This window comes from Tricharina praecox, assembly GCF_024521635.1.
Source record: "Tricharina praecox strain CBS 144465 chromosome Unknown BZA05scaffold_16, whole genome shotgun sequence".
In the NCBI taxonomy this organism is placed as follows: domain Eukaryota; kingdom Fungi; phylum Ascomycota; class Pezizomycetes; order Pezizales; family Pyronemataceae; genus Tricharina; species Tricharina praecox.
The window spans coordinates 634,779-877,084 of NW_026250418.1; the positions used below are offsets into that span (position 1 = coordinate 634,779).

The 242,306-nt window shown below is 54.6% G+C and overlaps 63 protein-coding genes and 1 non-coding gene across 64 annotated transcripts; 33 read left to right on the top strand and 31 right to left on the bottom strand.

Annotated features, from left to right (window-relative positions):
• The first annotated feature begins 1,686 nt into the window (after positions 1–1,686).
• Positions 1,687–4,927, top strand: BZA05DRAFT_354973 (eukaryotic membrane protein family-domain-containing protein). Its single transcript, XM_051481376.1, has 4 exons — positions 1,687–3,229; positions 3,283–3,424; positions 3,472–3,932; positions 3,985–4,927. Exons 1-4 carry the CDS (start codon positions 1,718–1,720, stop codon positions 4,594–4,596), a joined length of 2,727 nt encoding a protein of 908 aa, XP_051338501.1. The 5' UTR covers positions 1,687–1,717; the 3' UTR covers positions 4,597–4,927.
• Positions 4,928–5,326: 399 nt separating this feature from the next.
• On the top strand, positions 5,327–6,187 carry BZA05DRAFT_401733 (uncharacterized protein). The gene has a single exon (XM_051484025.1). The coding sequence runs from the start codon at positions 5,418–5,420 to the stop codon at positions 5,952–5,954; it is 537 nt and encodes a 178-aa protein (XP_051338502.1). The 5' UTR covers positions 5,327–5,417; the 3' UTR covers positions 5,955–6,187.
• Positions 6,188–7,461: 1,274 nt separating this feature from the next.
• On the top strand, positions 7,462–10,275 carry BZA05DRAFT_446012 (uncharacterized protein; the record flags this gene model as incomplete). Its single annotated transcript, XM_051487043.1, has 5 exons — positions 7,462–7,527; positions 7,589–7,689; positions 7,819–8,383; positions 8,439–10,154; positions 10,252–10,275. The coding sequence occupies 5 exons, from the start codon at positions 7,462–7,464 to the stop codon at positions 10,273–10,275; spliced, it is 2,472 nt and encodes an 823-aa protein (XP_051338503.1).
• Positions 10,276–10,620: 345 nt separating this feature from the next.
• On the bottom strand, positions 10,621–11,634 carry BZA05DRAFT_375072 (histidine phosphatase superfamily; the record flags this gene model as incomplete). Its single annotated transcript, XM_051481777.1, has 2 exons — positions 11,355–11,634; positions 10,621–11,304 (listed from the first exon to the last, which is right to left on the bottom strand). Exons 1-2 carry the CDS (start codon positions 11,382–11,384, stop codon positions 10,621–10,623), a joined length of 714 nt encoding a protein of 237 aa, XP_051338504.1. The 5' UTR covers positions 11,385–11,634.
• Positions 11,635–16,204, top strand: BZA05DRAFT_354976 (uncharacterized protein). Its single transcript, XM_051481377.1, has 3 exons — positions 11,635–12,071; positions 12,159–15,048; positions 15,379–16,204. Exons 1-3 carry the CDS (start codon positions 11,926–11,928, stop codon positions 16,117–16,119), a joined length of 3,777 nt encoding a protein of 1,258 aa, XP_051338505.1. The 5' UTR covers positions 11,635–11,925; the 3' UTR covers positions 16,120–16,204.
• Positions 16,205–16,563: 359 nt separating this feature from the next.
• On the bottom strand, positions 16,564–18,736 carry BZA05DRAFT_78719 (uncharacterized protein). Its single transcript, XM_051488635.1, has 2 exons — positions 16,903–18,736; positions 16,564–16,833 (listed from the first exon to the last, which is right to left on the bottom strand). Exons 1-2 carry the CDS (start codon positions 18,487–18,489, stop codon positions 16,684–16,686), a joined length of 1,737 nt encoding a protein of 578 aa, XP_051338506.1. The 5' UTR covers positions 18,490–18,736; the 3' UTR covers positions 16,564–16,683.
• Positions 18,737–20,305: 1,569 nt separating this feature from the next.
• BZA05DRAFT_419657 (cytochrome P450) lies at positions 20,306–22,185 on the top strand (the record flags this gene model as incomplete). The annotated part of the gene is made up of 3 exons (XM_051485603.1): positions 20,306–21,901; positions 21,978–21,990; positions 22,145–22,185. 3 exons carry the CDS (start codon positions 20,306–20,308, stop codon positions 22,183–22,185), a joined length of 1,650 nt encoding a protein of 549 aa, XP_051338507.1.
• Positions 22,186–24,612: 2,427 nt separating this feature from the next.
• On the top strand, positions 24,613–25,655 carry BZA05DRAFT_78751 (uncharacterized protein). The gene has a single exon (XM_051488636.1). The coding sequence runs from the start codon at positions 24,774–24,776 to the stop codon at positions 25,308–25,310; it is 537 nt and encodes a 178-aa protein (XP_051338508.1). The 5' UTR covers positions 24,613–24,773; the 3' UTR covers positions 25,311–25,655.
• BZA05DRAFT_474859 (uncharacterized protein) lies at positions 25,435–27,800 on the top strand. The gene is made up of 2 exons (XM_051488151.1): positions 25,435–25,943; positions 26,006–27,800. The coding sequence occupies exons 1-2, from the start codon at positions 25,857–25,859 to the stop codon at positions 27,497–27,499; spliced, it is 1,581 nt and encodes a 526-aa protein (XP_051338509.1). The 5' UTR covers positions 25,435–25,856; the 3' UTR covers positions 27,500–27,800.
• An 854-nt stretch (positions 27,801–28,654) lies between these two features.
• Positions 28,655–29,972, bottom strand: BZA05DRAFT_437063 (t-SNARE). The gene is made up of 2 exons (XM_051486438.1): positions 29,057–29,972; positions 28,655–28,998 (listed from the first exon to the last, which is right to left on the bottom strand). Exons 1-2 carry the CDS (start codon positions 29,873–29,875, stop codon positions 28,984–28,986), a joined length of 834 nt encoding a protein of 277 aa, XP_051338510.1. The 5' UTR covers positions 29,876–29,972; the 3' UTR covers positions 28,655–28,983.
• A 432-nt stretch (positions 29,973–30,404) lies between these two features.
• On the bottom strand, positions 30,405–31,679 carry BZA05DRAFT_401753 (soluble NSF attachment protein). The gene is made up of 4 exons (XM_051484026.1): positions 31,463–31,679; positions 30,796–31,413; positions 30,655–30,741; positions 30,405–30,601 (listed from the first exon to the last, which is right to left on the bottom strand). Exons 1-4 carry the CDS (start codon positions 31,490–31,492, stop codon positions 30,428–30,430), a joined length of 909 nt encoding a protein of 302 aa, XP_051338511.1. The 5' UTR covers positions 31,493–31,679; the 3' UTR covers positions 30,405–30,427.
• A 253-nt stretch (positions 31,680–31,932) lies between these two features.
• Positions 31,933–33,312, bottom strand: BZA05DRAFT_401756 (putative proteasome subunit alpha type 3). Its single transcript, XM_051484027.1, has 5 exons — positions 33,194–33,312; positions 33,025–33,090; positions 32,799–32,957; positions 32,477–32,725; positions 31,933–32,424 (listed from the first exon to the last, which is right to left on the bottom strand). Exons 1-5 carry the CDS (start codon positions 33,194–33,196, stop codon positions 32,107–32,109), a joined length of 795 nt encoding a protein of 264 aa, XP_051338512.1. The 5' UTR covers positions 33,197–33,312; the 3' UTR covers positions 31,933–32,106.
• Positions 33,313–33,460: 148 nt separating this feature from the next.
• Positions 33,461–34,786, top strand: BZA05DRAFT_401762 (Translin). Its single transcript, XM_051484028.1, has 7 exons — positions 33,461–33,596; positions 33,659–33,695; positions 33,746–33,799; positions 33,859–33,992; positions 34,042–34,150; positions 34,197–34,282; positions 34,332–34,786. The coding sequence occupies exons 1-7, from the start codon at positions 33,513–33,515 to the stop codon at positions 34,548–34,550; spliced, it is 723 nt and encodes a 240-aa protein (XP_051338513.1). The 5' UTR covers positions 33,461–33,512; the 3' UTR covers positions 34,551–34,786.
• Positions 34,787–36,068: 1,282 nt separating this feature from the next.
• Positions 36,069–37,234, top strand: BZA05DRAFT_474864 (ubiquitin). The gene is made up of 3 exons (XM_051488152.1): positions 36,069–36,359; positions 36,452–36,653; positions 36,717–37,234. The coding sequence occupies exons 1-3, from the start codon at positions 36,312–36,314 to the stop codon at positions 36,989–36,991; spliced, it is 525 nt and encodes a 174-aa protein (XP_051338514.1). The 5' UTR covers positions 36,069–36,311; the 3' UTR covers positions 36,992–37,234.
• A 4,259-nt stretch (positions 37,235–41,493) lies between these two features.
• On the top strand, positions 41,494–42,926 carry BZA05DRAFT_78886 (Fructosamine kinase-domain-containing protein). Its single transcript, XM_051488637.1, has 2 exons — positions 41,494–41,626; positions 41,697–42,926. Exon 2 carries the CDS (start codon positions 41,927–41,929, stop codon positions 42,890–42,892), a length of 966 nt encoding a protein of 321 aa, XP_051338515.1. The 5' UTR covers positions 41,494–41,626; positions 41,697–41,926; the 3' UTR covers positions 42,893–42,926.
• Positions 42,927–43,546: 620 nt separating this feature from the next.
• On the top strand, positions 43,547–46,329 carry BZA05DRAFT_78895 (uncharacterized protein). The gene has a single exon (XM_051488638.1). The coding sequence runs from the start codon at positions 44,011–44,013 to the stop codon at positions 46,231–46,233; it is 2,223 nt and encodes a 740-aa protein (XP_051338516.1). The 5' UTR covers positions 43,547–44,010; the 3' UTR covers positions 46,234–46,329.
• Positions 46,330–47,696: 1,367 nt separating this feature from the next.
• BZA05DRAFT_78965 (mediator complex subunit 13 C-terminal-domain-containing protein) lies at positions 47,697–52,841 on the bottom strand. The gene is made up of 2 exons (XM_051488639.1): positions 52,487–52,841; positions 47,697–52,432 (listed from the first exon to the last, which is right to left on the bottom strand). Exons 1-2 carry the CDS (start codon positions 52,566–52,568, stop codon positions 47,823–47,825), a joined length of 4,692 nt encoding a protein of 1,563 aa, XP_051338517.1. The 5' UTR covers positions 52,569–52,841; the 3' UTR covers positions 47,697–47,822.
• Positions 52,842–55,178: 2,337 nt separating this feature from the next.
• BZA05DRAFT_474868 (WD40-repeat-containing domain protein) lies at positions 55,179–57,677 on the top strand. Its single transcript, XM_051488153.1, has 2 exons — positions 55,179–55,487; positions 55,561–57,677. Exons 1-2 carry the CDS (start codon positions 55,265–55,267, stop codon positions 57,474–57,476), a joined length of 2,139 nt encoding a protein of 712 aa, XP_051338518.1. The 5' UTR covers positions 55,179–55,264; the 3' UTR covers positions 57,477–57,677.
• Positions 57,678–59,090: 1,413 nt separating this feature from the next.
• Positions 59,091–60,297, top strand: BZA05DRAFT_401790 (uncharacterized protein). The gene is made up of 2 exons (XM_051484029.1): positions 59,091–59,320; positions 59,374–60,297. Exons 1-2 carry the CDS (start codon positions 59,264–59,266, stop codon positions 59,812–59,814), a joined length of 498 nt encoding a protein of 165 aa, XP_051338519.1. The 5' UTR covers positions 59,091–59,263; the 3' UTR covers positions 59,815–60,297.
• A 505-nt stretch (positions 60,298–60,802) lies between these two features.
• Positions 60,803–65,691, top strand: BZA05DRAFT_474870 (uncharacterized protein; the record flags this gene model as incomplete). The annotated part of the gene is made up of 8 exons (XM_051488154.1): positions 60,803–61,103; positions 61,173–62,427; positions 62,472–62,576; positions 62,629–63,285; positions 63,339–63,401; positions 63,457–63,711; positions 63,765–64,686; positions 64,745–65,691. The coding sequence occupies 8 exons, from the start codon at positions 60,803–60,805 to the stop codon at positions 65,480–65,482; spliced, it is 4,296 nt and encodes a 1,431-aa protein (XP_051338520.1). The 3' UTR covers positions 65,483–65,691.
• A 7,801-nt stretch (positions 65,692–73,492) lies between these two features.
• On the top strand, positions 73,493–74,647 carry BZA05DRAFT_79139 (uncharacterized protein). Its single transcript, XM_051488640.1, has one exon. The coding sequence runs from the start codon at positions 73,723–73,725 to the stop codon at positions 74,434–74,436; it is 714 nt and encodes a 237-aa protein (XP_051338521.1). The 5' UTR covers positions 73,493–73,722; the 3' UTR covers positions 74,437–74,647.
• A 386-nt stretch (positions 74,648–75,033) lies between these two features.
• BZA05DRAFT_401816 (mitochondrial carrier domain-containing protein) lies at positions 75,034–76,984 on the top strand. Its single transcript, XM_051484030.1, has 4 exons — positions 75,034–75,422; positions 75,620–75,759; positions 75,846–76,442; positions 76,499–76,984. Exons 1-4 carry the CDS (start codon positions 75,279–75,281, stop codon positions 76,584–76,586), a joined length of 969 nt encoding a protein of 322 aa, XP_051338522.1. The 5' UTR covers positions 75,034–75,278; the 3' UTR covers positions 76,587–76,984.
• Positions 76,985–77,456: 472 nt separating this feature from the next.
• BZA05DRAFT_474874 (uncharacterized protein) lies at positions 77,457–81,047 on the bottom strand. The gene is made up of 3 exons (XM_051488155.1): positions 80,610–81,047; positions 80,113–80,555; positions 77,457–80,059 (listed from the first exon to the last, which is right to left on the bottom strand). The coding sequence occupies exons 1-3, from the start codon at positions 80,989–80,991 to the stop codon at positions 77,660–77,662; spliced, it is 3,225 nt and encodes a 1,074-aa protein (XP_051338523.1). The 5' UTR covers positions 80,992–81,047; the 3' UTR covers positions 77,457–77,659.
• A 177-nt stretch (positions 81,048–81,224) lies between these two features.
• Positions 81,225–82,130, bottom strand: BZA05DRAFT_401820 (uncharacterized protein; the record flags this gene model as incomplete). The annotated part of the gene is made up of 1 exon (XM_051484031.1): positions 81,225–82,130. A coding segment is annotated over exon 1 (689 nt), but the record flags the coding sequence as incomplete, so codon positions are not given.
• Positions 82,131–83,922: 1,792 nt separating this feature from the next.
• BZA05DRAFT_446034 (acetylxylan esterase precursor) lies at positions 83,923–84,736 on the bottom strand (the record flags this gene model as incomplete). Its single annotated transcript, XM_051487044.1, has 3 exons — positions 83,923–84,179; positions 84,232–84,309; positions 84,373–84,736. The coding sequence occupies 3 exons, from the start codon at positions 84,734–84,736 to the stop codon at positions 83,923–83,925; spliced, it is 699 nt and encodes a 232-aa protein (XP_051338525.1).
• A 1,993-nt stretch (positions 84,737–86,729) lies between these two features.
• Positions 86,730–87,726, bottom strand: BZA05DRAFT_401822 (uncharacterized protein). The gene is made up of 2 exons (XM_051484032.1): positions 87,078–87,726; positions 86,730–87,015 (listed from the first exon to the last, which is right to left on the bottom strand). The coding sequence occupies exons 1-2, from the start codon at positions 87,374–87,376 to the stop codon at positions 86,823–86,825; spliced, it is 492 nt and encodes a 163-aa protein (XP_051338526.1). The 5' UTR covers positions 87,377–87,726; the 3' UTR covers positions 86,730–86,822.
• Positions 87,727–91,301: 3,575 nt separating this feature from the next.
• BZA05DRAFT_401825 (uncharacterized protein) lies at positions 91,302–92,426 on the top strand. Its single transcript, XM_051484033.1, has 2 exons — positions 91,302–91,737; positions 92,110–92,426. The coding sequence occupies exons 1-2, from the start codon at positions 91,489–91,491 to the stop codon at positions 92,245–92,247; spliced, it is 387 nt and encodes a 128-aa protein (XP_051338527.1). The 5' UTR covers positions 91,302–91,488; the 3' UTR covers positions 92,248–92,426.
• BZA05DRAFT_401829 (uncharacterized protein) lies at positions 92,421–94,620 on the top strand. Its single transcript, XM_051484034.1, has 3 exons — positions 92,421–92,849; positions 92,913–93,396; positions 93,470–94,620. The coding sequence occupies exons 1-3, from the start codon at positions 92,705–92,707 to the stop codon at positions 94,482–94,484; spliced, it is 1,644 nt and encodes a 547-aa protein (XP_051338528.1). The 5' UTR covers positions 92,421–92,704; the 3' UTR covers positions 94,485–94,620.
• A 1,984-nt stretch (positions 94,621–96,604) lies between these two features.
• Positions 96,605–98,822, bottom strand: BZA05DRAFT_437081 (Tht1-like nuclear fusion protein-domain-containing protein; the record flags this gene model as incomplete). The annotated part of the gene is made up of 5 exons (XM_051486439.1): positions 96,605–97,198; positions 97,246–97,678; positions 97,730–97,870; positions 97,924–98,216; positions 98,282–98,822. 5 exons carry the CDS (start codon positions 98,820–98,822, stop codon positions 96,942–96,944), a joined length of 1,665 nt encoding a protein of 554 aa, XP_051338529.1. The 3' UTR covers positions 96,605–96,941.
• A 2,892-nt stretch (positions 98,823–101,714) lies between these two features.
• On the top strand, positions 101,715–103,795 carry BZA05DRAFT_426116 (uncharacterized protein; the record flags this gene model as incomplete). The annotated part of the gene is made up of 3 exons (XM_051485993.1): positions 101,715–101,943; positions 102,069–102,966; positions 103,015–103,795. 3 exons carry the CDS (start codon positions 101,715–101,717, stop codon positions 103,793–103,795), a joined length of 1,908 nt encoding a protein of 635 aa, XP_051338530.1.
• Positions 103,796–104,160: 365 nt separating this feature from the next.
• On the bottom strand, positions 104,161–106,125 carry BZA05DRAFT_454790 (uncharacterized protein). Its single transcript, XM_051487527.1, has one exon. It carries the CDS (start codon positions 105,740–105,742, stop codon positions 104,510–104,512), a length of 1,233 nt encoding a protein of 410 aa, XP_051338531.1. The 5' UTR covers positions 105,743–106,125; the 3' UTR covers positions 104,161–104,509.
• Positions 106,126–106,160: 35 nt separating this feature from the next.
• Positions 106,161–110,351, bottom strand: BZA05DRAFT_401837 (ubiquitin carboxyl-terminal hydrolase-domain-containing protein). Its single transcript, XM_051484035.1, has 11 exons — positions 110,286–110,351; positions 110,102–110,206; positions 109,863–110,047; positions 109,673–109,799; positions 109,412–109,608; positions 108,948–109,334; positions 108,508–108,900; positions 107,935–108,454; positions 107,470–107,878; positions 106,773–107,417; positions 106,161–106,722 (listed from the first exon to the last, which is right to left on the bottom strand). The coding sequence occupies exons 1-11, from the start codon at positions 110,304–110,306 to the stop codon at positions 106,370–106,372; spliced, it is 3,342 nt and encodes a 1,113-aa protein (XP_051338532.1). The 5' UTR covers positions 110,307–110,351; the 3' UTR covers positions 106,161–106,369.
• Positions 110,352–110,480: 129 nt separating this feature from the next.
• BZA05DRAFT_401838 (C3HC zinc finger-like-domain-containing protein) lies at positions 110,481–112,168 on the bottom strand. Its single transcript, XM_051484036.1, has 3 exons — positions 111,401–112,168; positions 110,978–111,345; positions 110,481–110,929 (listed from the first exon to the last, which is right to left on the bottom strand). The coding sequence occupies exons 1-3, from the start codon at positions 112,011–112,013 to the stop codon at positions 110,615–110,617; spliced, it is 1,296 nt and encodes a 431-aa protein (XP_051338533.1). The 5' UTR covers positions 112,014–112,168; the 3' UTR covers positions 110,481–110,614.
• A 136-nt stretch (positions 112,169–112,304) lies between these two features.
• BZA05DRAFT_401841 (uncharacterized protein) lies at positions 112,305–113,726 on the top strand. Its single transcript, XM_051484037.1, has 4 exons — positions 112,305–112,527; positions 112,584–112,835; positions 112,898–113,568; positions 113,628–113,726. Exons 1-3 carry the CDS (start codon positions 112,398–112,400, stop codon positions 113,554–113,556), a joined length of 1,041 nt encoding a protein of 346 aa, XP_051338534.1. The 5' UTR covers positions 112,305–112,397; the 3' UTR covers positions 113,557–113,568; positions 113,628–113,726.
• Positions 113,727–113,855: 129 nt separating this feature from the next.
• Positions 113,856–115,153, bottom strand: BZA05DRAFT_474885 (NADP-dependent oxidoreductase domain-containing protein). Its single transcript, XM_051488156.1, has 3 exons — positions 114,878–115,153; positions 114,134–114,798; positions 113,856–114,082 (listed from the first exon to the last, which is right to left on the bottom strand). The coding sequence occupies exons 1-3, from the start codon at positions 115,015–115,017 to the stop codon at positions 113,919–113,921; spliced, it is 969 nt and encodes a 322-aa protein (XP_051338535.1). The 5' UTR covers positions 115,018–115,153; the 3' UTR covers positions 113,856–113,918.
• Positions 115,154–115,856: 703 nt separating this feature from the next.
• BZA05DRAFT_79429 (uncharacterized protein) lies at positions 115,857–119,505 on the bottom strand. The gene has a single exon (XM_051488641.1). The coding sequence runs from the start codon at positions 119,351–119,353 to the stop codon at positions 116,069–116,071; it is 3,285 nt and encodes a 1,094-aa protein (XP_051338536.1). The 5' UTR covers positions 119,354–119,505; the 3' UTR covers positions 115,857–116,068.
• Positions 119,506–121,033: 1,528 nt separating this feature from the next.
• Positions 121,034–123,396, bottom strand: BZA05DRAFT_79442 (uncharacterized protein). Its single transcript, XM_051488643.1, has 4 exons — positions 122,961–123,396; positions 122,628–122,889; positions 121,989–122,568; positions 121,034–121,937 (listed from the first exon to the last, which is right to left on the bottom strand). The coding sequence occupies exons 1-4, from the start codon at positions 123,075–123,077 to the stop codon at positions 121,157–121,159; spliced, it is 1,740 nt and encodes a 579-aa protein (XP_051338537.1). The 5' UTR covers positions 123,078–123,396; the 3' UTR covers positions 121,034–121,156.
• Positions 123,397–124,716: 1,320 nt separating this feature from the next.
• On the bottom strand, positions 124,717–125,806 carry BZA05DRAFT_419686 (uncharacterized protein; the record flags this gene model as incomplete). Its single annotated transcript, XM_051485604.1, has 2 exons — positions 124,717–125,655; positions 125,750–125,806. 2 exons carry the CDS (start codon positions 125,804–125,806, stop codon positions 124,717–124,719), a joined length of 996 nt encoding a protein of 331 aa, XP_051338538.1.
• A 1,184-nt stretch (positions 125,807–126,990) lies between these two features.
• Positions 126,991–128,098, top strand: BZA05DRAFT_401855 (uncharacterized protein). Its single transcript, XM_051484038.1, has one exon. The coding sequence runs from the start codon at positions 127,315–127,317 to the stop codon at positions 127,945–127,947; it is 633 nt and encodes a 210-aa protein (XP_051338539.1). The 5' UTR covers positions 126,991–127,314; the 3' UTR covers positions 127,948–128,098.
• A 248-nt stretch (positions 128,099–128,346) lies between these two features.
• Positions 128,347–133,209, top strand: BZA05DRAFT_401856 (sterol-sensing domain of SREBP cleavage-activation-domain-containing protein). Its single transcript, XM_051484039.1, has 5 exons — positions 128,347–128,549; positions 128,608–129,000; positions 129,093–129,236; positions 129,298–132,627; positions 132,682–133,209. The coding sequence occupies exons 2-5, from the start codon at positions 128,818–128,820 to the stop codon at positions 133,021–133,023; spliced, it is 3,999 nt and encodes a 1,332-aa protein (XP_051338540.1). The 5' UTR covers positions 128,347–128,549; positions 128,608–128,817; the 3' UTR covers positions 133,024–133,209.
• Positions 133,210–138,352: 5,143 nt separating this feature from the next.
• Positions 138,353–140,734, top strand: BZA05DRAFT_79547 (uncharacterized protein). The gene is made up of 5 exons (XM_051488645.1): positions 138,353–138,694; positions 138,761–138,841; positions 138,924–139,546; positions 139,612–140,078; positions 140,142–140,734. The coding sequence occupies exons 1-5, from the start codon at positions 138,589–138,591 to the stop codon at positions 140,608–140,610; spliced, it is 1,746 nt and encodes a 581-aa protein (XP_051338541.1). The 5' UTR covers positions 138,353–138,588; the 3' UTR covers positions 140,611–140,734.
• A 41-nt stretch (positions 140,735–140,775) lies between these two features.
• BZA05DRAFT_375124 (BUD22-domain-containing protein) lies at positions 140,776–142,720 on the bottom strand. Its single transcript, XM_051481778.1, has 2 exons — positions 142,315–142,720; positions 140,776–142,251 (listed from the first exon to the last, which is right to left on the bottom strand). Exons 1-2 carry the CDS (start codon positions 142,593–142,595, stop codon positions 141,030–141,032), a joined length of 1,503 nt encoding a protein of 500 aa, XP_051338542.1. The 5' UTR covers positions 142,596–142,720; the 3' UTR covers positions 140,776–141,029.
• Positions 142,721–143,062: 342 nt separating this feature from the next.
• On the top strand, positions 143,063–145,626 carry BZA05DRAFT_401869 (RanGTP-binding protein-domain-containing protein). Its single transcript, XM_051484040.1, has 7 exons — positions 143,063–143,322; positions 143,397–143,412; positions 143,502–143,559; positions 143,647–143,712; positions 143,770–143,804; positions 143,866–144,052; positions 144,104–145,626. The coding sequence occupies exons 1-7, from the start codon at positions 143,286–143,288 to the stop codon at positions 145,475–145,477; spliced, it is 1,773 nt and encodes a 590-aa protein (XP_051338543.1). The 5' UTR covers positions 143,063–143,285; the 3' UTR covers positions 145,478–145,626.
• A 3,752-nt stretch (positions 145,627–149,378) lies between these two features.
• Positions 149,379–151,265, bottom strand: BZA05DRAFT_79651 (uncharacterized protein). The gene is made up of 2 exons (XM_051488646.1): positions 150,695–151,265; positions 149,379–150,632 (listed from the first exon to the last, which is right to left on the bottom strand). The coding sequence occupies exons 1-2, from the start codon at positions 151,011–151,013 to the stop codon at positions 149,752–149,754; spliced, it is 1,200 nt and encodes a 399-aa protein (XP_051338544.1). The 5' UTR covers positions 151,014–151,265; the 3' UTR covers positions 149,379–149,751.
• Positions 151,266–151,517: 252 nt separating this feature from the next.
• BZA05DRAFT_446054 (Endonuclease/exonuclease/phosphatase) lies at positions 151,518–152,885 on the bottom strand (the record flags this gene model as incomplete). The annotated part of the gene is made up of 2 exons (XM_051487045.1): positions 151,518–152,749; positions 152,810–152,885. 2 exons carry the CDS (start codon positions 152,883–152,885, stop codon positions 151,518–151,520), a joined length of 1,308 nt encoding a protein of 435 aa, XP_051338545.1.
• A 3,449-nt stretch (positions 152,886–156,334) lies between these two features.
• Positions 156,335–158,922, top strand: BZA05DRAFT_401878 (uncharacterized protein). The gene is made up of 4 exons (XM_051484041.1): positions 156,335–156,876; positions 156,925–157,037; positions 157,102–157,980; positions 158,030–158,922. The coding sequence occupies exons 1-4, from the start codon at positions 156,348–156,350 to the stop codon at positions 158,702–158,704; spliced, it is 2,196 nt and encodes a 731-aa protein (XP_051338546.1). The 5' UTR covers positions 156,335–156,347; the 3' UTR covers positions 158,705–158,922.
• A 5,076-nt stretch (positions 158,923–163,998) lies between these two features.
• BZA05DRAFT_430658 (uncharacterized protein) lies at positions 163,999–165,496 on the top strand. Its single transcript, XM_051486163.1, has 2 exons — positions 163,999–164,921; positions 164,978–165,496. The coding sequence occupies exons 1-2, from the start codon at positions 164,241–164,243 to the stop codon at positions 165,245–165,247; spliced, it is 951 nt and encodes a 316-aa protein (XP_051338547.1). The 5' UTR covers positions 163,999–164,240; the 3' UTR covers positions 165,248–165,496.
• Positions 165,497–169,815: 4,319 nt separating this feature from the next.
• BZA05DRAFT_401884 (uncharacterized protein) lies at positions 169,816–170,770 on the bottom strand. Its single transcript, XM_051484042.1, has 3 exons — positions 170,420–170,770; positions 170,157–170,347; positions 169,816–170,073 (listed from the first exon to the last, which is right to left on the bottom strand). The coding sequence occupies exons 1-3, from the start codon at positions 170,570–170,572 to the stop codon at positions 169,965–169,967; spliced, it is 453 nt and encodes a 150-aa protein (XP_051338548.1). The 5' UTR covers positions 170,573–170,770; the 3' UTR covers positions 169,816–169,964.
• Positions 170,771–173,199: 2,429 nt separating this feature from the next.
• Positions 173,200–175,184, top strand: BZA05DRAFT_401887 (glycoside hydrolase superfamily). The gene is made up of 3 exons (XM_051484043.1): positions 173,200–173,436; positions 173,498–173,654; positions 173,707–175,184. The coding sequence occupies exons 1-3, from the start codon at positions 173,338–173,340 to the stop codon at positions 174,828–174,830; spliced, it is 1,380 nt and encodes a 459-aa protein (XP_051338549.1). The 5' UTR covers positions 173,200–173,337; the 3' UTR covers positions 174,831–175,184.
• Positions 175,185–177,711: 2,527 nt separating this feature from the next.
• Positions 177,712–178,465, bottom strand: BZA05DRAFT_419697 (uncharacterized protein; the record flags this gene model as incomplete). Its single annotated transcript, XM_051485605.1, has 3 exons — positions 177,712–177,776; positions 177,905–178,034; positions 178,088–178,465. The coding sequence occupies 3 exons, from the start codon at positions 178,463–178,465 to the stop codon at positions 177,712–177,714; spliced, it is 573 nt and encodes a 190-aa protein (XP_051338550.1).
• A 3,209-nt stretch (positions 178,466–181,674) lies between these two features.
• On the bottom strand, positions 181,675–183,752 carry BZA05DRAFT_375133 (general substrate transporter). Its single transcript, XM_051481779.1, has 2 exons — positions 183,464–183,752; positions 181,675–183,405 (listed from the first exon to the last, which is right to left on the bottom strand). The coding sequence occupies exons 1-2, from the start codon at positions 183,559–183,561 to the stop codon at positions 181,968–181,970; spliced, it is 1,536 nt and encodes a 511-aa protein (XP_051338551.1). The 5' UTR covers positions 183,562–183,752; the 3' UTR covers positions 181,675–181,967.
• A 149-nt stretch (positions 183,753–183,901) lies between these two features.
• BZA05DRAFT_79728 (uncharacterized protein) lies at positions 183,902–184,963 on the top strand. The gene has a single exon (XM_051488647.1). It carries the CDS (start codon positions 184,243–184,245, stop codon positions 184,807–184,809), a length of 567 nt encoding a protein of 188 aa, XP_051338552.1. The 5' UTR covers positions 183,902–184,242; the 3' UTR covers positions 184,810–184,963.
• A 1,923-nt stretch (positions 184,964–186,886) lies between these two features.
• BZA05DRAFT_79756 (uncharacterized protein) lies at positions 186,887–188,086 on the bottom strand. Its single transcript, XM_051488648.1, has one exon. The coding sequence runs from the start codon at positions 187,816–187,818 to the stop codon at positions 187,021–187,023; it is 798 nt and encodes a 265-aa protein (XP_051338553.1). The 5' UTR covers positions 187,819–188,086; the 3' UTR covers positions 186,887–187,020.
• Positions 188,087–194,175: 6,089 nt separating this feature from the next.
• BZA05DRAFT_t212 lies at positions 194,176–194,258 on the top strand. Its single transcript has one exon. It is a non-coding gene; the product is annotated as a tRNA-Asp (tRNA).
• A 3,957-nt stretch (positions 194,259–198,215) lies between these two features.
• Positions 198,216–199,404, top strand: BZA05DRAFT_454826 (uncharacterized protein). Its single transcript, XM_051487528.1, has one exon. It carries the CDS (start codon positions 198,566–198,568, stop codon positions 199,226–199,228), a length of 663 nt encoding a protein of 220 aa, XP_051338554.1. The 5' UTR covers positions 198,216–198,565; the 3' UTR covers positions 199,229–199,404.
• Positions 199,405–200,733: 1,329 nt separating this feature from the next.
• Positions 200,734–203,348, bottom strand: BZA05DRAFT_355039 (uncharacterized protein). Its single transcript, XM_051481378.1, has 2 exons — positions 202,330–203,348; positions 200,734–202,263 (listed from the first exon to the last, which is right to left on the bottom strand). The coding sequence occupies exons 1-2, from the start codon at positions 202,942–202,944 to the stop codon at positions 201,208–201,210; spliced, it is 1,671 nt and encodes a 556-aa protein (XP_051338555.1). The 5' UTR covers positions 202,945–203,348; the 3' UTR covers positions 200,734–201,207.
• A 2,217-nt stretch (positions 203,349–205,565) lies between these two features.
• BZA05DRAFT_446064 (uncharacterized protein) lies at positions 205,566–207,181 on the bottom strand (the record flags this gene model as incomplete). The annotated part of the gene is made up of 2 exons (XM_051487046.1): positions 205,566–206,531; positions 206,603–207,181. 2 exons carry the CDS (start codon positions 207,179–207,181, stop codon positions 205,566–205,568), a joined length of 1,545 nt encoding a protein of 514 aa, XP_051338556.1.
• Positions 207,182–210,600: 3,419 nt separating this feature from the next.
• BZA05DRAFT_446065 (kinase-like domain-containing protein) lies at positions 210,601–211,654 on the bottom strand (the record flags this gene model as incomplete). Its single annotated transcript, XM_051487047.1, has 3 exons — positions 210,601–210,748; positions 210,826–211,148; positions 211,211–211,654. The coding sequence occupies 3 exons, from the start codon at positions 211,652–211,654 to the stop codon at positions 210,601–210,603; spliced, it is 915 nt and encodes a 304-aa protein (XP_051338557.1).
• A 651-nt stretch (positions 211,655–212,305) lies between these two features.
• On the bottom strand, positions 212,306–213,896 carry BZA05DRAFT_339179 (ribonuclease H-like domain-containing protein; the record flags this gene model as incomplete). Its single annotated transcript, XM_051480921.1, has 3 exons — positions 212,306–213,307; positions 213,378–213,436; positions 213,500–213,896. 3 exons carry the CDS (start codon positions 213,894–213,896, stop codon positions 212,306–212,308), a joined length of 1,458 nt encoding a protein of 485 aa, XP_051338558.1.
• Positions 213,897–216,754: 2,858 nt separating this feature from the next.
• Positions 216,755–218,759, bottom strand: BZA05DRAFT_339219 (uncharacterized protein; the record flags this gene model as incomplete). The annotated part of the gene is made up of 4 exons (XM_051480924.1): positions 216,755–217,622; positions 217,677–217,938; positions 218,047–218,427; positions 218,480–218,759. 4 exons carry the CDS (start codon positions 218,757–218,759, stop codon positions 216,755–216,757), a joined length of 1,791 nt encoding a protein of 596 aa, XP_051338559.1.
• Positions 218,760–218,959: 200 nt separating this feature from the next.
• BZA05DRAFT_79889 (uncharacterized protein) lies at positions 218,960–220,577 on the top strand. Its single transcript, XM_051488649.1, has 3 exons — positions 218,960–219,493; positions 219,550–220,160; positions 220,219–220,577. The coding sequence occupies exons 1-3, from the start codon at positions 219,131–219,133 to the stop codon at positions 220,562–220,564; spliced, it is 1,320 nt and encodes a 439-aa protein (XP_051338560.1). The 5' UTR covers positions 218,960–219,130; the 3' UTR covers positions 220,565–220,577.
• Positions 220,578–221,828: 1,251 nt separating this feature from the next.
• BZA05DRAFT_446069 (uncharacterized protein) lies at positions 221,829–224,518 on the top strand (the record flags this gene model as incomplete). The annotated part of the gene is made up of 2 exons (XM_051487048.1): positions 221,829–223,125; positions 223,194–224,518. 2 exons carry the CDS (start codon positions 221,829–221,831, stop codon positions 224,516–224,518), a joined length of 2,622 nt encoding a protein of 873 aa, XP_051338561.1.
• An 850-nt stretch (positions 224,519–225,368) lies between these two features.
• Positions 225,369–227,225, top strand: BZA05DRAFT_401919 (uncharacterized protein). The gene has a single exon (XM_051484044.1). It carries the CDS (start codon positions 225,565–225,567, stop codon positions 226,828–226,830), a length of 1,266 nt encoding a protein of 421 aa, XP_051338562.1. The 5' UTR covers positions 225,369–225,564; the 3' UTR covers positions 226,831–227,225.
• Positions 227,226–227,359: 134 nt separating this feature from the next.
• On the bottom strand, positions 227,360–229,913 carry BZA05DRAFT_430663 (uncharacterized protein). The gene is made up of 12 exons (XM_051486164.1): positions 229,850–229,913; positions 229,734–229,796; positions 229,010–229,694; positions 228,816–228,970; positions 228,579–228,776; positions 228,327–228,548; positions 228,129–228,293; positions 228,010–228,092; positions 227,943–227,973; positions 227,746–227,894; positions 227,613–227,715; positions 227,360–227,564 (listed from the first exon to the last, which is right to left on the bottom strand). The coding sequence occupies exons 2-12, from the start codon at positions 229,773–229,775 to the stop codon at positions 227,496–227,498; spliced, it is 1,902 nt and encodes a 633-aa protein (XP_051338563.1). The 5' UTR covers positions 229,776–229,796; positions 229,850–229,913; the 3' UTR covers positions 227,360–227,495.
• Positions 229,914–242,306: the final 12,393 nt, after the last annotated feature.

Consider the following 242,306-nt stretch of genomic DNA (forward strand, 5'->3'; position numbering starts at 1 on the left):
TTCGGAGATAAATCAAAGAAGCTCGATGCGTGGCTCAAGTCTGTTCCAACGCAGCCGGCGACCCTCACCGATTAGACAGCGCTTCTTAGCAGCGTGCTCAATTCCTCCTTCGCCTTTTTCGGCATTTTTTTCGGACATTTTTACCCTAGAGAAGAACCAGTGGTTCTGGATGGACGATTTGCTGCTTTTTTTCCCTCCTCCCATCCCTCCTTAGTCTACTTTTCAGATAGACTCGATTGAACTGGGTGTGGCACAACTAGACGGGGGATGGAATACTTTACCGATGCGATACTAATTGTTGTTTTTCCAGCTCTCTTGTTTCTTTTGCTGACAGTACATTTTACACCTTTTAGGCGGATTGTTTGAGATTTATGGACGGTTGATTTGATTTGTTGGACGGCGCCTTAATTTCCTGGATTGTTTGAACATTGTTTTGAGGACTTGATTTGCTGATTTGTTTGAAAGGCGTTGAAGAAGAAAACGGGGGGGGGGGGGTGATACTTTACTTTTACTTGTGGTGTTTAGTGTGCGGAAATGTTTGCGTTGTTTGTCATTGCAATTGGGGTTTGTGTGCGCACTCACTGAGTGGTTTCGATTTGCTCCCCGTGCAAAGGGAGGAAAGGTCGGTCATTGCAGCATGGTTAGGTGTGCAAAAGCGAGATTTGTTTTTGTTTTGTCATTCTGAATTCAACCTATTCTTACCACCATCAGGCACAAAACCACCGCGTGAAGTTTATGCACTAGGATACCGGAGCCATTCGAACACACGAAGCCGCTCAACGTCACGAAACAGCAGAGATATCATGAAGCCAGCCGAGTGACCACTCATGTAGGCACCTCTTCGTCGAGTGATTTCTGTGAATACCACATTCCAGGTGGAATTGCGGATATGCCGAGATTTTGACTGCATCGACGTGCTTTTCGGCTGAGCTCGCCGGTACGAGCGATATGGGTCGGGTATGGAAGCTCGGATGGGAGCTTTGGGAAAGTTGGCGATCACTGTGGCTGAGAAATAATGTTGTCGAGACGCGGAGGGCAAGAGCCTCTCGCTGTTCTAGCGGGCATGTAGGTACCCGGGGGGTGGGTAGACCTGAAATATTAAATGATGCCTAGCCGGTCTTTATCTCTACAGCACTGTTGGTGGTAGTGGAACGATAGCTCGGGGGACAAATGTGCGTGCTTGAAAACTCAACCTCGCGATGACCGAGCTTTACGCGGAGCATCTCTCTTCCCGTGACCGATGGAAGTTGAATGGCCCGATATATCAATCTTGTGACTAGAGCAAAGAACTAAAGTTCAGAGTAGGTATTAGGCCTACAGTCTCTCGAGCATTATCCGTCCGGATCCCATCTTTAAGCTCGGGAGCAGTTTGTCAAGATGTTCCAATATCTGATAAGGCAGTAAGGCATCACTTCAAGCACTTACGCGCTCCGTACATCCCTTGAGCTTGCCCGGCTCTCCTAAACATTTGACGACTAGCTATAGGTGCGGATGGCCGTACCTGCAATAACCATATCACGATGGTTTGTTAGTCTCACTAGCGCCAACGGCATTACTAGAGCCGTATCATAATAATATACTTTACCGAAGGTTACCTCTCCGGTGAAGTTGGTTTTATTGCCTGAGCTCGGATCAAGAGATGCCGTGAGCATGTGAGAAGAAAGGTTTTGAAGGAGAGCTCGAGCTTCCTCCCCAGAAGGCGGTTTCACGCCCAAAGATGCTGATCCCTGTCGTCGATCGCGCTCCTGCACCGCACTCATCATCACCACCACCATCAACGCGCCCGTCAGCGTCAACTTGGCGTCTCCGCCTGTACCGCATCCAGAAGCCGCAACAACAAAGACAACAGCCCCGACAGCTCAGTACGGCTGCTAATGCATGTTCTGTTCGTGGGGAATTTCTTCAACAGCTTTGTTTGCGCGACAAGATGGTGCCCGGTGATCGAGGGCTCGGGATCGAGCTTGGAGGAGGAGCAGGAGGAGTAGGAGGAGGAGACGGGAGGGGGAGAGTCGGACACGTTTACCCAACACCACCGCCAGAGGACAGGCTGTCCGAATTGCGGCAAACATCAGGGCCCGGCGACGATAGTGGGATGGCTTGGGAGGGCGAGGGGCAGAACAAGGAAGCGGAGAAAGAGGACATGGTGGCCGTGGGTAAAGTGCTGAAGCTGTCTCACGAGCAGTTAGGCGAGCTTCTACCCTTGGATACCACCTCGACGCCGTTCGTTTTGCAGCCATCGTCTTCGTCTTCCTCTCCAGCTCGCCGCGCGAGATCGAGCACCCTTACGAATACCGGGACTGGGCCTGCGAGACCGTTGGTCGCGGGAAGGACGTTGTCTACACCGCCTACCTCAAGGAGAGTTGTGACCACGCCAGCGAGAAATCCGAATACGACCTCATCCAGGAGGAGAGAGAGTGGCAGCAGGGACAGAGGCATGATTACACCGAAACGAAAAAACTCTGGTTCCACTACGAGCACGGCTACGAGCACGACAGTGGTACACAATTATGGCGGCGGGGATGCGAGCTATGATACCCCGGGAGGCAGTGACGTCGACAAGGTGAACGGCAGTCGTCGGGAAGGCAGTCAACCGACTTCGACATCGACAACAATAACTACACCGTCGGCACTCCCGCCGCTGCCTTTCCAGAGCTACCTCTCATTAGCGCTGTCATCGCCGACTTCTGCAAGTTTCCCCGACACGCCGAGTACCAACGATGATGCATCTACACAGAGAGCAGGGCCGGTGTACGGAAAGCCGCCGCACCACTCTGATGATTCGGCAGAAATTGCGATGGAGCGTATCATGAACTTTTTTCTCCTTCCGCCGAAGCTGGAGGCTGCATTGGTGTTCGGCGTCTTCGCATGCCTGGACAGCTGGCTTTACATATTCACCATCCTGCCACTGCGATTTTTGAAGGCTATCGGCGTGTTGATGGGATACTGGAGGATGCGAGTATGGAATTACTTTAACTACGATGGCAACAAGTTGCGAAAGAAGTCTAGGAAAGATGGTGAAGCCGAAACGCCCGAGAAGCGGCGAGAGCGTAAGAAACGTAAAGAAACCAACGTGAGCGGGTTGAACCCAAATCATAAGGCAGATATCTTGAGGGGTATGATTCTATTTACCAGCTGCTGGTTCTTGATGCGGTTCGATGCTAGTCAGATGTACCATTCGATCCGCGGGCAGAGTGGCATCAAATTATATGTCATTTACAACATGCTCGATGTAAGTTCCGGCATAGGCTTCGACTCTTTGATAGATGCTCACGGGTGGCCTAGTTTGCGGACAAATTATGTGCTGCCCTCGGACAAGACATCTTCGATGTGCTTTTCTCTCGAGAAGTGCTCGACCGGCGTCCCGACGGCCACAGCAAGATCTGGCGGCCCATCGCGTTCTTTTTGCTCGCATTGGCCTACAATAGTTGGTACCCAATCCGGAGAATCAACTCCCTTACTGACCTTTATTAGTTGCTCACTCACTCGTACTTTTTTATCAAGTGATCACCCTCAACGTCGCCGTTAACTCTTACTCCAATGCGCTTGTGACGCTGCTGCTATCTGTGCAATTTGTCGAGATCAAATCCACCGTTTTCAAGAAGTTCGAGAAGGAGAACCTGTTTCAGCTCCTCTGTGCCGACATCGTCGAGCGGTTCCAGTTGATACTGATGCTCGTCATCATCGCTACACGGAACTTGGTAGAGCTGGGGGTGTGGTCCCTTTCGCCGTCTCCCAGCGGCGGAGTCCTCCCGAAAAGCTTCACGTTCTTCCCCAAGTGGACTGGAGAAATCATGGGTCCATTTTTTATGGTGATTGGGTCCGAGATGATCGTCGACTGGCTCAAACACGCCTACATCACAAAGTTCAACAACATCAGGCCAGTGCTATACGAGCGCTTCCTGGACGTGCAATGCAAAGACTACTACTCCCGCGTACGTAGCATCATCCCCCGGTCTCTCCCTCCATCAACTAACAATCGCACAGGCATTCACGGACCAAAACCTAACCAAGCGGATCGGCCTCCCCGTGATCCCGCTGGCCTGCCTGTTCATCCGCGCCACAATCCAAACCTACCACATGTTCTTAGCCACACACGTTCCGTCGCCGCTGCCCAGCACGTCCGCCACGACGTCTCTCAGCGAGAACCTCGCGACCTCGGAGACCTCCGCGGCACTAGCTAGCATCGACACGATCCTGCGGCGGGCGCTCTCGCGCTCTGACGCCTCAGCCTCCACGCTCTTCGACGACTTTGTCGCCGCCGCAACAATGGCGTTCTTCCTGCTCGCGTGCTTCCTCATCTTCCTCGCCGTCAAGCTGCTGCTGGGGATCACGCTGCTCGGCATCGCCCGCAGCCGCTATCGGGGCCTCAAGGAGCGCGAGCGGATGTGGACGCATACCGGCGCCCATAGGAGTAGTGCCTTCGGCACTACTACTATCACTGCCGAGAATAGGGCTATCATATATGGTGGTAATCCGGATGAGGAATTGAAGGTGGCGGAAATGGTCCGTAAAGGACGCGAGAAGGAGATGCGCGTAGAGATGGACTCCCTCGAGGGCGTCACCAGGTATAAAATGTGTGCTAAGAGGATCTGGTAGTGTTGCTTTACGGTACTTTACTCGGCTTTACTCGACTTTGGGGCGGGCGGGCGTTGTGTGTTTTGTCGGTGTCTTTGTAGAGAGAATGAGAGAGAGAGGGAGAGAGAGGGAACACCGATTTATTGTCGCATACGGCGTGTCTAGACTATGGCAAATTGATGTCTTTGTACAATAGCGGAGAGACCGTGCTTGCAATGTGTACCGAGTGAGTATGAGTGTTTGACGATGGCTGGAGAGTTAGGTAGAGGTTCAACTTAGCCGTCAGGATTCAGGAATTAGGATGATCTACGTAAGAGCCAGGAAATAGTTGAGCAATCCAATCTAAGCCCGGATTCTAAGTACATACCTGTTCCGAGCGCACCTGCGTTCCCCATCAATGTGTAGAGTGCTTGCTATCTATATCACAGCGACAACCCGGTTACCTACCCGGGGTTTGAGTCTCGATGCCGGACGTAGAGTACCTATTACATAGTAGAGTAGAGTAGATGCGCAATCCAGCATGATACGGTAGGTACCGTACTATGTAGGTACGGTAGTGAGGAGGTAGGCACGGCGGTGGGGAGTTAGTGGGAAGGTACGGCGGTGGGGAGGAACCGGGCGAATGCAGTGATGATGATGACGATTAAACAAAAAAGGAAACAAAAACAAAACAAAAAAAGAAACCAAATCCCGCATTCCCGCAGGCGCATGCGGTAGAGTGGCGGTAGCGTAGCGGCTTCGAACGTTGAAGAAGCATTCTACAGCCTAGTGGTGTGTGTGTAGACTACGTGTAGAGTATAGGCAGTTTACTCTATAACTATTTCCAAATATCGGCAGAATACATGACATGGCATCGCGAGTACGGTAATTATGGCAGCGGTTCACCGTTATCCTTCCATTCCACTCCCGGGTTCTTTCTTTTTTCCGTTCTTTTTTTACCCAGCGGGACGTACGCAGCGCGAACCACGGGGCGGGTACGGTACATTCATGACGCTCGCCCACCCAGCGTTGCCCACCCAGCGTCGACTCTCACTCTCTACCTATGGTGCGGCCTACCTATCCAGCTGCGGGGTTTCGTGTTTCGTGTTTCGGGTTTCGGGGCTGTCGATCGGCGGCGTGTAGTTCCTCTAGAGTATTGTAGAGTACACTGTAGGGCGTTGCCGCAGGCCCGCAGCGCCTGGGCGGAGGAGGCGTTTTGTTTCAGAGCTCGGGTACCGGGGAGTACTGCGTGGCCTGCGTGGCTTGCCAGGTGGCTTGGGTGGCTTGCGGGAGGGGGGCCCGGGGCGGGAGATCGAAATACATCATACATACTGTACATGCATTGCCGGTATTCGTGGACGATGCGCGGGAGTCGTTGGGACTCGGGGATTCGGAGGTGAGGAATCGTGTATTGTGTCGTGGGAGGATGGTCGGCGGCATATCTACCGTACTTACTGAGCTACTAAGCAGCCTGAATGTGCGGGAATTCAGACAGCAAATTCCCCCGATCCTCGTTGCCTGCAACTTCCCGCTTCATTGCTCTCGTGGTCTCGTTATGATTCGCCGTTTGGCCAGTGAGCCTTGAGGGGACTCGGGAGCACTGAACTTTGAACTTTGAACTTTGAACTTTGAAGCCTGGGAACGGTCCGGGTATGTCGGCGGGGTGCCGATACTAGGTACTTTTATACTCTATCATATTATCATAATCTCTCCTCATCTCTCATCTCTAGACTCCAGGGTAGTTATGGTACCTATCTCTACTCCATCTTGTCCACAGCTCCAAGATAGAAGGTCTCACACTGAGGTCATCTATCCACCTATCCACGCGTGCATGTGGTGCATTTCCACCCACCGAGCACCTACTAACGGAGAAACGCCATCTGCAGGGAATCTGCAGGGACATGAGCCAGGACTCCTGGCGACGTTAATTACTAGGGCGACGTGGGGAAGCGCCGCAAGGTACGCGAGCCGCTGATAGGCTGGCGGGGTTCAGGAATCGGGAGGGATGGCACGAAATAGTTACGCGGAATGGGCAGGCGTATGAGATTTGGGGGTTTGGGGGGTTTGAGGGGGTGGGAGTGGGTGGAGTGGGTGAGGCGATTGGTGACTGGAGACTGGAGGCTGGTGTGCGGGTCCTTGCGGTCACTCTCTGGTAGATTGATCGATTCGAGACGAGAGAGGAGAGAGAGTGCGCTCGCTTGGTGTGGTGATGGGACCGAGGAAAGGGAGGGAGGAGGGACTGCCTGCTGCTGATGTTGATGATGCTGCTTACACCCCCAAATCCCCGCCCCATGGTTGTGTGTGAAGTAGATTCATTCTTGTACATTGCATCCCACACTTGCTTTCACACTTGCTGGCTGGCTCTGGCTTTTTCGTTTCTTCCTTTGCTTGCCCTTTCCTTTCCTTTCCTCTTCCTTGCGTTTTCGTTTCTATCGCATCGCTGGTCGAAGTCAACGTTTCGGAGAAGTCGACATTCAACTCCCCCCACCGCCCCTCCCAGCTAGCGAGCGCCATTCACTCTCACCCCACACTCCCCACCACGTTCTATCGGCATCATCGTCGCTGGCCTTGGAGTGTCGCTCGGTCGATCTCAATCTCCGAATCGGATTGAATGGCGCTGGCTGGTTGATCCCAACAAAACACACCCTCCTTCCACCGTCGTGGACCACCGCAACCCGGCGTAAACAATCACCACTTACTTTCCTTGAACGACGACAACATCGACACCAACTCGGCTCACTTTTCCTTTCGGTTATTTTCCTCCTTCTCTTCTCGACGGCGGACTGGTCCGCGGTTCCTCCCTTGACGGGCATTTGATTTCGCGACATACTCAGCGTACAGGATACCTAGGATATTCGGTGGTGAATCTACAAACCTCGCAACGGACCTCAACAAACATCCCCAACCATGGGGTGCTTCGGGCGAAATCGCAAACAAGAGTTTGTGCTCGCCGAGCACAAATTCGCATACATCGTGCGTATACCCACTCCCGCGCCGGGCTGGGACAGGAGGAATGTGGGCTGACGGACGACAGAACATGAATGATTACACCAGCAAGAGCTTCATTAATTATGTGGCCTATGGGTGGATTTATGTTGGCACGTTGGTTTCGGTGGCTTGCTATGCTGCGGACATGTAAGTTATACATGCGTGGGGAGGAGTCGCATCGCGCACGGATGATGGTCTATGCTCGATTGGCGAGATGTCGGCGTGCGCAACGGCTTTCTTTTTTTACTTTATTTTCTGACGAGTGTGAATGCGCAGCTACACGGCCGTTATCCTCCTCGCGTTCAACCGTTGGACCAACGATACCCTCGAGAAGAGTGGTATCATCGATTTCGATGTCGCCAGGATTGTGTTCTCGGTGTGTATATTCTTCTCGATTGTGCTGCTGGCCATCGATTGGTTCCGTGCGATTCGCGTCATTAAGAGCGATGGTGTCGCCGAGGCATATATGGACCTGATCGCGGTCGGGTTCAATTGCATTTGGGGTGGGAAGGGGAAGGAGGATACGGGCTGGAAACGGTTCCTCGTCTTCTCGAGGTTGACTAAGTCGAGAGGCGTGGTGGACTATCTCGCACTGTTTACATACTTCGCGTTCAAGGGCTGGGTGAGGATCATCTTCGCTGAGGGCCCGCGGGTCGTTATCAACGCCTTGACTTTCATCTCTGTTACCCAGGCGGATGTGATTGTCCACAGCGGTCAATGGGATGGTTGGGACAAGTTCGGCAAGAACGTCCAGGCGCTTTACGATGAGAACAAGCTTCAAGTGATGATCTTGGGGACCATGGCATTCACGAGTCTGTTCTGGGTCATGGCGGTTCTTCGGGTAGGATCTGATCTCCTAGAAAATAGGCACGAATCTTGCTGACCGATGCATCTAGCTTCTGCTTGCGGCGATAATCTATGTCGTCTACCTATGGCACACGATGACGGGAACTCAGAGTCTGAGCAAATACTGCAAGGAGCGCATTGACACGCGGATGGGCGAGATTGTCCAGAAGAAGCACGACAAGGCGATTCAGCGAGAAAAGAAACAGGGCACTGCATTCATCGCGCGACAGCCGACAATACCCGTTCTTGCGCCAACTCGCAATCCCACCGTCGGGCGCGTAGTGGCATCGAATCCGATGAGCTCCAGTGCGAATCTGATACCGCGCTCCAACACATTGGTCTCGAATACGCCGCCCCCGAGCTACATGAGCCGAGAGCCGAAGCTTCCGTTCATTCAAGAATCGGGACCCGCACCGCCGGCTCGTGCTCTCACCCGTGGGCCTGGAAATGCTCCGGTTGGTGTTGTGCATCAGTCTGCTCCTTCGAGGTCTGGAACCATGCGGACACACATTAGTTATGAGTCGTCCGCCTCTTCGAGGGACTACCAGCAATCGGTAATCTCAGATCACCGGATGCAGCCACAGCAACCTTACTACGACCCTACAGTTGATTCTGGATACCTACCACAGCCAGTGGGGGGACAGAGACGCATGGAGGAACAGCACAGTGGGTATGCTGGTGACGGAGAGTACCACCAGCTGCAGCCCCTCCAGCCAGGACAGTCCGGAAGAAGTACGTTCGTGATGGACAGGCTCGCCCGAAACAACACGGTTGGCGGAGGATACGACAACGGACAACCGCCGGTTCTTGCTGGCCAAGGTGGACGAGGCAGATTTCCCATCCGCCCCCGAGAGCCTGTGGACCAACAGCTCGGTGGTTGGGGCGCACCACCGCCAGGACCCAGGAGGCAGACCGCTGGTCTGCAACAGATGTACAGAGCACCGCAGCCTGGGCCCAGAAGCCAGACGGCGGGTCCTATGGAGGGGAGATACGGACTGCCACCACAAAATTTAGCGCCTCAGATGAGGGGATATGGCGCGCCACCTCCTCGAAGTCGCACGGCAGGACCATCGGAAGGAGCATATGGCCCTCCTCCTGTAGGCAACACTGTGGTGGACAGAATGGATGGTGGATACGGTGGTGGTGCTCCCCCTCGCAGCCATACCGCAGCTCCCTCAGCTGGTGCCTATGATCCTCCTCTCAGAAGTCAGAGCACAGCACCGGCGGCCGGAGCATACGGTCCTCCGCCTAGAAGTCATACCGCAGCACCAACAGCCGGAGCATACGGCCCTCCTCCTAGAAGCCGCACAGCTGCACCCAGAGATGACAGCTATGCTCTTCCTCCAATAAACACAGCAGTCGGACTCGACGACGGCTTCCACACCCCTCCACCACCACCGATAAAAGACACCGGCTACACGACACCGCAAAGCGGCGTATCGAACTCCGATTACTCACCATCGCGCACCATGACCGCCGTTGCAATCGAGGGCGGCTACGGAACTCCACCACGCGGCCAACGCGAGTACAGCCGTGACAGCGGCCAGTCGTCACTGCGTGATCGCGAGGAGCAGCTCGCACAACCACTGTACGCGGGAAAACCGACTTTCCGTCCACCCCCACGCGAGCAGTCTAGGAGCCCGCCGGTTCAGGTTCAGGACTATGGGCTCGAGGAGTTTGGCCCGCCCAGAAGATCCAGAACTGCGCCGGTCGAGGGTGGTCTCGAGGCTCGCAATACTACACCACCACCACCGAGATCAGAAACTGTACCCCCTCCTCCGCCCACTACGATGAGGGGAGGATTTGATGGGAATGGCGGTATGTTTTGAGTACCTATAATCTGAGTAATTATTGGTGCGGTAGAATATTGCTGTGATAAACGCATGATTGTGATTGATTGGCTTGGTTCTTGTACATATCTTCTGCGTCTGAAAGTGTTTTCTCGTTTGTTTATTTGCGGCCGCTGGAGTAGATTGGGTGTATTATCGGAGTCTTACTGCATGATGGGGAGGTGATGATTGATTTGGGTTGCCTGCTTGGTTACCTGCTTTTGAAGTTGCACGATAGCAAGTACGAGAATGAGAATGATTCGAGTTGTCGAGTACCGTAATAACGATAATGCGTGCGTAAGTACACAAAGCATCAAACAAAGCGAGCAAAAGCAAAAGCAAAAGCAGATCTATATCGACACGCCCCGGTGTCCTCCTTCCACCCGCCATCCACCGCACCAGATCAGGTATGACTACTCAAGAACTGATTCAACTCCGTCTTGCCCAGCGGCTTTCCATGAGTACGATGCTTCTTACTCTCCTCAGTCTCCTGTAGCGAATCCGTATCGCCCACCCACACATAAGTTCTACACTCAGTATTCGACCAGCCCGTTCCCGGAAAATCCCCCGTGCCCTTCCAATCCTCGGTGAGATAGTGCAGAAACCCACCATGGAGCACGCAGACAACATTTTCCTCGGGCCTTTCCCTGAGCCACTTCCTCACCCACCGCGCACGCTCCGTCAGCGCGGCCGGATCCGGCCCCCAAAACCCCTTCTTGCTCGTCCACTCCGATGCGGCAGCTTCACACGCCGAAAAGTCGAGGACGGCGCGGGATCCGTGCGCCGTCCGCTTCAGCATTGGATCTGCCCGCAGGATGGGCACGTCGCTGCCTGTGTCGCAGGGGAGAGAGGAGGTCTCTTGTAGCTGTGGCAGCAAAAGCACCGGCACGCCGGAGTGGATCTGCGTGGGGAATCCGAGGAGGGTCGTTTGGATTGTGCGCTTGAGGGGAGAGCTGACGAGGAGGGATACTGGGGGGGAGGGGGGGAAGCGGTCCGGCAGGGTGAGGCATTGTGTCTCCCCTAGCGGAGTCAGGTATGGGTCCCGGATGTGGTAGCGCTCGTTTACGTTGTGTTCTGCTTGGCCGTGCTGAGGAGGGTTAGCTACAGGGAGGAGTGAATGGGGGAGGCGGGACGAACGCGGATCAGGGTGACGATCTTGGGGGCCATTATGGATGGCGGTTGTGCTGGTGGTGCTGCTGCTGGTGGTTGTGATACGGTGGTGGAATGGGAAGGAGTGGATTGAAGTCGAGATAGAGGGGTGCCTGGATGGATGAATAGCCGTTGAGTCGAGTCAAGTCAAGTCGAGCAAACCGAGCCGAGCCGAGTTGCGGACCGTTTTGACGTCACTCCAAACGTGCGTACGATTACTCAACTCTATATGCGTACCGCCGGTGACTTGGTGAGAAGGTTTTCAATGGCAGCCAGCGCGGAGCTCTATGTAGAGTGGGATGGCGATGCCTTGCTTGCTGGAGGTTACACCGCCGTGTAACTAGAGTAATCTCACTAGAGTGGGTACCTCAAGATCCCTACCTCTGTCTCCGCCGTGCAGTGCAGCTTCGCCTGGCCTGGTGAGTCTAGTAGAGCACTATACACCACACTACATCATCACCATCTCCATACTATCGCGCCCCTCCCCCACCACGACGACGAAGACGACGGCACTCTTCCACCCCGCCTCCGCCCCACCCCCACCGACGATACCCTACAGATGGAGAGCACCCTCTTCCCATCCACGCCCGCGCTCCCGGCCCGCGCCCCGGAAATCATCCGCGCTCACACGATACAGCTACAGAGTGCGTCGCTGAGCTCGCGCGAGGCCGAGCGGCAGCGGCGGTTCCAGGGGCTTGTGCGGCGGTGAGTTTCTCCGCCCCCTCGTGCCAGCCATGGAGCTCGCTCGCTCGCTCGATCCTGAAGTGCTGATTCCGGTCCCTGTCTATGTAGCTACATGTCGCAGCTGCTATACGGATGCCAGCGGGCGCACTGCGACACGCCGACGTGCTACAGTGCGCGGAAGCGTTTACCCCGGAACTCGAATGCGTCGCGCCGGCTGTCGCTGCTGTCGGCGCGCATCATTGCGTGCAATCTCGCGGCCGGCGATGAGCCGCTCCGCGCGCTGTGTCCTGGCAAGCCCGTTGTGCCCACGCTCGCTACGGGGGGAAAGCGCACAGAGAAGGAGGTGGGTGTGGTCACCGATAAGGGCGCGAAGGATCCTAGGTCGTTTACGCAGATGCTGTTTAATACTGTCGCCTTGAAGATGGTCGAGTGGATTAGTCTGCCGCCACCGCTGCCGCCGAGGAAGGTGGAGGGGGAGGAGGGGGAGGAAGACGGGGAGGGGGAGGAAGACGGGGAGGGGGGGGGGCAGGAGGAGGAACACGAACCGCCGAAATTGAAGTTCCCGGTTAATCCTCTGGACGTGATGGATACTGGCCGGATGAACAAGGATTCCGAGGCGGTCAGTCAGATGCATCACCAGGAGATACTACAGCAGCAGACGAGGCGGAGGATGTCGTCCGCAAAGGATGTGACGCCGACGCCACACTCAAATGCGAAGGCGAAACTCACCACCCCCATAAACACTTTTATACCGCCACCAGTATATCACCAACCACGACTGCGGAAGGAAAAGGACGCGGCAGCGGTTGCGAAGCCACATCTCACGCCTAGCAGAAGCGACAAGAACGCGGCGACGTTGATGCTTTGGCCGGCAACGGAACCGGTGGCGGTGGGGCCGCAGAGCTTGAAGATCCTGAATGAGGATATCTGCGAGGCACTGTGGCAGATGTGCAGCGACCCTGCGACATCGGAAGCGGAGATGATCGGAGTGGTGGCGTTTGCGGAACAGAGTGTTTTCTACGTTCTGTCCACACCGGAAGCTGCTCTTGCGTCGTTTGGTGGCGTTGGAGATGACGATTCGGTCGGCTTCGATTCGGGATCGGTCGAGAGGGCGCTCGGCTTGCTGTACAAGTGTGGACTGCAGGAATGCGCTATACGCGCTGTGTGGGAAGGAATGGCAAACGTCTTCTCGAAGCCCGGTAAAGGCTTGTCGGATAAGGCCGCGGCGGGCATGATCGTCGTGGCTCTTCATGTGCTGGCACGGGGGCTTGTGGACGACGAAGAGGTGTTCAGGATTGTGACGGAGTTGAGGGCGGCCGGGAAAGTGTCGAATGGACATGATGTCGCCCCGGATATAGGCTTCGAGGACGAGCTTGCCGAGCGGCTGATGAGGAGAGTTTTGAGGGCTATAGCATTTAGAGGGACGGAAGGGGATGCCACGGTTTCTCATCTGAAGCAGTACCTGCGGAGGTGCGAACAGCTACATAGGAAACAGAGAGATCTGCAGATTGTGGCTGATTTCGGGAAGGAGCTGGTTGGAATGGCTAATGATGGGTCTATCAGAGGAGGAACGGGACTCGCCAGGTGCATGCTGGAGTGGACGAGGGTGGTGTTCGCTAGGTGTTGGAATGGCGACGAAGTGGTGACGCGGAACGGTCTCGCTGGTGCATGTGTTGAGATGTTCGAGCTGCTCCATGCGGATTACGAGGCCTATGGACTGTTTCCAGAGGTCTTCGAGACGTGGATGATCGGACAGCGGATAAGTCCCACTGTCTGGCCAGTCGCGTGGTGCAATAAAACTATCAAGACAAGAGCACCCGACGATATCCACCTCCTGGACCACGCATACCTCTTTTCGGTCTCGCATCGAGTCACGTATTTCCGTGCCATCAACCTGGACATCATGAAGAAGGCGTATGAGAGTGCGATCGCGAATCTCCGCATGGTCAGCCAGATGAGCGATCTGACGAAACTGGGGTATCCCTACTTTGCGGCAAAGATCGATACCGCTCTCAGCATATACTTCGTCATTGCCGTTCGCCGAACAAACTTGCTAGAGGACGCACTCAACCAATTGATTCATCGCGAACACCGCGAGTTACTACGACCACTCAAGATCCGGTTTGCGGAGGGAGAGGAGGGCGTTGACCAAGGTGGCGTGCAGCAGGAGTTCTTCTCCCTGTTGATCAAAGAAATCATGTCACCAGAGTTCGGGATGTTCGTGACGGACGAGCGCACACGGATGTCGTGGTTCTGGGAGGGCAGTCTCGAGAGTTCCGCAAAGTTCGAGCTCGTGGGTCTCGTCGTCGGCCTCGCAGTCTACAACGGCATCACCCTTCCCGTGAACTTTCCAAAGGCGCTGTACATCAAGCTCCTTGGCGGCACGCCGACTCTCGACGACATCGACGATTGCTGGCCCGAGCTGGCGCGCGGCCTGAGGGATCTCCTCACCTGGGAGGACGGAGACGTCGCTAACGTCTTCATCCGCACGTATGAATACTCCACCGATGTTCTTGGCCAGGTCCACTCTGTCGATATGGAGCATGCGAAAACGAACGGCCCCGAGTTCCTGCCGCGCCCCATCCCGAGGATTAAATCTCCCAAGAAAAAACCCGCCGCCGTGGCGGAAGACAAGAAGCTGGAGCATTGGCTGCCCACACTCGCTGCGCCGGATGAGTGGTTGGGCTCGCTGAGCCAGATCCTGGAGAACATCAATTCCGAGGAACGCGATGAGCGCATGCAACGACAGAGGACTGCGAATGCCGAGGCACGCGAGGAGCTTCTGCAACGGCAGAGGGCTCGGGGCACCGAGGAGCGAGATGGGCGCCTGCAACGACAGAGGACTGCAAATGCCGAGGAACGCGCGGAGCGCCTGCAACAACAGAGGACTGCGAATGCCGCGGCACGCGAGGAGCACCTGCAACGGCAGAGGATTGAGGATGTCGAGGAACGTGAGGGGCGCCTGCAACGACTGAGGACTGGGAATACCAGGTATACTGTTACGTATCGTGATCTTAATGAGCCTAGTGGTGACGAGGAGGAGGGGGATGCAGAGGATGCGAAAGAGGATGAGCCAGTGGTGGGGGCAGTGCGCCCGGATGCACCAGAGGAGCAGGTTGATTATAGGCCGGTGGCGCCCCAGAGGACTATTGAGTGGATACCCGCGGAGGAGACAAGTATTCAGAGTCCACCTGCGCCTGCACCTGCACCGGCTGGGGAGGAGGATCCGCCTGTTCATTTGGCTGGTGCGCCTGTTGTGGAGGAGGATCCACCTGTTGATACGGCTGATACGGCTGGTGTGGATGATATTGGGCCAGGTGATGGTAAGCCTGGCAATGGAGATGAGCAGCCGGAGACGATGCCGGAGCAGTCTGATACCCAGTTGGTGGAAGAGGTGGAAGAGACGAGTACAGAGACCCGAACGGACGAGAAGCCACAGCAAGTCCCCGATTCTCAGCCAGATCTAGCCAACGCCCCACCGCCACAGCCAGAAGACGAAGAAGCTCTCCTACCCTCACCCCCAACTACACCCCACGAAGCCCCTCTAGTAACCAACGCCAACCGCGAGGAATACGTCCGCGACTACATCTCCTGGCTGACATCACGCTCGATCCACCCCGCCTATACCTGTTTCGCGCGGGGCTTCCACGCGCTCCTCCCTCAACGCAGCCTGCACCTATTCTGTCCCTCGACGCTGCAAACACTGATTGAGGGCTCGTCCTCCACCACGCCGCTGTCGATCACACGTCTCGAAGCAGTGTGCAAATACGAAGACGGGTACCACGCGGGACACCGAGTGATCCGCGACTTCTGGGCGGTAGTGCACAGCTTCAACGAGGAGAAGCGGCGGCAGCTGCTCGAGTTCGTGACCAGCTCGCCGCGCGTGCCGATCGGCGGCGTCGAGAACATCATGTTCTATATCGTCCGCAACGGCGAGGACTCGGAGCGCCTCCCGTCCAGCCTGACGTGTTTTGGCAGGCTCCTGCTGCCGGAGTATGCCAACAGGAAGAAGCTCAAGAGGAAGCTGGAGCTGGCGCTGGAGAATAGTAAGGGCTTTGGGAATCCGTAGCCTGTAGCGTGTGTAGAGTGTGTACTTGTGCATGTACTTATGATGTGTATGTACGATAGGAAATGGAAGGAATGACAATGAGGTGTTCTAAGTATCATACCGTACCTGTTCAGTTTTTATCTATACCCCAAGAGAGAGAAAATGTGCCCAGCACAGCAACGTAGACTCGTAGAGCAAGCAAAATGAAATCCACATCGATCAGCTTTATATATACCCTCGCCCCCGTCCTCTTCTTCTTCTTCCTCTTCTTCTCCCCCCTCTCCGCAAATGACAAACTCCTGGTCAAACAAAAGGAAACAAAACAACAAAACAACAACGCCAGTCAGTACTAGATAAGTAGAAGGAAGAAAAGAAAAAAGAAAAACCCCAAACAACTCGAGGCAGTAGATGTATCTAGCACAGTAGCAAACCCCCCGCTCCCCCTCCCCTCCCCCGCCCCCCTCCCCCCCGGCACACCCCCCAATCGTTAATTTCTATAGATATCAACAAGAAGTAAAAACAGTTAAAAAAAGAAAAGCTAAGCTTGCGTGCTTGCACATGACAAAATCGCAAATGAAATGAAATTCAGTCAAACTCGGGCCAGCGCTCGTAGGCCTTGACCTCGGGGCCCTCCCAGCGCTCGCCGTAGGGATTGGTGCGCTCGCCGCGGAAGAAGCCGTCCTGCGCGCGCTCGATCACGTCGAACCACGAGTTTGGTTGCGGGTGTTTGAGCCACTGCGAGTTGAATCGTTAGTATAAGCGGATGCGGGAAAGAGGAGGGGAAGGAGGAAGGGGGGTGCGGACCTGGTTGTGGATGTGGTACGTCCAAGCGCCGCGAAAGAAGTTTTCGAGCGTGCGGTTGTTGGGCGGGTACTTATCCTCGACGGCGCGGTAGTCGCGGCCGCCGTAGGAGCCATCTGCGCCCTTCGTGGGAGCCGGACTTGTCTCAGCCTCGCGCCTCCTAAGCTCGGTGGGCGTTCCATCGGCACCGCCGAGTGTGTTCTTGAGCGGGAGGGGAGCGCCGTCGTAACTCTGCCACTCGTCCTTGATCGCGTCGCGCGTGCCAACGAATGCGACGCCGTAGTCCTTGAAGCACGGGACGGCGCAGCGGCCCTCGCGGCCCCAGTTGAATTCGCCCCAGATCGGATCGAACAGCCCGGTTTCGAACATGGCGAGCTCGTTGACCCGCCCGTCTTTCCATGCCATGCGTCCGACGATCCGGGGGTGGAAGTTGAGCCCCATGCGCACGCCGCCGCGCACGAGGTACGAGGATAGCGAGGAGTTGGCGTTCAGCGAGAGGACCGCGGTGTTGAAATCGCCGGCGTGTGAGTGCACGGCCCAGCGCTCGGCGAAGTTGTGGTCGGGCGTTAGCAGCAGGGGTCGCATGTCGCGGAGGAGGAGGATGTCCATGTCCAGGTACACGCCGCCGTAGAGGTGGAGGACGACGAAGCGGACAGCGTCGGAGACGGCCACCGGGAGGAAGGTCATTTGTCGCTCTGTGAGCACGATCCATTCGCTGCCGTCTTTCTGGATCATCAGCCCGTCGCCGATGTAGGTCTCGCCCTTTGCGTTTGCGTTCTTGGTGGCGTCCTCGATGCTGCCGGAGCGGCTTAGGTATTTAGCGTAGTGAGGGTCCTGCTCGATGGTACCCTTGGGGAGGGGGATTCTCGAGGGGAATTTCCACGCCATCAACATGATGTCGCCACGCTCGACCAACGGAAGGAACCGTGCGAACCCGGGATCCTTCATCATGTCGTCCGTCGCCTTCGGATTACTGTCGGAGTCCAACCAAATGTACAGCCGACTGCACGGGAGATTCTGCGTGTACAGATAGCTCTTGACGAACAGCTCCACGCGCCACTGCGACGGGCCCGTCCAGTACGTATGGTACAGCTGTACCGGGCCCGGACACTCTCCCGAGCTCTTCCTGTTCGGCTTCGCTGCGCCCCCGATTGTCGGGTACCCCGTAACGCTCTGCGACGGCCTCCCCTCCGGAATAAAGAAGTAATCGCTCTCCCCCTCGGCCAAAAATTTTAGGCAGTCGTGGACGTTGCGCATCCTCTCGAGCCCGATCGCCGACCCACGGCACGCTTCTATCAGCCTTGTGTAGTTCGCGTACGTGTCCACGTCCGGCCGGGCGCCCAGGTAAGCATCGTTAATATCCTTCACCAGGGACTCCGGTCGTAGTCGCCAATTCACGCCGCCGCTCAGAGAGCCCTCCGGGATGACGGCTGGCTTCTGTACCACCTGCGAGAACGGCGAGATCGAACCGGTGCGGTAGACGTGTACGAAGCCGACGACGGAGGTGTATGCCAGCGTGGCTATCAGGAGATTACGCAGTAGGAGGCCACATCGTTGCAGTTTCGAGGTCGATGGCCCGCGGTCGACCATGATGTCGGGGAGTTTGTTGTTTGTTTTTGGCGGCGGACGTTAGGACACGCGACAGTGATGGTGTTGTCCTAGGCGTCGGCGTTGGAGTGCTAACGGCACTTTCGACTTCAGGAGCACAATGGGCTCCGACAGCTGCCACTGGCTCGACCAAGTATCGTATCGAGATGCGGGGAATCAATTGCCTCCTTGGAAACGAGCGAGCGCCGAGACGGCACGGCACGGCAGGGGGAGGGTCGGTTCGGTTCGGTCGGTATCGGTGGGGTGGATGGGCTCGATCGATAGCGGATCTTGGGGGGGTGGGGGGTCTTGGGTTCTATTGTAGACACGTCTGGCTCCAAGGAGTGTGAGTTGTGTTGCGGTTGCCGTTCCTTCGTGCTGGTCGTCCCGATGCTCCTCCGGGGCTGTGTTGCATCTCTCGTTCTTCAAAAAGGGGAAGCAGGCATGCGCGGCGTATTCGTACGTACCATATCTACCCTAAAGAATACCGGCATATCCTATGCTATTAGTAGATAGATTAGCCAGCCGTATTCGACAACTGCTGGAGAGTTCTTGGCGTTGCGAGGGTGGCTGGAGGTACCGGTATCCAGGCACAGCCTATCTAGAGTAGAGTGAGTACTATGTAGATGCTTACTCCAATGTAGGTCTACCGGTAGTAGTACTCGTACTCGCTCAGAGAGATTTAGCCAGCAAATGGTGAGTAAGGACTTAGGTAACGACTGAAGAGCTCCGTCCAGAGCGGGCGGACGGAGGGCGAGTGATGCCGGTGCTGCACGGTGCTAGAGTACTGAGTACAGCGGAAACGGCGAGGAAATTTCGCCGACCTGGCTAGGCCCTTTACGGTGGCCCAAACGTTCGGAGAGCTCTTATTTATTTTGTCGACTGGTTGTTGTTTTCTCATTGTCCGCTGATCAGTCTGTCTCGTCGCTGTTTTCGGCGTTGTCGTTATTTACTTTTTCGTTGATTCTCATCTCGGGATTCAACTTTCGAGGTTATTGAGACTGGCCGCCTGAAGAACACAGGAGGCTCTTTCTTTACTTGTCGCTTTCTCTCTAGTGAAATAAAATCGGTCACCTATCTTCTTACCAAAGTTGCCAGAGGGTCATCACGGCCATAGTGCTTCACTACTAGTAAGTTGATACTATACTGACCGACACCATACTGACCGACACCGAACACGATGCTGTAAATTCGCGTTTTTGGGTTTTTGTTTGATCAGTGAGTGCTTGTGACGTACCTACTCCAGTCTCCAGCTATGTGTTATCTAGACGATGGCTAACCAGTTATTAGGTGCCTACTCTAGAGTGGACGACGAGGGCGCCGCAGCAGTCATCAGCCCCACCGACCATGCCGAAACCCCCACCCAGGAACCCTCATCGTCAAAGCACAACGAAGAACGATCCAAACCAAGAAATCTCCATAGAAACGAAGCATGAGGTGCAGTTGCCGGCACCGGAGTTCCGTTGTTGTTACCGGAGGAATCCAGCAGGCCAGACGCCGAAGCCCAGCACCTGGTCAACTGTACTATACACGCGAACTCAGATTCCCCTGGTTTATCGTTTGACCGTTTGTGGGTACGGCCTGCGGCACCGAAATGCCCCGATGCCGGAGCGGTAAGGCTTGTCCTGCCTCGCCAGCTGCCAGACGGGTGATCACCCCATGCCAATCATTCTCCTCACATAGGGACCTATCAGTTATTCAGACATGCCGTCCCATCCATCATGTCGGAACTTCGGTATATAACCTGGCGCTTTCTGTCGTGTTCTTCAGGAAAATGCATATGTGCTTAACGGCAGTGAATTCAACTGGACTTCGATAAATGGCCAGATACACTCCCATCCTCGCCACCTCCGGTGTGATTACCATACTCCTCACGCGTCTCCTGCCGCACCTCCTCTTCGTCGGACCAGTAACGACTTTTATATGCCTTGTCTCAACCCTCTCCCTCGCGCGAGCATTCTACTACATCATCATATGGCCGCGCTTCGTCTCGCCGCTCCGGCATCTCCCCGGCCCTGAGAGGGAAAGCTACTTCATGGGCCATGGCAACTCAATCATAAACATGCCCATCGGCGAACCGCACAAAGCCTTCCTCAAGATCCCCAATGACGGGCTCATCCGCTACCATACATTATGGAACCGTGAGCACATCATGCCGACGAATGCGCGGGTGCTCCAGCAGGCTCTGACGACCGACATCGACATCTGGGTCAAGCCACCGCAGATGCGGCTGGGTCTCGGACGGATCCTTGGCAGTCGCAGTGTGCTGTTCGCAGAGGGCGAGGAGCACAAGGCGCACCGCCGCATCATGAACCCCGCCTTCTCGCGCAAGCAGATCAAGAATCTCGTCCCAGTGTTCTGGGAGAAGGCGGTGTATCTGGGCGACAAGGTCGCCTCGGAGGCTCCGAAGCAGGAGAATGCTGGCTGGCTGGATATGGCGCTGTGGGCTTCGCTCGGCACGCTGGACATCATCGGTGCCGCCGGCCTGGGCTACGACTTCCGTGCGATGGAAACAGGCGGCAACGGCAGCGAGATCGCGAGAGCCTACAACGTGATATTCACCCAGCGCCGGGGCAGAAAAGTCATGCAGCTCCTCATGACCATCTTTCCAAACTGGCTGTTGAAAAACATCCCCATCAAGCGAAACATCGAGATGCGCGCCGCCCATGCCTCGATCGTTTCCGCCTGCCACGAACTGATCCGCACCAAGCGCCAGGAACTCAAGTCCCAAACCGCCGGCGACGAAAAGGACATTCTCTCGGTGATGATCAACTCGTCGTACTGGGACGCCCCCTCCACGGGCGGCGACGACGGCATCCAAGAGCAGCTGATGACGTTCCTTGCCGCGGGCCACGAAACCACGTCTACACTGGTGCAATGGGCGCTCCACCTTCTCACCCTGCACCCGCAATACCAAACCCTCCTGCGCACCGAACTCCGTAACAAATTCCCCACCTGCCCCTCGCCCGCGCACATGACCTACGAAATCCTCGACTCCCTCCCACTCCTCCGGAACTTCACGCAGGAAGTAATCCGCTTCTACCCGCCGGTGGCGCTGACGATGCGCGAAGCCGCGCGGGCGACCACGCTCGACGGCCACCCCATCCCCGCAGGCACCACGCTCGTCATCGTCCCCTGGGCCCTCCAGAAGGACCCTAAAGTCTGGGGCCCGGATGCGGACGAGTTCCGCCCTGAGAGATGGGAGGGCCGCACGCTGGATAGTAACTATGACATCCTTACGTTCCTGGCGGGGCCACGCATCTGCATTGGAAAGGACTTTGCGAGAATGGAGTTTATGGCTATCATGGCGGTCCTCATGGCGAGGTTTACGTTTGAGAGCACTGGGAGGGAGATCGAGATCCAGGGTGGCATCACGAGTAGGCCAAAGGGTGGGCTGAAACTTAAGGTTACGGAGGTAGGGGGGTGGTAGAGGGAAGAGGGGGAGGTGGGGGAGGAAACGCTGAGATAGAATTTATGATATTATGTACTAGATTATTCCCGAGTGTATGTACTTGGGAGATGGCTATGAGATTATGAGATACCTAGCCAGCGGATCCTTCCCACTGCTGCTCTTAACGACCAAGAGTGAAACTACGAGTAGATGGGTTGAAGACCTACTTTCGACCGGCCTCGTATGTACTAGTACTCTCCATACCAGCTCACGCTCCGCAGACCGCGGAAGCCTCGGCGGGGCAATAGCGTCGACTAATGCCACAATATTATTCGGTACCGTATGCACCCAGCACGGTCTCCCATCCGTCAACAACCTGGATCGAATTGTCAGAAAGTCCGAATCTTCGCAAGGAATACCTAGTAATAAACCATCCGACTACTTAGGATTGGGCTTGGGCCTGGATATCGTTTTTCAGCTCCAGAAGTTCATATGTAACACCGTGGTTGTGAAAGACGGCGATGGCTCGGTGGGGGGAATACAAAAAACGCCGGTGGAGCAATAAGCCTTAAGGAAGCATGCATATCTTTGCATCTTTCCTCCATTGAGCTCGCAGAATAAACCCCTAGATATCTGGTGCGGCTGTTGACTTGACTTGGTGCTTCGAAAACCTGAGCGTTGTGATCGCCCATGCGACCAGTTCCCGATTACGCGGGCGATGTAGATGCTCAAACAGTTCCCACAGTTCCACAGTTCAACATCTTGAGTTTTCGGAACTGTATGAAAAGGTTTATTCTACATACCTACCTTGAAGATTATTAGAGCCGGAAGAAGTCACTTGATGCGGGAACGAGCAGGATAAATCATGTGGTGGTCACTGGTCGCCTAGGCCTATGCACTACCACTATGCGAAATGCGGTATGCCGGAATGATGACTGCAATTGGGTTTTGAAACCCTTCTCTAAGGTGTACTGTGCTTGGAGTCCTTGGACTCTTCCAGTACAAGGAGCTGATGCGAATCTTCAAGATGTACCCTATTGGGATGGTCGCCTCTGTACTGCATTATGCCGCCGGGAACTTGGAAGGGGGATGTAAGATGCCGGAATGTCACTCGTGAAGGTTGCCCAGGTCGAATCAGCTCGAATTTCAAGCACGAGTTGGAAATTCTTCGCTGCATTGGTCTGCCATTTGTGGTCGCGACTTTGTGCCATTTGAAGGCATTGCTGCGACACAAAGCACGAATTGGCGTTCAAGATACTCATCCATACCACTGTACTTCTACTTCTACTTCTACAGCTTGAAGCTTCAAATACAAAAGTCCAGACATCCGAGTAACGTTCAGACAATGGCCTCGAACCCTTCTATCCTGCCCCGCTTTCCCGCAGACACCGGTACTGCGAAGAACCATACTGACCAGACGCAGGGCAATCGGTTTAACTTGGGTGTCTGCATCATCACACTCCAATGCCTACTTAGTCGATTTCTTTCGAATTTCTAGCTGAGACTTCGACACTTGGAGATACATGCCATGAGGATAGTTAACGGTGGAAAGTACACTGCGTCGGGAAGCTTGCAGCCCTAACTACAGTCTACAGCGAGACAGATGGAGTTGAGGATATGTTCGGTTGTGGCATAGACAGAGAGGGTGGTGACTGGTCTATTCTTAACCAAGAATGGCAAGCACCTGGGTAATTCCGCTGATAGAATGTTGCAATGGTCAAAATTGTATGTACAAGTTTGCCACATCGCAGCAAATTTTGGAGAGAAGCCATTTGAATACGTTCCCCAGACGCTGTAAGCGGAGATGAGACAACTATTTACGGCGGCTATGTAGTACATCAAAGCTATGGGTGGCTGTGCTGGATGTACTTTCAACTTTTGCGTACGTACTGGTTAGTAGTACGTACCCGGGGTGGCGATCGTCATACCTGTGTACGCGTAGACATTCTCGGTTGGGCAGGTATAACGACCGACCATGGTCCATGGCACAGACTCCTGCACAATCCATCACTCCACCTCTCCCCCTCTCAGCCCCCTCACCCCCTCCGACGATTTTTAGCCCCACCAACCAAGACGACAGCGACGCAAAAACCTGGATTTTGCTCACACCCGACCACTACCTACCATACCTATATGTACTGCTGCCAATCGAAGATGAGCACTATAGACTGTGTATGGAGCACTCTACTCCAAATAGCGCACATACTATGATATAGGTATATCTATAGGCATATATACAGCAACTGGCAACGTTTTGCGCGATCTCCCATCGCTCACTCACTATCGATGATCGTGAGCGGCGCTGCGCTGTTGGTGCTGCCCTATCTCTACCTATCCGGTGGTGGTGGTGGTGGCGGGGCAGAAAAAAAGGAAGCAGGTGCCAGCGAATCGAAGCCATACCGTATGTACTGGTATCGGTGATCAACTGTAATCCAATCCGTTCCATTCCAATCCAATCCAATCCAATCCGGCCTGCACTACTACTGGTAGTATATCGACAGCCCCACGATGATACGTACTTGGTACGTACTGCGCCCCATGTGGCGCTCGGGTTAGGGTTAACTAGCCACTAGTAAGCGCTCTGGCTTGAGTCCGTCTCGACAGCCCCACCAGCGGGCCTTCACATGTCTGTGAATGTCCCGCCAATCCGCCAACGTCAAGGTCCCTCCCGGAACAGATAGCATGTCCGCAGTCATGAAACGACACCTGGTAGCATAGGTACATAGTCACGGTTGTATCGAGGGTTGTCAAGGGCCTCGCTGGCATGGTTGGAACGACGCTCCTTATGCGTGCGGGGGCTTGCGTTTGTTCCCTGCGCACATGTTGTATGTAGCATGGAGGGATTCGAGCGCGGGGGCCGGGGCGACGGCATTGCGGAAGTTCCAACAGCCCGCGAATGAGGTTGAGGAAACATCATCACGACCGAGCGAGCACGCGCGGAAAGCGACACGAGACATCGCAGCAGGTGGTATGTGTAGATCGCCGGCACGGGCGAACCAGAAACGGTCGTCTGTTTTTGTCTGCTCACCGTCACGTCACGTCAATCGCCCTTCCCCCAGACCCGGACCCGGATTCATCGTCGTACATATCGCCTAAGCACGCAGTCACCTCCCCCCTCACTCGCCGGATCCCGTCTCGCCCAACCAGCACGCTCGGCTGGACACCCCCCTCATGCGAACATGTACGCCAATCACACTCTGCCAGCGAACCCGACAACCCCCGACCACCACCCCGACCACCAACCCCCGAACCCCCTCCCCGCCCCACGCGGCAGCAGAGCTCACTTTGTTGTCACCCTAGAATCGCCTCCCCTTCCCTCTGCAGAATCGCCTCCCCTTCCCTCTGCAGAACCAACTGCAACGCCGCCGCCTGCGCTGCATCACGGCCGCCGCCGTTCTTACCACAGCACTCTAGAGTACTCGACAGCACTTAGCACGCTGAGTTGCATACGCGAAGATGAAGAGGGGCGCCATCCATCCATCCACTCATCATGCCAGCCAGCAGCCAGCCCATCATGCCTGCCCCAACGGAGCACCGGCGGATGGATAGCCCATCCATGGGGGGCGGGGGGGTGAGGTTTAAGGGAGCGGCCTCCCGCAGTGCTTCTTCTTCTTCCTCTTCTTCTTCTTCTTCTTCTTCTTCTTCCCTTCTCCACTACGCACGAATACAAAACCTCAACTTGAAACTTGTCATCAGTCGCCTTTGAAAACGAACATATACATACGCCCGTGCAACAACTGCCAGATCGGATCTTCGTTTCGTTTATCTGACGCATTTCCCACCCACCCACCCAGCTGTCCCGGCAACGCAATCACACACCACGTCCCGGTCGATCATATAAACAACACCACTCAAAAAGAAATCGCAAAAGCACAGCGCAACCCAACAAAACTATCCCTGTCGTACGCTCCGCCGGCGCGCTTTCGACTTTTGATACTCAACTCGGAAGCCATCGGAGGATAGAGATCGAGCTGCGAACATGGTCGGAAAGATGTCGCTCAATCCCGCGCAAGCACTGGCGACAGTGACGGTGATGAACCAGCACGGCGAGGTGATCCACAATGGCGTAAGTCTCCGGTGTGCAATTGGCATCTGTGTGACAGGCCTGATTCTGACATTTCAATGCAGTCCAAATCCTTCTTCTCGGCGTTCAAGGAAGCGAAGGACGCCTACAAGCAACGCAAAGCCGAGATCGCTGTTGAGCGGCGGTCACAGGGCCGAGCGCGCGAGACGGTGATGCGCCGGAATACGACCCGCACGGCTGGATCGATTCAGGAGGCGCCAGCAACCCCGATGGTCGAGGACAACAGTGCACACCATAGCAAGAAGAAGCATCGCAAACCCACCCGCCGCAACTCGTCTTCGCTCAGCAACCGGTCGGGAGAAGAGGAGATCACTGAGGACGCGCTGGTCGTCCGGAGTGCTGGTGCGGGAGATGCATTCGCCCGGCAGGACAGCATCCAGCAGCAGCAGCAGCAGCAGCAGCAGCGGCAGCTGCAGCAACAATACGAGGAGGAGCAGGAGCACCAGCTGTATCAGCAATCCCACGGTGGGGCACTATCCGCCCACGACCACGCGAGGGATATGGCGCCGGCGCTATTCAACGATCCGTCCGTAGTGGCGGTGCAGACCCTCCTCGCCCGAGTCCAATCCATCATCGACGAGATCAACTGCATCACCATCGGCCTGACCACGCTGCTCACCGAGCTGCAAAAGACGCCCGAGACCTTCGCCGCCGTCGGGCTCTCCCTCGCCGAGATCGCCAACATGCTGACGCACATCGCGCCGGGCGCGATGGTCGTTCTCAAAGCCGGCTTCCCCACCGTATTCGCGCTTCTGAGCAGCCCACACTTTGCCGTTATCGCGGGCGTCGCCGGCGCCGCAACCGTCATCGTCCTGGGCGGCTACAAGATCGTCAAGAGCATCATGGCGGGCGCCGACGTGAACATGGCGATGGCGTACGGCGAGCTGCCCGACGAGGCGATTCTCGAGGAGGCCGTGCTCGGCGGCGAGATCCTCGGCGAGGTCGTCGACGACGATAGACGCATCGAGGCGGCCCCGGCTCGCGTCTACTACGAGCGCGTCGAGGAACTCCCCCCCGTCGCGGTCCCCAGGTCGCCGGAGCAGGAGCAGAAGCAGGAGCAGAAACAGATCATGCCTGCGGAAGATCCGGTTACGGCGAACCTTAAGGAGGAGTCGAGATGGCTCAAGAGGAGTAATAGCACGTTTAAGAAGTCGGAGGAGAAGAAGGAGCGCGTGAAGGTGGAGCGGCGACATACCAGTGCCGTCACCTCGTCCTCGTCGAAGAAGGAGAAGGAGGAGAAGAAGGAGAAGGAGAAGGACAAGCGCCACAACAAGGACGAGAAGGAAGAGCGCCGCAGCAAGGATAAGGAGCGGGAGCGCGGGAAGTTGGAGCGCCGCGCTACTTCCACACGACAGAGCAGCTCGTCGTCGTCCGGCGTCAGCAGTAACCGCTCCGAGAGCAGCGAGCGGCCGAGCCTTAGGTCGGCAAAAACTTCGCCGGCTGTGGTCACGGAGAAGGACGGGAAAGATGGGAAGGAGAAGAAGGAGAAGAAGAAGAATCCGCTCATGAAGCTGTTTGATGGGAAGTCGTCGAAATAGCGTGGAGGTTTACTGGGCTTTGCTTTACTTTGGGAGCGCTTTTCTACGTATATCATTTTTCTTTCCGGGGTTTTTTGTTCATCTTTTTCGTCATCTCGACATTTCATCGTCAATTAGTACATTTAAATTCACACATTTACATATATATATCACAGGGACAGGAGTAAATAGAGTTGTTTTCTTGGTTATCATGTTTCGTTCTCCTATCTGTTTTGTTTTGTCTTTGTCTTTGTCTTGCATTCCTTGAGTAAGAAAGGGAGTAGGAGCAACGAAATACAAGATGGTTGAAGCCCGATTTCCGATTTCGATCGTGACTGGAACGAATGAACGAGCGAACGAGCGGACGAGAATGAAAGAACCCCGCAGTGACAGTGACGTTGACGTTGAATGGACTGGATACGTGGACCGAGCCGGAGGTGCAGATCACCAAGCGAGCGAGCGCAGAGGGGGTGGGGACGAGTGACCAGCCAGCACTGCAATCATTGGCAGGGTGGGCGGACCTATGATGCGCACGGGATAACGGGATAACGACACGCCTGAAGGGTGGGATCCGTGGGGTGGGATCTGTGGATGCGTGGATCCACTCACTCGAGGGTTGAGAGGAGAGCCAGTGTCGTCGCGCAGCGGTGTGGGGTAGGTAGCTTGTAGGTCAGTAGCCTGTAGATATCCGTTGACGAGTCGGCGGCGGCGGGCCAATAGATGCCATATCTACATGCTACACATGCCGTGCATAAATAGATACCACACCGAGTAGGCGGCCCGCAAGCCGCAGAAAGTCGGGCTGATTGACTGGTTGGCTGGTTGGCTACTAGCTAATTTACAGTGTTGGTGCTGCGGATTGGCAGCGGATTGGCATGACTATCATGGAGACCGTGGAGTGGAGACCGTGAAGACCGTGGGGCGTGCGAGTGAGAAATGGCGTATGATGCTCTACTCTGCTTGGACTGAGTTGCATATCTTCACGACGATTGTTCCCAGATTGAAGTAACCATTAATCCCCTCCCATCATATGTACCCAACTTACTCCACAGCTCACAGCTCACAGCTCACAGCTCACCTCACAGCTCACCTCACTCCACACCTCACCCCTCACCCCTCACCCCTCACCCCTCACCCCTCACCCCTCACCCCTCCCTCCTCCCTCTTCCCTCCTCCCTCCCCCTCGCCCGCCCACCAGCCCCACGGCGTGAGCACCGAGATCATATAAACGCAAAACGCAAAAACGCAAAAACGCAAGAAGCAAAGAAGAAAAGCCGTTCAATTCAACAAACAATTGACGAAACCGAAACTACCCGTGACCCAACGCAAGCAAGCAACTAATGATCCAATAACAACAAGCCCAGCAATACAATGGAAAGAAGAGCTACCTAAGAAAAGAAAAAGGAAAAAAAGGGAAAGGAATAAGGAAAGAATAGAATAGAAAAGAATAGAATAGACGAAAGAATAGAATATCGTATCTACCGCCTTGGTGAACGTACAACCTCCTAGCCCAGGAATATCTATGCGTATCATCAGCAGCTGCAACCATTTGATCTCAGTTTCTCAGGAGCAACCCACCGCCAACAACACAATCGTCAACACGATCGCCAGAATCAGGAGAAGACAGCAGGCCCTATTCCTCGCGCTCTTCTGATACCTCGACGCGCTGCGCAGCTCCAAGTCAGCCGCCTTATGATCCTGCGAGACACTATCGACATTCGCGCCAATGACGTCCAGCTGGTCGCCCTGATCCCTGATCATCGTGCCCAGGTCGCGAAATATATCGTTGATCTCCGTGACGCCGCGCTCCAGCGATCGGATCTCCTCCTCGCGCTGCAGAATAAGACTCTCATGAAACTCGACCTCATTCTGGTCCGCGAGGGCAGCAGCCTGCTGTTGCTGCAGGAGCAGCCCCCCCTCGCCACCACCGGGCGCCCCCTCCTCATCCGTATACCTCTCCGTCTCGCCATCATGCTCATGCACGCGCCTCTTCGCAGCGGCCACAAACTGGCGCATCTTCTCGGCACTCAGCCTCTGCGCGCTCTGGAAGTCCGCGAGGGCACTGGTAAGCTGGTTCTGCAGCTTATCCTGCGTGTACTTCATGGCGGGCGAGGCGTCGGGCCAGGCCTTGGCGCGCTTGACGCCGTCGCTGATGTCGCGGAAGCCCGTGCGCGTCTCGTCGAGGAGGCGGGTGACGCGCTCACGGACTACGTCCGAGTCCTTCTTCGTGCCGACCAAGGAGAGTTGTCGGTTGAGTTGGGTTATGTTGCTGGTGAGCGTGAAGAGTCGTGACGAGAGCGACGTCGTGAGCGCTGTAAACTCCGGGCTGTCGCTGTACCCCGTACTACGTGACGTCGTGGGCTGCGACTCGAGCGAGGGGAGCCGGTCGAACGACATCGTGATCGTGCTGGTGCTAGTGGTGATGGAGGTGGAGTGTTTGCTGGTTGTGGTTGGCGATGGCGAGGGTCGGAGCTGTGGGTGTGTATGTAGAGGTTGTGCGGCGTCGTCATGTGGAGGCGAGCTTATGCTTGCTTGCTTGGGCCTGCGTGCTTGGCGCCTCGGTTGAACTTGATTTCAGCTTGACCACAATTCACAGGTGAGAATTTTGCATGCGATATTTCCAAGATCGTCAGGAACAATAGTGTAGGTATATCAGTGTCTCGAACTAGTTCTTCTACGCTTCATTCACCGAGCTTCGATGCACTTCTATTACGGCCAACTGTAACTCGGGGCGGACTGTACTAGTAGTTTACTGCTGGAAGCAAAGAAAACACTGACTGCGAAATACAAAAGCACCCCAAACGCGGAAACCGAAATCGACCTAGTTGTTACAGTTCCCTCACGAAAGATCCACCTCGCCATCGTCCGCCACTTCGCCTTGCGGAGGAGGTCCACCCGAGGACCACTGGGCGGCCGCAGCAGGGGGAGGACGGGCTGCTTGAATGCAGGCTACGAAACACCGTCAGCATTAGTTTGGCACACTGGAGAAAAGGCGGACTTACAGTTCTTGATGTGCAGGAACAGCTGTACCTTCCACTTGTCCAGCTCGTTGACCTGGCTGAATTGGAAGAGATGTTCCGAGTACGCAGCCTCATCGCCAGCCTCAATTGCCGTGATCAGGTTCTGAATCCGTCAGCCTTCGCTCGTCACTTCTCAAGCAGCGAAAGGATACCCACCTGCAGCACCATAGACTCCCGCTGATTGGGCCAGTTGAGATCGATCTCGGCATAGCTCTGCAATGCTCGCTTGGCCGTTCCGATTTCCTATGTGCCGCATCAGCATCGTCGTCATCTCCATCTGGATCACCACTAGCTTACCCCGGTGCAAAGGTGACATATGGCCGCCTTGAAGAAGTACTCCTTCAAGCTCCACTTCATGAGGTTGTTACTGGCACTGCTCTTGGCCACCTCCTCATACTTATCGATAGCCCTCCTGTAGTCGCCCGCCAGCGCCGCATTATCCGCCACCTTCAAAAACATCTTATTCGCCATCTGCGTCGACCCCTCGACCTTGTACCAGGTACCCGCCTGCTCATATCCCTCGACGGCGCCCTTCAAATCCCCAGCCTTCTCCAGCACCTCTGCCATCTTCTCCTCATAGCTAGCGGCGCGTCTAAAGTTCCCCTTTGAAGTATAATGTGTGATAGCGCCCTTGAGGAGCCTGGCCGCATTCTCCGCATCCTCAGGGAGCATGTCGGGCTTTGCCGTGTAGCACTGCGACGCCTGTACCAGCGAGTTCGCCATGTCGTCGGGCTCGCCGATCTCGTTCTGCAGCTGCGCGGCCCGCTCGAGGATCCGCGCCGCTTGGTCGTAGTTTTGGCGCGCTTTGTACCCGTTCGCGGCTCGTACGTACTCGCCCGATGCGTCCTCGAGCTTCTCTTTGCGCCCCCCGAAGAAGCTGAAGCCGCCGCGCGCGGACTTCTCGAGCGTTTCGGCCTGCTGGCTGTTAGTGGTGGGGTGGTTAGTCGGTGGTGGGTACAGGTACCTTCTTGAGGATCGCGGAGGGGTCTTCCATGGTTGTAGATGTCGATGCAGGTGAGGTACGGTAGGATAGGAGAGTGGATGTGGATTTATTGGAGTGGTAGAGAGGGCGGTCGTGTTGTGATGATTGTGGCAGGTGCCCGTAACAGCTTGTGATGACCTGGAGCTCCCTTGCCGGCGGGGTGAACGCACTAAGAAGCAAGCAGAGTAAGCTGGTCTTGGCGCATGACCGGAAATGGACTTGGCAACTCTCACCTCGTTATGTCGGTATCTCGCTGGGAACTTCGGCGCATAGCTTCATGATCAAGATACAGGAAGTTTGTTACCCAAGCAAACTGGAGTTTGGTTGGCATGAGTTTCAGCTCGCTGGAATGACCTCTGGCTAACATGACCACTGCACTCTCCAGTACAAGCTTCAACTAAACGTCAAGATGCTGTGGGAGAGAACCCTGGCGGGAGTTTTCTGCACACTGATGGGATGTAGTATCACATTTTCCGCACCCTACATGGGAAGCATGTTATGCCCGGCATTTCCACGAGTGACGCCACATGCTCCGATAAGTGGACGATTGAATTCAAAGACATTGCCATTCCGTAGATGGCTCCTCGCAGCCGTTAATGCACGGACTTCGAAGAAACATCCACAATCTAGCTCTCTTCCATTTTCTCATCATCGTCGTCACCCTCCAAAGCCTTCTTCGCCTCCTTCTCAGCCTCTTCAATGAGCTCCTTCGGGACCTCCTCGTGTTTGCCAAAGCCCTTGACCGCCGAAGCCTCGTCAACCCGGATCCAAGTCATCTCCAGCTCGAAGTCTTTATCCTTCCCAGAGTTGTCGCCGTGTGCGGCGTGGATGATTCTGGCGGCGTGCTTGACACCCTCGTCGACGGTGATGTTTGGGAGGTCGAGCTTCTCGAGTTCAGCCTTGGCCGCCTGACGCCCACGTCCGGTGGCAGCACCGAAGTAGCCCTGTAGTCACGTTAGCTATCATCTCGACCCTACGAGGTACGAAGCAACGTACCCAGCCAACTCCACTAGGCTCGACCATCCACAAGCTCGGTCCACCCTCCTCGTCCACACCACCAATGATCGCCGTCACACCAAAGGGCCTAACACTCGAGTAGAGAGTGTACGCCTGGGTGTACTGTCCCATCCGGTCCGAGAGACTCGACACGGGGATCGGGCCGTGGTACTGTTTCCGCCACTGGAAAGCTTCGTTGCGAGCACGGGAGGTGAAATGACGGGCGTCGGGAATCAGTCCGGAGCATGCCTAGAGCGCAGAGAATCCATCAGCACCAACAATCGCGCGAACGTCGAAGCAGTAGAAGCAGAGGGAAACCAACGATTCCAATGTGCCTATCGACAGTGCTGATCCTCTTGTTGCTTCCGGGCACCAGTAGCTTGCTTCCAATAAGCTTCTCAACAGCGAGAACTACACCATCCTTACAACGCAAGCCGATAGCAGTTCCGCCGTTCTCGACAGCTTTGGTAGCGTATTCTACCTGTCGCACATCAACATTCCATCCCGCAATTCACACCGGAAGCTCGCAGAGTGGCGTAGTATCGTACTTGGAAGTTTCGGCCATCAGGACTGAAGACGGAGTTGGAGAGATCGTAACCTGTGCCGATGGAGGTCTGTTATGGATGTTAGCAACGCGGGGTGCTTCTCTGCGCCCAGTTGGCTGTGGGGCCACGCTTATGATGTGCTGGAGACACGGAATGGAGCAGAGTAGCTTACCATGATGGGTGGAGGGGTATGGAGAAGTCCGGAGGATGGAAATCGACGGGGCGGTGGTGATGGTGGTTGATGTTTTTGGTTCGGTGTTGAGATGGCAGATGCCGCCCGCCAGGTGAGGTTCAACTCTCAGCTGCTAAACCGCATTTGTCCGTAGAGGGGTTAGTAACTTTTGTTATCTACTTGATCTTATCGGCTGCACCCGGCACGTGCGATCGACACCATCGTTCGGCTAATTCCGCAGCAGCGGCGTCACCCCCACCATTTTCGCGCAAACACTCCAAATACATCATAGCTCCCCCCATCCATCACTCTCCTCAACATGTCCGACCCATACACTTCAATCGACCATGACATCTTTGCCACTGTTCAAGAGCAGATCGAGCGCGATACTCAGGTCAAAGAGGTCCGTCGAAAAGCTTCCTTCGGGCATGCCAACAGAGCTCAAACTAAGCATCCAATAAGCAGAGAATCCGCGACTCGTTGAAGGGCCTGGAGAAACAATGTTTACATCACTATACACGATGGGTAAAATCATGCGCTGATAAGGAATAGCCAAGCAGATCAACTCTATTCTTTCTCGCGTTCACTCTGTTGCGCCGACCGAAGGTACTGTCGTGCCTTGTTACGAGTGATGCATCCTATCTGATTCGGTCCTGTGCCTCTAGTCCCCGGCCTCGTTGCTAAAGCTAAGCCGGTCTTCGAGGAGGCCAAGAAGCAGCTTCACGGACTCATCAATGCTACCAAAGCTTACCCTTACTACAAGTACAACGGACTGTGGTCGAGGGATCTGCAGAACCTCGTGGGTGCTATCTCGACTGGAGTAGTTATATCCGTCTAACGAAAATTAGATCTTCTTGACGATGTTTGAGACCTGGTTAGAGAGGATGTACACCACGGACACTCCGCAGACGGGAAACGCCTTGTTGACCATTGAGGAGGTCGGCGAGCGGTTTGGAGGTGTGCAATATCGTTCAATGGCGGGATATTGACTAACAGATTGAAGTGCCTGTCAACCTCACGACCGAGGACCAGTTCCACATCACGGTCGAGGAGTATCTCCACGCCATCATCTCGCTGGTTGAGGAGCTGGTAAAAGCCTCTTTCCAGCTGTATTGGCACCTTGCTAAAATTTGGACAGTCGCGTCTGATGACCAACGCCGTCACCCAACGTGATTTCAAGCGGCCACAGCTCATCAGCACTTTCGTCAAAGACATACATTCGAGCTTTCAGGTGCTGAATCTCAAGAATGACTCCCTGAGAAAGAGGAGCGACGGCTTGAAGTACAACGTCAAGAAGGTTGAGGATATCTGCTACGATTTGATCGTGAGAAACCTAATTACGACCGAGCCAAAATAAGAGGGGATGAGGAGCTGAAATAGTCTGCAACGTGGCCTCATACTGGATGATCTCACGTAAAATTTAGTTTAGATAGAAACAACAGCAAACGTCTATAATGCCATAGTTTTGTTGAACGTTTCAAACCCACTCACTCAAGCCCACCACCATGCAAACCAACCACCTCTCAAACCAACCACCATCCCCCACCACGCAAACCCACCGTGGCGAGCGATGGAAGAGCTGTCGGCGTGAGGAGGAAGTGAAGGAGGACTCCTGTCGGCGGGAGGAAACGAATGTGGTTAGCAGTGGGCATGAACGTTGGTTGGCATGGCGGGGTCGACCACTGAGTGAGGAGGGGGACTTAAGCTGGGTCGAGTGGGGGTTTCATCACCATCGTCTTCCTCTTCCTCTTCCTCTTCTCTCTGTATCATCATGTATCGAATAGGTAGACGGTCAACCCCCCATCTCCGGTCTCTCTTCTGTGTGTGCCCCCTTCCTCGTCCCACGCCTGTCGGCCTGGAGTTGGCAAAGAGCCCTCGCAAAACCACCACAACTAAAACACTCGTCTACCAGACCGGGAAGCGGATCGAAAGACGGAGAACACACAAGGAGAGAGAGGATGTAGATGTTGATTGTCTATTCTGTAGATGATGAGAGAGAGATAAGAAGAAGAAGAAGAGGAAGCAGACGACGGAGAAAGCAGACGACTCGCTGGCCCCGCCAACGTTGATGCTCCCTACTAACCACATTCGCTTCCCCCCGCTGACGAGTCCTCCTCTCGAGTCTCGATCCCTTTTCTCGCCGAAAGCTGCTCCATCGCTCGCCACAGTGGGTTTACGTGGTGGTGCATTTTCATGGTGGATCTGAATGGTTGTAGGCTTGAGTGGTGGTGGGCTTAAAACGTCAAACAAAACTATGGCATCATAGGTGCCAAAGCTATGGCATTATAGACGTTTTCCGTAGGACAAAAGTTTAGTTCTCAAAGATTGTAGCCGGTCATATGTCCGCAACACTTTTCTAATGTTTGTGCAAATTCGGCAATCATGATTCAGCACTCGCAATGCCGGTTTGCAGCTGTGTTGATGTATGATTCGGTTCGCGCGAGCCCCAGGAAGGCGAAAGTCGGGGGAGAGAGCGAGATGGCAGCAGGAGGAGCGAGTATATGTGTAGGCCCATATCGGTCTTGGCTGTCAATCTATCTTTTGCTTGTATCGGCCCGAGGCGGATGGGCTGGGGATGGGCAGGGGATGTCGAGCGCCGCATTGGACTGATCGATGCGGGTGTTTCCACCTCAATTGGTTAGGGCAGATAGGAAAGGAGTGCGTTGGTTCGCCATCTTCGAGACAGGCTGCATGACACCTGAATTGATGTTCTCTCTCTTTCTCTCTCGGTTGCCCAGCTCGGGATGTAGAGCCTTGTCAAGCTAGAATCGCACTGCTTCGTGCTTAGGCGGAGGGCGAGGCTGTTACGCCGAACCAGTCACCGCGATTGCAATCACCGGAGTAGTGGCCACGGACGCGGAAGCAAACTCCTGGACCGAAGGAAAAGTGCCCGGGCCGTCGCAAGTTGGAAACATGCCAAGCAATTCAATTCGCCGCACAGTGGAGAGCTCCCCACCATACCTAATTCAACCTCTTCATTCTTTCCTCTTCCTCTTCCTCTTCCTCCTCTACCTCTACATCCTCCTAGACCTCCTTGACCTCCTCGACCACATCTTCCCCCCTGTTTATCCATTCTACCAACCAACCTCGACGAAACTCACCATATCAATCGCCCAACATGCAGATCTTCGTTCTCACCATGACCGGTGGAACCCTCACTCTTGACGTGAGCTCTCCATTCGTCGCCTAGGTGTACATGTGACGCCGATAGCAGCAGCCTCCCCCCTCGTACTTGCCGTTGTTAAAAAAAGCAAACAGGTTGAAAGGACAGACACCATCCGTCACGTCAAGGCCCTCATCAAGGAGAGGGAGGGTATTGACGCCATAGATCAGCGCCTGATTTACTCAGGAAAGCAGCTCAAGAGTGACAACACCATCGAGGAGTATGGCATCCAGAAGGAGGCCACTCTCCACTTGTGCCTGCGCCAAACGGGTGGCTCGCCCAATTCTGTCAAGACCCGTAAATGCACCCCTATGTTCCAAGGTTGCACGATTGGCTGTTGACATCGCTTTTTCTATATAGTTACGGGAAAGGGAAAGATCGTCACCCAAGAGGCTGGGGCTGACAAGGCCGACGCCATCAAGGCTTCCGATACGGTTGACGAAATCAAGGCTTCCGATACGGTTGACGACTTCAAGAACAACGGCAAGGAGGGCTTCACCATCCACAAGTATCAGGACAGGGAGGGCTTCCACTTCTACGAGCAGCTCATCTTCGCCGCACAGCAGTTTCAGAACGACCACGAGGTCTCTGCCCCCAGGGTTCAGAAGGGCTCCACCCACAACCCCGACCTCTAATTACGACATTACGAAGGAGTCCACTGTCTGTTCTGTTCTTCGCCTGCGAGAAGGACAGTAAATGGTCGGGTTGGCTATGCTGGGATGATTTGATGGGTGTTTTTATTTTCATTTGTTTTGTTCGGTAGTCTTTTTTCTGTCGGTTTCAATCTCTTCTAAGGTACTAGCTTCGGTCACTTGCGAAATACCTAACTGTTTTAATTCCTGGGTGTTGTTTTTTTTCTTCTTTTCTACAGACTGGACATCTTGTGTGATATCATGTACTTTGCAAAGCATCCGTAGTATGTACATAGGTGGCATACTGTCGAGATGTATTTGTCTATCCTCAAAGATCCACACAGAGAGATCTATGTAGGTACATATGCAACTAAGGCCCGTTTGGATGGCCTCAGTTTTGAGTTCCAGTTTTAGAGCCAAATCCAGTTCCCCGCCGGGACACCGAATACTGTGGCCAATTTCAGTTTCCGGAGAACTTTGAGGTGAACAGAGTGCTTGGCAGTTCTCAGTATAGGTACTCAGTCATAAGTCTGAATAATATGCTTCACCAGAACTTTAATATGTAGTGGACACATTGTGGCCCCGCTTTTTTCTCTTCCCCGGAACTAAAGGGAGTCCATGGTTAAAGTTGAAGTTAAAATGTGATACTGAGTGGCGGCAAAGCTTCATCGCTGGAGCTACACAGTTTCAGTTTTTTTTAAGTTTTTGTGCCATCCAAACAGGGTTGCAGTTTTTTTTACTCGATTTCTCGAAAAACTGACAGTTTTCGCTAAAACTGAGGCTATCCAAACGGGCCCTAACTACCTAGCCCTCTTCGTTGGTTCGAGTCCCAACTGTAAACTGACTACATATCATACCATACCTTCAGCACGTCTCGCCGGATGTTCACATTCCACCGGCAAACTTACTATTAATGTCAAGGGATATCTTCGGGTGGGAAGCTGTGACCTGTGCTATTGATAGGTTCCGACGGCGGGGAGATCTGAAGAAGACATACCAACCAAAATCGACCGGACAATCATGCGATCTCACTCTTACTCCAGCAGGGTGGAGAAAAAGCGGGACCCACGACGGCGGCCACGAGGATGCTCCAACAGTTGCGGATGAGTGGAGAGGTCGATTTGGAATACCGGTAGTGACAGAGCGTCTTTTGGGTACCAGTATGTACATACGTCAAGCAACAAATCCGGCACGTATCGCTATCGAGTCAAGTCGAGTCAAGTCGAGTGGAGTCAAGTCGAGTCGAGTGGAGCTACGCAAAGTCCAACATCTAACATCCAACGTTCATACTCTATCTGGCGTCCTCCAGGCTCCAGGTCGGCCGCAAGGCGTGAGCTTCATGATTCATGATTCATCCATCAAACCGTAAACGTTCCGTTGCACCGTGCACGTGAGACTCCGCGTGCACTGTAGAAGTCTCGGATTATCATCGGCTTTCCCTGCCGGAGATCTGGGCCTTGGGGCCTGGGCATACTGGTAGCTTTTGGATGCGGGCCATGTGGGCTATTTGGGCCTTGCGAGCCATGCGGGCTTTGCGGGGAGATGTTGGCTGGGGTAGCTACTTAGCTTTACCTACATGGTAGGAAGATCCAACCAGGTTTTGGGTGTTGCCTAGCATAACTAGCAGTGACGTCCGCATGTCTGTGGCTGTGGGGGAGTTCACGGATACTGCTGCCTATGTGCCTTATCGGTATGCCCATTACACACTGACTCCTAAGGCTCAGACAGTGCTGACTGCTCGCGGGGATTTGCTAGTATGTGTTTCTTCACCGATCACACCACTCTATCATAGGTATCCTAGGTAGTCCAGTTCGGCTTACATACCGACGGCGAAAAAGCAAGACACGGGGAAATACGGTATGTATTTATGTACCCTTTCGTTGGCCGGATCGATTCCTGGGAGAATATCCTCCCCCGCAGTACCGTAGGTACATAATCCCCGCAGAACTCCGCCACGGTCAGCTACCTACTACCTAGTACACACAAGGCTTCATAGCCAGCCAGTACGTACCCAAGTATGTATCTCACCATCTCGCCGTATCGCCGTATCATCATCCTCCATCCTCCAGGCTCCAGGCTCCGGGTTCAATCTTCCAGAATTCCCGGTTTCAGCGCCGTTTCGACGAGACGATGATCTCCCCGCTCCGCCCCCCCCCTCCCCACCCCGATGACCCCCCGACGACCCCACAAACTTCAAGGACCAGGTGTGCTGGTGCAGTTGCAGTGACTGATTGGAAGTAAAGTGACGAGTCGTTTGGGTTGGTGGTTGGTTGGTGGTTGGTGGTTGGTGATTTGTGGTTGGTTTGTTGCGTTGCGTTGGTTGCGACATCCGTTCGTCCGCTGACTCGCTGAGGAGGACCGTACCGGTACATGCCGTACATACCGTATTCTGGGAATCTGGGGTCCGCCCTGGTTTCGATGGAGCACTCTTCCGGGGAAGGGGATTCGCGGCTGTGGGACTGTGGGACTGGGATGGTTCGAGTGGGATTAGCAGATGGATTATGGCCCCAGACGAGGCTGTGAGGCTTCCAGTGCTTATGTACATACGAGTCTCGCTCCACCTATTTCGTTTTCCTCTCGAGTCTTGAATCTCACGGCCGCAGGGATGCCGCGGAAGAACTCTCCGCTATTTCTCCGTGTACGGATTTGTCGCGTGCTTTGCTTTTGATCCTTCCCTTTGCGGTGGTGAAATTGCTTCCACGTCAGGGAAACCGGACAAGGTGTGCCTAAGTATATGTGCATAGCATATCCATCGGGCCGAGGAGCATACTGTATATGTAGGGACCGCAGCATTGGAAGATCACGCGGTTGCCTGTAGCTTGTAGGTTTCTGACCGAGTGCTATTACGTGTTTCCATCGATACGTCCTCTACTCCTAGATCCTGTGCGACCATCATTACGGCCACGCGGATGGCCCCGGAAGTTAGCAAAGCAATAAAACGTGCTCATCCCATGCTAGGTACATACTCTCCATAACCAGCGCTGGTGGGGGCGGTGGGGATGGGCAGTCCCCCTTCTCGAATTGCCCCAACCCCACCCACCCCCAGGACCATCCCCCGGAAAGCTCGAGCCATGGTCGGATCATCATAACCTCTAGTCAGGTAACTACTCGGCGGTGCAGTTTTGGATAGAGATATCGCCAGAAAATGGTGCTCCCACGAATACCGGTATGTACTATCGCGCGGAGTTACTACGGGCCGACGGGGGCTATATCATAGTATAATCCAGGGGGTATATTGCGAAACGAGATGAACCCCCGAGCGGCGAGCGCAAGCGTTTATACCGTGCTGATGCGTGCGCACGTCAACGGTCGAACTGAACTGGGATACTGGGTTGGCAAGTATCCGACGATAGACAGGATACGATGCGTGGTGTGTGATATGCGTGGTATATCCGTGGTATATGCCAAACGAGCTCGTTTCGTTTCGCTTCTGGGATGGATGGCGCTTGCTTTTGTTTTGTTTTTTTTGTCTTTTGTCTTTTGTCTATGTAATGTTTCGTCACGCAAGCACACACGCACTCTGTCTGCGGTGGAGTAGGACGTGATGCGTGATGCGAGTGTGTCTTTCCTTCTTCCTCTTCGTCTTCCTCTTCTTGGGTGGGCGTCGGATTTTGCTTTTGACGGAACCGACGGAACCGACGGGACCGACCGACCGACCGGGCGAAAATCGGTTCGACATGTGGTCTGTGACTCTGTTCGGCGGGGGGCGGGGGCTTCCTCGCTCGGACTCTTCAGGGATAGCTTCTCGCGCTACATATCACACATCCCGACGGCCGGTTGGAGCCACGGTTACCGACGATTCTAGAGGACTTCGAGAACATCGCACCGGAGAATTCCATGAAGCCTGTAAATCAGGTACATCTCTACCATATGGTGCCAGGCCACGCCTCATCCCAGGCCATGCGATTCCATGGAGGCCCCCACCCCCCCACCCCTCCACCCCCTCACCCCTCCATTCCCCCGGTACATATGATCCGAAATTAAGCAGAGGAAACTCAGCACGCTACTACTTGTTATTAGAGTGGGATGAGCGAGGGAAAGTCATCCATCCATCCATCCACTCAACTGGCCCATCCTTCGACATCACGATATGCATGTTAATCAGAGAAGAGTGTCCACCCGACACCCCTGTTCGCCGCTAATTCCCCATGCCACTGGAATGCGCGGGCACACTGGCTTTGGCTGGCACTGGTACGGTACTGGTACGGTACTGGCTCTGGCTCTGGCTGGCTGGCACGGGCACTGCCCTTTCCCTTCTCTACCTTTCGACAGGAGAATAGGAAGAAACGGCGAAAGGCTCAGGGGCGCTCGATTCCTCTGCTGCGGCCTGCCTGCCTGCCCTGCCTTATGCTCTTCCCTCCCCCGTTAGCCGTGGCAACTCTCACCCCCGATATATACATACGACTAGGTAGCCCGTCGCCGTCAACAGCTTCGTAAACGCTCTCCCTCGGACGTGTACGATACCCACCCAGCAGCAGTACTCCCGCCCGCCAGACTGCCCAGTCCATCCAGCCCAGCCCAGTCCAGTCCAGTCCGAACGATCCGATCCGCCCATCATGAACCTCATGACCATCCCGACGGCCGAAGTGGAACACGATCTCGGCCAGCAAATCGAAGTCGACGAGGCCGTCATCTCGCGTACGTTCGGAAGCCATCTCGAAAAAAAAGAAAAAGGAACGTTGGCTAAGCAGGCTGTAACGTGCTGCAGGGTTACCAGCGGGGGCACAGATCCTCAGCGCATCACGCCACGGCTCCGACCGGTGGGCGCGGTCAGCCAAGCTGGTCGCAAAGCTGCCCGACGGCAGCGTGCGGCCATATCTCCTGCGGGTATATACACTACACACCATTCCCTCGACGCCGGCACCATCCCCGCAGCAGCCGTGAAGACTGACCACCCCGGCGCGCGCGCAGGGCTCCGCCGGCGAATCCGGCAAACAGATGATGCGGGGCGAATACGAGTCGCTCAGCGCGATCCACAGCGTGGTGCCCACGTTCTGCCCTCGGCCGATCAGCTGGGGCGCCTTCAAGACGAAGCCGAACACGTACTACAGCCTCTGCGTGTACCACGAGCGGACGTCTGGTCCTTCGGACGCCGCAGCGTTCTGCAGCATGCTCGCGCGCCTGCACGTGCGCTCGCGCGCCCCCGACAACCGCTTCGGCTTCCCCGTCGCCACGTTTTTCGGAGAGGTCCTCAACGAGAAGATGGCCTGCGAGTCCTGGGAGGAGTGCTTTACCGCGTGTCTGAGACACATGCTCGCGCTCGACGAGGAGATCAATGGTGTTGATGACACGCTGGTCGCGCTGCGCGAGGAGCTGATCGCCCGCGTTGTGCCCCGGCTGCTGCGGCCGCTCGAGTCGGGTGGGAGGAGGATCAAGCCCGCGCTGATTCATGGCGACCTGTGTGCGGCGAATGCGGGCGCCGCGGATAGCGCCGATGGCGTGGGAAGCAATGCGATGGTGTGGCGTCCCGCGGCGCTGTTCGCACATAACGAGTTTGAGCTGGGACACTGGCGCGCGGTGCGCAACGGGTTCGACAGCAGGTTCCTGCGGGCGTATCTCAAGCTCGTGCCCATCAGCGAGCCGAAGCAGGATTTTGAGGACCGGAATGCCCTCTACGCCCTAAGATATGTCATTGCGTGCTCGATACGATACCCCGGAAGTGCGAAATACCGCCAGGCGATCGTCGAGGAGATGGGATCGCTCGTTGGGAGGTTCTCGCCGGGGCCGGAGATCGGACTAAGCCCGGGATACGTCGAGGAGAAAGAACAGGAGGGTAGGGACGAGGCTGCCGTGTTTGCTAGTCCTGGGGTGCACTCGATGAAGGTCGTTAGGAGTAATAGCACTACGACGAGGGGGAAGCATAATTATAAGCCGCCAATTGGCGGGAAACTGGTGAAGCGGTGACGAGTGGTGGGTGCTGGTGGTGGTGGGGGTGGGCTGGGGGACCGGATGCTGCTGGCGGCAGTGCAATACAATACCTTGGGCAATGGGCATTTCAGCGGGCGTTTCTATTTCGTATCTACAAGGGTTAATACATGGCAGAAAGTGCAAGTTTGAGTCTTGACGGACGGGAGAGTACTTACAGAATTCCGAGGAGGTGGATCTGAAGAACCAGTGCAGCAGGGAGGTCCCACTCCCGAGGGAGGGGAAAACGTTCGAATATATCGCATTCCGACCCGAAGCTCTGCACACACATCTCCATCTCCATCGCAAAGTCCGTTTTCAGCCTAATTCCGCACTGCCGTCTGCCCCTCCCTCCTCGTCTCTTTCATGGAGACGGCTGGTTAGTGCCTGGGCATGCTGAAGTGCCGGTATGCATAACTAGGAACGGACGGGATTTGCCGTGGCGAGCGAATCTGCCGATTGAGGTGTGTAGAGTAAGTACGAAACGAAGGGCATGTTTGTTTGCTACGGACTTTTTCTTTCTCTTCTTTGGCGGGCACGCCTGGTATTGACGGAAGCTGCAAGACGATGGATGGATGGACATGAGCTGTGATTTAATCTCTTCTCTGCTGCTATGTACATGCGTCTGGGAAATAGTTGTGTTTGTTTAGAAGCTGATCTTCGGTAGACCGTAGGCCCCCCCATATGCCATATGGTGACAAAATTCCAGTCCGAGGTGGTACTACCCACTGCGGTTCCTTTTCCGACCCGGCGTTTGCTTCCCGTGCATTCCCTACATACATATTTCCCCGCCGGAATCCGGATGCTGCAGGCTGTTTGCTCGCGGATATGCATATGATTTTTCCTCGTGCATATCGTAGGCTGGCCGCTGGTATCGCATACCTATGTCGCATATGCACATGCCTACGCCCCACCCACACACCACTGTTATGTATGTACCCCATAGCTGTGCGGTATGGCATGGGCTTTGAATATCGCATATTGCAGATTCGGCTCCGTATGTATTGTATGTACGGGAGCTTCCAGAGAGTTCGCATCTAGTTATTGGAATTTGGTGCAATCAACAATTGCCTTTGCCTTTGCCTTTGCCTTTTCACATCGATGTGAGATGTGCAGACATGTCCGGAATTGATTGTACGCTTTTTTGCAGTACAAACTTGAAGATGAAGGGAGATGAAGGGAGACGGGATGGGGGATGGAAGGGGAGATACTGGTGGTGGGATGTAGGGATAGTATTGCCGGTACATGTCCACCTCCACCTCCCCCGCCCATTAATTAGAGTACCTATCTTGCCTTCACGTCCACGTCCCGAGTTCTCACCACCACCTCCTTCACCACCAGCCCGAACTTTACTCCCGTACCTACTCCATCTTTCATTTCCTCCTATCCCCTTCCCACCTCTCCTTCCCACCTCTCCTTCCCACCTCTCCTTCCCACCTCTCCTTCCCACCTCTCCTTTCCATCTGAACACCTCAAGCATGAACACCGAGTGTATAACTCTTTCCTCGGACGATGACCTAGACGAGGACACCGCACGTCCGACCCCAGTGTGGGGCCCAGTGTGGATGAAGAAATCCCGGTCCTCTTCGGCGTCGCCAATGCTGGGACATAGTGCGAGGTTTTTGCCGGGTCCTCTGGAAATTCCGTTGGAGATTCCGTTGGAGATTCCGTTGGAGATTCCGCTGGAAATTCCGCTGGAGGTTCCGCTCGAGGTTCCGCTGGAAATTCCGCTCGAGGTTCCGCTGGAAATTCCGCTGGAAATTCCGCTGGAGGTTGCAGAGGAGGTTGCTACATCGGGACCGGGATCGGGGACAGTCGAGGCTGAAGCCGAAGCCAGGGCCGAAGCTAGAGCGCCAGTTGCTGCGATGTTGGGTGTTCCGGCTGCGATGCAGGTTGAACTGCCAGAAGCAGTGTCAGTGCCGGTGCCAACTGCAGCTCTGGTCGAGTTGTCAGCTCCCGTACTGGCTGAATCAACAACAGCCCCGGAACTGTCGGATCCCGCGTCAGCTTCGGCCACGGTGTCGCCTGAACCCGCCATGCCAGGAGGTGGAGTTCCAGGAGTTCCAGTGCTCGCAGCGCCAGTCATGATGGAGACCGAGATCGTCAATATTCTCCCAGCACCGCCTCTTGCCGTAGACGATTTGGCCCTTGTTACTAGAGCTGTGACGCCTCATCCGGTCGAAATGCCAGGTGCCATACCGGCCGTCGTTCCTGTTACAACGCCGAAATCTCCGGTATTAACTTCGGTACCGGTCGTGAAGACTTGTAACGTCCTTGCTGCGCTGCAGCCGGGGAAAGAAGACGCTGAAGTTATCACAGTCCCGGCCTCGGTAGATCTGGCCCCAAAAACTCCGGCTCTGGTAGCTCTGGTACCGACAGCTCTAGCATCTGCAACTAAATCGGAGCCCTCGGCCCCGAGGATTCAAGATTCGGCCCAGAACGGACATCATACACCCACTACGCCTCCCTCCGCAGATGTAGCATCCCCAGTCGCTGTAGCTTCGGCTTCGGCCACTCCTTCCCAGAATGCCATCACATCTGCTGCTCCTCGATCCCCTACTCCACCTTCCGACGCTCGGCCCAAACAGTCCATCGACGCGAGAACACAGCCCGGCACGCCCAAGCCCGCCCACACCCGGCCCATTGCAGCATCTACCTCCATAGCTCCAGTCACACCCACATGTCTCACCAGAACCAGAACCAAAACGCTACCTCCACCGCCTCCACCGCCTCCATCTCCTGCCACACCCCGCGGCGAGAACCCCGTAATCTTCATCGACCGGCTCCTCCGAGCGTTCAGCAACGAAGTCGGCGAGACGACCGCCGGGACCACCGGCAAGGCGCACAAGTTCCAGCTCGCGCTGAAAAAAGAAATGGAGAGCTTCTCGGCGTGTCTATCGACCACGTGCCCGCACCTGCTGGTTCTGCCCTCGCCCGCTGCCGAAGACGAGGAGCTTAAGTTGTGGCAGACGTTTATCCGCCCACAGAGCACGCAGAGCACACAGGGCGCGCTGTTCGGCGATGTAAAGAGGAAGCGCGAGGTTACGCCGACGATGACGATGACGCCCCTGAGAGGCGAGGTTACGCCGCAAAGTGCCAGTAGGAAACGCAACGTCGCGTTTGTGGATATGACCAACGCCTCGTGGTCGGGCAAGGATATGTCCAGCGTTAGCAAGCGGTTGAAGGCCGCTGCTACTACTACTACTCCGTCGACGGCTACTTCGAGGGTTAATAAACGGTCGAAGGCCACTGCTACTACTACTACTACTAGTACTCCTTCAACGCCCGCCTTCCCTCCGCGAGGTCAGTGCCCACCGCCCAAAATCTCCGTCGTCAACTAATCACCGCAGACCGGCCCGCAAGCGCATACACGCTGCCACACCTGTGCCAAATAATCGAGAGCGTGTCCACCGGCGGGCTACCGAACCAAGTCTCACCTGACGCCGTCCGATCAATAATCCTGACCTCGCTCTCATCATGGAGCACCAAATTCCAGCAATTCACTAGCACGCTCTCCACGCTCGTCCGCGAAATGCTCCAGAGCGCCTTCACCGCGCACTTCCGCTGCTACACACATACGCCACTATTCTCGCGTGTACAATCCGTTCTCTCCTTGTTCCTCACCCGGTGCTTCAACAGCACACACATGCACCTGGCGCGGCTCCTCGCGCTGGAACAGCGCAACGTGCGCACATCCCTCGCGCCCGCGGCGTTCCGCAGCATCGTGGCGGAGACGCGCGCGGGGCTCGCCGAGAAGCGGCGGGCGAATCTCGAGGCGCAGTTTCCGCGCCGGCAGAGGGGGATGGCGGCGCCAATACCGGCTACTGAGAGGTTCGCGAGGGAACTCGAGGTCCTGGCGGAGGCGGAGGCGTATCATGGCGTTGTTTGTGGGAGGTTTGTGGATTACCTCGGATTGTTTGTGGTAGGCGAGTTGCTTGAGGAGGTGAAAGGGGGCGTTATGGACGCGCTTAGAGATGGGCTTGGAGTGGATGCCGTGGATGGTAGGTTACTCCTGGAGAATGGGGATGGATTGGGGTGGAGTGGAGTGGTTGCTGACTGGTAACTGGGCGATAGCCGATGAAACCTGCAGAGCTCTGCTGAAACAGGTTGGGTCTGCTGCCGTGCTGGAGCCGCTGACGCCGATGCAGACGCCGCTGAGAGGGCGGCATAAGGCGATCAAGGAAGAGGCTGATGAGGATTAGCGGGTGGCATTTAGGCTCTTGGTTTGGTTTGGTTGGGTCTTTTTGGGGGGTTTTATTGCGGTATATCTATTGCTTTTTGAGTTCTGTATGGGCTGTGATGCAAGGCGATATATTATCTGGTGTTGATTGAATGGCAGTTTCCATTGATGGGCTGTTGACGTCGGGGTATGGTAGTTGTGCTGGGGGTCTTTGGGATCATTATATATCACTCTCCACGTTTCTACTTTGGACGCGTGACAAGTCGTGACTCGCGAGGATTTGCAGCCCAACTGAAGGATGTATATTCACCGATTCCTTCCATTCCTTCCATTCCTTCCATTCCTTCCATTCCTTCCATTCCTTCCATTCCTTCCATTCCTTCCATTCCTTCCATTCCTTCCATTCCTTCCATTCCTTCCATTCCTTCCATTCCCAGCCTCCAGGTAGTACGCAGCGCAACCACAACAGAAGTACCCGGACAGAGTAAAGTAAGTTAAGACAAGTTGAAGAAATCAAAAAGTAGTAGTAGTCAACACGAAGTAAGTTAATCAAGACAGCAAAAAAAAAGACTCGATACCAACAACAATACCAGCAACAGAAACACACACAGAAGGGGCAAAAAAAGAGTACAAAACGCCAGTCCAGTCCCCCATCGCGCGCCAACCAACCAACCATCCATCCTACACAGCCCCAGCCACGCAACACACAACCCACACAATGCAAAACGCGCAGTACATACATACACCATACTACATGATCCTCGCGAGCCTATTGATGCCGGCACACCACAAGAGCAGAGTAGGCACGCCAGCGCTTCCGGCGACGAACTGTCCCAGCACGCCCAGTCCGCGCCAGACCTCAATCACCTCCCTAAGCACCGCCGCGTTCCCCTCGACAGCAGATACAGCGACAACAACGCTCCAGCCGTCGCCCTCGGCGCCGCCGTCGTGCCGCAGTAGCAGCCCCGTGGGTCGGTACTTGAGTTTTTTCTCTAGCTCGCCGCGCGGGCGCAGAGTGTGCGCGAGCACTACCCCCCAGCTCTCGTCGACCGCGTCGATAAGTACTGCGTCCGGGTCGAGGTCGTTGGATGGGTCGGGACCGCCGGGCGTGTTGGCTGATGCCTCGGGCGAGAGCATCGACGAGGGCCCCGGGGTGGTGACGACCGGGGGTGTGGATATGTTGCCGAATACTGGGGGCGTTGAGATGTTGCCGGCGGGCGTGGACATGGCGCCGATGGGTGGGGTGGAGGTGTTACCGGTCGCAGAATTGATGTGTTGGTTTTCTGGGAGGGACGGATCGTCTTTGGGATCGAGCACCTCTTCGGGGGAGAAGTCTTGGATCCGCAGCGGAGAAGAGATGTCTGCAGCGAGCAGGTAGATGGCGGACACTCGCTCGTGCGTCTCAACGAGCGTCTGCCACGTCTCTATCTCGTCCTCGGGCATGGTGGTGCTGCAGACTTTGGTGAAGCATAGGCGCCATTTGACGGCGGGGTACTTGATGAGTTCGACAGTTGTATCCCAGATCTCGTGCATGACTTCCTCGAAAGGGCGGAGAAAGCCGGCGGTGCTTCGCCGCGCGAGGTTGATGATCGCCGTTTTCTGGACCGACCCGGTGTTATCGCTCCACGCTGCTGCTACCCATCGCTCATCTGTGCTCTGCGAATAGGCGATATGTAGTAATTGGTTCTCCTTGAGCAATGCCGGACTAGGATCGGACGTCTGCCGAAACTCGATGTTCTTGGGGATAGGCCGGGCCACCTGAATTGGAAGCGAGGTCAGGCGCTTCGCTTCTTCGAAGCCCAGGTCCGGGTCCGTAGGAATGCACCGCGAGTAGACCTCCACCGCCAAACGATGAGCAACGCCCACCCTCATGACAGCACCGAGTTTATGTGCCACAAATCCAGCAGGCACAACCTGCAATACCAGTTGATTCGGCAGAGCATCCGGAAACGTAGCGATGCTGGCCTCGTACAGCCGCTGCATGCGGATGAAGCTAGTGCAGATATCGACGAGTGACGATGGGTGATCAAACGGATTGATGACGTAGATCACTATGTTCACCCCCTCGTCGCCAACAGCATGTGCAAGCGCTTGTCCGAATCCTTCAAGATGGCCCTGGATCGCCTTCATGCCGAGTTCGTAGGTTCGCGGTGCCTCCTGGGGTATCTCTACAGCCACAAGGCCGCCCTCAACCATTCCTTCGATTTCACCCCTGATGTGAACGCCGAATCGCCCGGCCTCATATGAGGAGCTAACTTGTTCCAGCAGGAAATCGGCGCCTTCTTTCATCGCGCTCGACGCGGGATGAAGGCAGAAGGAGATCACACTCTTGGAACCAGAAATAGGTGCAAGACTGAAGGTATCCCAGAAGTGCAGCGCCGGTGGCAGCATCTCCAGCACGTTTTCCCCACGTTGCATCCGGACATGCGGCGGCGGAACGTGAAAGATATCCCAGGGCTTACTATCCTCCTCATCCTCCGGATCCTTGTTCCGTCGCTGCGAGATATTTGGCTTTATCCCCTGATGTCCGCGGCCGAACGGTGCGAGAGGCGGTGGAGGTGGTATCGGCGGTGGTTCTGGTATCGAATCCGCGATAGCCGCATATGTTTCCAGATTGCACCGCACCACGGCCTCTTCCTTGAACAGGACTTTGAGAGCATCTTCGACAAGATCCTGATCCTGGCTGCATCGCCGTCGAATCAGACTGGTTTCTGCGTCCTCCTCGTCGTCACGGTAGGTTTCGTTCTTCCCTCGCCACGATGCGTGCATCCACCCGACCATGTGATCCGCCACCATCGCGGCGACCTCGAGAAACTCACCTTCACCCAGGGACAGCAATGTCATGGCATCACTAGTCAGCACCTTGTGTTCGAACACACCCACTATCGACTCATCAAAGGCTCCCGGTTGCATATGGTTCCACGGCGGCGGCGCCAAGTCCTGGATTACCTCCACCTCTCCATCCGCACCAATAGTACCATCTCGCTGTTGTCTCGACCCTTCGGGCGTATCGACATCCATCTCACCACTGTCCTGTGCCAATTTTGGCTTCTTCCCGAAGTTCAGAAACCCAGGCAGCAGTGGAGCAGTTCGTCCAGGTGAAGTGTGGTACGATTCCTCGTCTTCGTCCTCCGTGGTATCATCGGCGTCGCTCTCCGAGTCCTCATCGCTCGACAGGTCGTCGTCAGATTCTCCGCCACTGGAAAAGTCGTCATCCGCGGGTGTGATCGTTACGGCCAGTTCTGAAGGTGCACTTTCCAGTTTTCGCCTCTTGTGTTTAATACTCCGTGGCTTGTTGATCTTTGTGGCATCAAATTCCTGTTCGTCTCCTTTCGTATCGGGAAGGAAGAATCTTCCGCCTGGTGCATACTTTTGGTCCGCCATTTCCACGCTTTCCGTGAACAGGATAGGTGAATATAGCGAGGATCGTCGTTGCTGGTTGACGGGAGTGACTGGGGTAATCGAGGCAGCAGGGGCCGCCGGTTTCTTGAAGTCCCCTGAGAAGGACGGCGTCTCAGTAGATGGCGGTTGATATCCTGGAACTAATAATCCGATCGCATGATGCGGACTTAGCGGCGGTGTGACACTTTGTGTTTCGACCGACGTTGAGGGAATCTCCTTCACTGCCGACGGGTCATTTAATCTTGATCGTTTTTTATCCCGTTTAGTCTTCCCCATAAGAAATCGGTCGGTTGGTGGTGGTGTCCCCATGCGCAAATCCGTGTCCCCACCCTCCATGTGCATTAGGCCACCGACACCCTGCAGATCCCCGCCATCAAGGTCCATGCCACCAGCATCGTTCCCGCCTTCGAAGTCGGGATTGTCGAAGAAATCGAAATCATCCTCAGTGACTTTCATGAATTGGTCCATATCCTCCATTCCCTCTCCAAACAGGTCCGTCTCTCGTTGGGGAACCATATGGTCATTATTCGGAGGTGCTGGTTCGCCTGGCCAGTCATGGTCCATTGTTCCGCTGGTTCCGAGGGTGGTGGTGGCAGTGGTGGTAGTGGTGGATGGATCGGCATCAGTAGTTGCAGCAGCACTGGTTGGCGGTTCACTGGCAGGACCCGCTGTAGCGGTTGAACCTGCCGGCGATAAACCATCCGGTTCCGGCTTGGGCTCGGGGAGTTTTCCTTCCTTGATCTCGGCAGTCCTGTCCTCCTTAGACATGTCCGTTTCGGCTTGCTCTCTCCTCTCCTTCATCTCAAGGTGTTCTTTGATCTTCTCCGCCCTCAAATCTCGCCCCTTGAACCACTCATGGCCCCACTGCACCGCACTCTGCACATCCCACCATTCCGCACCAGTGTCCTTCTCCGTAATCTTCGGTAATTCCGCACCCCGATCAAGTGTGCTCTTCAAAGTTGCCAGCTTCCCCCAAGCCAGTCGAGAATATTCCGGATCGTTGAAATCCAACGAGGGAAGGTGCTCCTTGGCCGCAACAAACAGTTTCTTATCGCCTTCGGAAGCGCGCAGGAAAAGCAAGGCCTCGGGCCAAAGCACGTGGTGGATGTAGCCCATCAACGGATCCGTCAACGAGGGAATCCGGATCTCCACATACGGCCACTTATCTTTTTCTATCGCTTCCTGTAGCACAGTCTTCTCGGTGTCTTCGAGCGGGAAGGGTGAGATTATGCCGCGGTCCTTCAGATACGACAGTACCTTGTCTTTCCAATTCTCCTCGGCTTTCTTGACTTCGGGTTCCTCGATTTCTCCACCGTAAACTGGAAGGAGCCGGCCCCATTCGCCCCAGGGTGCCACAAACACCTCTCGGCAGCGCAGGGAATCCCGTGTGAGACCACAAGTGACGAGTCTTCGGATGGCGCTCTGCTTCTCCGAGTATGGAATGACCACCAGAGTTCCCAACGAGGTCATATATGCATTTAATTCTAGAACCAATGGTGGGGTCAATTCCGGCTCAGTGACAGGCTGGGCGGCGAGAAGCTCCATCCTCCCCATCCTCTCCATTCGACTCTTGTGTTCCTTTATGCATGGTAGGGATGTCGGCGACACGAGTGTTCGGGCGTTCAATGGGGTGAAGCCTTCCCGGAATGCTAAGCCGAATGAAACTGCGGCTAGGACGGCGGTGATGATGTTGCCGTATATGAATAGCTGCTCCTTGAGCCGATCTGGCTCCTTGACCACATCCATTGATTCTGCGGGATCATCCAGGGTGAGGTCGATCATGACTGGTCCCTCGTTCTTGGAACCAGCGCCAGGCGTGCCAGAATGAATACTCGGGGTAACTGCCGCGGATGGAAGACGACTAGTTGGGTCGGAATGGTTGCTGCTTCCAGCCTTGACGGCGGAATCCGAAAAGCGAGGTGTGAGTGACGATGCGTGGAAGACGCCAGCGGAAAACTCTATGAATTCTACCGGTCAGTTGCATCAACTTCATGGCCACACTAGAGATTCACCTTGCAGCCCCCATTCCTCCTTCAACCGCTTCTCGAGCTGCAACCAACGCTCATCTTTTTCCTGCGCCGTCGATGCCGCCATCTTTCCTTTACCGGAGCCATCTACATCCGTAGAGACCCCCGGGCTCTGCGCGCCAGCAATCCCGTAAATGTGGAAAACCCACAGCCCGCCGCGTCTCAGGTCCGAAAGCACCGGCACACCATCTGCCTTCAGTGCCCGCTCAGCTTCGCGGAGGATCTCGGATTGCTGCTCGACATACGCATCCGGATCGAAAGTTGACGGTACGTAGATCGCATACGGAACGCGTGATAGGCTATCCTAAACAGAACATGAGTATATTAGCAGACAACCGGCAGCAGCAAGGGTTCACACACAATTTTCAAGACATTCGTTAGGGCCTCTAATGGCGGTTCCATGATGTCTGGTAGTGATTGGAAAGGCTGCGGACGTCCGGGAGCAAGTAGTGGTTCCTCCATAGCTGCGGCGGGTCAAAGTGTATGGTTCGGCAAGACCGGGGCGGTGAGTTTGCTGGTTTCGAGCGTGCGATCCTGCTTACTCGAAGTTCAACGTGTGGTTGCGAACCTCGGCGTGTGGGGTGGAAAAGGTATCGCGGTGTCGTCGGGCGCGCCACAAATGGAGGGATGGAGGGGCGGAGGGGCGGAAGATCGTCAACCAATATAATACAACGTCGACAAAAGCGAGCAACTGCGAAGTAGAGTATGGTATTCTGAAAGCCGTGCCGTGCGAGTATCTCCGGGGAATTGCGCCGTAGCAACCAAATGCAAGAAATTTGAATGAAAAAGCCCACTGAACTCCCACAATGAAAACACAGTCTACAGATGAATTAGAAACCCGGATCCCGTTTACTCCGTTCACAAAAAATGCAAGAAAAGCGTCTTCGTGTCGTGTCGCGTTGAATGTGGGGGTGGGTTCAATGTAAGAAGGTACGTGAGCTGTGTGATGCTCTTGAAGAGATTACGGGTGCTTCGAGATTAGGGTGAACGTAGGCGCGCCGTGAGTCGTCGCGCAGTGGAATCGATGAGTAATGGGCGTGCGACAAAGGACTCGGGTCTCGGGGTAGCTCTGGCTAAGGCGGATAGCGGTTTTCGTGGTTGTCTGAGTAGGACTGCGGTCTGCATCTTGCGACGGCAGAAGCTGAGGGGGAGGAGAGTTGACGCGAGGAGCGCGTGGAGGAAGGAACGACTTTCGACGGGTTGCGCGCCTGGCTGTGGGGGATCGGTTGTGCTTAGTGGCAGGGTGACTCGAGTTTTCGCTATAAATGGGGCGGAGACCGATATCGAGTTCGAATGGGCGCGGATATGGAGGGAGAAGCGGCGAGCATTTCTCTCTTGACTTTTGGCAGCGGAATCGCGGAGGTGCTGCTTAGAAGGCCGACATATCAGGGCGGCGGCGGGAGTGGTTGGGCGCTAGAGCAGGGAATGACAAGTGGTGAATATAGTAGGGTAGGTCGACAGCCGCGCTTTTTATTTTTCTGGCGTTTATCTCCACTTTTGGCCGGAAAGCTGGAAGACTGGTGATGGGACGTGAGTGTGGACCGGAGCAAGAAGGGCCGTGTTCGTGAACTGTTCGTGTGGTTGTTGACTTGGTGTCGTGTGGGGCTCTGGTTGTTGAGATGAGGTCTCGAGGTCACACAACACACACACAACTTCGACACGGTTCTGCTGGATATGGGGGTGGCGGCGGGCGGAGAAAGAGGCAGGGATGGGCACTAAGCTGGGGGAAGAAGGAACGTCAACGGAGAGGTCTCGCTCCGTGGAGCCAACCACCAAACGAACAAAACCTCCGCACGCACGCGTTTCTCGGGACATGCCACCATAGTACATAGCCGGCACATTGTTATCAGCGCTTGGCCAATGTGTATCGAGTACAGGACTCGGATTCATCCAGAGATCTTCAGGCAGCGTGTAGGTACACGATTTGACAGCACCAATGGCGTAATCACAGCTGGTCCAGTAATCTTGCACGTCCCTACTCCTGCCATTCGTTCCAGCTATCGCAAGACACGGTACCGTGTTTTTCCCCTCAACCAGCAGCAAGTCGCACTGGCGATAAGTGCCCTTTCCCCGCTCAATGAGACCGATGAGAGGGCAATGAGTCTCATGCCAAAAGTCTTCGACATCTTCGGGAGCGACAATTGATTCGGTTTGAAGAACGGCAAGGCTTCGTCCATGGTTCTCGTCATTGAGGTTGAGCTTGCCAATGTAGCGGGGCTCCCAGTTTGAACTTTTGGCTGTTAGCATAGTGCAAAGTCACTCCTGAGGCCTCCTTGTCGCAAACGTGCCGATATAAGCTGTCGCCAAAGGCCTTATATCGGACCGTCTCCCCTGCTTTGAACCTATCATCGAAAGGGTTGAAAGGTTGACCCACGTCGCACCCGAAGCGACGCAAAACCCTTCCCAAGAAACTGCTGATCATGACGTGTAACTAATCAGTAAGCCGAAATCTAATGGGAATGGATAAGACGCATCGTTCGAAGACATCTTTTTGTTCGTGGTTCGGTACATGTCTATTATGCTGGCGAGTGGTGCTTTGTCTTACCATGAGCTCTCCATGTCGGAAGGTGGGATGCAGGGAGAGTTATTGTCACTCATCGATCATCACTAATGTTACCAGCCCCTATCCGGATCAAGTTAGTGCTGTAATTTTCACTTTTCAAACTTTCGTTCTCTAAAAAGAACTTGAGTGCTTGCTCGAACTCGCGACATCATCGATCTCAACTTCGCCCGCCGACTCCACCAGCAGACCTCTGACCCACAATGTCTCTCAGAGTCACCCTGCAGAATGGCGTCTCGGTGTACACCATCTCGGGCAGCAATACCTCGCGCGCCCTCCCAGACTGGCTCGCTCGCAAACGGAAGCGCTCGCTCAAGAACGACGAAGCATACCAGAACCGTGTCGAGCTGATCCAAGATTTCGAGTTTGAGGAGGCGTCGCAATGCATACAAGTGTCGGAGGATGGCGAATACGCAATGGCGACTGGTACGTTTGGCATCATGTCTGTCCTCGCTGCGGAAAGAACACTGGAGCTGACCACCGTGAAAATGCTGTCCAGGTACATACAAGCCTCAGATGCACATCTACCATTTGCCGTCGTCGTCGCTCAAATATGCACGCCATACCTCGACGCTGAATCTCACGTTCCTCCTGCTTTCGACCGACTACTCCAAATCGTTGCATCTGCAGACCGATCGGTCACTGGAGTTCCACACGCCGATGGGATGCCACTACGCCACCCGTATCCCCCGCTATGGCCGCGCACTGGCGTATCTCAAACCGCAGGCGCATGCCATCATCCCAGCTGAAGGGAACGAAGTGTTCCGGTTGGATCTCGAGGCCGGTCGCTTCCTGAAGCCGTTTGAATTGGGGGGATTCGAGGGACGCGGTGGCGATGTCAAGTCGGCGGAATGTGTCGCAGTGGCAGACGGTTCTCATGGCCTGCTGGCGTTCGGTACCAGTGCCGGTACCACCGAATTCTGGGATTCACGGTCGAGGAACAGAGTCGGAGTATTGGCGCCGCCTGTGAATGGTGGGACCGTCTTTGACACCCTGGGAGACGCACAGACGCCGTCTATTACCGCCGCACAGTTCAATCGCAATGGCCTTACATTCGCGACCGGAAACGAGTCGGGCATTGTTACGCTATACGATCTCCGTTCGCCCACACCAATGCTTACAAAGGACCAAGGCTACGGGTTCCCGATCCAGACATTGTCGTTCCTGCATACGCAAGCGACGTCGGAACAAAAGGTGCTGTCGGCGGACAAGAGGATTATCAAGCTCTGGGACGCAGCCGACGGAAAGCCGTGGACGTCAGTGGAGCCTTCAGTCGACATCAACCACGTCTGCTACATTCCCGACAGTGGTATGATCTTCACCGCCAACGAGGGTCAACAGATGCACTCTTTCCTCATCCCCGCACTTGGACCGTCGCCATGGTGGTGTTCGCACCTGGACACCCAGATCGAGCAGCTCGCAGACCGCAGTATCAACGATCCCGACGCCTACTCTTCTGCTGCAGTAGAAGCGGCAACCTATGACAACTACAAGTTCCTTACCAAACCGGAGATGCGACAACTCAACCTTGACCACTTGCTCGCATCTGGCAAAGGGGCGGGTGTTGTACGGCCCTACATGCACGGTTACTTCGTGGACCAACGCCTGTACGAGGAGGCAAGACTCATCGCCGATCCGTTCGAATGGGAGCGCCAGAAGCAGAAGCTTGTCAAAGAGAAGATCGATAAGGAGAGAGAATCGAGAATCCGCACTTCCGCCAAGGACAAGAACGCAAAAGTCAAGATCAACAAGCGTCTCGCGGAACGTCTTGAGAGTCTCGAAGGCAAACTCAATAAAAAGGCGGCGGATGAGGACAAGACCAACGTTCTCCAAGACCCCCGTTTCAAGGGTCTGTTCGACAAGCCCGAGTTCCTCGTCGACGAGACCAGCCGCGAGTTTCAACTTATCAATCCCTCGACACGCCCGACCATCGGCGCGGACGGCGCGCCCGTCGAGCGGAAACGCGGCAAAACCGCTGCCGAAGAAGAAGAGGAATCCGATTCCAACGCCGGCAGCGGCAGCGAGTCGGACAGCGGCAGCAGCGAGGACGAAGCCGAGAGCACGCGCGCGCCCCAGCCCAAGAAGGAACCGCAAATGCGCATCTCCTCCTCATCCTACCGCAAGTCCGGCCACGACACCAGAGGCTTCCCCACCGTCTCCCAGAACCAGAAGAAGCGCGAGAAGTCCTTTGGTGCGCGCGTCGCGGGCGTGCAGACTACCGAGAGGAGCAACGAACCCAGGGGGGCCACGGCTATGGGCGACAGGGAGATCACGTTTGTCCCCCGGCGCAGGGAGAAGCCGCAACGTGGCGAGGCCCAGGAGGAGAAGAAGGATATGGGCGATCGTGGACGGAAGTGGAAGGACCGCAGAAGCGCAAGCGGAAATGCGTTCAGAGCCGCGGGAATCAGGAAATGAAGCAGCAAAAGTTTTGGTTTATATATACAGTTTTTTTATTGTATTGGGACGGGCGTTTGCAATTTCTTCAGTGTTTTTCGGGGTTGGCGGCTCGGCGGACGGGTCTTTACTTAGATAATGAGTTGCCTATTATGTACAGAGTGAGGGTGGTTTGGAGCATGCTTCGGTTGTATGATATCAAGAGCCATTTTCTACTTCGCCATTGATATAGACATAAAAAGCTTGTGCCCAATAGGTAATAGTGCCACTACACGAGTGAGATCGTGTGATTATTGCTACTCACGTGATGTATCCGCTCGATGAATCCAGCAGCACCCTCGCTCAAAGTCAACAAAAGACTTCCTAGCATATGAAATTTTGCTCCCTAAGTTTTGCAGATTTTTCACCGTGTGAAAAAACCACCACACAAGATCGACAATATCCTAATCTCTCTCTCTCTTGTTTTTTCTTCTTCTTCTTTCGGGTGGAGACTAGCTTGCAGAAATTCGACCTGCAGGTTGATGCATGCATGCATTTGGCAAGCAGGATACGGTACATCTTATGTAGGATGCAAGGGAAGCCTGAGGGGAGGCGATTCAGGCGACTCAGGCGAGGATGTTTTCCTCTTCATACTATATAAACGAGAGGTTCGTTTTGGGTGCTCTCGTGACTTCTCGTTTCCGTTCTGGTTTCGGTCGTGGTTGCTCAGTGCTGCTGCAAACGGCCATTCATATCTCGTGACTAGGTACATACAGTGGTTATTGGTGGCGGCGGCGGCCGAGGGAGCGGTGGTGTGGGCCCCGTGGGGGAGGGGATGGGGATGAGGCGGTCGCTTCTGCTGAGCTAGTGATTCCTGGACCTAGGTACGTGTTGCTCTTGGAACTACTTCCTATTGATGTTTAAGAGAGGGAGAATGGTTCTTGATGGTACTTGCCAACCACATGAATAGCAGTTGGAGAATCAATGGAGATTGCTATCACTGTCGGTCTGCATGCGGACAAGCGGTGATTCGCGGGATCTGCCGGCGCCGAAACTCCATCTCATCGCGAAATCCGAAGCCCCACCACATCACATCATCCTCACGATAATTACGAAGGTAGAGTACTTACAGGAACCCATTCTAGCTGAGGTAGTGAGGCACTGGTGCTTTTGGATGCGTTCACATTGTATGCAGAAAGTCGTGCTCTCGAGGACTTGTAGGCCGTCAGAGCAGCATGTGATCTTGAACATCTTATCATATCTCGCAATGCGCGCATCTGCTGGCCTACCTATTCTTCCTTCACCTGTCGAAGGCTCGACGTTCGATACGCGAGATATCGATCGTAAACGGCTTTCGCTCACCTCCTGCTGGCTTCTGCGTCCAAAAGACGCGATGGCTACCATCAATCGAAGTTTTCCATGTATTCGCTAGACACATAGAGTACCGTACCGAGTACCGAGTACCGGTATTCTACTGCTGGAGCCCCTGGAATTCAGACATTCTGTTCCAACATCTGGACAGCGGTTCACATAAATAAAGATACTGCGCAGCCATAAAGTCTCGGCAAATGAGACAAAATGCCGGTATTCGTTGCTATGCAATCTTCCAGAGTGGGCTCGATTCTACCGACACACCGCGAGGAGTTGTTTTGGCGGGAATTCTATATCTCGGAGAAAGCCGTCCGGGGTTCCATCTACCTATCGCCCCCCGTCGTTCCCGTCATTGCTCAACCTCCACCCATCACACAACACCACAACACCACGCTCTCTCCCGTTTCCTTAATTCTTCCACCTTTCAGTCCAAACCAACAAAACTAAACATCGCGAGCATGGGCGCCTGCGCAAGCTGCTTCGAATCGTGCCTTGGCACCCGTCAAAAAGACGACGTAAACCACTCCTACTCCTCCCCTATCTCCCTCGCTGACGCAGGCGAATGCAGCCGTCGCGCGCCGCGCTGCTCAACGACCCCACCGCCGCAGTGAACTACGGGTACAATTCGGGCTATCCGCCGTCGCCCACCGCCGTCGCCGTACAGGACCCGCAGCAGCTCCTCCACGAGCGCGAATACCTCGACCGTCTCGTCGTCCAGACGTCCGAAAACTTAATCGACATCTTTGCGCCCCCGATGCTCGCTGGCGCCCCGAGTTCAATGAGTATTACGCCCAGCAGCCGCGGCGAGTGGTATCGTAACCTGCTGGAGCGCACTAGTCCTCCCGCGCCCGCGGTTGAGGTGCTGGTGCTGGGCGAGGCGAAGGAGGTCGATGCCGATGAGAGGGTGTGGTTGAGGGGCCTGCTGGAAAGGGGCGAGGATGCGGTTAGAGAGCTGGCCAGGGTTAGGGAGGTCGGCGCGTTGGTCGTCGGTCTGGATATGGACATGTGAGGCTGACGCGGAAGTACGAGCGGTGATGGCCGCGCGATGACAGTGGCCGGCGCTCGTAATTTCCGCCTGAGAATCCCGTCGGGGAAAGACTTGTGATGCTACAGTCCGGTTTCTGAGGGATATGGTAATAGTGGGATAGCGGGGGATATGGACGTAATTGGTCTTGAGTTTCTGCATTTTGGGAATAGGGGTGGGCATGGATGGAAGGGCGTGAAGGACAGGGAGGAACACAGGTTTGTGTAGGGTATGGCGTTGTCTATCGGGTTTCTTTTTCTTTTTTCTTTTTCACATTTCCTCTCGCTAGGTGGATTTCCTTTGTTTGTGCTGGTCTTGTTGGATTTACTAATTCTTAGGGTCTCATTGAAGTGCTACGGCGCTTCACTTCATTCTGTTTTCCAGTCTCGGGCTTGTCTTGTAGATAGTCCTCTATTCATATACTTATGTCTCCATGTCTTTGCGTTTGGACATAGAGGTTCAGTGGGGACTCTTCGATGCGGCCATTTGGGTGCTGCTGAGCGCCCCACAAAGGTGAAGTCCGTACAAACACTGATCTACCCGGACAATCGAGAATGTTGGTCCTATGTAGAGTACTCTAGAGTGCTATTGTTATGGCTCGTATGTTTTAAGCACCAAGTCCCTTAATACTATAGAGTAGTTCCATAGCACAGCAACGATGACCGATAAAAACAGACCGAGACCGAGACTCGACCATGCACTAATTGTCGAATTGGGCGTCCTCGGACGTTAAGACGGCCAAATTTGGTTTCTACCTCGATCCAGCCAGGTGACGTAGCCTTGTCTTGCTTGTCAGCCTTCCTCCCCCGCTTCACTCATTCACTCCTTCACTCCTTCACTTCTGCAATACATACATTCTGTGATATATACATCCTTCTACAACTCTCCACGAGCTCTTTATCCACGCATTGCCGAAATTCTCTCACACCCTCATTTCCCTCGTGCTCTCCTTTCGTGCAAAATAGAATACAGAATGGATTCACACCCTTCCCAGTCAAGACAACACGCCGGCGTCGGCACAGATCGAGACGAAGGAGACGAAGATCTATACTTGCAACCGTTCACTCCCGATGAATCCAATGCGAATTTCAGCTTCACGGCCGCTCCCAAGATGACCAAGTCGTTGATGTCTCATCCCTCGATGCCATCTTCGTCTTCTGTTCACCACCAGCAGCAGCATCAGCAGCATAAGAACTCTAGTGCTCCGGCCGAGCAGCAGCAGAACTCCGGTACGGCCGAGCAGCAGCGGACTCCAGTACGCTTCATGGGAAATGGTAAGGATTTCATGTCTTGCCGCCGTGATGTTACATAGGTCTATGGATTACTAACGGTTATACTGTAAGATATGAGACTACCGGTACCGAATATTGGTGCCAGTACTTCGAGGACCGCTGCTTCTTCTGCAGCCGGCATGAGAAGAATTGGTGGAACGGGGCCTTCGGATAGTTCCAAACAGCACAATTCGTCGTTTAGACCTCCGCCCGGTCGTGGTCAGGCTCCGAGGCCCCAGAGTCGTTGTGATGCTGAGCGTTCTTCGGAGTACCCACGGCAGCAGCAACAACAACCTTCAGGAGGCCCTTTGACATCACAACAGGCCGGCGAATTCGGACCAAGCGGCGGCAACAAAGCTCCAGTAAAGAAGAGGAAGTCCATTGCAGTATCACAACCAATCGCAACCAACTACCCTTCGAGTAATAAACGAGACCCCGGAGGTCCTCCACCTGGACCGGAGGATTTGGTGATTGTGTTGGAAGATGACGAGGCAATACAAGATATCGACAAGCGACTAGTCGAGAGCGGCACAGGGCGTCCAACGCGACCTTCCCAGATGAAATCACGGACTCGTTCAATGGACACTCCGGGCGTCATAGCTCATCCCGGTCAAACTTCATCACGGAGACGTCCAGAAACTCCACGTCTGCAAAATGCAGGAGGCGGCTCGCAAGGGAGCACTGTCCATATCCTCAACCGGACTATTAATGACCTTATGTCCCGGAATACTACGCTTGAGGGAGATGTCGATAGCCTCAGCCACGCCATCCAAAGTCAGAAGAAGATCATCGAAGCGGCGGAAACTAGAGTTGAGTCGCTCTCTGCCAGCCTTAAAGCTCAAACAGATTGCAAGACCGAGATTCTCAGCAAGCAGAGCAGGCTGGAGAAGTTTTTGCGTGCGATCGGGGAGGATTACAATACACTCAACACCCGCAACCTCGACCTAAACAACAGACTGAAGGAGGCCCTCACTGAAAAGGATAATATCCGGGATGAAATGGAGAGTACTCGAACTACTTTTCTACGGGCGCTTGAGGAACTTGAGCGTGAGCGTGTCAACTTCCGTGAGCGGGCAGCAGTGATCCATAGCCAAATCAATGGAATGCGCGATTTGCAGAAATTCAGGGAAGCAGAGCTCAACGAAAAAGCCAGTCTCCTTGCGGAGGAACGAGACCGTTCACAGGCCCTGGAGATGCAGATCAGTGAAATACAGAAGGCTCGGCTATGTGACGCGGAGAAGTTTGAAGAGATGAAGTCTTTGTTGGCAGAATTGAACACCTCTCTGATGAGTAAGATTGTGGAAAGTGATAACATCAATGCTGAGAAGTGAGTTAACTCTCCAATTATCGTATATTTTCTGACGGGTGCAGGTTGAATAAGTGCTTTGAAGGCATAGTCAATTTGCAGTCGGTAGGTGGTCAAATAAATGCCCACCTCTTCGCGACGAAAAGTCTCCTGAAGAATGCATATCAGCAGTAGGTATTCCGATTCTAGTTTCCACGGTAGTCTGCTAATACCCTGATGCAGAATTGCCTCCGAGATACAGGAGGGTCAGAAAAACCACGCTATAGACATATCTGACAGGATCTGGGCCCATATGGCGAAAGCAACTGATGATCTTGCCGAGTCCGTCCAAACGAGCATGGCAGACGCCGCACAGGATATCACCCACATACTTTCGAGGGAGCTGAAGACCAGATTTGATTCGGCATTACAAGACTTGGACAAGATTTCTCACGTACTGGAGGCAGTCCCAGATCGTGTTTCGGTATCTCTAAAGGACTACACGCATTCAGCGACGGAATCCCTAAATGCAATTTCCAGTTTACTGCAAACGAACGCCGATAAGAGCTTGGTCGTCTTCGAGGGGAAGGCTGAGGTCGCTCTGGCAGAAATGGACAAAAAAACTCAGTCTTTTCACGCCGACATAGCTGAGAAAGTGCAGTCGACAGCGGTTGTCCTGACTGAAACAATTCAGAGCAAGATGAACGCGACAGCGGGCGTTATCTTCCAGAAGCTCGGGGTATCCTCAAAAGAGCTCACTGTGTCAATTAGGCACAATCTATCCAGAGAGCTTGAGTCAGCGGTGATCTCATCTACAGCCCAACTGTCAGATGAGGTCTGCAAAACCATCAAGGACAAGATGGAACTTACGTTGAAGGATTTTGATACTGTCGCCAAACTGTAGGCGAATTCACTCATTACCGATGCGCGAGCCTTACTGATATGCCGCTTAGTATTACCGTTGCGTCGTTGAAATTCAACCAGGAGACCAAGGATGAGGCTGTGGGGGACGAGAGGTAAGCGCAAATGGTGGTCTACAATGAAACGTGATAGGAGTTGACTTCCGTGCAGAGTAATGCAAATGCAAGAGATTATCGTTGGTCTCCAGAAGACCATCGACTCTCTGACGAATACCGTCAGAGAGAGCTGGACACAATGGAGCAATGATCTGAAGGCCATGTACGAGGTTAGACTTCAGGAGAATGAGGTCCGTTATCAAGAAACCGAGCAGCGGCGTCTCGCGAGTGAGGAGCAAAACAGCAAGCTTCTTGAGCAGATAGCTCGTCAAAACCTTGAGTCGCAGCAGAAGCAGGAGTCCCAGAAAAGGTAATAAATGGGTCTATTTTGGGCTAGAACGATGAGCTAATCAAACTTGTTAGGGAATCTGATTATGGAGAAGGCCAGCGCGAATCGCCAGCAGAGTCAACAATCCGAGTGACGATTGACGATTTGAAGCAAGAGGTTTGGCAGAAAGGAGCCCAGCTCGAAACACTCAAGACGGAGAAAGAACTGCTCGAGCAAAAGATTGATCAGATCATTACCGAGAGAAAGGAGGTCGAAGAAAAAGGCCACGCCCACCGTGTGATGCTAATGAGGAAGTTGCAGTCTAGGATTGATGGACTGGAGATGCAAAACGCGAACCTATGCAGGCAGCTGAGGGAGATGCAGTTGAACTCGGACAATTCTAAGCAGGCGGAAGTTGTGAGTCTGAAGTCGGAGAACTCCGATTTGCACACCAAGCTTGACCTTTTCAATGCGGAGTTTCAACGTTTGTCTGTTATGCTAGAGGAAAAGGAGAAAGTCGTCATTGAGAAGGACGAGTTTATCTCCAGGCTGGAGGAGGAGGCTCAGGTCGTCACACTACTCGAGCAGCAAATCGTGGAACAGTCAAGGAAGATCTCGTCCCATCTCGAAACGATCCGGTCCATCGACCGCGATCGTAAGAAGACCCTTCAAGAGAAAGAAGCGATCGAAGCTCGGATCGAATCGCTTGAAAAGGAAAAGAAAGAGTTTCTGCAACGTATTTCCACACTGGAGGGCGACAAAGGACAGCTGGAGGTGATTATTCAAGAGAGCAAGGGAAAGATGCAGAACCCGGAGGAAAAACTAACCGTGACCGATCATCACCCCGAGAAGCTCCAGGTGAATCTCGATAGGGCTGTGGAACCGAACGAGGAAGCGGCGCACATTGATTTCCTCAACGCTAACCATCAATTTGTGGCCAATGCAATGACTGACATGAATTTGCTGCCTGCACACATGGATCTTCTTGCTGCAAACGAAGATCATCCTATTGCGGACGTAGGTCTCCCTGTACAATCAATTGGGGATAAAGTAAACTAACATGGAATCATATCAGAACGTTGCTATCCTTGAAGGCCCTTCTGACGAAACGCTCCCCAGTAGCCCTCCGATAGCAGGCCATAGAGCCGTAATGCGTACCTTTTCTCAGCCGAGTAGAGGTGATTCAGTGTCAGGTGGTAGCTCTGCTGGTCAGGTTCCTCGGCCTGGACTCCAGGGAATTTCCGTTGGGGTCCATATTGCTAAAGAAGCCTCAAACCCGAATGACGAGATGGAACCGGGCATTCCACGCCAGCAAGTCGAAGTGCTGTTAACGCCAGGGAAGCCAATCACCACTACAAACACCCATGAAGCCGGTAGTAAGAAGCGGAGGAGAAAAGAGACAGCTATCCAGAGCCCGCTGCCAGCGCCCAAGCGTCCAGCCAAGCGGACGACCCGGCAACCCGCGCCTCAGCCGGCTCAGGCGTCCATGTCCACGGCGAAACAGCACCCTCGAATTAATGCTCCGCGAACCCTATTGAGCTCCCCCAGCACTCCCGCAAATGCTAAGGCTCCTATTGAGCCGTCCTCCGAGGCTCAACCGCACCAAGTTCAACACCAGCTGGAAGATGCTATCCACGCTGGAGTTCAGGCTTTTGCTGATCCGGCTGCTCCTCCTGTTCCCGTTTTTACTTCTCCTCCCAAGACACCGGTCCAAGGTTCTAAGAAGGCCTCTGCCAAAGTTCCTGCCAAGGTTCCCGGTATTCGCAAGAGGTCTTTTGTTAAGAAGCGACAGGCTTACAGTGATCTCGCATGAAGAGAGGATGAAAAAGAGGTGGTAGAGAGTTGCTGTTTACATTTGTTACGTTTTTATTTTTGCTCTTTGCAACTTGATTTTACGCTTTGCTACGGCCGCGCTTCTGATGGATGGGAGGACATCGTCTTTAGCGTGTCTTTGATTGTCGCTTTTCTGTGATTTACTTGACTTGATTTCGTTCTATGGTTGTTGACGGTTGGTGAAGAAAGGATTGACTGACTGCTTATTTCATAAAGTTGTGGAGGTCAGATCTGGCGTGTAATGTTCTTTTGTGTTTATTTCTATGCACTTTCCTTCTGTGCTGATTTGAATTGTTTTTCTCCTCGTTCCCTCTCCATAGTGCTTACATTGAATCTATGGAGAATTGAATAAAAATGTGATTTCTTTTGTACATTTTACTAGTTTTGTGTGATGATTCATGATTGGCTATCATTGGTGAAATTTCCAAATAACGGTTCAGTTAGTTTTGTTGGATAGTCTCGCAATCGCTAAGTTTGGGAGCGAGCATGGAAAGCGAATAACAAGTATAGGTATTGGGCTAGCCAAAAGAACCATTTTCTATTCAACTGATACGGGAGATGGCTGTTGGGGAAGAGTGATGCCATAACAGCCCGCCAACCCTCGATATGGTGACTATTTATGGACCGATCGACTCATCACTCATCTGGGGAATGCTCATCTCGTTCTAGGAGTCGGGATACTCGAGCATCGTACGTACGTAAATATTCTTACACGACTTACAAGCCTCATGCAAGTTGCCAAACATTCGTTCATCCCGCGAGCACACCCTTCTGCAATCGCCCGCGAAGTTACGCTGCTGAAATAAGAGTACCCAGTATTCGCCGACGGGGTGGGATGGCGTGAATAGTGGTAGGGTACTGGGGTAGCCGGGGTGTAGTTCTTGCCGCCGCCGGAAGGGATGTGGGTGGGGGGGAGGGGGGGAGGGGGGGGGGGGGGGGGGGGGGGGGTTGTGGAGGTCTCACAGGTCTCACTGGTCTCGATCATGTGATTGTGTTTCGGGTAGGTAAGATCAGCAGCACAAAATTCTGTCGGTAAAAGAGTTTATGAGAGCTTCGCACTTGCCACTCCCCGGGGACGTTATTGCGCCTCAAGCCCTCCAACCAGAAAGCGGGAAATGGCACGGGAGTGGTGGCCACGACGCTGACACCAGCCAGTTCATGGCCAATCTGGCACCCTCGACCAGTGCACGCAACAGCCCGAAAAGCCCATGGGCTGGGCTGGGGCTGGTGGGCTGATCTGATAGCCCGAGCTGGCGCCGATGGGCTGGCAGCCCAGCCCGGGCTATTAGTTGGGCTGGGCGGGCTGGAGAGTGTTATGTTCCGCTGGGGCACACTGACCGCTCAGATTGAGATAGTAGCCGTTGATAACCCACGCACTATATGTGTTCTCAGCTCCGGGGAATACCGAAGCGTTATCGCAGATCTTGACGAACACATCCCTCCCGACGTAAACACGTTTGCTGTCGACCTCATAATAGTACCTGTTGACATCGGGCCCCAAGTCGGCGGCAGGCACAATATTATTGCGGCAGGCACAATATTATTAGAGGGCAGACCGTCAGGCGTGTTGTTCGTGGGCGGCGTAGTCATTGTGGGGGGATGGGAAGGGCCCGGGCGTTGATCGATGGAGAGGGGGCAGGTGTTGGCAATCGTGTCTGGGAGGAGTACCCCACATAAGCCCTGAGTGCGCACTGGATAGGCGAAGGTCTCAGGATGCATTCGGAGCTGACTAATCAGCGGGGGCGCAGGAAGAATCCAACCACTCCCCGCATGGTACTCTAGAAGTTACACTTTGTGATGTACGGCACGGCCGAACTCAAAAGAAAATGTAATGTGAAAAGGTTATCCTTCTATGTAACTGGCAGTCGGAAAGGCCCTTAACTATGTAAATTCACTGTCCGAAACAGATTAGTTGGCCTTGGCCACCCAATCCTAAAACAAACGTCTCTCATGCTTCTTCAGCGTCTCTCGTGTTTCTCAAATGCTCCGCATATTCTCCTCCTGTGCCCATCATGTCCGCCACATGCCAACTATCCTTCATGGGTTCGCTATCCCCTCATGGCGTACAACATTACCTGTACGTCGTGCAAATAGTCCAGACCTCTGCTCTCATTGACCGCCGGGAGCTCAGTTCCGATGGGGAGCGGTGATGATCTCGAAGGAAGCTGGCCACCGGTGCCACAACCAAGGTCAACGACATCCTCTATCATACTTTCAACCGATATCCTTCCGAAGTTTCGCCTGACCGCAGAGCACAGCGTAACTACATACAGACAGCCATCACCAGAGCACGACCCGGAGTTTATCATTCACCCACTGCTCTCTCTCGACGTTCGGCTGTAGTTCTTTTCCGCTCACAGCCGTGAACTCCACAGCTCCTGTACTGCACCCTCGCGCGGCGGAGGTGAGAGTGGAGTGCAGAGGCATTGCTGATAAGTAGTGGCTGGGTGTGGAAATGGTGCTACTACCTATGTGCGATGGATAGGACTCAGCTCTGCGTGAGCCTTACACTGATTATTATGGAGAATGCACGGCGATTAGGAGACGAGATCGGAATCATACGATGCGATGTCAATTTTAAGATGGCTAGACAGTGAACAAACTTCGGTATTACCCCCTATTTTCCGAAGAGAGGGTGGATGGATGAGGTTTAGGGATTACTACGTGGTGTTAGACACTAGTTGTTTCCAACGAAGTAATGGGATTAATTACCAGAAACCGACGTCAGAAGAAAGGTGAATGGTACCCTCTTCCTCTTTCCAGCCAATGCCATTGCCTCCTCCGTCGACATGGCGATCAATTCCTCCAGGCTGGGTGGTGGCATCGGAACCGTCGTTTGGAACTTCTCCTCAACTACCTGTGGTACCCGATCTAATCGTATGTATGGTTGTTCTGAATGATTGAAGGTGCACATGTGTTTAATAAGGTTCTGTTTACGCAGTACTGTACATACCAGAGCCCGTGGTTAGTGAATGCAACGAGTGCAAAGTGATATCTTGTTCTCGGGGAGACTGAAGCTCGATGCGCACGTCCGTAACAAGGTGCTTCTCATGTTGTGGAGCTGTACATACCAGAGCCCGTGGCTAGTGAACGCAACGAGTTCAAAGTGGTCCCTTGTTCTAGGGGAGACTGACACGATAAACGACGCTCGAGCATCAATCTCTGACGACGGCCCAAGTCATCTAGATCTGTACATACCAGAGCCCGTGGTTAGTGAATGCAACGAGTGCAAAGTGGTATCTTGTTCTCAGGGAGACTGACCCTCGGTGAGGCAGACCCACGCTGAATAATGATCGCCGGAAAATAACGAAGCGTTTTTGCAGAGTTTGATGAACTCGCTCCTCACGGTCGAGAGGATGGGGCCATTGGTATAATAATAGCTGTTCACATCCGGACCGACGTCGGCAACAGGCACAATTGTCTTGGATGGCGGGCCGGAGGGCATGATGTTCTTGGATGGCGGGTCGGAGGACATGATGTTCGTGGGCTGCGTAAACAGTGCGGGGTCAGGGGGCAGGGAGTAGGATGGTGACGATGAAGATTAGCGTGGGGCTGGCGGGCCGCTGAGTGCGCACTTGATACCTACTACCTAAGCGAACGTCTAAGGATGCATCTAAATCTGACTAAGCAGCTACAAGTATCCAACTAATCCTTAGCACCCGAGTCAATTCGCACCCGTTCCCCAGACCTTCATTTCGCTTACCTTTTCTCACGGAACGGAAGACAGAGAGAGAGAGAGCTGTGAAGTGTTGACACCCTGATGAGCGATGAACGGTGCGGATGGTTGGATGCGGAGGGGTATTGCGTGGCAGAACACAGGCATTTCGACGACAGTACGGCCGGTTCCTGGTCACTCATTCGACTATACATGTTAGGGATACCATACGTAAAGTCTGAGGCGTGACGGTAGATTATCAGGTGTGGTCCGCAGCAGCGGGTAACCTTCGCTAGCACTTCACCTCTCTATCGTTAGTTTGAAGCGGCTCCAAACGTGGCTCCCCCACCACCCAAAGCACCCTTGTAAATTCTCCAACGTCCCACCTCCACCAAACGCGCTTCGCACCGATTCCACCAGCACCACCGTCAAATCCGCCATGGCCAAGAAAGGCACGCGCGCACACACCCTTCGCGCCTTCCCCTGCCTCAACCAGCTACCTGGCTAACACGCATCGCAGCGAAATCTCGAACGGTTGCCGTGCGTCTGATCTCGATGGCGATGACGGGGTACTACAAGACTTTCGTGCGGCCGCGCACCCACCGCCCGCTCAGCATGATCAAATACGATCCCGTCGGTATGTTTTCTTTCGTCCGCGGAGGTCCGCGGGAGGTCCGGCGGGGTCAAGGATTGCGGATGGCCGCTGACCCGGTGCCGGCAGTGAAGCGCAGCGTGCTCTTCCTCGAGCAGAAGCGGAAGGGAGGGAAATAAACGTCGGTGTGGGGGGAGTCGCACGATCGGCGAGGGAGGCTACGGGGTGCGGGATTGGGCTGCGGACGGTGACGGTCGTGTACTGTAGCGATAGAACGGGTCTTTCCTTTCTCACCGACGGTCGGGCGGCGGCGGCGCGGGCGGCCGGGTGGTTGCGGACACGGGTAGCCGGATTCAACGTGATGGCGGGGGTTGGCGACTCGGGCTGAGGATTGACTCCGCCGAGTGAACTGGACGGAACGAACTCACTGAGACGCGTGCCAGTGAAGTGGTGCGGCTGGTATGGACTCCCTTCGGCTTTCACCCGCCTCATCCACTGCCGCCAATTCCCACACTGGAACCCCAGACGCCCGTAGAAACAGACGTTTGTGAGCAAGCGGTGGCCACTTGCTTCTCCGGGGTGTAGCCGGCGTGAGAACCTCCGGCTCTACAGGAGCTTTTGCACCCGGGAGTTGGGGATGAACAATTGGCGCAACAAGACATCATAGACTCCGACCCTACGTTACTCCGCTATCCCATGCTACCGTATTCGTTGCACGTGTACTTATTGTAGCCCTTGGGTCATTACGCCTGGGGAGTACGGACGGGACTGGATTGCAGCACGCAGTGCGTCCGGAGGCTAGGACTGGGACCGTCGAGGCAATTGTGGTGAGATACTAGCACCAATATACCTAATAGGTACATCATGCTCGATAAGAGGCAGACAGATGGGGAGAATGCAATCGCAATCAACGATACCGGAAGAACATCGTCTACGAGTGATGCGTGTGCCGTGAATGCCATCACCAGCTTATCTACCTGGGCACTACATACAATGCAAACTCTGCCTCATCATTGATTCGGTTGAGCAGCGAGCTATGCTTCGATGACGCTGAATCTGTCTTCTCACTCGACCTACCAACCAGCCAACCAGCCAACCAGCCAATACCGCCACGCCCGTCCAAACCCAACAGTCTGGAACGGAAGATTTCCTTCGCTGATGGCACCGCCCGTAACGCGAGTATTATGGTATGTTACATACATGGAAGGAATACGAACGGACTCGCCAGAGGAGGCTGCGATCGATCTCCACCCCTTGGCGCCCCATAGAGGGGGGTGAAGTAGAGAATGGTTCCTCGTAGGTATCCGCGAGCATACGGGGGAGCGTGTGGAGGCCGCAAGAGGACGTGGGTTGGTGGGTATGTATTGGGGGAACCGCTCACGGTGGAGTGCGGCAGTGCGGCAGTGTCGCAGTGACGGAGGTCAACAGAGGTTTAGTGGAAAGTGTGAGACGTGAAATCTTCTCAAGTACATACACGCGCAGGACAGAATCACGTGGAATACATATTACATAGCGCATGGATCCATCGTTTCAGTCAGGTCCGCCATGTAATCGCGTACATGCGCCGAGTGATGGCGTGTGAATGTGTGTATCGTGGTAGGTGGTGGGTGGTGGGTGTGGTCAAGGGTTTAATAGCCGTGTCCGGGTCCATGTCTGTGGCTGCGTCTATGCAGCTGGCATGGCCGGTCGGTCGATCGATCACTACGGTGCGTGGTGATTGCGCCAGTCACAGATTATGAACCTACCGGTACCGTGGACGGGAACTGTACTGCGATGGGGGCTCGCAGGACACATCCGTACCGATTCCAGGCTGTACTACTACTCGATATATTATCCAGTAATAGGTTTGGATTACGAGAGCCATAGCTGACTCCAGATGGTGCCGTGCCTACGGTATTGGACGACCCCAGCGTGAAGAAGGACTCAAGAGCACAGTTCGGCAGCCAAACCGACGTAGAGCTCACCGCTTGGCAAACATTTACCGGCCCGCACGACCTCAAGTACTAAGGGGCGTGAAGGAAGAGGCAGCTTGGCGTTATCAGTGAGCCCCGGAGAGAGGAGACCTTGTTGAGACCTTGCTGGGACCTTGTACTTGGGGAGAGAGACCTTGCTGGGACCTGGTGGGACCTATGTGTTATGTAGAGCAGACCCGATGCGGACGGCAAACGTTGAATTGTTTCTGTTGTCACTGTTTCTGTTCTGCCTGTCCGGGCTCCGTCTTTCTTTCTTCTCATCATCATCATCAGACCAACATTGCGCCATAGAGGACGCCGGTGAGATCGAGTCATTCGATCCATTATCATCATAGACGGTAGACCTCACCTTTCAATTGATCACGTTTTTGTCTCATCACGTTTTTGAGTCTCTCAGTACTACTCCAGGAACTATACCTTCCACCGACCGCGATCACTCTTCACGACTCCGCCCGAGCACCTCCCCGTCCGAGCACGTTGGCGTACTCTACATACGCACTCGCCGGTGCTCTCCCCCCACCAACCGCCGCCGGGAATCCATCTAAGAACCACTATACCTACTAGTAGGTGGCCATGGAATTCCCGTATCCCGTACCCCCGGCCGGGGATCTCAATCGGATCGGAGAGTTCCTACGGGTATGTACTCTACCGTACTCCACCGTTCATACAATTCGCGCGGCCGGCTAACCCAGCACGGGGCAAGTGTGGGTGTCGAACGCTCACCGAAGAAGCTACCCTTTATACCGGGGAGGGGGGTTGGGACAACATCTCGAACATCTCGAACGAACGGACGGGTCCGACTGGTGGGGCTGAGCCAAACCGCAATTTCCAGACCGGGGTGGTCAAAAGTCGGGACGCTCCGAAACTCGGAGGCAGGGACCGCAGTGTGCACAGGGGGGGCACGAGGTAGGGCAGTTCCTCGGTCCAGTTCGGCAATAGTGATCCTGCGGAACCCGATGGCTGAGGCTTGGGCCGTGCAGCCCCAGCTACACCTGGGTGCACCGATGCTATTGGCGGAGTTTGGTTTCTGCGAGCGCGGCTCCAGCCTCTAGCCAACTAAGCGAGTCGCTACCATCCATCCACTGCTTCTGGGTAGAGGTTGACTAGTCCATTAGGTACCTAGTACTCACTAGTTAAAGCGGCGAGACGGTTGAAACTTGACGATGGTTCAGTGGTTTTCACTGTCACTGGCCGAGTGAGAGATGTTGAGTGGCGGCGATGGATGGGTGGGGGGACAACTCGACCGGCGTTCGAATTGCTGCTTGGCTTTCCTCTGCGAGGCGACGGACTCGGAGTCTGGTGCAGGACACGGCTTACATACAAGTCGATCGCGACGATGGCACAACCCCTGTCAACTCTATTACCCCGCAACCTTACTACTGCGGACGGCGGCCGAGGGGAGCTGTGGGACCGTTGCAGCGACGAACTTGCGCATCGTCCGCTAACCACCTATCTACCAGTACTATGGATACAGCGTCGTCACTATCGCGGTGCGAGGTGCGTGTGCCAGCCGGTCTGGGTATGTAGGTGTGTGTGCTGATGCTGTGGTGGTGGTGATGGTGGTGTGGTGGTGTGGTGGAGGTGTGGAGGTGTGGATCGCGAAGCAAGCCATGAACCCATCGGCAAGGCACTGACTCGACTGACCAGTAACCAAGTGGGTAGGTAGGCAGGCCACACAGCGGAACATAAAGGCAGCTTCGAATCCACACTCGATCAGCACGCGGTTTTTCGTCCGTTCTTCTTCGCCTTCTCTTCTCTCTCAAGTTTCCCGCTTGAGAATTGCGGTTCTGAAGCGAAGCGAGATGCCGCGGCGAATCTAGCTGGATGCAGCCTAGCCCGCCAGCCAGCCCACTTGGACGTCATGCATGCGCAACGCGACGAGTTCCGAAGCTCATGGGTGTCGCCGTCGGTGCTTCTCCACCAGTCGGTCAGTCGGTCAGCCAGCCAGCAAGCAAGCAGTGCACTACCGCCCCAAGCCGAGTGGATGGGCCTAGGAGGGGATGGGACTACGAGTAGAAGCGGCACCAGCTCGAGTAAGCAGAGAAGGGAGATGGGAGATGGGACAAGGGACAAGGGAAAACAAGGAGGCGTGCACGGTAATCGATAGCCGAGCGACAACCCACCCCAACCCGACCCATTCTCGTTCCACAGACCGTCCGGCCAGTCGCGCCCGAAGGCAGCCACCGCGCTTTCCCGAGCGAGCGAGCAAAGTAATCGTCCGTCGCCGAGAGCGTCTCAGTCCACTGCACGACGGGAAACGGAGAGCGAGCGCGGGGCCGCGGAATCCAAGGACCGACCGTCATCGCACCCCCAATACCCACCACCAGCCACGGTGCCCACATACACCAACACGCGGAATGGCGACGGCCGGCAACAACTCTGCGTCGTCGACGCTGCGAACTAACTATCCACTCTGGGCACCCATCTCTCTCTGCCGAGGATGTGACAACGCGCTCGATTGTTTTCTTTATTTCAATTTCGGTTTCGATCCAACTGTTGGTCTTGATTCCGCGGATGTTTCGTTTGCTTGCTTGCTCGCAGTCTGTAATGATGCCGGTCCCGTCTTGCGCATATCCGCCGTGTGTGGGAGAAAGAGATGTGCCACGGCAGAAACCTCGTCGCATCGCTCTCGACGGTGTAACTTGACCGGACAACAGGTCTCAGTACGCAAGCACTTGAAAGTTGGCAGGCAAGCAAGGCAACCAGACAGATAGATACGGTAGATGGCTGTCAGCACCTACAGCACCATCCACCCCTCCATCCCACGCAGGGAAGCATCCCAAACAGGAATCCTTCACCCTTCCCGCATCCCATAATCTCCAACGAATCCCGCTCAATCAATCCACAACACAGAGGCATTTCGATTCCCCCCCCTCCTCTCCGGAAATAACTGGCGTTGCCGCAATCCCCGCACCTGGCAGCAAGTCCTCCACAGCCCCCCTCCAACCCCCATAACTGCCCGCAGAAACTAACTGCTCGCGTGCGTGCAGTGAGTGATTAAGTCCAAAAGTCCAGTCACGGTATACCTACTCACACCTACTCACTTACCTCCCCCCACGGCGTGGATCCGTCGATCCAACTTAACCCGGCATCCATCGGGCGTGGACGGCGGCTGGACATCTCGGGAACGCTTCCAGCTTGCGCCACACCTGTCGGGGATATGGCACCCATACCTACGTGCAATTGTCTACCTGCCCGGGATAGTTATGGCACCCCATACGTGCAACAACCGTCTACCTGCCCACTAATCCGCCTACCCATTACTCCACCTACTACACACTACTCCACCTACCTACCCAGTGCCTACTCTACCCCCCCCCCCCCCTCCCCCCGTCCGTACGGTCCTAGTATCAGAGTCCATCCCCTGCTGCATATATAGCCCCTCACCTGCTCTCAGTCATTCACCTATTTACTTCCTCCTCTCCCTCCTCCCTTCGTCCCTCGCCTCCTCCTCTTACTTATATATCTACTGCTCTCGTCTCGTCTGCGAATCGTTGTTTTGCCATTCTCTCCTCCAGATCTCCCACTCGTCCTTACATCTATAAAGCTTCCAGCCATGTCAGCAGCAGCTCCTTCCCGTTCCGCGCGGCGCGGCGACTTCATGAGGAGCCCTCTAGTGGCGGCGGCGCTTCCCTTCGTCAACGGCGGTGCTGCCGGTATGATTGCGACTTCCATCATCCAGCCGGTGGACATGGTCAAGGTTTGTGGCCTTCTTTCCCGTTCGTTCGTTAGTTGGGACGGGACCACGGTCGGACGGTGCGGGGCAGCTGCACTCGGATTACGGGGTTGGCGTTTCCGCACTGGTCCCACATGCGCGAACGATCATTGCCCAATCCAGCTCTGCTGCGTGTGCGGTGTGTGTTGCACGAACCACCGCTGACATGCCCGTCACTTCAGGTCCGTCTGCAACTGGCCGGTGAAGGTCTATCCGCCGCCGCCCGCCCCTCGCCCTTCACAATCACCCGTGATATCATCGCGCAAGGCCGCTTCCTCGATCTCTACTCCGGTCTATCCGCGGGTCTCCTGCGACAAGCTGTGTAACCACTCCCACCCACATCGCGCTCATCACGCACATCACTCGCACGCCTTGCATACGGTACGCTAACACTAGCGTCTACTATAGCTACACCACAGCTCGCATGGGGTTCTTCAGCACCTTCATGGGGAAATTCGGCACGAAAGCTAAAGCCGAGAACCGTTCCGTAACTTTCGCGGAGCGCTCGGGCGCCTCGCTCGCCGCTGGCGGTCTCGGCGCTATCCTCGGCAATCCCGCCGATCTCGCCCTGATCCGCATGCAATCCGACGGCATGCGCCCCGCTGCCGAGAGGAAGAACTACTCTTCCGTTGTCAATGCGCTCACCCGCATCGCAAAGGCCGAGGGCATCTTGGCCCTTTGGAACGGCTGCATCCCTACCGTCGCCCGCGCTATGGCGCTGAACTTTGGACAGTTGGCCTTCTACTCGGAGACCAAAGCCCAACTGTCGGCTTACGGCGCGTTCGAGGGATACCGTGGACAGGAGGCATACCGTAACCTTGGCGCCAGTGCCGTCGCTGGTTTCTTTGCGTCCTTCTTCAGTCTGCCGTTCGACTTTGTCAAGACCAGGCTGCAGAAACAGACCAAGGGACCGGATGGAAAGTTGCCGTATCGTGGAACCATGCATTGCGCGATGAAGGTTGCAAAGGAGGAGGGTCTGTTGAGGTTCTACAGGGGCTTCGGAACGTGAGTTGCCCTCGTGTTTTGTTATTACCTCGTGCCGATTACTGACGGACACACAGCTATTACGTGCGTATCGCACCGCACGCCATGTTGACGGTGCTATTTGCGGACTGGTTCCTGCAATTGACCAAGTCGGGCAGCGTGTAAAAGTACCGTATGTACAAGAAGTATAGACTGGGTGGTAATGGCTGTGAAATATAGGAGGCCGGAAGTGGGGGGTGGGAGGATGAGATGGTTACGACGCGATATGACGAGCATTTTGTTTGGGACAGTTTTTGGGGACTTTCTTTTTTTTCTTCTTTCTTTTCGTTCTTGGTTGCGTATCGTCTTGGTGCTGGGATTGGCTTTTGTATGTATGGGTGTAATTTCTTGCGATCGATCCATCTTTCTTGACCGAGCGCCGGAGGCGCGTGAGCGAAATATGTACCTCGCACCGCATGTCGATCATGGGGTGATGTGTGCTATGGATGGGCGGGTGGAGCGGATAAACGTCGTGACGGCGAGACGGCTACCTACCGTGTGTTCCATTGAAACACGTTTACGGCACAATTCTGACCGTTGAAACGGGTGATGCGCGGTTAAAAAGAAAACATGACGAAGCAGTAGGCGGATGCACATTGCGCGAAACGACATGTGAAATAACGGCCTATCACGAAACGGAAGATGCGCGGGTCGGGCGGTGACGTAGGTACGTAGCTAGCAGGCGACGACAGAGCTCAAGCTCGGGGTAAAGTAGTTGCGACGCTCACCACCGCACCGCACCACAGCACCACGGCTGGGGTCGGGGATACCTTTGTTTTTTTTTTACCCAGTAATCGCATGTGATCTCTACGAGTAGATCATGGCGATGACCTACACACATACTGGTAGTAGGTAGGGGAGCACTCCGGGTCCACACCCTCCACTGTCCAGTCTAGCCAGAGTTTCATCGAGTAGATGGACCGATGTAGGGTAGATGCTTGATTTCTCTGATAGGTATGAAGGTATGAAGGCTGGGTTCTGTTGAAGCAGGCAGACATGGAGTACTAGGCAGTAAATATCACTCGTTTGACGAGTGAAATTCTATGACTATGATTGTGAATGATACAAAGTAGCATACCTACCATGGTAGATTCCATTTACCGCATAGACGAGGACAGACGCGGTACTAGGCACTGTCTACTGGCTTCAGGGAATCCGCCACCATATGCACATCTCTAGCCCCCAGTCATAATCTACATCTACAATCCCAAAAGCTCCCAATCCGGCTCTTCATCCTCATCATCCTCATCCTCTTCTTCAGATGCTGCCTCTTCCTGTGATGGTACTACGTCCATCTCGACGTCCGGAAGAAACCCTCCACCAGCCTCCTCCTCCTCCTTCTCTTCTTCGGGTATGGCACGTTCAGCGTCTGGCAAAAAGCCCTCGCCATCATCCAGGCCTGCGATGGATCCACTACCGCTGCTGCCATTAATGGGTGCTGGCTTGGTTGTTTGCAAGGGGTGGGCAGGCTCGCTGGGGCTGTCATTTTCTGGAATGAATCCACCGCCATCGTCTAGGCCTGCGATGGATCCACTGCTGTTGCTGGCATCGGTGGGAGCTGGCTGGGTTGTTGGTATGGGGTTGGCAGGCTCTGTGTGGCTGGCATCTTCTGGAATGAATCCACAGCCATAATCATCGTTCGGTAGGAATCCTCCTCGTCCTCCACTGCCATCTTCCTCTGGAACAAATTCACCACCGGCCCCCTGATCTGGTAAGAATCCTCCTCCCCCACTGCCATCTTCCTCTGGGATAAATCCACCACCGCCATCTTCAACATCACCGTCTGCCAAAAAGCCACCGCCACCATACCCATCCTCCTCCTCTTCCGCTGACCTCATCAGCTTTTCACTCCCCTTCCTTGCAGTCTCCTGCGCAGTATTCGTTTCGTCGCCATCTGCCAAAAACCCGCCCTCTCCTTCCTCATCTTCAACCGCTCGCCTCATCCTTCTGCTCCTCCTTCTGAAAATCTCCTGAGCAATATCCTCTTCCTCATCAGTGTCTGCCAAAAAGCCACCCTCCTCCTGATCTTCGTCTTCTTCATCTTCATATTCGTTTTCGTCCGACTGCACCCTCCGCTTGGCCTGGTTTCTTCTCTCCGGCTTCTCCCTCCTTTCTACACCGTCGGTCCTCAATCTCGCCACAGGGACCTCATCGTTCCCCATCCCAAGTCTCTCCCTGATCCTCAACCTAAGCAGCCACCTCCTCCACAACCTCAGTGCCTCCAGTCCCCTTTGTCTCTCAACCTCCCTCTCGGCCTCCCACTCCAGCCCCTCTACCACCGCCTCTACCGCGGCACCATACTCACTCGCCACGACCACGCCCTTAACCATCGGACTAGCCATGCGGTTCCTAAAATCAAAGCCCGCGACGGCGTCGACATAATCGATACCGAGGATTCGCGCGGCGTTGCGGGCATTAGTGTGGAGGATGTGGACACCACCTGCCGGCACCATCGAGGGAACGAATACATCGAGGTTTCCGAAGCGATTCTTGGGGACGATGCCGTTTACGACTGGGGGCGGGGAGTAAAGCCTCGTTTGGGCGTGCGAGAACATCGGCTGGTGCGGTAGAGCTTCGTCTTCCCCCTCCTCCTCCCGACCACCTTCTCCTTTCCGCGCTCTCGCTCTCGCGGGCGTGAATTTTAACGGAATCTCGTTCTTCAGAACCTCGCGCCCGAGCTTGTACCACTGCTCTACGGTCTTTACTTCCTTCACGTCCTGCCGCCGGAACACGGTCTCGACCTTTCCTTTGCCGCTATTGACAGTCCCCACTTTCCTCTCCGGACTGATAATCTGACCCCTCTTGAGATGTCTCTTCAGCGCAAAAATCGGATGGTCCTTAAAGTCTTGCACCGCCTTCGGCATAGGCTCCTCCAATTGCAGCCTGGAAAACTCCGCACCCTCGAGCTGATCGCGATCTACTCTGTAGCCGCGATGGAAGTTCCGGCGGAGGAGACGGAGAAACCATTTGTCACCTCTTTTGGTAGAGTGAACGCGGAAGCGTCGCGTACGTGCGGAGAGGAAGGTCGCGTAGCGGCGGGTTACGTCGATGATGTGGCCGGTGTCTTCGAAGGCGAGAGCATATGTGAGTGTGTTTAGGGGATCCGAGAGAGGGGGTTCGAGGAGGGCGGGTTTGGCCACGGTTTGCGTGACGAGCGGGTCCACGGTTATCCAGCGTTGCGACGGGACCGACCAAGCTTCTATCCAGAATACGGGGTAATCGCTTTCGACGAGTTTTTGCTCTTCGGGTTTGGGCGGCGGGGCGCTGGGTTTTGTTGGGGCTACGTAAGGGGCGCGGAGAATAGGATCGGTGAGAGAGCTGATGCGCGGTGGAACCGTAGCGGAGGCGGAGACAACGGGAGCTTCTGGTTCCGAGGTGGTAGAGGAGACTATCGAGGCCGCTATTCGTGCCGGTGGGGACTTCTGTGTGAAGGTGAAAGGCAGGACCTGTAGGGAGCACACGAGGCGTGTCTCGATATCTGCTGAGCGTAGAAGTGCGCAGAAGAGTTGTGCGCCAAGGTCGCGAGACCCGGACAGCGTTGTGGACGCATGTATGAAGTCTGCTCTAGATATCAGCTCTGTGCCCAGCGGCGTCGACCACTGCGGAGTGTATAAGCCAACGGTCCAACATGAACAGACAGCGTGCAGGATACCTTTTCCAGAGCTTCAGATTCCATCCATTGTGCAGCCGTCAGGCCTCGCCGTGTGATCTTGAATTTCCTCCGAAATACAGTAACAGCCTCCTTAAGGCCATCGGTAAACATCTTGGACCTGCGGAACTGCTGGTCTGTTGGATCATGGTGTAGCTTGTCATACACTTTGTCAGGAAGTAGCGGCCGTAAATTTTCCTGTACTTCCTCAATATTGCACCATCGATTCCGCAAATTTACGTGGGACAGCAGGCATAACAGGTGAAGTTTATGCGTTTCGAGACGAATCCTCCTATCCATCGCTGTGATCTTTCGGCGAGCCGTGGTATCAATATTTTTTGATGATGGTTCGGTGAGAATCAATTCCAACATCGCGGATTTTGGCTCCGGCACAGGTTCCGGATCCGGCTGCGACTGTGAGTTCATAATATCTCGGAGATCGATAGCTTCCCGACATGTCAGTATCCAGGACTCGTTCACGGTACGGAAAAGAAACACACGCTTTGAACTCAGACCCACATCCTCCCAGTCAATATCACTATCCTCGTCATCCTCGTCTTCGTCCGGGTGCTCGTCATCTGCTACCGTGACTCCAGGCACAGCCTCGGCGTTCAACGCCGGCATCACCTTTGCGTCGTTCACCTTTTCCACAACCTCTACCGGCGCCACCTCCATTTTCCTCCGCTTCGTGGCAGAAACATCCGATTCTTCGCCAGCGCGCGTCTTCTCCTCCTTGTCCGTCAAGAGCTCCAAAAACACCTCAGGCACCTCCGGCGCTGTCTCCTTTCTCCGACTGCGGGTGACGCGTGCTGAGGGCGAACCGGCCGTAGCTTTCCGCGGGGGAGTTTCCTTCGCGGCGGCGCGACGACGTTTCGGCGGCATTTTGGCGGTTCTGTGTGTGAAGCGGATAGTTGGCGGCGGCGGCGCGGGGCGAGAACTGGGAGCTGGGAGACGTGGAGGGATGACGTGAGTCACTAGTGTACGTGATATGGTGGTTACACAGCAGGTAATCTGCGGCTGGCTGGGGTCTGCGGGGCCTGGCGGACTTAAGTGACGTCAAGTCGTCGGGAGCGCTCTTGAACGGTGAAGGGGCGAATCACGAATAAAGTTATTTTGCTATCTAAAACATAATACTTGGCCTGGACGGCGCATAAATCATCCGAGTAAGAATTGGGTATCATTTCTGGATCCCGTCCTCATTCCCCTCACTAAAAATGTGAAAAAACAAAAATTATCGCCCCACCTCCCCCTCAATCAATCCTCTTCTTCTCTCCGTCCTTCCTGATCATGCGGGCGAAGATCTTATACGCCGCCGTCAGTCGAACCTTGAGGGTCTCCTCCGAGCGTTTCAGCGTCCGTACTCTGGCCCGAAGGGCCTTTCCGGAGCTGGAAAGCTCGGAAACCATTCCTCTCAGCATCCTGAGCTCTTCCTCAACCCCGCCTAGGAGGCAGGGGAACAGCTTGGCCGAGCGCGAGTGCTCGATCTGAAAGTCTTCCCACTTCCCTTGAAGCTCACAGCATGCCTTGAGCAGAAACGCTCTGGGCATGACTTTGTTCTTTTCCCACCTAGCCACCCTCTGCTCAGCCGGGAGCAGCTCTCGGGAATCCGGAAACCCGAGTTTCAACCATCGGGTCTTGCCGAAGTAGGAACAGGTGCGGATTCCGATGAAGGCGTTCTTGTGGTGATCGGCCAGGCGGCGCTTCCCCTCGAACGATAGCCACTCCGTGAGCTCTCCTCCCTCTGCATGCATGACCCAGATGTCCCAGAGGCCTCCGCGGAGGACCGTCATGGCGAAGTCGGTGTACATGGTGATGCGTGACTGGCCGAGGCCAAGTGCCTCGGTGGGCATTAAGTCGTCATAGACGGCAGCGGCGGTGCGGTTCACAATCTTGGCGAGCTTAACGATGGATTTGACGGCCGTGAGGCCTCCATCGCGGAGCATCCTGTCGACCTCCTTGTAATCGAGTTCTTCGTCTAAGAAATAGTTAGAACCAAACTCGTAAATTTGCACTCGGACGGCAACGGCTTACCAACTACTTCGTATTCGGGATCCGGTGCTTTCTTGAGATCCGATTCGTACTCGTTCTCGCTCTTCTCCTCCCACCCTAAATTCAAGATTAGGAACGGCTCACATGTCCTCACTCGCAACAAGTTACTTACCGTAATCCATTTCCACTTCTCGCTTACTTCTACAGATCTCTCTCTGTCTCTCTCTCTCTTGCCATAGACTAGTATGGCCGCATCCGGAATAAATCGATGCTCTCACTCTCTCTCCCTTTTGCTGGGCAACATAAACCCTGAGAGCACACTCGTAGTGCTCCATAGTTCTTCCTCTTCCTCGGAGGATCGGGTCGGCCTTCAGGACCGCTCGGAAAATTCGCGCCTTGTTGCTGTTGAAAACGGCCCCCATGAACTTGTTGGAGGAGGCGAGCGCAATTGCGTCTTTGAAGCTGTCGCAGCTCTTGAGGATGCTGTGGATTATTTCCACGGGGAGGGCATCGATGCTGCGCATGGTTGCCGTATGTAGTAACAACTGTGAGTGCGGGCGTGGAAATGTGAAATCTTAATTGCTGTCGCAGGAGGTTGTGATGTAGGAAGATGGAATTGTGTAGAAAAACTAGAGGAAGAGGATGATGTGGAAGATGTAGAGGATGTCGAGGATGTCGAGGACGAGGAGGAGGAAGAAGAGGAGGAAGAGGAGGAGGAGGAGGAAGGGAGTCAATTATTTATAAGTGGCGCTTCAAAATTTCGCCGCTAGTGACTCGTGAGACTGCCCAGCGTAAATAACAACAGCCATATATTCCCAGTGCAAGCTTGAATCGCTAGTTGCGGCTGCGGCTCCACGATTGCGGCAACTGCGTGATTCATCCTGGAGTTGACATCACCAAATCTCCATCGCGAGGGTCTCCGGACACCCACCGACCGCTAATCACGATTCGCGGTGGTCCCTCGCGCTCAGGGTAGATTTTCGGATGGAAGAGTAGTAGGTACATTATGACAGTGCCTCCGATGATTTTCGTCATTACTCGGACTGGACTGAGAGGTGCGTCCGTCTTGAGGCTTGTACTGGACTGGGCAGTTTGCGCGGCTGGTAAGACTAAACGGACGGTAGTCGACTACATATACTAGTACATTGGATGGAAATCGATATAAATCAGTGATGAAAGTTTTCTAGAGTCTGAGATCTCCATCTTCCATCAAGTTCCAGCAGCCATACCGATATGACTAGAACGTTCCTCAGTCAGGCCCGGCTTCTTTGCCAGAAATACATCTGGAACCGTAGAGCCTTCGTTAGCACCAAGGGTTTCATTTTCCACAGCTGTGTACGGGACCTGAATTTCGGGTACTTTATCAGAGGCTTGTCCGTCCGGCAGGGAGATCGAAAATGTTGAACGACGTTGACACTATAAGCGCCAACGACGTCTGGTAAGCGCTACTGGCGCGCCATCACCTATGAAGAGCCGCGAACGATCCCTGATCAGCTGGTGCGGATTTGTTCAGATTTGGGCATCAGATTTCGGACTTTAGGATTAACTGAAAAATACTTGGCCCCGTTCTGTAGCTCTACTACTGTGAGGAAAGCCTAATCACCCGTCCAAGGCCAACAGAATGTCGGTCGACACGAGGGTTAACCTTTAAGCACGTGACCACATAAAAGAGTACAAATCAGCTTTTCCGAATTAAGTACAAATCAGACCGGTCGACCGGCCAACATAAATAAGAAAATTTAACCCGCTCATCGCTCCCTCCTTTTCCCTTAATTTTACCACGCTCGTGTCTCGCCCAAGAGAGTAATGCCATCCACAGAGCGTTTAACCACCAATCTTGTCGACGACCCACCGGGCGGCATCAGATCCATAGACCGCCGGATAGGTCAGATGCACCAGAAGGTCGTGTCCGGAGTCACAGAATGGATCGCCTGAATCGCAATACGAGCGGAACTTTAAGGCCTGAGGCTCACACGATTGATCACTGAGGCGAGGGAACAGTCCCTGGTTGATGGCGGTGCCGACGTGATAGGATTCACCGAAGGTGTAGCGGGGGTCGCCCATTTGAAGGACCGCGACGACTGTGTAGCGTTAGTGGGAGGATGACTGGACGGAGTTATCGACATATCATACCTCTATTACGTAGAGGCGTGTCCAAGGGAGGCGTCTTCTCGCCGAACTGGCCACCACCTCCGCCGCACATGGCATCGCCTGTTTTTATTCCAGTTAGAAATGATGTTCCACCTTTCGAGGTGTTGGCTATCTCAAGCTCACCGATGATCTGAGCGCCCTGGGAGTACCCTATGAGCACAATCTCCGTCTGTGGGCACCGTTGAGCAAACGCGGCAACCTGCCTCTTCACCGCGGCAGTTCCATTCGTCACAGAGAGGTCGTACGGGTCCAAAAGGGCGGGATAATCAATCGCTTCCTGGGTGATGTTCTGGTGGGAAGTGACCGCAATCGTCGCCGCGACGGTGATGATGATTCCCTCGCCTGGGGGTTCGATAGAGCCACGAGCAACGATGAGGTGGGCATCACCACACGCGCTCTCACGATCTTCGAGCTCGGCTCGAGGAACCGCTAGTGCTAGTGAGGACATCGCGAGGAGGAGAACGGTCGGTTTCGAGATGATAGTCATTGCGGAAGAACCGAAACGCATGGAGGGTAGCGGGCGAATCAACATCGACTGCTAAGAGAAGCGCTGGTGGAGTGGATGGTCTTCACCAAAAAGGGGAGATTGCGGCTACTTAGTTGGAGGCTGCAAAAGACAAATGCTATTACTATGATTATGAACGTTGCGGTATCGATCGGGAGTCTAAACCCATTATACGACCTCAACCCGATGATGGTGGTCAACTACATACCGAGGGTTACTCATCGGGGTTTTGCACATCTTCAGCCAAAATAACTCCTTCACCTCGGTCCGTGAGAACTCCTCAGAATCTGAATTCAAATAAGCATTATCATCGTGTTTTTCGGAAAGGGTGAGGCCCGCCAACCACGGGTTGTCATATCGCGGAGAAGGGTTAGGCGGCAGGAAGAGTAGCTGTAGGTGTCAACCTTTCAACGTCTGTCCGTCCGAATACAGCAATGGTAGGTAACCATGGGACACTTTCCAGAGGATGTGAGATTTCGTTGAACCGCAGTTATCGAGAGTAAAATAAGGATGGCCATGGCGACAGCTCGAGCGGGATTCACTTCAGCTATCCAGCCAAGCAAGTGGTATTTTTCATCGGACTTGCAGGACTCGAGTCAGTTGGCGCCGCCATGGTTGCCTCCCAGGGTGATACAATAGCGCAGCAGTGATTCCAGTGAATACCTGATATGGTTAGTACAGGTCGCAACCAGATCACAACCCATCGGCTCGCAAAACCGACCCCAGCACCTTCTCTCCAGACATTGCATCCCGCACCCCCGCCATGGCTCCCTCCAGCGCATCATCCACGCTTCCCACGTCTTACTCTCTCGCGAGATACACATATGCATCTCCTTCAACCGATGGCGCTTGGCTCATATATCCGCGCCGCAACGGCCTCTACGTCGTGTGCGATCCAGCTGTCTGCCATCTCAAGATCGTATGGGCGGTCGAACTACTCGCCGAGATTGATGTTATCGCTGATGTGAAGCATTCGAACGATTGTTTTGTCGTTGGACGCTTGCCCGTGCTCGCTGTGAAGTATGCGGGAGGACTGAAGAGACTGCAACTGAGGTTTCAACGCGTGGAGGACTATGAGAGTGTTGTGCGGTATTTGGAGGGATGGGGGGTGGAGGTCAGGAAGGATGCTACGGCCATGCAGATGGGTAGCGTCTCCAGCCAGTCTTCATGGATGGGCCAGCAGCAGATGGGAAGAGCTCGGACGCAGTTTGGCGTGGAAAAGTGGAATCATGCTGCGATGGAGCAGCAACGGGCAATGGGTGGGGAGACGCAAATCGAATCGACTGCACAGGGCCAACAGGTAGTGAGGCAAGCCCAAACATCCGTCTCGACGTACGATCATCCTCCTGGGACTTTCCAGCAGCCGCATCAGCAACAGAATCTCCAGTCGAATCGGCCAATCTCTCACCAGGAAGGACTCCTCTCCTCTCAGGGGCCGCATCAGCAATATTTCCAGTCGAATCAGCCAATCTCTCACCACGAAGGACTCCTCTCCTCTCAGCAGCCGCATCAGCAATATTTCCAGTCGAATCATACAATCTCTCGTCACAATCCTCGCCACTCTTACCAGGAAGGACTCCCCTCCTCTCAGCAGCCACATCAGCAACATAATCTCCCGCCGAATCAGCAACATAATCTCCCGCCGAATCAGCCAATCCCTCGCCAGGAAGGACTCCCCTCCTCCCAGCATCCACAGCAGCCCGTGGGTATGGATCCAGTATTTTCACCGGTGCAACAGATCTCAGATCGCTCTTACCAGCACCAGCAAGTTTCCGAACACCCATACCAGTTGCCTGAGAAAACTCAATCCCAGAAGCAGCAGAACCAGATGCACACCCTGCAGAATCATGCACTCGAGCACTCTGACGGCCAGCACCATTTCGGAATGCAGGACTCATCCCAGAGCACTCGCATGCAGTTTCTACCCCCGCGCACAAGTTCCTCTGGCTTAGCTCAGCCGTATCAATCCGAATGCCGACAAACATTTTCTTCTCAAACGTCCCACATTACCCAGCACGCATACCAGCCTCAGCCCCAGCTGCATTCTCCGTTCCATGCCACTTCATCTCTAGACGACGATGGAGTCCCGCCTCCGCGTTTGCCAATCTCTTTCTCCCAACGCAAGATGGAGACTGTGGATATGCACGAGCTTCTTGCACTCCCACCCCTCGAAAAGCCCACGATCGTGCCTAGACCTCAGAGGTTGTTGACGCCTGAAGTTACGCCCCCCAGAAAGAAGCGTGCGCCGGCGAAGCCTAGAGCTAAGTCGAAGGGCAAGGGGATGTCGACGGAGAAAGACAACAATGGAGACAAAAAAACGGACGATAAAGAAGCGGCCGTCAGCAGTACAGCGAAGAAGCAAGCAAAGCCGAGAGCCAGACCAAAGCCGAAAGCGAAAGTTGTGGAGGCGGAAGGCCTAAACGTTTTCCAATGGGTAGTGGGTGACAAGGCTGAAGCGGAGGGCATAAACTTGGTCACCGGGATAGTTAGTACGAAGGCTAAAGATGGGGATGCTGGGGAGAAGGAGAAAGAAGTTGCAGTAATCGTCGAAGAAGTGAAGAAACCGACGAAGTCGAGGGCCAAACCAAAGCCGAAAGCAAAAGTTGTGGAGGCGGAAGGCATGAATGCGGAAACAGGGATAGTTGATGACAAGGCTGAAGATCGGGACGGAGGGGAGAAGGAAAATATACTTGCAGTCACCGTCAAAGAAGCGAAGAAACCGACGAAGCCGAGGGCGAGACCAAAGCCGAAGGCAAAAGCTGCGGAGAAGCAGGTTGAGGGTGATGTGATCGAGAAAAACTCTGTGGATTGTGGAGGGACAACCAGCAACAAGACTCTCCCGCCGTCGAGACCTCTTGCAAAACCTAAGTCGAATACGGCGGTGGAGAACTTGGTTCATAACGACAAGCCTCAGGATGAGACTCCAACTACAGGGCCAGAAGAAAAGTCGCTAGCGCACGAGCACAATCACAGCTCCTCTGCTCCGGTCCACCCTCAGGAAAAGCCCAGTTTTGCCTCGGATCCGATAGGGAACCCGCTTTCTACCGTTAATTCTCCACGGGAGAACAAGAAACGAGGGCCCCCGCCAGATGAAGATCTACAGTCAAACACGCCCCAGAAGAAGCGAATTTCCGAATTTCCCGCTACTGAGCCCCCTACTCCCTTGAGAGATGGAGAAGATTCGGTATCTCCGACTATACAGCTTGAGACGCTCCCACAAGACCAAGGCGTATCCGCTACGCAATCCATTCCCTCGGGCGCCAATATACCAGCGATTTCGGAGATTATGGAAGGCCAGCCTCTTGGCCCTCTGGTTGGCGTAGAATCGCTGGATCCTAGGCTCCATACCCTGATGAATATCTCGACAATCTTTCAAGACGTGGCACGACGGTTGGACTTCGCAAATATCTCGGAACCGGAGCAGAACATGACAATGGAGCTTCTGATCTCGAGTTCCCTTATCGATCCAGGCTTCTTGCGGATGTTTCAAGCTATCGCCAGAGTCTGCCAGAATCCTGACTTTGTGGAAAGAATGTTGGTGCTGGCGGCGGTTTCGAGTGAGTGGAATGATTCGGAGCCGGTGTAGTTTGGTACGGAGTGGACGATAAAAGTTCATGTGATATGCTTTCTTTTTCTTATTCTTTTTCTTTCTTTCCTTCTTTGATTGTTTTTAGTTTGGGTCGTACAGGTACGGATTCGGGGATTGATTGGAATAGACGAGGATGATTTGCTTTGAAGAGACATTACGATTTACTACTGATACGACATTTCGATTGACGATGGACACGAGATTGGTGGATACTGTACTTTGCTCTATCTATATACATTGCTCTAGACTATTTGAAAAGTTGGGTTTTATTGTGCTGCTCCTCTACCTGCTGGTGCCCATAAATCGAGTGGTCGGCCGGCCGGCTTCCAGCAACCATATACTTTCCTGCATTTCCATTTCACTGTAGCACGGACATCCGATACTAAGACCGTTGTTCCCGGCCAACTGGTAGTTTCCGTGAGTCTCTCCGATACGTTCCTGGCCCAGAAATGGTATTCCCAATGCAGGCGTCTCCAGGATTCGGACCGCAGCAACTTACGGATGCGGCTGCGTTCCACGCTCGTCCCGGAAGCAGTAGTATCTCTACCGGTGGAAAGATTGATCCCTTGTCTATCCCATCTGTCCCGTTTGCTCGTGATGCTTCGGTCCAGCACTTCCGACAAACCGTCTTCCCGACTCTTGCCCGACAGTTGCCCCCTAATGCCGCCTCCGACTTCATCGGCCATGATCAGGGAAATGCTTCGCCGCGGTTCTGAGCCGAAGTTGCTGGCCAGAAATTTCCAATAATGGTCCCCAAAATGCCCACATGTCTGCATCGGCTTCGCACCCGCCACAAACAAAGCATTGATAGCCATGGCGTGGCGGGCGGGTGCACATTTGATCTTCATACCCTGATGAACAACATCACATTGCTGCAAATCGGGAAGGAGGGTTGCTGCTGCTTCCGCCGAGATACTGACCTGCTTCCGCCGAGATGCTGACCTGCTGTCGAACCGATTGCTGACCTGCTGTTGCCCGAGTCGTCCGCCGATATATTAACCTGCTTCCGCTGATATGTTAACCTGCCGTCCAACCGACCGCTGACCTGCTGTTGCCCTTGTCGTCCGCCGAATTACTGATCTGCTTCCGCCGAGATGCTGACCTTCTGTCGAAACCGATTGCTAACCTGCTGTTGTCACTGTCGTCCGCCGAGATGCTGACCTGCTTCAGCCGATGTTAACCTGCTGTTGCCACTCTCGTCCGCCAGGTGGAAGGTAGAAAGGTGGAAGGTAGAAAGGTGGAAGCAGAAAAGCAAAACGAGAAAAGTGGAAGGAAAAAGGCCGAAGGAAGGTGGAAGGAAAATGCAGAAGGAGAAAGGTGGAAGGAAGATGGGAGGAGAAAAGTGGTAGGAGAAAAGGTGAGGGAAGAAAAATTATGTTCTTGTAAGAAAGGGCGAGGAAGAGGGGTCAAAGGAAGAAGTGAGATGTGTGGGAGTAGGAGAAGAGGAGGAGGAGGGGTGAGAAGAAAGCTCCTGTCTTATGCGTCTTTTCGCGAGAGTTAGGGCTACACCTTTATTTGCTAGTGGGTTCAATGCACATCTGATAATACCGCTAACGACATGATTGTGTCGTCTTAGATCTGTTATCTAGAGACTTAGAATGGTGGATGGATAGTTCGAGTGAGAGGGAAAATACCAGTTTATTTCACGATGGGTGCGAGTGATGTAAGGATATGGCATTTACTCATCCGTTACGCGAGTGACGCTGTGAGGCCACCCGAGTCCCGGCGCTCACCTCGCTACAGCTTCGCACATGCAAACCCAATCTCTAATCCTCAGCCGCCATGTACCGCACCGAGACGCAGGCTTCTGCTGGGACTGTAGCGAGATCGGCGAATTTGCGCCTTCCGAGTCCAATTTTTGTTTTTGTTTCTTTGTTGCTCGCAAGTAATTACATGGTACCTGGAGTCTGATGAGACGTTGTCCAGGTAGATATCCTGTCTGCAGTCTATCCCGTACATGTCCGGCGCTTGTAAGTTTGTTGCACTTCACTAAGTTCGCCCAATCTGGACCGATGCCCAAAGGTTGGTATCGAGTGATATCAAAAGCATTCGGCGAGTGGACTCTTCCGCAGAGCAACTTGTGTAACTTAGTGGTAACGGGCTCTCTACCATTATGTATCTAGCGGTGCACATTCCCACGTCCCTTCTTCCGAAGCTTTCTAAATATTTGGCAGTGTAGTAGTAGAGTCCATCGCCGCCCTCGGTGTAGTAGTCAGTATCCGCCGGTGGTCCGTCTGCAACATGACTGCCTGTTTGTGACTCGAGTCTCAGCCCCATAACCTGTGTATCAGAAGTGCTGTTGCTCATTTTCTGGTATTGGCACCGAGGATGTTTGAAGTTCCGTGGGTCAGAGGCGGCGTTGGCGACTGTCATGGTAGCAACCGTGACTGCTACCAGCGCAGCTGCAACCAGACAACCTAATCGAGATAGTGAGTCGTGTGGTTGTGTAGACGCACGACCGCCTCCTGGTCAGGCATACTTTGCGGTGCAACAAATGTACACACGCCCCGGACCTGTAGGGAATAACCAGCTCGAGGAATCGATCGCTTCTCCTTCCCTCCGCCTGGTACCCATTAAAGAGGGATGGAAAGAAATACTATGAAAGTACACAACAACGACGGGATGAAAAGAAATCGAACCCGCCGCCCAGCTCCCAACTCGCTTGCCTCGAAAGCCACATCCGTTGCCGCCTCTCTCTAGCCGTTCTAGGAACTCGTCGGCGTTTTCCACAGCCACGCCGCCCTGGTGGTCATCCAAGGCTCCAAGCAGTGTTCAGATAGCTCACCCCTTTTCTCGTCCGCCATTAGCTGTCCGATCCACCACTTGCGCTTCTTTTGACCGGTTTCCCGGCCCAGAGGTTGGCTCGCCGTTTTCGGGTGATCGTCTGTGAACGACAAGGATTATCAGCGAATAGTTCATGATGATGTCATTACATCAGACGTCATCCATTCGACGGTCTCGAAGTCCCAAGTACACCCTTCTTGTTTCTCTGGCCAGCAGCTGTAGCCAGACTCTACATATTTTCCTGCACCTGACACAAATCCACAACTCACTTCGATACACACCTTTCCTACCAAACAACATCGTCAACACCTCCACCGATAATCACTACCAACCACTGCCACCAGCCGCCACAAAAGCAACGATGTCACTCCCTCTCGTCCGCCTCTTCCCCCGGCTGGTCCGACCCACCGTCGCGACTACCTCCATCACCGCAACCCGTTACAAGAGCCACAAAGCCAACACCAGCGGCGACGTTCCGTCGAAAGACGAGCTCAAGCCCACATCGAAAGAGTCGACCCGATCCGGCACGAACGACCAGATTGCGCACGAAGACGCTGCGTTCAACCCCAATTCGAATCCGGTTGAGGAGAAGGGTGATGTCGGTCGGGAGGTGCGTTCTGAATCTCCTTCTACTACTACTGCGTCTACCCTGTGTTGTGCGGCTGCGGTGGGCGCGGATGGTCAGCATACGGAGGTGCCAGTGCAAATCTTTTTGTATGGTTTTTGGCTGTGATCGCCCAGCTGCGCCGTCGATTTGATTTCAATGGGAGATGATGGCATTCTGCTGGTATCTCTCTGGGATAGATGATGAATTGCGGGTTGATACATGGTGTTTTTGTCCGGGATTCTCTCTTCGGGATTGATTTGTTTGGGTTTCTTTCCGTCTGATAGATGCCTGCCGGCCGTAGGCATAACTAGATTTTGTTTTCGTACACTCCATATCTCCTCTATACCGGTGATCTGACATATCTGTGGCTTGTAGGAAGGATCACCATCGTACGGAATGGAGAACCCACTCGAGTTCTCTGGTGCTACCCCGGAGGTATCGCACCAGACCCGCGACGACCGCGTGGTTAAGGGAGGAGACAAGAAGCCAAGTGGAGGAAGCAAGGGTGCTTAAGGGGATTGATGTACATGAAATAGAGCTGTACATAATGCATCGATTGGGAGCATGGCATAATGAAGGGTGAATGCTGATGATTTGAGGCTCGTTATTCGCCAAGTGCATGATTAGCTGTGTGATATTCCGAGTGTCCAACTTTTGGGCTTTTGGGAGTTTTTCGTCCTCTTGTAATATTATGAGGAGTTTGGTTGTCCGAATCGGTGGTGGAAAGGATCGACCACACCCTTCCACCCTTCCACCCTCATAGCCCACTCGCTCAGCACGCTTCGGTCGAGGGCTGGCCCGCTCCTTTTGCACTACTAGTACATAGGATATCACTCTACGCCAAGGTTAGCTAACAGGGGCTGTCCTGCCAATTGAGACTTGAGGGTGTCCGCAGGTTTTTGGTTTAGCGAGTATTGCCGATATGATCGCGGCACACATCACGGCATGGAGATGATCTCCTTCGCTACCGATGCTATGGTTAGCTGTCAGCTTCTGCTGCCCGCACGCACCTGTGGGTACTGTATTTCGGGCGGGAAAGCAGATCGAGCGCAATTTCGACGTCGTACCTCAGGTCGTCCTCCGCCAGAGAGTCAGAGGCCTTGCTTGCTTTGAATGTTTGTGGGTGTCTTGGCAGCAAGGTGCTCTCATTGAAGCTAAGTAAGGTACCTGGTGGTTAGATGCTCCAACTTTGGCCGAGTCGTGTGCTTCGGAGTCCGGACTTCCACCACTGCGTCGCACACACATGGATCCGAAAACCCCCACCACGACATCCTACCGCGGACTCGGTCTCCCGCCGACGCTGCGCACGCCGTCGTTCGGCGTTTCGGGAGGCCCAGCAGTGCACCGCTACCAAGCGGGGAGCTCGCTGCACGCGCTCGAAGACTCGTTGATTCTCGAGATTGGGTCGCGGATCCTGCGCGCAGGGTTCTCGAGCGAGGCGGCGCCGCGATGCCAACTCGCCTGGAACGATACCATGTGGCGCCGGTCGGGGGAGAAGGTTCTGACCGCGTTTGTGGGCCGACGGCAGGGTGGCAGGGGCGTGTGGGATCTCGACTTTGCCCTGCATGGAGAGGTGGGTGAGGATGTCGACGTGCGCCTCCGGCGACAGTTGGGGTTGGTGGAGGATCTCGTGGAACGCGGGCTGAGGCTCGCGTATAACAAGTATATTATCGCTCCCTGGCTTGTCATGGATCGATCGGAGGAGGCTGAGCTGACGGGGTTGGGGGGGATGTAGACACTTGCTTCTGGACTCCAAGTCGCGGAGGATACTCCTTCCCGTGCCGCCGCTGTTCCCAACCCGAATCTTGACCGCCATCCTAGCCACGATCTTTGTACATTTCCAACCACCGGCGGTCACGCTGATGTCGGCACCGGTACTCGCGACCGTTGCGGCCGGGCTCAGAAGCGCGCTGATCGTGGATATCGGCTGGGAGGAGACGGTGGTGACGCCCGTCTACGACCTGCGCGCCATCGAGGGGCGAGGCATCGGCGTGCACGGACGCAGCATCCGCGGGACCAAAGTCCTTCGCGACGCATGGCTATCCTTCCTGACCACATTCCTGCGCGAAGGCAGCGACCCACCCGACATCTCCGAGGTGGAGGAGATAATGGAGCGCATGAGCTACATACCCTCTGTGGACGGAACCCAGGGCGCAGACAAGGTGATGACGATACCGCTCGGCCGGTGGACGCTACGAATCCCATTCTCGCAACTCGCGAAACCCGCCGAAAAGGCGTTTTTTGCGCCCACGAGCACACCCACGGTAACACCGGACTTCACGGACGATAACGACACCCCACTGCCGCTATTGCTATACCACGCACTCCTCTACAGCACCGTGGACGTGCGCTCCGCCTGCGTTCCGCGCATCGTCTTCGTTGGCGGCGGCTCCCGGATTCCCGGACTACAGACCCGCGTCCTGCGGGACCTACAGGATATAATAAACGAACGCGGCTGGGTTCTTGGACTCCGCGGGCTAAACACATCGCAGCCCAAGCCCCGCGCTAAAACATCGCTTTCGGAGGAGGACGAGGATAAAGAAAACTACGATGAGTCGGAGGAGGAGCCGCTGGCGAAGGAGAAGGACGACAGGCCGGATATGCACGTGCGCGGCGTCAAGAGCCTCGGTGTCTGGGCTGGCGGAAGTCTTGTTGCCGGTCTGAAGGTCAAGGCGAAGGTGGAGATCGAGCGGGAGAGGTTTTTAAGTGAGGTTGCGAAGGGCGGGTCGGGACTACCAGTTGGGTGGTAATACCTACGACATACATACCAAGGCGTTTGTTTGCTTGTTTGCTTGTTTGCTTTATTAGAAATTGATGGCGAGTGGCTTGTTTGCGTGAGATATCAATACCATTTGAAAGACTTCTGCTGCAGAGTCATGTTTATCACAGTAGTACAGGCCTGGCGCCTAAACAGGTTGCTCAGCCCAGGAATCCTCATGAATTGTGGCGCTTAAGTCAACATATCCATGGTAAAGAACCTGGGATCTTGAGCCCGATACCATCTCCCTCCCCCCTCAATCACACTCCGCTTTACAGTGCTCTTTCATCTGAATACAGAAATCATCTTCAACTACACGGGCCGCAGGTCGTCATTCGAAATTTCCTGCTCCAGTCTCGTGCTACATCTTCACATACCGTCTGTACTCGTACCTATCTGCCAGCGTCAAACCTCATTCTTGTAGGTAAATCTTTGGACGTAACACGGCAGTCTTCTTAGCCTCTCGTAGCCAGTCCGATGAGAATCTCGTCCCCGTGTTGGCGTTGGGAAAATCCAGGGAGCCCATTCCACGGGCCGTGATAACTTCCGGGCCAATCCACGGGCTCCAAAAGCGAGACCGAGGAGTTCGAAGCGACGAGTCAACTATCTTCCTGGGCCCAAAGTAGGTAAACACTAAAGACAGCTGTATGTAGCCTGTGAGCGCACATTCCTTCGTGATGGAGTACCTACCTAGGTACATACGAGTACTTCTTCCGTCTTCTTGTTGACAGAACGTGCAGCTCGCGGTCTCCCGCTTCCCCCAAGGCGACGGGAACAGTCCATCCACATCAACCTGCAAACCTGCTGGAGGCTAGGAAACTCCAGCGCACGTGAGGATAAGAGCAGGAGGTGTCGCTGCTCGGCTGTGTTCTCGACGGTGAACACCATTGGTGATTGCAAGATTGCAATTTGCCAGTCGATTGGTGAGATTTCGATTGGACTGGATCGGGGCTTTCGGCAAATGAACTCTCCGAAGTTTCCATCTATCAGCGGTAGTTATCTACTGGAAAATCCGCGCTGTTGTGTGTGACGATGGTACGAACCACACGATAGGTTGTAACACCAGCGAATGTCGTCGGGGACTTTGAACTTTCCTCCGAAGAAACAATCTGAAGAGTACGTGTGTAAAGGGGCGTGGGGTAAAGGGTTGGTGAGAATGGAGATATAATTTGCCAATGCACCGTAATAAAGGGTTGGTGAGAATGGAGATAGGCAGTGCCTCCCAATATGTAGCACGTGAAGAAGAGGCTTTGACACGCGAGAGTGTATGGGTCGTAGTCGACGAATGAGCTGCTCTTCAAAGCTGTAGAAGCATGAAATACTCAGGTCTGCTGCGTGACTTCAGAGTTCAAAGCTTCCGGCTCCATGATTACCTACTTCGGTAGCAGATGGTGAATGTTGGGAACAATATGCCGCGCCGAGGGCTGAGATGTTGAGGTGTTGAATGGAGTGTTGTGTGGAGTGTTACGGGAGGCGTGGTTGCTGTGCTGTACTATATCGTAGAGGTAGTGGAGATGGAACTTCGAAGAAAGCCACGGAGGTGCATACGTCGACCCGGTTCTACGAAGTTCCAACACTGCTGCTTACGTACAGGGTCGTGGCGCGAGTATCTCGCCGCAAATACCGAGCTTCGCAGAAGCTTGGGCATGGACGTGGACCACGATGGGTGCAGGAAGAAGAAGTATATTGTAATCACTGGGCATGTATGTACGCTCTGGAAGAAGACGCTGGCACCCACCCACGGCACTTTATAACCCTCGAATTCCTGTATCCAGCACGGAAAAAACCCCGCGTGGTCTAGTGGTCTAGGGCAACGCAATCAACGAGGGGAGCTGAGAGAAAGTCACCGGTTCAAAATCGGATGAATGCCTTATGTATTCAGCTCTTGGGAATTCCAAGCCACCCGCCGGGGGTGGTGGCGGTTTTTTGTTTTTGGCATCATAGATGGAGCACATGATGTCACTCGGCGATTTCACGTGACACGTCTTTTGCTGCCGGCTGTGGAGGCGGGAATCCCTACCTGAAGCGCAAGATCATGGAGGCCAAGTACAAGGAGCCCAAGTCATAGGCAGATGTAAGAATCATCAACAAGACGCACTGTAATTACCACGTCTCCAGAGTCCATACTGTCCGAGAGGCCTATTCATGAAATATCATTCGCACAATCCCAATAACTCCAGCAAAACAACAAAAAAAACAAAAAACAACATGCAATCCCCCGCAAACCCCCTTTTCAGTCGATACCTTGGTCCCGCCAGCTCAAATCAAATCGCATCCGTTCCCCGCACCCAAGCACCAAACAAATCAACAGAAGAAATAGCAGCAAACAAATCCCAAAGCATCCCAAAGCATCCCAAAGCAAGTCATGTCAATGTCGGTCCAACAAACAGATCAATCAAGTGTCCAAACAAAAGAAAAAATGACAAAGGAAAGGGAAAAAAAATACTCCTCAAGCGGGCAGCTTTTCGTCGCGGTTGCGGTGGCGAGATGGAGTGCTGAGCCGCATCCAGACCGTAAATACTGCCGCTACAATCGCCAGGATTGGTAGCAGTACCAACAGTATGGCGGTGGGATGGGTGCTCTGGATGGAGGTTGTCGCCATCGCCCTGGCGATGCTGACATCCCGGCCGATGGATTCGTAGTTCGAGGCCCATCCGGGTAATCGGTGAAGCTGCGGATTGGCACTCCACCACATGTATGCACTGGCTGCTATTCATCAGCCATCGAACGAGAGGGGAAGATTGGATACTCACTCATCAACCCGGCGATACCCAGTGCGCCCCTCCAGTTCTCACGTCCGAACCAGAGCGCCGCCGACAGTGCCATCAGGATCAACGCTGCGGCGTTCTTGTTCCACATACCGCCCATGCTTTGCAATCTAGTCTCCGCATCGTCCAGTGACTTTTCGATCTTTTCCGCGCTGAGAAGCAACGTTGATGCCATCCCGTTGATTCGCGGTTCCAGTTTGGCAATGGTGGTAAGCAACTCTTGTTGGCGGGATTCGGCTGCTTCTTGCGTGCGTAGCATAGCTTCATGCGTGGAAAGAAGGGAGGTATAGAGTATTGACAGGGCCGAGAGGTCGTTGGCGGTTACGACAGCGTTGGTGAGCGCCACCGAGAGAGACTCTGCTGTCTCATCGAGTGATTGGACCGACTTCTCAGCTGTAGCCTTTAGAAGAGTATTGATCTGATAACTGTTGTTAGCATCTACAGTGCTTCGGCATGAGTGGTGACGAACCTCTTCAATCGTATGGACGACGTTGGACAACCCGCGGTGCTGTTCCGTAGAAGCCTGAGAGATCATCTGATCGGCGCTTTCCCATGCCTCTCGAGTCTTCTCGGACCAGAGGATACTGTCTTCATTGGCTTTCCGGAGAACCTATCCGATATCATCAATCTTCGTTCGGGGAGATGCAAAGAAGACGAAGTTACCGTATTCAACTCCAGTATCCCATTCTTGCTTTGCACCTGCGCATCATCCACCCTCTCCATCAACTTTGAGAATGCCCCGTCTAGATTCATCGCTCCCACACGCAGACGATCCATGATTCTTTGCTGAAAGTCCTCCACGTCCTGCGTGACATGTCTCAAGAATCCCTTCCAGCCGCCTTCGAACTCTACCTGCTCCTCCCGCAAGCCCTGTACCTGGTTCAACGAAGTGTCCATGACTTTGAACAGCTGCTCTTGGACCTTGGTGATGTTTCTATGCAGATCCAGTAATCTGTCTTTCCTCCCAGATATCTCTGTCAGCTTATGTTCCTAGTTGATCTCCGACGACGAACATGCTCACCTTGCTCCACCTCGTGCCTCACCGCCACGCACACCATCATCGCATTCTGAATGTTATTGCTGAGTGTCGTCCACCACTGCGGCCGTTCCTCGAGACGCTTGATACACCTCTTGTGTCCGCCCTTCCCGCTCAGTCCCTTGCACTCAGCCGGATACCGGACACCGGTCGCTTCGAACTCGCAGACGGCTAGTTGGGCCGCGTAGTGGTAGCGGAGATCAGCATCGTCGGAAGATTCGGAGAGGCTGTTGCAGTCGGATATCAAGGATGCTGTTGCAGTGCGGTGACAGGATGGCTTGGATTCAAGGGAACTTAGATACGCCAGTACCGAGGCATAGGCGGGATTGTCGTGCGTGTTGGAGGGAAAGGAGAACCGGGCGAGGGAGTCGGCGAGGGGATCGGATTTGAAGTCGACGGGGACGATGGAGGGGGCAATGGAGCGCGAATGTTGCTTCGAGAAGCCGAAGCCGAAGCTGTGGGCTGGTGGTATCAAGGCGGCCGTGCAGAGGACCGAAAATAGGGTGGTAAATAGGAAAGAAGGCATTGCAAGCCGGTGTTTTGGTATCCGGCTCCAATGGCAGGATGGGGTGAGGATGTGTATGGAAGGTTGTTGTCGAGGTTGGGGTGTTGTGTTGTCGTCTGTAGGTGTCGTTGATGCCGTTGGGGTTGCGGTCATAGACCATGGCTCGCCCTCACCAATGTACTCTATAGAATGTTACGCACAGCCTGTTCACGTCACCAGCAGACTTTATATGTATGAGTAAAAGCGGTGGGTTCCCTGCTACTTTGGTTTGCACCTACGCTCATTCTGTGAAGCGATACATTTAAGCTTGACGAGCAAAGCGGTAACTAAATTTTTGGCGCCGCATCGGACTGGTCGGTACCGCCGCTCCGGGGCTTTCCCCTCGACTGGCCAGGGCGGGCAGGAAAAGGAGTTCTTTGGTTCGCCATAGTTTAGATAGGCTGCATGCGAAATAAAACAGGAAGATCTCTCTCTCTCTCTCTGTCGGTAACTAAATTTATGTCACCACAGTACTTGATACATACAAGCAGCCGGCCCACTTCAGCTAGCCAACCGAAAAGTCACGCAGTTACTAAGACTGAACGTAGCTGGCTCGGTCCGCTGGTGGGTGAGACCGCCATCTAGACCAGGTGCGGCGATCACACCTGAGACTGGCAACCCGCCGCTCGCGGCTCGCCTAGTCATCCTAGCGAGCGGATTGTCACTAACATAAGCCACATCAAATTGTTTCCAATGTGTGGGGACTCTGGGGGCACTATGTAGATATTCGGTCTGCCCGTTTTCTCGTTGGTCTCTGAGAGTAAACGGCTCCGTTCGTGCCTCTACATATATCTACGGATTTGCAGATCACAGGACAGTAACTACCAGTCAACCTACGCTTTACTTTCTCATTGCGTGCTGTCCTTCGTCTTGTCTGCCCGAGTATCTAAATAAACGTACATAAAACTTGGGTACCTAGTCCGTACTTGCGCCAGTATATATCTGCTCGCGGAGACCGTGAGACGTCTTATTCACCGGTATCGGGAACTGATTTAAGCATGTAAGTAGCCCATGTTCTTGCAGTATTTTGAGTTGGCATCGAAACGTGCCGGTGTCACCGCCCCACACTGGTATTTCTAGATACGACGGGTTCCGGCAGCAGCTGGCCGAATAAGCGCCGCTAGCGTAGCCACTCACGTGTACAGTCACGAGTACACTCAGGTGTACAGTCACGTGCCCCGTACGCCACACCGCCCATGCCCTACTTAGCACACAGGGTACCTGTGCAAGCCTCAGCGGCTCAAACAGCAACGGAGCCATCTCGAAACGGGTGAAGCGCAAGAAGTGTGAATGCGGCCCGCCGATCAACGCGCGCAACCCTCCGTCTCGAGCTCCACCGTCGAAGCCCTCGTAACGTATTCATCGCCCTCCTCCCCCGCCAAAACCCCTATCACGCTTTTTCCCCGTGATCGCGCGATCGTTGCGGTTCAATCCTCGCTCCCTCCCACCACTCCCGACCTTCCCTGAACGAGATTGAGCTGCACTTCGAGTCGCGTCTCCTTCACCTTCACCTTCATCCCTCCCTCCTTCACACGCCGACGGTCGCGTCTCCTTCCCAAACTCCGCGCGTATCTGCACATCGCCTCGCCAATGTCGACTACCTCGGACCAGCCCGACTCTGCGCTGCAAACGCCGGCAAAGAGAAAGGGTCCATGGGCGAATCGAGTCGTCACTTCAGAGGTCGAACACACTCCGGAGTACGATGCCTTTATGGAAAAATTGGCGGAATACCACAAGAACCGCGGGTATGTTTTCTCTATTCTCTTCTTGGTGTTGATGTCGCCATTGTCGCGCGCCGCTGTCGCCCGCTACTGTTCTCTTAGCTCCGGGAGTGTGATGGTAGTGCTCGTTTTGCGCTGAAACTGACGAAACGAATTCCTCTAGCACCACGCTCGTTCACGAACCCGAACTTGGTCGCAAACTTCTGGACCTCCATAAGCTCTACGCCACCGTGACAAGCCAGGGTGGTTACGATATCGTCACCGAAAAGAAGGGTGAGTGGTCTACGGCGGCGGTTGCAATGCTCGGGGTATCGACGGTGGTTGGTGGTCTGGTCGCTGTCGTCCTCGGCGACGACGATGAGGATACTCGCGACGGACGGAGTCTGCGATGAGGGGCAGGTTTGCGGGATGTTTGTTGGATGTTTGCTAATAGTGCGATGCGTATTGGATAGGTGCCTGGAGGGACATCGCGAATACTTACAAGCCGCCGATCAATAACTCGAACGCAGGCTACTTGCTGAAGACAATCTACTATAAGTATCTCGCGTTAGTACCCCCACGCTGCTCAATAGGTTTATGCAGGGAGTGACTGACGAGCGCGCAGTGCGTACGAGATTACAAACTTTTTCCACAAAGATCCTCCTCCCAAGGAGTGGCTAGAAGATCGATCTGCTGCTGGAGGTGCCATCATGACGAGAACTGCTGCAGACTTTATGGCAGCTGCTGGAAGTCCCAAACCGGAGGCGAATGGAATTTCTCAGTCTCCGCCGCCCATGACGGAGAAGAGAAGTACGTTGCTGAGTTCGTTTGCTTTTCACATTTCTTTGTTCCTTATTTCTTTTCCGCACCGCCATGTCAAAACCCCTACACAAGATACAACATTCTGCACCCTTCCCCTTCCTGTCACTTTTCCGACAGCCCGGATTTATCGATATCGCTATGTTTCCCCCGAACCATTCTGCGTGGATATCTGACACCAGTGATTTAGGTCTGCGCGCGCAACCCACCCCGCGACAGAGGTTCGCTCCCGACACCACCCCCCAGCGCGCGACCAATGTGAGATCCCAATCGCATCCACAGCAACAGCAGCAGCACCCGCAGCAGCAACACACCCCGCAACAGCAGCAACAGCAGCAACATCTCCACCAGCAAAATGTCCATCCCCAACAGGCGCACCATCATCAGCAACAGCCTCACCATCTCCAACATCACCAGCAACCTCACCACCACCAGCAGCAGCACCACTACCAGCAGCCGGTCGCCAATGGAGTTACGCATGTTTCGAATGGAGGAAATGCTTCCCTCTTTCCCGACTTCAGACCCAGCCAACTCACCCTACCCGAAATGCGCCCGGTGCTCACGCCGAGGACTGCGCCCGAATCGTATGCTGTTCGGAGACGGAGGTTTCCCGAAGTCAACGGTGGACCCATTCCGGTTGGGCCCAGACTCGGAGGTAGGTATCCTCCCACTCCACAGACTAATCAAGATCTAAGCGTTTTTGCTGCAGCTGGTCACTTGGGTTGCAGCTTGATGCACCGCATCACGATGAGTCTGAAGACCGAACTTGAGTCCGATGTCGAACATTCGATGAAGTCGCTGGTCCGCGTCTCCTTCGAAGCTGGGGATGAATTCCTCGCGGTGCACTGGCCGTCCCTGTGCGATCTCTTATTCGATATCATCAGGGAAGAGCTGCAGTACGTCAAGGACAACGTCACGGATGATAGGGTGGACGATGCCGTGTTCCTCAAACGGCTGGAGAGACTCAACGACGCATGCCTTGTGGTCCGGAACATGACCTTGCAGGTAGACAACGCCCGACGGTTCGCCACGGTGAATACTCCGAAGGATATCTTGGTAGAGGGCTTGACTCTGCCGAGCCATGCCAGTCTGGCCGAGGTCAAGAGCTACTTCCTGGATATGGCCGAAGTCATGGCGGGATTCTTGCCCTTTTCCGCCAACGACCCGCTGCTCGAGGTGCTCACGCATGGCCTTGAGTCATCCGACCGTGGTACTATGCTGGGCGCGATGCGGGCGATGTGCCGCTTCATCATGAGCCGTGATGACTACAACAATAGAATGGCAGATATACCGACGATGTCCATCCACCGTATCACCAGCATTCTCATGCTCGAGGATGAGGAGCTTGTGTCGGCTTGTCTCGACTTCCTTTACCAGTACACGCTGCACGAAGACAATATCAAAGCGCTCCTAGATCTTCCGGAAGGATACGAACTGGTCAGGCATCTCGTGCGCCTACTTCTCTTCCAAGGAATCACAGGCGAACAGTTGGTCTATATCAAGATGGTCAAGAAGGGCCAGCCGCCATCTTATGATATTCCCCACCTACCAGATGCGATTGTTAGGGAGCTACTAGCCTTTGCCGAACCTGAGCGTGCTACCCAGTGGTAATACAACTTCTCCCTTTCTGTCTCCCATAACTAATCAGAGTCCAGGATGCGTTGCTGTTTCGAAGAAGATCCTGAGGCGGACATTACACAGATAGCACTGTGGCAGGCTTACCAGTCACGTTTCAACGAATACGTGTCTGCCGGATACCCTTTGCTGCCCGCCGCAGAGTTCATCAAGAATGTATCCGTTGCATTCCAGACAGCATCGGCCATGGTTCTTCCTACTGCGCAGGGACAGAGGTTCATCATCAAGGGCATCCGCGCCAGAGAAACGCCGATGAGCACCAAGGGTCTCGTCCACCTCGCCTGCAAATGGTTTAGCACGCCAGGCAACGCTGTCAGCAGGTGCACCGCTCAACTCCCCACCTTGCGTGACCTCTGGGCGCACATCCTTGCAGCGCATCTCCCGCCAGCCACCGAGGACAATGCTGCTCCCATATACTCCTGTAAATGGGCAGGATGCTCTCGCTTCGGCCCACACGGAGAGTTAGACCGCCGCAAGGTCGTCGCTCACATCCGCACGCACATGCCTGACGACAAGAAGCGTCCTGTCGCCAGCAAGGAAGAGATCGAAATGATGGAGGACCCGGACGCGCGCGTCATCATCCGCCGCTGCCAGACCGTCATCGATGAGAGGGGAGAGCCCTGTGGTATCCCTCTCACCAGTGTCCTGGTTCTCAGGAACATTCGCAAGCGCGGCGGCTTCAAGGCAAAGCTCCTAATTGACGGATGGAAGAATGAGCTTGCTGAGGTCATGGCGGTGAATAAGCCTCTGGCTATCTTTGTCGGGGACCTGGTCGTTGGCGGCTTGGGCGGCCCTGAGTAGAGTTGACTTGCTACACCAGCGGATCCACTTCCTTCTTACTTGCTTGCTTAGAGGGACAATCCTAATAGTAGCCGTTAATTTGCTCTTTTTTTTCTTTCGTTTTTCTCATGTTGCTGCAATGAACGTTTTTCATCGCATTTCTTGTGTTTCTTGTGGAGTTGCGGATTTCTCTTTTACTTTCATACTTCTTTCCTTTTTTTTTTCCTTTTTCCTTTTTCCTTTCATATGCTTGCTTCAAAAGTGATGTGCCCGTTTGCTTTCACACCTGCGCGTCTTACATTACATTCTCACGACAAGGTTCTACGGTATCCTGTTCTCTCTCTCTGTTCTTTGTGTTGTGGATAGATTTACTACTGTACTTTACTCTACTAAACTATTGGCTCGGGCTCGAAATGACGATGACGATGGGGGATTCTGGTCAAGTCTAGTAGGTAGTCAATCGCTGGAAACAATTCACCAAAGGAAAGGAAAGGAAAGGAAAGGAAAGCCCCGTCGTAACCATAATCCATCCATCCAGTTCGGTAAGTAAGAAGTAACTAATATACAAATGCCACGCACGAAGCAAAACAAACAAAACAAACCATTCCGAGCTTAAAAGAAAGAAGAAAAAAGATACAACGCAAGCCCCACGCAACAAACAAACAGAAAAACCCTTATTAAAAGATAAAACAAAACAAAAAAGCAGGAAACACCCAGGCAGACAGAACAGAAACATTACTCGTGACTTACGATGGTGCCCTCGCGCCTCCACATGCGCTCCAGCACCATCTCGGCTTCCGGCACGGCCCCACTAACGCCCAGGTCGTCTCTACTCCCGCTCTCGCCCTGGCCGCGCATCAATTTCCTCCCACTGCCCTCCTGCAGGCTCCTACTGAGGCCCAGGGTGACGCCCTCCTGCTGCAGCGGCTTATTGGGGCCTGGCACGCCGCGGCGGGGCACGCGCTCAATCGCCTCGAGCAGCGGGTTCTTGAAGCGCCGCACATTCATGTACTCCCGCGCGACACGGTCGAACTCCTTTTCGAGGGCGGCGGGGAGCGCGATGTGGTGGCTATGATAGTGGTGGTTTGCGGCGGTGGGGGTAGCGGGCGGGCTTGCGACGCTCGCGCGCTGCAGCCACAGCTTCTGCTGCGTGCGGCTCGCCGGCGCGATCGAGTATGCGCTGTCGCTGCGGCGGAGCGGGTGTGCGGATGCGGCGCTCGACGGGGACGCAGTGAAGCGCGAGGTTAGCGGCGGGGTCGGCGGGCGCTCGCCGCCGCCGCCGTGAGAGATGATGGCCGTGGAGTCGTTGGGCGGCGGGGACGGCGGGAGCTCGATCTCTACGTCGACTGGAAGGGGCGGGGGCGGGGGCGGCGGTGGTGGTGTGAGCTTCGTGGTCTTCTTGCGGTCGCCGCTTTTGGAGCGCTGGCGCTCGTGCAGAGTTGTGCCCTTGCGCGCGGCGCCCACCGCGCGGTGCCGCCGCGCCTCGCGGTCCAGGCTGCGGGTGCTGGAGGATTTGGTCAGTGCGGCGGTTGACGGGTTACGCTGTAGCGCGGTACGTGAGTCCGTCCGCTGCATCTTGCCGTGGCCGCCGGAGGAATCGGTCCGTGTGATCGGTGGTGCCTCCCCGCCACCGCCCCCCCTTCCGCCGTCTCCCTCTGCCGCCTCGAAGTCCTCATCGCCGCCCCCGTTCTCGCTGCCCACGGAGCCGAGCTCGAAGGCGGTCTTCTTCCGGCTCTTCTCCCCTTTCTCCCCTCCCCGCTCGCCCCGCTCGCCCTTCTCTGTAGTTGTCGTGGTAGTGGTAGTGTTAGTAGTGGTGGCGGTGGCGCCGCCGCCGAGTTTGTTGAGCCCGCGGCCGAAACTGGGGACTCGCGGGTTGCCATGGTGGTGTCGGGACACGACGAATTGCTTGTGGTGCGCGTGAGGTTTTCGCTCAGAGTGGGGAGCTGCTGCGGCGGCTGCTTCAGACATGTCGTGATTGTTTCCTCCGTAGTTCGTGGTATGCGGTTGTGGTGGTGGTGGTGGTGGTGGTTGTGGTGGTAGTGGTGATGGGCGTGGCGGATGGGGTTGTGTGGTTGGGGGAGAGTGTGTGGAGAGGTACGTGTGTGGTGGTGGAGAAGTCTGTTGCGATTGGATCGGACTGAGTTAGGCAGCTGGGTTTGCGCTTGCGCTGTTGCGTGAGGCGTGAAAGCATGTACCCCGTACCCGTACCCGTGGCGCGGACGTGTAGGCGACACTAGGGGGTTAAGTACTTGCAGGCGGCAGAGGACGAGGGAGAGAAGACAGGAGAGGCGCGGATGAAAGGGGAGGGGATGGGATTGAATCAACTTAAAGGAGTTGACAAAGTGGCAGCTGTTGGGTTCGCAAGGACAACTACATTCAGAAGCTACTTCGGTACATTCATATTACTAGACTTTGTGTTTGTACTGAAGTCTACACACTCCGCACTGCTCGGAGCACCGATGTGCAATCACTCGCTACTGCAGCCTAAACGGTGCAACCACCACCACAGCAAAAACCAGACAGGACCGAAAAACGACAAACCAATAAGGCTGTATCAACACAAAAGGACACCTCCTATTATACACCCATTCCTTCTTACGCAGACGTTGTAGGCACCAACGCAGACGATGTAGTCACCAACGTAGACATCGTAGTGACCACCGCTGTCGTTGTAGTCACCAACACTGGCGGCTTGAACCCACTCCTGAGACCCTCCTGGTATATGCTATCAAACACCTCCTCAAGCACACCGGCATCCACATACTCCTGGTACTTCCGGTACAACCGTAGGGCGGTCCTAGAGTCCTCGATTGAGTCGTGCGTTTCCGTCTGGATGTGGTCGCTCAACACCACCCAGGCAAGGAAGCGGAGAGAGAGCTTGCGCTGTGAGTTGCGGAGGGCGTAGAGATCGACTGTGTCTATCACCTGGTCGCGCGGAACGTGGATGTCTAGGATAATTAGTAGGTGCGGGGATGAGTAGGGGTGAGGAGGGAGGTACTGATTATTCGGAAATCTTGGAGTAATCCGTGTCCGACGAATGTGCACCCGAGGTTCAGAAGGATCCACATGCGCTTGTAAGCAACCTTGAGACTGACCAGCGCCCGTCTACTTGAGAGAGGATCCAGATCTCCTGGATGAATCCCCGAGTACTCCGTGAGGAAGTCCACAACCGGCTCGCGTGTGGCAATGTAGTCGTCGATGAAAGGGACACTTTCTTGTTCCCCGTGGCCTCTAAGTACCGACACTCTGGCAAGTCCTAGACGACTAGGACGCACTATTACCTTCATACCGTCGGCCTTCACCTCGTTCTCTTCTTTTTGGAGCGAGACGAACTCGGCGTCCAGGGCGACGAGTGTGCCCTTTGTAGGGACTTCCTCAGGCCTGAGGAGCACGGTTTGCTCTTCCCGCCGGGGCATGCCGAGGTAGTTGAAGTCCTCGAAGAGAAGACGAGTATCGATCCGATCTTTCCACGAGTTGTCGATGATGCTGCGGTCCGACTTCAGCTGGAAGCAGAGGACAGACGGCATCTTCCACTTCGGCGTGAAATCCATTGCTTCCTCTTTTGTGACTGGCCGGACCAGGAAGTCGTTGAACACATGCCAGTTACATTCGTCCCCTGTCCGTCCTTCCTTCGACACTTCAACTGTTTGCATGTGAGCTCTAGCTTAACTGCTAGTCAGACGGAGGAAACCCACCATTGATGAAGGACACCATATGTTTCCTTCTCTCATCCTCTTCCTTGACTTCTGCCACAAAGCCCACAAGTTCGTAAATCTTGAGGTCCGCCTGTTCGCTAGTCCTCTTAGCGACTCTCTTCAGATCCTCACCCTGCCAAACATTGAGCAGCTTGTTGTTAAGCGTCAGTCCAATCTCGTCTGGTAGCCATCCGGGCGTTGACCAGTAGTCTTTGGCAACACCCAATCCTTTATCTGACGTCGTCGCGTTGAAGGTGAGGATGTCGGGAAGCTTGGTGATAGACTTCCGCGTGTGCTGGTTCTGGTATCTCTTGCATCTGTCGCACCAGCCCTTGTGGGTGTTTTCCACCTGAATGCTCTGTCGTACTGTCTGCGCGAATGAGGGCAGTGTCTTGTTTCCCAGGGGCGGCTACTGATGTCAGTTCCGGAATCCCGAGGGAGTAACAGTACCGGCGGAGTAAATACCTTAGGTGTGTATATGAGATCCGTTGTGACGGTGTCCCCCATAGTCCTGCTCTCCTTATGACAGATCATACACGACTGTCTCTTCGTCGCTTTGATCATCAGGACTTGGGAAAGATCTACGTCCTCCGGATTCTGCCACTGCAACATCTGGGTCGCCTTCTGCCTCTCGAAGATCGCCTGGTCCAGGAGGAACCTGTTCAGACTCGGCATCATCATAGTCAACGATCCCGAACTAGACGAATCTTCCTCCAAGACTCCGTGTCGGGCTGCGTTAGGCGACGAGCTCAGCGTTTTAAGGAAGTTGGTGGCCTGGCAGTTCAGTCCGTTCGCTTTCTCGAGCATGTCGAAAAGGTAGCCCATCTGGCAAAGCAGACAGTCTTCCACCGTACACCCAGTCGCTGCGTGGAATAGGGCTACGTTACGCAATCGCGGAGTGTACTTGTACATCTGCAGTAGCGGATTCATGTAAGAGTTGGGAATGTTGGTCTCCAACCCGGAGAATTTCGTCTCGTTGTAGAACCTGCGTCCAATTAGCTTTCCCCAATAGCTCGTATGAGTGAACAGACAACTCACGCAAAGTCGAAGTCCTCAATACCGAATCTACTATACTTGATCTCGAGCTTCTTGTACATGGGCGGGACCTCGAATTGCCTCTTCGAATCGTCACCATACATCATCTTGCTTTCGGCACTTGCATCGGAGCCTCTCGCGTTCCTATTGCGAGCCTGCTGACTTAGAAACTTGGGTGCCGGTACGATTCCCGTGTTTTCAGCTCCTCTGGTTCTCTCGACGTAGTTCCGTGGATGTCTCTTGTGGAATGGCGCATATCCAGAGACTGATGTTGCCGCCAGAGTGTCCGGGTCAATGCGCTGTTGAGGCTGCTTAGGCACTTCGAATATCATGTGCGGATCCCAGTTCGACAGCAGTGGCTCGTTGAAATACGGCATACCGATCATGTTCAATGGTCTCTACCAGTCTTAGCAGTCATATCGTCACGGGAACAGAATACCCACGTGTTTTCACCAATCGGGACCACCGTTCGAGTTGGTGGATCTGGCCATTCGACCGGGTTTCCGAACTCTGTGAAGTTCCTCTTTCCCATCGAGCTCCACATCTGCACGATTCCCTCGGCATCCATTATCGACAAGACGTCACCGCTCGGCGAGAGGTCCATAGCTGTCACGAAGGTGTTGACACTAGCATTATAGATCTTCATAGCACTCGGATTCATCACATCCACCACTTGAAACTGCCCACTGCTCGAGCCGATGATAGCGGCGGCAGTCATCTTTGGGTGCATTCGGATGAAAGAGGCGGCCGGGAACGAGACCGGTGGCAGGGCCTTTTGCATTCGGAGATCGAAAAGCTTGACGAGAGGATCGACGATAAAATTTCCGTGTCTAATACCAGCCCACACACATCAGCATCCGCCACCACCACCACCACCACCACCACCATCATCCCCATAGATAATCACCTCAAATTATAGCCGCATGTAATGAGAACATTATCGTGTGTATCCATATCCAATATTGTTCCGTTATGGACGTGATCGAACTGCTTGACGACTTTGAACGAGTTCATATCCAGCAAGCGGATATGGCCTTTCGACGAACCGGTGATGATGTGCCTCGAGCTTCGCTTCATGACTTTCACGTCCTCGTCCGACGATATCTACACAGCCAGTCAGCATCTACACACACTCACACCCGTCCATCGCGCACACACACACACACACCTCCGTTCCCACAGTCCCTCTCTCCAGATTAATCGTATACATCTGGAGCTGACCGCCTCCAACCAAGATCTCGGACGTCCCCCGACTCGTAAACGCCATGCTCGTCAAATTCATAAACCTTTCATCTCTTGCGCGCACAATCACCATCAGCAACCGTGCACCCGTAGCCCTCCAGGAAAGAAAGACTGACTGTAGATGCCACGACGCCGGGCCACCACGCGTCGACATATGCAGACTCTTCGCCGCGAGCGATACGACACCGCGGTCGGCGAATAGTAGCTGTCTGACGGGGCGCTCGGCGGGAATCAAAGAGTTGTGACCGCGATAGCTCGTGTATCGTCGCAGCTCGACACCATTGAACGACGAGACATAGCCCTGCTCTACTCAGCACTCCACATCCCGCAGATACTCCCCCATGTCCTAGTGTACCTGATCGGTCCCCAACCAAAGTAACTCCGCGTTCGTGTCGAAGGCAAGTGCCGTCGCCTGGAGGGGCACTTGCCCGAGCTGTTGGAGCGGGGCAGCCCGGTGAATCTATATACGCGCACACACACATCAGGACACGGTTAGGAATCGCAAGCAAGCTCAAGGGAGGGGATAGGAAGGTACGAACCTCCTGCCAGTCGGTTTCCATCAAGCTATGACCGAGTCGAGTCCATGGAGGTCTTGACGGTGAATGAGAAGCTTTTGTGAAACACCAGAGATGCGGCTCGGTTGGATAAGCTACGCTAGCCGTGTGGGGGATGATGTCACGTGGAGGGAGCGGATCGGATCCCGAGAGGTTAAATTAAAGTGGAAGAGTCCAATGGACCAATTTCATGGAGATATCTGGGTATAAGACGAAGGCCAGGATAACAGAGTCAACAGTACAAAAGAATCCAACTATTTCCGAAAACGCCGCAATACAAAATACAAAGTGTTATGCTGTAGTTACTCATGCTCTCAATCCTTCTCTGAAGATGGTGTCGTTGGCACCGTCTCCGCCTCCTTCTCCTTCTCCTTGTCAACCTTCTTGACCTCCCTCTTCTTCTTGCCAAAGTACAAAGTCTTAAGCCGCCGTAGTTTCTGTAGCTTGCTGTTATCCTCGGCGTCCCGTTCTTCATTGGTCAGTTCGTGAGAGTGGGTGGAGGCAACCGAGGCTACACTATAGACACTCGCCGCTCCGGAAACTCCTCTTGATGGTTGTTTGAGGACACGCAGCATCGTGCACCATCCGGGCTCTTTACCTTGTGAAGCGGCGTTGACCCACGGACAATACTTCGCCCATTAGCTTCCCTTCCGGCCAAGCAATGCTCGAGGACTTACATCACGATGTTCCCCGACCAAGTCCAACCTGCAGACACTCGCCTCGTCCTCCTCCGTGCCATTCTCCGCGGTCTTCTTTCTAAAAAGCCACAGCCCAAGGCGTCGGAAGCATGCCGAGCACGACACCAGACTTGGAATCCCCGGATCGTCGTTCCTCCAACCAAACAGCGCTAGCATCGCTGCAGTCTCGAAAATTGGGCCCTCTTCCATGCATTCCGAGGGATAATGTAGCGCCGCCGGTTCGACATCCTCGGGGTATGAGATAGACGGCGGAATCTCATTCCTGATCTTGACCAACGTAGTATACCTCGCCGCAAACGCCGGTCGCGCAATCGACGCTTTCGAGAGGTTCAACCTATAAATAGTATCTGCGACCGATCAGCACCGCGCTCTCCCATAATCGAATCCCGCTATCAAACCTACCATCACACCCCTTCCTCCTCCATAAACAGCTCTCATCATGCTCCTCGACCACCATAGCGCCGTAGCGATCCACCAGCGCCCGGCCATCTTCAGTTTGCTCATCGTCGAGCTCGACGGCGACCAGCAGTTCCGCACGGCAGGTATTACATCTCACGCGGTTCTTATCGAAGCAGACCCATCCGCGGCGGGCCCACGCCACCTCATTCACCACCGTCGGTTTCGCACTCCACTTATCGACGAAGCGGTATGATTTCAGGCGGTCCAGGAATGCGTCGCGGTCCCACGGCGCGTACGTCCCATGCGCTTTGCTGTCTGTTGTGGTCGTGAGAACGGTCGAGCGTGTGGAGCGCACGGAGCCCGAGGGTGAGACTGCGCGGATACTGAATTTCGTGGGCGAGGTGATTTCGGCTTCGTCGACGCGCCGCTTTTTGGGGTCCACTGGGATGCGAGAGGATGTCCGTACAGTGAGCGTTGAGGAGGGAGTGGGCGAGATTGGTTCGGAGGTGGTATTGGCTGCCACCGCTGTTGCGGTAGTAGTGGTGGTCACGGTCGGCGCCGGCTTCGGCGCGGCATTCATGAGCTTGTCCCATTTTCGTTTGGTCGAGAATAGCATTATGATGTCGGGAACGAAGAGGTTGTAAAAATTACGGAGAAGAGTAACGCAGGGCTGAAGACGATATAGCAGGAGGCGCCGGGAGAAGGGGCTGAGCTGCGTGTGTTGGCTGCGGAATGGTGTGTTGACATTTCCGTGTGTCTCAAGCGAAGAACGAACTTCTTTTGGTTTCCCATTGTTGTTGTGGTGGCTGTGATGTCGGATAGATAAGGGTGATTGATTGATAAGATGGATTAGATAGAAAGTTTCATCTGATAGCGGGTCCTTGTCTGCAGAAGAATCCCCCGCCATAAACAACCCCGCCATTGTGCCAATTCCATAGCCCAATCACCCACCATACGTCTACTCCGTCTTCTCCGCCGGTTTCCTAGCTTCGCCAGATCAATGTCATTCTACGCCCACGAACGCCGAATCGCCGAGCTGGCATGCCGGCGCGCATCTCTTCTCACCGACAGTGTCTACCACTCGCAGGTTAAGGGCACCGTCACCAAGGAGGACAAATCTCCCGTAACCAGTCTGTGAGCCCAATGTACGGCTAGCCTTACCGCATTCCTTACTAACCACTCGCAGTCGCGGACTTTGGCGCACAATCCATCGTAATTGGCGCCGTCCTGCACGCCTTCCCCAACGATGTCGTAGTCGGCGAAGAAGACGCCGACGTGCTACGACAAGACTCGCATACCCGTGACCTCGTCTGGAATCTTGCGCGGAAAGCGGTCGAGGACAGCACGGAGCTCTCGGGCGACATCGGCAGTATCAAGGATGCTGAGGAGATGATGTCGCTGATTGACCGCGGCAACAGCATGGGAGGGAACAAGGGCCGTTTGTGACCCTCTTCCCCAGACCAGAGCGGGGGTGAATACTGATACCTAGATGGGCTGCAGGCATCTGGGCGCTGGATCCTATAGACGGGACCAAGGGCTTCCTCCGCGGTGACCAGTACGCCGTGTGTCTGGCACTAATGGTGGATGGGGAGGTAGTAACCGGGGCGCTGGCGTGTCCCAACCTTCTCGTGGACCCGTCCAACCCCTCGGGCCCCCGGGGCGTCCTCTTCTCCGTCACCAAGGGCGAGGGCTCAACGATGAAGCCCCTCTCCTCACCGCTCTCCGCCGAGGGTGTACCCGTGCACATGAACGCGCTCACAGACATCACCGCCGCCAGCACGTGCGAGGGCGTCGAGGCGGGGCACTCGTCGCACAGCCAGCAGGCGAACATAGTTGCGGCGCTCGGGATCACGAAACCCAGCGTGCGAATGGATTCGCAGGCGAAGTATGGCAGCATCGCGCGCGGCGATGGCGATGTCTACCTGCGCCTGCCCACCTCGAAGACGTATCAGGAGAAGATCTGGGATCATGCCGTGGGCAAGCTGCTGGTTGAGGAGGCCGGCGGAATTGTCACGGATGCGTACGGCAAGCCACTGGATTTCTCGATTGGACGCACGCTGTCGGCGAATAAAGGGGTTGTTGCCGCGCCGAAGGGGTTGCATGCCGTTGTGATCAAGGCGGTGAGGGGGGAGTTGGAGAAGGCTGAGGCGGCGTTGTAATCGAATGACTAGGTGTGTATGTACATATCTACCTATTCATGACGAGAGGATAAGTATCCAATACTATCCAGACAAGGAAAGCTTCCGGTCGTCTTGCAAGGAGGAAATCGCGACATCATGAAGGCTAGATACTCATGCTAGATCACTCGAGGTTTGAGTGACACCCCGCGACATCGCGTAAAAATACCCGGGCTTGCCCCTCGCTTACCAGCTTAACCGAAGACAACCTTAAACCAGGCTCACACATTCACGATTCACAATTCACGAAGAAGATTCCATCTGTAGAAGACAAGTCACAAGTTCCATTGCTCCTAATCCCTAGCTACAGTCAAGTACAGACAGGCAGGCAGAGAAACCCCATTTTACTTCAGCGGGTGCGAATTAGCGTACTCGTCGCTGGCAGTCACGAGCTCCTCCTCCTTGTGCAGGTCAAACACATCGTAGCCCCACTCGATGGGGTCGTTGTACCGCTGGTTCTTGTCGAGACTGTCCAGCTTCTTCTTTGCCTCTTCTGAGAGCACGATTGCTATTCTTCCGTCAGTATTTGAAGTAGAGGTAATGGGGATGGAAATCGTACGCTTGAAGTTGCTGGCGATTCTGTCGGCGTGTACACTCTTCGGCACAACACTTGTCCCCCTAGCCACAGCCCACGCAATCAACACCTGCGCCACACTCGTGCCCGCCTCCTCGGCGATAGCCTTGATAGCCGGATCGTCCAGGACTCTAGCCTTGCCGTAGATGTTGTTTCCCAGCGGCGAGTAGGCAGTAACATGAATACCCTTCTCCTTGAGGTACGCCATAAGCTCGTGCTGCTGCAGCCAGGGATGAGCCTCGATCTGGTTGACGGCAGGCGTGACCTTCGCGGTCTGCAGCAGCTCCTCGATGCGCCTCTTATTAAAGTTACTGATCCCAATAGCCTTGACCTTGCCCGTCGCCAGGAGGTCCTCCATGGCCTTCCACGTCTCAGCGATGGGGATATCGGCCAGCGCGATCTTGCCCGTGGCGTCCTGCGGGAACCGGTTCGCGCCCGACGCGAAGTTCACCGGCCAGTGGATCAGGTACAGGTCTAGGTAGGACGTGCCGAGGTTCTTGAGCGACTCCTCGAGCGCCAGCGGAACGTCCGCTGCTAGTCGGCTGTTGTTCCATAGCTTGCTCGTGAGGAATATCTCCTCCCGCGGAACGCCGGAGTCTTTGATTCCGGCGCCGACTTCGGCTTCGTTCTCGTAGATGGCGGCGGCGTCGCTGGTGGGGTGTCAGTTTGTGCTTGTTTATGGCTGGTGGAAATGGGGGAGAGGGGGGGAGGGGGGAGGAGGGGCAATACATGTGGCGGTATCCAGCCAGCAGAGCGGCCTTGACGGCCTCCCGGACCTCTCCGGGAGCACTGAGCCAGGTGCCGAGTCCCACGGCGGGGATCTTCGCACCGGTGTTGAGGGTGATGGAGGCGGAGTAAGTCGAAGCCATTGCTAACTATGCGGTATTGTGTTTCTGTTCGCTGAACTGTAGAATAGAATATGAATCCATCTCCGCTCGATGGGGCACTTTATATATAGCGATGGATGGCGGGGCGAGGGGTTGCAAGTTGCAACTTAGGCTTGCCTGCCCCGCGCCGCAGGCTGCAAGTCTGTTTAGCCGGTGCGGTGCTCGCTCGGTGTAAGTGCCACCGGCACTACTGCGTGTCGGAGCAATATGCGACGGGGATAGGTAGGAACCTTGTGCGAGCACGGCGCGGAAAAACGTGCGGCCGGCTGCGGGCCGGGCCAGAGATCAGCGAGAACCTTGGTTGTCGCTTTGTCGCTGCTGCGGTCTTCGGCGTCTCCGTTTGTACATATGTGTCTGTACAAGACGGGGATCAGTGCTCCGCCCTTGCGATGAGGCACTTCCGTGGGGTATGTTCTTGGATCGCGGTTCTGAATGGGAATATCTGCAACATTGTTCCGGTGTGGTGTGGGAGCTCGGGAGTGCCGCAGAGGCCGTCCTGCTTGGCGAGTGGATCAGAAACCTCTGGGAATTGGAACATCTTCCAGCGTTTCCAGCCACTTGGCGATGAGTTGCTGCAGAATTTTTCCGATGGACACCGGGCGGTAGGAATACCCAGGGCGTGGGTGAAGATCGTCCTGCATGGGATGCTCCGAAAGTGCAAATATCACTCACCACTGGCCAGTGGGGATCTATGCCGTCACTGCCCATTAGGACACGATTGCCACGGCTAAGTACGGATAAACCAAAGTACGTAGCAGCAGGACGACACAAGTTGGATTGATACCGGTATGAGCACGCCAAACGGCATTTCAGAATTCCATTCACCAGCAACAACCAAGTTACGCGAACCAATTGACACGTATGTAATCGTAAACCCATTCATTTCACCAAACCAGTAATCCTGTACAAAACCCCAGAAATCTAGAAGCAAACCACACGCAACCACACGCATCCACAGAATCCAATCCGATACCAATACAAATCTCCGGAACAACACAAAACAAAACAAAAAAAACAGACCCAAACACTGCACTTAGTACACCTCCAAAACGTACCTGCCATCCTCCTTCAGCTGCTCCATAGCGTGTCCAACATCGACCTTCTGTCCCTTGGCCACAGCGTGCTCTTTGATCGCCTCCTCCAGGACGGCGGCAACATCAGGAACGGGCCAGGTAGGACCACACAGGTAGAAGCTACCCTCCTGCTCGAGGTACGCCTCACGGATCTCGACCAGGTTTTGCCGCATGCGATCCTGGATGTAGATCTTCTCCTTCTGGTCACGTGAGAACGCGCAGCCCAGGAGGGTGACAACACCAGCGTCGACGTACGCCTCCCACTCCTCTCCGTACAGGTACTCCTGGCTCTTGTGGCGCGAACCCATGTACAGCAGGGCGGGGCCGATCTCGAGACCCTGCTCCTGCTGCCAGGCACGGTGCTGGACGAAGGCGCGGAAGGGCGCAAGACCAGTTCCCAGTCCGGCCATGATCAGGGGTGCGGTCGACTGTGTGGGGAGCTTCATCACCGAGGGCTTGACGGAGACGACAATCTCGGCGCCGATAGAAAGGCGGGAGAGGAAGCGGGTGGCGTGTCCCCAACGGTCGCGGCCGCGGGGGTCGGTCCAGTTCACGGCAACGATCAGGAGGTGGACGGCGTTGGGGTGGGCCTTCTGCGAGGAGGCGATAGAGTATTCGCGGCGCTTGAGGGGTGCAACGATCTTAACGAGGTCGGGGAACGCGGGGTGTGCGGAGGGGTGGTCGAGGAGGAGGTCGGCGAAGGTGACGAAGTCCACTTCGGCGTTGCGCTTGAAGTCGGCGGCGCCCTCGGGGGCGGCGACAGCAAGGAGAGCCTTCTTCTCGTCGGCATCGGTGGCGAACTCAGCGAGAGCTTCGTAGAACTTCTTCGGAGGCTTACCGAAGATGTCTACGTTCTGCTGCAGCGCCTGGAACACGGTGCGGACCTCAAGGATCTCAGGGTCGTCACGGGAAGGAACCTCAACCAGGTCGTCAGCGTTGAGACCGTAGGCCGCGATGAACTCGTTGACGTCGCCGGTGTCGTTTTGGGAATGGATTCCGAGAGCCTCTCCGATATCGTAGGTGAGACCGGTTCCAGTGAGGTCGAACTCAATGTGGAAGATGTTGCGGTCGTACGAGGCGGGAGTGAGACGCTTGTTCTCTTGGACCTTGACGATGAAGTTGTTGACGCCGAGGTCGGGGCGGAGGGAGGACTTGACGCTGTAGGCCTCCTTGAAGGAGAGTGCCTGGGCGGCAGACTGAGTTGACTTGAGAATCGATGGGGGCTCCTCATAGTGCTTCTCATCGTTGACGGTGAAGGAGTTGGCCTTGGGGATGGTTGCGAGGACAGCAACCTCACCTTCGGCGACAAAGTCGGCCCACTCCTTAGCGACCTCGACCTTAATCAGAGCTTTCTCGACGGCAGCAGCAGCGGCGTGAACAGCCTCCGAATCCTGGTTGAAGGTGGAGAGCTTTATGAGGGAGGCATGGATGCCCGCGGCCTTCAAGAAGGCGAGCTGCACCAACGCATTCTCGACGGCAGGAGAGACGGACTCGCCGGCAGCCTCAACATCGAGGAGAAGCAGGTTAATGTTCTTCTTGACGATCTGCTTGCGGAAAGGTGCCGGGAGCTTCTTCTCGATGTCCTCGGTCTTGATGGTAGCCTTGACGATGACAGTTCCTCCAATCTTGGTGGTGGCCGCGACATCGTAACTCTTCAGGAGCTGGAGGTCACCGACAAACGAGAGATCAGCACCCTCGACGTGGAAAGGCGCGTCAACAGCCTTGTTGCTGATGCGGATCTCGCTCTGTAATGTGCCGGCGATGGCAAAGTTGTCGTACACCGCTGAGTAGGAAACAGAGCTGTTTCCGCCGGCAAGGACCTTGGCGACGACGGCCGCCGCGGGGGCTGATGACGCGTCGTCACCGTTCCAGAAAGTGTACTGGCGAGCGGTGGAGTCCTCTGCCAAAGTCACGAACGAGTCCAGGGTGGTGGCCTCGGCGGTCAAAGCATCCTCGGGAATAGCGATCGAGACGGTGGGCTTGCGCGCAATCTGGTCGAAGATCCAGGCGAACTCCTTTGGCGACCAGGTGTGCTCGCGGGCGTACTTGACGTCGACGATCGGGGGAGCAAGGTTCCATACATCGGACATGGTGATGGCGGCAACGACATCGGTGAAGAGTGCTGAGCTCACGGTGGTATCGTTGACTGCAAGCTCGTTGAGGACTTGGCCCAAGACGGCGACACGCTTGACGCTCTTGGGGAGCACCTCGAGGAACGCGGTCTCGCAGAAGGGCCTGTAAACACGGACAGCAATCACACCAACCTTCTCACCGCCCTTGGCCAGAGAAGCCGCGATCTGGGTGGCCAGGGAAGACTCGACGGATCCGAAAACAACCAAAACCGCATCCGGCTCCTCGTGTCCCTCGTACTCGAAGAAGCTGTAGGCGGTTCCAAGCTCCGCATTGAGACTGCGGAGGATCTTGTTCATCCTGGTGGCCTGGTCCTTCTTGCCGTCCTGCTTCTCGCCAGAGATGGACTCGAACACACCCTGGAGTCCGGTCTGGTCGAGAACGTCCACAACCTTGGTGGTCTCCCGGGCAACCCTGACACCGTCGTAAATGTGGACGGTAGGAAGCACAGTTGCGGCCAAAGTCGCGAACAGGGCCATGTGCTGCGCCTCGTAGGGGGAGAAGCTCGAGATCAATCCCGCGCCGGTCTCCTGGGCAACAGTGACAGCGGTAACGTAGTCGGAAACCAGCTTTCCGGAAGAGACCTCGTAGTCGACGGCGGCTACGTGCGCCACAAACGGCGAGGACATGGAATAGATCAGCGCAAGCTGGTCGATGGCCGAGCGCATCGAGGTCAGGGTCGCGCTCGACGCAATGATGCTCTGCGCAACCTCCTTCTTCGCCGTAGTGTCCGAGCCGAAGATGTAACCCAAGAGCACATTGGCAGCGCCTAACCGGGTCTCCATGGGCTCGACAGATGTGACATTTCCGCGTCCGTTGGCCTGGCCCTTGGAAGACCACAGCTTCACGGCATCGTCGAGGTTGAAGGTCTCGGGGGAGTAGGTGAAGAGGCGGTCAGAGAGGGTGTAGGCAACCTGCTCGACGAGAGTCTGTGCCGTCGTGTATCCGGTGCCGTTTATGCTGCCGATGCTCGCGGGAATGCCGAAGGGAAAGACCGACGAGATCTTCTCTACCGGTGTCTCGACGCCATTGGGGTGCTTCTCGGTCTCCTTCAGTGCCTCCTCTTGCAGCTGAAACTGAGATACTGGTGGAGTTCCGGCTTCTGAGTGAGGCATGACGTCTTGAAAGAGAATGTGGGAGGGAGGATTCAAGGCGGCGAGGGAGGTGAAAGAGGAGGAGCGGTAGAGAGGAGGAGGGGGAGGGAGGGAGTCTACACCGGAGGGAGCCAGCTTAAGGAGGAGGAGAGAGCTTAGCAGGCGTACGGGGAGAGGGATTGAATATGTTTTTCTGGGACCTAAAACCACGTCCTTAAGAAAAAGTTTGCTAGGCTCCGGCGGCGGCGCGTTGTCCAGTTTTTTTTTTTTTCTTTGCCGCAGAAGCAGAAGCTGTATGTGTATGTAGGGGGGAGAAGAGTGCAGATGAGCTTAGCCATCTCCCAGAGGTCATTTTGTTTTGCTTTTGCCGAAGATTCCCCTTCCCCAGAGTCGATCTTCGTTTGCTTTGTAAAGCTGTTATGTCAAAGCTGGAGAAAAAATGGCGAGATCCCGGCCGTGGTTGAGCACGCCATCGCCCCCTACAAAAACGCAACTTCAGCGCGCATCTGATTGGCGGGTAAACGCCGGTTAAATGGCGTGCAGCGGATGGTCAGGGTCCTTGCCGAACTCCGATGTGGTTGTCCCGAGGAATAAGCGCAGGCCTCTTAGCGACGCTGACAACGCTGCGAGTGATTGAAATACTTACTCGTCTGTTGTCAGGTTTGAGATGGAACTTCTTTCTCGGTATGCACCCGTTCGTGATACCCCATTCGCGTCTCGAACTGTCTTACTGTCTTAGGATCGCAGGCATAGCCCATTTCAATACAGATTCCTCCCAGCTGAGACGACGAGTAGGTACGGGAGCCGCGGGTAACAAAGGCATCGAGACGTGCTTTCTCTGCGGCGTCGAAGATCGAGGGTATACCGGATCTTTTTAGATTCGAAGGAGCAGTGCCGTACTGGTGAGAACGCTGATAAATTCTTGAGGCGGGCTTTTCTCTACTCGTTCGTCCCGAGTCGTTTCTTGGTGACTGACACCTTCCGGTATTGATACCGGATCGTGGACTCTGCTTTCGTGCAACGGATGGACTTCGTATGTATAACGACCAAATGTTCGAATAACAGACTTCACAGCGCCAGAATCCGCACGACGACGATGGCGGGTGGCGGTGTTGAATTCGCCTTCTGTACGACACATACAAGCCGAATATGTATTCGAGAATGTCACCATTACATCATCAACCCGACCACCCGGCCACGCATCCACCCAGCCATGGCGCTTAAGGAGGTGCACCACTTATGTAATTCTAGGTATTCGATACCCGCCGCGGCAGATTAGTTACCTGCTTGAGGCGTCAGACGAGCCAACGTCAGTTACTTGAGAGGACATATGTAATACTCGAACTAAGTAGCTGCAGGACGGGCCGGGACCCCAAGTTCCAACGTGCTGATTAAAGGGCTACCTATGCGGCGAGCTGGCGGTTCTAGTCGTTTAGCTCGCTATCAAGACCACTGCTATGTACCTACCACCTATGCAAATCGATCTCCAAGATCGATCACTCGAGTTAGCTCTTTCGCCGGATTTTTTGAAGAGTGAATACGGCATGTACATCCATCTGGAGGAGGGCGTACGGCTTCCCCAGACGTGTATACGGTACTACATAGTGCCATATACTATTCCCAGCCACGGCTCAGCAATATGCGCTCAAAGGCAACTCGATCATTGTTTTGTCACTCGTATTTAGCCGTAACCTCAGGTTTGGCCGAATCCCGATTTATTCAGATGTCTGACGTTCTAGGTAGCAAATGACCCGCTATAGATAATTGCTTTCAGATAAGCTAGATAATAAGTAGGTATCCCACATCCATCCCCAGCGTCCCCCACTACCCCTCACGAATCCACTCAACATATCTCTCATGGCCCGACAAATGTGCCAACTCCTGGAGCCCCAGCTGTTTCAGCACCTGATCCTTTCCCCTCTTCGTATCCAACTTGAACGGGGTAGCCTCCACGATCCTCCCCGCATCGCGCATTTGCATACCCGCGCGCGCAGCCGCCTCGCGGAACTCATGTTTGCGTATGTACGCTGCCCACAGCTTGTCGTTGTCCCGGAACAGGCTTTGCTGGGCCGTGTACCGCACCACTTGCGGATCGTACCTGCCGCGCAGGGGGCGCATGGTGTCGCGGAGCAGATTCCTGGCGGCACGGGCCTCGGCGGCGTTGAGCTGCGTGTTTATTGCGCTGGCGTGGTAGTTGAGGAAGAGGCTTAGGAGTGTGGCGTGGGGGTTTTCGGAGGGGAGTTTTAGTAGTGGGCCGAGGAGGGAAAGTGTGTCCGGGAGCCCAACCCAGCAGAGGTCGGTGATGTTCGAGACGTCGATGCGGTCGAAGCGCGTGAGGCCGTGCTTTTTGCGAGAATCAGCGAGGGCGGGTGGGAGCTTGCGCGCATCGACGGTGAGGAGCGTGAAGTTGATGGTGCCCTGCTGCAGCCGCGTCGAGAAGGTCGTGAAGTGATCCAGCAGGTGGAAGAATAGCGCTCCGTACGTGTCGTTCTTCGGAACATCGTGGGCGGCGCCGGTGGCGAGGACAGAGGGGACGTCCCAGCTGCTCAGGGGTTCCATGCAGTCGTTGAGGAGCCAGCCGCTGCCGTGGATGTCATGGAGAGTTCTGATCAGCTCCGTTAGTTGGAGTTCGTCAGTAGATCAGGAAGCGACAGACATATTGGTCTCCGTAAACTTGCTCTTATCCGCCCCAAAGGGGAGTAACAAGCCATCCGTACGAGCCCGCATCATCGGCAATCTCGAATGCGGAGGAATAACAACAAGATGTCTCTCACGGTTATCAAGCCGATCCGAACTCATCATGACAGCATTCCTGCTCCTCTCAGCCTCCTCTGGTCCCAGCCGAAACTCCAAGATACCGAACAACTCGCTCCAGTACGACCTCGGCATCACGGCATGCAGCTTCGATTTTTTGCCCAACGTGAGCGTCGTAGAGAGCAGCACTGTTCCCGCAGCCCCGGGCGCTTTAGACATGTGTGTTTTGATTTTCTGGAGCTGCTCGGAAAAGCAGTGAAGCAGTGATTCGAGGGCCACGGCTGGCAGCTTGGCGGAATACCAGAGGTGGATTGCCATCTCTGCCGACTCGGCGGGGGAGAAGGCCGCGAACGTGAGTAGCAACAGGAGATTCCGCAGCGTGATGTGCATGTCGCGGTCGTTGATCACAACATTGATCGGCTTCGGGTAGGCCTCGGGCAGGCTGTTGATGGTGACGATGACGTTCCTGAGATCTCCAGACGCTGCATCCGTCAGTGAAGCACTCGCACCACCACCACCAAACCAGCCGCTGCTTGCTCACCAGCGAACATTAGATCCAAGGGCTTCCCCCACTGCGTCCCCTCGTTCTTCTCGAGCTTTACATGATCGAAAGCCGGCGTATTGCCCCAAAGGTATTTGTTCAACCCGCATGTTTCATGTATCGATTCATTCTCACCCACGATAAACGTGGGCGTACGACCGCTAGTAAACCATTCAGGATCCCAGGAATCCTTGTGGAGCTTCGACTTGCAGTCGGGCTTGTGGGTTGGCCAGTGCGCGGTTTGGCAGGGCTTGCCACAGTACTGTTGGAAACAGTCAGCACCGGATAATGTTTCTGCGAGGGGGTTGTGCCAATGAGGGGGGCATGGAATACCTTTACGAGCTGACATCCCCCGCAGGCACTCTTTGCGCGGTTGCTGCAGGAAGCAGTGTTGGCGCACAGCAGGGCGACGCTGGGTCCGGGGAGATCCAGAGGAGTTGGTGAGGCCATGGCGGGTAGATTTGTGTAGTATGTAGATACTGGGACGACGGTTGGAGATTGGGTGTGTACTTATAGCAGGCAGGTTACTTTACCCCTCTCGGTGGTAGTGATTGCTTCCGCATTCCGCAGCCTTTGTTGACCAATAAGCAGTGATTGGATAGTTGCAGCATACTGCACTCCCAATGTGTAGTATCCAGCAGATTTTCTTTGTACGGGAAGCGGTGGCGTAGACGCGCATACAGCTCCCAGCCGGGAGCTGGACCGCAGTTATGTATAGTACATTCTCCGCAGCGACGTTCCGCAGCTGGAGGCGCCGGCCCACTGCATCATGCCAGAAGTGAAACATCCGCTGGCAGTGACTAGCGGCTTGCAGTGTTGCACAAACGATCTACCCGCATGACGGTCCGCTCCAATTGGAGATCGATGTTTGTTTTTCGGACCGGCGAAGGGCGGCGGTGTCGAGAACGGAAGGTGAGAAGACCCTGAGGGCACTAGCGTTGGGCGAGTGCGAGAGGCAGTAATCGAGATGTGTATGTAGAGGTGTGGATGGCTTGGGAGGAAATGGAGGCCGGAATTAATGTGAGGTCAAGTTGTAAGGCTGCGCGTGGCGGGTCAAATGTAGAACTGGAGACGGGTGACCGATGCTGACTACCATATCGAATGATAGCAGCATGTAAAGATGAGGTACGGTAAGAGGAATAATATAAGTACTGAGTTGGGAATGGAGATTGATACAATACAGATCAAGCAACAGGGAATAGTTAGCAGAAACAACCACCAAAAGACGTATTCCGTTTCCAATGACCCCATGTAGCAATCAGCTCGCCGTATCGAATTCGCCCGTCTCGTCCAATCGATCGAATTCAACAGTCCCATGGCCATTTGAACGGTAAGCCGAAGGACGAAGGCCGTGACCTGGGGTGGCCGTCGAGGGCCAATTCTATGGGCCGATATGTTAAGTGAGTGAAGGAAGGTAGATGTGACAGTGTGGTTGCTATCATTGCCCTCACGACAGTGAATGGATTGTTGTAGGTAGACGGCCACTCTGCTGCAATCATAGATAATCACCCGCATCTAGCCCCATGTGCAATTTTGTCAACTGAGAATTGTTAAGCTAGATATAGAAGCTGAACGCCTCCGGTGAGGGGTTGCACCAGGCATAGATGCAAGCAATAGTCATGAAACTACTGCCCAGTAGTCAGTAACTTACCGTACTCCATTGAGCTCCGGGCATAGTTACAGCGGTCGTTGGAAGAGAGCTGAAGCCTGGAGAAGGTGGGCTTGCTTGTGTAGTTGGATTTGGAAAGACTGGGTGAAAAGAGGACAATGAAGGGTACTGTACGATGGAGAGTAGAGGGTATAGGAATTGTGAGGGCAAGGCGGAAGGAGGTAGGGGATGGGCTAGGGAAGCTAAGTAAATGATACGGTGAGTCCGGTGGTGGAGCGGGGTTTGAAGTGCAGCACGCGAAGTGAAGATGAAGATATATGAACTCCTACAAATTTTATACATAAACTCATGTCAGCCATAACATACACACACCATAACATCATACCAAATCCATAACATCATACCAAATCCATAACATCATCGATCACGCCGCAACCATAACTCCAAGCTCCATCTTACAGCAAAATAACCCTCACAATCTCACACAGGACTCTGTTCGACCTTGCACTTCTCGCCGCTACTCGATCCTCCCGTGGTAAGATGCAACTGCCCGAAATCCTCCGTCTCCGTCTCCCCCTCCTCCTCCTCGGGTGGACCTCCCTGCATCCCCGGCTCAACGATCGGATCCTCATCACGGTACCACTTATACACCAGGGAGATGAAATCAAACACCGGGCCGAGCAGGGTCGCAATGGCGAGCATCTGGCCAAAGGTCCAATCGGCCTCCCCGGCGGTGACCTTCGACTTGGACTTCGTGATAATGCTCTCGATCCAGACGACAAAGTACGCCCAGAACGCAAAGATGAGGAGCATGAGCGCCCTATCGATGCCAGTCTTGAACGCCTGCCGCTTCTCCCACAAATTCTTTGTGCATTTAGCGCGGGGGAAGGCGACGTATAGGAGCGTGAGCACGCTGAACACCATGAGCGTGATCGTGACGCCCATGAGCCCGCCGCGATCGATCCCGCGGCCGTTATACTGCGCGGTGGCTGCCCAGACCTCGGCATTGCACGCGCCGCCGAACGTATCCGCGTTCAGCACGAAGTAGAGCATCCACCCTTCGCAGGCGAGGCTCGCGATGACATACAGGGCCATCGTGGCGCGCTCGCTCGGGTTGCGCAGACAGCCGAAGAAGAACGGGACGAAGATCAGGAGGATGTAGAACATGAGGCAGATTGCGTGGAACAGCGAGAGCTGCTGCAGCCCGGACTGCACGATCGCTGTCATCACCATCGTTATCCCCGATATTCCCAGCGTGTTGCGGAATGAGTCGTGCAAAGCTTTGTAGTCGTCTCGCAAACGGTTCTTGCCGATCAGCCGCTTGAACAGCCGTGTGCGCATCCATGTCTGAAGCTGCTCGTCGCCGAGCATGTCGAGGAGGATCGCGAAAAGTGTCATCACGTATACTGAGATTCGAACCTATTCACCAAAACAGTACATCATCAGCATTTTTTTATTTCCTCTCTCTCTCTCTCTCTCTCTCTGCAAAGAAGGGGAGAAGGAAGGAACAAACCCCGATACCGGACACGTCCGGATTGCTGGTAATAACGCAAGGCTGTGTCGTCGACATTTCGAATATGTATATAGGATATTGGATGTGGATTTCTTTCGCTCGGTCGAACTGGCGGCCTTTGTGTGATAATATACCCCTCCAGTGTCTCGCTCGCGTGTATGTCGTGGTGCGCTGGTTGGCTGGCAGCCAGGCCGGCTCCGCGTCAACAAAACCTCGCATTGGTCCGTTGGTTGACATGCAGCCCACTACCGTACTCTAGTTGTCTAACTAACCAGAGACAATTTTTGGTGGCTGGTACTCCTCATCTACATACTCTACGCGATTCTGATATGATAACTATCGCGGTGTGCGGGGCAAGAGAAATCTTCCAGCTGAAGGGTCTCGGATGAACGCCAGCTTTGGGAAGGCACGCCGTGATGGGGTCTCAGATCTGCATATAATTCGCTGTGCTTCTGAGATACTGTACACACCTACATGGAGATACAGATGCCGATACGTTGGATTAAGGCTGTCGTTTGGACGTGCAGGGTGGGTAGGTGGGTAGGTGGGTGGCGATCGCATGATCGGCTCAAGGCAAGAGGGTGAGTGGACGACGACGAATCGACGCAGACATCCAAATTTCATCCGGCTTGTGTTATGGGGAGAGGGAGAGGGAGAGGTCGGCCCTGTGTGGGCGTCCCGGAGTCCGCCGATACGATACGGAACGCATGACGGCTGCTTTTCGCCGATCATGTGTTGTCACTCTGATCTTCAGTCCGAGCTCAAAGTGGTGTCGAAGAACTCTCGCGATTGGTGTAGGTATTTCTCCTTGGTACCAGGTGAGCTCTAGTTAGAGTACATCGTGCCGGTGCCCAGGCGGAGGGCGGGTGAAGTAGGTCATAGCTTGCTGCATCGAGCCAGTCATCTAGACTGTAGACAGGATGCCGTACGGAACCGGGACAGTGCGCTTCGCAATGGTCCCGATAGGCTCACGCGAATACCGGTAATGAAGAAGCGGCAAAAAGAACTTCCCGCGATCAAAATTTATTCTCACATAGCAGCCAAGTTCGCAGAAGAGCTCTCATTTTCAATATGGAGATCAGGAGAAAGAGAAACGCTAGGTAGAGCCACTACACAGGCGAGATCCACCACTTTGGTGGAAACAGCCTTGATGACAGGGTTTACCTCTGCATTGGGGATTCCTGAAACCGGATCATGCTTATTTGCTGGCGCTGGCGCTTGCTCGTACACACAAAGACAACAGCCACACACTCAACATGCCGCCACACCCGTAGTGCTCTAGAGGTTATCCGAGCCGAGTCGGTGACGTAGAATGCTCGCACGCAGACAGCTGTCGTCCTAACTGCGTCCCGAGTTCTCTGCAAAGCGTCATCGAGCTCATCGAGCTCAACAAGCCCCGACGCAGAAGACAGGTACACATTGAAGTAATTATTTTCTTACCCAGGGGACTTTCTTAATCTCCATGTAAAAGAGGCAAGTCGCAACAGATTCGAAACCGTTCATTCTATGTATATCGGGACGAGCATGAGCTAGGTTATTACATGTTGGCATCCATCGTGGCTTAGATGTGGCCGCTGACGACGCCTCGTTATGACCTTGGCCGACATGAACAAGCAAGCAAGATATATTTCCATCCAGCTTCCCTCCCTCCATCTCCACCCCGTCACATACACACACTTTACACCACAACCGCACTCCACCACCACCTCCTAATAACCACACGAACGAAACCATGTGCACCCCTTCCAGCACCGCCGCCTCGACCGCGCTCGTCAACCACAACGGAGAGAAGACACCGCTCACGGGCGCCACGAGCGTACTCGTTGGAAAGCCGCCGACGGCGGGCTGCTGGTGCGGCGACGATTGCAGCTGCTGCGTGTAACTACTCCCTCTCCGCACTCCTTCCATTCAACTCGAAGACATGTGCTGACTGCGACTTGCGCGCTGTAGGATTCCTTGTACCATCATGTAGCCGCGAATCGGAAGATTGGCTGAGGATGGAGGATGGTGAATCGGATGATTTGTCTTGTGATTTCTGGCCGGAGTTTTGTCATTTGATTTACTGTACAATGAATGGAGCAAGCGAGGTTTCTGTCTGTTTGATGCGATCCGGTGACGGTGTGAAATATGATGCGCGTTGTGCTCTGTGGACTACACATGGAATTCCTCTAGAAACGGGACGTGAACTTTCGCTGTAGACACCACATCCGTGACGGAAGTTGGACCCGCCCGTGATGATGATGCATATGGTTGGAGCAGCGATTCGCGCTGGCTCGCTATGTGGCGCTACTTCTGGCGGCGGTGAGGGGCCGTCCGCCTCGGTCGCACGGGACCGAATCGACAGGTGAACATCTCTAAAGCTTCCTCATTGACACTTCTGTTTCCTGCAGCTGCCGTGTCCGGCCCGCCTTGTCCGCCCCATACGCCACAGCGCCACACCAGTGATGACGCCACAGTGACGCCTCTCCAATTACTTTCCGGCCTTCGCTCTCCAGGGTTAGCCAGCCTGCGGCCTGCGGCGGTCGAAGCTCGCGCACGGGAGCTCCGAGCTCCATCCTCGTGACGGATCTGAGTCCGCACGAAGACACCAGTAGTGTAGAATAGCTACCATAGAAGAACCCGTGAATGCCCTCCAGAGTCCACACGCTTGTTTTTCAAAGCCCATACTGCACTTTGCCCGTCGGCAGTTGTGTGTAAAGCCTGTCCTCCGTTCCACCCCTCACGCCTCTTGATCTCTCCTGCCAAGGGATACTACATCCGTTACTCTACACGTCATCCATCCATCTCAACCCACGTTTCGGTGCGTCCAGAGAGTGCATGCAAGCAGAAAGAAGCGGCAGACTGACTGACACAGACAGAACCCACGACCAGCCCTCCCTCTTTCCTTCTGTCGGCCACTTCGTTTCCCATTTCCAACAGAGTCCATCGCGAGCGACGCCGACCGACCGACCGACCGACTGACCGATCTCCTTGTACCCCTTCAACTCGCGCACTCGTTCGAAAGACCTCCTCACACGCGCGTCGGCTACCCCAACCACCTCCAGCTGCTGTACGGGCGATCTCCCGCGATGTCGCCGAAGCGCCCCCCAGCGCGCTTTCGGAATCCGTTCTTTTCGATATCATCATCACTACTACTGCTGTTCTGCTTTGCGCTCGCGATAACGAGTGTCGCTGCGACGAAGCCGCCCGAAAACGACGATGGTTCGGTTACAAAGACTCACAAGGCGGGATACTGCGCAATGCGGGGACAGGTACGGACAATCTCCACCGCAAACAACGAACTACAGCGACAATCACGTGTGCGAGCAGTTCAGCTAACTATTTGTTTCGTTTGCACTTGCAGGAGAAGAAATCCTTCTTTGGAGGACAGCTCCCGGTCTCGTACAACGGTCCTGCGGAGCCGCCGACGGCAGCGGTGAGGCAACAGCTGGTGGATCTGTGTGGAGCCAAGTGGAGCGAAGGAAACGTCTGTTGTGACGGCGATCAGGTAACGTTTCACGCCCATAGGTGATTTTGCGACACCGATCGACTGACCAATCTCACCACAGATTTCGAACCTCGGGTCGAACCTCAGGCGTGCCGAAGCTCTGATCGCCTCTTGCCCCGCCTGCAAGGTCAACTTCTTCGATCTGTTCTGCACGTTCACCTGCTCGCCCGACCAGTCGCTGTTCTTGAACATCACGGAAACGGATACCGCGAGCTCCGGGAAGAAGCTGGTGTCGGAGATCGACTACTTCGTCTCGCCGACGTTTGGCGAGGGCTTTTACGACTCGTGCAAGGACCTCAAGTTCTCGGCGACCAATGGCAACGTGATGGATCTGATTGGCGGCGGCGCAAAGAACTGGGGCGACTTCCTCAAGTTTTTGGGAAAGAAGAATCCGCCTTTTGGATCACCGTTTCAGATCAACTTCCCGCCGAAGAATGAGACTGGTAGGGACATGAAGGTCATGCATAATGTTCCGAAGAAGTGCAACGATGAGGATGTTGCCTACCGCTGCGCCTGCATGGACTGTCCCGCCGTCTGTCCCATCCTACCAGATGTCGACGAGATCAAGGTGTGCAAGGTTGGCGCGCTTCCGTGCTGGAGCTTCGCGGTTATCATCATCTACTGTGTCGGCTTGATGCTCCTTGGAGTCTACTTGGCCTTCACTGAGGGTGTCCGGTACCGCAACAGGAGGAGAGAAAACCAGAGGCTGTTGCGAGATTCGGATCCCGAGCTCAGCGATGACGACGATGAAGGCGGAGTGTCTGGTGCCGGCTTGTCGCCGGAACGCTACCGCAGGAGATATGCCCTTGATGTGTACCTGGAGTCGATATTCTCGCGCATTGGAGGCTGCAGCGCGAAATTCCCTGCCGCGACCATCGGCATCTCGATCCTCATTGTCGGTTTGCTCAGCTTGGGCTGGCTCAACTTTAGCGTGGAGACGGACCCAGTGCGTCTCTGGGTAAGCCCGAGCTCGGATGCCGCGAAGGAGAAACAGTTTTTTGACGACAATTTTGGACCGTTTTTCCGAACGCAACAAGCGTTCTTGATCAACGATACGACGGAGGCTGGATCTTCGCCTGTTCTGAGTTATGAGACTCTAGGCTGGTGGTTCGATGTGGAGCAGAGAGTGCGGCGGCTCAAGAGTCTGGAGCATGGCGTCACCCTGGAGGATGTCTGTCTCAATCCGACCGGCGAGGCGTGCGTCGTCCAGAGTGTTACGGCGTACTTCCACGGCAACTTTTGGGAGCTGAAGCAGAGTACCTGGAAGGAGCAGATTCGCATGTGCGCGGAACAGCCCGGCCAGTGTCTTCCCGACTTCGGCCAGCCGGTGAAGAAGCAGCTCGTTTTTGGCGGTTATGAGAAGAGCGGCGATGTGGTCGACTCCGCCGCGTTGATGACTACGTGGGTGCTGGGAAATCATGCGGAAGGCAGTGAGGCTGTCATACGCAGCATGGATTGGGAGCAGAGCTTGAAGAATACGCTTCTTGCCGTCAAGGAGGAGGCCAGAGAGCGCGGATTGAGGCTGAGCTTTTCGACCGAGATCAGCTTGGAGGAGGAGCTCAATAAGAGCACCAACACCGACGCCAAGATTGTCGTCATCAGCTACATCGCCATGTTCTTCTACGCCAGTATCGCGCTCGGGAGCACGACGTTGGCACTAAAGAACATGCTGCGCCAGCCGGCGAAGACATTCGTCGACAGCAAGTTCACGCTCGGTGTGTTTGGCATCATCATCGTGCTGATGAGTGTTTCGGCGTCCGTTGGTCTCTTCTCGGCGATGGGCGTCAAGGTCACTCTGATCATTGCCGAAGTCATTCCGTTCTTGGTGTTGGCTGTCGGTGTCGATAACATATTTCTGATCGTGCACGAGTTCGAGAGGGCTGATGCCGAGCATCCTGATGACGAGATCGAGGAAAATATCCGGCGCGCCATGGGACGGATGGGTCCCAGCATCCTGCTCTCTGCAACTTGTGAGACTTTGGCGTTCGCCCTGGGTGCTGTCGTCACTATGCCGGCGGTCCGGAACTTTGCCATCTACGCTGCGGGAGCGGTTTTCATCAATGCGATCCTGCAGATCACCATGTTCGTTTCCGTTCTCGCTTTGAACAAGAAGAGGGTGGACTCCAACAGGATCGACTGTTTCCCTTGCTTGAAGGCACCCAACTACGACGCAAATTGCGAGGAACACGAGGGAGGCCTCGTCGGTGAGGTTGAAGAAGGTCTCATTCAGAAGGTTATCCGCAAGAACTATGCCCCTGCTCTCCTCCAGAAACATACCAAGGTTGCGGTCGTCGCCGTGTTTTTTGGAATTTTCGCTGCGGCTTTGGCACTCCTTCCTTCGGTGGAGCTTGGACTCGACCAGAGAATCGCGATTCCCCGCGGATCATACCTCATCGAGTACTTTGATGATCTGTACGATTACTTTGCGGTCGGCCCTCCAGTGTACTTTGTGACCAAGGAGTTTAACGTCACGGATCGCGAAATACAGCAAGAACTTTGTGGCAGGTTTTCGACTTGCAGCTCGTTGTCGCTGTCCAATATCATCGAGCAGGAACGCAAGCGGCCAGAGGTCTCGTACATCTCTGAGCCTGCCGCAAGCTGGATCGACGACTTCATGCTCTGGCTCAACCCTTCGCTCGAGGGATGCTGCCGCGTCAAGAAGGATGATGGCAGCGAGTTGTGTGGTCCCTACGACTTTCAGTGCAAAGTGTGCTTTGAGGACAGAAATCCAGGCTGGAACATCACACTCGATGGGATGCCGCAAGGACAAGAGTTCATGGACTACCTCAAGATGTGGGTCGATGCACCGACCGGCGAAGAATGCCCTCTTGCCGGTAAAGCGGCCTACTCGACTGCTATAGTCCCCGACTACGAAAAGACCACCATCTCCGCGAGTCACTTCAGAACGTCGCATAAGCCGCTCACCAGCCAGGCTGATTTCATCGCCGCCTACGCTGCCGCCCGCCGGATCGCAAAGGAAGTCTCGCGAACCGCAGGAACCGAGATCTTCCCGTACTCCAAGTTCTACATCTTCTTCGACCAGTACTCGACCATTGTCCGGCTCACAGCGGGCCTCATTATTGCGGCTCTCACGGTAATCTTTGTGGTCTCGGCAACGCTGCTGGGGAGCATCAAAACCGGCGCCGTGGTCACCGCAACCGTTGGCATGATTGTCGTGGATATCATGGGTGTCATGGCTCTGTGGGGCATCAGCCTCAACGCTGTCTCGCTAGTCAACCTCGTTATCTGCGTTGGCATCGGTGTCGAGTTCTGCGCTCACATCGCGCGCGCATTCATGTTCCCCGCCGCATCGGTGGTGGAACGCGCAAGAGTCAAGTTCCGCGGTAGAGACGCAAGAGCGTGGAGTGCGCTCGTGAACGTCGGCGGCTCGGTATGCTCCCCCCGCATTCCATCATCCATTCTCATGGCTAACCAATAACCATAGGTCTTCTCGGGCATCACAATCACCAAGCTGATCGGCGTCAGCGTCCTCGCGTTCACGCGCAGCAAGATCTTTGAAGTATACTACTTCCGCATCTGGCTTGCGCTCGTTGTCGTCGCTGCAACGCACGCGCTCATTTTCCTGCCCGTGGCCCTGAGCTACTGCGGTGGCGAGGGCTGGCTCCCTGTCGATGGCGAGGGCGGCCTTGAGAGCGATCTCCTGTATCGTCGCCTCCCGCCCGGCGTCGAGGAGGAGTTCTTTAGCTCCGATGAGGAGGAGGAGGAGGTTAGGGCTGGAAGGACACAGGCGGTGGCGAAGAATAATGGACAGGGAAACGGGCGATAAGGGGCAGGGAAGTTGTCTGACGTCTAGATAACCAAACTACCTACTACTGCTATGCTATGATGGGTTATTATTCACTATGAGACGATGATTGTTTGTTGGAGGCTGAATGGGTTTGAAATGACATGACTAGATTGGATTGGATTGACCGGATTGGATTGGTTTGGATTGGTTTGGATTGGTTTGGATGGTTGTTGCGTTTGCATTTGCATGGAGGTGTGGAGGTTTGGAGGTGGAGGTGTGGAGTTTGGAGGGGCGACGAATGAAGATTTTACATTGCGCTTGAAGATTTGTGTGATATCCGCGTTCTGGATCGCTGTTGGTGAGTCGGATGTGAGCTGTCGGGTGTGAGCTGTCGGGTGTGAGATGTCGCGTGTGAGATGTCGCGTGTGAGTACTGGATGCCGACTGCTGCTTGCTGGTTTCCAGTTCCCTATCATCGCTGTCACTCGGGAAAGCCACAATCTGGCGAATCACGTGGCTGTATTTGATCTCCAATTCCACAATCTGGAGTGCTCACGGAAAAAGTGCCACGGGATAAATCTCGAAAGTGCGACTGTCGTCAGTGATAGCGATAGTGTATGACTCCTGGGAAGCCCATTCCAATTCCCACAACGATAACTGTGAGTCTGCAACTATTCATCCTTTCTGGGACAATACAACACAACACTATGGGAACGAGTGTGTTCCTGTGAGTGAGTAGCCCACTAGCCGTTCGGAGGACCGGTGACGGTAGCGGTAGCGGGTTGAAGTTCGGTTTTCTTTCTTTCTTTCTCTCTCTCTCTTGTAGCTGTAGCTCCTAGACCAGAACACATCACTATACTTCTTCCCATCTCGATCGTTCTAGTGATCTCCACCACGGGTCCTTCCAACAAACACAACGCACAATAAACAATAAACATCGTTTCAGCTCTCGGTAGTGTGTACTGCTCGTGGTAGGCTAACTACGGGGCGGAGTTTCCGTCGTTTCGGTTCCGTCTTTTCGGCTCCGTTATTTCGGTTCTGCCTCTTTGAGGAATCACTCGCATCGTCCGCCTCTTCATACCTATTATCGAGGATTTGCTTGGCCCTACTGCCCCAGTTGAAGACTTGTAGTACAACCAGCTGGGAGGAGCATTCCGAGCAGACGCCCAGGCCGTGGCGAAGCTTCAGCCTTCAAGTGCGCTTACATACATAGAGTACATGTGCGTACCCGCGTTGTAGACGGCTCAGCCCTCAACCCCGGGGCTGTTTCCCCGGCCGCACATGAGTAAATACCCGCATGCGTCTTTACTGTGAGGTCCTTACTCCGCCTGCTACCTGTACTTGTACTGCCAGCTCTGACCAGTGAGCACCCCCATCCCCCAGTTCCCCCATACAGCATACGGGGCGATCACTCGGCCTTGGGTGCGCCCAGTTGCATTTGCATTTCTGCATTCCTTCTGCCCCGCCCTCACGAACTGCTATCCGCCACACCTATTATACCTAATACGTTCTTCGGCTATCGCGGATACCGTTCCTGACGGCTGAGACGTGGTTTCGCCAACTCGAAGCCTCGGACAGTTCCACGACTTCCTGTGGATGAAACGTCGAGTGCGCAGTACAGTTTCAACCCCGTAGCAGCTAGTTCGGCGAGGTAAGCTATTGCCTTGCCGGGTGTTGGAGACTACAAGGCAACCACCAACGGCTTCGGTCTTAACGGGCCGGTAGCTACGGGCCTTCGGCCGACAGAGACGTTTCGGACTTGGAACCGTTTTTTGAGGGGGTGGGTGGGTGAGTGACGGACCATGATCGCGGCGAGAACTCCGCGAGAATTCCGCGAGAATTCCGCGGACGCCGGTGAGGCGTAGGCAAGCGGGTAGGCACTCTAGGTAGTCTAGGTAAGATACGTAGGAGGTACGTATCGGCCCAGGATTTGATTCCTACATAGCACCGGGGGGCCGGAAGGGACTGGGTACTAGTATCTACCAGTCCTCTAGCGAATCTCACGGGCCACCGGCCACCGCAAGGTGCTCGGTACCGAGGATGTGCACTTTGAAGCAGTGGTTTCTTAGAATAGCGGAGTACTCTACTATGTACCCAGAATACCGTGCTAGGTGGCGGAGACGATTGGAGCGGGGTGTTTCGGTTCCTGCTGGAAAACGGGTTTATCTCGTAGCCAGTGACCAGTGGCCACTGACGAGTCACGACTGATGATAAGGCCGTCTAGAAAATACGGTATGTAGATGCCTCAACTCTCGAGGCTGAGGCTGAGGCGGAGGCGGAGGCTGAAGAGAAGTATGGAGGCAAGATATGTGCTAGCCCGCGTGCGAGCACAGACAAACGCCAATCACGAAGGAGACGCTCTACTACTCTAGTTATTAGTAGTATTCTACATACAAGCGGACAAGTGCCTACTCGCATCACCAATCGGCAGCACCAAACTCCACAGCACGCCACGCGACTTCGGCATCGGATGCTCGGCAGCCATCGCATCGACGTTCACCGGGAACACCTCCTTGCTACGGTGGGATCACGAACGCTGGATACTCCACAGTACCAAACTCCTGCGTTAACTGATATCCAGAATCCCCCAGCACACGTAGGCAGCAGTAGATTAGAGTAGGAGGGTGGAGTGCGAGTCGGCTGCGGCCGGCTCCAAGTCATAACTTGTTGATCCAGCTAGTAGTCACTCCAGTTAACCGTAGACGAGGCGAGTCGATCCACAGTCCAGTCCAGCCCAGTCCAGGCGCTCGCGAGTCGCGCCGTCGAAAACGAGGGAAGGTTCAAGGGAAAAGCCTACGTAGCCATGTAAGCACTTGTAAGTGCAAGTTGCCGAAGGGAGGGATCGATTCATGCGTTGTGTTGCGGCTGGGGCCGGGGGGGGGGGGGGTTCATGCTAACGACGGTATTAGCCGTCACTAATATGTAGACCTCGAGGCTCGAAGCCACCGTACATAGACTCGCAGAGTGGCGCTTGAATATTACTCACTCTACATACTTTTCGATCTCGGGGAAGTCCCGTCCGCCCCCCGCCCCCCGCCCCCCGCCCGCCCCGCCGTCAATGGCGTTCCATCCCGCGTCTCGACGTGCTCGGCGCGTTTCGTCTCGTTCCGGGCGCGCTTGGGGGTTTATATTTGCTGAGGAAAGGATGCAGGATAAGCATCGAGTACTAATAGTAGTAGTAGCTTCACATGTTCGCTCACTGATTCCTACGATACATACCACTGTTAGCGGTGGTGGTGGTGATGATGGTGGTGGGGATGGTGTGTTGGTGCTAGAGAGTGGGTACGGGGCGTGGAGCGGCTACCACGCACGTTCTTCCTGAATCCTCGCTGTCATAACCACGAAGCGATCATTCCGAGCGCTGTGGCTTCAGCCTTTGAGTTCGACACCGATAACTCGCGACTCGCGACTCTCAACGCACGATTCGATTCCGCACCCGTTCCTCCAGTACTCTACCGGTAGGCATGTAGGCACCAAGTGAGTTGAGTAAGCTGGCCATCTCGCACCAAACTTCGATGCGGACAATCATGTCACCGCCGACCGGCAATCTCCTTCCCTCATGGCCTGAGCGCGGCGCCTTCTAGCCGAGCTGTCTAGCCAGTAACGGCTCAGCCCTATTCACCGTCCGCCACTACCGGGGAGCTAGTTCACCGAGGATTCTGGAGGTGGTGGTGGCGTGCTATCGAGTGCCTACATAGAGCAGGTAGAGTAAAGTATGTAGAGTGCTGGCGGGCGGGCGGGCATAAAGGGGGATCAGTTTGGGAGTGGGCGAATGGGCGAGTGAGTGAGGAGTGATTTGGGGGCACTGGCACTGGGCAGAGTGTATCGCGCCTTCCGACACTTTCGTTCGATGGGGTTGTTTGGGAGGAATTACGGGGATATGGTTATATTTGGAACCCGACGCGCTGCACCCAACTTGGCTGGCCGCTGACATGCAGGCACGCGAGAAAAGAAGAAGAAAAAACAAAAAGCAGATGGGCGCTGCACCGTGGAGTGTGCAGACTTCCTCCTCGATGACGGATGACATCTTGTTCCAGAATGCCTACTATTAGTAGGGTTGTGAGGTCGCACTGCCGCAGAGTCGAACGGCGATGGCGAACAGTCGTTGACCCGCACGGCGCACGCCCCTGTGGCTGTGGCTCAGCTGCTCCTCGACCAGTGGATCAGCAACTGAGCCACGGATCGCAGCAGGGGGCGGTCGGACTTTTCGCCGTCGCGAGTACTCTGGAGTCTACTCTCGTCTACCACCACCATGTGGAGCACATGTAGGATAAATAGAGGATCAGATAAGATGGGAGAAGGAGGAGAGGCTAGCTGAATCGAGTGTAGCGAACGTTGTAGGCTGCGGAGACTGGATGGCTCTTCGAAGTTGAATACAACCTCAACTTTTTCATCATCCTTCATCTTCGCCGTCTCCATTCGGGGTTACGTCATCTACCAGTACAGCATCCACGGCGCCGCCAGTACTCTCGAGTCCGGAGTACAGCACCCACCGATTCGCCTTGCGGCAAATCCAAATCCAAACGAATATCGCGGTGCATCGGGTGCGCACTGGGAAATTGCTTCTTTTCCAACTCCTACATATGGTTCGCCTGCGCGGGGGCGTCACACCGCTCGTATTGATACCTGTAACCACCCGTGTAGCACAGCCAGTGGTCTCATGCTGATCTCTTTCCAGTTGCCAAGTTGGATGAATCGCCGTCGCCCTCTGCAACTGTTTCTCCTGTGTCTTTCAGCTTGTCACTGCAGCTCTCGTATGCTCTCCGGCGTCTTTCAGCACTGGCACTGCCTGCATACCACGGCAGCTCTCGTGCGCCCGCACGGAATACTCTCGCTAAGCCGAGTGACAGGCGTGATCCCTCGATCCTGTCCGCTCAAGCGACTTCAGTTCCAACCCCCCTTCCCCGGTGGGGAATGGAGCGGTCTTTATATGTGCTCCAGAGTTCCTTCCAAAAATGGTTCCTGATGGGAAGAAGCGCTCAACGCTGTCATATCGGGTCCACTCCGGTGTGGGTATCTCCGACCAGGCAGCAGCCCCCCCCCTCCCCCCGTGCAAAAAAAGGGCGCCTATGTTGTTTCGGAACTGCAGAGAGTGGCTGCGCACGCAAGAACTATGCAAGTAGTTACCTATAGTAGCGGACTCTTCACGCGTCGTGCGATGGGGCTACGTACATACATACCGACGTCGGACCTGCGCAGTGAGAGAGGGTGTGGGTAAATATCCTGCTCTATCTTAGGATGAACACTAACCACCTCAGCTATACCCGCCCCGCCCCCTGCACGTCCGGTGAGAGCTTAATAACTGTTGTCCGGGTCCGTAGTAGAGTGGTTAATAGTCAGCTACCAGTCAACTAACCATTAACATCCAAATCAATAGTAAGCTGCTGCATCCAACTCTTGCCGACACGGAATATCGGATCTCGCACACCGGGTTGATGGCTGCTTGATATCCCTTCCGCCCCCCCTCCCGCCTTCTTGTCCCCTTCTTCTTCCTTTTCTTCTTCTTCTCCCTGTTTGCTTCTCGTACCGATTGATACACGGCTTCACTCTTTCGCCTGACCCATTCTTTTTTTTGGCTTCCTCGGCGACTCGACAAGATTCAACGATGAAGTTCACATTGCTCGCCGCTGCTGCGGCCGTGGCACTGGTGCGTGCCCAGACTACCGAACCCGACCCTGTGACGGAATTCTGCACCATGGGAGGATCGTCGAGTATGTATTTCCGAATCGCTTCCGGTGTGATGGATGCTGGGGACTGACGGGTGGGGATCGCAACAGTCGCGATTTCAAACAATATTGCATATATTTTCGGAGGTTGGGCAACTTACGATGGCTACAACTCGTCGTTCATTGGATCCAGTAAGTGGTTTTTTTCTCTTCTTTTTCGCTGCACGGAATCGAGCAGTGGGCGAGGGGGACCAGTTATTGATTGGCATGATAGACGACTTCCTTCGAGTGATCGACTTCACCAAATCCTTCCGAACCGGAGCTGATGTCGCCGACTACGTTGAGATGATCGAGATGCCTGATATCGTGCCGCGGGGCACGTTCGTGTCGTTCTGGCCGACCGACAACAACACACTGGACATGTTCCACGGCTTCCACGAACCGACCGGCATTCAGGTGGCCGAAAACGACACGGCGGCACTGAAGGTATGGCCGCTGAATGCGAAGCACGCCTTCGATATTGCGACCGAAACATGGTCGGCCAAGACCGTGGCCAGCGCCGACCTCTCGATGATGGACATCCCGGCGGACAATAATGGTGCGGTGCAAAAGCTGGCGACGAGGACCCAGGTGTGGGTCCCCGGCGCGAAGAAGGGCTTCGAGCTCGGTGGTGAATCGTACATGGATAGCAACCATACGAATTGGCTGAATTCGAGAGAATTCTCGAATCACAATGGCCTGCTGGTGTACGATCAGGCGACGGACTCGTGGACCAACGAGACCATGCCTCTCAAGTACATGCGGAACGGAGTTCTGGCCCAGCTTCAGACCGCCGATGATAACATCCTGATTGCGTTTGGAGGATTCACCAGCGAACGTGGGACAACAAATAAAATGGTTTGCCCCCCTCCTTTTAGGATTATATCCGTTTCCCCCGCCATGGCTGACATGATAAACGTTAGCGGAGTATGCGCGAATTCAGCATCTACAGCACCAACCAGGCGCGTTGGTACTCTTTCGTTGTCCCGGAAGGCAGTACGATCCCCGATACCCTCGCTTCCAGCTGCTGGACAGTTGTCAGCTCACAGGACAACACCTCCCATCAAATAATCACCTTCGGGGGTGAGCGCACACTGGATGCCATATCCAACAACGAGGTCTGGGCGCTCACCATCCCATCGTTCGACTGGGTCCAGCTCGAAGGCAACGCCACCGATCCTACCCGCGACCCTGGAGCGCGAACGCAGCCCATCTGCGCCACCGTCGGTAACAGATACATGCTCACCTACGGTGGACGTGGTTCCGGCTGCGATAAGGACGGCAACGCCGTATTCCTCCTCGACATCAGCCAGGGCAAATGGGTGGACGACTTCAAGACCAACCAGGAGTATCTTGTCCCCGACGCGGTTGTCGCCGTCATCGGTGGAACGTATGCATCCCCCCATCCGTTTTTTTATACATCAGTCAACTGAGCAATATCCATTTTTTATAGTGGCAAAGGTGGCGCAACCAAACTCGCGCCCTCCGGCGGCTTCAACGACGCCGGCCTCGAAAAGCTGCTGACATTCAACACGACGACGACGGGCTCGGCCAACGGGACCACATCGTCGACATCCGACTCCGGCAGCAGCGGCAGCTCCAGCAGCAGCTCCAACACAGGTGCGATCGCGGGTGGCGTAGTCGGCGGTCTCGCTGCAATCGCCATCGTCGCGGGCATATTCTTCATGATCCGCCGCCGCCGGCAAAAAAACGAATTAGCAGCGCAGCAGCAGCTGCCGCCAGGTCAGCACTCGTCCCCAATCGTCGAGTTGAAGGCGCCGCTCCATGCTCAGGATTATCACCACCAGCAGCATACGCAGCCAGTGGAGATGTATATGAACACCCCTATAGACCCTCCCGTGGAGTTGAGCGCTGGTGACGCCCACGCCAGGGGATTCCACGAGGCGCCGGCTTATAAGTAGATTCATTCATGTACTCTATGTAGAGGACGACTGTCGAGTGGATGGGGGAGGGAGGGGGTTTGTATATTTTAGGATTTAATGTAATTCGGTTCGCAATGTCAAAACGAGTGATTCATGCCGGTCGAATATGGAATTGTGCAACAAAAAAACAACAAAAACTCTTGCCTGCGGATTCAAGATGAAATACTGGTACTGGGGCATGGGTGACCGTCTGTGAGATTGGCTGCCAGTCCGGTAATGAGATGATTACGGGTGGTTTCCGCACAGTGATCCGAATCATCCACCGTGTTTCAATGTCGCTGGAAGAATATACACGGAAGCCTCTTCTTCCCACCCTCCTTCTCGACGGAATTCACCGCCCGAGATTCGAACCAATTCGCCCATTATATAATCGAGTATACGTGTATCTGCACAACTCTCTAATCGAACGTAATCTTCTTCCCCACCGGCTTCGCCATAGCCGCCGCCACAACGGCCTGCTTCTCCTTCGCCTTCCTCGCCGCCTCCCAAGACGGATGCAAGGGGCCCTCCGCGATCTTCTCCTTGTGCCCTCCACCCGTCCTTGCCGCCTCCCTCATCTCTCGCTTCGCCTGTTTCTCAGCGTCCTTCTCGGCGCGCTGCTGCACGTGACTCGCGCGCTGCCCATACATCTTCTCCCACAGCGCGCGGCGCGCCTGCTGGCCCATCCGGTTCTTGCGCTCTTTCTTCTCTGGCGGCCCCCGCTTCGCGGTGCTGTTGTTGGCGTACCACTCCGCGTCTGCGTCCGAGTCGCCGCCGGAGACGTAGCCGGCCATTAGTGAGGGGAGGAATTGTGAGGTTTCTGGCGGCGCGGGGGTTCGGGTTTTGGTGGCGGGTTTTTTGGTGGGTGCTGCTGGCTTTGGTGGGGCGGCGGAGGCGGCTTTGGTCGTGGGTTTCTTGGAGGGTGCCGAGTCTTCGTCTGAGACGGCGTCCGAGTCGACGTCCGAGCCACCGGACCACTCGTCATCTGTCCGTGCGAGCTCGTTGGCGGCATTAGTGGCATCCTCGTCCTCGTCCTCCTCGTCGTCATCTTCCTCGTCAGAAGCTCCGATGCGCTCTTCGAATTCGTCAAAGTCTTTGGCGTTGGGATCCATCAGCCGTTCCCATATTGTATCTTCAGTCATATCCTCGACGGCGGAAGGATTCGTGCGCGCCTTCTTCGCTGCTGGCTGAGCGGGTTCCTCATCCGAGAAACCCGCAAACTCCTCGGTCTCTTCGACAAGACGGGCTTTACCGCTCGGCTTAACTGCGAGCCCCTCCTCCTCCTCCGCTTCCGCCTGCTCCTCCACCACAGCCCTCTCCACCTTCTTCTTCGGCGCCTCCTCTTCCTGCAGCCCCATGGCGACCTCGACCTGGTCGACCACAACCGCCATCACCTCCTTAACCGTCGCGCTACCAAACAGCCTGGCCACAACATTCGCACGGGCCTTATCGCTTGCATCGGGAGCGTCGGGAATAACCAGCGCCTTCGGCCATAGCAGCGACGCAACCACGCGCTTCCGCTTCCCAAACGTGCGCAGGATATGTTCCGTCGCGAGCGCGTTCAGCTCCGCCGCAGAGAGCGACTTGCACACGCCCAGCTCCGGTTCGAGTTTGGCTGTTAGGGCGGCGTCGTTCGCTGTGCTGCCCACCACCACCAATTTAGCCCCCACCCCCCTCCACTCCCGACCAACGAGGGGAACCTACCGCGCAACCTTGATCCGCCTCAACAGCTTTCTATTCTCGAAGCCGCGCGCCTTCTTGAGCGCGCGGAAGACGTTTTTCTTTCCCGTGTCGATGCATGCGAGCACGCTGCGGTGGATCCCGTCGACTGCGCGTGGTGGGAGCAGTGTTGGGTCGGCGAGAGAGCGCGCGTGCGTGTATGTCCGCTTCTTTTTGGAGGAGCCGTTGCTGCTGCGGCCGCCGCTGCTGGTCGAGGGGTTGGGATTGGAGGGGTTCGAGAAGGGGTTTTTGCGTTTGGGCGGCATCGTGGGGACGTGGTACTGTGGGAGAACGTGGAGAACGTGGAGAACGGTGGTGCTGCTGGTGCTGGTGGGCCGGTGGAGTTGGGTTTTTTTTGACAGGGTTCGTTTCGTGGGATGCGTAGTGGCGGGGTGCGCCGTGTGGCGGTGGCTGATGTGGCGGTCGAGTGATTGTACATGGTGGTTCACACGGTTGAGCAAGGAGAGCGAATAGAGGCCCCAGATGGTTGTGCGATAAAGAGCTCACCGTTTGGTGGTAGTTTGGGCAAAGACTGGGCCCTTCCATCTACGGAGCAACACAGGAGGCTCATATGCCGTAGACCATCTTACCATCATCCAGAGCCAGTCTCCATCCCTCACTCATCCCGTGACAGTGACAGCTCACATGTGAAAGTCCCAACCCAACCCATCCCATCCCATCCGCATTCCCTTTGCCGCACTGGGCAGGGACCAGCGACGTCACACCTGTCATAGAATCATAGTGTCAAACTAACTCTAAAAAAACGACCCCGCATCACCGAACCACGGTCCACGGTCCACGGTCGGTCCACCCCACCTCGCCAAAAAAGCGAACCAACTTACCGTACCGTACCAAGGTCCAACCACCACAACGCGTCTCCCGTAATTAAGCCCGGCCCACGCGCCACCACGGACCTCCGCCTTCCCCGCCATAACTACAACGACATCCGCGCAAGCATGGAGATATTCCTCAATAAGGTCTCGCAGCAAGCCGGTATGTACCTTCCATCCGCCCATTCATCTGCCTACCAAAAGTATACCTTGCCTGACACTCCACCCCCATCGCAGTTTCGTTCGCGATCAGGTACATACTCTACACACCTACGTCCCACTGCCCGCGCATTGGTGCACGCACACAGTACTATGGTTGCTGACCCCGCGCGACCCGTGAAGATCCGGGATAATAGTCACAAGCCAGTTTGCGATTCGTCAGTGCGGGCGGTACATCTCGGTTCGTTCCCCTTTTCCCTGCGGGGGTCGGTCGGAGGGGTGGAAGGGTGTAAGGATGGAAGGTGGCTTACGGGTGTTGAGGTGGTAGTCGATAAAAGGGAAGGATAGGAAGGAGTTACAACGGCTGCAGGAGAGGCTGGAGACGAAGATCAAGGTAGGTGCCTAGGATGAAGCGGGATTGGGCATTGGCGGTACAGGCTGACGCGGGTAGATTGTTTCCCCTGCGATCGATCTCGTGGAGATATTGTACGTTTACTCCGCGTAGCTCTTCGATCGGATGGAATGGTGGGCTAACGGAGCTACCTAGATCGGCGCGAGGCAACACGTCGCTCGAGAGCGCGCTCACGTTAACGAAAGACATCCGGCATGGCATCGAGAAGCTCGGGAAGCGCATGGAGGCGTTGTCGGACCAGAATGCGAAGCGCCGGACTAATCCTGAGGAGGTGAAAGGGGTCATGGAGGATATCAAGAGTTTGCTGATGAAGATTGAGGAGGTTGGTGGCGGCAGTTTCTGTCGTAGGGGCAAATCGCTGACGCTTGCCTAGGCCGTGCCGTTCATCAGTCTTGCGGTTACCACCTCCGGCGTCAACATTTCAGCGTCGATACCGCAGAATGTCTCGCCGTCGAGATTACTACAGGCCTCCGGAATGCTGTCTGCTGGGGACACGGCGTACTGCTACGACCCGTTCAAGCCCGCGCAGATCGGACAGACGTTTTGGCTGTCGCTATACATGCTATTCTCGTCACACTCGCATAGACAGGAACAGGTCTCGGCGAAGGATCTGACATGGCAGGAAGTAATGTACAAATGTCGTGTCAACCTTCAACGCGTACCGCTGTTCTACGACGAGGAGGAGGGCGAAACTACGGGGGATATGCATTTCCGGGCGCAGAATAAGATACAGGAATACTGCTACGAGCTGCTGTTGGTGGAAGACTTGGATGATGGGAGGGTGCACGAGAAGGATTACGGGCCATATGAGGATGTCGCTAGGTCAGGACTGAGGACGCGCATACCAGTTCATCAGATCGCGAAGATGTTTTATACCACATCTGGCAAGCTTCTTGGCATTGAGGAGAGCAACTCCCCGATCCTACTGATCAAGCGAGACAAAAATGCTCAGGCTCCAAGGAAGGTGCTCGACAAGGTCAGGGGATATTTTTACAGCGATGACGAGGGCTCAGACACTGACGAGCGGCATGGAAACGACCATCACCACTCTCCAACCGATCATCACGAGGAGGAGGACGGTGAAGACCACCTCGACCTTCCCAAACACCTCGACCCAGAATGGCTCGCCTTCGAAATCTACACCGACGACCCGGACGACGCAAGCTCCGCTACGATATCTCCCGTCTCTTCGGCCGAATCTTCACGGCCAGGCTCACCAACCCCTGATCGGACCCCACCGCCCGCGTCCCTCGCCAACGCCCTAACCAACCTAACGCTCACCTCGTCGCCTACCACCGCCACCCCGCGTCTCAACGCAATCCGCAGCGACCTCAGCATCCTCGAATGTCTCCTGCGCCTCACGATCCTCCAAAACTTCCAGCAGGCGCAACACACCACAGTGCACGACGAACTTCTCAACCTCTTTCTCTCGGACGCCGTCTGGGGCGGTAGCAAAGAGGACCGCCGCGTGGAGCGCGAACAGGCGCGCAAAAAACTCGGCTTCGATCCCTTCGAGGCCACGCCGGGCATAAACCGTACCATCAGACCGCCCGGCGGCACCCCCCGGAGTACCACTGGCACGCCGAAGAGGATCGATGCGCACCCGATTACGCCAAGGAGCGATATGGAGCGCCAGAGGGGTAGGTGGGTCAGGTGGGATACGCAGACGCCGAGAGAGCAGTGGACGCCGCCGGAGAGGCGGCCGGAATGGGAGGGCGAGGAGCCGTCGAGTCCGCTTGGGCGGTAGACGTTTTAAATTCTGAGTTGTAACTGCGTGCTAGATTGTTGGAGTTTGTGGGCTCGGGCGTTGGGACTGTTGCTCGCCTGCACGGCCGGCTTTGAGTGTAAATGGTGTTCCTTTTCTGTACGAGAGGTGGTCACTGGTCACTGGTGTGAAGAATCTCAATGGGAATCACTACTATCCTCCTGCTGGATGGATGAATCTCATCTCTTATTTCAAGAATCTCTAACGCTCCGAGTAGGTTATAGGTTGTAGATACTGCCTCTGTCTGTGGTGTAAATCGGTTTTTCTTTTTCCATCGTTCCATAAGATGTATTTGACGTTTGCAACGAGGAAAGATAGGTAGACCAGACCGGTCGGGATAAAATTAAGTACACCCGACCTAGGAGTAGGTCGGGATATATTCCGACCGACCATACCTAGGCTTTAGTAGGTCGGGATACCTATATCCCGACCAGACCTTGCTTGCCAGGCACGATCGGCGCAGGTCGGCCGACGTCGGGATAACAGATAAGCTTATGTATCAGCCGCAAAATTTTCTGTCATAGTTGTGCGTCTGGAATGTGTCGAAGACGACCGCGCGCAGCAATGCTGGAAGTGTTGGAACTTGGGCGTCCGGAATGTTACTATAGTTGTCGCAGAACTGCTGGCAGACCACAGCAGCAATGCTGGCAGCCTAGCAGCCTGGCGGAGAAAGCATTAGCACGCTGCATTCGTCATCGGTATGCTATAGAGTACCATGGCCAGTGGGAGGGGCGAGGGGCGAGAGGGGCGAGAGATTATGTATATAGATATAGAGCCCGAGGGCCTCCGCTATCGCTACGTCCACCATCGCTACGTCCACCATCGCTACGTCCACCTCCACAGGTTCCTGTCGCACCCATCACCCATCCCACCTTACAACCCTACAGCATGCCACGTCCTCGGGGTAAACAACCTGCCATCCCAGATAGCAGCCAACCTTCGAGTTCTCAGGTAGCTAATCACCCTCCCGAAGTGTACACGGACGCGCGAGAGCCGAACGACAACGACGACGCCGAGTCGATTGAAGAGGTGGCCGACTATGAATCTGTTCCAGATGCGTTCAAGAAGCGGAAGCGACGCATACGGTTGAGTCATATCTGGTTACCTGAGAATGGCGTCGAGCATGTTGCAGAAGATGGGGTAATACAGTGGAAGTGTCAACGATGTAGGCAATGGCTTCCGTCCGAACAGAGTCCAAAAACTGTGCTAATAAAATTTTCAGGCCCGCTTTCGGGGCCGAAGATGGTGGTGTTTTCAACGAGGACAACGAAGAACGCAATCGTGCATCTGAAGTCAAAGCATCGTATCGGACCCGATGGGGGAATGGTGGCCGGCAGCAGCATCACAGCACCACAGCAAACCATTGAAGCAGCTTTCGGCCGTTCGACGCCCAAGATTTTCTTCAACAAGGATCGTTTCAAGGAGCTCCTACTCCTGTGGATTGTGGATGCCAATGTTAGCTTCCGGATGTGTGAACAAGAGAGCTTCCGGACCTTTTGCACCTACATGACCGCATGTCAGCCCGACTATTCCGGGATCTATCGGGCTCTCCCGCAGAGTGTCGACGCAATCAAGCGGTACCTGCTGGCTTGGTATGAAGCTATGCGAGATGAGGTGAAGTCAAAACTCCGTTCTGCAGCCGCCAAGATTCATTTCTCCTTCGACATGTGGAGTGGGCCGAACCAGCACTCCTATCAAGTGATCGTGGCCCACTGGTTAGACGGCAGCGGTACCCTGCATGCGGCCCTGCTCTCACTGCATCGTTTTGAAGGAGCTCACTCCGGTGTCAACCAAGCTGACCAGCTATGGCAAACTCTTGAACTCTACGATATCCTACCCATGGTGGGAATGTTCAACGTCGATAATGCTGCCTACAACGACACCGCACTGGTCGAGATCGCACGGCGTTTAGGCGGGGCTGGCTACGCAACTTTCGACCCCGTTCAGGCAAGGGTTCGCTGTTTTGGCCATGTGCTGAACCTCGTCGTGAAGGCAATTCTTTGGGATAGTAAGGCCGTTGAAGCATTCGATTTGAACCAGATGGATGCGGAAGCAGAGCTGGGACCTATCCGTGATTGGCAGCGCAAAGGACCTTTGAAGAAACTTCATAACTGGCTGACCTTTATACACAAAACACCACAACGACAGGACACGTTTGTAGCAGTTGTCAGGCGTGTCTACCCCGACGAGACTGTTCACGTCGTCTTGCTTGGAAACACTACCAGATGGTCGAGCGATTACGACAGTATTATCCGGGCGATCCGGCTTCGTGACGCCATTGACGACTACATACGACTGGCTGTGCGACAGAATCTCAATGGTGAGAATCAGCGGGATGATCCTTTGGCTCTGGTTAACGACGAACTCCTACCGGACGACTGGGACTACCTGAAGCGCATCAAGGAAATCCTCGAGCCTTTCAAGAAGTGGAAACTACGACTCCAGACGAGATACAGTAACGGTTGTGTCAGCGACATTCTTCCCGCTATGGATGAACTTCGTAGCCATCTCGAGGGTATGAGAGTTCAATTCGGCAATGAACAGGCTGGCCCGTTGGGAAGGATGATAGATCGGGGTTGGTCTTTTCTCAATAAGTACGTCGCCCCCCTCATTTCTTTTTCTACCGTCATTTTAAGTTGGCTCTACTAACTCTCGCACAGATACTACACAAAGACTGAACTCTCACCAGCCTATGTGATTGCCGTGGCTCTACATCCGAATATGAAGTTTCAATACTTCCAGGAGGAGTGGAAGGAGAGGCCGGAGTGGATCGCATTTGCGGAGGAAACGGTGCAGAATGTATGGGAGACCGCATACAAAGGGTATACTAATGGCGGCGCCGGTGAACGGCGTCCATTGGAGGAGGAGGAGGAGCGGGACGTGGATGCAGAGGAGGACCTGACCAGGTGGGAGCGCAAGCTTCTAGCTGCTGCACAGGTAGCAGCGGGTCTGGACATGTTGCAGCGCTTTCAGCAGGAGAAGCAGGTTGTCTGGGTACGTGATGTGGTTGGGTGGTGGCATGAAAGGTTGTTGGATCCTCAATGGAAGGACCTTGCGCGGATGGCGTTAACGTACCTGACTCTGCCGGCGATGAGTGCCGAGCCGGAACGGGTGTTCGGCGCTGCGAAGCAAACACTCTCGGATCGCCGCTGTCGTGTGGGCGATGATGTACTAGAGGCGGTCGAATGTTTGAAAAGATGGCAGAGGGATGGGATAGTTGCGCCGACTCAGCCGGATGCGATGGAAATTGGGGAGATGTTGGCCGCGCTATCCGAGGAGGATCGGGTGTAGAATAAATGATTGTAAAGAGTACAAATTGCAACGTGTATACTTTATTGGCCCGACTTATCCCGACCCGACCAAACCATACCCAAATTTGGTCGGAACTGGCCTATGTAGAACACTGGTTTCACTCGGGGGCCAAAGTTCCACGTGGGGCGGGACTGTGCCGCGGCAGTTCTGTCGGTCGGAAACCGGAGTATCCCTTCGGCACCCTGTGGTACTCAGCTCTCGCAAACGGTTCGAACTTCGCGGGACCAGCTGTTTCTTGCAGGCCGACCAGAAGCACCGGAAAACACCAGACGGAACGGATAGAACGGATAGAACGGATACCAGCCGATACCAGCTGATACTAGCAGGCTGCTTCGTGGTCTCCGCTCCACGTGATCAGTTAGGACTCGGTAGAGTGCTCAGTACTCAATACTCTCGTGGCGATGTACCTACTTTCCAAGCTTCTAGATAAGAAAGTAGACGGGAATAAGGCGCAATGGAGTCTACGAGGCTTTGATCTCAGACCATGTGAGTGGTCTAGACCTACATCTACTATCACATGTAATACCGACACCGATTCACGACTGACAATGGGCCCTGCTTGCACACGAAGCCAATCCCTAGTGCATCTTCACCTCATCACCTCAGATACGGAGAACGAGGAGCCATCTAGATTCAGGAGGCATGCGCATTCACCACTGCTAGCATAACGATAGTACATTTCTCAGGCCCACATGAAATCTGCACGTAAAGTAAAGCAAGTCCGCAACAGCAAGAAAACCCCGAAAGAAGAGATCAAAGCCAATCTCACCTTCACACCCAGCCATCTTGAGAATTCGACAGACTATCGCAGACACATTGTAATCAGAACCAGTATTCACCTGCAAGAGAAAAAAAAAGAAAGAAAAAAGGGCCCCATGGCTTTCCCGAGAATCCACAGGAAGAAAAAAAAACGTAGAATATTCTGCAGATCAACAAGGACCAGCTTAAGCGGACTCAATCTTCTTCAGTGTCTCACGGAGCGCAGCCAATTCCTTCTTCATTGCGGCTGCTTCTGTGTCGTGAACGGCGTACTTCTCAGCAAGCCTGTCGAGCCTCTCATGGAGGGCCTTGATCGTATCATCCTTCTCTCCGATATCGGACATGTCCTCCTCGTCCTTGGGCTCGACAGCCTTGCTGTTTCCTCCATCGGAATAGGCAAGCCTCTGCTGCTCCAGCATCATCTCGACATCACGGATCAGGTCGGCTCTCTCGCGACAGGCGCTGAGCAGCAGCAGCCTCGGTTCAGTATCGTAGCTGCTGAGAACGCGGTAGTTGAGGCTGGGAAGGGTGGCTTGAACCAGGTTGTGGGCGGGGAAACCGACGCGTTCGAGGTCCAAGGTAGTGAGATAGATGACGACGTCCGCGGTGAGGACATTGTTGGTATGGTGGCGAGCCGGGAGCTGGTGACCCTTGTAGTACCTCAGCGTCAACTTCTGGCGAGTCACAAGGAGATGCCACAAGTCGTACAGAACGCCACGGATGATCTCCTCGGCGTACTGCTGGTACAACGTGATATCTGCCTCATCGAAACCGATCGAGGGGCCGGGAGCGAGCCTTGCGCCGACGAGGGCCGCGCAGCGGTTGACGACTTTGGCTATCTTCACGACGGCCTCGATGCCCGGGAAACCGGCAGAGGCGAGTGAATACTTATTCTCCTCCTCGTCAGACTCAACTGACTTGCGAACAGCCTTCTTGGTGGCGGGAAAAGCAGCAGCTGTATCATCCTCGTCCTCGTCCTCGTCCATTTCATCCATTTCTCCCTCATCTTCGTCCATGTCGCTCTCGTCACCAGCGGGCTCCGGGAGCCTAGCAGCAAGCAAGGCAACTGTAAACTTTGATCAGCACTGTAACATTTTCTCACAAACTTAGTGACGACAGGTAACAAACGTTTCCTCTTCTCCTCCTCCTGTGCAGTGACCTTCCTCTGGGCCTCGTAGACGGCAATGGCCTGATCAGCAAACGAGGCGAAGCGGGAGGCACCGTTGAAGAGCGGGTCGCACGGAAGGATGGCGAGGTAGATGACAGGCTTCTGATGCGCGAAGATCGAGTGCATGAACGAGGAAGTGCAGGCGAGCTTCACCGCGGTGTCGAAGCTGTCCAGAGACTTGTAGACATTCTCCACCAACTCGACGGGGAGCGCGAGAAGGGGGAAGGTCGGCTCTGGGCGGGTTCCGGTGAAGGCGAGCATCTTGTTGATTGGCGGCATTGCAACGGGAGATGTCTCTGGTAGATCGTGAAAGAGTATGGAGGAAGTTGGGGACCACGGTGTCAGTGTGTGCGGGGGGTGATGAGAGGGAGGGAAGCGTATCGAAGGGATGGTCGAAGTGTATGTGCCGCTAGAATTGCTGGCGTACTTCGAGCTTCCCGGTCACGAACCCTATCATCGGATCAGCGCGCTTGCCTCTTCTGCTTTGCCAAGCTGGAGAGGGTGACAGCCATAGAAGAGTACATCAAACATGCACATTTATGCAGTGTCCCGCAAATGGACCAAACATTTCTCGGCCAATCAGGCTTCCGTCCATCGAATCAGGACAAGCACCACGTAGCCATGGCCGCAGTTGCTGCTCACACTGCGAACGAGATATGTGTGGACTCCAGGCTGCTTCTGCATAGCAGACGTCACCTCGCCCGTGTCGTGAACCATTGAATGTTATGCCATGCTACAAGTACATTATCAACACTGCCCCTTCTCGTGTGTACACATGTCAGATCACCGCTTACCCCAAACAACCCCAAGGGCATCCACCTCGCTCCCTGTCCATCCCTGAAAGCCCACCAGTGTCCAGGTTCCTCCCGAAGGCGGAGTCCACACCTCGCACTCGCCCGTCCCACTGCCGGTCCTGACACTTCGCCCTCGATCGGTATCCACGGTGACCGAGAACACACCTCGCGACCCACCACTCCTGACACCGATGCAGACCTCGACACGGTTGATATTCTCCCCAGCGTCCAGCTTCAACGTCCGATCCCCGCCGCCGCTCCCTCCGTGCGGGATCTTCCTTCCGTCCGACATCGTGTACGCCACCTTATCCACCCGGCTCCCGCCGCGGAGAGTAATCGAGCTCACCACCGCCCTCGCCGTAGCATCCCCCCACGAGCCCACACTCCCACCCGTCGCATCGTTGAACCACGTACTATGCGTCCCGCCAACGATCCTTGGCCCCGCCCTCATCGACGGCGAAAGCTCGTAATCAAACACCGCCTGATTCGGAAAGTGATCGCTGAGCGGGCCACCGCTCGCCGTCAGGAACGCCGTATTCTGGTTGATGAAGTCCGTTGCTGCCAGCCTCAGGAGGCGGTTCCCGCGGTAGTGGACCTTATCGATCTGCTCGCAATCCATCCTCTCCTGCCCGGCGGGCACCGGGAAGCGACACTCGATGCTGCCGCCATGGCCGGGCGGATTCCCGCCGCGGAACAGCTCGACCCACACATCCGCTAGCCCGTTCTTCTCCTTCAGCAATCTCGCCGGGTCCTGAGACGATGTGTACCGCGTATTCGTATCCCCCGCGACAACAACCGCGTTGCCGAGCGAATACGTGCCGATGAAGTTACTCATCTGTTGGAACCCCACGGTCCGCGCCTGGAAATCGAGCTTGTCGTCGCCTGCCTCCGCATGCAGGTTGTAGAAGTCCACTACGACGCCGTCGTCGAGTTGGATTCGCATCGCCGTGAAGCCTTTGGCTGCCAGGCAGTCGCCGCTGTTGGGCCAGCAGGCGGCCCACGTGCGCCGTTGGTGGTCGGACCATGGGTACGAGGATAGGGCGTTGAGACCGTTGCCGAGCGGGACATTACCGCTGTGGGATGTCCGGTAGAAGTGTGTATCGGATGATAGCAGCTCGGAGTGGTAGCCGAAGTCTTCCTGGACGTGGACGATGGAGTAGTTACTCAGACGTTGCGAGATGAGGGGGGTGTTGACTGCAGGGTCGCTGCCGGAGATGGGTTCTGGCGAAATCAGCATTGGAACCATGGGGACAGAATAAAATGTGGCTTGTTTGTACATACCGGGCAGTCCAGCGACGTTGTAGGTCAGTATATCGAACGATCCGCTGAGTGCCTGGCCACTCGCCCAACCGCTCATGGCTCCCGCCGCCAAAATCGTACATATCGTTCGTATCGAAAACATCTTCGCTGTAACTAAGTGTCTTCACTTTTTCTCCTCGCCGTTTCACCGCTGGGGGAGGATACACTTTATACCCCCATAGTCGAGATTAAATCTTCGCCTGGCCCCGCCATGTGCCCAATCCGAATCCGTGGCCATGGGATCGCTACCCCTCAATTATTACAGTTACAGAGTTGCAGTTACAGCGTAGCAGAATGAGGTACATACCCGCAATCACTCGCGCGCTGGGAACGGACGCCCTATGACCATCCCTGTCGCGCGCTGATTGGCTCGCCACAGCATTCAGGACGGGGGCTCTAATAGAGTAAATTTCTTCCGACGAGTTGAGTCGCTACTCTTCTGCTCGAGGGGCAGAAAGGAGGAGGAGGAGGCGAAGGGGTTCAGTAGTGCCTACGCTGCGTAGGTAGGCGGGAGAGATCGCGTAGGGTGGGTGGGTGGGAGATTGGCTCTTTCGAGCAGAACATCACGTAGCGGGGGTTTGAGTTTGTAGATAAACTGTACTTGGACCTAGGTGAGGATTGCCGTTGGAAGGACTGGGTGACGAGAGGACTGGCCTCTAGGTATGATACGGGGCTCGAATACTTCGATGCTCGATGTACATTCCTAGTTCGGTGTTGTGTCTGGAGTACGATAGGTGCGCATGACGAAGTCATCCCCAGCTTTCACGGTCCACACTGCCACTCCTGACGACTTCCGAGTCCCGACACGGCAGGCGTCAGGGACGACCATATTCCAGCAGCCGAGACACCGGTATGTGAAGAAGTATCACAAGTTACAAGCGTCCTGCATATCTGTGGCCCGGATGATGAGCTCTTCGCGTGAGACCGTGGCGTGGCCTTGACTGTGGGCGTGGGAGTGGGTTAGGTTTTGTGCGGGGCATCAACGTCGTGTCGCACAAACCCGCCACTACCACGAGCCACGAACCACGGGTCACGGTAGGATTTTGTCGGCAGGAGTGGAGGGGAAGAGACGGGTTAATGCGAGGTAGGAGATGAGCTGCTGGACCTTTTTTATTTTCTTTCTGGCACGGCTGAGATGAGTAAGTAGGCCACTCACGTATGGTACACAACCACCCTGGCCGCTGTATGTAGTAAAAAGGGCCCCGTGTGAGTCGGTAGCACAGCATGTCGCAATAGGCCATATTGAGGAGGATCAGAGACCATCGCGACCGACACGGTGACGAGCAGCAGCTGCGAGAAATGGGCAAATGTGAGTACCGCCATATTGGTCTGCCGGAGTCCCCCGCAGAGGCCCTTATATGTCCGGAATGCGACGACTTGCAGCCTAATATTGTCTCCCCTCCCCGATTAGCTCGGGTGCATCCATCTGCAGCGCTCGAAACGAGTGAGGCGGCGTGCATACGCTGTCACATTCGATTCACGCCCCGTCTCTGTCGTCACCACCACCATCAAAACGGCGCTACCTACCACCTCGAACCCAGCCAGCAAATCTTGCCGTCTCAATCCCTTACTTCTCCCCTCACCTCCTATACCGCTCGTTCTCCTCGTATCTCGGGACTCGCACATCCGCCTTGCATTTCGTCTTAGCTCATTATTCTTCGACTCGCTCCTCCACCGCTGATCGCCCGATCGCCGTACAATGTCGTCTCTACCACACAGGCAGTTCGCAATCGACGCTTCCCAGTCGACGCCGCCCGTTCGAGACCAGCAGCAAGGCTTCCGATTCCCCCCGAGAGAGACCGACTCCCATGTACCAACCTCTCCGCCCGAGTTCGAATCGCCCCCTCCTCCGCGAAGGCGTGAGCCCGGTCGCTTCGATCCGACGCCCCACTCAAGAGTTCCGCAACCAATGTCGAACGAGAATTATCCGGGAGCGAGCTCGCATCAACTACCTTCGCGGGGTAATTCGCTCGAGATCACACCCAGATATTTGCAAGATGCGCTCGACAACAGGCTCATCGACAGAACGGGTCGGATCAACACCGAAGGAACGGGAGTAAGCTCGCCATCGGATGTGTCGTCGCTCAGCCCGAGTGAACCGGAGAGGATGGACGTACTGTCTATGGACGCAAGGGAGCAACGTGCTAGTCAGTACAGAATGATGCTGGGTGTACTCTCTCCTCTGGAGGAGGAGCAGAGGTTGAGTAATGTGCCGACAATATTCGACGTTGCTTCGAGACAGCGCGAAAGCCGTACGACAAGTGGAACCGAGCCTTCGTACGAAGTTCCGGGTTCTCATTCGACATCCACTCGCGCCGACGGTCCGCTGGCTTCCCAGTCGGGGAGACTTCTTGGCTCTGCGCCGATTCTTTCACAGACCGCTGGTGCTGCCGTCGGAACTGAGGTAATCTCCGGCAACCGGACGTTGGAGATTTCATCCTATGGCTCGGAGGACACCGCTCCAAGGAAGCGGCATTACGAGGGATGTATGCTGTGTGATCCTCTCCCATCACCTTCCTCGAGCGTGTCTTCTGCCGTTCCCGATTTCGACCCTCGAAGTCCCAGCCGCAGTGGCCCGCCTCCAAATGTTCCCTTGCCGGACTTGATTCTGGGGAACGTCAATCAGCCTTCTGACGGAACGTCAACATCAAACATAATCAACACGTTCAGACCGTACCTCGAGGGAGAAGTTGCTCCGGCTTATCCAGCCCCTGCCCCCACTCTGCAGGCGGTAATCAGCGACTCTGCTCCTCCGGATTACTTCAACTACCCAAGACAGGGTACGCAGCTATATGCGCTTCCTGACCACCGAGGGTCTCTTTCAACCTTGATGGAAGGAGACGAGGAATCTCATCAGGCAAGCCACACAGGTCGCCAATCTTCCCAAGATGCCGCGCGTATTCACAGTCTTTCAAGTGATCAGCACCGGCCTCACACTGCGACCACGACCGGAACGGCCTCTCATATAGCAAATCTGAGTCAGAGTTCGTTGATTGCTGGTGTTCCTCATTCCGATCCAGTACCTCCGATTCCAACCCGCCTTCATCCGTTCAGAGGAAAAGGGATCAACCCATTCAAGGCATCTCCCCTCCGCCTGTCTTCGATCGATGAAACGAGGCCTCAAGGATCGAGAAAGCCATCATGGCGAGGACTCTTCGGGAGGGAGGAAACTTTGTCGAAGGACGTTGTTGGGGCTAGCTCTGCGGACATAGAGCTTCGGTCGGTTCCCACGGACGCTTCTGGCACAAGACCGGCACCATTTTCTGCCGACAGCAACCGTGCCGAACATTCTCTAGCTGATCAGGATTCTCATGGCAGACCTGACCGTACCGGTGGCGATGCTGCATACGAGAACGTCGATCTCGAGAATCGATCTGCCGTCCCAGCAGCTCCGCCGATGCCCTGGTGGAAGAGATCGCTCACTCTAGCCGGAACGCCATTCAGCGGAATCAAAATGCAGAAACCAGGGAAGTGGGTGAAGTGGGGTCTGATTATGATCGGTATCATCGGGGCCTTGTTGATGGTTGTGCTTCCCATTCTCTTCATCGGATTTCCGGCAATGGCCCAGGCAGCGGTCGACAATGCCGCAGTTGATATCTCGTCGATATCGATCACTGGCGTCGAGGAGTCATCATTGAGGTTGGCCATGGAGCTCAGGCTCAACCCGTCGGAACCTATGAACGTGTTTCTAGGACCCGAGAATCTTCGGTTGACGACAAGAAGCTACAATAAGGGCGACTATCTGCCGACCAGGCGTATCAGAAGAAACCATCTTGCAGGACATTACTCCAACGATGAGACAGGGATATTGGGATACCTGAAGTTAGCCGAGGAGGAGACTCGAGGTAACGATGTCTCTGCTGGTGTGATCTTAAAGGGCAACAACAACGGTCGATTTGTCATTGGCGATGTCCGAAGCTGGGGCGAGATTCTTGAGCAACTCATCTTTCGTGAGAAGGAAGTGGAGGTTCAGCTTCAAGGAAAGGTGCAGGTGAAAACCGGTGGGCTGAAGGCGAGTTGTCAGTTGAAGAAGGACATCAAGTTACCTGGTGGGTTTATTCGGCACCTTATGACGGGAAAGTAGCTGAATCCGTTAGGAATTGGCGGTCTGAACATCGTTGTGACCGAATACGACATTCTGAAAACGGGCCAGGAAAATTTCACAGCGGTTTTCGAGCTAGGAAGCAAGTCAAAGATAGAAATGGATTTTGTGAGTCAAGACTCCCCTCCTCTCCTTCTCTACAAAACATTTCAGCAATCTAACAACCCAACAGGGCACGGTTAACTTCCAATTACTATACGGCGACACTGCCATCGGAACAGCCATGGTTGAAGACTTCAAGATCTTCAACGGCACCAGCAAGATGACCGCTCGAGGCTCTTTGAGCCAGGACGTCATCGAGAAGGATCCAAATCTTCTTGGTCGGTTCTTGTCGTCTCTTTTCTTGGAGACGAATCACAAGAAAGCGAATATTCTGTCTCTGCAGGGTGTGAGCGCCAGCGTTGGAGGCACCGAGATTGAGTGGCTTACACCAGCCATTCGAAGACTGCAGATTCCTCTTCCCGCAGTCGCTGGAGAAGCGCAAAAGATCATTCTTGAGGACTTCGATCTCGGGTTCTCTTTGGTGCTCAGCATTTCAATGACTCCGCGCGCGACGGACGGCTTTATTTCTAGCCGAATTAAGCTGCCATTCCCAGCTGGCGACTTGAACCCAGTGATCAAGGGAGTCAGTCACCGGATCCAACTGCATGATCCGAAGGGGAAATTATTTGCCCATCTTCTTCTGCCGGTTTATCCCGCTGCCGTCACCTTCGACAAAGAGGTTGTCGATTTCAAAGATGTCGGGATTCGGGTGTTCGACGAGAGGGCTTGGAGCGACTTCTTTTTGAAGTCCCTGTTCCGTGAAAAGAACTTTAAAGTTTCCGTCACCAGTAATATTACTGTCAACGTGGACACGAGAATCGGGAACGCTTCGGTTGAGAATGTCAAGATTGCTGGTACGACGTGGAACCTCGATGGATATGGCGGATTCACAAATGGCGGCCAACAACGCGTCGAGCTTACTGTGCGCGAGTTTGTGGATGCGCCGAAGGGATTTCTGAAGATGAGGGTCAACACGGAGATATTTGGAGCAGCGACTTTGCCCATTAAGGTATGCACCCCTTCAAATCGGCGGAGATGAATTTTAACAGCTTGAGCAGTTGGGTCCGATCAAGTTCCGGATGTTCTACAACTCGACTTCCGACCCTATGGGTCAGTTGGATATTCGCGCCTTTTCGCTTGCCAATGGAAGGAACAATCTCGAGGGATACCTATACATCGACGGCGCACGCGGACAGTTTGACAATTTCATGACGTCGTACTTCGCTGGCGGCGGTGTCCCCCTCTTGCTCGATCCACCCGATGCTTCGGCTCTCCCGGCCGTTACTAACGCACTTCGAGGACTCAATATCTCGTCCACGATCAATTCCCCTGGCTACTCTGGCTTTCTTCGTGGGGCCGACTTCATGATGTTCACCGATACTGGCAAGGGATTGATCACGCAACGAGTCGCGGTTGTTATTATGAATCCGCTATTAGTTTCTATGGCAGTGGAAACCATCGATTTATCCATGCGCGATAAAGGAAGCAACAAGTTGGTCGCCGAAGTCAGTACTATCGCGTTCACCAAGACGTGGATCAATCCGGGCGATAATATCACCGTGCATCTTAGTATCTACGGCGGCTATACGATTGCTGAGTTGTTCGACTTCTTTGAGACGGGATCTAAGCAGATGGAGCTCGACGGGATCATCGGTATCGGCATCGGAACCGTCAGCGCCAAGATTCGTGTCAACGTCGGCCGTGTTGTCGGACTGAATAATATGCACAGTTAATTGGTTTGTTGGTACATTTGTGCGGGTTCGGTCTGTTTGTCCCATGCGATCTTGCCGAGTTGAGTGGAGTACATACCTGGTTACAGATAATAGAGGCGGATACCTAGATCAACAATCTGAGCAACAAGCGTGCTTTTTCTGTGTTTTTTCGCGGGGGTTCTTTCGTCTCCACTCAGCAGCTTTTTTCTTTTGGAATTCTATTTTGTTTCCTGCATATTCTTTTCTTTTACAGATACATCGCTTCGATTCCGGCTGAATGATGGCGCAGGAGTAGGGAGTATTTCAAATGTGTGTGGTCAGATATGGTACATACAGCTGCGGACCTGCGGTGGTTCATACGGAATGGTTCATACGGAATAGGTGCGGAATAGGAGTGGGGCTCATGATGGATTTATTGTACTTGGATAGGGCTGTTCATGGCGCGGCATTAATGGTAATACTACTTGTTGGATCCACTACATTGTACTATGGTCAATGAATTTTAGATAATACATGATACTAGAGAATCCACGTGCGGCAGGAGGAATGGGATACCGGTATCGATGATAGTTACCGATGATCGAATACGTTGACTCGTTTCGAGTCAAGTCGGACGAAGCTCCAGCCAAGTTTTCGAGTACCATACCTCTCGGCGCCCGGCCATGCGTCTCCCGCCGGCCAGAGTGCCAGACGTAGACCGACGCGGACCGACTAACTATGGGCCCGTTTGGATGCCCTCACTTTTCAGTTCCATTTTTGGAGCTACCTTCAGTTCCCCGCCGGGGCACCGAATACTGTCCAGTTTCAGTTTCCTGAGAACTGTGAGGGGAACAGAGTGTTTGACAGTTCTCAGATTACTCAGCCATAAGTCTGAATAATAGGCTTCACCAGAACTTTAATAGTGGACACATTGTGGCCCCGCTTTTTTCTCATGGTTGAAGTTAAAATGCGATACTGAGTGGCGGCAAAGAAATGACCTCTCGAGGTCAGTACCAGTTTCGTCACTGGAGCCGCACAGTTTCAGTTTTTTTTTATTCAAGTTTTTGTGCCATCCAAACGGGGTCTCAGTTTTGTTTCCTCAGTTTCTCGAAAAACTGAGGCCATCCAAACGGGCCCTTAAGAGTAGACACATTATACATTATGTTGCCCCGCTTTTTTCTCTTCCCTGTAAATGAAGTCCATGGTTGAAGTTAAAATGCGGTACTGAGTGCTGGTGGTGAAGAAAAGACCTCTCGAGGTCAGTACCAGTTTGTTTCATCGCTGGAACCGCACGGTTTCGGGTTTTTTCCCTCAGTTTTTGTGCCCATCCAAACAGGGTCACGGTTTTGTTTGCTCGGTTTCTCGAAAAACTGAGGCTATATATCCAATCGGGCCCTATGTACTTCGTTCAACGTACAGTAGTTTCCGAATTATCTGTAGTTAACTCGGAGACACCGCTTGTCTAGACCCAGTACTAGTACCTGCCCATCACAGGGGTGCGCAAGGGACTGCTCGGCTCCCGTATCCCAACATCAAGAAGGTTCGGACACCCGAAGCGGGGGGAGCGAGAAGAGTTGGGAAAGCGGGGCGAGCCGGGAAAGCGGGGCGAGCCGGGAAAGCGGGGCGAGCCGGGAAAGCGGAGTTCGCTTTTCCCAGGCGCGGAAAGGAGGATACATATGGGGCGAGCAGCCAGAGCAAGAACCATAGCAATCTCAAGTAGCAGTTCGGGCTCGTATACCTTTGTTCAGTTTATGGGCCCGGTGGGCACTCCGATGCGCATCGATCATGTTTTTCACTACTTTCGTCTGCCGATGAATGGCCTTCCACCTTCATCCGCCGATGAATTGCCTCCACCTCCACCTTCGCCGCCGCCGACGAATGGCCTTCCACCTTCGTCCACCGGCGAATACCGCACATTGTTCGCGCGCCGACGAACCTGTCAGAATAACGTCCGGCGATGACGAGATTCGTAGCGGGGTATTCGAGCGCGCGTGATGTACCTTCTGAAGGGCTCGCTGCTGACGATATCATTGCTGTACCGAATTCATTACCTTCTTCTATCTATCACGTTCGATGCCACTCAAAGACGGCGAAAACTCACCAATCCCATCCACGGCAGAGAATAACGTTTTGAAATGGTAACGAGCCAACAACCAGGCTCTCGCGTTCATGGTGCACAACATCGCGTCGCGAACCGAGAACCCCACCTACCAAATCATAACGGTACAACTCCGTGACAGCACGTCGGCCGAGTACTACACCTTGTCACTGGCAAATAAGACAACACCGACAATCATGCCACGGAGGTTCTTGTTATAACGATGAGTGAGAGATTCGACAAGCTCGCAGAGGAGAACCGGGAGCTCCGGGAGCTCCGGGCGCAAGCCTGCATCGACACCACCTAAGCGGTCAAAACGGAAACTGACGGGGCCTTAAACACCCCATCGGCCGGCGAAGCAGCTAAGGAGCACTTCCCCGACATCGACTCTCATGCACTCGGAGCATAGGCAATCAGAGTCCGATTCCGTACGACCTGAACCACCAACACCTGCCGTGTGTGCGGGGCCTGCACCTCGCGACACTGAGATAGATGGGGCATGGAAGAAGGTTGAGAGGAAGCGAAAAGGGAAAGGGAAAGCGGAGAAGAGAGGGGCAGGACTTGGAAGAGAGGGAGGCGTCCCGTCGTGGGTTGATACTGCCCGCGGCAGGGGCGGCGTATATGTGACCGTCTTCAGTGGGAAAATCGCCATTCTCCTAAACCCCCACCCTCTCCTTCCCCTCCCTGACGGTTCCCCCACTTGCCCTCCCTTTGAGCCAGGCCCGCTGTTCTACGCTGCGCTTTCGGTTTTCCCATATCCCACACGGTTCAGAAGTTAGCCTTTTCCGAAACAAAACAACGGTGGGAGCAGGAACGCCAGGCCGCCAAAGGCACGCAAGCCCCATTTAGAGGAAGTGCCATCAACCCTTATCTGCAGACGGTGGCGAACTGTGCAAACGGCCGGATTGGAAGGATTGAAATTCACGTACTCTCCACCTTTTTTCGAGTGGGAGCACTACGAGGTGGCAACTGGTTCGGAAACTCTTCAAACGAAGGGACAGAGGAGAGGTGTGAAGGGGCGGGCATGCAGGCTCATTTTAGTCTTTACCGTGTATCTACATCGCTGGGACAGGCCGGGGCGGAGGGCAGGGAAAGCCACATCATGCTGCTCGGTGAAAGTCGGGTTGGACAGTGGCGTGGAAACGGGGGGTGTATGGGTTGATATTGCCATGATCTAGACAGGTCACATGCAATTACTGATTAAACAAAAAAAAAGCCGAGTACTACACTGCCATTCGATATATCGCCACACGAGTGGCCACATGCGGAATCGAACTCGACGAAACCACCATTGCATTCTTCATGATCTACAGCCTTCCTGACACGGACGAATGGACGACGTTCGCAAGCAATTTGAACATGAACGGGAAGGACAAAGAGCCGGAGACGATCCTGCTGCACATGGTTCTACCGAGCTTCTCAACTCGAACAACTACCACATGTGGAAGGCGGACATGATGGTATACCTCAGCTGCGAAAATGCACTCCAGATAGTGCTGGGAAACGAAAATCTCCCAGCAGCGAACGCCTCCTTCCCGATGAGAGAAGGCTACCAGAAGAGACTTGGTCTCGCCACCGGAATGTTATAATCATCGGTCGAACCGAGTAGTATCCGGGCGGTGATCAACAAACTCCCCGACCAAGAACCGGCTAGCGTTTGGGTAGCCCTCACCGCAAAGTTCGATACAGCATCGTCCCGAACCGGCCGCCTCGCTGCCTGGAGCCTTGCCCGCCTACGCCCCGTTACACTTTGTTGCGTCGCCTATCTCCACCTAGCGAACGGACACTTTCACCATGGCATCTCCTGGCCCCGAACCCGAAGTTCCGGAAATCCATGTCCGATGGCACCCGCGATAAACTGGAAGGTTTCGTCGCACAGCTCCGCCTGAAGCTATTCAGCGGCCCCGCCCACTACCCCACTCCCAACCTACGAATGGCATACGCCTTCAACCACCTCGAAGGACGAGCACAGGCCCACCGCCGTGTGTATAGACAAGTCAAGTAATCCAGACGATATATTTGACACACCTCACGGACGCGGACGAAATCATCACCTTCCTAAGTAACACCTTTGGTGACCCGGACCCAGCCGCCACCGCTCGTGCAAAACTCCAAAAGAACTCGACAGGGCCGGGGTGTAGTCCGTGTTGCGGTGGTCTTGAAGGGAACCTCTATCGATAACCCTCCTCAAGGCAGTGCTCGACACAAAGCTCATCGACGGTAGTTCCCTGAAAGACCACCTCAACGCGAACTGCACTCCTGCCCTGTCGAGTTCTTTTCTACCCCTAAGTATGCCTCCCTCGTCCAGCACCAGACGAAGAGCGGATATTTCTATGCGTGCGGAATTCGGGGCTTGTGCATTCATTGCCTTGTGGGGTCGCGGGCAGTGGTGGTGAGTCATGATGAGTGTTTCGGTTCGGGCAGCAAGGATATTGTAGAGTATGATGTATACACCACAGTAGATAATGTCTTTCTTTCTGTCTTTCTTTCTGCCGGGTTTGAGATGAGCGGGGAGGGAGCGGGGAGGGAGTAGGGAGGATGGACCCGTGTCGGACTCGTCGGCACCGGGGTTTCTTCATACCTCGACTGGCGCGGGCGGGCAGGAAAATGAGTGCGTTGGTTTGCCATAGTTGAGACAGGCAGTATGCGAAATTAAATTGATGTTCTCTCTCTCTCGCTTTTTATGTACAATACAGTAAAACGCTACATAGTGCTTGGAGCCTTGGAGTAGAGTAAGGACCCCTTGATATGCGGCCGGGGTCCGGTAACGTAGGTACTCTATATCCCAGTGGTGCGGTACGGATTCGCGTGATCCGTACGCTCACCGACGCGCTGTCGGAGACAGGTGAAGAGATTTGAAAACTGGGAGACTCCTGTGCGGATTTTCGTTGTTTCTCGGTATGCACTCTCTGGGAACAAATGCGGCTTCCCCCGCAACATGTACGGGAAGGTAGTACTGATTGGTGGGCTACCTAGGGGATCACCACGTGCTTGCGTGAAGAGTCGCGTGTGTTCGGGGGTGATCTGGACGATGTATCTGTTTGGGGCGCAGTTGTGAGCCCGATATGATACTATCTACTAGATATGTAAGCAGCATGCTGGATCTGAAGGGCCGAACCTCTTGAGACTTGTCCAGCCATGTCCACAACGAAATTCGAATTCCCGGTCAATGGCCATGCCGTATCTATTTGTATTACGCTAACGCGCTACAGTTACCAAGGATCTACAACTGTGCTATCGTTCCTGCATATAAGGCGAGCAGTTCCCACCGGACATTTCAAGCAATATCCCTTCACCGGCCGCGGTCGGCAGGCTGATGCCAGCACTTGGGGGGGCCAACGCTTGCTACTCTGCGCCGCCCAGAGGGGGCATATAAAGTGGCAGCGCAGTCTCGCTGGGTAGCAGGTGCCCACTGCTCAGCTGAAAGGCGCCATTCTTTCACCGTCTCCATTCTTTTTTGATCTCGATCTCGCTCACACAATGATTCTCTCCTTGGTCCTCCTCGGCTCGATGTTGGCCTCAGTCGCGTCCGCGGCGCCAGCCTGCAAAGCGCAAGCACCAAACGTCTTCACCCTCCCCGGCAACGCGAGCTCGCCCGAAGGCGTCGTGGTGCAGCACGGCACGCCGTACTTCTACACGACCTCTGCGGTCGACGGGACGATCTACCAGGGCAGTCTCCACTCCTCGGTGATGACACCGTTCATCTCCGGAGCGGAGTACAACATGACGGGCGGCCTGGGCATGAAGATCTACGGCGACCACCTGTTCGTCGCCGGCGGCACCAACGGCGCGCTATTCGACTTCTCGCTGTCGTCGAAGACGCTGCTGCACAGGTTCTCTGGCATCACCAACGGCTCGTCGCTGCTCAACGACCTCGCCGTCGTCTCCGGCTCCGGCGACGTCTACGTTACCGACTCGTTCCTACCGATTCTGTGGAAGGCCGGCGGGCGCAGTGTCCGCCGGGACAAGTGCGAGCAAAAGCTAAAGCCGTGGCTGGATCTGAGCGCAACGGTCGACTACCAGCCCGGGAAGGTCAGTGGCAACGGCATCGTCGTCATGCCAGGGAAGAGGTTCGTCGTGTTGGCGGATACGAACGATAGTAAGCTCTACCGCGTGTGCTTGCTCACCAAGGAGGTGGTCGAGATCGGACTGAACGGCACCGTAAGCCCCCCCTCTCCCGCACATCGACGGCCGTGCCACCTACTGACCAGACGCAGATCGGCTCACCCGACGGAATCCTCTACGACGCGCCGCACTTGTACGCCGTCAACGGCGCATCAATCGACGTGATCGAACTCAGCGCGCCGTATCTGAACGGCACGGTTGTCGGAAAGATCGCGAACGACCTGCTGTTGAAGCCCAGTACTATCGACTTCGTGCAGGGACCCGGCGTGGCAAAGAAGGAGCTCCTTGCCGCTAACTTCCAGGCGAATGCGGTGGAGCCGGTGCTGCCGTACTCGTTGGTTAGGGTGCCGATTGAGTATTAGGAGGAGGGATGCGTACTTGGTTTTCGGGAGGGAATCGGGCGCGTCCAGGCAGGGTAAAAGGTGGATTCCGTGATGGAATACCTAGTGCGGGCCCAGGCAGGGCGAAAGGTGGAAAGACTCGCCGATCAGCTAATAGAGTACTCTGCTCGAGTCGGATCACCGTAATATACATATTCTATTCTCCGGCGACGGCACAATCTTCCTTCTCCCGTGCCCCAGCAGGACCACCTCCTATCGTGAACTGTGGCGTTAATTCCGTCGTTTCTCGGTCTCCCCGCCGCCGGTGGCCCCCAGCGCTCGGGGATCGATCTAGTCAATGGTGGAGCTATGTACTACTAGTTCTAGGCCTTAGTAACTAAGAAGAGTTCGATTCCTTATCGATTGAGCTACGAGAGTGCTACAGTGTTACAATGCGCTGCGTAATTACATCAAGCGTGCAGTTGCAGGTTCGTCCTATAAGCAAGACTGCAAATTTGGTCAACTTCGGTAGTAACTACTACCTACGTGATCTTCGACCGGCGGACGGCTGCAGTATCACTACTGAAAGACTTCCGTGCTTGCAAAAACCGGTGCTCACTAGTACTTTACAGTGTTCTCTATCGTTTAGTCCGAACGGTCGTTCGGACGTGATGGACGGACAAAATACTAGACGGTCCGAGCCTAGGACGGACGGACGGTTCAGTCCCCATCCGACGGGTTGGTCCCCGTCCAAGTCACGTGAACATGACTCGGCTGATTGCTGATTTCCGAGCCCTGATATCCTACGCGCCACCGCGTCAGCTCATCCCTCATCGCTCCACAAGCTGTAAAAAGTAGCAGTGTTTTGACTCGGACGCCTGAGGTGCGGCGCCCGACCCCTTTCACGGCGCTCTAGGCACCATATCTCACTCGGCTACATAAGGATGACATCGAAATCAGGGTTTTACACAAGGCTTGGTGGACGGCCGTCCACTGAAAAAACCTTGGTCGTCACGTCATAGGCTTGGACGGACGGGAGGCACGCCGTCCGTCCTCGTCCGAGGCTCAGGACGGATGGACCGGACGATAGAGAACACTGGATGCAATGAGATGAGATCTGGCTAGTTGGACAGGATAGGGTCCTTTTATGTGAGATCCTAGCCGCCTAATAGGAGAGCAAACATGAACGACTAGAACATGAGATAAAGAGTAAGCCACAAGTCGGCCATGTAGAAAGACTAAACACGTGACACACATCGAATAAGCGAGTGACCAACCATGTAGGTAGGCACAATCAACCAACCACGTGACAATCAACACCGGGTAGATAGCGAGTGCTCACGAATTTTTATCGTACTGCGGCCTGCGTCCGTTCAGATCACTCGACGATCGCTTACGTATCACTCGGTACTTACCATCCGAGGCCGATCCCGAAGCCTCTCGAAGCACCCCGAAGCCTCCCGCACCGACACTCTGACGGAGTAGGTAGTCGGTCCATGCCGGCCCGCGTCGGGAGCTCTGGCGGGGGGGGGGGGGGGGGGGGGGTTGACCGTGGGAGATGCGTGGCCGTGGCCGAGCGCCGAATACATACGGTATGAATACTCGGCATCTCGGCTGGGGCATCGTCCGGCTCGACTCGACTCGAAACGATTACGCGGTGCGGTCACCGGTTTCATCGGTACCGATATCCTATTTAATACCCTCGAGCTCTAGTAGTAATTGCTCCGTCGGGCTGGGTGGGGAGAAGTATTCCTCCCCGGGGAGGGCGTATGTCGCTCACATTCCGTTAGGCATTGCGTGTTTCAGCCGTCAGCCTGTCAGCCTGTCAGGCGGTACTTAGAGCTATATGTAGCTGCAAATATCCCGCGGCATTGTCGTTGGGATGCAATTGCGGGATAGTAACCATACAGCCGCCAAGCGGCCAAGGTATGATCATTGCTATGTACTCTATATATGCTCATTGCTATGATAGTAGCCGGGGAGACTGGCTAGAAGGTACTTTAGTTGGTAGTCTTGAATGCCAACTACAAACTACAGTGACCCTTCAAGTGGAGACTCGCTTCGATGCCACACACGAGCTCGGAGCTGTATGGCGGGGCCGGAGAATTCCGTGGATCCGAAACGGTCATGACAGCAGGACTTCCCCATCCCACCTGCACGCTCCGTAAGACGGCCGGGGCCTGGCATGTTGCATTATGCATACAGGTACTGCTATGTAGGTATATAGACTGTATTATGTAGTATGTATTGCACAGGACTCGCGACTTGACAAGCGCACCGGCAGTCAGGTACGGCGAGTTTTCACCGATCGTACAGCGTGGCAGCTTGACACTCCCGGCCGGTCGGCAGTTCTGTCGACGTCGGTGCTGTACGCTAGGTATGTGACATGTGTGACATGTGCCGACGGCGCGGACCGTTGTTAGCGCAAGTCTCCACGTGGAATATCTACGGCAATGCGGGGTCCGCGTGGCTGCCATGTGGAGTGCGGGAATTCGTGCGGATGTAACATGACACATGTACTGTACCGTACCATGCACACGTCTTTTCCCGGCACTAGGCAGTGCTATATACAAAGACGGGGACATACGCGGAGTTCCTGCAGTGGGGTGGTGGTGGTGAAGGACTGTGGACTGTGGGCTGTGGACTGTGGGCTGTGGACTGTGGGTTGTGGACTGTGGAATGTGGAACCACTCACGTGCGTGTCAATCTCGCAACCGCTGCTGTAAGTACTGTAGAGTGATGGAATGAAGTCCGAGGTCGGTGGTCCTATCACTTACGACTGTGAAGCCTCGCCTCGCCTTTGATGATGGTGATGATGATTTATTCGCCGCCAGGAGTCTATGGCCCGAAGCTTCCATCCCTAATTTGATCGAAGACTTACCAAGCGGACCACCACCCCTCTCCGCCAGCTGCAGATGCAGCTGCAGAGTGGTGGCACGGACAATCCTCCGAAGCAATCGCTTGCCAACGTCGTGCTGGTGCTGGAGCTGCATGCATGAGGATGTCGTTCGAGAAGGAGAAGAAGATTCTGGGGTGGCGAACTGTGGAGGCGGAGATTGCGATGGTCTCATCTCGTTTAAATAGTGAGTGCTCGTATCGAACCGCCCCTACCTGCCAAGCCAGGTAGAATAACTGCTAGTACGCGATCGTCGGAGATCGCGGACATTCTGCGTGGTCGGAACACCAAGTTCCAAGTTCCAACGCTCCTTCCAGAGCCTTCTTCGAGCGGGAGCGGATGGCGGGGGCGGAACACCACTCGGGGCGATTGCTTGTCACCCAGAGTAGGTACAGTACATACGGCTTCGAAAACCACGACTTTCAACTGCGTACCACGTGCAGTGAAAAAACGCATATCGTCGATCCGACGACATTAACTTTTACCTAGCGAAGCCTCCGCATTCTCCAACCTCCCTATCCTCGCTCGCGTGTGGCGGCAAAGTCGGTCCCGCTGGAGCCTGGGTGACAGGACGTTGCCGGTCCCGTAGCTAGGACTGTATTCCCTTCCGTAGGCCCGGCAACCGAAGATATGGGGTAGATATTAAATGCCTGAGGCCTTGTGTGGGCCGACTGCGCTCGGCGAGATGTCCGATGGCGTGGACGGGAACAGGCTGTGTGCAGAGTTTTTACGGTGCGGTGTCGTTCGCAAGTTACCGGTAGAGCGATGGCAGGCGTAGGGAGTGTGACAGCGTAGGCTCACCAAGTGCACACACCAGGTACATATCCAATATATCTCCGACCCCGGATCATCCATCCATCCATCCAATACTCTAGTTAGGCGGCACCTCCTACTGCGTGCATAACGCACCCCGGAATATAGCCTGTGTAGGCTCGTTATACCCAGTAATTTCTCCATAGTATGTATTCCATAATATGTACTCCATAATGTGTACTCCACCCCCGGATTCCGACTTCAGCCGCGGGACGGTGGATGTAGGACGTACTTGTGTGTGTAGGACGACAAACACATGGCTTGCATGGTAGTCAACGGAGAGTATATGTAGTACGCGCATTGAAGCGGGGCGCGACGACATCAGCGTAAGCTGATGCCAATGGCGATATAGCGTTGCATTCCCTTCGTGCTTGCAGTTGCCAGTAACTACGGAGTTCTTCTAGGACTTCCGACTCACGCGGGGTACGTACAGATTTATGGAGGAGTAGACCCAGGATAGAGAGAGAGGAAAGCCGGGCAGACGTCTCGCTGAGTCGCTGTTGGCGAAGGTGGAGAGGAAAGGACTTGAGCACCCGCCTGCGATATCGATAACCCAACGAATCGAGGCGCTGTGCGGTATTCCATGCTACTCTAGAGCAGAGTACCCTAATTATCAAAGTGTATACCCCGCTCCAAGCTACTCTACCACTCTACTCTACCGTAGCCCGCTTCCCACCAATTGCGCCCCAGCTTTCAAACATACGACAATGCGACATCGGCACGAGCCAGAAATCTCGTCGAGTCATCAGGACGCTTCATGCTTACATACGACCTCATTCCTTCCCGGTCCTTCTTGTCGACTCCCTCTACGTCTGTATAGCTGAGGGAAGGGGGCAGGGCATCACGGCACTCGGGCTTGGAAGTTGAGGATCATTCACGGACAAGCGATAGGACATTTTCATCGCGAAACGTGAAATAATTCTTCATTCATTCGCGCGCGAGTATAAATTTCAACCATAGTCCCCTGCCGCCCCGCTACATACAACAAACTGTTCGCCACACACGCCGATCGTGTCCAAGTTCCGGTTTTCTGAGCCACAAGGACACTACCTAGCTCTGGATGGTAACCGTCGTCGTAACGGTGCACTGCGGGGCCGTCGTCACGGGGGTGGTGGTGGTGGTGATCTGGTAGTTGACGCTATTGCCAGGATCGTAGTATCTGTAGTATCGCAGCGCAGTGGCTCCTCCGTCAGCTCCGCCCATTGCCATGGCTTCTCTAGCAGTATCTATGCAAGTACTCACGTAACCCCGCTCACGACGTATTTGATATAGAACTGTGTAGCGCCGGTAGCGGTACCAGAGAACGTCCAGGTCTCATAGCCATCCGAGGCAGGGCCCGAGGCGTACGCCGCCGCGAACGCCTGCGCCGTGGTCCACGAGCTGCCCACGGCGTACACGACCGTCACGGCTTTGGAGTAGGCGATGTTTTGGATCTTTTCGACGGCGTATATTAGCACGAGACGAAGGAACGGGAGAACGGGGGACAGATGAATACGAGGACGGACCTTGATGGATCCCGCGAGCACATTGTTGCTAAACGTGTAGGATATCAGCGACACCTGTGTGGCGCGCTTCTCGAGGGGTGTGGATGCATCGGCACCCGTTGAGAAGGACAGCAGTAGGACGAATAGAAAGGAATAGAGCTTTAGGAGATGCATTTTTCTTCTTCTTCTTTTTCTTTCTGGGTCGCCGAGGGATACGGTATCGGTTCGAGGGGAGTGCTAGCAAGCAGAGTTCCGGGTTGGAGTTTTATTGTCTTTATGTTATGTTACGGGGACGAGGACGGACATGCGTTGGGGAGGGGAGGGGGGCAGCCAATTCACATCCCCCACACGGGAGGAGGAGGAGGTCATAAGCCGCTCGTGTGTAGATGGAAACATGAGCATAATGAAGGGCTGTGAACATGGATACCACCTTGCCCGAGGCCCCGGTAGTACAAGGCCGGTTCGAAGGTGCAATCAAGGGCTACTACCGTAGTAACTAGGATGGCACGAGGGGCATTATGCGCGTCAGCTCGATCATATAAAACGTTTACAACGTTGATGGTTGTGTCGGACAGATGTCCTGGCATCTCGTCAGGTCTCGGGAGATGGGCGTACAGAAGAACATTCCTCCACGCGAGGAGTCCACTACTGAGTCTTCTACAGAGATGGGAGTACAAACGAATTCTCCACGCGAGGATTCTGCTACTATACAGATGGGCGTACAGAAAGAATCTTCCACGCGGGGTCCACGTGGAATCTGGATGCATGACATGCAGGAACTCTTACTACATATTGCCATTGCTTACCCACAGCGCAATACTATATACGCAATATACCTACGCAATATATGCACCCACACCATCTACGGAGCGGGATTGCGCTTCCAGAACACTTCGCACTGCCACCGCTCGCATCTATCGTGCAACCAGGTCGGTATGCATAACTAGGAAGCGCAACTGCAATATGGTTGAATGCCGCCGCTCACATGGCGCTCACATGGCGCTCACATGTCCGTCCTTCTCGGCCCGCATGCATGGCGCATGGCGAGACAAATACAGAAGCTTGGGCAATACGATCGATGTCTGTGGCTTCGCTCCGCCCCATCTCGACGCCGGTAAAAGTGCTCCTCAAAAACGGAAAATCACGCAGAGATCATCATCGTCATGTGGTATGCGCTGACATGACGGGCCTAATTACGGTGCCGAGGGCTGTGAAATGGAACGGTGAGACGGAACGGTGAGACGGAACGGTGAGACGGAACGGTGTTGTAGGTATCATACGGTGGGATGATGACGGGTAGGTTTGTAGTAAGTCCTACATACCTCATACCTGTAGGATAACCATTGTACCAAGTCAATCGAGCGTTTGGGGATGAGCCTGCTTTCGCTATGTGGGCGTTTCTGCGTGCGGAGAAGAGCAGTCTCCGAGCTGGCAACCCAGCCGGAAAACGACTGAAGACAAGGGTGCATGTTGTTTGTATTTAGATACAGGCATTTTTTGTAGGCATACCTATAACCATGTCCGGTCCGGTGACACCTGGAGCACTATGAATCGCGCGTTATTGCGATACAATACGCACGTGTGTGGGTACATATCAGAACTCATCAGAGGAGGGAGATAACTACCGGTATACTTGCGGATATATAGTCGGTACGACGAGATCTGCTGGTTAGTTACCGAGAAAGTGCAGTTCTCGAGAGCAGAATCCGAACGGAACCCACCCCCGCAGTCTACTCCCCACCCCCGCAAAATAGATTGGAAGGCGGGGAAAGCATGCAAGCAGCAGGAGCGGTCGCGGGGTGTGGAGTGTTTAGCGCGAAAAGAATACTCCGCGGCTATCGGTTGATTGTGTCGTGTACCGTACCTGCCTATCCGTGTGCAGCCGCAGGAGACAGACAGACAGGGGCAGGCAAAGTGCAGGCACAATGCACACACAAACACGTGTCACAGAACATTCCATGCGTGCGGTCCAAGAACCCATTGCATGCAAGGCACCGATAACGTCACCGCAAACACCCAGCATCACGAGCAGGTGGAACCACCTGGCAGACATGGACAGTTACCAGTAGCACATAGGTCGATACGTGGAATTCCAGTACCAGCTGCTGGGGTCGGGCCGAGCGCGGTCGCGGTCGCGGGAAATCGTGGCGCCTCGATTGGGCGGCCCTGCGAGGGTTCATCCCAGTGACACACGCTAGCCGGTCGCGGCCACGCGAATAACCCGAGCGGATAGGCGGACTGTACCACACTGGACTACTAGTATAGAGTACCATACCGCAGAGTCCGCAACTCAAACGGTTGTAGATTCGTAAGGCACATGGCCTTTTCCCCTGATCCTTCCATCCACCCACCTACTCACACACACCCGACTGTCGCTTCGCCTCAAACGTGGCCGAACCGACAGATGGCTGACTGGATGGCTGACAGCCTGACTGGATGGATGGCCTGCCGGTCGCTCCTGCTAATTTCGTCAGAACATGGTGCTGCAAAGTCGGGAGCTCCTGAATCTTCATGCATGCCGGCGGTGGGTGGAGAGATATGCCGTGATGGGTGAGCTGGGAGATGAGGGGGGTGAGGGAGGGGCATGGTGAGGGGAGGAAGAGGGGGAGGGCATTCTAGGACCGCAACCATGCGCTGCTTCATATCGCACCTCATCTTGCACCTCAGGAGTCGGACAGTACTCCGGTCCCAATGGTGTCCCGCAACCCAGTACCAGCACACGCTACATCCCAGCGTGCTGGACGACAGCCTGCGCAGTGGTGTATCCGGACTCATTGCAGGAAGGCAGGTCTTCTCATATCCTGGCAGTCCGGCTTGCAACTTTCGAGATATAAGTCGAGCAACATCTCCATCATTGAATCGATAGCCATTCCAACAGTCTCTTGCTTGCTACGAAGACCTTACCCATTCCTTCCTTTCCGTATATTCCCATCTTCACCATGCGCTTCATCACTCTCCTGAGCGGCATCCTCGGAGCCTTCGCTGCGACCGCCATCGCCGCCGATGCTGAAGCGTGGAAGACGCGTTCCATCTACTTCGTGAGTATTCGTGTCCTTCGACTCGTCGCGCCTCCCGCCGATGGATGCTAACTATACCTAGGTCCTTACCGATCGGTTTGCAAAGACTTCGTCCGACACGAGTGCCTGCACTAGCCTGGGCAGCTACTGCGGCGGAACATGGGCCGGAATGGAGGCTCGTCTCGACTACATCAAAGGATTGGGCTTTGACGCTATCTGGATCACTCCCGTCGTCGAAAGTGGGTTGTTCTCCCTGGAAAAAAAAATGAAAAAGTATTGACGATTTTGCAGATACCTCCAACGGTTATCACGGCTATTGGGCCAAGAACCTCTACAATGTCAACACCAATTATGGCTCCGCCAACGACCTCAAGTCGCTGGTGCAAGCCGCCCACAACAAGGGAATGTACATCATGGTCGATGTCGTTGCGAACCACATGGGTATCGGAGCCTACAGCGATTTCACGCCCTTCAACAGCGAGGATTACTTCCACAGTTACTGCGTCATCAGCGACTACAACAACCAGGAAAACGTTGAGGACTGCCGTATCACCAGCGATCTCCCCGACATCAAGACCGAGGACACCAGCATCCGGAGCACCCTCAACAGCTGGGTCAAGGACTTAGTTTCGACCTACAGCTTCGATGGACTCCGCATCGACACCGTCAAGCACGTCGAGAAGGACTTCTGGCCAGGCTTCGTGAGTGCTTCCGGCGTCTTCTCCATGGGCGAGGTCTATAACGGAGACCCGGCCTACGTCGGCCCCTACCAGGACTACGTGACCAGCTTGGTCAACTTCCCGATGTACTACTCCATCCAGGCCGCCTACGCCAGCAAGGGCTCGCTCCAAGAGCTCGTGACGCAACACGACAAGGTCAGCTCCAACTTCGACCGGCCCGAGCTCCTCGGCACCTTCCTCGACAACCACGACGTCGTGCGCTTCCTAAACGTCAACTCGGACTGGACCGCGCTCAAGAACGCGCTAGCCTACACCCTCCTCGCCCGCGGCATCCCGATCCTGTACGGAGGTACGGAGCAGGGCTACACGGGCGGCAGCGACCCCGCCAACCGCGAGGACCTCTGGCGCAGCGGCTACAGCACCACCGGCGATCTCTACGGCTGGATCAAGAAGGCGATGGCGGCCAAGACGGCCGCCGGCGGCCTCGGGGCAAACGACCACTCGCACCTGTACACCACCAGCACGGCCTACGCGTTCAGCCGCGCGGGCGGCAAGCTCGTCGTACTGACCACCAACGGCGGCAGCGGCACCAGCGGCACCCATTGCTTCAACACCAACGTCGCGTCCGGCACCGTCTTTACCTCCGCCCTTGGCACCGCAACTTACACCGCTGGCTCGAATGGAAATATTTGCGTGACTGTTTCCAACGGACAGCCCGAAATATTATTGTCGTAAGCGGTCAGCTGCTTTCTGTGTCTTTGCTATATTTTCGTCGGACACGTGGGCTAATGAGGTGTTTTTTTGCGCGCCACAGTGGTTCTGCTGCAACTGTTACGACTGCTGTGCCGCCGACGAGCGCAACGACTGGGACGTGTGTGACTGTTACGGCTACGGTTTATGTCTAGAACGTGAAAGGAATGGGAAAGGAAAGCGAAGGAAATGGAAGGGATAATGCGGGTTGATTTTTTGGGATGGTTTTTTGCGCGGATTTGGGGGGGAATTTTGGGTAGGATCCGGATCAATCAAAAACTGGAATTTTGTTGTGGATTACGGTATTGGGAATTGCGATCGTGATATGAATCAGCCGGCTAGGTGGGCTCTCGGAGCTCAATTCTAAGTGAAGCGCGAACTCAGACTCGAGTAACGGTATTCCCGGAATGTGGTGCAGTAAATGCAGCGAATCCCGTCGACGTGGCTTCCCCTACCCTCTGCCTCGCCTCCCGCGACTTTGTTGGGAGATACATGCCATAAGAGATGGCATTCACCCGGCAGCCCGAATCGTCGCTCGCTCCAACAGTCATGGTAGCCCGGCGCCGAAAACCTTCATGACAAGTCTGTTCATTCGGCATCACTCGCGACGACTTGCTTGTCCATACGACATCACTCGAAATAGCACGTGGAAGGCATGTTGGAATAACAGAGTAAGATATGGTAAGATGTGATAGTGAACAGTGTAGTATTAAAGTGTAAGGCTGTAGCCTCGTGAGAACAGAAGATATATGGAATAGGGGTAAAGGTCCGTGCCTTCTACCATGACTAATATAGACACATATTACAACAGTGGGACGCACTCACGATCGGCATGGTGGAATATTGCAGTCTCCGATTGCCAAGCTCTGGTCCCGTCCGGCCACCCGGAAAAATTGCGTAAACCTAGTCCGCCCATTCCACTAATCTCGTGGACTGCAGTCGACTGCAGTCTGATGTGCACTAATTACCACAGTCCCGCGACAGGCGGTCTGACGTGGCTTCCGCGGCCCTCCGCCTCGTCTCCTGCCTCTTCGCCTGGCGGGGGATTAATGCGGAAAGAGATTACACACCCGGCAGCTCGAATCGCTCCTCGCGACAACCGTCATGGTAGGGTAGCGGAACTACCCGCCGCCGAAAACCTCCACTGCACGTCCGTCCATACGACATCACTCGTGTCGGCAAGCCGGTCCATCTTGCATCACTCGTGCTAGCACGTGATCTACACGTGATCGCACGCAGGAGGGATGGGTTCTGCGGCTTCCACCTCCACTGATGTGGGCAGACGAATCCCAGAGGTCGCTGGCGAAGATGCAGTCAGCGAGGTGTTCGAGTGGGAGCTCGGAGAGCGGGAAGAGAGGAGGCGAGAGGAGGGTGCTGCGGCTGAGGCTGCGGCTGAGGAGGCGGGGTCACTCCTAGCACCCGCTTTCATAGCTTCTCCCGATGGGGAGGCAGGAAGCGAGGCGGAGTAGGGAGCGTCAGCTATTTTTGTTTTTCCTAGTGTTATTTCCTTGGTGCGCTCTACATACTTGCATCGCTGGGACAGCCTACCTATGGCGGGGTGGAGGGCAGGGGAAGCCGCATCTGGCCTCTCGATGACAGTCGGGTTTTGGACAGTGGTGGGAAACGGCGGGAGGGCTGAGTGGATGTTGCCGTGATCTAGAGTACATAGACAGGTTGTATGCAATCGTTGATTAACCAAAAAACAAAATATAAAAAGGGTTGTGCGGCTTCCTGTCGTGTTGCTAGTCCTTGCTCCGGTAGTCCACACCACTCTGTATTTTGGTATTGATATTGGTATGATAATGGTATTAGTATTTACTGTTTAATCGTTCGCATATTCAGCCGCTGTACAATACATCGAACCTGCCCGCGGAATTCCGCATTCCGCATCGCGACTCGCGACTCACTCGGCGGGAGTGTACCTACTACCTATAGGCATGGTGGATTAACGTGCGCTTTCGTGATGCGATCACGTGCTTTTTCTGCACGACAGCTGCAGGCAAGGTGGGATAGGTAATGCGGTGAGCTCCACGGTGCTGACGAACTCTCGAGTTGAACTCGTCGGATTTTGTGGATCAATAGGTTGGCCGAAAGCGCCGGTGGTTTACAAGTTACGCGTAGCTAGTAGGCCTGTAAAGTAGGCGACACTTTGTGAACGCAGTGAGCCGCAAGATACCAACAAAGGGCCCATCTTTCCAAGCCTCAACTCCCGCATTATACATTATGAAGCAAACATAAACTAACTGATGAGAAAACCCTCCGATACACAGTGCAATTTGCAAACACCCAACAGCTCCAACGGCTACGGCAACGATAAAATATATTCCGCCTAATTCCCCAGGACCCTATTCAGCCTCATCTGTACTCTCGTGAACAAGGAATAGGTGTTTGCCAATTGGCTATCAGTTTGCCGACGATCTCAATGCTACTAACATTCCAGTAAACAATAATCAAAAATAAATGCATCAACATCAGCGTAATCATCCCAGCAAGACTGCCACATGTGACTCCAATCTTCAATGTTCTTGTCCATGTCCCAACCGCGGGAATGTCGCCATACCAGATAAGAAGAGCTGGGGTGGCCATCAGATACAAGGTAAGTAGCAGGGTTACAATTATTCCTGTATTAGATACGACGTATCCCAACCCCCATAAAATAGTGATAAACAGGAACATACAGGCATTCATTCCGGAAAGCGGGATATAGTGCGGCCAGGCCGGGTTGTACGTCCACAATAGCGATGCGGGTATCCCAACAATGACACTGAATAGTAGCAAGATGCGAAATGGTTTTCTGATTCCGTTCAAATCTCTCGGATTTCGAAACGTCTGAAGGAATGCACAGACCACTGCCACGGCAATGTTGCTAACTAGAAGCCGGTGCCACAGCTTCCAGTTTCGATTGTGCCATCCAAGTTTCCATATGAGCGCCTGGGGAAAAGCCATCAGCCCTAAAGCTAGCACGTGTCTGAGAATTGGATGGTCCCGAGCTGATTTGAACCACACCCGTGTGGGGATGTTGCTGCCCTCGCGAACTCCTGATTCTATCGCAACTCTACGTTTGAACTTCTTAAGACCCCCTTGGATGAACGTGGAGCGTATAGCAAGGCGGATGAAGTATGCGCCTAGCAAAAGACCGGATGCGAAGCCCCAGAAATGTCCTATACGTGGCTTATTCACCTCCCATTCCTATGGAAATCAGAGAATGTTGCCGGATACGGGTTTTGATTTTGACGACTTACTTTGATTTCCATCCCAAAGAATGACGTCGCGAAAGATAAAGGGATAAAAATGAATGCAAGTTCCGTGAGCTTGCTAATCGACTCTCCTTGGGATACCGCATTGCGACTTTCGATGATCGACATCGTCGACATTAATGCTTCGAAGCTCGCCACAATTCGTTGCGCCAGCCGCTTGCGGTCGGCTTCAAGTGCTAGAAGTCGGTCCTTGAGCTGCGGCAACCTATCAGAGCTGAAGTCCGGTGCCCTTTTCTCCTGGTTGGAGATCCACGACATCGACTGTAGGAGGGATGTTTCGCATTCGGTGAGGAGTCCACGCCAGTTGCACCATAATCGTCGCCACTCTGGTAATCTACTAGAGACCACAATGTCGTTGGACATTGTTGCATCAATTCCATCCAGAGTGCGGCTGATATTCCACAGAATACAGTCCCACCACTCCAGCGTTAGCGCTAGTAGACGGATTCTGGCACGAGTAAGGAGTCCTGACAGCGCGATATTTGAGTCATTGTTGGCCTCTGTCATGTCGTGTAGTAAGGATTGGAAGATATCCCGAGTACCGGCCTTTGGTGCCGTCGCCGGGGGTGATTCTCCTACAACCATATGTGAAGGCTCGAAAAGGGGCCTAGACTCTTCCTCCTCCGCCACATCCTCCGAGACGCCGCGGAATCGCCCTCCTCTTTTACTCAAGACGGTGCGCTGCTTGTCAAAAAGAAAGACTGCTACCGCGAAATGTCAATTTGGAATACACAAAACCTGAAAGAGGAGGCACGAACCACAATTTTGACCAGCCATATAAAATGTGTCCCGTTCTTCCACAGCACAGATATACGCCGAAGATTCACCAGTCTTCTCGGCGCCAGTGATGGTCTGATACGCTCGAAATATCCCACAATCAAATCTGGGGCCATCCTTAGTTGCTGCCACCAGAGCCTCTCCATCCAGTACCGCAGCTGGTGGAATCATGACTCGCTCCCATGCGGCCCTTCGAATTCTATATTTTTCGTTTTCCAGAACGAAGCTCACCGAGGCATGCATGCCCAAGCTATAAATTCCGGTACTCCACCAGCTCATCGATGAAATTTCGGCATCCAACTCTAGGCGCCGTCGACTGTGCTGAGCACGGAACTTGCAGGCCGGGCACTTCTGGTTATCCTTCCATGATGTCCCACCACAAAGATGGTTACCCGCTTCTCCTCCGGAACCATGCTGTATGAAGACTTGGATAGGAATAGAAAGGTAGCTTCCAAGAAAACTTATTAGCTCTGGCGTGAGGTCTTCGACCAGGAACACAAACGAATCGCTCGGCGGTAACGAGTCTCCTGGCGGTATTGAGTCGTCCGGCGATTCCAAGCCGCTGGTAACCGATGAGTCGTTTGGCGGTAAAAAGAGGTGCTTCCAAGTTTCTAGATAGATGCCAAGCTCGGATATCGAGGTCATAGGTTTGAAATAAAAACGTAACCCTGGAAGGAGAATGGCGAAGATGAAATACGATGAAGAAGTTGAGGTTCTATTGTACCTATTCAACTTCGAGGAGGCATGATATGTATGGCTCCTCTCTGATGGCTAAGATACAAAGTTGATGCCACTCAATCCGGCTAATCGGCCCTCCTCCCATGGTGGCAGACAACACATACCGGTAGTGGTAGGAAACGGTCAGTGGAGGCCGAGGAGCAGACTCGCTTATGCTTCTTCTTCTTGTTTCTGTACCGAGACACACACCAATTGGTTAAATAATCAATCTTTTGAACGTCAATCTATCGTCACAATCGCGTCGCTTCTACGTATAGTACCTACAGGGCACTCAACGGTCCGGTCGTCGAACCCCCCACCGCAGAAACTTCGTACCCGACGCCCTCGATCCTATGCATTTTACACATATGCTCCACACCTACGTCCCCCTCACCCCGAGAGCTCACGAGGAGCTGAAGCTTCACAATCACGGACCACCACCTTGTCTTTAGACTTTAGCGCCAAACCTCTTTTTCTTTTTCTTCTTCTCCTCCTTCCAAGTTCCGACAGTCCGTCGAAGTTCGAATAGTGTTCTCCATTATCCATACTCCGGTCCGGACTACAGACCGGACGGGACGGGACGGAGTTCCAACATCCAAGATCCAGTCCCGTCCGGCGTCCGTGCCTTTTGGAGGACGGGATAAAACTTAAAAGTAGTCCCTCGACTCCCTCCCGTCCGACAATTTGCTGGACGGGGTTGGACTGCACTCGACTGCAGTCCGGTAGTGAAAAAAAAGTGCCACTCTTTTGAATTTTCAGCACTTGCCCCACCAAATATGATAGCGTGATAGCATTTCCCACTACTCGTGCCTATCGTGTGTTGAATTCCATCCAGTGCTATTTTGCAACAGTAGCAACACCGTGAGTGGCGACAACATCTAGGTACGTCCAGTGCTCTACATACCAGCAATGCTGCGCCACAATCTTCGTCCAGCCTCCAGCAACAATAACCTACGCCACAAGCTGCGCCACAATATTTGGTTACGTTCCTACATAGTACCATCACCGCCGAGGCGTCGTCTTTACTCCAGCCCAAGCGCATATATACAGCAGTACTTCCCTCAGCCACTAACTACAACCACCGATAATACCTAAGCCGCGGGCTTTCGTTCGTGATTTCTGTCGCCTTGTACCAGTCTTTGCAGTCCGTCCCGTCCGTCCGATAGACACCTCCGGACGGACTGGACTGGACGGACTGGACTACATACCTATGGAGAACACTGTCGCCGAACCCCCCGCCGAACCCCACACCGCAAACCCCTCGTGCATTATCCTTTCCGCCCCCGTACTTTATCCTCTCCGCCCTCTCCACCTCCACCCTCCGCCCTCGGTTCACAGCTCCGCAACTCCGTGCCCCGGAGCCGGAACTCAGTGACCAGTCCCTCCGCCCTCCCCCCAAAAGAAAAGAGAAAAAAAGAGGGAAAAAAAAAACCGAACGAACCGAGTGATCGGTGCTGAACCGGCCCGTATCCAAGATCGGCGTCACCCTGGCCGGGCCGGAATCGGGGCCGGAATCGAGGCCGGAATCAGCGCCCCCACGGGCCTACGGACCCACAGGCGGGAATTGTTGGCTGCCGAGAGGTCAGCCGAGAGGTCGGGATGTCGGGTGATGTCACTCGTGTGTGGTGGTCTGTTGCTGGCCGGCGATACGTACACTGTTCTGTTCTCAGCACTCTGTTCTCGGCACTCTGTTCTCGGCACGGGGATACCTATTGCCATGATCTACTAGGTATGTAGGTACTAGATAGGTCGTATGCAATCATGAGTAAACCAAGCCGTTCTCGGCACGGGGTGAGGGTGAGGGTGAGAGTGTAGGTGACAGCCGCGTAGAAACGAACATGTAATCTGCCATCAATTAGGTACTACCAAAGGTCGAATGTAATGATGATTCTCCCCGGCAGCGTATGGCGGCGTGATATTGCAATCACCCCGCTTCATTGGTGGTACGCGGAGAGTTGTCGGAAATAAGCGATACACGATACGCGGAGAATGAGAAGAAAGTCCGCACTCGCCTTTCCAATTTCACCACACCTTATCACTCGCACTCGCTCACATTGGCAAATTCAACATCATTTGAGATCTGATTCATTTGGTATCTCCAACTCCCACCCGGCTCCAGCCCCGCATCCTCATTCATGACTATCCATATCTACATATCATCGTGCTCAAAAGTATAAAAACCAGGGGGAAAAATAAAGATAAAAAAAAAAGTGAACGATTTCTAGGTAGCATGACCTAACCAACCCACCGAAACCGAAATCCCCCAACAAGAAAACACACGAAACTCTGTCGCGTAACCAACCCAAAAACCAACAGACTAGAACAGAATAGAACAGAATAGAACAAGTGCAAAAACATAAAACTAAGCTACTTAGTTCTCAATGTGCTCTCCGTAACCGCTCTTTCCCTTCTCGAGGTTCTCGCGGTAGTCCTGAGCGGGCACCCAGCCAGGGCTGCGGCGAGCGTTGGGAACAGAGTGGTAGAGCTCGTCGACCTCCTCGAGCGAGAGACCCTTGGTCTCGTAGATGAAGAAGTAGACGAAGACGATGGCGACGGCGGTGCAGCCTCCCCAGATGAAGAAGACCTTTGAGCCGAGATCGGCGGACTCGGGACCTTTGTCGACGAGGTAGGGGGTCGAGTAGGCGAGGGCCCAGTTGAAGAGCCAGTTGGAGGCGGTGGTGAGCGACAGCGACTTGGCACGGGTCTTGAGGGGGAAGATCTCTCCGGTGACGACCCAGGCGACGGGACCCCACGAGGCGGCGAAGAAGGCGATGAAGAAACAGACGAAGGCGATCAGCACGTTGCTGGCGACGGCTCCATCGGCGGCGACACCGACGATGGCAACGATGAAGTGGAACACGGTCATGCCGACGGCACCCCAGAGGAGAAGCTGGCGACGTCCGAGCTTCTCAACGAGCCAAAGACCGGGGATGGTGGCGAAGACGTTGATCAAGTTGGTGATCAAGGCGATGGTGAAGGCGTTCTTGATGCCGGCCGAGATAAAGAAGGTGGTTCCGTAGTAGAAGATGAAGTTAACACCGGTGAGCTGCTGCAGAGCCTGGATGGCACATCCGGTGAAGGTTCGCTTGAACATGCCGGCCTTGAAGCAGTCGAGCCAGGTACCCTTGCCGAGACGCATCTCGTATTCGTGGTTGGCGCGGATCTCGTCGAGTTCGGTCATGAGGGAGTGGTCGTCGACGGGCAACTTGCGAAGACGGCTGAGCGCCTTGGAAGCTCCATCGTAGTCGTCCTTCATGATCAAGTAGCGGGGAGTCTCGGGGAGGATGAGCATGCCACCGGCCAAGATGATGGCCCACAGGAACTGAATGGCGATGGGGATACGGTAGGCGCCACTGTCGTCGCGGTTCATGGAGCCCTGGTTGGCGCAAGATGCAAGGAAGAGACCCATGGTGATAGCCCACTGGTAACAACCGACGATGGTACCACGGATCCACTTGGGCGCGGACTCGGACTGGTAGAGAGGAACGATGGCGGACAGGAGACCGACTCCGAAACCGGCGACGGCACGTCCGGCAACAAACAGGTTCTGCTCAGTGGCGATGGTCTGCAACACGACACCGACGCTGAAGACAATGCACGAGGTGATCAATCCCCATCGTCGTCCGATCTTGTCGGCAAGCTGCGAGGCGCCGAGAGCACCGAAGAAGGTACCAGCCGAGAGGATCGAGACGATCAGGGACTGTTCCGACGAGGTGATGTATGGGTTTCCGTCGGCGTCCCGACTCCGGGCGAACTGCTCCTTGAAGCGGTCCATGGCGAGGATACCGGAGATGGTTCCCGTATCGTAACTGTAGATCGAGTCAGTTTGACTGTTGTCATGGCAATCGAAGGGAAGTGCCAACATACCCGAAGAGAATACCACCAAAGGCCACGAAGAGACCGATGATGATGGCAGGCGCCGAGGCACCGGCCTCATCGGCGGGCTTTTTCAGCATGAAACCCATATTGTCGCTATGGATCGGGGTTGTCGGTGAGAGCTATTGAGGGAGCTTTCCAGAAGCGAGGAGAGTGTGATTGCCAAAGGGCCTCCCGTTTGTTGAATTGACCTGGAGAAGACGGAGGATGTTGGGATGGAGTGGAGAGCGGGGAAGACAGAGCGGGAGGTCGGCGTTATATACCGTGTTGGGCGGGAGGGAGGGGGATTGGGTGTGGGGAGGGGGGGTTGGATTGGGGACTCCGGGTGCAGGAGGGGGTGGGGTGGTCGAGAGACCTCCGTCAACCCTGCGCAGTTGCTAGTGACATTCGGAATTGGGGTAGAAAGTCAGATTATGGCGTTTCTGGTCACACATCCATGTACCATACACTTTCCGCGCCCGAGAGAAGGAAAAGGAAAAAAAAAACGTGGTCCAGACGGGTCTTACCGGACGGCACACCACTCGACATCATCATCACCATCATCATCACCAACACCAGGCACTCTGCTTGCCCACCAGTGACATGCGTTCCCTTCTGCCGGTCCACACCTCACTGTCACACGGGACGATTTCCCAGCTGCGAATGTGTAGGGAGGTAGGTACGATTTACCGCATAATCATCATCCGTTCACCGATTCGCCTCCATGAGCGCGCGCCGTGCAGAGAGTGCCCCCTGCGCGCCGCCGCCGCACTCACTCAATCCAGCGGGGTATGTACTTACGGTACATAGAGCAACCTGCTGCGAGCAGCGATATCCATCGGCACATCGCATTCGTCTCGTCTCTCGCCTCCGATCATCGGCATCCGTGGGCCGGCACTCGCAGCGGGTTTTCTTTCCTCGCATTTCTCTCCTGTGCGTGTTTTCCCCCCTTTTCTTTCCTGCCTGTCTTTCGCTTGCCTGCGAACGAGCTCCTGCTCTCCCCACAAATCCCCCCCGCGCTCTCCTCCTCTCCACACATCACGCACGTACAATCGATAGGTGGGCCATGTAGCAGGTGCATATCCCCCCCTTCCCCCAACAACAAGGCGGGGAGAGCCAGGTTTCTCCGTTCAGGGGTGGTGGTGGTGGTGGTGGTGGTGGTGGTGGTGGTGGCGGTGGTGGTGGTAGTGGTGGTGGCAGCAAGTTGCGAGCGGGGGGGTTGGAAGGTGGAGAGGGTGGATGGACAGGGTCGGGATGGATGTGGAGCAACAGCTGCTTCATGCATGCCGACAACATCCCGGAAAAACTTTGTGCCGGCCATCCGGCAAGCAGAAACGGACAAGGCTGGCAGCAATTAATGGACCGCCATTGAGATCGCGGTGGTTAGCTAGTGGGGCCTGGGCAGCCCCAGGGTGTGCGTTCTTCTTGGAGGGATAGGTACGGTACTAGGTGCTCTATAGCACCGGTAGTGCGTATCATCATGTCCACACTCTATGAGCTCCGATTCCGTCGAACCATTGTTCTCTATCCCTCACCAAACCGTTCCGTTCGTCGCCCGGGTCAGAGAATAAAGTGATTTTTCTTCTTTTCTTTCTCTCTCGTCGCCTGGTTCCTGACGAAGCTACTGTACCGTACCTATCTCGGCGGCGGCGGCGGCGAGAACGACGGAACGCCACCTATAGCGACCGAGATATTTCTATCGGGCGCCCCTTCTCTTTCCTTGCGTGCACGACTAGTACCATAGAAATACCTCCTATGATACTCCAGTAAGCGGAAATCCGTCGCAGCGTGAAATCTCAGCATCTGCATGTCTCAGCGGCGCGAAGGCTTCTCTCGCTACTCTAGATTTCTAGGTACTCTAGACCACGCGACGGAGCAGGCCGATGTTTGGCTTGGCGGCTAGACCTACTGAGAGCTCCCACATCTGCAGGGGGGGTGAGGGGGGGTGAGGGGGGGAGGGATCTCACTTCTGCTCTGCTCTGCTCTGCTCTGCTCTGCTCTGCTCTGCTCTGCTCTGCTCTGCTCTGCTCTGCTCTGCTCTGCTTCTGTCTGCTTACTTACCCAACCAAGATGTGGGCCTCGTGGAGTCGTGTGTCGAGTCGACCCTCTCTCTCTCTCCCTCTCTCGTCCAAATCGTCCAGGTTCAGCGAGCTGCCTGCTTCAAGTGGCGACGTCATGCAAGTGTGGGAGGGCGAAGAAAGTGGGAAAACTTTCCGGCCCGCATCCGAGCCTTGGCAGTCGTCACCCCCCTCCCCCCAGTCAGTCGGTCGCGCCTGCGCGGAAAATGCCGAGTACCTAGAGCACCTACCGGTATGTAAGACGGTAACATTCGCAGGCAACGGAAAGTGGAGCCTTCTGTGCTGTGATCCATCCATCACCCATCGCCGCCGCCGCCGCCGCCGCCGCCGTAGGTACCGCGCCGAAAACGAAAGCGACGTCGCTCGGTCGGAGGAGCGCGGAGGGCAGATGCCCGTGATGGGTGGCGGGAAACAATAAGTGCCCCTCCAGTCTCATGTACCAAGTACCTAGTACCCACCGGCCATGCTGCGTGCGGAATCCATAGCCTCCCCCTTTCTGCCTTCCTGCCTCCCTTCCTGCCTCCCTTCCTGCCTCCCTTCCTGCCTCCCTTCCTGCCTCCCTTCCTGCCTCCCTTCCTGCCTCCCTTCCTGCCTCCTTCATTCCTTCCTCCCTCCCTCCTTTCTTTCTCCCTTCTCCTTTCCTGGCCCCGACACGGCGACACCGACACCCCTCCGACCCCGACCCCGACCCCGACACCGTCACAACACCGACTCGACGCCGACGACCACGACGGCGATGACGCCAAAATCGTCAAGGTTTCCTTCCCCAGTAGCGTAGCGTGAGCACCAGGATCATCGGATGCACCTGACGGTCGTGTAACGTGTTCCCGAGCGGTCGACTGCAACCTTGGTTGTGTGGGTGGGTGTGTGTGGGTGGGTGAAATCACCGGTGGGAAATGTGTCAGTGTGGTAGGTGTGTAAACCAAACTCGATCGATCTGGGGCATGTTTTGGCGACGGGGGGCAGGTATCGTGGTCACTTACTGGTGGGGTGGGGTGAAGTAATGCGGTAAGTTTGAAGCGCAGAGCAGCGGCGCACAGTAGAGAAGAGCTGTGCACAGCAGACAGGGCAGAGCAGAGAAGTGCTCGTGTGCACCCACGTCGTCTCTATGCTCTCTCTTGGACAGAGGTGCGATGGTTTCAAATGCCGTGTGTATGTTCTACTAGCGCACACGATACCATCTTGACGCCAACAAACAAACCACCACTGCCTCCGGTCACCCATACCTCACCCCTCCCTCTCCCGGGCCTCGTGGAGGGGCGGCTACGCTATGTACGCTGCTCTAGTTGGTTACCTCCATAGCACTGAGAAGTCGAGTGATGCCCGCATAGGTGTTAATTACCCGTGGGCTCCGTAGCGCCGTGCAGTGCCAGTACTCTCACATTGCATAGGTACATATCCAGCCTATCGCGCTTTCCTCAAAGCTCATTACAGAACGAAACGACGGCGCGGCCGGAATAACTCGTGGTTACCTTAGCTGGGCTCTAGTAGTTATCGGTCAGACTCGGGATGGGATGGGATCGCACAGCTGTGGCGTTGTTGGCGTTGGCGTTGTTGGCGTTGTTGGCGTTGTTGGCGTTGTTGGCGTTGTTGGCGTTGTTGGCGTTGTTGGCGTTGTTGGCGTCTCGCGTCTGGCGTTTGGACTGTGGAGTCTGGAGTCGAGACTGTGGAGTCTGGACGAGCCATTTTCGTCTCGTCTCGTCTGTGTCGTGTGCGCGGACGGTTTCTTTCCCTTTTCTTTGCTTTCGTTTCTCTCGTTTCTTTCGTTTCTCTCGTTTCTTTCGTTTCTCTCGTTTCTTTCGTTTCTCTCGTTTCTTTCGTTTCTCTCGTTTCTTTCGTTTCTTCCATTGCTTTCGTTTCTTTCGTTGCTTTCGTTTCTTTCGTTGCTTTCGTTTCTTTCGTTGCTTTCGTTGCTTTCGTTTCTTTCGTTGCTTTCGTTGCTTTCGTTTCTTTCGTTGCTTTCGTTTCTTTCGTTTCTTTCGTTGCTTTCGTTGCTTTCGTTGCTTTCGTTTCTTTCGTTGCTTTCGTTTCTTTCGTTGCTTTCGTTGCTTTCGTTGCTTTTTTCGCCACACCTTGTTTCCACGCTGACGGGAGGCGGCGGCGGCGGCGGCGATAGGCTGTGGATGGTTGGCGAGGGCGAGATGTCCCAGGGCCAAATGCCTCAAGTTTCAACGACTCGTGAAATCCGTCGTGGCTATCCGGTCCAGTGGCGGCGGGCCGGCGAGAATTCCTATCTATCCAGCTATCTATCGCACGTATGTACGGTATGTACGATATGTTTGCATGCATGACCCGATTGAAGATGTTCTACATGGCGATGGTTCGATACCTACCCCTCAAAACGTACGGTATGTACGGGTTCTCCATGCTCCACTCTGCTCAAGAGCCCAGCTATCTACCCCCGAAAGTACATAAGATACATACCACTACCGGTACCGGTATCACCAACTCCCGCGTGGCGCTGGCTGGGCTGCTGCACGAAAAATTTGTCTCCTGCAGCCACACCGTAAGCACCACTAGTGGCAGTGGCAGTGGCAGTGGCCGAGGCAGAGGCAGGCAGTGGCCACATGGCTGCAGGCTTTCCCTTCCTCCCTGCTCACCACTCTGCATACATACCACTGTGCATACCAACGGTAACCAACAACCTAACCAACCGCGTACTGACGCCCCCGACCACCGCAGTCAACACCGAGCTGGACTTCACCGTATCTCTGAAGATATCTACTCTCGAGTCTAGATACCAGTAGATATCGACCCAGAACCGGAATCAGAACCAGAGCCAGAACCAGCCATTCGCCTCCGCAATTGTACTTGCCCCCTCCCTTGCCCCCTCCCCTTCCCTCCCTCCCTTGCCCCCTCTCTCCCCCCGCCCGACCCGCCCCGCCTCGCTCCACGCCCCCGCTTCACCCCTCGCTTCACCCCCCGCGCCCCCCGCGTTTGCTGGTTTATCAAGGCTCGACCGATGTTTGCTTCGCTTCCTGGAGCCTGGAGGCTGGCCGCTGGCGGTGACCTGGTGCAGGGCTACAGGCCATCTATCTGGAGCAACCAGTGGAGCAACCAGTGGAGCAACCAGTGGAGCAACCAGTGGAGCAACAAGCGAGCTGCTTCACGAGCGACAGGGGGAGATACATAGTAGATCTCACCTCTCACTTCTGACCGTTTGCGTCGTATGTATAAGCCTCGTGGAGCCGAGCGGGGGGAGTGCCCGGGGTGGTGAGGGGGTGAGGGGGCTGTTGACGCGGCGTTGGTATGTCTGAATGTCTGAATGTCTGAATGTATGCATGTATCTACAATGCATGTATGATATGTACATGTCGACGATATCTATACACGCGGTACTCCATAGTACCCACCGTACTGTATTCCCCCTACTGCTACTATACACCCCCTACTAATAGGCATGTATAGAGAGTCCCGTATACCCAGCTCCGAGCCCACGAACGAGTGGGAGCGAAGGAGACTCTGGAGGCGAGAAAATTTCGCGCATGCAGGTGTATGTATGTACGTATCATATGTATGCATCTACACATACCCATACTCAGTATGCATGCACATAGGTATAGGTGTGTGTATGGGTGTATGCAAGGGTATCTGGATATCTGTACATAAATGTGCCGCATCGCGATCCACGGCCGCATGGGCGGCGTTGATCCCGCACCGAGTACCGTACAATACATACCGTACTTAGATACGATACGTACGATACGATATACGTTACGTACGTGCGGGTGCGGGTTTGTTTGTCCGCCCCGTCTCGTCCCAGGACATAGATACCTATGGTACCTACAGTACGATCCGCACCTGCTATCAAGTCCCGGACAGTGGAAACTGTAGACTTTGCTTTCCCCTCCCCTCTCCTCCCAGGCTTCCCCTCCCCTCCCCTGTATCCGCGTGGTTTCCACCGTTCATCCCCGGTTCGGGTCAACGCTCACTCCACCCCTCACCCCTCACCCCCCCTCCCACTCTCACTCCCCACCCACAGGTTCGTCCGGACGCAGTATGTACGCTGGAGAGTCAGCGCTGGGTCCACGGTATAGGTATATTACCGGTGAAGGCTGAATCCGACACGACAGGCAGGAATGCCCCGCACGTTCTCCTGGTAGGCTGAATCCGACACGACAGGCAGGAATGCCCCGCACGTTCTCCTGGTAGGCTGGTACCGGGACCGGCACATAAGTCATAACGGTGGTTCCACCGCCACTGGAGTCGCGAGATCCATGAAGCTTGAAGCAGCTTTTTTTTTGGTCATCCCGGGTTGTGCGTGCTATGGATACGGTATATACGGTCTCTATATGCGTATCGCATGTATCGTATTCTTTAGTATGGTACCGCTATGGGGAGAGGGGCAGGAGGGGAGACGTGTCGAGCTACGGCCTATTCCCTGCGCCGTCGTGCATGGAGGGAAGCCGACCATACCTCTACACACCACGGCGTTCTCGCCGAAGTCCAGCCTTCGAACTTCGAATCCGGACCCGGGCCCCCCGTTGGGCCGCTGGCCGGAAGGGGGGAAGCCTGAGTACACACGAGAAGAGTCGGCCCGTCTAGGCGTCCTCCCACCACGCCAGTTCGATGTCTATAACCCCATGGGGAGGGAGGTGAGCTCAGCGCGTCTTTTCGGGGCTGGGGAACCCGCCGCTGGCTGGTTGGTTGCGGAACTGGTTGGCTGGTTGGCTGGTTGGCTGGTTGGAGGAGACGACGGAAGGCGCTTATGCACGACGAGACTCGACTTGTCGCGGCGAGGTGAGGCTTCCTTCCGAACCCGCTTCAAGCCTAGGGGAGGAGAGGAGGGTCGCTACACACTCCGAGTCGGTAACTACTCTAATCTCGCCCACCGGTTCCCCCGCCTCCCCCGCCTCCCCCGCCTCCCCCGTATGTATCCCCCGTATGTATCCCCCGTCTCCCCCCCTTTTTCCTCAGCGAGCCGGATCGGATAGCGCTGATGCTGATGCTTGGAAGTAGGGTTGTGGGTAGAGTAGAGTAGAGTTGGAGTAGGTAATAAGAATAGCCACGGTCAAGGAGCCGAGAGCGCAAACGGTGGAGGAGGTATTGAATTGACCAGTTCCGCAGATACCGCCAGAAATAGGCACATAATCCCTCGAGTGACGAGTCCTGTCATCACGCTCCGGCGTCCGTATTGCGGCACAGCGCATGCAAATAGAGTAGAGTAGGTAAGTCGGCGGTTTCGATCGGTCTCGGGAGTCGGTCGGTCGAGCTCGCACATCCACATCCACATCCACATCGCACTGTTTCATCGCCGTCCGCGCACGGTACCTACTGTGCTAGCACGTAGAGCAGAGGAACTAGTTAGTCAAGCAGATACCTGGAGGTTGGATACAAGCATCGCCAAGCAATGCGCTCGACTCCAGTGGCGTCGTGGCGCGGCCAAGACATGTTGCGCATGAGCGGCCGCGGCGGCCAAGCAAGCAGTACTGTAGCTTGTGCAACTTGTGCGCCCGTCGATCCGTCGGATATTCCGGTTCTCCGAGGGGTGGTTGCGAGGGAAAGCGCGAGATACGTTAGTACCAACTGAGCAGTCGCACTAGCCGTACGCAGTTGGTCGGTCGACCATGCCTGTCCCTGCCTGCAGACAACGCCTGCTAGCTCTGGGGAGAAGTCCGCACTCCCACACTAATCCACCGCGACCGGGGGTGTTCCCTACAGGCGCGTGTCCACGGAAATATAATTTTCCATGGGAGCGGGCTAGCGTTGCGTCTGCGGGCGCGCGGTGCCGGGAAGGGAAGCTCTGAGCAGTAGCCGCTGCAGCTGCGTCCGAGTCGGGTTGTTGTGGTGAAGCCAGGGCGAGCGAGCGCCGAGTGCAAAATTCGGTGCGATGGTTGGAGTCTCCTGCGAGTCTGCGACCGCAAGAAGTCGGCCAATCGTGCGTGAGGCTGCTGAGTGAGATTTGCAGCTCCTTCTTCTCTCTCCCACTCTCTCCACACTGGCCGCGACAGATCTTATCCGGTCTCCGATCCGTTGCGTGGGCTGGATGCTTACCTGCTGTCTCACCTACATACATATGTTGGGTCTCTCGCGTGGCAAATATGCGCGGTTTGCTCTTGAGCTCTTCCTCTTCCTTGCCGTCGAGATCGATATCGACGAGACGAGAGGTTGTTGGTCAACACTCGGTATCGGCATCAGCGGTGATGGCGGCGGTGATGGTGGTGGTGGAGCGTGGAGGTGATGGTGGGGTGCATTGACACGGCGGGGGCGAGGCTAGCTGGGTGGGACCTAGGAACACACCCTGGTCTCACCCAAGCCACATGCCATGCTTCTCTCCACGTGAGACATCGCCGCCGTATGCTCCACTACTGCATACAGCTCTCGACATCCAACGAAATCCATGATCCCCCCTGCAGAACCCTGGTGTCCGGCTCGAGGGCCGTACCCGCCGATATCGCATCGGAGAGAATACCGGTGCTCGGGTTCGGTGGCCAAGATCGTGCTGACTCGTGGATTTGGTAAGGAGCCAATGCTTTCGATGCGGTGACGCGGCGGAGGAATTCACCCATGTGCGTACTCCACTTCATCAGCTGCGACAGTTCCACGTCCAGTTGCCGCTGCTCTTCACTTCCGACTCCAGTTGCGATTCCAATTCCCAGTCCAGTCCAGTTCCCAGTCCAGTCCAGTTCCCAGTCCAGTTCCCAGCGCGGTTCCGTACCAGTTCCGTACCAGTTCCGTGCCAGTTCCAGTACCAGCCTCAGTCCCAGTCGCAGTTCCAATCCGAACCGGCGGGAAATCCGGAGAACCTGGAATGTACGTAAAGGGCTTGCGAATGTCTCTCTCCCGCCTCCGCCCTTTGATGGGCAATCCACTCCGATCCATTCCCATCCTGGCGATGCCCGCCGATCTTGCCGGATCCAGTCGTCCTCGCAGGAATACGGTCATGGGTGGCGATAAGTAGTGCACTTACATATCGACTGGCTGCTGCCGTGCTGGATGATCGCTACGCAACCGCGATGGACTCTGGAGGGGAGCGAATGGGATGGGGAATGCGGGGTGTAGTTATCACCATCCGCATCATTGTCTAGCAGTTACTCCTGCTCACTCCTGCTTCCTCCTGTCCATCCGCTTGAAAGCCATCGTGCAATCGTGCAGTCGAATCGAGCTCGACTGGCAATTCCAAGTTCTTTCGCAATTACCAGCACCGCAACCGATCTTCCGGCTCAGCTGCACATTCTCATCCGCCAACTCCAGTTATTGTCCGCAACTGCTAAAAGCCGGATCTCCACACAGCGATACTTGCAGGCGCGCTCGCCAGAGTCGCCACAGTGCAGGAGCCGAGCGCCGCTGACGAGGGAGCCCGTCAACTGCACGACTGGAGTAGACGCTGCACGGTACGGTAAGCGGATGCTTGTTCCGTCTGTCGCGGCGAGAGTGCTGGCGAAGCTGATGGAGTGAGTCCGGTTTCGAGGATGCGGGGGCGGGAATCATGAGATGGCACTCGGTAAGATTTGTGATCACTCAGCGATCGGGCGGCTTTGATGGCAGCTATCTAGGCAATCCTGGCACACAGTGTATCAAGAATCTCAATCATTTCCATCTTGTTTGGTTCTTGTTGGATCGTTGGACAACGGTTTTCAGCTACAGCATGTATGTACGAGTCCGAGTGATGCGCGTGACGACTCGACCAATTGTCCACCTCCCTTCGGTCTGCCGCATACCGCTACTTTGATCAACAGCAGACTGCTTAATGTGGCTCTCTCCAGCCACCTACAAACACCTTACGGAGATTTTCAGCCACGGCTCAGCTGAATTTCGGAGCCATTCTCGACGAAGCCACTTGTGCCGTATGCGTGAGATTCGAAATGTAATCATGCGCTATCACTCGGCTGGCGGTGATGGAGGAGCGAGTTCCCAGGGAGTGGCCGCACAGCCGGAAGGTGCGATAATGTACCGTTATGAGACGTTACATCGTCGACTCTGGAGCGATGTATATAACTCAGAATAGCTTTGAATAAAATAGCCCACAAGAAGACGTTGAACAAAACAGAAGGCATCAGATCCTTTCACCAGGAGATTTCTAAACTGTACATGGTGCAGACGAAACCGGCAGTTAACTTGCGGGGATACGGTTGCGATCTTAACTCCGGGAGTTCGCATTATTGCCGACAGAGCGTAGGTCGCGCATACATAGACTTGGCCGCAGAAGCCCATTGACTGTAGCGCGGTTCTATCGTGCCTGCCTACCGTGAGGTACGGTATTCAGCACTACGCATCACACAGTATCACTCGGTCCGCCACTCGACGCCCGTGGTTCGCAGTGATTGACATGTAGTTTTGGGGGCCAAAGGCACACGAAATATACACTATATCCATGCCACAGCATGGATATAGTGGGCTTCGAGAGAATCAAGACAGAAAGTGTCTGGTAGTGATGGAATTAGACAGGAAGAAAGCTTCTCGGAGCTTATTGCTGTACGGTGACTATGGTGCTATCATACCTAGCACTTAGTTATGGGTCTTCGATGGACCGAGTTTGTACTAGGAAGTATACGTTCAACGAATGCCACAGCTTGAGACACGGTATGTAACTGCTACCTCGCGGGCACGGATACTCGCTGCACCTATGTAGAAAAATCGAGCTCATCTGAGGTTGGACAGATGCGTGGTACAGTCATATTCGCTTTTGCCCAGGATACCACATCGTCTCTGTTAGTATAGTGGTTAGTATTTCCGCCTGTCAAAACGATAGTTCGCGGGAGACCAGGGTTCAATTCCCTGACAGAGAGTTGTTCTTTTTCTTTGGTACCGAAAGCATGGTCTTTTGCTGCTAGTGGAGTAATGAGAAGCTAGTGGGAGGGCTGGCGATACCACATCCGGTGTTGGGTTGAGGGGTTGGTTCTTTTGCGGGTCGGTCTGGTTGTCTGCCACCACCATGAGAGGCGCGATATAGATAGGATAGATTGGGGATGCGAGCCACGGACGAGGTAAGATAAGAGGAGTGGTTAGTATAAGAGGAGTGGCTAGTTTTTTTTTTTTTTTTTTTTTTGTTCCAAAATCGTAGCATTCGACCTTAGCAGATCATGGCTGTATACACGTCCGATTCCACCGCACTGTCTCCGACCGCTGGCCGCTCGCTCGATGTGAAACGTTCCCTATTGCCCTCCGCCCGGCCCATCCGCGCCTAACAAAGGGAAAGATAGAAAGAAAGAAGGACAGATGAGATGACAACGGAAGGGAACGGAACGGAACGGAAAGGGAAAGCGTCAGTCTTTCTCAAAACCCCACCGCATGAAAAGATCCCTAGCCAACTCCTTCAGCCTAGGTATCTAACGCCTCATCTCTTCCCGCGTATCTTTGCCGGAATCTCCGGCCGACTATGTAGCCAGTACTCCAATTCCTCCGCTCTTGATCTCACCGCGTTCTAGTCTATCACTCTGCCCGGCGCCCGAGTTGGGGTTGGGGTTGGGGTTGAGGTGTCTGGTGCCGGAGGAGTGGCTGGTCTGATCGGTGGATCCGAACGATGGAGGGCAGCTTGTAGCTTGTAGTAGCAGATGAGAGCCATATAAGATGGCTCTTCGAAGTTGAAAACAATCTCAACTTCTCCATCATACTTCATTGTCGCCGTTCCCTTTGCCGGGATACGTCAAGGGGTCACGTTATGTATCACTCGGGAGTCGGGGTTGTACCTCGCTGTTGGCGAGGTACATAATTGCAGCGGAAAATTGGAGAGGAATCAAGTCTGCCTCAGATGTTGATTTGTAGATGTGAAGATGGGAGATAGCTTGAAGCCGCGAGAGTACGTAAGAACGATTACCTTCTCAGCACAACCGCTCGATGCGACGGCTTCTTCCCCGTGCGCCCGCGCCGGCATCGCCTGTTTAGTGGTCACTGGGCCGGATCTTCATAGGTTCTTACGCTCCGGCTGCCAGCTGCTGCATGTTGATATTTTGCGTCTTATTTCCTGTTCCGGAGTCACTGCTACTCAGGGCGGTCAACCGTCCGTCCAGTCCGTTTTTGAGGTTGCCCGAGACGGCCCAGCCACCAAGGTGTTTTACCCGCCGTGGGCCTATGCCTCTCCGGAGGTGGCGGTTCACGATGTGCTCACCCCCGCCTGAGATGTGTGGTCGCTCGGCTGCTTGATGTCCTTCGTGATCCTTGGACGGAGTGGGATATGGCGTGGTTTCGACGGCCCCAGAGAGCTTGAAAACATGACCAAATTATTCGGCAGGCTCCCGCAACGGTGGTGGTCGATGTGGAAAGCCCGGAATTCGAAAACACCACCCAGAACCGTGAGATAAAGGCGAAGATGCTCGATACATATCATGGGGTGCCCGAAGGCAAGGATGAGATAACCCCTAGGGGGCACGAGTGGTTTGATAATAACATGCGCGATGTGGAGGAACTCTTGGGCGAGGATCGGAAGGAGGAGTTCCTGTGGTTCAGGCGGTTTTTGGCGTCAATCTTCAAACTCGACCCAGAGGAGCGGCCAGTGGCAGCCGATCTGCTCGATGGCCTCCTAGAAGAGTGGTGTACTGTGTCAGCGATGGAACGTTCATGGTCCGGACCGACTCTACTCGAACAGAGGCCCCATTACCGTAGCTACTCGTAAATAATAAGACACAACCGCTCAACATTCTGAATGAGCTTGCCGAGTGGCAATGAAAGTCCAGTAACCACTTTCGTCGCCATTTGAGCACGATCTCTTGTACAAAGCACCATACAGCCCTCTTTCGCCGCGCTCGTGCCACCCGTTTCCACTCAGCAAGCTCATTCAGAATGCTTAGCGGTTGTGTCTTATTTACGAGTAGATACGGTATCTTCACCGGCGGCATTGAACTCTTTGTTGAAGGAAAAAGCAGCCAGCAGCAGGAGTAGAAGGGCGGTACGTGAGAATTGATGTCTGTTGCATTACAGGTAGAATGGACAGACATTGTAAATGTTCAAAGTACCGTACCTATCCAATCGATCATAAGCACCGGGCTGTGGGTGGCTAGAGGTTAAAATAAACTTGGCGAGTGATAATGAAAATGATGCAAAGTGGTGAATATCAGCTTGCCACTCTTGCAAGGACGCAAGTACTTACCTTCTCCTTCAAAAATCCCCCTTAGGTACCATGGGCAGAATGGAGGGATGAAGATGGGGCGGGGGTGGCACGGTCAGAATAGGTACATAGCTAAAACTTCCTCCGGTGGGCTTATTTCTTTTTGGGCTTCTTTCACGAAACCAGGCATTGGGTAGTGGTCGATTCGCTCCACGTCCATGTGACGCGCTGCGGACAGGGCAGGAGAAACGGTATGCCCAGCCGTCATACCAGTCTTTTTCGTGGGTTGGTTGGGAGGACAGTCACTGCGTCGCCCAAGATCACCCCCATTTTTCGTCTTGGCTGCGTGCGCAACACTCGCTCATGCGAGGTACGGGGGTTCCCACCGAGCGACAGACAAAAGACTTCAAATATCGGACGGGATCGATCGGAGGATCCTTCGTGGAAGCGCCGCCTTGTGTTCAAGCTCAAACTGATTTATTCATTCGTTGCATGCTCCAGGAGCGCGGGAACGTAGAGGCGCCTCTGTGCAGTGATGAATGGCGGTATGGAGAAACGTTGTTGTTGTCAGAACGGGTGTGGAGACAGTCGAGACCTTGTTGTTGTCAGAGCATACCGCGGAGACAGCGTAGTGTGACCCGGGTCAGTGACCAGTCTCGAAGCGGAGGGTCAACGTTCATATATTCTGATCGTATTCTTGTTCTTGCTTTTATTCCTACTTTTGGTCTCATCACAGGCAGTCACATAATTCATCACCATTTTTGCCTGATCAAGTTTTTGCGTATCTCAATGCGACCCACTCTAGCTACTTAGAGTATACGTGACTTTGGTCAACGCCGCTGTCGGCATGGCAGCAACGACCAGCCGAGCAGAGTGAGACTAAGCCAGACCTGGATGATCGCCTGTGATCACTAAATATCACTGCGGCGAACAAAGGTATGTTTCTGCCTTCGAACCAGGTACATATCATACAACCAACAAAGTGCGTCAAATGCTCATCCAGTCACGACCCACATCACCATATATTTGTTTCTATAGCTGCAAAGCTTTGACGGCGCTAGCGTTCGAATAAAAAATTAATTACCGTCACCAATACACACAAAAGCCGGATTCTCTATATAATCATTCCCCAGCAACACACGCCCATTCAGCATTTTTTCAAACGATCGCGCATTTATCCATGTACAAGGCCCTCCAGAAAGGAATCTGCGATCTGCTTTTTTTTTAGAAACGCCCAATTCGGACACCACACATCGCACAGCACCCCCGATAGTTTTTGCATGTCAAATTCAGTTTCTGCTTGAAGCATGGCCGGCAGAGGCTAGACGAAGGATATTGGGAGCCGGTGGTCGAAACGCCGGTATAGAGGGGAGTGAAGGAAGATTTGCAGCAGACGGAGCTGAAAGGTGGAGGCTAGGTGGAGGCATCATCAAGGAGCGAGATTCGTCACGTACAAGCACTCGGTCAACATCTTTGTTTCGTGTTGGAGATGTTGATGGCGCGGGATCTTTATTCCAGGGCGGAGGCTGGGGGATCTCACATCGGACCCCCTGCGGATCGACCAGGGTAAGGGACCATTGGGGAAAGCTAGTTTTGACTGTCATAATTTATGGGACTAGGTCTAATTTATGAGTTTTTGGTTTTGATTCAATATTGATTGCGTGTGTTCTATTCTGGTTGCGGCGATGTGAGAAGATCAGTGCCCTAGAGATGTGTGCTAACCATAATTTCAGCTCAGTGTGGTAGTACTAATAGCAGCTTCAAGATTCACATTTACCATTTCTTCAACTATCCATCCTTCTGTCCACTAACGCCACAGCTAACCGCAAACTCCGGTGAGCCAGAGAGTGTAGTAACCAAGCCGAAACTTCTAAGATCGAGCCAAACGCAACAACTAATATACCTTACGATTCACACGCTCCTCAACAAACCCACCATCCTACATAATCGATCGTAGCCACGTGGTACTTGTCTAATGTATTGTATATAAATTCCAGTCCCAGCAACTCTTCCATAGCACTGTTGACGATTTCCGTCGACAGCAAACTCTTGATGGCGGAAACGACGACACCCTTAGGGCGGTCCGCCGCCCGGACGATATCGAGGACGAGCCTGGCCTCGCGGGAAGTAAGCGGGGCTAACCTCTCGCTAGGCGGCTTGCTAGGTGCCGTGCAGGAACTGCTCCCTCTTTTCCCCATCTTCTGCTTACCTTCCCCCCACTCGTATCCCGCCTCCGCCCATTCGCTACGCCCAAACGAGCTTCCCTCCCCCATCGCCGTGTCTTTCTCCTACCCAGCTTCCTCCCTTGTTGCGTCATCCCGCGCGCGGCTACCCACATTCGTGCAGCCCTCGCTATTTGGCCTCGTACCGCTTTCCCGACCCAACGGCATCCCATTTCCCCTGCCGCTCACCACATTCTCGATCGCCACTCCCACGATCCTTCCACCTCTACCCTCCTTCGGGAAAGCCCCTCTCGGAATCCCAGGCAACCTGATTCACAGCACGAAAATGAGCAGATTGAAATCCTTGTATCCGTTCTCGGGATCCTCGGCCACCAGGTCCCGCACCAGCGCTACGAACCCGTCCCGCGTGTGCCGTATCCCCGCTGGGTTGACGATGTGCTCCCAGCCCACGTGCCGGAACACGTGCTCGATGTCTACCATATCTCCTAGGAGCGTGGGGTTCGTGAGGGGATGTGCGCGCATGCTCGTGTAGAATGTCGACAGTGATGTCAGCGACATCGCGCTAGTGCTCGTACTGGTGGCAGAGGGTGCGAAGTGCGTGAATAGCGAGTCTGCGAGGAAGTAGAGGGAGGGGTTTGGCGTGCCGTCGTCCGAGAGGAGGTGGTGCCACAGAAGGAGGGCGGATCCTGAGGCGCTTATGGCTGCCATAGGTACCTAGTTCTTTACTTTTTGCGGGTGCGGGACTTTGTGTGATACGCGGTTTCATGGCGGGAATTTGTGTCTCGGTGGTCGTCGCACGGCGAGCAGTGGAAACGTGAAGCACCGAAATGTATAAAACTGACTGGAGATATGGGCGGGCTAGGTCCTCGCGGCGGGAGGAGCTGCGGGAGGACACGAGTGATGCTTGTAAAGCTGTGTGTACGTTGATTTAAGAAAGCGGGGGTGCGCGGGGGCGGGCCGGTGCAAGGATCAGCGATCCTTGCCGACAATTACGGGAACGATGTATATACAACGGCTTCGGCAAGTAATATGCGGAACGTGATACATGGTACCAGATCCAGTCTCACCCTTTGCTTCCAGAATACATGGTTTCATCATCTTCGTTGTGTCGGACAACGTGCGACATCCAAGTGAGTTATGGTGATTTGTGAGAGATTACGAACTACAATTCGTCTTTTTGCTGTAGGACGGTATCTTCCTCCTGACCAATCGTCCTCTCCAAGCCTCTCTCGCTTACCGCTTTGAATCAGAAATTACCCCACCGAACACCGGAAACAGAAATGACAGTCCACATCTCTCTACTCTATCCTCCCTAGATCTAAAAGTGAGCCTCCGAAGAGGCTCGAGATGTCCATTGTGTGCTGTGGCGGCGTGTCGTACATAGCCATCCTCTTCCCGCAGCAGAACTTATTCGATCGAAGGCGGGATTGGCGAACTGCTAGCCGTCATGGTTCGTCGTGGTCTATGCCCTCCTACTTAAACCTGGATCTGGGGGCAAAGCGAGTGAATTGTTTGCGGCCGTTGTCTAATTTACAAAACCATGCCTTTGACATCACTCCACTTCCGTCTCGCTTTTTCGATCTTATTTACGTAATCCTTTGCCCTTTCAATAACTGCCTGAAGCCCTATTGACTCTTAACTCGCCAAGAGGGAGAGGAAGGATGGAATCTTGATATATCACTCGACACACCGCAACCTCTAAATGCATAATTAAAACCTCCTCTATCGTGACCCGTCTTTGACGGTGGAGATAATACGGTGTATCTCATCTACGATGATACAATAAGATCAAATACAATGAAAACAGAATGAGAAAAATAATATCCGTCTGTAAAGTGATGCGAGTCATATTATATGAGTTATAGCCGGGTATGGTTAGTCCATACTCTACCGGCGCTCGTGATTGAACCGGCTAACGCTGGGGAGTTTAGGTAAGCGTGCAACGTTAGCGTGTAAAATCCTCGGACGGAGACCGGCGAGTGATTCTCCGAACGAAAGGGTTAGATACTCTTTATATCACATTCCGCAGCGATACTCCTGGATAATTCTGCCCGGTCATGTCCGGTTTAGGATCGTTCTGCGATCTCACCTTCCATTCTCTCCGGCCGGTCCTATTTTCGAATTTTCTTCTCGCTAATTACGCGTAATTTCTTTGGACAACGAGGCAGCTCGTCAGAGACTGTGCAGATCTATTCGTCAGGCTCCTCCTCGTGCACCTGTGCCTAGCATAATGGACACAGAGACCGCGGCGGTGTGACTACCGCCTTCATGCGGATCGAACTCCCCAACCACCATCGAGCAGCCTTCCGTCATTGCACTGCCCTCGCTCAACCCCATGAGCATGCGTACCTACATGCCTCTTCCTTAGACCACCACACGTAGTGTATTTTACATGAAATGAAAAAGGAAACCATGTCAACGGAAATACGAGACGTAGAGAGCTCGAGGAGCCGAGACCTAGAACCTCCCACCGCAGTAAACGAAAGAGAATAGGTAGTCTTCAGCCTAGTCTCAGAAGTGGGGCCAATAGTTGCTCCATGGAACAACGTCGAACGAGCCCTTCTCCAGGCTTCGAAGACTGATGAAGGATTCGCTTACCATGAAGCCCCTCGCAACAAGGACGAAGAGGAGAAGCGGAAAACAGAAACACAAGGACACCGTATTCACGACACAGTCACCACCGCCTAGCCACTTCATGCACTTGACCAAGCGCCCCGGTCCGGTCCTCGTATAGAAATAACGATCGAGCTTCTCGGCGCACAGATAAGCGCCTAAGCCCAGAGGTATACCCACCGCGACCGCAACCGAGGAGATCCTCCAGAGCAGCAGCTCGATCTGACTCGGCATGTGCGTATTCCACGCTGAGGCATGCGCCCCGCCATAAGCCACAGCAAATGCCACCAGAACCAACCACGAGCCTTGCTTGTCGTCGTCGAATCGCACGGAGCCCTCCCTCAGCACCATACGCGCCCGGACGCAGGCATTCTCCCGCGAAGAGGCATCGTGGAAGCCGATGTCCTCGGGCATGAGGCTAAAAGCCCCCTTGGATCGAATGTCGTAATCCTGCCATCTATTCCTTGCTTTGGAGTCGCCACTGGCTGGCGGCCATAAACAGAACGAGTCGCGCCAGCCAAAAAAGTTGAAGATGTTGTAGCCCCCGGCAACCCGGATGCGGTGCATGCGTGCACGAACCCGGTTGGCTTCCAGCCGGTCAGGGTATTTCGTGTCGGCACGCGCCAATTCCGCGTCTTCGCTATGAGGGGAAACGTTGTCCTTTACTTCGGGGGCTACCAGCACATCCGCCACCGCATCTTCCGTGTGAGGGCCGGAAATCGGTATTTCGAAATCTGGTGCGCCGTAGTTGCGACTTCCATCGAACGAACGGTATATCCTCGCCGCCAGACTCGGTTCGAGGTGCAGTAAGACGGGGTACCGGATATCCATCGGCTTGTGCCACCAGAAGGCGTATATCGCCACGGCACAGAGAACGTGCATGATGGTGTGGAGTTCAAGTAGAGTGAGGGGTAATCCACTCGTCAAGCGCCCAGCTCCCTCGACTACGAGCCACTGGCAGGTGTTAGTACTAGTTGACCTCTCTGCACCTCCTAGAAAGTAGTATGGATTCAACCTTACCAGCGCCTGGATACAAACAACGACCTTGGCCAGACCATCGGCCTTGGATTTGTCCTCGATTAACCGTGGCTCAAGATCTTCGGTAACATTGATTTCATCTTGTGCGTACAAGAGAGTAAAGCCCTGGGCCGTCAAAGTCACCGGGAGTCCGTAAACCTTCTCAGGCCCGGGATGTACGGCATATCCGCCCATGAGAACGAAGAACGCGGCCTTCATGTCAAAGCCTTCGATCCGCTCGTCCTGATTTTTAGTCCCCCTTAACTTCGCGAAATTCAGTCGGTGCGTCTGTATCTTCAGAATGACGTTCCGGATCGCGCGGGCTTCCATGAACTGATCGTAGGCACACCAGAGGACAAACTCCGGAGCGAGCATTCCCAGCAGCAGCCAGGCCAGCTTGAACAGGAGTAACCGCCCCGGAGTCGGTTGCGGGTTGATGTTTAGGTGTACTGCCGTCCACACGCAGAGACCGAGGGTAATGAGGCACGGAAGCAAGATGCCCATGGTCCCCCGTCGCGTAGGTTCCGATCCCCACGATGGCTCTGTTTCGACGACTGGCAATGCCAAAGCCAGCCGGGCATGGATAGCCACAAGTAATAGCGTGACGATGGCTCTCATTCTGGCCGCGCTTAGTTTTGGTAGCAACTTGCCGTCGGTGAAGTAGGTACAAATTGCTTGCTCCTTTCGCCGCACTCGACTCTCTCCCGGCGTGGGTGGCTTTTCGATATCGGAGGCTCCGCAGACTTTCTACCCGAATGGCCGTCCCCTGGGTAGCTGTTTTCCTTGAATAGGTTGAAGACTTTCGTGTGCACTAGAATCTATCGTTTCGTTGCTGGGCCCGTTTGTATCGACCGAGGGGCTGGATGCGGACTTGACTATTGGAGAGTTGACAGAGGTTTCAAGAGATATCACTCTCTGGGAGTAAGAGCCCAACTTCTTATAGTTGAACCTCGTTTTTCCATACAGGCTGCTTTCTTCTCGGGGTACGTACGTGTTCCACACATGCCTGGTTGAAAAACCACTGTAGCGCCGAGAAGCTGTACAATGCTGCGGGTGTGCTGACACCTCATACGCCAACTATGTAGTTTGTACTCTTGCCCACTTCACATCAGTGACATCCCCTCAATCGTAGCAAATGTTTTCGACTATCTACTGGTCAAGGCTGGACACTACTGCCCCTAGTCACGCAAGTGTCTCAAAATAGAGCTCATCGGGATCTGTCCTGTCCGTGGGGGATGCATTGATCTGATTTACCTCCCAGTTTTATCTGCTCCCACCGAGGCCGGAAGGATTCCTTGTAGAAACCACAGGGCGGAGTTCCCTCTACCACGTTCTACTATGTTCGCAGAGTAAACGATAAGGTGCACAGCGGGGACGTCATTTGTAGCTTTTTTCTGTTGCGTCTTGTTCTGTGCTCGACTGGTATGTAGTTGACACACGTTCAAAATCGCATGGCTGCCCTCCGGTTGATTAATGGAGAAGTGTCACCGGGAATTCCGCTGAAGCGCTTGCTGAATTAAAACTTGTAGGAGAGCAGAGATGATTGCATGTGGTTGGTGTGTGTGATGAACGAGGCCAACCAGGTTCTTTGGCGCCGGTGTATCCTTCACTGGAAGGACATACTCTACACGCAACGAAGTGAAGAAGGTAAGCGACCGAAAAATATACAATACAGAAAAAATACCATGGCTATTGGCTGTCCCGCGCCTGCGAATCTGCCTTGATAGTACTATTAGTAGGTGCTTCGATTACAGCATGTAGACAACCAACATTAGGTAGGTATACTGAAAGTTGTGACAATAAACTCGCCCCAGAAATGTCACGTGCGCTAGTACTACTATATTTCCGCAGGCTCCATCTACATACCCGCACATGTAGCTTCGTGGCGGTGAATGGCGGTTTAGCGAGGCACTAGTTCGTGGCTAAAAACTTGGGCCACGATCTGATGGGGCTGTGCATGAGGATTTGTTTCGGCCAGGGCCGTCCCGTCCCGTCCCGCGTCGATCACTAATCAACCGTTCAGCGTGATTCCTTCTTCGGTGCTAGAGCACTTCCGGACATACCAGATGCGCCAAAGCCTTAGCATTAGGAAAGTTTTCACTACCTATATCAGACTTCGGATTGACCGTTTAAAATACTTCTTCATCTCATAAATTTCTAGTCATAGAGGATCTGTGAAGTAGCCCGGGAAGGGAACGGCGAAAATGAAGGGTGGTGGAGAGTTGAAGTTCTAGGTATTCAAGCTGGCAGAGCGGGAAAATCACACTGTACCACCAGCTTTTGGTCTCGGTTACCTACCGGTATATACTTCTCCTCTCGAACGTTTTGACTGCATGCCGTCGCGCTCGAACCTTATAGCTGTACCCCATTATTATTCCACTGATTGCATACGACCTCCGCGGTTCTCGAGCGGCGCTTCACAAGTCATCACTCGCACATCGAGTGACGCCTCATGCATCGTTAGAAGCGACAAGCTTCAATAACGACTCTCAGCGGCGTTTCAGTTCCAACTTCCAAGGACATCGTGAGGTTACTCCTCAAGATGTTTCTCCCCGCTGCTCCCCTTAATTTCTCTTATTCCTCCTTTTTCCTCCCCCGCCATAAATCGGACGACAACCCCCCCCCCCCCCCCCCCACCACGACAAAGTCGCAACTAAAACCCATTCGAATCCACCACCACGAATTACATATCAACGGGGACTATGGCTGCCATTACTATCATATTCACCCCCACGACTGTCGCCCCCCAAGACTACCGCCCCCGCTTCCAAGAACATTATTGCAAATAACTGCATCCTCAGCTCAATGACTTTGCATCCTTTCGAGCTCCGAGTCGCGACGCACCCCCGGTTATGTACCAGATAGTTGTCGTAGGCTCGTACCAGGCTACAGCTTTGATTATACGGCCACTTCTTCTTAAACCGTCACTGACACTGAGCCCTCCGGCTGCTGGCAAGCTCTTCTTCCCAATTCTCTCCCGATTCACCACATTTCGTTTTTAGCTATAGTCTAGATAGGCTGCATGCGAAATAAACTGAAGATCTCTCTCTCTCCCGATTCACCGCTACAGGAAATCTGCAAAACATGCTACTAGTAGGAATGTATCAAGTAGATAGATAGACAGAGATTGCGCACATCTTTACCAAAGCAACTGAAATGAAACTGGCAAACTAGCAAATACATCAACGAAAGGCTACAGCGAGAAACGAAGGAAAGTGGCATAATCCGCGACGGTGATCTCACAAGTGCGGCCAGTAATTAGCCCAGGGCACAACATCGAAGGCGCCCACTGGGAGGCTGCGGAGACTAATGAAAGCCTCCACGACTACGAAGCACCTCGAGAAGATGATCAGGAGCGTCACCGCGAACGCGGCAATGGTCACCAAGGGTTTGAAACAGACCGTGACCAGCTTGCGCGCAATCTTCCCCTCCACAGCTTCGATCCAAATCAGGCCCTGGCCTGTGAACGCGAACAGCAGCGGCCCGGCAACGAGAGCCACCGCGGAGATCCGCCACAGCAGCTGCTCGGTGGAAGTGGGCAAATGAGCGCTCCACGCCGTTGCGTGTGCGGCGCCGTATGACATCGCGAAAAATACGAAGAAGCCCCAAAACCGTTGTTCCCGGTCCGCCTCGAGGCGCAGGCTGCCTTCGCGCTTCAACATTCGTGCCCGTGAGCACAGAGGTTGCAACGGGAGCTTTTCGGGAAGTCCAAGATCGCTGGGTTTTTCGGCGAAGGCCGAGTAGTGTGACCAGAAGCTGATGCTGTCTACTCCCGTTGGGGTTAACACGGCCTTCTGCACTGCTTCGCAGGATTCCGTGTCCGGTGCTACGGCTTCGGTGTGAAGGGTGTAGTCCTGTTTTTCGAGGTCGGGCGAGACGTTCGGCGTTGCACTGGCCGACTTTTCATCTTCCGTGCGAAGGGCTCCGTGCCGCGTTTCGAGGCCGGAAGCCGCATCGGGTGGAGCCGGAGCATCTTCCGAGGACTCTTTGGTGCTGCCGCTCGGCGCCCCGTCGAACGAAAAGTATATGTCTGCAGCCAGCTTCGCGTCGAGGTGCAGCACTACGGGATACCGGATATCCATCGGCTTGTGCCGCCAGTACGTGTAGGTGAGCAGGACGCAGAGCACGTGTACGACCGTGTTCAGCTCGAGTAGCGTGATAGGCAGTTCGCTCATCAAGCGCGCGAAGAATTGCAGGAGGAGCCACTGGATCTGTTAGCCGGACCGCTCGCGTTTCGAGAGGACCCGCGAGGCTGCCAGAGTATTTATGTACTTACGAGAGCCTGGACACAAACAACGAATTTAGCTAGCCCGTAGCCACGCGACTTGTCCTCAATCAGCCGGCCATCTAGGTCTTCCTGCTTGACGTCCCCCTGCGCATATAACAGCGCAAATCCATGCGGCGTCAACGTCACCGGGAGCCCCTGAAACTCGCCGGGCGTGGGATGGACAACATATCCGCCCATGAGAACGAAGAAGGCAGAGTGCATGCTGAAGTCTGGCTCTGCCACCCCCAGGTGGTCTTTCTGTATCTTCATGATAGCCTCCCGGATCGCACGTGCCTCAAAGTATTGATCGTGGGCACACCAGAGGACAGCCTCGGGCGCAACCATTCCCAGACATAGCCATCCCAGCTTGGACAGGAACAGCCGCATCCTTGTAGGCTGAGGGTTGATGTTCAGGTGGACAGCTGTCCAGACGCAGAGGCCGAAAGTGATGAGACAAGGCAGCAAGATGCCGAGAGTCCCTCGGTGTGCGGATTCCGGACGCCATCCTGGCTCCATCTCGACCACCGGTTGCTGGGCCAACATTCGCGGCGGAGAGTAAGTCACCAATAGCGTTGCGGTGGCGGTCATCGTTCTGGAAGCGTTTAGTTTTCATTCACGGTAGGGGCTGCCGAGGGGAGACACAAACCGGATAGCAGCTGTGTCCGAACCGAGCGGTTGTTCGAGAAGGTGACAATGGATATGGCGAGTTCCCCCTCTTGGATGACTCGTACAGGACTAGTATGGACGTTTGCGTGGAAGCTTTGCCGTCGTACCCGAGTGCGGTTAAACGTGATGGAAGAGTGGAGTCGTAGATTCCGAGTATGCCGAGCGTACAAGACCCAAACTCTCGAAACTCTCGCAACAGTCGCAAGCCAACTCTTTTATGTACTCGCACAGCCTTTCTGGCAGATGCGCTGGTTTCTTCTGTGACTCGTATTCGATACGAACTGCACTAATGGCGCTACGGGGCCGCCATCCATGGTGTGAGTGTCGAGCACCGCCTCTTGCGTGCACGCCCCATAGGCCATCTGGGTTGTGGACTCTATATTGGTGGATGCAGGTATTTGTACCATCCAACATTCCGCACAAATGCCGAAACCAACGATAACAATTCAGCGCGAATGTACTCCAGCAGCAAAATCGCAAGTTAGTAACCGCTGCCACGAACCGAACTTCCTTAGACATCTGGATATGCCCCGCACCCCGCCCCACCGGAACACGATGGATGTACTCACAACCAGGATTCCAAATGCCTGTCCCCAAGGCGTACTTTCGTTGGCGGAGGCGATCACTACCTAAGCGAGAGCGACCCCGCCCATGCACCCCCGGCAAGCCGCAAACCCGAGAATCGACTGCGCAGTGCGCACAGACTGAGCAGTGCACGCGTCATCAAACCGGCTGTACGCTGGCTCAGTAAACACCGTATGTAGGCGATCATTCCACGCACCCGGAGCACGGGGCGAATTGACTCGCTCCGGAGTCTGCAGTGTGTGCGAATATGATTTATTCGGAATTCCCCCGGTTACGGTAGCACGGAGTTTTGACCGGGCAGAGGAGTTGATTCTCCCTGCTGCTACATAGTGGGGAGAGAAAAGTAACCCCCATTCGCTCAGCTGGAACAACTCGATTACATGTCACATGTGAGCCTGAGGCCCTGCGGTGCGCGCGGCTGAATAAGCTCCTCAATCCTCAATCATCAATCCGTGATAACAGCGCAACGGTTAACTATGGCACTCAACCCGTGCACCTCCGCTTGGGAAGTGAGACGATCAGAAGTAGTACTTGCGCATATCCGGCACTCTATGTACTCGGCGACGCTATCAGATCAGGTATCTGGCTTTAACCATATTTACTTTCTCCGTTTCCGGCCTCCGCGCCTGCAGTGTTGGAATTGAGAGAAGAAATTGACTTGATTGATGTATTGATACGGGAAAGAAGGGAAAGAAGACTGCTTATAAGGGAAACCAGTTCGTGTAGACGACGAGAAGGCCGGGCCTCAGACAGAGGATTCGACGATAGTCGTCGCCGGACTGGGCTGGGGGTTTGCAAGGCGTTCAGCTGACGAGGCTGATTCTGATGAGAAGCCATAGACAATGCTTAGCAGCCACGAAGGAAATGAGGGCGGTATGCAAAGGACAGTGGAAAGTAGCAGCAGGGCGGTCAACAGTCCGTCCGAACTACAGCCGACTAGTGGAGTGTAGTTCCGTCCTGTCCCAGGCAGGCTTTCCAGAGGACTGATCCGTCCCGCCCGGAGGATGAAATGCCCAGATACCCTACAGGTACCTATCATAGAAACCAGACAGGATATCTACCCGGAGAACGTCTCGCCAAACTCTAGGTACATACAAGCAAGTAATTACTTAGTCAGAATACATGCGAGCAACGAAGAAACAAAAACCAAAAATGGACTCGGGAGGTGCAAATTCGCCGATCTCGTTACAGTCCCAGCAGATCCCTCCGTCTCGGTGCGGTACATGGCGGCTGAGGTTGCGAGACTAGGTTTGCATGTGCGAAACTGTAGCGAGGTGAGCGCCGGGACTCGGGCGGCCTCACTGCGTCGCTGGCGTAACGGATGAGTAAACGCAATATCCTCACATCACTCGCACCCATCGCGAAGTAAACTGGTATTCTACTTCTCACTCGCACTATCCATCCACCATACTAAGTCTCCAGATAACAGATCTAGCACGACGCAATCATGTCGTTAGCGGTATTATCAGATGGCAATCGACCCCACTAGCAAATAAAGGTGTAGCCCTAACTCGTGCGGAAAGAAGTATAAGACAGGAGCTTTCTTCTCACCACTCCTCCTCTTCTCCTACTCCCACACATCTCACTTCTTCCTTTCACCCCTCTTCCTCCTTTCTTACACACACATCATTTTTTTCTTCCCTCCACCTTTCTCCTTCCACCTTCCTTCCACCTTCCTTCCACCTTTCTCCTTCCACCGTTCTCCTCCTTCCACATTTTTCCTTCCACGGTTCCACCCCCCTTCCGCCGTTCTCCTTCCCCCATCTTCCTCCCATCTTCCTTCCACCTTTCTCCTTCCGCCTTTCTCCTTCCCACCTTCCTTCCTACACAACTTCAAATCCTCCTAATACTACGATCTTCACCGACAAAAACTCGTTCCTGTACAACAGATAAGTACAGATTGCTCAGACTATGCTAGTTACACCGACCGGGTGGGAAACCAATTAATTGAATGGCGATGGCGGTAACGGCAACAACAGCAACAACAGCGACGATAGCAACAGCAGGTCAGCAAACCGGCGGAAGCAGTTCACCATATCGGCGGAAGCAGGTCAGTATATCGGTGAACGAAACGCGCAACAGCAGGTCAGCATCACGGCGGAAGCAGGTTAACATCGACGGAAGCAGGTCGGCAATTCGGCGGACGACACGGGCAACAGCAGGTCAGCAATCGGTTCGACAGCAGGTTAGTAATTCGGCGGAAGCAGCTTAACATATCGGCGAACGACACGGGCAACAGCAGGTCAGTAATCGGTTCGACAGCATGTCAGCATATCGGTGGAAGAAGGTTAACAACGGCGGAAACAGGTCAGCATCTCGGCAGAAGCAGGTTAACATCGGCGGAAGCAGTTCAGCATATCGGCGAACGACACGGGCAACAGCAGGTCAGCAATCGGTTCGAAAGCAGGTCAGCATCTCGGCTGAAGCAGGTCAGCAATTCGGCGGAAGCAGGTTAACATCGGCGGAAACAGGTCAGTATCTCGGCGGAAGCAGGTCGGCAATTGGGCGGACGACACGGGCAACAGCAGGTCAGCACTTCGGCGGAAGGACATCAAAAATGCATCCGCCTGCCACGCCATGGCACTCAATGCTGTGGTTGTGGAGGGTGCGAAGCCGATGCAGACATGTGGGCATTCCGGGGACCATTCATAGAGATTTCACGCCAGCAACGTGAGCTAAGCACCATTCCTAGGCCAGGAACGTACTGAAGAGACTCATAGAAACTACCAGATGGCCGGGACAACGGCACCACACCACTAGCAGTGTCCTAGTGTCCCAGTCCATTCCCGGCCCTGTAAGGTATCCGTTCTCAATTCGCCAGCACGGCAGACTGTAGTCCTTCTTCTCTCTAGCTCGCCTAATTCTGTCCCGTCCTTGCGGAAGTCGAACGCCATGCCGAAGTCCCTATTCCGTCGTTAGCAGAGTGGTGGCAACAGCAGCCGCAGCCGCAATAAAAACTTTCCGAGTGAAGTTGTGCTCACGTTATTTTGATAGCGCCAGAGTTGCGGCAGAGCGCCCCCAGAAAAGGGAGAGGTGCGTCCACTACGAGGTATTCCGGCACGTGTGGGCTCGGAGACGGCAGCCACTTAAACCAAGGGCTCTCGTCGCTCATGAACCGCTTCATCGGCATGCCCATATGGCGACGAAACTCGGTGACCGTCCAGGATTCCATGCCCGGTACGACCATGAGGATGTTGCCTGGGTGCAGATCCGCATGAACGATACTATGCCTGTGCAGCTCCGCTACCGCGCGCGCTATGCTAACGACCACGTTTTTCGCCGTGGGTACTGAGAGCCGCTGCCACTGTCTATGTGTAATCTCCGAGGGTAAAAGTGCGAGAGGTAAGGGCCCAGCAGTTCAGTCACTATGCAGCGGTGGACCCCGTTTGGGCCATGGATGGTGAACGCGTCGAACAGGAGCGGGAAGTACAACACTTCACTAGACCGCTGTGGATGTTGATGGCTGGAGCCCAAGCGGCGAAGAAACTCAGCCTCTCGATCCATTGGGGTTTCGGTGGTAGTATGTTGACCTTGCTGCGAGACATCATAGGAAATCTTTAGAGCGATGAGTCTATCCTGGTGAAGTGTATCGACAGCAACCCAAACCGTCGAAAAACCACCGTGGCCGAGCTTATTTTCGATCACGTAGCGGTCGTTGAGAATATCGCCGATGATGACTGGATGAAATCCTCCGGGTTGATACATGTGTTTGTTCTCGGTTTGCCATTGTGCCTCCCAGTCAGTTTCATCGTTAAAGGGGCTGCTCTCCGGGCTGCTTATTGTGATCGTCGGAATAAGGTCAGATGCCATGGTGGCGAGGGTCGTGACGGCGGAGGGTTGAGATCCGGCGGAGTTTTTCTTGAGGCTAAATTTCGCTATCGGAGTCAGTGCACTGCGGGATGTTGGAGTGCACAGGAAAGATTGTCGCTCGAAGAAGTCAACGATCGAGTCATTATATAGCGATATGTCACTTGAGAGGTAGCGGTTCTATTGCGATATGTGGCAGTAGGCTTTCGGTATCTGACATCTTGGTGTCCGATATGAAAGACAATTCTATACATCTATTTGTTTTACTTCCGGCTCGCCCATCGATTTGTTTTCCAAGCGCTAGAAAAACCTATAGACAAATGAGTTGATGCAGTGCAGAGAGTCACGTGGCCCCCAAACAAAGAGCGGGTTGGCCACCAAACAAAGAGTGATCCCTCCACGATAAGGGGAGCAACCCGCAACGTTTAGACGGATGCAACATGTCGAGACTCGAGTGTTAACGAGCGGTCCATTGTCTGAAAAGACGTGTTCCCGCACTTTGCTTACTCCTCTTTGTATTTGGTAAAAATAGTGCGTCACCGAATTATCTCTTTGGTCTTAATATCACATCGATACCGCAGATCCATCCCCCCCCCCCCAATCCCCTTTGACCGTACTATCATCATCATATAACACATTGAGTACCTAGCTATCCTAGTCCGACCAAGGGTCATAATGGTCGGGATGCGGATACCCCAAATCCTCCGCAATGTCCGCCCACCTTAATATCTCAATTTCGTCTGAGGAGTACTCAACATCGTCGATGTCTCTAGGCCGTATAGCCTTCGGTTGCTTCTTCATCTTACCATTACCGTTGCCCCCCACGGCGCTGCTGCTTCCCCCCCTCATTCCATCCCCTTGGCCTTCCTCTCCCGCCTTGGGTAAAGTCCTCTCCGTCTTTATCTTCATTTTCTCCCTCTTATCCGCCTCCTCCTGCCTCTTCCGTTCCTCCTGCTCATTTACCATCTCTCCCCAACCTGCCAACAATGACGGGTTCTGAAGACACCAGAGCACAACCTCTCGAGCAGCCAGCGCGTCCTCCATGCAATCGTGACCTCTCAGTCCGCCGTTCTGGATGTCGATGCCCAGGAATTCCCCGCACAGCGCTTTGAGGCCCCATTGCCGAGCGGAGCCGACAGCGTTTCTCGCCAGGATAGCCGAGTCGACCACTCGGGTGTGTATCATCCTCAGAACGTCAAGATCGTGCTGCAGCGAATGGCCGACCAGGATCGTGTCCGCGTCGACGTGCTTCCACAGCTCGGCGCGCGCGCCTCGCCACCCATCCAAAGTGTCGCCCTGCTCTGTGGCGGTGGCCATCGCTTCCGCCGTTACGCCGCTGAACCGCGAGCGCCAGTCGACGACCCTGCTGGTCGGGCGCACAAGGCTGTTGACGAGCGTCTCGCCGGTCATGTAGTCGGCCGCGCAGAGCAGAATCACCTCGGCCTGGCCCCTCGCGACGCCAGCCATCTCGCAGTCCAGCGTCACGGCGCGGCGCTTGGACGTCTGCGGGTAGGATGCGGCGGGGGTGCGTGCGTACGTTCTGAATTTCTTCAATGACCGCCTGTCCGCAGGCCCGAAATCATGGACGGGAAGTTGTTTGCAGCCACGGCCTCGCTGGCCGCAGCAGGACGGAGGTAGCCCATTGTTGCTGTTTCGCTTCGGCTGCGTGGTGGGACCGTGTCAGCAAGAATTTCCGCCAGGTGCTCAGCCGCGAAGGGGTACTCACAGCGGGTTTTCGTTGCGGAGGGTGGAAGATACAGGGATAGCTTGCTTTCTTCTTACGGTCTGGCAGGTGCGTTTAGAAGATGAGCGTGCGTCGGATGATGGGTCGATGGATCTGAAACTTACCACCACAATTCTTGCACTTGCGAAGATCGTCGATGTCTTCGGCGGTGACCGGTTTGAGGACGTAATTGTGTTTCAGGAGATCGATCGTGGAATGGCAATGGTTTTTGAGTGCTTGTAGTGCTTCTGCCTGTTGTGAATCTGGGACGACGGTCCAGTTGTTGTTACCATGCTTGAGACTATCGATGCCACGGACGACGCTAACACTCGCAAATTCATCCACGATCGGAACAGGCTGTGATACTGAAGCGACCGCCGGCTGTGAGGGGCGCTGCTGCCTTACCAACTTCTCATGGAACTTCGAGTGATTAATATGAGCCTGCAGTGCCGCGGGATTCTTAAATTCGCGCTCACAGACATCGCAGTCGTGTGACACTGATGGTCCCTCGGGCGCTAGCATTAGCAGTGTACCGGTGTATAGCGCGTTGGACGAGGCGGCGTTCGCGGTTGCGGCGGGCCGCGAAATTGCCAAGGAAGTGTTCGGCGCAGACCCCATCACCTCCTGGACCACTTCGGACTGCCGCTGTCGAGGGTTTCTGTGGAATTTTGAGCTGGCGACATGCATCTGCAGCGCTCCAGGACTTGCGAAGCTGCGATTGCAGTCCTTGCAAAAGTCTGCGGATCGCGCGGCCGTGCTGGAGGTGGGGGCATGGCCGGTATTGCCATATCCGTGAGCGAGCGCTGGCGACTGCTGTGACCGGTAGGCGGGCCAGTTGTCGCGTCTACTCGTCGGCGACGCGTCTAGCTGTGTTGCTCGGAATTGGCGGTAAAAGAGCTCGAGATCTGGGTTCGTGGTGCCGGCGGACATGATTGCTGTAGGTATCTTCAACTGTGATGGCGTGGGGTAGGTGTGGGAGCGGGCAGTGTAGACTTCATACACAACGCGGACGCGACAAGCGTGCCGACTTATAAGTTAATACCCGGTGCGGGGTAGTCGGACCGGCGAGGCTCTAGGCAGGTGGTTGCGGACGAGGCAGCCGACTACACGGCTCTGCATCCCGTGTTCTGCATCCCGTGTTATGCAGTGTGACACGCCGAGCGGCAGCGGCAACAGGATCTCACCGAATTGTTGCTCACGCCAGATGTTGTCTACCATTCCATGTTCCCGTCTTGAAGCTGAATCCGGCCACCTACACAAAGTTGCACATATCCGTCATCGGTTTCCCACATCCACCGCCTTCGGATTGTATCCACTCAATCATATGTCGGCGCACAGGTATCCGTGCTGACATCGCTTCTCTTCACAGCAGTTACTACCGGTATTTGAAACATGCCCCGTCAACCCGTTGTCTTGCAGCTCATCTAGAACCCGTAGACACCTCTGTCCTTGCACACCAACCGCAGCAGCACAAGGTTTGGGCTCTCACACGAGTTCGCTCCATTCGCGCTAGGCAGACGACCGCGCAAAAAGGCACCTGAAGAGGCAGACGGCCGAGGAGTCAAGAGTTTCCGGAACGCAACGGAATATGGCAGCACGGACCATCCGCTACCGAAGCCACTGGCAAAGCGCAGACGAGAAGCGACGGAGGAGAAATGGAAGCAACCCAAGGAATGGGCTGCGACAAGGAACAAAGGAAAAGACGTATGTACAAGTACATACCGTCTCCCGTCCACAAAGAAGCCGGACAGAGTAATGGTGGTGGCGAAGAGTAACAAAACAGTCGCAGCGCGGACCGCGATACCATCTACTAGATAAAGATGGGACACGCCTTCATGAGGCGACTGTCACTGGAGTAGCCTATGGAATCGTAGATCACTTCGGATGTGACCAGGCAGGCTAATAGTGGTAGGGCTGAATTCCTCAACGCTGTGCTGCTCACTAGCGTGTCCGGTCACCTTTGAAGTGATCTAGACTCTAGAGCAGTTACGAGTACATAGTATGTACCTATCAAGACACGTCCGTGAAGCTTAAAGTCGCTGTCACAGAACTTTACGGGGACGTTGTGGAATTTGCATACGAGTGTATGTACAGTTTTTGATTGTGGTGAGCGCTCCGCGTCAATGTCGATCCTATTACGATAGCCGCATCGCTTGGTGATGCATCGTAACAAGTAGATTCAAGGTAATTACATTTGCATACGGTAGAGATGGAGATCGACCTGTGCTGCCGGTGTCGTCCCCACCGCTGTCGCGGAGTCCCCACTCTCAGCTGCTTGATGCATGCAGTTTTGGATCCGAATGGCGGTGTCAGCCGGACTAGCCGGATTGAGTGACACCGAACGTTGTAGGCAGCGGAGGAGAGCCATATCAGAGTAGGTAGATGGCTCTTCGAACTTGAATAAAACCTCAACTTCTTCATCATCTTTCATTTTCGCCGTCTTGCTTCCAGGATTACGTCACCGAATGGGTCCAGCGGGGTTGCCTTCTTCATCTTCATCTTCTTCTCTCTCGATCATCATTTACTGAATAGGGAGACGATCTAATTCTATCTCCTCTTTATTCTGTGTGTGCTCCCCTCTCGTCCCGCCGCCGGCCTGCAGGGTGCTGGCAAAGGAGCCGTCTGAAAAAGTGGTATTACACTTATCGTTGCCTCGCTGTAACCATCGCATGTACGGGTATGCTGTGCCCGTCACTTGCGGCGATCTCGCGAGAATAACCAAGGCGGTCTAGGAGGAGGGAGGGTATAGTGCCGTGATAGATCTTCTTCGATAGGGCAGACTAGCGCACTGCTTTCGTAAGAAATTGAATTTATTTGATGGCAATCTGATCTCACACGTGACGACGGCTTTTACGTCGCCCACATCCACTGTGAACACGTTATTTTCTCCAAAGGGCATAAGACCAATACCATCCCCAAAATAGATGGAATCTTCGCTATCTTAACATCCGTAATTCTTTACCCCCGCCCGGGCAAGTAGTGACTCGGAGAGGTGGATGTATTTGCCATGTCTCTACTGTGGTCCCAAGGCTCTTCTAGGTGAACGCCGGGATGTCCTGCCGTCTATGGAATAATTGCAGTCCATTCAATTTTTCAGAGCGCGGTGAGGACATAGTTACCATGCATCACTTGAGGGAAATGTTTCTGCGCCACAGTGGCTGACGCTCTACCCCGAGATTAGCCGTTCCCATTCGCTATTCATGCCGCCTACGGCGCAAGTCTTCTCGCCCTTATTTGAGAATTGGGGAGACTTTGCGCTATCCCGGACGTCAACAATGGGGTCACATATAATGACTCACCTTCAATCCTGCATCAGTCGCAAGGCTTACAAGCTTCCAACCGATTCCAGAAAATAACGTCGACATGGCCGGACCGCATGATCATGCGCTCGCCAGAAGCAGGTGATGGGGGCTGGGATGGTGATTAGAGGAAGAATTTCCTTCAGAGCCCAGATGGCCCTTGCCCAGTGACTTTTCGGAGCCATCCAACGCCCTTTGGTGCCACTCCAAAGCTGTTTCGTAATCCCCTTGGGCGTAGAAGACTTTCGCAATACTTTGGACGAACTCGAGAGTAGAAGAATGGCCCTTGCCCAGTAACTTTTCGGAGCCATCCAACGCCCGTTGGTGCCACTCCAAAGCTGTTTCGTAATCCCGATGGTCCTCGGAGATGTTAACTATTTCGTCGGCGGCGGCGGCGGCGGCGGGAGTGAGGTGGTTGTCATCTTCGAGGATGTTTGTACGGCCCTCCGGCCAGTCCGGAGCGCTGGTACGAGTTGGGTTCGATTCAAAGTCCAATGAACTTCCATTTCCAGACCTATGACAATCTTGAGACTCATCCGCCTCTGCACCGACAGATTCTGCTTTCTCTGCGTCTTCATCGTCGCGAGGCATTGGAATAAATAGGGCAATCTGCTTCAGATGGCCTCCCAGGTGTCGCCGGAGTCGCTCTAAGGAGTGTTTTTCTGGGCACAGCGGACATAGCTGTTCCGACTGTGTTAGTCTCTCGCACCTATCGAGGATGGTCTGTAGCTCGTCAGGGTTGAAGAGATTCGAATGCTTTTCCCGGAGGTGTTCCTGGAATTTTGCGTGGGAGGATAATGTCTCGTGACAAGCGTTGCAAAAATACTCTCTGCGATGCATCTTCATCTCGTGTTGGTACCATTCGTTGCGATTGTCGAAAAGATGATCGGATTTGGGGCACTCTTTGAAAGTGCACACATAGGGACGCAGGTCTCTAAAGAAGTATTTTCTAGGAAATCGTTAGCATTATGCAAGCTGCGGTGCCACCGATGTATGAGCCTACTTCCAAGATTTCTGGCCTGTCACCGTGGTGATAATAAAGCAATATGGGCATTGGAACGCTTCTCCTTGGAATGCGCACTGCTGACTGGGCGGAGGCGGCACACGCAGCTTTTCGACTATACCGTAGACAGAGGAGGAATATGATGTCTGCGAGAAACCTGCATCGGAGAGCTGCTCAAGTGTATTTTCTTCTGTGGTTCGTTCGTAGGCCGTTACTGTGGTTGCCGAAAGCGTATGAGTTGCAGGCCTTTTCTTGCTCGTTCCTTGAGGAATCTCGTTCCGCTCGTGTTCCCTCGAGTTTGTCATGGCTGATTGATTACCACCCTGACGTGTGCCCTTCTCGACTGGCCCCGGGACCAATGGCTCAAGACCGTACCGGCCAGCAACTTTATCGTGATGCAGCTCATGATATCTAAGTAGCTGGCGTCGCCTTGTGTTTGACCTTCCGAGACGTTCCACCAAGTAGGGATGCGCGCCGGGAAACTTGTTGGAAATGTGCTGAATATCGAAGTGCTCGAAATGGGAAACATCGATAACGGACGACTTTTGAAGTCTGCGAAGCGGGGCGGGGTTTTGAATAGCGATCGAAAACTTGTATAGACATGTTACGACATGTCTCACCTCCCCCAAACATTCGTCTAGTTCTTCCATCACCGGTTCAGCTGGAGACTGTTGATCGTTTGGGGGCCACGCTGGTGGGCTTGGTGGTGGCGCGACAGACCGATTGTCTGCAGTCGAAACAGTTGTGAGAGCTAAAAAATTTAGTACTAACTATGATGCACATGCGGGACACAGCTGGAATACCATCTTTTAAAGCTTCGTTGAGATCGCTTAGTAGCTCTATGACCATCGCCTTCACATCGGCTGCTTCCCTGAGGCGATAATCCAGGGAAACTCGCCCAACTCGGTGCGCTCCTACATTCTCGGCCCAGACTCTGAACCTGGCGAACTGTTCTTGAATGGCAGGCAAGATCGCATGATACTGAAGAACTGTTAATTGCAATAGCTCGCTGAAGCTTTGCAGGCAGTCTCGATGTTGTAGAGCGATCTCGTTGTGATCTTCCGCTCCCCCGCCATGCGCCATAGTAGATGCGGTCGAAGTTGGAGAGCTGTCTTGGAAGTGAACCTTTTGAAGGAGGCGAGAATTGAGCTGCGGGGTGATTTTGGGTGGTTGTGTTTGGGCACGGGTCTCCGAATGGAGGAGAAAACCTAGCCCATGCCGCCCCCACCGGGCCGAGTCCCGAGTCCCGACCCCGCAACTTGTGCTCTACCACTGTCGCACGGCACCACCTTTTGGCTTCTGTTTCCGGATCGCTGCAAATTAAAACTTAACAGCGTTCGGATCCAACGCCGATTTTCCAAAAGCGGGGCTAGAACGATTTTCCCATCGACGGTTCCTCATCCTTCGTCCCTCAGCTGCGGCCCTCGCTCGCCCATCGATAGCACGAAATCGCAATGGTTACCGGCATAGAAACGGCGGGCTTAGTCCTAGCAGTATTCCCGGTGTTTGTTCAGGTTCTCGGCGCGTACCTCGACGCGACCAGCAACTTCAGAAACAGAAGAGCTTTGGTGCGGGAGCTGAAGGTGGAGGCCATCTTGTTTACGAACACATGTGCGACTCTTCTCGAGGGACTGGTCCCGCCGGAAACCGTGATGCTACTCTTGAGTGGGAAAGGCTGGGACGACCGGAAGATCCACAGTTTGCTCATCGATCGCATTGGAGTGGACGCGGCTGGGGTATTCGTGGAATCGGTAGAGGCTTTGAGTTTGGCGCTTGAAAAACTCCGTACGAAGCTTGGGCTTGATGAAGATATGAAGGTATTGCTGCGACGGCCTACGCACATAGTTGGTTGGGGACTGACTGGTGTTGGCAGTCTGCAGCAGACTTCCGGCCGAATCGATGGGACGAAATCAAACTCAGCTTCAAACAGGGAGATTTACTTGGCGACATTAAAACGACGAACGAGAACATCACACGACTGGCGAAGGTAACCCCGACCACGTTACCAAAACTTGCCCTACAAACTGCGGCGGCGGCGGACAATTACAATCGTATCCGCAACCATGCCAGAGGACTATACGAGGTCTTCCGTCAAAGATTTCAAGTGGCACCTGTCTGCCGGTGCGATCCACACGATGCGAGTCCACCATTGCAGCAGATTGCAGTAGACACAGCCTCCCGGGAACCGTGCAGAATCAGGGTGACGTTTTCAAATCCTCCCCTACGCAACCCGTCGACATGGACATGGCGCGAGATGGATTTTAAACCAATCGACGGTCAAGTGGCCAACAGCGCTGAGGGCTCTGTCTGCGGCGGTTTGGGGCAGAGCGGGGAAGCTGGCGGCCATTGCAATGGAAATATCAAGACTGAAAATAACCACACTTCGCTCTTCCCGTCGAAAGAGAAACAAAAAGGACTACGAAGGATTCTTTCACGAGGAAGGAGTGGAAATGATACGAAGACTTTCAGCTCGCCGCCAAAAGAGTATTTGATCCCTTCAAGACAACTCAAAAATACCGACACGCGCTAATTGGTGGCGCAGGCTTCGGAATACGCCAAAAGTCTCTTTCAACCTTCCCAACGAAGACACGAAAACACCGAGCACATTCACCCCCGATCTCGCACAAAGAATAGAGGACTTGTGTGGCGAAATCGACCGAGCAAAGTCGGACTCTACCTACCTAGGCGTCCTGGAGTTCGATAAAACGTGGCATCGGCTGTGCACGCCTCAATCATCCGCTGCCTGCCGTTACGCCAGAGAGACGATTTCACTTGAGGAGCTCCTTATCCGCGGATATTTTGACAAGCGGGAACGATTGAGATTAGGTGTGCAGCTTTCATCAGGCTTGATGCAGCTACACGACACCGAGTGGCTGAACGAAAGCTGAGGGAAACGCGATGTCCACTTCTTTCTTCAAGATGATTTCCGACGCCGTGCGGCAGACGGCAATTGGTACCCAGAGCCTGTAGCGGACAAGCCATTCCTACGCCGGAGTTTTGATCGTGCTTCCTGGGGCTCATCGTCACAGCAAGCTACACCTGCTTCGCTTAAACTTCCGCTCATACAATACGACCAAAGCCTCTTTTCGCTTGGAATAGTTCTGGTAGAACTATGGTTCGGAGATTGTCTGGAGGAGCTGCCCGAGTATCCGAAACCGCCACCAAACGGTTGCATATCGAACAAAGAATCCATAGAGTACCAGACGGCAAGCCAACTGATAGGAAGAATAAACCGCGAGGAAGGTCCCATTTACGGCGCTGCCGTCCGACGCTGCATCAGAGGTCTTGACTGCAACGCCACAAGTTTGAAAGAAGACGAGCTCAAGAATAAAGTCCATGTGGAAGTTATTTCGGAGCTGGAAAGGCATTGGAAGGCGTACGACGGTCGAGCGAAATAGTCACACTACGGTGCTCATCTCTGCGTGTCTGCTATGATAACTCCAACAACGCACATTAGGGGGTACCGCAATGCCCTCAGCTCGTGTTTAAACCATTTCCTTTACGATTTCCTTTTCCGTCTCTACGTCGTTCCTTGCTCCACTACAAAAATTGTCGTCGACGGGCTCTAGAGAATCGGGGCGAAATTCTGGGGCAAGGTCACGAATGGGTCGACTGATCTCCCCCGAAGAATCGTGTGGCGCAGCGCGCGGTAGCCCAGCGGTCATGGGATGTCGGTGGCGCTACTGTTTCGTCCGTGTAGCGCATGTATATGTACCTATATAGCGACTTTTCTTGTGGCGATTCCGTAGTTATACCATTCGACAGATGACTGGGGGTGATATTTGCAGAGGTGCTTTCTTCCCCGTCGTCCCCGCTTCGGAGCGCTACACAGCCAACAATGGTGAATCTAATCTACGATTTGATCACATCTTATCTTCTCGCATCTCACCGTTTTATCATTTCTCCGGGGATGACATGTGGACAGCACTAGTGTACTTTGATTTGGAGACGATGTTGGAAAGAGTGCTGTACCAGTCATAACGTCGGTCATCTGGAAAATCTGATTGGTACGTCCTACGTACAGGATGGCACGCCTGACTGCGGCAGCATCGCGAAGTCCGGATTTTCGACGTGCTCCTCCCACGGCGGCAGCAGCAGCAGCGACTCCCGTTCAGTAATTCCGTGACAGATCGCTTGCATGCCATGTCAGCAATGCCCCTCTTCGGTCGAATCATTGGCGCCTTAAACCACGTCTGGACGATATTGAGGATCAGAGACGTCTACCGGAGTACTGTCGTCGCATATCATAGCTTCCTTGCCCGCTGGATCGCCGACGCAACCTCAACGTCGGCGTCGAAAACAACGCGTCCCTGTCCGAGCCGTCGTCCTTATTTCATACCGTTTACCGCGCCGTATCTATGCACCACATCGCACTACGATTTCGACGATCGCGGGTTCTGGGATTTCCCCGAGCGAGTGGGTTGGGCACTCGACGCGACGGGCTACCGTAACTTCAGCAACGCGATTGAGTGGGCCCAGAATCTTGCGTTCTTGGACGGCTTGTACACTTGCCGACGGCGGAAGATCCCCGAGGAGCTGTCGTTAGCGAGACCTCTCGACTCGCTGAAACTCAAGTGTTACCGTATTAACGATGATGCCCCGGGCGGATATCGCTACGCCGGGGTTTCGGAGCAAGTAGCCTTCCTGCAAGCATGGCTGTTCTTCGGCATGTTGTCTGAGATTTCGTCCATCTGTGGACTCTCGATCGATTTGGAGGCCGAGTTCGTAGTTGCCGGGCCAGCCGGTTCCCGGAAAGTGTGCACCGCCGCACTGGACGGTCTACCTCAGCGATGGTTGGATGCAGCCGACACGCGAATACTACACGATCCGACGACGAAGCACATACTGGATTCCGATCAGGCGGCGCGGATCGTTCGGGTCGTCCAACACGCCATGTCTATGCAGACGCGATATGAGGATCCGCGGAAAAGCGAATCTCGGCGCCTCACATACCCGGAATGCAAAGTTCTGCTCTCGATACGGATGGTATCGAGAGCTGCGGTGTTGACATTAGCCGCATCGGAGGCGTGCGACATGGTCATCATTCGGGCCTTGATGGATCCTCAGGTGCAGCAATCATTTCCAGCGCGCTGGGATGAGCTCAAGCAATTCGCCGCAGACGAGCTGCAGCGCGAAGGCTGGTGCAGAAGCGAGTGTAAGCTGTTGGAGCGCATGGACGGCTCCTACGAATTCTTTGCTACTAGCCTAAAGCGCCAGAGAATGGACCATAGTCAATGCGACGACTTCAGGTGCTTGGCCGACCAAGTGAATGAAGATGTTTATGAGACGGTCCATGTCGAGCCAGGATGTCGGTGCGCATCTGTTGTCGTGGACCCCGAAGAACTGCAAGCCGTCCTGGCTAAGGGTAAGGTGCCGAGGATTCTGGTTTCCGAAGACTGCCGACTTGTGGTTACGGAAAATTGCCCGTACGCCGCGATATCACATGTTTGTAAGTTGAATGACCTTTCCCGCCAGTACGAGTGCCTAGATATATTGCCGTCACTAAGAACAATTCAGGGTCTCACGGCCTAGGAAACCCATTCGAAAACGCTCTTCCTCGGTGCCAAATACGGCGCCTCAACCAACACATCGCGAAACTCCAAGTCGGCGGCAGTCCCGAAGCACGGATGGCCCTATGGATCGACACGCTTTGTATTCCCGTCGCCAAAAGTTTTCGAAGTTACCGCAACAAAGCTATCGTGCTACTCGGAAAGACGTACAAGGATGCCGACGCGGTGTTAGTCTTGGACCGAGAATTAGAGCAGCTCGATACCGAGAGAGCATCACTACTGGAGCAGGAGCTGCTCATGTCCTTTGTCGGATGGACTCGACGACTTTGGACCCTCCAGGAAGCAGCTCAAGCCCGGAAGTTATTTGTACAGACGCTGCAAGGGCCCCAGCCGGTTGACGTTGATCATCGCGTTCCGAGTCAAGAACTGGAAGAAAAAGAACAGGCAATATCACAAATATGTTTTCGCGAAGAGATCCAAGAACTTATCCGCAACCGAATCCCTTCTTTGCCCTCCTTGCAGAAATCTACCTTTCAAACGGCGGATCGTGGCGTTGGCTTGCCGCCCATCTCGGAGATCAGTACTTCCTACCAACGTCTCTGCTTCGCTGTCAAGCACCGTTCCACTAGCAAGATGACGGATGAGGCGATCATCCTGGCAACAATCATTGGCGCGGACACGCAAGAGTTTCTCAACGTGCGGGATGTCAACTCCAGAATGTCGATATTCCATACTCTGATGCGCGAGATACCCACCGACATCATATTCGGAGACGCCGAGAGAATCGGACGTGCTCCATTTCGCTGGGCACCTCGGTCTCTGCTGAATTTCAACATTTTCCGAATCCAATCGTTCGGACCACCTGCGATATGCGATGCACATGGACTTCATGCAACTTACGAGGGCCTCGTACTGGATGGTGGTTCGGGTGCGGAAGCGGAGGAGGGTAAATACTATGCTGAGGACCATGTTACCGGGATGAAGTATACATTTGCCCTTCGCGGTGATCCCCACCGGTCGTTCAGATTACCCGAAAGACCTGCGTTTCTTCTGCGGTACTACTGCATCAATAACGATGTGGCGGTGGTAAATATCTTGCGGGCTGTGGACAACGGGGATCTTGAAGTTGGCAACAGTGCCACAGCCGCAGTTCCATACGTCGGTGGTGGGACAGACGGCACCGGTGGCACAAACTGGGTATACGAGGTGACTATTGTTGGCTACTTGGAATTGGTTGCGTCCGGCGGTTCCTGGGGTATCGACGGAGAACCTCTGACCGCAAACCTTCAGGGAGCAATGACTGGGGCAGAGCAGAGATGGCTGGTTACGTGAGGGTGGTGAGGCAGTAAGTGGGTAAGATGTGTGTACTAGGGTACTATGGGAGCTTTTGCTGAGCATGATGGGCGCCTTAACCTTGTTGTCGTGAACGTCTGTCCGCCTAGACTGGTATATTTTCCTTTGCAAATCATGGCTGTGTACAGCACCCAAGAGCAGGTATGTGTTCATGTGTGCTGGTGTTGGTGTATTCCAGGTAGATAGTGTTCGTGTGCGCGACCGGGGTCCGAGATGACCGGCTGGCGGGCCTTCCACTTGGACCACGAGTGCATGCACGCATAGGTATTTTGATTCCTTGAATTCATGCGTGGCGCTCTCGGCTGGGCTTTGGGTGATGGACCCTGAGCAGTTCCGTACAGCACACACGATTTAGTCAATGCGACGTTTTGCGGACGGCGAAGGGACTTGACTTCTCTTGAACTGGCTCAATTCCGGTTTCAGCCCTACGGCACCCCCGCCTTAACATGTAGGTACATACTCGACGAAAGTTGCAAGAGCCACCAATACATAGTTCAGATGTAAAATAATAGCCGAATACTATGTACGTACGGAGACAACAGGCGCAGTCGATTGCGTCCCACGGGATAGGTTGTGCTGAGCAGGCCTGAAAGGTCCTCATATGATACGGTACCCAGCCTCGGCTTGAGTAACACTCTACATCATACGAGTAGCAATGAGGAGCAAGGGAAGGGTAACTACTGGTAGGCAAGTATTTCATCAAGCCACACGAGTCTTTACGTGGCAAAGCCGCTGAGCTAACGGCCGACTAAACTCAGCCCGTCGATACTCGTGTTGCGTGGAGCCAACGCCGACCCGTGAAGCCTGCTCGCCCGCGTAGCAGGCAAATCACTGCGCGAGGTCGCACGCGCCGCTGACGGGGTCGGCGGGGGGCTCATCACCTTGACGGCCCGATGACGGCGTCTTGGCAACTTACGCGATTCAGCCGTAAACCAGCTGATCGTTGCACCTCCGTCTTTGTACTCGTACAGTTATGCACTTTGCCGTAGTATAGATACCCGACCGTATTTCCTAACCCATTGACCATGTATCTCCCCGCATCCTCCGCAGCTGCAATGAACTCACTTCCACCAGCTCCAGTCAGTACGTCGAATCCGTCGCCCCAAGATGCCTTGCGTGAGCAGTTCGTGCGCCCGGGCGACGTGATGTCGGTCCTCCTCATTCTCGGCGGCGATGTCATCCAACGCGCGCTCGCGCAACTCTCGGGCGGCCCCGTCACTCCCGTCGCCTTTTCGTTCGGATGGGTTACCTACGCGATAAGCGCACTGCTCGCAGCCGTCGGCGACAACAAGCTCATCCCGCTGCCGGACTCCCCCGGCCTCGTCATCAACTCGCGCAGCCGCTACAGTCGCCAGAACAACTCGTGGATCGTGGGACGCATAATCCGCGACTACGAGTTCTGGCGCGACGCGCGCATTCGACAGGCCGAAGCTGCGTTTCTCAGCAAGGCGGAGCAGGGTCGAAACCTGCAGCTCGCCAACGACGCCGCCGCCGCCGCCGCGGAAAAAAACGTTACCGTGCCACCATCCGCCTCCGATGCCAGGCCCATCCGGATCGCGCTCTCGGTTGCCGTCTACGACGCAAGCCCGCATAAACAAGCGGGCGTACCCGACCACGATTGGTTATACTACAGCGGCGTTCTATGTGCCGTTGTGCAGCTAGGAGTCGCCGCCATACCGTGGGGACTGTGGGGCGACTGGTCGATCATGATGACCACGGCCATTGGTATCACCTTTGCTTTCGCTTCCGGTTCGCTTCCGCAGTGGAAGGCCGAGAAGTACAAGTGTCGGAAAGGGACCAAGAAGACGGTGACCCTGACTCGCGGCAATGGCAACAACGATTGCATCGTCATTATCGGCGGTGGATTCGGGATGGATATGGAAGACCTGGCCGCCGGACAGGGTGTCGATATGCCGCACACGCGCATCTATACTAGCATCATGGCCGTCCTCTGGATTGCGTTGTTGATCGCTGTCTCTGGCCTGAAGGAGAACCCCTGGTTCTTACTGGTCGTAGGAGTCATCGGTATGATTCAGAACGTCATTGTCTGTGGCGCTCCAAGGCGGCCGGGCGCTTTTGGCGTTCATATTGAGTACAGGAAGGCATTCGTGGGTGGAAAAGTTATGGAGGTGCTCCAGCAGCTGGAGGAAGAATATCCGCGTTTAGGGAGATCCCTCGTTGATACCTACTTTCCCGGCGGCCTCCGTCCCCATGAGGAGGTATACTGGAAGGAGGCGGAACAGAAGGCGGAGCTGGCGGAGAAGGCAGAGAAGGCAGAGAAGGCGCAGTAGGCGGGTGAAAACGGGAGGGGGACGGTCTGATGCGTCATGGCTCATGCGTTTTGTTTACGATTCTCATCGCTCACAAGTACGGATGGTGGTCTGAGCTATGATCGCGCCGGTCAGGCAGTGCAGGATTTGAGCGGGGGGGCGGGCCAAGCCGGGCCCGGCCGGGCGGGTAGGGGATGAGAAATACGAGGATTAGGGGCCGGAGGACGAAGACCCAATGGAAACATGAGAGAGGCAGGCTGAAGATAGCCTGAGCGGAGGATGACCGGTTTTCTTTTTCTGGGGCGGCGCCAATTGGCATGCTCCTTTATGTACGCTATGTATTACATAGTGTGTCCTAGAAGGACGATTATGACGATTATGATTATGACTTAATTGACCTACACATGTTATTCCATCGGGAAACTGCGGTACTGGGGAGTAATCTCCGAAGGTAGCGATAGTTATTCAAACCCGAAGCTGCGGGTGTGATACCAACGGCGATTTCTTCTATCGTTAGTAGTCACTACGTAAGCTTGAGTGGACCCCATAGCAGCAGACAAGACTTCATTAAACAAAACAAAAACAGATGCTACACACAGCTCCCAGCGTGAGGTACCGATATACAACAGAAAATGGGAGGATGTTTTGACCCAGTACCGCTCGTATTTGAAGCGGTGGACGACCAGTTATCCCATGCACCACAGTGGAGGAACGCCATTGGGCACTCTTTCCACTTTCCCCACCGTAATCACACCCTGCTTTCCAATAAAGTTGTCAACATCGGGCTCAACGAATAAGCGCACCAATTTCAAAAACCGGCAGAACCGAGTCCCTCCGTCTTCCCTCAATATCGAGACCAGTGCATGCAACCCGACCTTGCGGTCCTGATTGAGAATCACCGCACCCCTCCCGATTTCTAGTATCGATTTATCAAACGCCTCCAAGTCCTGTGAAAGCTCATTCCACTCCACTTGATTCTTTCCGGACTTTCGTTCCACCGGCCTCAATGACCAATGTCGCTTTCCCGGCCCCTCGGTCAGCGAAAAGTGACGATGCGGCCATGTCGGAGGAGTTATAGAGCGGAACTCCAGGACGGGGAGGTCAAGGTAAACACCGTTTTCGTCACGCAATACATCGGCGTTTTCGGCGGTTGCAATGCGGGCGCTCTGCTGAAGGAACGATTTTGGCGCTCAACGATACCCCGCGGTTTCGAGGCGAGGCGTCGTGCCGAATATCAGGTTCCGTGGGACACGGTCGACCAACGAATAGAAGACAGCCATGCGCTCGTCGGCACTCGCGATCGCGGTGATTTTAGAGACGTCGTATCCCAACACGGAGGTCAAGCATATGGCCTCGTCTTCTTGCCGACTGGTGCGACGGTATTGGAGCACGCGCGCAAGGTATGTGAGCTTAACCGCGACATTGCCATGCAGAGGAAGCATGAGCAAAAGACTGTAGAGTGCGTTTTCCGAGTGCCAGAGACTCTTTGGGCTTCTTAAGAGGTCTTGAAAGTGGACTGGTCCGTCCGAAAATTGGATTTGCAGCTTGTCGCCGTGATTGCCATTCTTCGAGAGCACCGCTTCCTGGTACGTCCACAGCCGCCGGAACCACGCCGAGCTAAGGATACGCGTGCATTTCTCCATACGGCTTGCGAGCCGGGAGGTGGTCATCAGGCCTGTGTCGAGAACTAGGACGTGCTCTGATTCGTAGTATGTTGTGGCGAGACGGGTGATGGCCACCTTGCGGACTTCTTTCAGACTGGGAGCAACCGGGATGCACAGCGTGTCAACCCAGATAGCGAGCTTGCAAGAACTTTTCGGTCCGGAGACGGATGGGTTGAGTTCGCTAATCATTCCTTTAATCCTCGACAACTGGCAGTATGGAAGAGAATTGTTGTGGGCATTCCCCAAGCCCTGCGCCCAGGCATGCGAAAGCGCGACGTACGGACGGTCCGTGACGACTTCCAACTGGATATTTGGGTGATTATCGACTTCGTGTATGGCCACCAGCGGGATCTGGCCTTTCCTTAGAATCGAAACGACCTGCTCGACGTCCACCGAGATATGCTCACAACCTTGACAATCCTCGGTATGTTTCGTTTCGTACGTATCCTCATCAACCTGGTTCGCGTAGCATTGGACCTTTGTGCAGCTGCTATGGTCTTGTGGGGCAGACGCCGTGCTGTTGAACGTGCGCATACGGCTGGCAATGTACAGACTCGTCGTATCCAGCAAATCGTGCAGCATAGTAGTGGCGCTGATACACCATCCGCCTTGCAACATGCGTGCTTGTAGAGGATTCGTAGCCCGATTGAATCCAACTTTCCCGTCGTCTGCCAGTGCCGAGTCGTACAGCGGGACATGGATCGTTATCTTCGCCAGGTTGATGAGCGATTCGCCCAGCACCTGAATGCAAAGGATGGCGTCGAGCGGAAGAACGTCGGATATTCGCCACGACGTTGGCGACACCGTGTCCTCGTACCGCGAGATCATCCCAGAGACGAGCTTGAAAAGCTTTGCAAGGTCTTCGTGAGCCTTAACGCAGGACTTTATTGTTCTCTTGCCGGCATCGATGCATTGCCCGAAGTACTGCCTGGCCGGAAAGGTGGTTATGCACTGAACGGATCCTTCGGCGGGGCGCACAACGAATTCTTCCAAATCGATGGGGACTTCAAAGATTCGGAAAGCCTCGTGCAACATCCCGAAGAACAACCATGCCTGCAAGAAAGCAACTTTCTCTGCGGCCGACGAAGATAGCGTCTTTCCATCTCCAGAGACGCGCACCGGCCCATCATCGGTCGTGTAGTCGATCCTCCAGCCGTGCCGTGAAGGGTAGTCGAAAAAGCCTTGCTTATCGTAGTCGTTGGGCTCGCAGAGACATGGGATCTTGGGCAAAGCGTCTCCCGGTCAGTGAATGTCGGGAACGTGCCAGAGGGGGCCCAGGACATCGGGATCCTTTTGGGGCATGATGCGACGTCGTCCGAAAGACTTGTCGCAAAAAGTCAGAGACCATGGTATCAATTTTAGAACAACATACTTACCCAAGAACACTCTACTAGCGATGTCGATGGTATGTAGTAGTTATCCGGAAAAGCCAGTCCGAGTGTCAACCACAGATGGACGCAAGAATACTTCTCAACGCACAACCCCCATCTCTTGTACAACCGTGGTGACCCCGCAATTCTCACACCCGCACGGGAAAGCGAGAGTACCAATCGCGATCGAGAACCACATCTGCTAATCATATTTACAGGCAAAGCAGCTACCGTAGAGTAGTTACCGTACTGCCCAGAAGCCCCACCTGGCACGGTAGCCGCTCCGCTTAAGCGGTCGACCGGGGCGATCAAAGAGGGGCGACAAACCAATGCACAAAATTAGGCTAAGATGGGACAATCTTAGTGGAGATTACGATACGGTTAGATACGACTCACGAGTAGACCTGCTCCTGTCGAGAACCGGGAATTCGAGCCCTGCAACACACACACGGAGATTTCAACGTTCCTACTATTCTCTCAACCATAAATTTTTGGAACCCATCTCTGGGTGTTTGGCCCCATTTATCGGTCCATTGTTCCATTTTTAGGAGCATGTTCAGTGCGGGCGGCTTCACTATTCCCTGTGCTTTTGTAAGGCCTGCTATTTATTCTCACGTGATTGTCGTCAGCCACGCTAAATATCTAGGGGCTTTAGATTGACCATCTGTTTTTTTTGGTTTGTTTCACATGCAAATCAAACAAATTAGCAAACCGCCAAAATTCCACGATCTTGCTGCTTTAGACTGGCATCAATTTTACATTGACCGTTTATCTTGGGGCTTTAAACTCGCACCTATCTCTATGTAGGGGCATTTTGTTTGACATGCAAATCAAACAAATTAGCAAACCACCAAAATACCACAGGCTTCTAGAAAGCTTGTCATTCATAACTGGCATATATAATAGCTGGACGTCACTGTGCGCTAAAAATATCTAAACTTCCACTTCGCTGGTTCCATTCCCCTTTCCACCGAGTTTTGGGCCCCAGTGTAGAGATGTGAGACTGGAACGGTTCCGGAACGTCGGAGTCTTCATAGATATCGAGTATAGAAAAGATGTCACAGCTCGCGGCAGAACGTTCGAGGAAGAGTGGGAACAGGGGCCGGAAGGCAGTGCGGGGGCAGTGCAAGGGGCTGCGCGGGCGGGAATGCAGGAATGAGAGGGAGGAATTGGGGCTGTGTGTTGGTAGCAGGGGTAGCGCGGCAGCGCAGGCTGTGAGCCGCTGCAGCGGGGTATCAGCGAGGGGGATTTCTCAGGGTCTGGCACATGCCCACGGTCATTGTCATTATAATAAAGTACACTGGGAAAGTACTATACCACTTGACCAAAAGGTATTTTGATGGCTGAAGACCATCATCCCAGTGGCCACTTAAGGCCAGGATTTCAGAACTGTGACAATGGCGTTGCTTGGTCAGTCGGTCAACAAAAACACAGATGGCGTCAAACCCCTTTGAGGCCGGTAGGCGAGTGACAAAGTCGACTGAGATGTGTCGCCATGGCTTCTTAGGTACTGGGAGGGGGTGCAGGACACCATAGGGTGCGTGCCGGGTGGCCTTGGTTCGTCGGCAGGTGTGGCAGTTTCGGACAAACTGGTCAACGCCCTTTCGCATCTGTGGCCAGTAGTACCTCCGAGCAAGTGGTTCCAGGGTTTTCGTGCGCCCTGGGTGCCCCATGATCGGGTGTGCTGGTTGCTGCCAACCGGAGCTCTTCCGGTAGGTTGTCAGGTTTCAGGACTGCCTGCTGGTTGGCGAGCAGTCTTTCATCCCCTTCTTTAGGGAGGTCTCCTGACCTCCTGGTCAGTGCATCCGGTTTTCCTCCCGCTTTGCCTGGCCGGTAGTGTGACACCCCGATAGGTATCAGAGGTCACCACGGTCGCAAGAGATGTGATGAGATAGTTCGGGTGATTAGAATAGAGTTGCGAGCCGGAAGGATAGTTAGAAGCGATCAAGGACAAGATAGGAAGGAGGGAGCAAACGGATTCCAGAGTCTAGACAGTGATCGGAGATGCGGCAGATCGGGATAACAGTCCAGAGGGCTTTGAGATCTCCGTTCATAGGGCCCCGCAGTAGAAACTCCGATCCAGGGAAAAACTGTTATGACGAGAGAATCGAACATCGACCGACGGGGGCAGAGAACTTCGAGCGAAGAACTCTGCCGGCGCATGAGGGAGATAATTGCTCGGAAACTCCGATCTATCTTGGGCGCGTGGTGCTTACCACCTGCCTAGTCGAGAAGACTATCCAAAGAGAGCTGACGACGACTCGAGGCTAGGCCGCGGAACTCCGATGCAAAGGAAGCAACGGAGCTACATTAGGCCGCACTCTAGAGGAATCACCTGCTCAGGATCGGAACGACTATAAGTCGAACCGAGCGGGCAACCGAACCAAAAACCACAATCATCGCACCGAACAAACCATCGAAGAAACACCCTTAAGATTATTCCGTTGTGAATTATCGAAATCCCTGACTTTTATTCTACACTCGATATCACCATAGACTCCGACGACACAAACTCGTTCCAGTCTCACACTGTACTCTTAAGGTTACAGTCACCGATTTCTAACGAAATGGCCTCCTCAAACCTCGACATGCTCCGCCTCGAACTTACTCAGACCCTGAGCAATGCGCTCGTTAGCATCCCGCAAGCATCCGAAACCGTCGAAGTACGAAACCCGGCAGCCTGGCTCAGGCTGATGAACTACCAATACCAAACGGCACAAAGAGACCTGCGCCAACTTTACCAAGCATGCGATCAGAAGTTCAACGAAGAGGACTCCCGAATGCAGGAGATCAGAAGGAACTACGAACAACTCTGCAATGGGGTCAAGTATGTGTGCAACCTCTACGCTCACAATGCCGAAATGAATACAGAATGACTTCGAACCGAGCTGTCAACGGTAGCGAACACGACACACGCCCTGAGCAGCGACGTATGGGCAGTCATTCGAGAACGTAACCAGAAAGACGAAAACAACCGCGAGCTGCAAAGCGCCGCAAACGCTCGGCTACAAGACGCAACCGTGTTCCTCGAAACAGCGCAAGTCGAACAACGCAGGGAGCAAGCGGTGTATAACCGCAACGTGGAAATATGGGCAGGGAAACAGGAAGAGAAGGCGGAATACCTCTACAAAGAGCAACAGCGAATCAAGAAAAAAATCGCTCGAGCGGAGAAAAAATTGAAGGTTGTAGAGGTAAGGAGAGGGAAGGCGAAGGAAAAGGCCCAGAGTGGGTGAACACCACCCCAAGAGGAGGATCGAGCAGAAAGATCAGCAACAAGAGAAACTCCGGCAGGTGTAGGAATGTCCCCTCCTCCTCCACCCCCAAGACGTCCGGTGACTAACCTTGGAGGTGATCCCTCGGATGAGGAACCATCAGATGATGACGATTCCATCCCCTTGCCGCGTCGTTCGCCGCCCCGTCACCGAAACGCTCTGCTACCAAGAGAAGACGACGAAGACGAAGAGAGTCGCTTCGCTCGGATCATCGCTGCTGCCGTCTCCGCATCGAACCCGAGGGCCATCAAGCTTAAAATGACAGAGCCCGAGCCGTTCGATGGCAAGCAAAGGACAGCCTTCCGTCCATGGTGGGACTCAGTCGAAGAATATCTTGAGTTCCACCAAGAGACAAACGAGCAGCAGAAGATAGCGTGGGTGGGATCTTGACTGGAAGGAACAGCGGCAGAATGGCATCAGGCCCGTCGAAAAAGCCTAAGGCAGCTAGACTTGGAAGATACGTGGCAGGCGTACCAAGAGGCACTCAAGGAGGCGTACCGCGACACGCAGGAGGGAGCGAACGCATTAGGAATGATGTGGGCCCTTGAATACAAAGGAGACATCTAGGCTTACATGACCTCCTTCCGATCGCTCAACATGATCGCTCGCGCCACTGGCGAACCGCTACAAGACATAGTCAACCAGGCCATGACCACCGACATTGTCGGCATGTGCTTCAACCAGCACACCGAACCCTACGAAGATGATGAGGACTTCCTGCAAATGATGCTCAGGGCTGGCAACCATGTGGAACGACGGGACGCGCTGAAAAAGGCAAGGGCAATGAGGAAAGGGGGATCGGGTAGCCAGGGTTCCGGCGGCGACCGGAAGGGACCTGGCAACGGCCGGCAGGGCCAAGGAAAGGGCAGAGACCCCGGGGGCCGCAAGGAAAGCGGGGAGTCCCCGGAGGGCCGAAAGGCCAAGGAAGCAACAGCAGTCAGGAAGGGAAGGACAAGGGAAGGGGACATCTACGCGGGAGCAAAGGAGGCTCAGGTAGGGGTTCCTCAGAAGGAGATCGATGCCCACAAAGCATCCAAATGCGACTGTTGGCGTTGCGGATGAGATGGCAACCGAACCTTCCAATGCTACGCCAGGAAAACAGTCGCGGGTACCGAACTCCCGGAGAGTCCAAAGGTGTCGTCCGTGACAAAGAGAAAACGGGACACCCAGGATGCCGAACCCACTCGACCGAGGTCCAAGCAACACAAGGCTGCGGCGGTTGTGGTGGAGGATGAAGCAATGACGGAGGCACCTCCATTCTGGGAGAGGAATGAGAGCAACCTGGAGGATTTTTGAGCGGCCCCAGCACTCCGCAGACTGGACGGCCAGGTGTATATATTTGCGGAACGAAGAGACCACGGCCTCAGGATATCGACAGCGAATCCAGAGATAAGCGAAGACGAACGGACCAACCTATTTCTACGAGTCCAACAGCGCCGAGTGCCTCAGGGTGCGAGCCCCAAAAACCAGTCAGTGGACCACGACCAATCATAGAAATGATGCTCCTCTGGTCTGAGCAGTAGCGACGACGGATCCGGGTTGTAATAAAGTACACTGGGAAAGTACTATACCACTCGACCAAAAGGTATTTTGATGGCTGATGGCCATCATCCCAGTAGCTACTTAAGGCCAGGATTTCTGAACTGTGACAGTATCCCCTCTTTAGGGGCTTACTCCAGGAAGCCTTCAAGTAGTTAACCCCCAATGAGTGATAATTCATGATAAGAGTCATGAACCGTCACTCACTGTAAGCCATGCAATTCCTGAACAACGCTGCAGCAGAGGAATGTAACTGCTCACAGTGGGAATTGAACTCATGACCTTTGCAGCCATCAAACTGTAATAAAGTACACTGGGAAAGTACTATACCACTCGACCAAAAGGTATTTTGATGGCTGATGGCCATCATCCCAGTAGCTACTTAAGGCCAGGATTTCTGAACTGTGACAGTAGTGTAACGGCACGGTCGGGCAAGGCTCCAGGTAGCGAAGTCGGGCTCGGAATCGGGTTCTAGGTTCGGCAGAGACAAGACAGGTTCAGAGGACAAGGTGAGGCAGGGCTCAGTGCGGACGGCAACTGAGAACAGAGGCAGGGACAAGGACTACGGCGCAGACGGCAGCCGAGGCAAGGACAGAGGTAACAGTGATTGAATTAACAAGTTGTTGCGTGAAGAACTAAGTACAGAGGGGCAACGGCCCGTTTATATAGGAAACCCTCCACTTCTTCTCGCAACCTGACAATAACCGTGGGCGTGTGCCAGACCCTGAGAAATCCACCTTGCCAGTACCCCGCTTCCGTGACTCATACCCTGCGCAGCCGCACTACCCCTGCTTACTGCACACAGCCCCAATTCCTCCGGCTCATTCCTGCATTGCCGCCCGCGCAGCCCCTTGCACTGCCCCCGCGCTGCCTTCCCACCCCTGTTCCGACTCTTCCTCAAACGTCCCGTCGCGAGCCGTGACAGTAGCCCCTCCTAAGGCTCGAGTTCCCACGAGAGCAAGTTGAACTGGTCCAGGCTTCGTTGGGTACCGTTGGTGGAAGTCGTCCACTGCCTGTACGTCCACAAGGTTCTCCTCAGGTTCCCACGTCGGTGCCGTGAAACCCCTCCACTTGACTAGGTACTGGAGTCTTCCCCTCAGCGTTCTGCTGTCCAGCACTTCCTCCACCTCCCATTCTTCTTGGTCGTTCACAATTACCGGTAACGGTGGCGGCAGGATCTGGCCGGGGAGGGGGTCGTCGGCCGATGCATGGAGGAGGGACACTGGGAAGGTGCGGTGCTTTTGGATGGTGTTCGGGATGTCCAGTTCGTATGCGTGGGTTCCGATGGCTCGGGTAATCCGATAGGGTCCGTGGTGTTTGTTTTCCAGTTTTCGGCTTGGCCGCTCCGTCCGCCAGTTTCGGCCGTCCACCCATACCATGTCTCCAGGCTGGAAGGCCGGTGCGGGGGTTCGGTGCCGGTCCGTGTTGTCCTGCTGCCGTGCTTGGGCGTAGCGCATCTCACTTCGGGCAACGTCGTGGATCTGTTGGAGTCGCTCTACCGCTGTCTGCGCCTGTCGCTCTTCGTTCGTGTCGGTTCGGATGTCAAGCTCGAAGTTGCAACGGGGGGTGGTAGCCTAGGTTAGCAAAAAACGGGGACAGGGTAGTGGTGTCGGATGTCTGGTTGTTGCCAGCGAACTCTGCTAAGAATAGGTAGTCGACCCAGTCGTCCTGCAGGTAGCTCACGTATGCCCGGAGGTGTTGTTCCATTACCGCATTCATCCTCTCTGTTTGACCGTCTGTCTGCGGGTGGAACGCCGTGGAGAGCCGTGCGTCGATCTTGAGGCAAGAGCATAGATGTTTCCAAAATCGTGATGCAAACTGGGGGCCCCGGTCCGATACGATGGTGTCGGGTAGTCCGTGGTATCTGAAGATCCGATCGCAGAATAGTTCGGCGAGTCCCTCGGAGGTGATGGTCGTGTTGCAGGGGAGCAGGTGTCGTTGCTTGGTGAGGCGGTCCACAAATACGCAAATGGCATCGAATCCTTTTGAGGGAGGGAGTCCGGTTACGAAGTCGACGGATATATGTTGCCAGGGTTTCTCGGGTACTGGGAGTGGGCGGAGCACACCGTAGGGGGCGTGTCTTGTTGCTTTGGTTCGTCTGCAAGTGTGGCAGTTCCTCACGAATCGGTCAACGTCCGTCCGCATCTGGGGCCAGTAGTAGTTCCGGGCCAGGAGTTCCAAGGTTTTTGCTCTTCCGGGATGGCCCATAGCCGGCGGGTCGTGGTGGTCCTGGATCAGGCGAAGTCTGAGTGGGTCGTGTTCAGGAACGTAGAGGCAATCGCGGTAATGTAATTGTCCGTTGACTTCGCTGCAGTCGGCGAGCGAGATGTCCTTTGAGTGGCGTGTTCCGTTTCTGAGCAGTTGGAGGATCTTGTTCGGCACTGGATCTGCCTGATATGCTTCGTTTATCAGGGTAGAGAGTGCGGGACGGGGTACTTCCAACGGGTTGGTTGCTGACAATCTCAATTCTTCCGGCAGGTTTTGGGGCTTGAGGACTGCTTGTTGGTTCGCCAGCAGTCTTTCATCCCCCTCCTTAGGGAGGTCTCCGGACCTTCTTGTCAATGCATCCGGTTTCCCTCCTGCTTTACCAGGTCGATAGACGATTTTGAAGTCGAAACGGGACAGGAATTCCGACCATCGTGCTTGCCGGCGGTTGAGCAACTTGGTTGACATGAAGTATTCCAGGTTCTTGTGGTCGCTCAGGACTTGGATTGGGTGCGCGGCTCCTTCAAGGTGTGGTCTCCATTCTTCAAAGGCCCGAACAATCGCCAACAATTCTTTGTCGTAGATTTCGTAATTGCATTCCGCCGGGGAGTGTTTCTTTGAATAGAAGGCAACTGGATGCAAGATTCCATCGTCGTCGTACTGGGAGAGGATACCGGCCGATACGTAATCCGAGGCATCAGTTTCCACCACTATTTCTCGGTCGTAGTCGAAATGTCGGAGGATCGGGGCGCTAGTGAAGGCAGTCTTGAGAGTGTCGAAGGCTTGCTGTTGGTCAATACCCCATTCGAAGGGGACGTACTTCCCATTTTCCTTTTTTGTCATTGCCGTCAGGGGAGATACCACCTTAGAGTAGTCCTGGATAAAGCGTCGGTAGAAGTTTGCAAAGCCCAAGAAACATTGCACATCCGTTACCGTCGTCGGTTTTTCCCATTCGAGTACGCAAGAGACTTTGGCAGGATCCATTTTAATACCCTCCGTGGTTATGATCAGGCCCAGGTATTTGACCTCCGTCTGGTGGAAGTGGCATTTCTCCGGTTTTAAGTGCAGTCCGGCCGATGAAAGGGCGCGTAGCACTTTGGTGACCTGTTTTTGGTGTTCTTCCAGTGACGCGCTGTAGATAAAGACGTCATCTAGGAAGGCGGTACAGAAGTCGTCCAGGAACGGTCGTAAAACGTCGTTGATCAGGGCTTGGAAGTCGGCTGGCGCATTGGTTAGCCCGAAAGGCATTACCAATGATTCGAAAAGTCCGTAGCGGGTCCGGAAAGCCGTTTTCCATTCCTCCCCTTCTGCCATTCGTACCAGGTTGTAAGCACCGCGGATATCCAGTGTTGTAAAATACTTTGCACCGGACAGTCGCATCAAGGTTTCCTGGAGCAGGGGAAGTGGGTAGCGGTTCTTGATGGTTCCTTCGTTCAGGCCTCGATAGTCCACACACAGTCGCAAGGAGCCGTCCGATTTTTTGACAAACAGGATCGGTGATGCCGCTGGTGATGAGGACGCACGGATAAATCCCTTGCTCAGATTGTCGTCAAGCCATTCCTTGAGTGCGACCAGCTCGGTTTTCGAGAGCGAATAGAGGGGTCCGTAAGGGGGCACAAATCCTTCCTTTAGTGGGATCTTGTGGTCGTATTGCCGATGGGGGTGGTAGGTTCTGCGCCAACCTTTCGGAGAACAGGTGGAGAAATTCGTGATATTCGGGGGGAATGTGGGCGGTTGAGCTCTGTTTTTCTTCAGATAGAACTTCATTGATCTCCCTCAGGGTCGTGGTGAAGATGGTAAGGTTCTCCTTTCCTGCCATCTGCTGGAAAGACTTCATCCGGAGGGCTGAGATTCTGACCGTGGGTTTTCTCTGATTAGCATCCTGCTGGTGTTCATTGATCTGGGGAGACGTAACGTATCGGGCCACGATGTCGCCGGCCCCCGCGCTTACCGCTGGCTCCTCCAGAGCTACGTTTGGTGCGAGAGCGTAAGGTAGTTCCGGTGGGTCTGTAGTGATACCGTGGGCTACTGTGGGTACCGTATTGCAGTGTGCAGTGCAATATTGGGAACCAAAGGTGAGGGTGCGTGAGCTGAATCGGATGGCCACGTCGTGTAGGTCCATCCAGGGAATTCCGAGTACGATTGGGTAGTGCCCCAGTTTGGTGACGAACATCGGGAGTTCTTCATGGTGCTCTTGGATTGACAGGGTGGTGGTGGCAACGTGTGTGATGTCGCCGGACTCGATGGGGCGGCCGTCGATGACCTCAAGGGCGCGCGGGGATTCAAGGGGTACAAGGGGTAGGTTGTGATGGCGGGCGAAGTCCTTGTTCACAAAGGCGATTCCGGTTGCTCCACAATCGATCAGCGCATGCGTGGCAATGGTTTTGTCACCAAACGAAAGGTTACATAGTACAACGAGATGTTTTCCTTCCATTGATGATTCCTCCACTACCATCCCAGACACTGACAAATTGGACAAACGATAATGAGTAGAAAAGGGAGAAAAAGACTTATCCTGGGTACGACCAACAACGGTGCCATCAAGCAGTTGTTGGTCTAGGCTTTTCCCGACTGTCCTTGGTTGTCGCCACAATTCTGGTTGCAATTGTGGTATGGGTGGTCGGGGGTCAGGGTTCCTGGTTGCTCGTGCGTCAGCTGTGCAGCTGCGGCACGGAAAGGGTTCCGATTCTTGTTCGGGCAGTGTCGGGCCATGTGGCCACTGCCTCCACAGTATAGGCAGCGACCCTCGCGGAGACGCGCAGCTCGTTCTTGATCAGAGATCTTGCGACTGTTCGCGCTGAGGTCCATAGCCCCTGGGGCTGTTCCGGTTGCAGTGGTTGCCGGTGGTGTACTGTTATGCGTTTGATTCCTCGGCGGGGCTGGGGGTTGCGGGGTGGGGTTTTGTCGCGGGGGGTTGCGGCGGCCTTCACGGAGTTGGAGGGCACGTAGCTCGGAATCGAGGCTCTGGCAGAGAGCCACGAACTGGTTGTAGGTGAGTCCCTGAGTGCGGCCCACCAGTTGTCGGTGGAGCTCGATGGAGACTCCTTCGCGGAGTGCGTCGAGTTTGGCATGCTCGTCCCAGTTCAGCTTGGACACGAGTCTTTGAAACTCCGCAAAGTAAGACGTAAAGTCCTTGTTTCCTTGCTTGAGGCGGTGAAGTTCGGCGCGTGCGGTGGCTGCTGGGTCAGGATCGCCGAAGGCGTTTTCGAGGATGGTGACCATGGCATCGGCGTCGGTCAAGCTGATCACGTTGTTCTGGATGTACGGCAGTATCTGGGCTTGGGCACGGCCTTCGAGACGGTTGAAGGTGTAGGCCATTCTGAGTGCTGGGGACGGGAAACGGGTAGGGTCGCTGTATAGTTTGAGTCGAAGCTGGGCAACGAACCCTTCGAGCTTCTCTCGAGTGCCATCGAACATGGCTGGCTCCGGGACGCGCTCGGCGCGGCCCTGAGGTTGGGTTTCTAGTGTGGCGAGACGGTTGGCGATACGACGGGAGTTGGCAAGTTGTTCTTCGAGGTCGTCTATTCGCCAGGTGGGTGCTGCTGTGGGGGATTGGGTGATTGCACGGGCTATGATTTGGAACTGGTTATACAACCCCGACAGTGTTGCATTGTCGGCGGGTGAGTCGTGGTTAACGATGATCTCGAGTTGTTCGTAGACAGTGGCGGGAATTTCTCGACAGTAGGGAGGTGCCACCAGTACTTCCTCCTGCTGGGGAGGGTCTGGTGCTGGGGTATTGGTGGCCATGGTTCTTCGCTAGGTGGAGAGATGGGCGACGCAACAAAGTGTAACGGCACGGTCGGGCAAGGCTCCAGGTAGCGAAGTCGGGCTCGGAATCGGGTTCTAGGTTCGGCAGAGACAAGACAGGTTCAGAGGACAAGGTGAGGCAGGGCTCAGTGCGGACGGCAACTGAGAACAGAGGCAGGGACAAGGACTACGGCGCAGACGGCAGCCGAGGCAAGGACAGAGGTAACAGTGATTGAATTAACAAGTTGTTGCGTGAAGAACTAAGTACAGAGGGGCAACGGCCCGTTTATATAGGAAACCCTCCACTTCTTCTCGCAACCTGACAATAACCGTGGGCGTGTGCCAGACCCTGAGAAATCCACCTTGCCAGTACCCCGCTTCCGTGACTCATACCCTGCGCAGCCGCACTACCCCTGCTTACTGCACACAGCCCCAATTCCTCCGGCTCATTCCTGCATTGCCGCCCGCGCAGCCCCTTGCACTGCCCCCGCGCTGCCTTCCCACCCCTGTTCCGACTCTTCCTCAAACGTCCCGCCGCGAGCCGTGACACGGGTACTCCTCGACACAGGATGTGCCATTCCGATCATCAAACGAAGCCTTGCACTAGAACTTGGGTTGCCCCTCATTCAACTGCCCAAGCCGGTGGAAATCAAGGACTTCCACAGAACCATAGTGGAAGGAGCCGGAGAATATTATACAATGCCGATGCTCCTCCAACACCGGAGACACTACACCAACGAAACCTTCGAAGTGGCTCCCTTGGACGACTGCGATGCCTACCTCCCGTATTGGTGGATGGCTAAGCATGAACTGACAGGGTTCTGGGAGAATGAAGCACAGAGAATCCGCTTCACTAGCGCCCGATGCAAGGAACAATGCACCTTGCAACAAGCAACCAGCTTTCCGATGGAACTTGACACGTCTGTCGTTCACAATTCGGAGGCTCGCATTATCGGATACGTCTCAGCTGGCCCGGAATCAGATCCACCCATAAATCTGCTTCCGGAGAAGTTCAGACGAGATGCCAACATCATGAGCAATGTGAAACTGGAACGATTTCGGTCGTTGGAGTCGATTGATAGAATAGGATAAGAATGAAGATAGATAGTATTCTTTCTTTCACAAGCGGAATAATCTTAAGGGGTAGTGTCGATGGTTTTCTGGTCGCTGATTCTGATGATGAATCTTTCGTCGTGTCGTCGGAAGTCTATAGTTGGGTGATGTGATCGAGTCACGTGCCAGCCGTTGCCGTAGTTTGTTGCCGGATGGAACCCCTGGCGTGAAATCTCTGCACTTGGTGCGGAGACTTTCTCCGCCATGTCATCAGAGTTGTCGTAAGCTTTCAGGATAGTTTATACAAACTAGGCAGGTATGGCGCACCAATCCTTACCCGAGCATAGTCCGGTTTCAGCTATCTCCCCGCTGGGCAACGGCTGCGCCTTTCGGCACGGCTCTTATTTGCTTAAGACGCGAGAAGAGGGGCAACACTCGTCATAGTGGTTTTTCTCCGATCAGAGTTTCCTCTGCGCTTGTTCCGCGATTCGCCTGCCTCAAGTCAAGGATGACTGTATCGGACTTTTTGTGCGTATCGCTGCGCCTCCGATCCCACCTAGACTCTGGTTCCGTTTGCTTCCTTCCTTCCTATCTCGTCTCTGACTAGCTACGACTAATCTAAAAAATCCCCTCCTGTTCCCCGATCT

Coding starts and splice junctions, on each gene's coding strand:
- BZA05DRAFT_430663 (XM_051486164.1), bottom strand. CDS start 229,775: ATGCCCCAAAAGGATCCCGATGTCCTGGGCCCCCTCTGGCAC. Junction 228,294..228,326: donor TCCAATTTTCGGACGGACCA/GTCCACTTTCAA, acceptor AGAAGCCCAAAG/AGTCTCTGGCACTCGGAAAA. Junction 227,974..228,009: donor CCTCGCCTCGAAACCGCGGG/GTATCGTTGAGC, acceptor CCTTCAGCAGAG/CGCCCGCATTGCAACCGCCG.
- BZA05DRAFT_401762 (XM_051484028.1), top strand. CDS start 33,513: ATGTCCGACCCATACACTTCAATCGACCATGACATCTTTGCCACTGTT. Junction 33,696..33,745: donor GAAGGGCCTGGAGAAACAAT/GTTTACATCACT, acceptor GATAAGGAATAG/CCAAGCAGATCAACTCTATT. Junction 33,993..34,041: donor CGAGGGATCTGCAGAACCTC/GTGGGTGCTATC, acceptor AACGAAAATTAG/ATCTTCTTGACGATGTTTGA.
- BZA05DRAFT_474859 (XM_051488151.1), top strand. CDS start 25,857: ATGGTCGGAAAGATGTCGCTCAATCCCGCGCAAGCACTGGCGACAGTG. Junction 25,944..26,005: donor GCGAGGTGATCCACAATGGC/GTAAGTCTCCGG, acceptor ATTTCAATGCAG/TCCAAATCCTTCTTCTCGGC.
- BZA05DRAFT_78719 (XM_051488635.1), bottom strand. CDS start 18,489: ATGGTCGACCGCGGGCCATCGACCTCGAAACTGCAACGATGTGGCCTC. Junction 16,834..16,902: donor CGTACCACATCCACAACCAG/GTCCGCACCCCC, acceptor TTCAACTCGCAG/TGGCTCAAACACCCGCAACC.
- BZA05DRAFT_454790 (XM_051487527.1), bottom strand. CDS start 105,742: ATGTCTGAAGCAGCCGCCGCAGCAGCTCCCCACTCTGAGCGAAAACCT.
- BZA05DRAFT_78886 (XM_051488637.1), top strand. CDS start 41,927: ATGATGCGGGGCGAATACGAGTCGCTCAGCGCGATCCACAGCGTGGTG.
- BZA05DRAFT_401841 (XM_051484037.1), top strand. CDS start 112,398: ATGTCATTCTACGCCCACGAACGCCGAATCGCCGAGCTGGCATGCCGG. Junction 112,528..112,583: donor GGACAAATCTCCCGTAACCA/GTCTGTGAGCCC, acceptor AACCACTCGCAG/TCGCGGACTTTGGCGCACAA. Junction 112,836..112,897: donor CATGGGAGGGAACAAGGGCC/GTTTGTGACCCT, acceptor GATGGGCTGCAG/GCATCTGGGCGCTGGATCCT.
- BZA05DRAFT_79547 (XM_051488645.1), top strand. CDS start 138,589: ATGAAGTTCACATTGCTCGCCGCTGCTGCGGCCGTGGCACTGGTGCGT. Junction 139,547..139,611: donor GTGGGACAACAAATAAAATG/GTTTGCCCCCCT, acceptor GATAAACGTTAG/CGGAGTATGCGCGAATTCAG. Junction 140,079..140,141: donor GTCGCCGTCATCGGTGGAAC/GTATGCATCCCC, acceptor CATTTTTTATAG/TGGCAAAGGTGGCGCAACCA.
- BZA05DRAFT_79139 (XM_051488640.1), top strand. CDS start 73,723: ATGGGACTACGAGTAGAAGCGGCACCAGCTCGAGTAAGCAGAGAAGGG.
- BZA05DRAFT_474874 (XM_051488155.1), bottom strand. CDS start 80,991: ATGCCGCCGAAACGTCGTCGCGCCGCCGCGAAGGAAACTCCCCCGCGG. Junction 80,556..80,609: donor TGTGGGTCTGAGTTCAAAGC/GTGTGTTTCTTT, acceptor CATGTCGGGAAG/CTATCGATCTCCGAGATATT. Junction 80,060..80,112: donor AATCTGAAGCTCTGGAAAAG/GTATCCTGCACG, acceptor TACACTCCGCAG/TGGTCGACGCCGCTGGGCAC.
- BZA05DRAFT_454826 (XM_051487528.1), top strand. CDS start 198,566: ATGGCGGAAACGACGACACCCTTAGGGCGGTCCGCCGCCCGGACGATA.
- BZA05DRAFT_401829 (XM_051484034.1), top strand. CDS start 92,705: ATGCTATGGTTAGCTGTCAGCTTCTGCTGCCCGCACGCACCTGTGGGT. Junction 92,850..92,912: donor AGGCCTTGCTTGCTTTGAAT/GTTTGTGGGTGT, acceptor CCTGGTGGTTAG/ATGCTCCAACTTTGGCCGAG. Junction 93,397..93,469: donor CTGAGGCTCGCGTATAACAA/GTATATTATCGC, acceptor GGGGGGATGTAG/ACACTTGCTTCTGGACTCCA.
- BZA05DRAFT_474885 (XM_051488156.1), bottom strand. CDS start 115,017: ATGGCTTCGACTTACTCCGCCTCCATCACCCTCAACACCGGTGCGAAG. Junction 114,799..114,877: donor CTGGCTGGATACCGCCACAT/GTATTGCCCCTC, acceptor ACACCCCACCAG/CGACGCCGCCGCCATCTACG. Junction 114,083..114,133: donor AATCGCCAGCAACTTCAAGC/GTACGATTTCCA, acceptor ACGGAAGAATAG/CAATCGTGCTCTCAGAAGAG.
- BZA05DRAFT_79728 (XM_051488647.1), top strand. CDS start 184,243: ATGTACTTACGGTACATAGAGCAACCTGCTGCGAGCAGCGATATCCAT.
- BZA05DRAFT_474868 (XM_051488153.1), top strand. CDS start 55,265: ATGTCTCTCAGAGTCACCCTGCAGAATGGCGTCTCGGTGTACACCATC. Junction 55,488..55,560: donor CGAATACGCAATGGCGACTG/GTACGTTTGGCA, acceptor AATGCTGTCCAG/GTACATACAAGCCTCAGATG.
- BZA05DRAFT_401869 (XM_051484040.1), top strand. CDS start 143,286: ATGGAGATATTCCTCAATAAGGTCTCGCAGCAAGCCG. Junction 143,713..143,769: donor GGCTGGAGACGAAGATCAAG/GTAGGTGCCTAG, acceptor TGACGCGGGTAG/ATTGTTTCCCCTGCGATCGA. Junction 144,053..144,103: donor TGCTGATGAAGATTGAGGAG/GTTGGTGGCGGC, acceptor ACGCTTGCCTAG/GCCGTGCCGTTCATCAGTCT.
- BZA05DRAFT_401756 (XM_051484027.1), bottom strand. Junction 32,958..33,024: donor CTGATGGCCGAAACTTCCAA/GTACGATACTAC, acceptor GATGTGCGACAG/GTAGAATACGCTACCAAAGC. Junction 32,425..32,476: donor AGCCTAGTGGAGTTGGCTGG/GTACGTTGCTTC, acceptor ACGTGACTACAG/GGCTACTTCGGTGCTGCCAC.
- BZA05DRAFT_375133 (XM_051481779.1), bottom strand. CDS start 183,561: ATGGGTTTCATGCTGAAAAAGCCCGCCGATGAGGCCGGTGCCTCGGCG. Junction 183,406..183,463: donor TTTGGTGGTATTCTCTTCGG/GTATGTTGGCAC, acceptor CTCGATCTACAG/TTACGATACGGGAACCATCT.
- BZA05DRAFT_401919 (XM_051484044.1), top strand. CDS start 225,565: ATGTATCTCCCCGCATCCTCCGCAGCTGCAATGAACTCACTTCCACCA.
- BZA05DRAFT_78895 (XM_051488638.1), top strand. CDS start 44,011: ATGTCCGGAATTGATTGTACGCTTTTTTGCAGTACAAACTTGAAGATG.
- BZA05DRAFT_401856 (XM_051484039.1), top strand. CDS start 128,818: ATGTCGCCGAAGCGCCCCCCAGCGCGCTTTCGGAATCCGTTCTTTTCG. Junction 129,001..129,092: donor ACTGCGCAATGCGGGGACAG/GTACGGACAATC, acceptor TTGCACTTGCAG/GAGAAGAAATCCTTCTTTGG. Junction 129,237..129,297: donor TCTGTTGTGACGGCGATCAG/GTAACGTTTCAC, acceptor ATCTCACCACAG/ATTTCGAACCTCGGGTCGAA.
- BZA05DRAFT_437063 (XM_051486438.1), bottom strand. CDS start 29,875: ATGTCGTTCGACCGGCTCCCCTCGCTCGAGTCGCAGCCCACGACGTCA.
- BZA05DRAFT_430658 (XM_051486163.1), top strand. CDS start 164,241: ATGATTCTCTCCTTGGTCCTCCTCGGCTCGATGTTGGCCTCAGTCGCG. Junction 164,922..164,977: donor AGATCGGACTGAACGGCACC/GTAAGCCCCCCC, acceptor GACCAGACGCAG/ATCGGCTCACCCGACGGAAT.
- BZA05DRAFT_401822 (XM_051484032.1), bottom strand. CDS start 87,376: ATGCCTTCCGCCTCCACAACTTTTGCTTTCGGCTTTGGTTTGGCCCTC. Junction 87,016..87,077: donor CTGACGGCCGCTTCTTTATC/GTCCGTTTTTTT, acceptor CCTTCGACTTAG/CTCTAGGCTTCGCCGGCGCA.
- BZA05DRAFT_474864 (XM_051488152.1), top strand. CDS start 36,312: ATGCAGATCTTCGTTCTCACCATGACCGGTGGAACCCTCACTCTTGAC. Junction 36,360..36,451: donor GTGGAACCCTCACTCTTGAC/GTGAGCTCTCCA, acceptor AAAAGCAAACAG/GTTGAAAGGACAGACACCAT. Junction 36,654..36,716: donor GCCCAATTCTGTCAAGACCC/GTAAATGCACCC, acceptor TTTTCTATATAG/TTACGGGAAAGGGAAAGATC.
- BZA05DRAFT_401887 (XM_051484043.1), top strand. CDS start 173,338: ATGCGCTTCATCACTCTCCTGAGCGGCATCCTCGGAGCCTTCGCTGCG. Junction 173,437..173,497: donor AGACGCGTTCCATCTACTTC/GTGAGTATTCGT, acceptor AACTATACCTAG/GTCCTTACCGATCGGTTTGC. Junction 173,655..173,706: donor GATCACTCCCGTCGTCGAAA/GTGGGTTGTTCT, acceptor ACGATTTTGCAG/ATACCTCCAACGGTTATCAC.
- BZA05DRAFT_401837 (XM_051484035.1), bottom strand. CDS start 110,306: ATGGAAACCGACTGGCAGGAG. Junction 110,207..110,285: donor TGGAAACCGACTGGCAGGAG/GTTCGTACCTTC, acceptor GCGCGTATATAG/ATTCACCGGGCTGCCCCGCT. Junction 109,609..109,672: donor GAGGGACTGTGGGAACGGAG/GTGTGTGTGTGT, acceptor CTGGCTGTGTAG/ATATCGTCGGACGAGGACGT.
- BZA05DRAFT_79651 (XM_051488646.1), bottom strand. CDS start 151,013: ATGCCGCCAATCAACAAGATGCTCGCCTTCACCGGAACCCGCCCAGAG. Junction 150,633..150,694: donor GGAGGAGGAGAAGAGGAAAC/GTTTGTTACCTG, acceptor CAAAGTTTACAG/TTGCCTTGCTTGCTGCTAGG.
- BZA05DRAFT_401733 (XM_051484025.1), top strand. CDS start 5,418: ATGACATGGCATCGCGAGTACGGTAATTATGGCAGCGGTTCACCGTTA.
- BZA05DRAFT_401878 (XM_051484041.1), top strand. CDS start 156,348: ATGGTTGTGCTTCCCATTCTCTTCATCGGATTTCCGGCAATGGCCCAG. Junction 156,877..156,924: donor GAAGGACATCAAGTTACCTG/GTGGGTTTATTC, acceptor TGAATCCGTTAG/GAATTGGCGGTCTGAACATC. Junction 157,981..158,029: donor CAGCGACTTTGCCCATTAAG/GTATGCACCCCT, acceptor CAGCTTGAGCAG/TTGGGTCCGATCAAGTTCCG.
- BZA05DRAFT_354973 (XM_051481376.1), top strand. CDS start 1,718: ATGCTGATCCCTGTCGTCGATCGCGCTCCTGCACCGCACTCATCATCA. Junction 3,425..3,471: donor GCTCGCATTGGCCTACAATA/GTTGGTACCCAA, acceptor GACCTTTATTAG/TTGCTCACTCACTCGTACTT. Junction 3,933..3,984: donor GCAAAGACTACTACTCCCGC/GTACGTAGCATC, acceptor ACAATCGCACAG/GCATTCACGGACCAAAACCT.
- BZA05DRAFT_401855 (XM_051484038.1), top strand. CDS start 127,315: ATGTGGCCGCTGACGACGCCTCGTTATGACCTTGGCCGACATGAACAA.
- BZA05DRAFT_401838 (XM_051484036.1), bottom strand. CDS start 112,013: ATGCTATTCTCGACCAAACGAAAATGGGACAAGCTCATGAATGCCGCG. Junction 111,346..111,400: donor GAGGAGGAAGGGGTGTGATG/GTAGGTTTGATA, acceptor GATCGGTCGCAG/ATACTATTTATAGGTTGAAC. Junction 110,930..110,977: donor TGGTCGGGGAACATCGTGAT/GTAAGTCCTCGA, acceptor TAATGGGCGAAG/TATTGTCCGTGGGTCAACGC.
- BZA05DRAFT_355039 (XM_051481378.1), bottom strand. CDS start 202,944: ATGAGAGCCATCGTCACGCTATTACTTGTGGCTATCCATGCCCGGCTG. Junction 202,264..202,329: donor TTGTTTGTATCCAGGCGCTG/GTAAGGTTGAAT, acceptor AACACCTGCCAG/TGGCTCGTAGTCGAGGGAGC.
- BZA05DRAFT_401884 (XM_051484042.1), bottom strand. CDS start 170,572: ATGCATCTCCTAAAGCTCTATTCCTTTCTATTCGTCCTACTGCTGTCC. Junction 170,348..170,419: donor TGCTCGCGGGATCCATCAAG/GTCCGTCCTCGT, acceptor GCCGTCGAAAAG/ATCCAAAACATCGCCTACTC. Junction 170,074..170,156: donor TACGTCGTGAGCGGGGTTAC/GTGAGTACTTGC, acceptor GCGATACTACAG/ATACTACGATCCTGGCAATA.
- BZA05DRAFT_401816 (XM_051484030.1), top strand. CDS start 75,279: ATGTCAGCAGCAGCTCCTTCCCGTTCCGCGCGGCGCGGCGACTTCATG. Junction 75,423..75,619: donor AGCCGGTGGACATGGTCAAG/GTTTGTGGCCTT, acceptor CCGTCACTTCAG/GTCCGTCTGCAACTGGCCGG. Junction 75,760..75,845: donor GGTCTCCTGCGACAAGCTGT/GTAACCACTCCC, acceptor CGTCTACTATAG/CTACACCACAGCTCGCATGG.
- BZA05DRAFT_354976 (XM_051481377.1), top strand. CDS start 11,926: ATGGAGAGCACCCTCTTCCCATCCACGCCCGCGCTCCCGGCCCGCGCC. Junction 12,072..12,158: donor TTCCAGGGGCTTGTGCGGCG/GTGAGTTTCTCC, acceptor CTGTCTATGTAG/CTACATGTCGCAGCTGCTAT. Junction 15,049..15,378: donor CTGGGAATACCAGGTATACT/GTTACGTATCGT, acceptor GGTGATGGTAAG/CCTGGCAATGGAGATGAGCA.
- BZA05DRAFT_79429 (XM_051488641.1), bottom strand. CDS start 119,353: ATGCCTCACTCAGAAGCCGGAACTCCACCAGTATCTCAGTTTCAGCTG.
- BZA05DRAFT_375124 (XM_051481778.1), bottom strand. CDS start 142,595: ATGCCGCCCAAACGCAAAAACCCCTTCTCGAACCCCTCCAATCCCAAC. Junction 142,252..142,314: donor AGGCGGATCAAGGTTGCGCG/GTAGGTTCCCCT, acceptor GGTGGTGGGCAG/CACAGCGAACGACGCCGCCC.
- BZA05DRAFT_79889 (XM_051488649.1), top strand. CDS start 219,131: ATGGTTACCGGCATAGAAACGGCGGGCTTAGTCCTAGCAGTATTCCCG. Junction 219,494..219,549: donor GGCTTGATGAAGATATGAAG/GTATTGCTGCGA, acceptor TGGTGTTGGCAG/TCTGCAGCAGACTTCCGGCC. Junction 220,161..220,218: donor TTCAGCTCGCCGCCAAAAGA/GTATTTGATCCC, acceptor TTGGTGGCGCAG/GCTTCGGAATACGCCAAAAG.
- BZA05DRAFT_79442 (XM_051488643.1), bottom strand. CDS start 123,077: ATGGCCTCACCAACTCCTCTGGATCTCCCCGGACCCAGCGTCGCCCTG. Junction 122,890..122,960: donor GGGGATGTCAGCTCGTAAAG/GTATTCCATGCC, acceptor TGTTTCCAACAG/TACTGTGGCAAGCCCTGCCA. Junction 122,569..122,627: donor CTTGGATCTAATGTTCGCTG/GTGAGCAAGCAG, acceptor TGACGGATGCAG/CGTCTGGAGATCTCAGGAAC.
- BZA05DRAFT_78965 (XM_051488639.1), bottom strand. CDS start 52,568: ATGGCGGCATCGACGGCGCAGGAAAAAGATGAGCGTTGGTTGCAGCTC. Junction 52,433..52,486: donor GGAGGAATGGGGGCTGCAAG/GTGAATCTCTAG, acceptor TAGAATTCATAG/AGTTTTCCGCTGGCGTCTTC.
- BZA05DRAFT_401825 (XM_051484033.1), top strand. CDS start 91,489: ATGTCACTCCCTCTCGTCCGCCTCTTCCCCCGGCTGGTCCGACCCACC. Junction 91,738..92,109: donor AGGGTGATGTCGGTCGGGAG/GTGCGTTCTGAA, acceptor TGTGGCTTGTAG/GAAGGATCACCATCGTACGG.
- BZA05DRAFT_401753 (XM_051484026.1), bottom strand. CDS start 31,492: ATGGAAGACCCCTCCGCGATCCTCAAGAAG. Junction 31,414..31,462: donor CCTCCGCGATCCTCAAGAAG/GTACCTGTACCC, acceptor AACAGCCAGCAG/GCCGAAACGCTCGAGAAGTC. Junction 30,742..30,795: donor TATGTCACCTTTGCACCGGG/GTAAGCTAGTGG, acceptor TGCGGCACATAG/GAAATCGGAACGGCCAAGCG.
- BZA05DRAFT_401790 (XM_051484029.1), top strand. CDS start 59,264: ATGGGCGCCTGCGCAAGCTGCTTCGAATCGTGCCTTGGCACCCGTCAA. Junction 59,321..59,373: donor GCACCCGTCAAAAAGACGAC/GTAAACCACTCC, acceptor AGGCGAATGCAG/CCGTCGCGCGCCGCGCTGCT.
- BZA05DRAFT_78751 (XM_051488636.1), top strand. CDS start 24,774: ATGAGGTTGAGGAAACATCATCACGACCGAGCGAGCACGCGCGGAAAG.
- BZA05DRAFT_79756 (XM_051488648.1), bottom strand. CDS start 187,818: ATGCATGCAAACATATCGTACATACCGTACATACGTGCGATAGATAGC.